The sequence below is a fragment of the Ranitomeya variabilis genome, chromosome 4, assembly GCF_051348905.1.
Source record: "Ranitomeya variabilis isolate aRanVar5 chromosome 4, aRanVar5.hap1, whole genome shotgun sequence".
Lineage (NCBI taxonomy): Eukaryota > Metazoa > Chordata > Amphibia > Anura > Dendrobatidae > Ranitomeya > Ranitomeya variabilis.
Genome location: NC_135235.1, coordinates 481761879 through 482024005, shown reverse-complemented (window position 1 = coordinate 482024005; position 262127 = coordinate 481761879). Strand labels below are relative to the sequence as shown.

Below are 262127 nucleotides of genomic sequence, written 5' to 3'. Positions count from 1 at the left end.
CCTTTTTTCTTGTGACATTAACTTGGTGAATCTCTTCCAATATTTTTCAGCAGACACATGACTGAGTTCAGTAACCTGGCAAGATGGATTAATCAATGGCAAAAAATCCAATAAGTATCATATCTACAAAATAGTCAGCAGTTAGTTAATATGGTTTAAAAAGACAAATGTCCATCAAGTTCAACAAAGGAATGGGCAAGAACAAATGAAAGGGGTACATTCAGAACCACAATCCATGGTCGAGTCAGCCACAAAAGAACTGATCTTTTCCTTTTTATCTCAATTGTTGATAAACTGGACTAAACATTCAAAAAGCAATTTTACATATTTATGGTATATACTCGAGTATAAGCCGACCCGAGTAAGCTGAGGCACCTAATTTTGCCACGGAAAACTGGGTAAGCTTATTGACTCAAGTATAAGCCGGGTATGTATTGTCCCCTCATTCCTATCCCGGTATGCGTGGTTTCCCCGTCCTGTCCTGCTCTTTTTGGCTCCCTGGGTCCCCTCGTTGTATGCATGGCTCCCCGGTCCCCTCGTTGTAGGGATGGCTGGGCTCCCCCTTCCTACTCACACTCCTCACGTCGTCGCTGAATGTCCCTGCATCTACATTGTCCCGGCGCGGCAGCTTCTTCCTGTGCTGAACGGTCACGTGGTACCGCTCATTAAGGTCATGAATATGCACTCCACACCTATGGAGATGCATACATATTCATTACCTTAATGAATTGAATACAGTATACCCTTAAGAGATCCCTCAATTTGTACCATTAATCTATATCTATATATATATATATGTATATTTCTTCAAAATAGCAGGTGACCGGTGACCAGGGTGTACTGTAAAAGCAACAGCGAAAACCACTGTGATTCGGGAGACCCAAAGAGCTGAAACCACCTTAAATACAGAAAACCACCAGAAAGTTTTGAAGCTTTGGGAATCGTTTGAATAAGCCTTTATTTCTAGAATTGGCAAAAATATTAAAAAATATATATAAAAAACTTGTAAATATTATAAAATTTATATAAACATGTATATGAAACCACCGCAGGAGCAGGATAAAAAATACCCATATACAGTATTGTTCCCCAATATATATATAAAAATAATATATATATAAAAAATCCCTTATATCTTCATTTGATCGCACTGTGTGCTTAATAAAGTGCAAAAAGTGCAATAAAAAACAAAGTAAAGAAAATCAATTATTGAACATTATATCTGTGAAAAATCATGCCATTATTTCATAATAGTGTGCAAAATACGCAATAGCAGCTATAAACTAAATCAAAACCGTGAGAAGGGAGATTCTAAAAAAAGAAGAGCAAGTGCACCATATCAGAAGATATTTTTATATATATAATTAGCACCATATATCATAAAAGTGCCTCCGTGCCTAGTGCCTGGATCAGTGTGAAGATAATGGACAAATGTCCACAGACAGCGGTATAGTGCTGCAGTATTATCGCCGCTACAAATACCTGGGGTTGTATAGGGTCCTGAACCTGCGGGCGCCCGACGCGCGTTTCGGAATTATTCCTTCGTCAGGGGGTGCTCTAGAGTGAATATGAGCTATTTTTATAGTGGGGACATACCAGACGCTGAGGTCCGAATGTATTTGGCGCGTGCGCGGTCAGGAGGTCCGCAACTTCCGGTCTCCTCGTCACATGGCCGGCCGCACAGGAACGGAGTAACCGGCGTAACCTAGCAACCATGGACTCAGAGAGCCGGAACTCACAGACACAGACCGCGCATGCGCACCACCGGGACCACAGTGTGGGAAGAGAAATACACATCGATAGTGCGGTGTTAATAATAGTACAGGACTCACTGTTGCTACTTGATTTTTTGCAGGTGACTACAAAGACCAGGGAAATTAATCTATATCATATACCTTGTACCTATGCATATTATATTGGGGATTATAAACTAAAATTATGCGTATATTATACGCATATATATACATCAATGTGACCTATATCATTATTGATGCTCTATTGCCACCCAACTTTCTGCACAATATCATGAGAGCACAGGAGATTGAAAAGTATAAAGGATTTTTTTCTTTGTATTAAATTAAGGGGAACAAGGTAACAGAAAAAAATAATAATAATAAATAATAAATAAATAAATTATATCCAATACTCGGCAACTATGTATAATACAGTGGAGATTATATGCTTAGACAATGTCATAGTTATATATAGATATAAATAGTGCATATATCTCCACTGACAACAGATTCCAATATACTATGATAGTAAGAGACACAACTAATGTAGCTATAAAAGTCCTTAATAAATATGAAATAAATACGGAAGTCCTCTTCTATCCTTTACTTCTATCTTCTGTTTTTCATTTCAGATTCACGGATTCCATCAAATGATGCCACGCTCCCTGGTCCGAGCCTCCAGCAAAATAAACAGGAGCACCACACAAAAAGCTCACATCCGCCCATGGTAAGTGAAATCAAACTAAAATCAAAATCAATAAAACATTTTTTTAAAAGGTTAAAAACACATCATATCCAGATGATAAAAACGGAATAGTGTGACACCAGATTCATTGAGTTCTTGGATGTGGGTATACATAGGGATGAGGGTGGCTGCCTATACACGAACATTTTTCGGAAATCCACATCAGTTAATTCCCTTTTACACGCCTCTTCGTCACACCCTCCTAATATGATCAAATCAATCCCGATAGGCCAATTCCTGCGCCTACGAAGGATCTGTACGAATGAGGCGGATTTTGAAAAACAAGCTTTGGACCTTAAAGAAAGATTTCTAGAAAGGGGATACAGCAAACGTTCAGTTAAAAAGGGGTACAATCGTGCCAAGCACATATCAAGACATCAAGCACTTTATGGGAGTAAACCTCATAAATCAAATAGAATAGTCAGATACATCACACAGTATCATGGCCAGACAGAATTAATGAAAACATATATAAATAAATCATGGGCAAAATCCTAAAATCCGATCCTGTTTTAACTCAATACATTGGTGAGACATGCAACATAACCTACCGTAGATCAAAAAATTTGAAGGACCAATTAGTTAAAAGTCATTACGCTTACAACTCTGAAATTCCATCGTTCCTTACAAATACTAAGGTAGTACCTGGTTGCAAACCTTGTGGCCACTGTGTCGCTTGTAGTAATATCAATAGAACTGATATATTTTGCAACTATAATGGTACTACCACATACAAAATTAAACAGGCTATCACCTGCACCTCCAAAGCCGTGATATATCATGCCACTTGCCCATGTTCTCTGGTGTATGTGGGTATGACAACTAGACAACTTAAAGTACGCACCAGAGAACATGTTTTGGGAATCTTGGATGCCAAGGAAGCAAAAGATATATCGGTTTTAAAAACTATCCCGAAACATTTTAAATTATATCATGAATGTGATGCCTCTTTGTTGAGAGTAACCGGCATAGAAATGATGCAAACGAATGAGAGAGGTGGTGAGGTGAGTATGGCATTAGCAAGAAAAGAAACGAAATGGATATGGACCCTTAATACGGTATCACCTAATGGGCTAAATGAGAATCTTAGCTTTGTACCTTTTTTGTAAACCGTTGTGTAATCTTTTATTCCGTTTTTATCATCTGGATATGATGTGTTTTTAACCTTTTAAAAAAATGTTTTATTGATTTTGATTTTAGTTTGATTTCACTTACCATGGGCGGATGTGAGCTTTTTGTGTGGTGCTCCTGTTTATTTTGCTGGAGGCTCGGACCAGGGAGCGTGGCATCATTTGATGGAATCCGTGAATCTGAAATGAAAAACAGAAGATAGAAGTAAAGGATAGAAGAGGACTTCCGTATTTATTTCATATTTATTAAGGACTTTTATAGCTACATTAGTTGTGTCTCTTTTACTATCATAGTATATTGGAATCTGTTGTCAGTGGAGATATATGCACTATTTATATCTATATATAACTATGACATTGTCTAAGCATATAATCTCCACTGTATTATACATAGTTGCCGAGTATTGGATATAATTTATTTATTTATTATTTATTATTATTATTTTTTTCTGTTACCTTGTTCCCCTTAATTTAATACAAAGAAAAAAATCCTTTATACTTTTCAATCTCCTGTGCTCTCATGATATTGTGCAGAAAGTTGGGTGGCAATAGAGCATCAATAATGATATAGGTCACATTGATGTATATATATGCGTATAATATACGCATAATTTTAGTTTATAATCCCCAATATAATATGCATAGGTACAAGGTATATGATATAGATTAATTTCCCTGGTCTTTGTAGTCACCTGCAAAAAATCAAGTAGCAACAGTGAGTCCTGTACTATTATTAACACCGCACTATCGATGTGTATTTCTCTTCCCACACTGTGGTCCCGGTGGTGCGCATGCGCGGTCTGTGTCTGTGAGTTCCGGCTCTCTGAGTCCATGGTTGCTAGGTTACGCCGGTTACTCCGTTCCTGTGCGGCCGGCCATGTGACGAGGAGACCGGAAGTTGCGGACCTCCTGACCGCGCACGCGCCAAATACATTCGGACCTCAGCGTCTGGTATGTCCCCACTATAAAAATAGCTCATATTCACTCTAGAGCACCCCCTGACGAAGGAATAATTCCGAAACGCGCGTCGGGCGCCCGCAGGTTCAGGACCCTATACAACCCCAGGTATTTGTAGCGGCGATAATACTGCAGCACTATACCGCTGTCTGTGGACATTTGTCCATTATCTTCACACTGATCCAGGCACTAGGCACGGAGGCACTTTTATGATATATGGTGCTAATTATATATATAAAAATATCTTCTGATATGGTGCACTTGCTCTTCTTTTTTTAGAATCTCCCTTCTCACGGTTTTGATTTAGTTTATAGCTGCTATTGCGTATTTTGCACACTATTATGAAATAATGGCATGATTTTTCACAGATATAATGTTCAATAATTGATTTTCTTTACTTTGTTTTTTATTGCACTTTTTGCACTTTATTAAGCACACAGTGCGATCAAATGAAGATATAAGGGATTTTTTATATATATATTATTTTTATATATATATTGGGGAACAATACTGTATATGGGTATTTTTTATCCTGCTCCTGCGGTGGTTTCATATACATGTTTATATAAATTTTATAATATTTACAAGTTTTTTATATATATTTTTTAATATTTTTGCCAATTCTAGAAATAAAGGCTTATTCAAACGATTCCCAAAGCTTCAAAACTTTCTGGTGGTTTTCTGTATTTAAGGTGGTTTCAGCTCTTTGGATTACCTTAATGAGTGGTACCACCTGACCGCTGAGCACAGGAACAGGACAGAGATGGAGGGTGCGTATTGATGTCTTCTGGGAGCCGCAGGCTTTCTGGGACCATGACTCGTGTATAAGCAGAGGGGGGGGGGGTGTTTTCAACACAAAAAAAAGTGCTGAAAATCTCGGCTTATACACTAGTATATACAGTACATAAGCAAGTATGTAAAGGTGTGGTCTGGCGCCTAAAATGTTTTTTTCTAAATATCTGTCCTTACACCCTAACCACTTTCGTAATTAGCTTACTTATGCATACCCTACACTTTTCCCTGTCTAATCCTTAAATATGTTTTTGGTAGTGCACTTCCAGTGACTTTTTGTTTTAGAGGAGTTTCATACTCGACGTTACAGGAAGCTGGGGCTGCACTCACTTTCCTGCAGTGTCTATTGCACTTCATGGAACAGAACATTATCAGGGGGCTACACTGCAGTCATTTACTACAGTTTTTTGCATTGCCACCATCTGCAGATGTCCTGTGTGTGTGTGTAGCCCATTCACTATCTCATCTACCCCCCACCCCCTGAAGATGGCTGGACCATCATTGTAAATACATCATTGTAAATACACACCTGTACTTTGTATCTCCCCACCTCATTGTAGATTGTAAGCTCTCACGAGCAGGGTCGTCTTATTTTGCTTTATTGCTGTATTGTTAACATTGTTACCTATGACTGTTGTGTTTGAAACTGTTAAACTGTAAAGCGCTGCGGAATATGTTGGCGCTATATAAATAAAGATTATTATTATTATTATGTCCTGGATCCATGGTGATAGAAGCTGCGGGAGAGGTGTGTGCAGTGCTGGCACTCTGTCTCCATCTCTGCTACTTCTAACATAAGACATTGTCAGGGGGTGGAGATAGAAGCAGTGAGTAACACAATCGCCGCCCCACAGCTTCTAGCACCGCCGTCAAATGAATAATCAGTAGTGGACAGTGCTGGTGTCACACAGCTTCTATCACCGCCCACTGACATCTCATTTCATAGTTAGAAGATACAACAGAGGAGAAATAAGCAGAGTGCCAGCGCTGCACTCACAGCTTTCACAATGGCTATCACCATGGATCCAGGAAATCTTCAGAAGGCAGTGATGCAAGGAACTGTAGTAAGTAACTGCAGTACTGCCTCCTGATAATATCCTATTCCAGGAGGGGCGATAAACCCTTCAATGAAGTGATTGCAGCCCCAAACTCCTATGATGGCCTGTTTGAGACTCCTCTCAAACAAAACATCACAGTGAATGTAAAAAAAAAAAAACACATTTAGGGATTAGCAAGGGATAAGTGTAGGGCATTGTCTAATAAAGCTAATTACAAAAGTGGTTTGGGTGTAAGGATAGATATTTAGAAAGGACATTTTAGGTGTCGGACCAACCCTTTAATACATCACTGTCACTTGCAGTATTTCAGTTGCACAGATGTCTGCATAGGGTGTCGTTCACACCATTACGTGAGATACACCTCTATCCATATAGCAGCCTATTACCGACACCTCTCCTATTACGTCAGGGGCGCTACCAATACCATATGTGCTCCCACAGGCTAGACACCCCACATTACCCAGCCACTACTGGAAAGACCCGGTCTGCACCCTGCCAAAAAATTGTCCAAAAAAAGTGGTGGCTGGATAATATGCGGTGTCTAGCTTGTGGATGCACATATGGTATTGAAATACTAGGCAGCCGCCCCACGGATGTTTGGTGGGTTAGTAAGTTGCTTGTTTTCAGTATTTTGCACCTGTGATGCCCCTGCCTTTATCTTGGGGGACCCGCTGCATCCTGTTTGTGCATTGGTGTCAGGACATGATATTGCAAGTATGGCTCTTTTTTCTCTCTGTGATATTTATTCACTCCACTTATGAGCCATTTCTCTTCCACCTGCCTCCTGAACTCATCATTCACTCTGAAATAAGACCGACTGACACCTTACTGCGGCATCAGATTACAGTTGCTGATTAACCCCTTCACCCCCGGAGCTTTTTCCGTTTTTTTTCATTTTCGTTTTTCGCTCCCCTCCTTCCCAGAGCCATAACTTTTTTATTTTTCCGTCAATTTGGCCATGTGAGGGCTTATTTTTTGCGGGACGAGTTGTACTTTTGAACGACACCATTGGTTTTACCATGTCGTGTACTAGAAAACGGGAAAAAAATTCCAAGTGCAGTGAAATTGCAAAAAAAGTGCAATCCCACACTTGTTTTTTGCTTCGCTATTTTGCTAGGTTCACTAAATGCTAAAACTGACCTGCCATTATGATTCTCCAGGTCAGTACGAGTTCATAGACACCTAACATGACTAGGTTATTTTTCACCTAAGTGGTGAAAAAAAATTCCAAACTTTGCAAAAAAAAAAAAATTGCACCATTTTCCGATACTCGTAGCGTCTTTATTTTTCGTGATCTGGGGTCAGGTGAGGGCTTATTTTTTGCGTGCCGAGCTGGCGTTTTTAATGATAGCATTTTGGTGCAGATACGTTCTTTTGATCGCCCGTTATTGCATTTTAATGCAATATCGCGGCGACCAAAAAAACGTAATTCTGGCGTTTCGATTTCTCATTACGCCATTTAGCGATCAGGTTAATGCTTTTTTTTTATTGATAGATCGGGCGATTCTGAACGCGGCGATACCAAATATGTGTAGGTTTGATTTTTTTTTTTTATTGATTTATTTTGATTGGGGCGAAAGGGGGGTGATTTAAACTTTAATATTTTTTTTATTTTTTTCACATTTTTTTTTACTTTTTTTTTTCACTTTTGCCATGCTTCTATAGCCTCCATGGGAGGCTAGAAGCAGGCACAACCCGATCGGCTCTGCTATGTAGCATAGGATCGCTGCTACACAGCAGAATTACAGGTGTGCTGTGAGCGCCGACCACAGGGTGGCGCTCACAGCTGCCGAGGATCAGTAACCATAGAGGTCTCAAGGACCTCTATGGTTACCATTTAGAAGCATCGCCGACCTCTGATCATGTGACGGGGGTCGGCGATGACGTCATTTCCGGCCGCCCGGCCGGATGCGGTAGTTAAATTCCGCTGTCTGCGTTTGACAGCGGCATTTAACTAGTTAATGGGCGCGGGCGGATCGCGATTCCGCTCGCGCTCATTGCGCGCACATGTCAGCTGTACAAAACAGCTGACATGTCGCGGCTTTAAGGTGGGCTCGCCGCCGGAGGCCACCTTAAAGCGGGGGTTCTGCCAGCTGACGTACTATTCCGTCAGCTGGCAGAAAGGGGTTAAAGTCTATGGAGAGGAGAAGGAAGGAGGAGCAGAAAGAGGTTGAGACACTGGTTCAGCTTCTAGATTTAGAAACAGGAAAAATGTATATCTTGGTACCGTGTTAGCCAGTCGATAGAAAAACATTTAGAATTGAGAGTCCTCAGTGGTTGATACCTTTTAATGGCTAACTGAAAAGATGGTAATAAATTGCAAGCTTTCGAGACTACACAGGTCTCTTCATCAGGCACGAAGAGACCTGTGTAGCCTCGAAAGCTTACAATTTGTTACCTTTTAATGGCTAACTGGCACCCTATGTCCCGGAAGTATTTCGCTGTGTTCCGGGACATAGTGCGTCGGCGCATGCGCACTAATGCTTTTCGGCTTTGCCCGCAGTTGGGCAAAGCATACTGCGCGTGCGCAAGGCAAGATTACCTTGCGCAGGCGTGTTCTACGAAGGAAACCTAATCAACTTGAAGATGATATTGCGGCCAGCGTGCAGCCAGCGGGAAAGGAAGGAGTGAATAAAACACCCCAAAACACCGCCCATCGGACCGAAAAAAGGGCCCGCCAAATTCCGGTGACAGGTTCCCTTTAAGTTTTCCCATTTTTTTGTGGCAAAATTAGGGGTCTCGGCCTATACTCGGGTTGGCTTATAATCGAGTATATATGGTAATCAAAAAAAGTTATCACCATAAACATTTCACTGTAATGTAAAAGTTATGATTCAGAGATATTAAATATGTCCATATTATGTACTGATTTGTGATTTTTAAAGGAAAAAAGTGTACTATCAAATGTCATTATTGTAATTGATTTTCATGTTTGATAATTTTATAGGAAAAAAAATTTACGTACTATACAGATATAGAGATGTATCTACAGGGGCGTAACTACGGCGGTCGCAGAGGTCGCAATTGCGACGGGGCCCGCAGTGCTTAGGGGCCCGCCCAGTCCAGCAGTATGGGCGGGCCCCTAAGAACTCTGAGCTACAAAATGGGCCGCCGGCCCTTTAAAAAAATCTTCTTTACAGGCCCTGGTGCGCGTGCACTCTCTCAGTGCATGCGCGATCACGGGTGGGACTGCACTTGTCCCGCAGCAGAGCCCCTCCACCGCAAAGAGCCGCACACCACTACTATGGCTGCAGCTGCTGTGTGCGCACAGGACCTGTGATGAGGTCACAGGAGGGGAGGAGTCGGAGTCACATGATCAGGGGCTTCCGTGTAGTGCAGGACAGTAGTGCAGTGCTGGTTGTCATCGTGCTGGAGGAGGGTAAGCTTTTGTGTGAGGTCAGGAGGGGTTTGTGTGGATGTAGCAGAGCAGTGTGTGTATGAGGTGTACAGAGCGGAGCCGTGTGTATATGAGGTGTATGGAGCGGAGCCGGGTGTGTATGAGGTGTACAAGGCGGAGCTGGGTGTGTATGAGGTGTACGGAGCGGAGCAGTGTGTGTATGAGGTGTACGGAGCGGAGCCGTGTGTTTATGAGGTGTACTGAGCGGAGCCGTGTGTGTATGAGGTGTACAAGGCAGACTTGGGTGTGTATGAGGTGTACGGAGCGGAGCCGGGTGTGTACTACGAGGTGTACGGAGCGGAGCCGGGTGTGTACTACGAGGTGTACGGAGCGGAGCCGGGTGTGTACTACGAGGTGAGTGGAGCCATGTGTGTACGAGGTATACGGAGCGGAGCCGTGTGTGCAAGGTGTACGGAGCAGAGCCGGGTGTGTACGAGTAACTATGTGTGGCCATTATACTGTAGGCAATATCATGTGTGGCCATTGTACAGTATAGAGCACTATGTGTGGCCATTGTACAGTATGGACAGGGGCGTAACTACCGCGGTTGCAGCGGTCGACATTGCGACCGGGCCCGGCAGGTCAGGGGCCCGGGGCCGGCAGGTCAGAGCAGGGCCGGACTGGCCATCGGGCACTTCTGGCAAATGCCAGAAGAGCCAGTGCCAGTCATGGGCCGCTCGATCCGCCTCCCCCCGCCGCCGCCGACTCACCCCCCCTGCCGTCGCATTCAACTATACCGGCGTCTATGACGCCGGTACAGTTGAATGCAATGACGGAGGAGAGAGCGTCTACAGTCGCTCCCTCTCCCATCATTCCCCGCTCTGCCTCTGACACTGCGGGTGCGCGATGACGTCATATCATCGCGCACCTGCTGTGTCCCGGGCAGACTGCAGCCGAGCCTGAGACCAGAGCAGGAAGCAACGCTGGCAAGAGGAAAGGTAAAGAGTTTTTTTTTTTTTTACTGGACTGTGGGGGCACTCTCGGTGGGGGGGGGCGAGAGATGCGGGCTGTGCTGTATATACCACTGTGCGGGCTGTGCTGTATATACCACTGTGCGGGCTGTGCTGGATATACCACTGTGCGGGCTGTGCTGGATATACCATTGTGCGGGCTGTGCTGGATATACCACTGTGCGGGCTGTGCTGGATATACCACTGTGCGGGCTGTGCTGGATATACCATTGTGCGGGCTGTTCTGGATAGACCACTGTGCGGGCTGTGCTGGATAGACCACTGTGCTGGATAGACCACTGTGCGGGCTGTGCTGGATAGACCACTGTGCGGGCTGTGCTGGATAGACCACTGTGCGGGCTGTGCTGGATAGACCACTGTGCGGGCTGTGCTGGATAGACCACTGTGCGGGCTGTGCTGGATAGACCACTGTGCGGGCTGTGCTGGCACCCAACACCATGTTGCAGTGCAGGAGATTCCTCCTGCATGGCAACAGTCCGAGGCGTATCTAGGGGAAGGGGGCAGCCGGGGCACGTGAGAGACAGGAAGCAGCTCCAGTCATCACGATGAGACAGCTTCTCAGTCTGTATTTTTCCCCCCCTCATACATCTCATGTACGTCTGAATGAGATCGTATTTAAGAGAGAGCCAAAATAACCCCGGGACAGAAGGTGAGAGCAGGGGGGAGGTGCGGGATAGAGCCGCTTTAGTCAGGAGAAGCTGAGGAGCTGCAGCCGGTTTACATCAGCCACCCCTGTACCAGAGAGGAGATTGTGAGTTGTGTATATGAGCTGGTATCTGGTGTGTGTGTGTGTGACATCTGTAGTGTGTGTGTGATATCTGTAGTATGATGTGTGTGTGTGTGTGTGTGTGTGATATCTGTAGTGTGTGTGATATCTGTAGTATGTCTGTGTGTGTGATATCTGTAGTGTGTGTGATAACTGTAGTATGTGTGTGAGATATCTGTAGTGTGTGTGATAACTGTAGTATGTGTGTGAGATATCTAGTGTGTGTGTGATATCTGTAGTATGTGTGTGTGATATCTAGTGTGTCTGTGTGTGTGTGATATCTGTAGTATGTGTGTGTGATATCTAGTGTGTCTGTGTGTGTGTGTGTGATATCTGTAGTATGTGTGTGTGATATCTGTAATATGATGTGTGTGTGTGTGTGTGTGTGTGTGAGAGATATCTAATGTGTGTGTGATATCTGTAGTGTGTGTGTGTGTGAGGCAGCGGCGTAACTACCACGGTCGCAGCTGCAAGCGGCTCTGGCAGGTCAGGGGGCCGTGTGTCCCCTTGAGCCTGTCTCCCTTGCCCATTAGTCCCTGTGTGTCCCCATGTGCCTGTCTCCTATGTCCCCTTGTGCTTGTGTCAGTCTCCTTCGCCCACTAGTCCCTGTGTGTCAGTCTCCCTTTCCCACTTGTCCCTGTGTGTCCCCTTGTGCTTGTATCCCTTGTCCCCTTGTCAGTCTATTGCCCACTAGTCCCTGTGTGTCCCCTTGTGCCTGTCTCCCTTGTCCCCTTGTGCCCCCTTGTGTCAGTCTCCATTGCCCACTAGTCCCCGTGTGTCAGTCTCCCTTGCCCACTATTCCCCGTGTGTCAGTCTCCCTTGCCCACTAGTCCCTGTGTCCCCGTGTGCCAGTCTCCCTTGTCCCCGTGTGCCCTTTGTGTCAGTCTCCCTTGCCCACTTGTCCCCGTGTGCCCCTTGTGTCAGTCTCCCTTGCCCACTAGTCCCCTTGTAACCTTCTCCCCTGCCTCCTAGCCCCCATGTGTCCCCTTGTGTCTGTCTTCCTTGCCCCCTTGTGCCCTCTCCCCTGCCCCCTCGTCACCATTTGCTCGTGTCTTTCTCACTGCCCCTGTATGGAGGGGCTGCATTATACTATGAGGGGGGCTGCATTGTATTCTATGGGGGTTACATTGAATTTTATGGCGGGAGGGCCCCATTTGGAAGTTCGCACCGGGGCCCATAACTTTGTAGTTACGCCACTGTGTATCTAATATATCAGTATAATAACCTGTAAAGAATAATACAATTTACACATTCCGGCAAAGAAAATTCTTCTGTACTTGCCAGTGCAGCATGTGGCTCACAGTTAAAGATGCTGCTTCTCATCCTAAGGCTGTGAGTGTGAATTGTGGTGAATGCCACAATTCAACAAAACTAAACAATTATTTAAATCGTATACATATAAATGAATATATGTGTATGTGTCTGCCTACACTCCCGTTTCCAGATGTTTGTTGTGTAAAACTAAAATCATACCAAGTAGAATATTTTCAGATCATATTACGCCTTTAAATATCACCTATAATCTATACAAAGCCATTCAGAAACAAACTGATATCATTTTGAGAGGGGAATAAAAATATGCATCCACATTATTTTAGGTTTGGACACTTAAAATGTGTGATTCTGGTTAACCCTATAAAAAGTTTAGCTGCTCTAAGGTATTTCTGGCTTTTTATAGAAACATTCATTGTCTGTAAATAGCTTACAATACAGCAAAGGGATCTCATTGTTGAAAATTATCATTCAGGATAAATACCATGTAACATCAAGTGCCATCAAGTGGTTTAAATTTGGCACAACAGAGTCATTACCTGGAACTGGACGTACCTCAAAAATTGATGAAAAGGCAAGAGAAAAATTGTCCCACGAGGCTGCCCAGAGGTCTACTATTAGGGTTGAACAATTAATATAAATGTTCAATTCTCTAGTTGCCTACTCCTGGCCTAATGGATATTGATCATGTGCACTAAAGAAATACACCAGACACAGTCAGCTGTAAGGGTACCGTCACACATTGAAATTTCCATCGCTACGACGTTACGATTAGTGACGTTCTAGCGATATCGTTACGATATCGCAGTGTCTGACACGCAGCAGCGATCAGGGATCCTGCTGAGAATCGTACGTCGTAGCAGATCGTATGGAACTTTCTTTCGTCGCTTGATCACCCGCTGACATCGCTGGATCGTTGTGTGTGACAGCGATCCAGCGATGTCTTCGCTTGTAACCAGGGTAAACATCGGGTAACTAAGCGCAGGGCCGCGCTTAGTAACCCGATGTTTACCCTGGTTACAAGCGTAAACGTAAAAAAACAAACCGTACATGCTCACCCGTCGGTGTCCTTCAGGTCCCTTGCCGTCTGCTTCCTGCTCTGAGTGCCGGCCGGAAAGTGAGAGAGCAGATCACAGCGGTGCTGCGATCTGCTCTCACTGTACGGCTGCACTCAGAGCAGGAAGCAGACGGCAAGGGACCTGAAGGACACCGACGGGTGAGTATGTACTGTTTGTTTTTTTACGTTTACGCTGGTAACCAGGGTAAACATCGGGTTACTAAGCGCGGCCCTGCGCTTAGTTACCCGATGTTTACCCTGGTTACCCGGGGACTTCGGCATCGCTCCAGCGCCGTGATTGCAACGTGTGACCGCAGTCTACGACGCTGGAGCGATATTCATACGATCGCTGCGACGTCACGGATCGTGCCGTCGCAGCGATGAAAATTTCAATGTGTGACGGTACCCTTACTCTCCTTGATCAATGTGTGGCTCAGCTCCAAGAAGGGAAGTTTATTACTCAAACACAATGTGATATATCTCCTGTAAGGGGGCTTGGTTAACTCTAAAATGGGAGTGATCGGATGTATTCCATTGGTTAGTGGGTTGGGCATGAGCAAGTCCATGGGCGGATCCATGAGGTCATCAAGGTGGGCGTCACTGTGGGTGGATCCATGAGGTCATCAGGATGGGCGTCATCTTGGATACCAGACCATGCGGCATGCTGAAACAGGAAATGGCGGCCATCTTCAGTGTCTTCATTGTTCATCTTGGATACCAGACCACATGGCTCTGGTATAGGAGATGGCAGCCATCTTAAGTGTCTTACTTTGTCTGAGGAAAACTTATGTAAGGTTAAACAATACATGTTATAGGTTGCTTCCCTCAATTACCTTATGTGTTGAGGTTAATTAAGTATTTGATCTTATGGCTCTCCTCAACAGTCCCCCCTAAATACTTTATTAACCTTTTCTTTTATCTTGATCCCACCGTGGTTCCCTAACCCATCGATGTTAAGTGTTATTATGACATCAGAGGCTTCATGACAATATGGATGCTATAGACACCAGAGAATGTGTGACCAATTATGGGTATACTGAGGAGGTATATCGGAGCGTGTTACCAGTGTCCTCGGGACTTCCCAACCTGCTGGATCTATTACTCTCCAATCTCCCATCTCCATGGTTACTTAGAGTAAAATACACATGCGACTAACCCTGTTGTACACATCCTAGATCTGACCGTCTTGCCCGGGAGGGGGAATTGGAGTTTTCACCAGTTTGAGACAAGTTTTCCCTTATGGAAAACCTCCCTTTGTAGCTGGACTTTGACAAGCAGGTCAGATCCTACTCTGTCCCTAACTGTCTAACAAATTTATAATGTGAGAGATGGATCCAGGAGGCGCTCAGCAACCCTGACCGAAGTAGGAGTAGTCAGGAGCACTTGGTAGGGACCCTCAAATCTCGACTCCAGGAATGTCTTTCTGATGAACGTCTTTACCAGCATGTAGTCACCAGGTTAGAAAGTATGGGTATTGTCACTGAAATCTGGACCTGGAATGGATGATAAAACTTGTACATGTGTTATTGACAGTTCTTTAGTAACAACAATTGCACAATTTACAAGAGTATCACTTCCTAAGGCTAGCTGTTGTGGAAAATATTGACCCAATCTTGGAGGCCCCCCAAAAAGAATCTCGTATGGTGTGAGTTTAGTGGAACCCCTTGGAGTGTTTCTGACTGAGTATAAGGCAACGTGCAAAATGTCTGTCCAAGTCTGACCTCCTAACTGGCTTTCAGTATTTTAATTTTGAAGGCGTCATTCAGTGTTTCTACTTTCCCACTGCTCTGGGGGTGATATGGCGTATGTAAACCCAAATCCGCTCCCACCAATGTCCATAGTTCCTTAGACAGTGCTGCAGTGAACACAGGTACTTGGTCACTCTCAATTACCTCTGGGACCCCATATCTGCATACTACTTCAGTCACCAGTCTCTTAACAGTCACTCTGGCAGTCATGTTTGTTACTGGATAGGCTTCGGGCCATCCTGAGAACATGTCAGTCACTACCAGTACATACTCGTACTTCCCTACTTTTGGCATTTGAATGTGATCAATCTGAATTTTCTGAAAGGGATAAAGTGGTTTAGCCAAATGTTTCTGAGTAACTTTCTGAGGTGGTGCTGGATTGCATGCTGCACACACAAGGCAGGACTTGAAATAATTGTGGGTGACAGTAGAAATTCCAGGTGCCATATAAGTCTTCCAATCAGGTCATTCATCCGATTCTTGCCTCTGTGGGTGATACCGTGTGCCCATTCTGTCACTGAAGGGTACAGATTACGGGATAGACAGACCTTTTTGTTCATCCTCCAGACTCCATCTTCATCCTTTTTTAGCTCCTCCTTTCTGGCATGAGTTCTTTTCATCATCTGATGTCTTGTCTTGATGTAGATGGATGAGCCTCATAAGAGAGCCTTTAGTCCCTTCTTCAGTGTCTTGTGACACGTACACCGCTGCTTTTTCTTTCCCGAATGGATGCACAACATAGGTTTTTTCTGTTTTGTCAGCAAAGAAGTTCCCCCTTGCTTCTGGAGAATCCAGTCTCCGGTGAGCTTTGATCTTGATCACTGCAACCTTTGAAGGTAGATCCAGAGTGACCACAAGTTCTTGCATGGTAGCAGCATGTTTTACATGAGTTCCACTGGACGTTAGGTATCCTCTGGCTGCCCAGATACTGCCGAAGTCATGAGCCACTCCAAAAGCGTATCTTGAATCCGTGTAGATGTTGACCACCTTCTCCGTCGCTTCCTGACAAGCCAGCGTCAAAGCTTTAAGTTCCGCTTCTTGTGCAGACGTGCGGTGGTAGGGATCCGGCTGAGATGACCTGGTCATGTGTAACCATGGCATATCCTGTATGGAACCTTCCTGTTTCATCTGCAAATCTGGAACCATCAGTGAAGAACGTCAGGTCAGCATGTGGGAATGGGTCTTCAGACACGTTTTTCTTTGAGGCTGCTTTCTTCCTGCATTTGTTCGAGACAGTCATGATCCTCTGAGTGTGTAGAGGCATCTTCTCCGAGAGCATCAGTATCATCATCCACATCCCCCCTGGAAAGAGGAAGCAGCGTGGACGGGTTGAGGATGGTGCAGCGGACAAGAGTGACATTATCCGGAATCAAGAGGGAACATTGGAGTCTCATATGATGCTGTAGCGACAGGTGTTTAGGTTGAGTCTGGCCTAGAATAGCTTTTATGTCGTGTGGAGCCATTAAGAGAACTGGATGTCCTCAGATGATATCAGGATTTGTGATTCCAAGAGCTGGTGCAGACTGTATGGCCTGTTTAACAGCGTAGAAAGCTTCCACTGATTTTGTTCATAGTGGAAACGCTGACGTCTTGAGGTCATCGTACAATGGCTGCATCAGCTTTGAGGCATCTGGAATAGATTGGCGACAGTAGGTAATAGGTCAGCCAGCTCATCCGAGGCTCTTGTCTTAGGTTCTTGGCAGAACTCAACACCAGAGTCCCATGTCTCGTCATGCTCCTGTAGAAAGGCATCGGCTGTTTTTCTGGATCTAGAACTTGGTTCAACAGAGTAGCAGCTTGCTGGGGTGTAAACTTGACATAGATGGTGGGCTCCTCAGACATGAGCATTGGCACTGATGGTGGTGGCACCTGAGGCGGGAGTAGAGATGGCACCGCGAGTACAGATGTAGTCACTTGTGTATGAGGAGCCGGAGGAGGTAACAGTCCTGGAATGAGGAGCTCTATTTGGGCAGCTCCAGTATCATGGTGTGGGCTCCAGGTGACGCAGGCAGTCTTAAAAGCTTTAACAGTCCTGTCCTCATTAATGCGAGTTATTGCTGCATGAAGTTGTTGAGCACTAACATCTGGATGAATAGGGTCATAAGTAGGGGTCACAGTGTGTATGATCATTCTACACAGGAGATTGCCAGCTTTAGTCACCGCTATGTCCCCAACAGCTATCTGACCACGAGACTCAACAATGATTTGACTGTCAGCTTGAATAGTCGCCCCTCCTGCTTCCACTATAGCTCTAGCTACACCTCCATTGTGCTCTAACCGAGAATTGGCAGCATTAACAATAGCGTCTGTCTCCATTGTTGTTATGTCACCCTTTCCCACCACTAACAAGGGTCCCTCAGGAAGTTCTTTTTCAAAAATAGGTTGCCAATATTCCCTCCCCTTTGTGCTTCCTCTGCTATTAGTATCACCCTCCCAGATTGAGCCCCCCCCTTGATACAGTCGCCACCATCCCATACAGGTGTGCGCTTGGCTGCGAGACAGCCTGTGAGGTACTGGGCATAGGGTTATGTAGGCTGCGTGAGAGTGCTGTTGTGGAAGCATTGGGAGGAGAGGCCGCTGCTTGGAGCATCTCATGTGGGTGTGCGGCTAAATTGGCAGTGGAAGTGACAGTAGAAAGGGTAGGTGCTGGGGACGATCCAGGTGGGAGGACTGCTGGATTCACAACAGGAGTGATAGGGGAAAGGGTTGGTGCCCCATTGGAAACACTGAGATAGGAAACGTGGGTAAAGCCTTTTTATTTCCTGAAGGAATATAGTATTGGCCATCAGTGGTCATTACTGGGTAACAAGGATTTAGCCAAGTGGTGTGTAGCCTTAGTCTGAGATGTTCACCACCAGAACCAGCACATTCGCCATCCACAACATGGCCGCCGTCAGAATTATATTTACCACCAAGATGGCTGCCGTCAGAATTGTATTTACCACCAACAAGATGGCTGCTGTCAGAATTGTATTTACCACCAACAAGATGGCCGCCATCAGAATTATATTTACCACCAACAAGATGGCCGCCATCAGAATTATATTTACCACCAACAAGATGGCCGCCATCAGAATTATATTTACCACCAACAAAATGGCCGCCGTCAGAATTGTATTTACCACCAACAAGATGGCCGCCATCAGAATTATATTTACCACCAACAAGATGGCCGCCATCAGAATTATATTTACCACCAACAAGATGGCCGCCATCAGAATTGTATTTACCACCAACAAGATGGCCGCCATCAGAATTATATTTACCACCAACAAGATGGCCGCCATCAGAATTATATTTACCACCAACAAGATGGCCGCCACTACATTTAGCACCTGGCTCTGGGCCACCATTTTGGCTGCTATTACATTTAACACATTCGCCATTAACAAAATGGCCACCATTACATTTACCACATGGCTCTGGGCCACCATTATACGGTGGTGGCCGCTCACAGGATATATTTTTGTAATACACATAGGTCAAAACTCTATTCTTTCTATTCCTTTTCTCTTCTACCCAATTTCCATTTTTTTTTTTTTTCTAAGACTTTCAGAGACTCTTTCTTCTGCCCTAGCAATAGACAACAATCCATTATCTTCTAGGATACCTTTTCTTTCTTTCAAGACAAGCTTACACTCCAGGGGCTGTAACCATCCCCCCTTCTGGCATTCCACACAATTTCCACTAGTGTGCATGAGTCTAACTTGCCATCTGAATTTGGCTTAGTGCCCATACGGCAGAACTGCATTAATTTCTCCATCTTTCTATAGATATACAGTATATATATATCTATCTATCAAGATAACAAACACCAAACGAACACCAAACAAACAATAAGACGGGGGAGATGACTCAAACCTGAGATTCTAAAGGGAACTGAGTCTGCAGTACCCAGTTCCTATTGCTTCTTGTCACGTGGTCCCTGTCTGACTTCCGTGCTCCGTACTTTACAAACCAATTCTTCCCTACTTTGTCAAATTGCTCCCTAACTTACCGGTCCCCGTGCAGAGTCAACTCACTCGATGTCACGGGGCAAAAAAGAAGAAAAACTATAAATTTACTTGGCTTGAACTGAGCCAATTCGCTCCAAGTTTCAATGAGCCGCTACACAATTTATTATGCCCGAACTGAGCCAATTCGCTCCAAGATTTACCGGGCCCCCCTAGGCCGAGTCAATTCACTCCAGGTCCTAGTCTCTCTTGTACAGAACTGAAAATCTTATCACAGGCGACAACCGTATACCACAGACAAAAATTATTTTATTTTTTATTTTTTTCTACACTTGCTTGCTTTCCTTCTCTATAAAAAAAACCTGCTTATCCCGTTCTCCACATGCTTTTCTTGCTCATCCTGTTCCAAACACAATGCTTCTCCTTCTGTAAACACTTGCTTATTCTTTCTTTCCTAGAAACCTGTTTTTCCTGCTCCAAACACAATGCTTTTCCTAACTACCAGTCATCTCCCTCTGTAAAAACCTGTTTTTCCTGTTTTATCACTTGCCTCTAGCCCTCTGTAGAGAAAAAAAAAACTTGCATCTTTTAACCTACTAGTCATCTCCCCTCTTCACAACATGTAACAGGCAGTAGGCAACTAAAACATGTGACGGTTCTTGCAATTAAATGACCAGCAGCGGAGAGACCCTTCTGCCGTCTTACAGATACCAAGGAAACCGGACACGGTCAGGCAATCTGCACAGGATACCCCGAAGGACACAGGTAAAGACTACAGATTATAAAAAAAAAATCAGCAGACTTACCGTGTTCTGTTAAGGAGTTGATCAGTCTCCAGGTTCGGGGTACTCAGTGCATCCAGCCGTTCCAGTCGCCGGTTTTCAGGGTTCAGGGCTCTCCTCTGCTGGCCCCAGGTTGGGCGGCCAAATATTAGGGTTGAACAATTAATATAAATGTTCAATTCTCTAGTTGCCTACTCCTGGCCTAATGGATATTGATCATGTGCACTAAAGAAATACACCAGACACAGTCAGCTGTAACTCTCCTTGATCAATGTGTGGCTCAGCTCCAAGAAGGGAAGTTTATTAGTCAAACACAATGTTATATATCTCCTGTAAGGGGGCTCGGTTAACTCTAAAATGGGAGTGATCGGATGTATTCCATTGGTTAGTGGGTTGGGCATGAGCAAGTCCATGGGCGGATCCATGAGGTCATCAAGGTGGGTTGGTCCGTGAGGTCATCAAGGTGGGCGTCACTGTGGGTGGATCCATGAGGTCATCAGGATGGGCGTCATCTTGGATACCAGACCATGCGGCATGCTGAAACAGGAAATGGCGGCCATCTTCAGTGTCTTCATTGTTCATCTTGGATACCAGAGCACATGGCTCTGGTATAGGAGATGGCAGCCATCTTAAGTGTCTTACTTTGTCTGAGGAAAACTTATGTAAGGTTAAACAATACATGTTATAGGTTGCTTCCCTCAATTACCTTATGTGTTGAGGTTAATTAAGTATTTGATCTTATGGCTCTCCTCAACACTACAACAACATTAAAGTGCTGCAGGACTTTCTGGCAAGTGCTGTTTGTACTACATGTGACATCACTCTCGTGTATTTTCATATGTCTGGTCTGGAGATGGTAGCAAGACAGAAGTCTTTTATTCGGTCTCCCATGACAGCACCACAAGAGGGGATCTGCCTTTCAGGGACAGGAAACCTACAGACATAAAAGGGCGGCATCTCTCCCACGCATCAGTTGGTTTCCTGTCCCTGACAGGGAACCTCGTTAGACATACCTGTAAAGAAGAATCGTCGAATTTCCAGGCCTGGACGGTCAGTTCAGGCAGCGGGGGTCCACTGCCTCGGCTGGTGCAGGGTCCCTGGAAGCGCCACAGTGGGTCGAGGGTGGACCGCATGATAGTGAGCGGAACGGGGGGAGCTGTGTCCGGGAAAGATCAGCTCCGGAACGTCAGAGCCGAAAGACAGGCAAGTATTCCCCTGGAGCTGAGCGGCGCGGTGTCTGGCCTGGAGCGTTCAGCCCTGAGGGCTGTGGGTGCATCCTGGGGCTCCGGTCCGGGGGCCGCACAACATGCCCGGGACAGTCCCGGATGCTGGCTGTGGGGACCGGTCTGGTGAGGCGTCCTGGGCTGGCCCTGATGTGGCCGGGGACGCTATGGTTACGCATTGGGGCCTGGAGGCGCGTCCTAGGTGAGTCGGATGTTGCGACTGATGTGTGCCACGGTGACGCGTCCAGGGCAATCTGGTCTGCGGCATAGTCTGGGGAGCATCCGGGTCCATTGGTGGGCCTGGTGGCTGGTAGCACGGTCGAGGGCCTGCGGAGGAGGCGGGGCACTCAGGGGGGTTGCGCCATGTCCGGGGGCGTGACATGTGATCTCTGGGGGAGGAAGATAGCGCCGAGGACCAGGAACCTGCTGACCCGGATATCCGGGGGTACTGGATGGGGGCGCGCCCAGAGTTTAAAAATGGCACCAGCACAGACCTCCTTGGCTGGACTTCTGGGCTAATACTTATTCAAGAGGATGGAGTCACGCGAGCAGCAGGAACAGGTACACCCTGCACAGCAACAGCCGTAACATCTGCAGCAGCAACTCGGTCAGAAGCCCTGTGCATCCCGATGATGACCCCGTGAGAGTGTGGGAAGTAGCCATGCAAGTTAAAGTCTGGATTCTGCAGAGAAGTCCAGCCACAGGAGCTCCAGCAGAGTGGATGAGTCAGCAGCCTGCAGGGAGGATCCATCTGCTGAAATGCGCCCCCCTCGTAATCAGGTACCCACTCCTTTGGCACACTGGTAAGTGATCTGCCTGAAAGTGATGTAGTCTTCCCCTTATTTTCTCCTGATCCAGCCAGGGAAAAGAAGTGTGCGGGAAGTTGAGACATAAGTAGTGTGCCCTTTGCAGGTCCCCCTTGCCAAATATATACAGTACAGATCAAAAGTTTGGACACACCTTCTCATTTAAAGATTTTTCTGTATTTTCATGACTATGAAAATTGTACATTCACACTGAAGGCATCAAAACTATGAATTAACACATGTGGAATTATATACTTAACAAAAAAGTGTGAAACAACTGAAATTATGTCTTATATTCTGGGTTCTTCAAAGTAGCCACCTTTTGCATTGATGACTGCTTTGAACTCTCTTGGAGTTCTCTTGATGAGCTTCAAGAGGTAGTCACTGGGAATGGTCTTCCAACAATCTTGAAGGAGTTCCCAGAGATGCTTAGCACTTCTTGGCCCTTTTGCCTTCACTCTGCGGTCCAGCTCACCCCAAACCATCTCGACTGGGTTCAGCTCTGGTGACTGTGGAGGCCAGGTCATCTGGCGTAGCACCCCATCACTCTCCTTCTTGGTCAAATAGCCCTTACACAGCCTGGAGGTGTGTTTGGGGTCATTGTCCTGTTGAAAAATAAATGATGGTGCAAACTAAACGCAAACCGGATGGAATAGCATGCTGCTGCAAGATGCTGTGGTAGCCATGCTGGTTCAGTATGCCTTCAATTTTGAATAAATCCCCAACAGTGTCACCAGCAAAGCACCCCCACACCATCACACCTCTTCCTCCATGCTTCACGGTGGGAGCCAGGCATGTAGAGTCCATCCGTTCACCTTTTCTGCGTCGCACAAAGACATGGTGGTTGGAACCAAAGATCTCAAATTTGGACTCATCAGACCAAAGCACAGATTTCCACTGGTCTAATGTCCATTCCTTGTGTTCTTTAGCCCACACAAGTCTCTTCTGCTTGTTGCCTGTCCTTAGCAGTGGTTTCCTAGCAGCTATTTTACCATGAAGGCCTGCTGCACAAAGTCTCCTCTTAACAGTTGTTGTAGAGATGTGTCTGCTGCTAGAACTCTGTGTGGCATTGACCTGGTCTCTAATCTGAGCTGCTGTTAACCTGCGATTTCTGAGGCTGGTGACTCGGATAAACTTATCCTCAGAAGCAGAGGTGACTCTTGGTCTTCCTTTCCTGGGGCGGTCCTCATGTGAGCCAGTTTCTTTGTAGCACTTGATGGTGTTTGCCACTGCACTTGGGGACACTTTCAAAGTTTTCCCAATTTTTTGGAATGACTGACCTTCATTTCTTAAAGTAATGATGGCCACTCGTTTTTCTTTACTTAGCTGCTTTTTTCTTGCCATAATACAAATTCTAACAGTCTATTCAGTAGGACTATCAGCTGTGTATCCACTAGACTTCTGCACAACACAACTGATGGTCCCAACCCCATTTATAAGGCAAGAAATCCCACTTATTAAACCTGACAGGGCACACCTGTGAAGTGAAAACCATTCCCGGTGACTACCTCTTGAGGCTCATCAAGAGAATGCCAAGAGTGTGCAAAGCAGTCATCAAAGCAAAAGGTGGCTACTTTGAAGAACCTAGAATATAATATATATATATAATTTCAGTTGTTTCACGATTTTTTGTTGAGTATATAATTCCACATGTGTTAATTCATAGTTTTGATGCCTTCAGCGTGAATGTACAATTTTCATAGTCATGAAAATACAGAAAAATCTTTAAATGAGGTGTGTCCAAACTTTTGGTCTGTACTGTATATGTATATATATATATATATATATATATATATATATGTATATATATATGTATATATATATGTATATATATATATATGTATATATATATATATATGTATATATATATATATATATATATGTATATATATATATATGTATATATATATATATATATATATATGTATATATATATATATATGTGTATATATATATATATGTATATATATATATATATGTATATATATATATATATGTGTCATGATCTCTGCAGGCAGAGATCATAGCAAGCCTATAGAGGGACAAGCTCTCGGAAGATGGAACTATACTGACCATGAACTAAGCCTGCCGCGCAACTAGAAATAGCCAGGTAGCATTTCCTATTTATCGCTAGATGCCCAGCTCTGGCCTAAGACCTAAATAGCTAGCAGAGGGAAATATAAGACCTGGCTCACCTCTAGAGAAATATTCCAAAGAAGACAGTAGCCCCCCACATATAATGACGGTGAGTTCAGATGAAACAACAAACGCAGCAGGAAAATAGTCTTAGCAAACTTGAGGTCCGCTTACTAGATAGCAGAAGACAGATAGTATACTTTCATGGTCAGCAGAAAAACACTAACAAAACACCATCCAGAGATTACCTTAAACTCTGGCATTAACTCATAACGCCAGAGTAGCAATCCCTGATCAACGAGAGCTTTCCAGACACAGTAACAAAACTTCAGCTGTGAACTGGAACAAATAGGCAAAACAAAACATGGACAAAAGTCCAACTTATCTAGTAGTAGTCTAGAAGCAGGAACAAGCACTGAGAGGCATCAGATAACATTGTTGACCGGCAAGAAACCACCAGAGAAATGAGCTTAAATAGCGACACCCACTACTGATGGAACCAGGTGAAACAGGAAAGAGGATGACAAGTCCAATTCCACAAGCGGCCACCGGGGGAGCCCAGAATCCAAATTCACAACAGTACCCCCCCCTCAAGGAGGGGGCACCGAACCCTCACCAGATCCACCAGGGCGACCAGGATGAGCCCTATGGAAGGCACGAACAAGATCAGAAGCATGAACATCAGATGCATTGACCCAAGAATTATCCTCCTGGCCGTAACCCTTCCAGTTGACCAGATACTGGAGTCTCCGTCTGGAAACACGAGAGTCCAAAATTTTCTCCACAACGTACTCCAACTCACCCTCAACCAACACCGGAGCAGGAGGCTCAACTGAAGGTACCACAGGTACCTCATACCTGCGCAATAACGACCGATGAAAAACGTTATGAATGGAAAAGGACGCAGGGAGGTCCAAACGGAAAGAAACAGGATTAAGAATCTCCAATATTCTATAAGGGCCGATGAACCGAGGTTTAAACTTAGGAGAAGAGACCCTCATAGGGACAAAACGAGAAGACAACCACACCAAATCTCCAACACAAAGCCGAGAACCAACACGACGATGACGGTTGGCAAAACGCTGAGTCTTCTCCTGGGACAACTTCAAATTGTCCATAACCTGCCCCCAGATGTGATGCAATCTCTCCACCACCGCATCCACTCCAGGACAATCCGAGGATTCCACCTGACCGGAGGAAAATCGAGGGTGAAACCCCGAATTACAGAAAAACGGGGACACCAAGGTGGAAGAGCTGGCCCGATTATTGAGGGCGAACTCTGCCAATGGCAAAAAAGCAACCCAATCATCCTGGTCAGCAGAGACAAAACACCTCAGATATGTCTCCAGGGTCTGATTAGTCCGCTCGGTCTGGCCATTAGTCTGAGGGTGAAAAGCAGATGAAAAAGACAAATCTATGCCCATCCTAGCACAGAATGCCCGCCAAAATCTAGACACAAATTGGGTACCTCTGTCAGAAACAATATTCTCAGGAATACCGTGCAATCGGACAACATTCTGAAAAAACAGAGGAACCAACTCAGAAGAAGAAGGCAACTTGGGCAGAGGAACCAAATGGACCATTTTAGAGAAACGGTCACAGACCACCCAGATGACAGACATCTTCTGGGAAACAGGCAGATCTGAAATAAAATCCATCGAGATGTGTGTCCAAGGCCTCTTAGGAATAGGCAAGGGCAACAGCAGTCCGCTAGCCCGAGAACTACAAGACTTGGCCCGAGCACAAACGTCACATGACTGCACAAAGACTCGCACATCTCGTGACAGGGAAGGCCACCAGAAGGATCTTGCCACCAAATCCCTGGTACCAAAAATTCCGGGATGACCTGCCAATGCAGAAGAATGTACCTCAGAGATGACTCTGCTGGTCCAATCATCCGGAACAAACAGTCTATCAGGCGGACAACGATCCGGTCTATCCGCCTGAAACTCTTGCAAGGACCGCCGCAGATCAGGAGAAACGGCCGACAAAATTACTCCCTCCCTAAGGATACCTGTGGGTTCAGAATTAGCAGGAGAGTCCGGGTCAAAACTCCTAGAAAGGGCATCTGCCTTAACATTCTTAGAACCCGGTAGGTATGACACCACAAAATTAAAGCGAGAAAAAAATAAAGACCAGCGCGCCTGTCTAGGATTCAGGCGTCTGGCAGTCTCAAGATAAATCAAATTTTTGTGGTCAGTCAATACCACCACCTGATGCCTAGCCCCCTCGAGCCAATGGCGCCACTCCTCAAACGCCCACTTCATGGCCAAAAGCTCCCGCAGACGCCTATCAATCTGAATAGCCATTGTCATGGACTCATTCAGACCTGCAGGCACAGGGAACCCCACCATAACATCCTTAACGGCATCAGAGAGACCTTCTCTGAAAGTTGCCGCCAAGGCGCACTCATTCCACTGAGTAAGCACAGACCATTTACGGAATTTTTGGCAGAAAACTTCAGCTTCGTCTTGCCCCTGAGATAGTGCCATCAAAGTTTTTTCTGCCTGAAGTTCCAAATGAGGTTCCTCATAAAGCAAGCCCAAGGCCAGAAAAAACGCATCCACATCGCGTAACGCAGGATCCCCTGCTGGCAATGAGAAGGCCCAATCTTGAGGGTCACCCCTGAGCAAGGAAATCACAATCCTAACCTGCTGAGCAGGGTCTCCAGCTGAACGAGACTTCAGGGACAAATAAAGCTTACAATTATTTCGGAAATTCTGGAAGCTAGCTCTATTCCCTGTGAAGAACTCCGGCAAAGGAATTCTCGGCTCAGATACCGGAGCATGTACCACAAAATCTTGTAAATTTTGTACTTTCGTGATGAGATTATTCAAACCCACAGTTACACTCTGGAGATCCATTATTGTCAGGTGCACACAGAGCCATACAGAGATTAGGAGGAGAGAGAGAAAAAAGACTGCAGCAAGGCAGACTGGAGGAAAAAAAAAAAAAAAAATTCCAGCAGACTTCTTATAACTCTCCTTTCTCAACCTGGGTCTTTAACACTTTATTGGCCGGTCAAACTGTCATGATCTCTGCAGGCAGAGATCATAGCAAGCCTATAGAGGGACAAGCTCTCGGAAGATGGAACTATACTGACCATGAACTAAGCCTGCCGCGCAACTAGAAATAGCCAGGTAGCATTTCCTATTTATCGCTAGATGCCCAGCTCTGGCCTAAGACCTAAATAGCTAGCAGAGGGAAATATAAGACCTGGCTCACCTCTAGAGAAATATTCCAAAGAAGACAGTAGCCCCCCACATATAATGACGGTGAGTTCAGATGAAACAACAAACGCAGCAGGAAAATAGTCTTAGCAAACTTGAGGTCCGCTTACTAGATAGCAGAAGACAGATAGTATACTTTCATGGTCAGCAGAAAAACACTAACAAAACACCATCCAGAGATTACCTTAAACTCTGGCATTAACTCATAACGCCAGAGTAGCAATCCCTGATCAACGAGAGCTTTCCAGACACAGTAACAAAACTTCAGCTGTGAACTGGAACAAATAGGCAAAACAAAACATGGACAAAAGTCCAACTTATCTAGTAGTAGTCTAGAAGCAGGAACAAGCACTGAGAGGCATCAGATAACATTGTTGACCGGCAAGAAACCACCAGAGAAATGAGCTTAAATAGCGACACCCACTACTGATGGAACCAGGTGAAACAGGAAAGAGGATGACAAGTCCAATTCCACAAGCGGCCACCGGGGGAGCCCAGAATCCAAATTCACAACATATATGTATATATATATATATATATATATATGTATATATATATATATATATATATATATGTATATATATATATATATATATATGTATATATATATATATATGTATATATATATATATATATGTGTGTATATATATATATATATATATATGTATGTATATACAGTGGGGCAAAAAAGTATTTAGTCAGTCAGCAATAGTGCAAGTTCCACCACTTAAAAAGATGAGAGGCGTCTTTAATTTACATCATAGGTAGACCTCAACTATGGGAGACAAACTGAGAAAAAAAAATCCAGAAAATCACATTGTCTGTTTTTTTATCATTTTATTTGCATATTATGGTGGAAAATAAGTATTTGGTCAGAAACAAAATTTCATCTCAATACTTTGTAATATATCCTTTGTTGGCAATGACAGTGGTCAAACATTTTCTGTAAGTCTTCACAAGGTTGCCACACACTGTTGTTGGTATGTTGGCCCATTCCTCCATGCAGATCTCCTCTAGAGCAGTGATGTTTTTGGCTTTTCACTTGGCAACACGGACTTTCAACTCCCTCCAAAGGTTTTCTATAGGGTTGAGATCTGGAGACTGGCTAGGCCACTCCAGGACCTTGAAATGCTTCTTACGAAGCCACTCCTTCGTTGCCCTGGCGGTGTGCTTTGGATCATTGTCATGTTGAAAGACCCAGCCACGTTTCATCTTCAATGCCCTTGCTGATGGAAGGAGGTTTGCACTCAAAATCTCACGATACATGGCCCCATTCATTCTTTCATGTACCCGGATCAGTCGTCCGGGCCCCTTTGCAGAGAAACAGCCCCAAAGCATGATGTTTCCACCACCATGCTTTACAGTAGGTATGGTGTTTGATGGATGCAACTCAGTATTCTTTTTCCTCCAAACACGACAAGTTGTGTTTCTACCAAACAGTTCCAGTTTGGTTTCATAAGACCATAGGACATTCTCCCAAAACTCCTCTGGATCATCCAAATGCTCTCTAGCAAACTTCAGACGGGCCCGGACATGTACTGGCTTAAGCAGTGGGACACGTCTGGCACTGCAGGATCTGAGTCCATGGTGGCGTAGTGTGTTACTTATGGTAGGCCTTGTTACATTGGTCCCAGCTCTCTGCAGTTCATTCACTAGGTCCCCCCGCGTGGTTCTGGGATTTTTGCTCACCGTTCTTGTGATCATTCTGACCCCACGGGGTGGGATTTTGCGTGGAGCCCCAGATCGAGGGAGATTATCAGTGGTCTTGAATGTCTTCCATTTTCTAATTATTGCTCCCACTGTTGATTTCTTCACTCCAAGCTGGTTGGCTATTGCAGATTCAGTCTTCCCAGCCTGGTGCAGGGCTACAATTTTGTTTCTGGTGTCCTTTGACAGCTCTTTGGTCTTCACCATAGTGGAGTTTGGAGTCAGACTGTTTGAGGATATGCACAGGTGTCTTTTTATACTGATAACAAGTTTAAACAGGTGCCATTACTACAGGTAATGAGTGGAGGAAAGAGGAGACTCTTAAAGAAGAAGTTACAGGTCTGTGAGAGCCAGAAATCTTGATTGTTTGTTTCTGACCAAATACTTATTTTCCACCATAATATGCAAATAAAATGCTAAAAAAACAGACAATGTGATTTTCTGGATTTTTTTTTCTCAGTTTGTCTCCCATAGTTGAGGTCTACCTATGATGTAAATTACAGACGCCTCTCATCTTTTTAAGTGGTGGAACTTGCACTATTGCTGACTGACTAAATACTTTTTTGCCCCACTGTATGTATATATGTATGTATATATATATGTATGTATATATGTATATATATGTATGTATATATGTATATATATGTATGTATATATGTATATATATATATGTGTATATATATATATATATATATATATATATATACACTACCATTCAAAAGTTTAGAGTCACTTAGAAATTTCCTTATTTTTTAAAGAAAAGCACAGCTTTTTTCCAATGAAGCTAACATTAAATGATTTAGAAATACACTCTATACATTGTTAATGTGGTAAATAACTATTCTAGCTGCAAACATCTAGTTTGTAATGCAATATCTTCATAGGTGTATAGAGGCCCATTTCCAACAACCATCACTCGAGTGTTCTTACGGTACTTTGTGTTTGCTATCTGTGTTAGAAGGCTAATGGATGGTTAGAATACCCATGAAAACCCTTGTGCAAGTATGTTAGCACAGCTGAAAACAGTTTGGCTGATTAGAGAACCTATAAACCTGACCTTCCTTTGAGCTACTTGAGAATCTGGAGCATTACATTTGTTGGTTCCATTAAACTCTCAAGATAGTCAGAAATAAAGAACTTTCATGTGAAACTCGACAGTCTATTCTTGTTCTTAGAAATGAAGGCTATTCCATGCAAGAAATTGCCAAGAAACTGAAGATTTCCTACAACAGTGAGTACTATTCCCTTCAGAGGAGAGCACAAACAGGCTCTAACCAGAGTAGAAAGAGAAGTGGGAGGCCCCGTTGCACAACTGAGCAACAAGACAAGTACATTAGAGTCTGTAGTTTGAGAAATCGACGCCTCACAGGTCCTCAACTGACAGCTTCATTTAATAGTACATGCAAAACACCTGTGTCAACGTCTACAGTGAAGAGGCAACTCCGAGATGCTGGTTTTCAGGGCAGAGTGGCAAAGAAAAAGCCATATCTGAGACTGGCTAATAAAAGGAAAAGATTTATATGGGCAAAAGAACACAGACATTGGACAGAGGAAGATTGGAAAAAAGTATTATGAACAGACTAATCCAAGAATGAGGTGTTTGGATCACACAGAAGAACATTTGTGAGACGCAGAACAACTGAAAAGATGCTGGAAGAGTGTCTGATGCCAACTGTCAAGCATGGTGGAGGTGATGTGATGGTCTGTGATGGTCGTTGCTTTGGTGCTGGTAAAGTGGGAGATTTGTACAAGGTAAAAGGGGTATTGAATAAGGAAGGCTATCACTCCATTTTGCAACGCCATGCCATACCCTGTGAACAGTGCTTGATTGGAGCCAATTTCATCCTACAACAGGACAATGACCCACAGCACACCTCCAAATTATGCAAGAACTATTTAGGGAAGAAGCAGCCAGCTGGTATTCTATCTGTAATGGAGTGGCCAGTGCAGTTACCAGATCTCAACCCCATTGAGCTGTTGTGGGAGCAGCTTGACCGTATGGTGCGCAAAAAGTGCCCATCAAGCCAGACCAACTTGTGGGAAGGACCTTCTGGAAGCATGGTGTGAAATTTCTCCAGATTACCTCAGCAAAATAACTGCTAGAATGCCAAAGGTCTGCAATGCTGTAATTGCTGTAAAGGGAGCATTCTTTGACTAAAGCAAAGTTTGAAGGAGAAAATTATTTCAAATAAAAAATCTTTTTTTTAACCCTGTCAATGTCTGGACTAGATTTTCAATTCATTTGGGAACTCATTTGATTAATAAAAGTATGAGTTTTCATGGAAAACACAAAATTGTCTGGGTGACCCTAAACTTTTGAATGGTAGTGTGTGTATATGTGTGTGTGTTAATGACATATTATATATATGTATTCTATGTGTATGTTTCCATTCTATTATATTCTAACCTGTCAGTGTGATTTTACTGTACACCGCTTTTCTTCTATCTTTCTGTGCAACATCAATACATATATACAACCCCTGGCAAAAATTATGGAATCACCGGCCTTGGCGGATGTTCATTCAGTTGCTTAATTTTGTAGAAAAAAAGCAGATCACAGACATGGCACAAAACTAGTCATTTCAAATAACAACTTTCTGGCTTTAAGAAACACTAAAAGAAATCAGGAACAAAAATGCGGTAGTCAGTAATGGTTACTTTTTTTAACCAAGCATCGGGGAAAAATTATGGAATCACTAAATTCTGAGGAAAAAATTATGGAATCACCCTGTAAATTTTCATACCGAAAAATAACACTGTAAGTCAAGAAGCAATGGAGCTTGAAAGAGGGAGTAACGCAATGTGGAATGTAAACCCAAAGATCCGGGAGCCTGTACGGATCACCCGGACAGAGTTTAAGCCATTTGATGAGGCTTCCGGAGATGTGGAGGGGTTCTTCAAGGACTTTGAGCAGCAGTGTGCTGTGATGGAGGTGCCCCACTCTGGCTGTATGCGTTTGTTAGTGGGACTCCTGAACGGTAGCCTGGTGGAGGCTTACCGAATCATTGACTCACAGCGGAATCGAGATTATAACATTGTAAAGCAGACTATCCTGGATTACCATGCTATCACCCCAGACTCGTATAGGACCAAGTTCCGAGACCTCCCATGCACTACGGGGGGATCGTTTAGGATGTATGCATATAAGATGTCTCAGGCATGTCGGAGATGGCTGGAAGCAGAAAACGCCTTTACTGTGGAAGATGTTATACAGGCATTCCTTATAGAACAATTTCTTGCCAAGTGCCCTGCAGAGGTACGGGAATGGGTCCGGGATCGCACGCCATGCACTGTGGATAGAGCTGCAGCCCTGGCCGATGAAGCCCTTACTATCCGACCGCAATGGAGGAGGCTTCTGGACAATGAACCACGGCCTTCTCCCGCACCCCGTCCCCCTCCGATTATATCTGCCCTTCCACCTAGTTGCAAGCCGATGACAATCACGCCTCACAATCCTGGGCCACAACAGTTCCGACCACGACCTGGGGGTATCACAGAGAGGAGATGTTATGGGTGTGGGTAACCTGGACATTTGCAGTCTGGCTGTCCCTCAAGGATTCGGAGGGAGCTACACGCAGCCCCACCTTGTCCAGTACATCTTGTGCACTCCATCCCACCTGAGGAAGAGCTACCACCACCCCTACCAGAGTGGACCACCGGCCACGGCACCATAGATACCCCTCCTGGAGTGTACGGGCTCCGGCCTTTGTCCATCAGAAATACAGAGCAATGGCATTGACACCTGCAGGATGTCTTATTTGATGGATACAAAGTGTCAGGATTTAGAGACACGGTGACATTCCTATCGCTGACCCCCGTGTGGTTCGAGCTGAGGCAATTCACCAGGGCCCGGTACTTCCCATTGTCCTGGTGGGGTGTGTCTGCAAGTATATACAGTGAGCTTTGGTACATTTGGATTATGGTTTTGGAGAGAAACTGTGTTGGATTGGAGTTATGCGAGGACTTCCTGCAGATATCCTCCTTGGAAATGATATTGGGGAGTTACAAAGTCATTTTGTGGGAGCAGAAGGTCCGTGGGCCTCTCACTCTTCTGAAAGAACAATTGGAGGGAGATATCGCAGATACCGGAACGCCCATCATTCCCTACGTTCTATAGTTCAGAGGCTGTCTCGCCCAGCTAGCTATCTTGGCTAATGAACATCAGCAAACGGCCCAGTCCAGTCATAAAGCCTGGTATGACCATAAAGCCAGGACCCGGGAATTTATGGACAAGTGCTCATGATTATTGCAACCCCTGCCGCTGTACAAGGAACTATAAACTATTGAGCAATGTGGACTAAAGTGAGCAGGCCAGAGGTCTGTGTAGACCTCATAGCATGCTCACTTATTATGAGGGGGGGGAGGTTGTGATGGTGTGATATGCTATGTGGGTATCATTTTTGTGTATATTTCTATTTTACTTATTTTTATGGTGTTCTCTTGTAGAAGCAGTTATTTGCTAATTGATGAATGGCTGTTGCTGCCATCTGATATCAGCCCCCACAGTACTGTATTGTTTGCTAATATGCTAATGACATGTTGACCTAGCTTGTTGAAACAATGAGCCCCTGAGACCTTCCCCCTCCTGACCTGTGAATGAGGAGGGAGACTTTTAAAATATCAGGGAGGTGAGATACAGATCAGTCCTGTGTGGAATGATGATGTGTTCAAAGCATCTCAGAGAGAAAGAAGAGTATATGTACTATGCTATCCTCTGTCCTTCTGTTCTTATTTTTCCTAAATAAAGGTCTTGGAATTGTTTAGTATACTCTAGCTCTGTTGATTGTGTGATACCGGAGAAGGACCCCGTGACAAACACCTGCATCAAATTAGATCTGCTCGTTAGTCTGCATCTAAAAAGGAGTGATCACACCTTGGAGAGCTGTTGCACCAAGTGGACTGCCATGAATCATGGCTCCAACACGAGAGATGTCAATTGAAACAAAGGAGAGGATTATCAAGCGCAATGTTGCAAAAGATGTTGGTTGTTCACAGTCAGCTGTGTCTAAAATCTGGACTAAATACAAACAACATGGGAAGGTTTTAAAGGCAAACATACTGGTAGACCAAGGTAGACATCAAAGCGTCAAGACTGGACACTTAAAGCAATATGTCTCCAAAACAGGAAATACACAACAAAATAAATGAGGAACGAATGGGTGGAAACTGGAGTCAACGTCTGTGACCGAACTGTAAGAAACCTCCTAAAGAAAATGGGATTTACATAAAGAAAAGCTAACCGAAAGCCATCATTAACACCTAAACAGAAAAAAACAAGGTTACAATGGGCTAAGGAAAAGCAATCGTGGACTGTGAATGACTGGATGAAAGTCATATTCCATGATGAATCGCGAATCTGCATTGGGCAAGGTGATGATGCTGGAACTTTTGTTTGGTGCCGTTCCAATGTGATTTATAAAGATGACTGCCTGAACATGCAAATTTCTACAGTCATGGATGATATGGGGCTGCATGTCAGGTAAGGGCACTGGGGAGATGGCTGTCATTACATCTAATATATATAAAGGTGTGTGTGTGTGTCCGTGTGTGTCCGTGTGTGTCCGTGTGTTTGTCCGGGATTGGCATCTGCTCCGTCGCAGCTACAGCCACAAAATTTTGCACAGTCACACGTCTGGACCCCGAGAGCGTCATAGGCTATGTTGTGAGGCGAAATTTTAACCCCGTGCTTTCCAATTCACCAAACAATTTTGCCCCTATCTACATAATGGGGAAAAAGTGAAAGGAAAAGTGTTGGAGGTAAATTGACAGCTGCCAGATGTGAACAAGGGGGACTTAAAGAAAGAGAGCGATGGCGCCAAAGAGTATATACCATATAGTTGCTAAGGTGGGGCCCCGACATGGGATACTCACCACACATGGGGATATGAACACACACACAAAATGCGCCACACACTACCACGTGTTTGAACACATTTCACCACACATACACCAACCTCGCTACATAAAAGTCAAAACACAAAAGTTACCGCTCAAAACTCGCCGCGCGCAAAATTCGCCACATGGAAAACTCGCCACATGCAAAACTAGGCTCACGCAAAACTAGCCACACGTGCAAAACTCACCTCATGGAAAACTTGCCACACGCAAAACTTCTACACGCGGAAAAATTGCCACATGCACAAAAGTTGCAACACATGCAAAAGTTGCCTCACACAATACTTGCACATATTCAAAACTTGCCACACGCAAAACTTGCACACGCAAAACTTGCACACGCAGAAAAATTGCCACATGCACAAAAGTTGCAACACATGCAAAAGTTGCCTCACACAAAACTTGCACATACTCAAAACGCACCACACATAAAACTCACCACGCGCAAAACTCGCCATGCGCAAAACTTGCTGCACACAACTTGCTACACTAACCTGTCACATGCAACTCCACACACAAAAAGTTGCTACAACTTTCGTAGATGTTTCTGATGTTCTCTCTCTCTCTCTGTCCCCCAGATGGTATGGATAGGACAACCCATATGACTGGGATAGCCTGGGGCTTGTTTGTAGGGACCCTAGAGACCCCCCGACCCCACAATTTGCCACCGTGTTTTCTTAGGTATTAAGGTCGGGCAGCCAACTTGGAATTGACTGTCCTGCCGGTCTCTGAAGTAATGCGTAGAGTCAATTACTCCCTCGGTGTTCGGCCACCGGCTACGCGCCTCAGAAGGAGGCTGCCGATCTTGGGGCAGAACTCCTCCCCGTATTATCTCCTTGTGCTGTGACTTCGTTTCTCACTCTCCTCAATACAATTCCTTTCTTGTCCTTTCTTAGGATGCTGTCGCACATAGGGGCAGACGCAGCTCCGTAGCTTTCTATCTCGTGCAATGCCATTTTATTGGAGAGTAAGGGGCAGCGCTGTCTGATGTGATCGGGGCTATTTCCACGATGTCGGCTCTGTGGCAGTGGCTTCACCGGTGGTTATGAGGAGACTGGCGTGTGCTGCGCATTGAGCAGGGGCTTAGACACCATGACCTTTAACCTCTCTTCCAACTGTAACATTCTAGAAGAATCAGCATTCTACAGCCAGCCAATCTCACAAAAGTTGCTACATGCATGTCACCACACGCAACTCAACACACACAACTTGACACATGAAACTCGCCCTAAAACACACACAAGTCTGGTATTATCCTTCAAAAATAAAAATCTGATTAATAAGCAGACAAACTACAAGAGCAACAAATGTACAATATAGGAAATACGGCAGCTGTCAGTCACATGACCTGTCTATTATGTGTATGTGTGAGCTAATATATACTGCCAGGGGGGAGGGCTTCCTGTTGGCTGGGGATTTAGCAGGCTGCCAATTTAGCTTACAAATACTGAGGTAAAAATACTGACCAAATAACGTGTGAACGAGGCCTAATACAGGAGGAGATGACATACAGGTATATACTATATACAGGAGGACATGACATACAGGTACATACTATATACAGGGGAGATGACACACAGGTATATACTATATACAGGAGCAGATGACACACAGGTATATATTATATACAGGAGGAGATGACTTACAGGTATATGCTATATACAGGAGGAGATGTAGATGTAGTAGCAAAAGGTGGCTACTTTGAAGAACCTAGAATATAAGACATAATTTCAGTTGTTTCACTTTTTTGTTAAGTATATAATTCCACATGTGTTAATAGTTTTGATGCCTTCAGTGTGAATGTACAATTTTCATAGTCATGAAAATACAGAAAAATCTTTAAATGAGGTGTGTCCAAACTTTTAGTCTGTACTGTATATATTCTACGTGTATATTTCTATTCTATCTATTCTATTCTAACCTGTCAGTGTGATTTTACTGTAGCCACATATGAATTACCGGCTTTTCAAAGGACACTGATGCGCAAAAAGCGGACAGCACTCGCATGGTGCGAGTGCTGAGTGGTTTTTTTTCTCACATCCTTTGACTTGCACTGGCGAGTCTCATCCGAAATACACAGCAAATCTCAGCATGCTGCGATTTTTTTTCTCAGTCCGATTTCAGCAGATTGCACTTATCCGTTTTTCTCGCAAATGAGTATGAGCCCTTAAAGTGAACCTGTCACCTCTGCAAAAAACTATTAACATGCAGATATGACGTTAATCTGCAGGTTAATAGCAGGAAATTAGCTTTGTACCTCAGGCTTTCAGTCAAAGAGAAGCAGCTGATGCAGCTTCAGTCACTGCTCAGTACATAATGAGTGGCGGCTGTAATGGGTTTTCATTGGCTGTAAACCATTAATCAACATTAACCCCTTCCCGACCTGTGACGCCACGTAGGCGTCATGAAAGTCAGTGCCAATCCGACCTGTGACGCCTATGTGGCGTCATGGAGGGATCGCGTCCCTGCAGATCGGGTGAAAGGGTTAACTCCAATTTCACCCGATCTGCAGGGACAGGGGGAGTGGTACTTCAGCCCAGGGCGGGTGGCTTCACCCCCCCCCCCTCCGTGGCTACTATCGCTCTGATTGGCTGTTGAAAGTGAAACAGCCAATCAGAGTGATTTGTAATATTTCACCTATGAAAATGGTGAAATATTACAATCCAGCCATGGCCGATGCTGCAATATCATCGGCCATGGCTGGAAATCCTGATTTGCCCCCCCCCCACAGCCACCGATCGCCTCCCCAGTCCTCCGTTCTGTGGTCCGCTCCCCTCCGTCCTCCTGTCTGCTCCCCCGTCCTCCTGTCCGCTCCCCCCGTGCTCCGATCCCATCCCCCCGTGCTCCGATCCCCCCCCCTGTGCTCCGATCCCCCCCTCATACGTACCAAGCCTCCCGGTGTCCGTCCGTCTGTTGCATGGGCGCCGCCATCTTCCAAAATGGCGGGCGCATGCGCAGTGCGCCCTCCGAATCTGCCGGCCGGCAGGTTCATTCCATGTACATTTCGATCACTGTGATAAAACCTATCACAGTGATCAAAATAAAAAAAAATAGTAAATGAACCCCCCCTTTATCATCCCCATAGGTAGGGACAATAATAAAATAAAGAAAATATATTTACTTTTATTTTTCCACTAGGGTTAGGGTTAGGGCTAGGGTTAGGGCTAGGGTTAGGGCTAGGGTTAGGGTTAGAATTAGGGTTAGGGAAAGGCTATGTGCACACGTATTCTGGTCCTCTGCGGATTTTTCCGCAGTGCAAAACCGCTGCGGATTTACCGCGGTTTTTCTGCGGATTTCGCTGCGGTTTTACAACTGTGGTTTTCTATAGGAGCAGCTATAAAACTGCTGCAGAATCCGCAGAAAGAAGTGACGTGCTGTGAAATGTAAACCGCTGCGTTTCCGCGCAGTTTTTTCCGCAGCATGTGCACAGCGTTTTTTGTTTCCCATAGGTTTACATTGAACTGTAAACTCATGGGAAACTGCTGCGGACCCGCAGCTGCGGAAACGCTGCGGATCCGCAGCGTTTTTCGCAGCATGTGCACATACCCTTAGAATTAGGCTATGTGCACATGGTGCGGATTTGGCTGCGGATTCGTAGCAGTTTTCCATCAGGTTTACAGTACCATGTAAAACTATGGAAAACCAAATCCGCTGTGCCCATGGTGCGGAAAATACCGCGCAGAAACGCTGAGTTGTATTTTCCGCAGCATGTCAATTCTTTGTGCGGATTCCGCAGCGTTTTACACCTGTTCCTCAAAAGGAATCCGCAGGTGAAATCCGCACAAAAAACACTGGAAATCCGCAGGTAAAACGCAGTGCCTTTTCCCTGCGGATTTTTCAAAAATGGTGCGGAAAAATCTCACCCGAATCCGCAACGTGGGCACATAGCCTTAGGGTTATGGTTGGAATTAGAGTTAGGGTTGGAATTAGAGTTAGGGTTGGAAATAGGGTTAAGATTAGGCTTGTGGTTAGGGTTATGGTTAGGGTAAGGGGTTAGGGTTGGGATTAGGGGTGTGTTGGGCTTAGGGTTGTGGTTAGGTTTGGGTAAGGGTTGGGATTAGGGGTGTGTTGGGGTTAGGGTTGTGGTTAGGGGTGTGTTGGGGTTAGGGTTGTGATTAGGGTTATGGCTAGAATGGGATTAGGGTTAGGCACATCAGGGGTCTCCAAACGCAACATGGCGCCACCATTGATTCCAGCCAATCTTGCGTTCAAAAAGTCAAATGGTGCTCTCTCGCTTCCAAGCCACGACCTGCGCCCAAACAGTGGTTTACCCCCACATATGGGGTACCAGTATACTCAGGACAAACTGGGCAACAACTATTGGGGTCCAATTTCTCCTGCTACCCTTGCGAAAATAAAAAATTGCTTGCTAAAACATCATTTTTGAGGAAAGAAAAATTATTTTTTATTTTCACGGCTCTGCGTTGTAAACTTCTGTGAAGCACTTGGGGGTTCAAAGTGCTCACCACATATCTAGATAAGTTCCTTGGGGGGTCTAGTTTCCAAAATGTGGTTACTTGTGGGGGGTTTCTACTGTTTAGGCACATCAGGGGCTCTGCAAATGCAACGTGACGCCCGCAGACTATTCCATCAAAGTCTACATTTCAAAACATCACTACTTCCCTTCCGAGCCCCGACGTGTGCCCAAACAGTGGTTTACCCCCACATGTGTGATACCAGCATACTCAGAACTGGGCAACAACTTTTGGGGTCCAATTTCTCCTGTTACCCTTGCAAAAATAAAAAATTGCTTGCTAAAACATCATTTTTGAGGAAAGAAAAATTATTTTTTATTTTCACAGCTCTGCGTTGTAAACTTCTGTGAAGCACTTGGGGGTTCAAAGTGCTCACCACATATCTAGATAAGTTCCTTGGGGGGTTTAGTTTCCAAAATGGGGTCACTTGTGGGGGATTTCTACTGTTTAGGCACATTAGCGGCTCTGCAAACGTAACATGATGCCCGCAGACCATTCCATCAAAGTCTGCATTCCAAAATGTCACTACTTCCCTTCCGAGCCCCGACGTGTGCCCAAACAGTGGTTTACCCCCACATGTATGATACCAGCATACTCAGAACTGGGCAACAACTTTTGGGGTCCAATTTCTCCTGTTACCCTTGCAAAAATAAAAAATTGCTTGCTAAAACATCATTTTTGAGGAAAGAAAAATTATTTTTTATTTTCACAGCTCTGCGTTGTAAACTTCTGTGAAGCACTTGGGGGTTCAAAGTGCTCACCACATATCTAGATAAGTTCCTTGGGGGGTTTAGTTTCCAAAATGGGGTCACTTGTGGGGGATTTCTACTGTTTAGGCACATTAGCGGCTCTGCAAACGTAACATGATGCCCGCAGACCATTCCATCAAAGTCTGCATTCCAAAATGTCACTACTTCCCTTCTGAGCCCCAACGTGTGCCCAAACGGTGGTTTCCCCCCACATATGGGGTATCAGCGTACTCAGGACAAACTGTACAACTACTTTTGGGGTCCAATTTCTCCTGTTACTCTTGTGAAAAAAAATAATTGCGGGCTAAAAAATAATTTTTGAGGAAAGAAAAATGATTTTTTATTTTCACGGCTCTGCGTTATAAACTTCTGTGAAGCACTTGGGGGTTTAAAGTGGTCACTGCACATCTAGATTAGTTCCACGGGAGGTCTAGTTTCCAAAATGGGGTCACATGTGGGGGAGTTCCAATGTATAGGCACACAGGGGCTCTCCAAACGCGACATGGTGTCTGCTATCGATTGGAGCGAATTTTTCATTGAAAAAGTCAAATGGTGCTCCTTCCCTTCCGAGCCCTGCCGTGTGCCCAAACAGTGGTTTACCCCCACATGTTAGGTATCAGTGTACTCAGGAGAAATTGCCCAATAAATTTTAGGATCCATTTTATCCTGTTGCTCATGTGGAAATGAACAAATTGAGGCAAAAATAATTTTTTCGTGAAAAAAAAGTACTTTTTCATTTTTACAGATCAATTTGTGAAGCACCTGGGGGTCCAAAGTGCTCACTATGCATCTATATAAGTTCCTTGGGGGGTCTAGTTTCCAAAATGGGGTCACATGTGGGGGAGCTCTAATGTTTAGGCACACAGGGGCTCTCCAAACGCGACATGGTGTCCGTTAACAATTGTAGCTAATTTTTCATTCAAAAGTCAAATGGGGCTCCTTCCCTTCCGAGCCCTGCCGTGTGCACGAACAGTAGTTTACCCCACATGTGAGGTATCAATGTACTCAGGAGAAATTGCCCAATTGGTCCAGTTTCTCTTTTTACCATTGGGAAAATAAAATTGTTGCTAAAAGATAATTTTTGTGACTAAAAAGTTAAATGTTCATTTTTTCCTTCCATGTTGCTTCTGCTACTGTGAAGCACCTGAAGGGTTAATAAACTTCTTGAATGTGGTTTTGAGCACCTTGAGGGGTGCAGTTTTTAGAATGGTGTCACTTTTGGGTATTTTCAGCTATATAGGCCCCTCAAACTGACTTCAAATGTGAGGTGGTCCCTAAAAAATGGTTTTGTAGATTTTGTTGTAAAAATGAGAAATCACTGGTCAAATTTTAACCCTTATAATTTCCTAGCAAAAAAAAATTCTGTTTAAAAAAATTGTTCTGATGTAAAGTAGACATGTGGGAAATGTTATTCATTAACTATTTTGTGTCACATAACTCTCGTTTAACAGAATAAAAATTCAAAATTTGAAAATTGCAAAATTTTCAAAATTTTAGCCAAATTTCCATGTTTTCACAAATAAACTCAAACATTATTTACCTAAATTTACCACTAACATGAAGCCCAATATGTCAGGAAAAAACAGTCTCAGAATCGCTAGGATCCGTTGAAGCGTTCCTGAGTTATTACCTCATAAAGGGACACTGGTCAGAATTGCAAAAAACGGCCAGGTCATTAAGGTCAAAATAGGCTGGGTCATGAAAGGGTTAACAGAACTAAAAACTTGAAATAGATACCTCTGTAATGACTCTATGAGTTTCACTTTTTGTATTGTAGAACTGAAATAAATTAACTTTTTGATGATATTCTAAACTTTGCTAAGTATGTATATATGCTATGTAGGTGTGTGCATATACATACATACATACACCTATATGCACACACAGACACACATATATATATATATATATATATATATATATATATATATATATATACATATATATATATACACACACAATGTACACGTATATACATGTACACACTATATTTACACACGCGTATGACATATACGTGCATGCACTTTGACATATTAGACTCCAACTCCCACAAGCCACTGCTGCTCACTTCCGGTATGGCGTGTCTTTCACATCCAGTCCCTTCCAGGAATGCGTTTCCCAATGTGCTTTGCGCTGGATTCCGCTGTGCTGGCCGGTGGGGGGCGCTGTATCCGGTTTACAATCCACACTTCCCGTTGTTCGGCAGTGGACGAATCCATGGCCGCTGCGGGGGCTGCGTTTCCTCGCCTGGGCCCGGGGAACTGCCGGGTGGAGAATATACTACATCGGGTCCGGCGGGGACAGCTGACCGGGTGCGGGCTGACCCGAGGATGCCAGGTAGGCGGCTGTCTGGTGCTGTCAGCTGGGCACAGTGGAGCACATAGGGGACTGTGCAGGACACACAACACGTTACCTCTCGGTGTGATTGCCTCCTTCCCAGTGCTCCCCGCCGGCTTCTGGTTGCCATACACCCATGTGACCGCTGCAGGCAATTGCTGGCCTCACCACTCTTGTTCTGTACCTACAGGCATTACAGACGAGGCCTGTGATTGTCTGCAGCGGTCACTGATGTATGTTATACATGTCAGTAAGCAAACACTGGTGCCTGAGTGGCAGGGGTTAGCGATGAATGACAGAGGCACATGTCGGTCCGGACCCTCATCTGGCGCAATGATGGGGGCTTTAGTGCATCTCCAGGTCGCTGCCTGCAGGCTAACCCCGGCGGGTAGAGGAGGAGGACCCCCATCCCGTGGTGCCACCCTGGCTGCCATGGACCTAGCGGAGGCCTCCAGGTCTGCAGCACCGGCCCGTTAGCGCTCACTGACAGATAATCCTTTAGGATGCGACGTCCTGCCCAGGGATCGCCCCGTGTGGGGTCACACGTTCCTGTGATTGTCAGCCGTCACCGATCATCCCACAGGTGTTTGAGCGACGCCGCGTCCTGCACAATGACCGCAACACCGATTGTATTGGGGCAGGGCTGGGCAGGTCGCTCCAAACTAGTACAAAGGCTACGTTCACATTAGCGTTGTGCGGCACAGCGTCGGGCGCAGCCGCGTTGACGCATGCGTCATGCACCCCTATATTTAACATGGGGGGTGCATGGACATGCGTTGTCTTGCGTTTTGTAACGCATGCATCATTTTGGGGCAACTGTCAGGGCGCAGAGGACGCTGCATGATGCAGTTTTTTCTGCACCAAAAATCATGCAAAAAATGAATGCATGCGTGACAAAATGCTGCGTTTTGCATGCGTTGTGCGTTGCGTCGCCGAACGCAAATGTGAACGTAGCCAAAGAGGTACGCAGCTCCCCCGGCAGCCAATCAGATTACTCATTTATTTCTGGGTATGAGCGCAGTGACCTGGTTGGTTGCTATGGGAAACTGCTCAATTTCTATTTCACCATCTGTAATAAATATCGCAATCCGTGTGATCCTCGCCATCATTTAGGCCTCGTTAAGATGTCAGCCACTTTTCTCACTATTTTGGATCAGATTTTCATCACTATTTCAGTGTTTAGTAGCAGTGTTTCATCAGTTGTAAAGTTTCTACTATTCACTGGAAAGCTAAAAACTGACAGCGCATGGATGGCAATGTGTGTTGTCTGATTTTTCATGGACCCATAGACTGGTCATGTTGATGTATGATCAGAAACAGACCTGTCTCTGTGATTTTTTTTTTAATTTATTTTTTGGTTTTTTTTTGTGGACTCACGACCCATAGGTATGTTTGATCTGTGAAAAAAAAAAAGATCACGAACGTGAGTACCTATGTTTAAGTTATTTTTCTTAAACTATGTGAGGGGTGTAAAAAGGAGTGAAAGTCTAGAAATCAATACTATTCTGTGTGGCTCAGGACTCGGATCCCCACCATTCTTAAGGGCCCATCACGTGTTTTATTTAATTTTGTAAAGGGAATCTGTTAGCAGGTTTTTGTTATGTAATCTGAGAGCAGCATGGTGTAGGGGCAGAGACCTTGATTCTCATGATGTATCACTTACTAGGCTATGTTGCTGTTTAACTTCCTGCTGATAAGACATGGATTTTATCACTACAGGACTAGGTGTCACATGCCTCCTCCACTGCTCTGTGTAACCCCCACCAATGATTGGCAGCTTTCTCTAAATGCACAGTGTACACATTAAAGCTGGCAATCAGTGGTGTCAGCGAGATTATACACAGTTCAGTGTTCAAGAGCACTGCTAGATCTGCAGCAGAGTAGTAATTCCATCGCCCAGTAAAATAATTGATCTCTCGGTGGAATCAGGGTCTCTGCCTCTACATCATGCTGGTGTCAGAAACCTGAGAGATTCCCTTTAAGAAGCATTGTCACACTTTGAGCAGCTGAAAAGGTTCTGTACTGCTTTGTTTTTGTCTGCTTTGTGGCTTTTGGTTATAATGGAAGTAACAACGATTTGATGAATGTCGGACCTCATTCGGTGCCTTTGTGTTACTCCATTTAGCAGCTTTTGAGCCCTACCCCAAGATTAATTATTTGAGCAAGTTCTAATAATAGGTAAATCTATGGTAAAGAATTCACCCCACAATAGCTGATAACTACCCATGGTAGAGCGTAAAAGCCAACAATAGCTGATAACTACCCGGGGTAGTGTGCAAAAGCTGACAATAGCTGATAACTACTAGTGATGAGCGAGTATACTCGTTGCCCGGGTTTTCCCGAGCATGCACGGGTGGTCTCCGAGTATTTGTTATTGCTCGGGGATATAGTTTTTGTTGCCACAGCTGCATGATTTACACCTGCTAGACAGCCAGAGTACATGTGAGGAATGCCTGTTTGTTAGGGAATCCCCACATGTACTCAGGCTGTCTAGCAGCCGCAAATCATGCAGCTGAGGCCAGGAAAACTAAATCTCCGAGCGCTAACAAATACTAGAGACCACCCGAGCAACGAGTATACTCGCTCATCAATAATAACTGCCCGTGGTAGGATGCAAAAGCAGACAATAGCTGATAACTACCCGTAGTAGGGTGCAAAAGTGGACAATAGCTGATAACTACCCGTGGTAGGGTGCAGCAGCCGACAATAGCTGATTACTACCCGTGGTAGGGTGGAAAAGCGGACAATAGCTGATTACTACCCGTGGTAAGCTGCAAAAGTGGACAATAGCTGATAACTATCCGTGGTAGGGTGCAAAAGCGGACAATAGCTGATAACTATCCGTGGTAGGGTGCAAAAGCGGACAATAGCTGATAACTATCCGTGGTAGGGTGCAAAGGTGGACAATAGCTGATTACTACCCGTGGTAGGGTGCAAAAGCGGACAATAGCTGATAACTACCCGTGGTAAGCTGCAAAAGTGGACAATAGCTGATAACTATCCGTGGTAGGGTGCAAAAGCCGACAATAGCTGATAACTATTCGTGGTAGGGTGCAAAAGCCGACAATAGCTGATAACTATTCGTGGTAGGGTGCAAAAGCTGGCAGACAACACGCTTCCTCCCAATGACTTGGTTGTGTCAGGAAACACAGCGCTGCGTGCAGACACACGGCCATGTCAGCGTCTTGTATTATGAGATGTGCATACACAAGCCCGAAACTAAAGATGTCTGGTTAGAACTTACTGCTCCTGGACAAGATTTCTGTCTGTTCCTTCAGGGTTATTAAGAAGATAGGCGGCATTTTATGTATTGTGAATAGGAGAATTGAAACTGAGAATGTGATAAATGTTTCCTAAATTAGATTTCTAGTGTGTTTTTTTGGGGGGGAGGTGGGGGAAGGGTTACATTTCTTATTCTCCTTTTTTTTAAATAGCAATTCAGTATCCTGCTCTGACTGTGAGCTTAACGCAAATGAACAATATATGTAAACGGGCACCATCAACTAATGTCATTTCACTGGGATCACCTAATGCATATAAGGCATGCAGGGCCGGACTGCCCATCTGGCAATTCTGGCAAATGCCAGAAGAGCCTGTCTGGTCATGGGCTGCCTTGTCTGCTACTTTGTTAACAAGATCCCCATACTGTTAAGAGTTGTGATGGAGCACAAAGTTGCTGACTCCGTCACTTACCCGAACAGGCCACGGGTATCATTAGAAATATTGGTGTTGTGGGAAATCTTGCTTTCCTCCATCCAGGGTAATATTAGTAATATATCCCATCTTGTTCATGGGGACGGGGACAGCGTGGGCCTGTGTGATTCCAAATGCCAGGACTGAATTTCAGCCCCAGTCCGTACCTGAAGGCATGTAGTCACCAAAGGAGAAGAAAAAAAGCAAATGCATCAAAGAAGGGATCACCAAATAGAGTACAATACAAAAATATTTTTATTGGAAGCAGCCACATACAAATAAATTAAAAACATTGAAAAGTCCCATTTTGGACAGCAATCAAAGAGGTATGGGTCATACAATGGTGAGTATAATACTCAAAAACCTCCATGCCACAGTGCTTCATGCAACAAATGCACTCAGCGCCTTTTTAAACCCTTAATATATGTTGGATAAATGCAAATGAAAAAATATATATAACCTAATATGAGTTATAGAATGTATACATGCTGTTATCACAAAAATAGCATAATATCAATACCGTCAATCCAATAGAAAAGAGTTTATCACAAGACATAATCACAATAACCTGAAAATGAACCATCAGGCTAAAGGGAGGCACTGGAAGAATTACCTCAGAGGGGCCATGATGCTGGTGAGACAAATACTTCACCCTAACCTAAAATGGCAGTCGCCCCCCATGAAGCAAGCAAGCAGTCAGGCAAGGTAGGTGCTAGACCCGTGCGTATCGACACATAAGAGTGTCTTTCTCAAGGTCCGTGACATGCAGATTCACTTGTGTTCAATAGACGACAGCTCTTTGGACGCAGCGAATATGCGCTGTGTCCAAAGTGTTGCCACGTCCGGATTGTATGCACCCGGCCTTAAATTTAGAGCCCAAGAAAAACGCTGGAAAGACTGAACAGATAAGTAGCAAGATGGTTTTACCTCAGGAAAAGTCTTTCAAGCGTTTTTGCTTTCTTCAGGTGTTTTTCAGAGCGAACCTGCTTCAAAGAACCCTGTGCGCACATACCTTATGATGGCGTGTGGGAGACTTGTAAAATCTAGGTAGGGTGGCAGACCAGAAATGGTGAGCTCTCCGGTGGAGGCATTGCTGTTGGTTGGATGGAAAGATGATCCTGGCTGCTGCTTCCAGATTTGATGCTTTAAAGCTATTCGCAGTGTGATCAGCTCCCGGGAGATTTTATATTTATTTTACTCACTTATATCCCAGGATTGTTGGTATGCGTCAAAATACTACATTCTGCAGCCCTCTCCATGTTATGTTCTTGGTAAGGGAAATCTAGCCAGTGGTTTCATCAGTATGTGCAATATTGCTCTATAGTGGTGTACTAGCCACTTGGTGTAACCTTCATATGGCCATGTTTGCAGTACGTGTGGTGACAGTTTTCACATGTACTGGCGACGCTGACACACGCATACCCATTATAATCAGTTAAAGGATCTGGGAATGTTTAGCTTGCCAAAAAAGAAGGCTAAGAGGAGACTTAATAGCTGTCTACAAATATCTCAAGGGATGTCATCGTGTAAAGGCATCATCATTATTCTCATTAGTACATGGAAACACGAGAAAAAATGAAACTCAAAGGGGAAGATACAGATTAGATAGTAGAAAAATACTTAGACAGTGAGGTTGATCAATGAGTGGAACAGGCTGCCACGAGAGGTGGTGAGTTCTCCTTCAATGGAAGTCTTCAATAATAGAGACTGGACAGACATCTGACTGAGATGGTTTAGTGAATCCTGCATTGAGCAGGGGGTATGGACACGACCAGGGAGGTCCCTTCCAACTCTATCATTCTATAATTCTATTATAGTCTATGGAGCTGCACACATGTTCTTCTTTGTCTCCCACAAATAGACATAATGTTGTTTTCCGGCAGCACGGACGTCAATATTCCCCTCACACGTGCACACCGATGTCAGTGTGTCATCCGTGTGGCACGTGCCAGAATAGTAATGACAGGTGTTTAGGTGTTAGATGTGCAAAGACTCCCCTGTATAGTGAGTGATTCCAATAAAAAAACAACTATATATTAAGGTAAGAATGAGAACATTAGACAAATGGCACAGCATTTTGTGTAGTATTAAAACGTTGATCGTCCGTATCCCAGAAGGAAAGAAATAACCTCACGGCGTTCACTATATCATAGTAGTCATAAATGCCCTTAAAGGAGTTTTCCACTTTCAGGAAAGTGTACCCCCAAATGCTCTAAGACTATATGAAGCAGATACTCAGGCTCACTGGGTTTAGCGCCGTCTACCCCCAGCGCTGAATTCGTGATTAGCTTCAGCGGTGATATGTGCTGTCGTTGTGACTTTACCGCTGCAGCCAAAACACGGAGATGGGAGCAGCAGTGGGGAGAAAGCGCTGATCCAGCTCTGGTTATTTCAGTGTCTGGTGTCTTAAATCACCACTCCAGCTTTCTTCTTATTTCACCTCTGGAGTGGTGCTTAAAATCCAAGTCCAAAGGGGGGGAGGGGGGTTGTGAATTAAAATGTAACTTTTAGCGGTATAACTTTAATAATTCTAATTATAAAAAATAACATTAACCATCCATCCAAATAGGATGTATATTGGCTCTTGATGCGTGAACTATATTATTAGCACCACTAAGATTTACTCGATCCTGATCAGGTTTTGAACCGCACCATGAGGACGCACGGATTTCGAATACAGCACTATGGTGTCCTTGGACTGTGTATATCACTGTTAAGGTGCGATATACTGTCTCTATTTTCTGAAATACCACAGGGGTATGAAATATAACCAGCCCCATGCTTAATGAGTATTTACTCATGGAATATTGATTTATAGGTTACACAGGGATTATGCAATAACGAGGCAGTGTGTCTAAATCATGTCCTGTTATATAATTCAATTTTATTGGTGAGACGTGAGTAAATCCTTTAATTTTGGGTACAATGGTTGAGACCTTTTGTTTAATCAATTATCTCGGAGTCCAAAAACCTGATCGGGATCTAGTGGTGCTTATGTTATAATAGTCCACACACTAAGATCCAATACACATCCTATTTGGATGTGTGGTTATTATTAAAAAAAAAAAATTAGAATGATTAGATTATACCGATAAAAGTTAGATTTTAATTCACAATTCCCACGCCCCGCCCCCCTTTCTTGTCTATCGTTATGTTCTTGTGGTGTCCATCTATGTGAATTTGTCTGATTTGTTCTCATTGCTTGTTGTTAAAATCCAAGTCCCCAGCCCCATCTGATACTCACCTTCCTCTGTTTTCACCTGTTTTTGCTGCCACTCCGGTCCATCTGCAGTTTTGTGAATGTGATCTGCCGGATTGCTCCAGTGTTTCATGGAACGAGCCAGAGGTCGTAAGTCTATGAGGGCCTCGTTCTGGCTCTCATAGACTTGCATTGAGCTCTTGTGACATAGCTTCTGACATCTGGACAGTCAGAAGCTGCACTCACAAGATGGCGCCACAGAAGCAGACCGGCTCCGAAAAACGGCGAAGATGCCACAGTGTGAGTAAGTATATGACCGGGAGGCAGGGGCTCATGTTTAAAGCACCGCTTCAGCAGTAGAAAAAAAAATGCTGGATTGGTGCTTTAAAGTATGAAGGCAGCTTAAAATTAGGGCAGAAAGCTGCCTATCAGTGGTGGGGATAGACAGAGATCTTGAGTGTCAAAGTCTACATAACTTGACCTCCTCTTTGAGAGGCCTAAAATAGCTGTAGTTGATAATAGTGATTAGGGCGGCACGGTGGCTCAGTGGTTAGCACCGCAGCCTTGCAGCGCTGGAGTCCTGGGTTCAAATCCCCAACCAAGGACAACATCTGCAAGGAGTTTGTATGTTCTCCCCGTGTTTGCATGGGTTTCCTGCGGGTTCTCCGGTTTCCTCCCACATTCCAAAGATATACTGATAAGGAATGTAGATTGTGAGCCCCATCGGGGACAGCGATGATAATGTGTGCAAACTGTAAAGCGCTGCGGAATATGTTAGCGCTATATAAAAATAAAGATTATTATTATTATTATTTTATCACAGGCTAGTAAATGACACAGTGCTGGAATCAGGGTCTCTGTCCCTACTTTGTTGTGCTCAGATGCAGTGAAAATCTGGTGACAGATGATCTTGAAATGTGATGTTTCTTTTTGTGTGCTATATATCATTGTGTTTAGTGGGTTGTTTTAGTTGTAATAGTCAGTACTGAGTGAAGTAACCTCCCAATCTTATGTACTCTGTATTCTTTGTAGATTACGGAGGAGCTACTAAAAGAAAGAGACAAACAGGCCAAATGGAACAGTATTCCTCTATTTCTGCACAAGTTATATGAAGGCAGCCACCCCAACAGTGACCTCTCCCAGTGCCAGGCCATTCTAAAGGTACAGACGTCTCTGTGAACGCAGTGTGCTGAAGCTTAGAGAACAGAATTTACTATGTATCACATCTAATAAAGAGCTGTATAGTCACCATCATGAAAGCCGATGTCTAATGATTACTGTACACTACAAAACATGATCCTTCTCTTACTAATGAATTTATATATACTTACTTTGCAGATTACTTAGATTTATCATCTACTCTGATATGACCATTATAATATGGAATCTTGTTTAACCCAATAATGATTAATCACGGCACAATGCTTGGTTTCAGGTTTTAACCCCATGCCATTATACATGTATGGAGCTGGGTTAAAGCTCTTGTAATCCAGAAGGAGCAGGTCTTTGTTAGACACAGCCAGGGACCCTGGGATAAAGACTGAAATGGTTTATTGCTGGTTACATAGTGCTATGCAGCGAACAGAAGCATCAGCCGTGCTTCTATAGGGGACAGTTATCACCAGTCTCTGCCAGTATAGTATAGCTTGAGGGTCCCAGCAGACCCACATCAGCTCTGGCAGGTAAGCATGGCAAAGCGGAGGGCTGTTTTTTCACCTGTTTCTTCTCCAGTAATGGTGGAATAAGTGAGCAGTAAAGAAAAAAGACAAATTTTGGTGTGGCACAGCCATTTTTATTCGTGTCACATCTGTATATAGAATATGATGTCCTTTGATAAGTCCAGATCTGTTTCATTGTAAGTTGAATGACAGAACTACTCTGTAAGACGCACCTGTTCTTCCAACCCACAGGAAATTTCTCCTTTACTTTCCAAGGAAGCGATGGCAATTGTGACTGATGAAAAGGTGTCTGGTCCGGAGTTTCCCTTTCCCAATACTTACACCTTTGATTTGTTTGGTGGAGTTGATGTAAGTTCACCTTATTGTTTAATTGATGTAATTAGATTTGATAGCGTTGTAGGTTACATATGTGCCATGTAAAGGGTGATGTCCTGTTGTGCATATTGCACACGTGTTGTGTTTTAACTAGCTGGGGTACAATGCAAAATGTCATTGTCATAAAAAGGATTTTCACAAAATGGACATTAGTGGCTTATCTACAGGATAGGGGATAGATGTCTGAACATGTGCGGCTCACCTTATTACTAGAAGTAGAGCCCTGAGCCCCCTCTTCACTGCAGCTATGCTATCAGAGTGTAAATGGAGTGGCGGTCAAGTGCTGGTCTGTTTTCCATCAGCCCCATTGACATAAACTTGAGTAGCCTGGTGCATGCCTCAGACCCCCATTCTAGTAATTAGTTGGCCTCCTTGTGATTTCCCATAAACAAGTGATATCTTATCACCTATCATCTTATAGTTGGGGTGTGAAGTGTGCAAATTACCAAGAATACTAGCGTACATTTACATAGACTGACTGGTGACCCAATATGTCCGCCAATAGGTAAACTTTTACGCAATATACCCTCTTATATTTAAGTTCATACTAATTCTCTGGATTTCAGTGAGATAGTGTGTTATGTATTTTTCTGGTGATGAGCGAACATGCTCAGATAGGGTGTTACCCAAGCATCATTGGGCGCTAACCGTGTCCTCTGTGTGCTCAAAAAATATGTTCAAGTCCCCGCTGTTCGACAGCCCCAACTCATGCAGGGATTGCCTAACAAACAGGTAATCCCTGCATGCATTGCAGCTGTAGAACAACCGAGAGACGCGGGGACTCAAACATATTTTTCGAGCACGCCGAAGTCACTAGGTTAGCGCCCAAGTATGGTCGGATAACACCTCATCCCAGCACGCTCGCTCATCACTACTCTGTTCCTATGAATGGAGAGGGCTGGAGCATTATGTAATCTTATTTCCAAATTCCCCTAAGTACCCAGTTGCTGAACAAGGAATTCTGTTATGCAATGCTTGATAAAAACATTCATGGTATGTTCAGAGGAAATAACGTAAAGATCAACATAGAGAAAACACCCGGACTACATTTCTAAGATACGTTACCTTTCATATCATACACTGTGTGCACAATTATTAGGACATTTGTATTTTGGATAATTCATTTTATTATTGAACAGCTACAGTGCTGACAGTCAGTCCAAAAGTTTAGTAACTCTGAATATTTAAGAAACTAAAGTGGGGGTTTCATCTTTTTTACGAGAATATCTATATGTAAAGAATTATTGGGCAACTAACTGAAAAATATAACTTTTCCCATATCAGTTGTTTTTTTTCTCCATCTTTTAAAGTGAGAATAATAGCTAAACAACTCAAAATGAACAAAAATAAATTTCTGGCATTTCCAAAAAAATATCAGTGAGCCATGTAGCAACCTATCTTTTCTATAACGGCCATAAGCCTTCCATCCATGGAGTGGTAGGGCCACACCAACCACAGCCTCCCAGACACTGTTCAGAGAGGTGAACGGTTTTCCTTCATTGTAAATTTCCCATTTTAGAAGGGCCCAGAAGTTCCTAGTAATGTTTTGGTCCGCTGAGAATAGGACCTTGTTATTATTCTTTCATCTTTAAAGACTTTCCTGGATGAACAAGCACTGTAGACTCTGATGCATGTGATGGAGCACTGTCTTTCGTATGAATCATAGCTATCTCACTTATTCCTTGGCCCAGTTTTCTGTGTCTTGTTCAGTGGTGGCCAGGTTTCATCCTCCCTTACCTCGGCCATGTCTCTGAGCACCGAACACCTTGTACTTTTGGGCTCCAGGGAGGTTGCAGTTCTGGAATGTGACAGCATCGGAGGATAATGGCTCCCTGGTCACTTCACCTTGATTCTTCTGAAATCTTTGGCAGTTAATGTGTCTATTTTTCTTAAAACAGTTTTTTCAACTGTTGACTATTTGCAACAAAACTTTTGTCGTTCTGTGTTCACCCCAATATCTTAGCAATTTCAAGAGTTAAAGATTTATAACAATTACTGACTTTTAAGAATCAGTTAAATCTCTTTTTTGGCCCCTTCTTGCCTAAGGAAAACAAGCGGCCTAATAATTCTGCACACCTTGATAAAGGGTGTTATGTCCTTAGGCCTCATTGCACAAATACATATCACCTGATCTGCTTCATCCAATAAGCATTCAAGGTTATACAGCGAGGGGTTGGAAAATCTGCATAAAAATGACTATGCTCAAAATCCTCACTTGCCTATTAATTGTGCACACTGTTTATGTATTAGTATATCTTGTAGATTGTGAGCCTTCGCGGGCAGGGTCCTCTCTCCTCCTGTACCAGTTGTGACTTGTATTGTTTAAGATTATTGTACTTGTTTTTTATTATGTGTACCCCTCCTCACATGTAAAGCGCCATGGAATAAATGACGCTATAACAATAATAATAATAATATATGTGCTAGCCCTGCTTATTGCCATCCATATGTTTCTCACATTCACTATAAATAACAATATTGAATAAATGGTCTGTAATGCATCTTGTTAATAGATGAGAATTCCTCAGTACGATTCTCACCTCTCACCTATGGATTATGAGCATCTCCCCTTAATTTCTTCTTTTCCCTGCAGAAGTGAATTTGAGCCCTTACATTGCCTGCCTGGCAGTAGCAGCTGACCACTTGGGCTTTTTCTCTACTGCCCATTACCAGCTGCAGTCTCTGTTTAATATTGGACATATGTTCCCCTATGTAATGTCTACATTGGGTTCCTGGAAGCAAAGCTGCAGTCAGTCGAGTAGTAAGGCCATGGTCACACATTCAGTATTTGGTCAGTATTTTACCTCAGTATTTGTAAGCCAAAACCAGGAGAGGAACAATCAGAGGAAAAGTATAAAAGAAACACGTCACCACTTCTGTATTATCACCCACTCCTGGTTTAGTTAACAAATACTGAGGTAAAAAACTGACCAAATACTGAACATGTGAATGTCGCCTAATAGAAACACGTCACCACTTCTCTATTATCACCCACTCCTGGTTCTGGCTTACAAATACTGAGGTAAAATACTGATATGAAATACTGAACGTGTGAACATGGCCTAACAGATAGTACAGCTCCATATAAATAAGGGGGTCTTCTGTTTACCAGTGGTCATGTCTGGCTGAAAAATGAAATTGTGGCAAATATGGATGTAACGCAATTGCCAAGAGTAGAACAATTCAGACCCTGGGGCAATAAAGACTCTGGGGCTGCTTTATGGGCAGGACGCCTCATTGTTACATGGTATGGATATAGTAAATCACCAGTGTATGGGAAGATGCCGTGTTCCTTCCACACGTGCACTCATCAATCCTGTGTTTTCCCGCAGCTTCTAGTGGAGATACTCATGCGGCCGAGCTTATTTCCTCAGAAGAAGAAACATAAAAGTGAGTTACTCATTGTCTACAATGTCGTGACTTCTCACACATCTGTTGAAGCATGACGGCCCCATTATATTTGGTTTGTGTTATGGGGCTGCCCTGTTTTATGGCTTGTAAAAAAACAATATTTTTTATAGTTTGTGAATTCTAGATCTAGTCCACCCTAAAACAAACTGTCTGAATTTTAGATGGTAGATTCCCAAGGGCTGTAACTGACTTGTCCATATGCTCCATTAGGGTCCCCCACTACGTACAAGAAGCTATATAGGGAAAATGTGTGGCTGCCCATGGCTTTCCCTGGTGATAAAGATTTACATGTTTTTTTTATTTGATAAAGAAGCTAGATTGTCTTCAGGAGAAATCCCTGTTCATGAGGTCTTCCCAGGCTAAAATATCGATGACCTATCCTTAGGATTATTACATTAAGGGTGTGACATCTGATCTGTTGGATTAGGTCCCATGGCCGCCCAGAAGTACACAATATACGGAGCCAAGACACCACAGGTCCATATGCTGTGTAGTGCCTCATCCCGGCTGCTGCAGCTGGAATCACATTCATCTCAATAGGAGTTGAGCGGATCTGAGGATTGGATCTTGATATTAACGACCTCTCCTAAGTATTGGACATCAGTATGTTAGTCCTGGATAAGCATTTTAAAGGAATTGGCCCCTATAAAAAATACACTTTTCTTAAAGGGAACCTGTCACCCCCAAAATCGATGGTGAGGTAAGCTCACCGTTATCAGGGGCTTATCTACAGCATTCTGGAATACTGTAGATAAGCCCCCGATGTATCCTGAAAGATGAGAAAAAGACATTAGATTATACTCACCCAGGGGCGGTCCCGCTCCGATGGGCGTCTCAGGTCCGGTACAGCGCCTCCTATCTTCATTCCATGACGTCCTCGTCTGGTCTTCACGCCGCGGCTCCGGCGCAGGCGTACTTTGTCTGCCCTGTTGAGGGCAGAGCAAAGTACTGCAATGCGCTGGCGCCGGAAAGGTCAGAGAGGCCCGGCACCTGCGCACTGCAGTACTTAGCTCTCCCCTCAACAGGGCAGACAAAGTACGCCTGCGCCGGAGCCGCAGCGTGAAGACAAGAAGAGGACGTCATGGAATGAAGATAGGAGGTGCCGGAGCGGACCTGAGACACCCATCGGACCGGACCGCAGCGGACTGCCCCTGGGTGAGTATTCTCTAACCTCTTTTTCTCCTCTTTCAGGTAACATCGGGGGCTTATCTACAGTATTACAGAATGCTGTAGATAAGCCCCTGATGACGGTGAGCTTACCTCATCATCGATTTTGGGGGTGACAGGTTCCTTTTAAATGTAAAATTCGCTGTAAAAAAAACAAACAAAAAACCTCAAATTATTCTTTACTTGCTCATCAATTCGCCTATACTGTGTCTCCACTCCTACCCCAGTGTTTTTTGTATGGTTGCAGCATTGACATCACGTCAAAATCACTGCAGTCAGTCACTGAGCTGAGCAGGTCTTGTCATCTACATCACCAGGGATTAGCTGCAGTACTGTCAACATGATCTCTTTTTTTTTTTTTTTTTTTTTTTTTAATATATATAAGGACCTACGCACCAGGTATAAGTAATTTTATTTCCCCCCCCCCCCGTAGTATTGCTTTAAGACTTGGGTTACATGGTTTCATTGGTAGAGATGTGCCACCATGAAGGCCTAGCTTAAATGGAGAATATTTGCAACAATGAAAGCGTTATGTAAAAACTGTGTTAAAGAACTCTTATCTGTTTTCTATATAATTGTTACTGCTGCTTTATTAGTTGTTTCCCTCCAATATTAGACTCTTATATTACTTCCATCTTATTGTATCTCACTTATACTATCTTGCTTCCTTTTACGAACCACTTAGCCGTGTTTTCTTATATAATAGTCTGACCAATAATCTGCAGCCTGTATAATGTACATCTTGTATTCCAGTTGGCGATGAGTTGATAAAGGACTGCTTGAGCATCCTGTACAACACCTGCATATGTGTAAGAACCCTTTCTGACATTTACTGGATGCTAGGCATATATGCTTATATGCTATTATATGCTTATTTTTAAAGGGAACCTGTCAGTAACTTCTACACACTCAAACCATTTATATTTCTGTGTAGGGTTTAAAACTTAAGCAAGATGATTTTTTTTATGATCCCCAGGGCGCTGCTCCTTTAGCAGGGAAAAATTGCCTTGTTGTGTTCTGTATAATCGTGTCTGGAAGAGCATTGGGGCAAATCGATGTACCTCCTAGCTTCTCAGCCTCACACTGTATTCCCCGCCTACCACCATTTCCCACTGGTTGAGAGATCTTTTGCTTAGATTCATGACTGGGAATACAGCATGAGGCTGATGAGCCAGAAGGGCATTGTCCTTCCCCATTTCACTTCCTGACACACACATACAGGACTTCAAAATACGATTTCTCACTGCTAGAGCGTCGCCTTGGAGTCATAAAGGGATCAACTTGCTGGAGTTGATGATCACTAAGCTTATGTGATGTATACAACAGTCTCTGTGTATCTTATGCAATGTGTATACAGCAGTCTGTGTCCCTTTTATTATTAATAATAATATTATATTATACATTCATATAGCGCCATTTATTCCATGGTGCTTTACATGTGAGAAGGGGCAAATATAGACAAGCACAATAAACATGAGCAATACAAGGCACACACAAGTACAGAAGGAGAGAGGACCCTGCCCGTGAGGGCTCAGTCTACAGGGGATGGGTGAGGATACACTAGGAGAGGGTAGAGCTGGTCGTGCAGCGGTTCAGCAGACTAAGGATCACTGCATTTTGTAGACTTGTCGGAAGAGGTGGGTCTTCAGGTTTGAAGGTTTCTGTGGTAGGCAAGAGTCTGATGTGTTGGGATAGAGCGTTCCAGAGTCTGGAGGAAGCACGGGAGAAGTCTTGTATGCGGTTGGGGGAAGAAGAGATAAGAGGGGAGTAGAGAAGGAGATCTTGTGAGGATCAGACGTTGCGTGCACGTAAGTCCTGGGAGACAGTCACAGGTGTATGGAGGAGACAGGTTGTGGATGGCTTTGTATGTCATGGTAAGGGTTTTGAACTGGAGCCTCTGGACAATAGGAAGCCAGTGAAGGGCTTGGCAGAGAGGAGAGGCTGTGGAATAACGGGGAGACGGGTGGATTAGTCGGGCAGCAGAGTGTAGGATGGATTGGAGTGGTGCCAGAAAGTAGGAGGCTGCAGTAATCGAGGCAGGAGATAAGGGCGTGCACTAGCGTTTTTGTGGTTTCATACAAGGAATGCACGGATCGGGAAATATTTTTGAGTTTGAGTCGGCAGGAGAAGGCAAGGGCTTGGATATGTGGCTTGAAAGAGAGGGCAGAGTCGAGGATCACCCTGAGGCACCGGGCGTGTGGGACTGGGGAAAGTGAGCAGCCATTGACATTGATGTATAGGTTTGGTGAAGGGGTAGAGTGAGATGGGGGAAAGATGATGCATTCTGTTTTGTCCATGTTCAGTTTTCGAAAGCGAGCAGAAAAGAAAGCTCAAATAGCAGACAGACATTGTGGGATTTTGGTCAGTAAGGAGGTGGTGAGGTTGGGTCCAGATAGGTAGATCTGCGTGTCATTGGCATAGAGATGATACTGCATACCATGGGATTCTGTGAGCTGTCCCAGGCCGAAGGTGTAGATGGTGAAGAGCAGGGGCCCTAGGACTGATCCTTGGGGAACACTGACAGACAGGGGGCGAGGTGAGGAGGTGGTGGAGTCCCCCATGTCAAGTGTATACAGCAGTCTCTGTCTCCTATGTGATCTGTATACAAAACGGTATTAATTTCACTGGGTACATATTCAGTTACAGAAATAGGCAATAAAATCCGAACAGTAGCACTAAAGGCCAGTCAGCCATTCCAAATAAGTTGATTATCATAAAAAGAATGGAATTTTTTTGGCTAAAAACACTTGAATTTTGTTGAAAAATACATAAAATTACATGCAATAATTAAGGATATATGTAAGGTGACAAAGAACCAGCACACTGGCAACAAAGCAATATGTACAGGGTGAGAGAGGTATATAGAGAGGTATCAAATATCTAGTAATACACAGTGGTCAAAGAAATATAATTAGTGGCTTGTAAATGGCAAACAAATACATGTGATCATGAAGTATTAACCAAATTGGCCAATCAGTAGCACACTTTTTATCAAAAAAGCAGCACTTAGGGAATATGCAAGTTCAAAATAAAAGGCACAGTGATGGTTACATTCCCATAGTGTCCCAATTCATATATATGTATAGCTGAGAAAACACTCATACCCATCATATAATGCAGCTAGCCAGGTTACCGGAGATACAAAGAGCCCAAATGCACTTTTCATGTGTGATGGTCTTGCTTCCTCAGGGGATAATGATGTGTATACAGTAGGCTCGATGTACAGATACTAGATTCAAAGTTAGTCAGCACTTTGCTAGTCTTTGGTCTTTACAGAGATCTGAGCTGAACGGACAGTATCTCTCAAATGTTAGGATTAGACAGACTGTTCAAAGGACACTTTACTGTGATGTGAGCTGAGCAATCCTATCGTTGCGGCACTCGGATCACAGTAATTAATTACCAGTAAGCCCTCACCAGGTCTGGGCACGAACACAGCAGTAATGGTCCTCTGAGCTGTGTATCATGTGTTATCGTGACTGCTCTAATCCTATCATGTGATATACAGTCCGCTGAGTGCTGGGCTACAGTAAAATGGTGCCAGGCTACAGCTGTGATCTGAGCGTGCCAGTGGGCATCCAAGCTCACAACTGAGGCAGCCACAGTACAGGAGATGGAGGTTGGCAGACATCGACCACGGTCTTCTATGACCTGGGGCTGCTGTATTAGCTATGTGTAGGTGTCGTGCTCTGAAACTTACACACCAGCAAATAAAAATGGAGTCAAAGTGAGAGTGAATTTAAAATATAAAAAAAAAAAGAGAGAAATTGTGACACGCTCCCTTTTAAAAGAGTCTGCAAATGGGCTTAGTTAGGATTATTATGTGAGGACGTCTTGGATTTTCTGTGGTGGTGGATATCACAAAAATTATACAGACCTTTTTTTTATCTTTTGCTCATCAGCTTTCGTTAGGGTTTGTGTATTTTATATGTGGCCGAGACAACTCTTCTTCCGGTGTAACCAGAGATGCCTCAGGTTTAGACATAATTAAAATGTAGCACCTTACTGTTTTACAATAGTATATATGGCAGCCGCTTCCCCGGGCCCCTAAACCGCCACAATATATCTATCATTATACTCTCTCTGCCTAGCCATTTCATCTTCTCATAGATTACCGCATACGGTACAAAAAAAACAAAACACAATTTTATATTGTGGTGTTGATATGCTAATTAAGGCTGTTAACACACAACAATGTTAGGGCATGTTAGGTTAGGCTATGGGTTGAACTAGATGGACTTACAGTCTTCCTTCAACCTTAATAACTATGTAACTATGTAACACAAAGCAGTTTTTTTTTGGGGGGGGTTTGTTTGTTTTTATGCAGCAAAATCTAATCTCTTGTCAAGAAAAAACTGCGTTTTTGGTGCTTTTTATTTTTTTTATTTTTTTTTTACGACAAATTTTTTTTTTTTTGTCATGTTACATTTGTTTCCTGCGCATGCTCATAAAGTTTAGTGCAAAAAAAAATATCTAATTTTATTTAATTGGTTTTGGCACAAAAAATGCCGCAAAACCTGATACCTGCATTTTTTTGCTGTGGATTTTCAGCGGTTTTTCATCACCTATTGCTTTCAATGGGTGGAAAACGCTGAAAGAAGTGACTTGCTCTATTGTGCAAAAAAAATAAGCAAAGCCCAAAATACTGATGTCAAAAAACCAATGTGTGTGCATGAGATTTCTGAGATCTCATAGACTTTGCTGGTACTGTAAAGCAGCTGAAAATTTGCATTAAAAAAAGCGCCTAATGTGAACATAGCCTAACGGCTGACTGGTCGTGGGGGTGTTGCTTACTATTGAGCCTCTAGTTGTCATGCACCTTTGGGTGGGAGTTGCGCAACAGTGGTTTGGGGGCCTGGGGAAGCGGTCAGGTTCCCTTTTTAGATTTTTCTTGGCGCTCTGTGTGGTACTGATACGTTTGTAGCGCCAAGCTAAAGTCCGCTATTGATTATGTATTGTTTGTGAAGTTAAAGGTTGTGTGCCTTTTCTTCCTAACTCTTGCTGGTGTTGGGACTTCCATAGACAGAAGGCGTCACCAAGCGTCTGGCAGAACGGAACGACTTTGTGCTTTTCCTGTTCACACTCATGACCAACAAGAAGACCTTCCTGCAAACCGCCACTCTCATAGAAGACATCTTGGGTGTGAAAAAGGTACCTTTATGTGATGAATATGCCTTCCTATATTTACAGCAACCCTTCAGCTCAGCAACCATATTTGATCTACGCAGAGCAATATGTAGTTCTATTTCCCGGGTCACACTCTTTGCCCCTATAGATTCCATGTCTATATATGAGTAACCCATATGGATTCATGAGCCCTGTGAATTTTCTCCTACGCCTCATTGGGGGACACAGACCGTGGGTGTTATGCTGCTTGCCACTAGGAGGACACTAAGTGATACAAAGAAAGTGATCTCCTCCCCTGCAGTATACACCCTCCTGCTGGCCCTCAGCTAACCAGTTCTTGCTTAGTGTCTGTAGGAGGCACTTGGGTCTGTTTTCAGACCCCAACTTTCTTATTTTAATTTTTATTTTTCCGTAAATTTTTATTTTTTATTCAACGGAGTGAAGGGGGCGACGGATCCTTTTTTATAGGACCCGCTCTCCCCCGAACCAGCAACAGGCGAGCACGGCGAGTATACCTCCCCGTCCCTCTCCTGCGACGCGGGAGCACGCCAATTTTTACTGGGGCGACGGGTTTCCATCTTTGGTCCCGATCTCCCTTCCCCCTGCAAGACGGCGAGCACATAGAGCCTGCTCTAATGTTCCTCTCCGGTGGCCCGACATACAAGGCCCACATCACATGGCGTTGCATACTTGCGGCAGAGCCCAAAGGGATTACAGAAGGATGAGGATGGAGCGCGCAGGGACAAGGGGACCTGCATTACCGGACTGTGAGTACATCAGGAGTTTCCCCTCCTGCGCTCCGGATCGCTTTGCGGCCGCGCCACCGCACCGCCGGGCAGGCCGGAAATTTAGTCCCCGGCTTTTCAGCCGGAGTAGGCCGCAGTGGCCTCTATGGGGTAGGCGCCGGCGGTACTTGCGGCAGAGCCCCTGGGGAGAGGCGCCGGCGGTCGGGATCTGCGGCGGTTAGCGTCGCTCCGTTGCGGCCGCCGTGCATCCCCAGGCAGGCTGGAAATTTAGTCCCCGGCTTTTCAGCTGGAGTAGGCCGCAGTGGGCAGATCCCTCCCACGGCCGTAACCCCGCCCCCTATATCGGCGCTTCTCGTCTGGGACGAGAGGCGCCCTGCAGATCTCGGGGGCCATTCTTCCTCACGCTGCCTGCGTGGAAGATGCGGTCCTGGGGGTGCCACTGGCCGGTATGCCAGCGGCAATCATTCGGCGCGCGGCCCGCCGACGCGCTCCACCGGCAGGCTCCATAAATTTAGTCCCCTGGCTTTTCCAGCCGGACTAGGCTGCAGTTGAAATCCCCTTCAGGGGCGAAGGTGCCTTCACGGTCCCGATGGGCTGAACTTCGTGGATGTACAGAAGCCCCTCTCCATGGTCCGGGCAGCCCCCACTGTCCCACCACTGTGAAAGCGGATGGCACAAGGAGGCGGATGGTTCCTCCCCACCTCCCTAACAAAGGGATGATGGATTGAGGTTTATCCCTCTATCCCTGCACCGTCCACGCTGCAATACCCGACATCCGCGGCGGCTCCATGCCGGGACGCGCACCGTTGGTAAGTGGATCCTGCCAGCGATGGGCTTCTGCAGCGGCATATTCACAGGCAGTCTCAGGCTTCCCTGTGGCCCACCTCCCTGAGGTAACGCTCCAGCTGGCTACAAAATTTAGCTCCTGGCTTCGGCCGATGTGTAGGCCGCACCACAGACTGTGGCGCCTTAAGGCGGCTCTGAATTTTTTTTCCTGGCGTTTTTCGCCTGGCACGGAAGCGCTCGATTTTCTCGAGCAACGGGTGACCACCCCTAACTTCTACGCTGGCGCCGGCTGCAGAAATTTACGCCCCGGCTTGGGCCTATTCATGGAAGTCTCGAGGCTCCGCCCACGTCGTGTCTGTGGCTCCGCCCCCGGAATTGGCGCTTCTCGCTCGCTGCGAGATTTTACCTAAACCCGCACGACCAGTATAAAGTCACACGACCAGTATTCTCTGGTCTTAAAGGCACGTGACCAGTATTCCCTGGTCTTAAAGGACATGACCAGTATTCCCTGGTCTTAAGGGACATGACCAGTATTCCCTGGTCTTAAGGGACATGACCAGTATTCCCTGGTCTTAAGGGACATGACCAGTATTCCCTGGTCTTAAGGGACATGACCAGTATTCCCTGGTCTTAAGGGACATGACCAGTATTCCCTGGTCTTAAAGGCACGTGACCAGTATTCCCTGGTCTTAAAGGCGCGTGACCAGTATTCCCTGGTCTTAAAGACGCGTGACCAGAATTTCAGGGTCTTAAAGACACGTGACCAGTAAGTATCCCCTGGTCTTAAAGGCACACGACCAGTATTCCCTGGTCTTAAAGGCACACGACCAGGATTCCCTGGTCTTAAAGGCACACGACCAGTATTCCCTGGTCTTAAAGGCACACGACCAGGATTCCCTGGTCTTAAAGGCACACGACCAGTATTCCCTGGTCTTAAAGGCACACGACCAGTATTCCCTGGTCTTAAAGACACACGACCAGTATTCCCTGGTCTTAAAGGCACACGACCAGTATTCCCTGGTCTTAAAGGCACATGACCAATCCGAAACTGTTCATAAATGAGGAGCCCTCTGCCGCTGATCCCAGTTTATCCCAGTGTAACTAGTTCCCTCAGTCTAAACTCCCTCGTAGAGCTTTTGCCATCCAGTCCGGATATGCGAGTCACTGGATAGAAGCCTCTACGTGGGACGCTATGCCTGGTCTGATTTTTAAGGGCGACAGGCACTTTAAAGGGCGCCGGTCTCCCCACACCATCAACAGACGGGCACATGAAGGTCGCTTCCAGGTATCCTTTTTCTGCATCCAGGTCTAACGCCAGACAACCTGTCCTGTCCACCCGGAGACCTGAACTCTGTGGATGTACAGAGGCACCCTTTTTTCGGGCGTCTGAGCACCCCCCTCTGCATCACCACTATTTAACAGAAGATGCAAGAAGGCCAATGTTCCCTCTCCACTTCCCTGTTAGGAGGATGGTGGATCGAGGGTCCTAATTTTTTAACTCTATGACCTGCTGGAGCAGCGGCGCATTCTGCCACTCGGCAGATTAACCGGGTGCAATCTCCTGTGGTTTACCTACCAGTATCCCTGCCCGATATGTCCTCAATTAAAAATGCCACGCTCTGTCGAATAGCAAATCTGGTTTGTTCCGTTTTGCGGCTACGGGTCCAGTCCTCTACCCTCCCTAGCCGCCGCATGGATTGCTAGAGCAACGGTCTCCTGCCTGGAGACCTTAACTACCTTGATCACACCAGTACCCCTTTCCTGAAGACAGTTTAGCTGGTCAATCAAATTTTTCAGCGGGAGACTAACCAAGGATCGTACGTTCCTACAGCCCCGACCAACAGTGAAAGGGTTGTCCAGGACAGTCTAGATCTAAGGGATCTTGGTTCCTAAAAAGGGATCGAGAAGTAGGTCCGATCCCGGACCTCAAACTTCTAACAACTTTTTCACAAGGTTCTTCTTCTTCGAATGGAGTTCCTCCGCTCAGCTATTACTTCAACAAAAAAGGTGCAGTCTCTGGCATCCATCGACATTCGGGATGCCTAACCTCTTCAAAATTCCTTTGCTTTTCCATTCGTGAACAGCATTTAAGTCACGACCTTGTCCTTCGGCCTTGCTACCGCACCCAGAGTGTTCGCAAGGGTCATGGCGGCTGTCATCTTGCACCTAGAGGCGTGGCCGTTCTGCCCTGTTTGGCCGACTGTTTACACGCCCTTGCAGGACTACGCTGAGTCGTCTATATCACTTGTGATATCCTCTCACCTGGACTGGAAGCTAGACTTAGACAACTTCTCATTTCCAGCCCAGCAGATATCCTTTTTGAGGATGATCCGGTATTCTTCCAGAAGGGTGGTGAATTTCCCTCCAGACAAGGTCATGGTTTTTCAACAGGGAGCTCGCGCTCTTGCTCACTCATCCCCTCATTTCATTCGATTTGCTGGGAGGTTTCTTAAAAAAAAACAAAAAAAAAACAACGGAGACGACAATGGAAGCAGTTTCCTTCGCTCCGTTAGTTTTTTCAGCAAGTCAAGCAGCCTTTCAGACGATAGTCTCTGAGCTCTTTCTTCATCCGGGGTTTTTTCTCCCGGTTCCATGGTTACTAGTAACTTCCACTGCCAGGCCTCTTCTCCCGATCATTGCTCTGGAGATCTCAAAGGTAGTCCTATAGTCGATCCACTACCTTATGGCGGGTCAACCCAGCCGATTTCAATTGGACAGCGCCACGGCTGTGTCATAAGTCAATCATCTAGCGAGTACCCACGTTCAATCGCCTTGGCCAAGGTACCTCACATGGGCCGAGATCCATCACTCGGGGATCTTGGCAGTACATGTCCCAGGAGTAGAACTCTGGGCTGCGAACATATTTAGCTGTCAGGGTTTCACCTCAAGTGAGTGTGAACTTCACCTGGAAGTTCTTCCATCAGACCCGCCTTCACTGGAGCTCTACAGTTGTAGTTCGGATGGCGTCCTGACTGATCGCCTGTGTACTCGAGTTTGTTGTTCGGCCTCGAGATCCAAGAGCCATCGCACTGCATGCTCTGGTTCTTCCGTGGTACCAGTTTCCACTTCCGAGAGTTTTTTCAGAAGCAGAAAGGGCCCCAGTGATCCTCGAAAATCCGCACTGACCACGTCAGTTCGCTTGCGGAGCTGATAGCTTTCTGTCTTTCTGCAACAAAACTGCAAGTAGGGACCACCTCGCAGGATGTTTTCACATGTAGTTCTTCCCTATTGCATACCGTTAGATCATTGGGATCTATTCTATTAGGGAAGGTCGCCCCCCTTTTTTTCTCGGCGATATCCTCATCCTGACGAGTCTTCGGGGCTAACGGGTCTTTTCAGACCTTTTTCCCTTATTTCCTTCAAGGCAAGGTGGTATTGTATCACTACTGTCATGAGGGCATAGTTCTTCCCTCATCTCTTTTGGCACCAGTCCACAAAATGGAATGGGTTCCCTATATTCCGAACGAAGCGAGTGCTTTGAGTAGGTACGTCTTGAGAACGGCGTCCCTCCCAAGGTTGGACACTGTATCTTGGGTTTCCTAACGGTAAGAGGAAGGCTTCCTGACGTTTACAGGAAGGGTTTGGCCGTCTTCATCGGCCATTTAGCCTGGTGTATTCTTTTCTCCATCCAGGAGTCCTTCCGTGTTAGATGACAGCCTATCTCCCTGTCTATCGTGGGTTCTAGGCACCAGGCGTCGACAAGACACGCCTGCAAGCTTGCGGATTCGTCCAGTCCGCATGCATTCTTGAAGCAGGCGGACTCTGCAGGCCGCGGTGGCGCACTTGTAAGTAGCAGTTACACAGGGCCTGATCTGACGTTGTCCCCACCCAGGGACTGCTTTGGTACGTCCCACGGTCTGTCCCCCAATGAGGCGTAGGAGAAAGAGGGATTTTTGTGTACTCACCGTAAAATCCTTTTCTCCGAGCCAATCATTGGGGGACACAGCTCCCACCCTGGTATTGGCTTATGCTTGTTTTTTTTTATAATCCGGTATGCTATACTCTCATATATGATATGACATGCTGTAAGCTAATATGTTGTTACTGATCTCCTACTGCTTTTTACACCGAACTGGTTAGCTGAGGGCCAGCAGGAGGGTGTATACTGCAGGGGAGGAGCTAACTTTCTTTGTATCACTTAGTGTCCTCCTAGTGGCAAGCAGCATAACACCCACGGTCTGTGTCCCCCAATGATTGGCTCGGAGAAAAGGATTTTACGGTGAGTACACAAAAATCCCTCTTTTTTAATCCAAGGGGTTGTCCACCTCTGTTTACTTAGAATCATGTATTGCGGGACAAAAATCGTTTTTGCAATTAGATTTCCTTAAAGCTTTTTTCCCCTGGCTTTTTGTTTCCCTGCACTTTCAACTTTATTGTGGTCTGTGATCATAAATCAGCTGAGAGGAGCTCAGAAAAAGAGATGAGTTACAGTCCTGTTAGACCTCAGAATGTGCTCACTGACAGATTCTCAGTTAACTCATTCTGCAGCAACCAATCCATTGGAATATTGAGGCTATAAAAGGTAAACTGTGCAAATTTATTTTAATGAAACCAAATTGCAAAAAAATTATTTTTTTTTAGCCCTAATTATATGCAAGGAAGTAAAGAGAGAAATAAAAGAAAATTGCCCCAAGATAATCCAGAACCCCCTTAATGCATTGAGGCAGTGTGCTGTGGAAAACCATTTTATGCTCACTGTGCTTGGTCAGTCCAAAATACTTCAGTTCTCGACTTCTCCTTTAGATGCTCCTCCACCGTTTTATGACACCACCAAGGCAACCCAAAAATGCCAGATCCGTGGCTGAGGGTCACAAATGGATGACACCAGTTAATCTTATTCTGATTATTCTATCACATGGCCAGGGAGGGGGGTGTATGGAGAGACCAGTCACTTCCTGCTGTGTGTTTCTGTGTCGGCAGAGTAGTGATGGGACATCAGCAGTAGCTTTCAGCTGCATCTTCCATTTGTTTCTCAGGAGATGATCCAGCTGGAAGATATACCTAATCTTGGAAGTCTGGTGTCGAGCTTCGATCAGCAGCAGCTGGCAAACTTCTGTAGGATCCTCTCTGTTACCATATCTGAGCTGGACACAGGCAATGATGATAAATACACCCTGCTCGCTAAAGACGCTCAGCAGAAGAAGACGCAGAGTCCCTCCAGGGCAGAGGTCAATCAAGGTGAGCCGAGTGCTGGGATTGAGCTGTCGTTTTAGAGGTATAAACAGAGAATTTACCTATCGATTCATTATGCTGTAAATCTTACCTGGGCAGTTGTTGTCCATTCTAGACAGAAGTGTGACTTGTTTTTATGGCCCTTTTTTTATTTAAAACCGTATTCCCATCTCCAAGATCCTATCCCAGTATGTAGTAGGTGTAATAATAATATTAGCAAATGCCACCAATTATAAATGAATAGTTTTCCTGATTCACTAAGTCTTTCCTTATGAGCAGGCATTGCATCCATGGTTACAACCACTAGCAACTATCTGTCACTATATCGGTGGTCATAACCATGGATACCTAAGGTCCTGCAGTGCTGTTGTGACACATGATGTCGGCGCCCAGTCATCCCTGGTGTCACTGTCCCTGCCTCCCATCCAATTGAGCAGGTAGAGGAAGTCTGAGATGGCTGCAGCCTGGACTTCCTCTTTATGTTCGATGTGTCCAAAGGCAGGGACAGTGACACCAGCGCTGACTGGGCAGCGGCGTCATGTGTCAGAAGAACCTTACAAGAGCCCGGGGGACAGCGAGTGCTGACACCGCTGGAGCGGCGCCAGCACAGGAGGTGAGTATAGGTTTTAATATTTTATGGGGGCCAAACATTTTGATCAGAAGGGGTTGTCCTAGTAGTAGTAGTAGTACAAAAAAAATCACATAGCACTCGGGCCATGCTTTACGATTTTTACACACCAATCGCATTCGAAAAACCGGCAATTCATGTGCCGCGTACTGTAAAATCACAGTGACAGGTTAGAATAGAATAGATATATACACACAGGATACATCATAGATATGTAGACGTCAGTGACATATATACATCTTTACATCTACAGCTCTGGCAAAAATTAAGAGACCACCACATCAAAACCCTGTCATGACCGTCGGCCCTTTTACCAGACCTGAACCCCATTTAAAACCTCTGGAATGTAATCAGGGGGATGATGGCTAGTCACAAGTCCTCAAACAAAGAAGAACTGCTTACATTTTTGCACCAGGAGCAGTGTGAAACACTGGTGGAAAGCATGCCAAGACGCATGAGCTGTGATTAAAAATCATGGTTATTCCACAAAATATTGATTTCTGAACTCTTCCTGAGTTAAAACATTAGTATTGCTGTTTCTAAATGATTATGAACTTGTTTTCTTTGCATTATTTGACGTCTGAAAGCACTGTGTTTTTTTTCATTTGGACCAATTCTCCTTTTCAGAAAATAAAATGCTAAATTTATTTCTTGGAATTTCGGAGACATGTTGTCAGAAGTTTATAGAATAAATGAACAATTTACATTTTACTCAAAAATATACCTATTAAGAGAAAAATCAGACAAACTGGACAGTTTGCAGTAGTCTCTTAATTTTTTTTCAGAGCTGTGTGTATCTCTCTCTCTCTCTCTCTCTCTCTCTCTCTCTCTCTATATATCTATATCTATATCTATATCTATATATATATATATATATATATATATATATATATATATATATATATATATATATATATACATATATATATATACATATATATATATATATATATATATATATATATATATATATATATATACACATATATATACAGGTCCTTCTCAAAAAATTAGCATATAGTGTTAAATTTCATTATTTACCATAATGTAATGATTACAATTAAACTTTCATATATTATAGATTCATTATCCACCAACTGAAATTTGTCAGGTCTTTTATTGTTTTAATACTGATGATTTTGGCCTACAACTCCTGATAACCCAAAAAACCTGTCTCAATAAATTAGCATATCAAGAAAAGGTTCTCTAAACGACCTATTACCCTAATCTTCTGAATCAACTAATTAACTCTAAACACATGCAAAAGATACCTGAGGCTTTTAAAAACTCCCTGCCTGGTTCATTACTCAAAACCCCCATCATGGGTAAGACTAGCGACCTGACAGATGTCAAGAAGGCCATCATTGACACCCTCAAGCAAGAGGGTAAGACCCAGAAAGAAATTTCTCAACAAATAGGCTGTTCCCAGAGTGCTGTATCAAGGCACCTCAATGGTAAGTCTGTTGGAAGGAAACAATGTGGCAGAAAAGGCTGTACAACGAGAAGAGGTGACCGGACCCTGAGGAAGATTGTGGAGAAGGACCGATTCCAGACCTTGGGGAACCTGAGGAAGCAGTGGACTGAGTCTGGTGTGGAAACATCCAGAGCCACCGTGCACAGGCGTGTGCAGGAAATGGGCTACAGGTGCCGCATTCCCCAGGTAAAGCCACTTTTGAACCATAAACAGCGGCAGAAGCGCCTGACCTGGGCTACAGAGAAGCAGCACTGGACTGTTGCTAAGTGGTCCCAAGTACTTTTTTCTGATGAAAGCAAATTTTGCATGTCATTCGGAAATCAAGGTGCCAGAGTCTGGAGGAAGACTGGGGAGAAGGAAATGCCAAAATGTCTGAAGTCCAGTGTCAAGTACCCAGTCAGTGATGGTGTGGGGTGCCATGTCAGCTGCTGGTGTTGGTCCACTGTGTTTCATCAAGGGCAGGGTCAATGCAGCTAGCTATCAGGAGATTTTGGAGCACTTCATGCTTCCTGGCACCTGCTCACAGTGCCAAAACCACTGGTAAATGGTTTACTGACCATGGTATTACTGTGCTCAATTGGCCTGCCAACTCTCCTGACCTGAACCCCATAGAGAATCTGTGGGATATTGTGAAGAGAAAGTTGAGAGATGCAAGACCCAACACTCTGGATGAGCTTAAGGCCGCTATTGAAGCATCCTGGGCCTCCATAACATCTCAGCAGTGTCACAGGCTGATTGCCTCCATGCCACGCCGCATTGAAGCAGTCATTTCTGCCAAAGGATTCCCGACCAAGTATTGAGTGCATAAATGAACATTATTATTTGATGGTTTTTTTGTTTGTTATTAAAAAACACTTTTATTTGATTGGACGGTTGAAATATGCTAATTTATTGAGACAGGTTTTTTGGGTTATCAGGAGTTGTAGGCCAAAATCATCAGTATTAAAACAATAAAAGACCTGACAAATTTCAGTTGGTGGATAATGAATCTATAATATATGAAAGTTTAATTGTAATCATTACATTATGGTAAATAATGAAATTTAACACTATATGCTAATTTTTTGAGAAGGACCTGTATACACTACGTAGATAGAAGAAAAGCTGGCAATTCAGCAGCCGCATATTGTAAAATCACAGCAGGAGCCAACAGCATAGAATAGGTGGATTACATACAGTATATACAGATGGAATAGGTAGATATGAAGCTGTCAGTGACAGATAATAAGTCCTTTAGTTTTAAGAATGACAGACTCCTTTAATAAATCTTCATTAAACCTTACTTACGACATCGTCCGTTGCACGGACGCCATTGTCTTCTGCAAAAGTTAAAATAAAAAACAACAATATTCCTCACCTTTCCGCAGACAAGATGATAATCTTACAGATGCACTTTTTCTGGGGTGCTTGAGCGGATATTTTTAGCTTGTGGGAGGGCAGTATCCATTGCCCCTTCCTAGGCTATTAATATCAGCCCACAGCTGTCTGCGTAGCATTTGCTGGTTATTATAGGGGGGCCTACGTCATTTTTTTTTTTTTAGGGTTCCCCATTGTAATAGCCATTAAAGTCTACATATACAGCTGTGAGCTGATATTAATAGCCTGGGAAGTTCCATGGGTATTACCCCCCTTCCCAGGCTATAAACATCGGCCCCCAGCCGTCAGCTTTCCCTCTGCTGGTTACAAAATTTGTGCAGGAGCCCACCCCATTTTTCTCTGAAAAATAATCTTTTAATAATTAAATACATGTACAGTAAGCTGCACACACACTGTACTAATTGTATATGTCCCTGACATCTGTATTACTATCTATTCTATTTGTGTTCACTGTATGTAATCCATCTCTTCTATCCTGTCGGCTCCTGCTGTGATTTTATTGTACGAGGCAGATATATATGTGTGTGTGTATTTTGAAAAATATTTCCTTAGAAAACGATGCGTAAATGACATAGAGAATTTCTCTATGTAAAACCTCATGTTAAAATGGCATTGCAGTCGGATGTAAATCGGATGCTAGGTGTGAGAAATCGGATTGTACTCGCATGACACTCGCATTACACTTGTCCGACTTTGCAGGAACAAAATCAGACCGATTTTATAATTGTTAGTGTGACTCCGTCGTTAGACTGGTTCTGTAAACTGATATGAGTGCATATAGCATTAGACTAAAGGTAGAGTAACTGGTAGCTCCAATAACCATCCATTGAAGAGGCAAGCATGTGCACAGCCCACTTTTCCAGTATGTTGTATGGCGGTTTGTAGAAAATGCTTTGGATGTGCCAGAGATATCCAAAGTGGGAATATTTGTTTATCTTGTTCTAATTTGGATTACATTAGGATAATTTAGCTTTTCACAAGTAGCTCATACCCTCTATCTTTACGTGTGTATACAGTATTTTGCAGATTATAAGATGCACCAGACCATAAGATGCTTCCCAAATTTTAGGGTGCACATTAGGAAACTGGAATAAAATACTGGTGCGTCTTATTTTATCTTACCTGGGGGGTGGCTGTGGTGGAGCGGGGTCAAAGGAGGTAGGGTCGCTTCTCCAGGAGGCCATTGGCAGGAGTGAGGAGATGCTGCGGTGCCTGGCATCTCAGAAGGTGTCGGCGCTGGTGTGTGGAGTCCATTTTCCCAATGTTATCCCTGAGATCTCAATCTGCTCATGTGCCGCCTCCGGCAGCCATTTTCCTGAAGCCCACCACAGGGATATCATAGGGAAAATGGACTCCACTCACCTTCTGATATCCCAGGCATAGCCCCGCTCCTGCCTCCTAAAGCAGCAACCCTGCCTCCTGTGACCCTGTGCCACCACAGCCAACCACCCAGGTAAGCTACTGTTAAAAGGGAAAATAAGACGCACCATCGTTTTAGTTTACAAAAAAAAAAGTTTTCCTAATTTGCACCCCAAAATTTGGGATGCATCTTATGGTCCGGTGCGTCTTATAATCTGCAAAATACTGTATACACATGTATAGATAGAGGGTATGAGCTACTTGTGAAAAGATAAATTATTCTAATGTAATCCAATTGAGAACTAGATAAACAAATATTCCCACTTTGGACATTGTGACCCCACTCTGCCAGCCCCCTGTAAGCTCACTTTGAATTATAGACGCACCCCCATTTTCCTCCCAAATTTGGAGTAAAAAAAGTACTTCTTATAATCCGAAAAATGCGGTATATTTCCTAACTTTATTATATGTTTATTTCCAGCCACCCTCCTGAACATAACAGGGTTCATTGAAAGGCTATGTAAGCTGGCTACACGTAAAGTCTCTGAATCTACAGGCACCACCACCTTCTTGCAGGAGCTGGAGGAATGGTACACGTGGCTGGACAATGCCTTGGTGTTAGATGCTCTGATGCGTGTGGCTCACGAGGAAACTGAGCAGAGTGGAACAGGTAATGCTGCATATGGGGCTATATGGCAAGATAGCAGTGTCACGCATGGTATATATGGCAAGGGAATTAGTAGACCAGAGCTGGGTTTCTGATCATCACCTTCGGTATCAGAATTTATAAACAAAATGAATTGGCTGAGTATGGAGAAGGATATATTTTTTTCTAAATTTGTTTATTAACAACAAAATAAACTATATTACATACACATTTGTATCCATTAGTATTGAGAATAATATAAAGTACATATTATTATTATTATTTATTTATTTATTTATTTATTTATATAGCACCACTAATTCTATGGTGCTGTACATGAGAAAGGGGTTACATACAGGGTTATAGCTATCATTTACAGTAAACAGGTTTACAGTGACACACTGGTACAGAGGGGAGAGAACCCTGTCCTTGCGGACTTACATTCTACATATAATTTTATGCATTGTTAAACATACAATAAAATGCGTATTTTTATTTATAACAAGTGTTATCTTTTAACAATAAATTGTGTATGTCAGGTCATCTGCACCATATGTGTTGTGTAAATAGAAACATAAAATCATAAATCCTGAGTTATAACTACAATAACTACTAATTCGCCGCCTTAGAAGAAATGGAAAAGAAAGGAAACTTTGCATTATCTCTGTCTCTTATGCGATGCCCCCAAAACCAGCACCAAAGCTGACTATGACGTATCTATAGAGTAAGATGGGAAGAATTCCATCTACCCCAGATTTTTTCAAACTTGCCCGGACACCCTCTGTTCTGGTACAGCGTACGTTCATATGGAATAACAGAGTTTACCAGATCAATCCAAGTTCTAAGAGATGGACATGAGCCCCCCATCCACCGCAGTGCTAACACCTTCCATGCCATAAAAAGCGTCTCTCATAGGAAAATATCAATATAATGATCCCAAGTCTCCTCTTCCCATACTCCAAATATGCAAATTAATGGATCAAAGGGAACAGGAATTAATAGCAAAGATGTCAATAGTGACGTCACCTCTTTCCAGTAATGAAGAATGATAGGGCACCTCCATATCATGTGGATAAAGTCTGCATCCATTGAGTGACATCGCAGACACTCTGGTGTTTGTAATCGACCCATTTTAAAAAGTTGTGTCGGAGTTAAGTACGATTGATGTATTATATATAGCTGGGTCATCCTATTATTGACTGATGGGGATACTTTAATTGGAGATTCTAGAATATCTTCCCATTCCTCCTCTTGTATATCGGAAAGGAGTCCCCCCCCCATTTCCCCTTAATAGATCTTACGGTGGATACAGCTCCCGATGATAACCTATAGGTATATAGAGAGGAGATAAGGCCTTGGGGATCCTGCGAGTTAAGAATACCTATCAAGGGTAGAGAGGATATAGCTCGGCCTGCAGCTGTATGTCTCATATGCGATTGAACGGCTGACCTTAGTTGTAGATATCAAAAAAATTGGGATCTCTGTATACCATGTTTAGTTTGCAATTACTCAAAAGGCGCAAAGATCCCCCCGCCATATAGATCACCTATTGAGGAGACACCATGCATAATCCAAAAGTCAGAGGATGGGTGATTCAACAGAGCTGGAAAATAGCCATTTTTCCACAAGGGCATTTCCGCTATAATATCCATAAATCTAATAGTTTTTTAAAATTTGCCTCCAAACTGATCGTGCCAGACGAAGTAAGGGTATTAAACGGGGGACACTAATTTTCTCCAGTTCCAGGAAGTTTAGTGGACAGTCAATTTGGGCCGAATGAAGCAGGTGGCTTTCAGAATTAGGGAGATAGTTATTGGGCATCCATTTATTAACCCCTTCCCGACCTTTGACGCCACGTAGGCGTCATGAAAGTCGGTGCCAATCCGACCTGTGACACCTATGTGGCGTCATGGAATGATCGCGTCCCTGTAGATCGGGTGAAAGGGTTAACTCCAATTTCACCCGATCTGCAGGGACAGGGGGAGTGGTACTTCAGCCCCCCCCCTCGCCGTGGCTACGATCGCTCTGATTGGCTGTTGAAAGTGAAACAGCCAATCTGAGCGATTTGTAATATTTCACGTATGAAAATGGTGAAATATTACAATCCAGCCATGGCCGATGCCGCAATATCATCGGCCATGGCTGGAATACCTAATCTGCCCCCACCACCACCAATGATCGCCTCCCCAGTCCTCCTTTCTGCCCCGTACTGTGGTCTGCTCCCCTCCGTCCTCCAGATTCGTTCCAGGTACATTTTGATCACTGTGATAAAACCTATCACAGTGATCAAAATAAAAAAAATAGTAAATGAACCCCCCCTTTATCACCCCCATAGGTAGGGACAATAATACAAATAAAGAAAATATTTTTTTTTTTTTTCCCCACTAGGGTTAGGGTTGGGGCTAGGGTTAGGATTAAGGTTAGAATTAGGGTTAGAACTAGAGTTAGGGTTAGATTAGACTATGTGCACACATGGTGCGGATTTGGCTGTGGATCCGCAGCGGATTGGCCACTGCGGATTCGTAGCAGTTTTCCATCAGGTTTACAGTACCATGTAAACCTACTGAAAACCGAATCCGCTGTGCCCATGGTGCGGAAAATACAGCGCGGAAACGCTGTTGTATTTTCCGCAGCATGTCAATTCTTTGTGCGGATTCCGTTTTACACCTGCTCCTCAATAGGAATCCGCAGGTGAAATCCGCACAAAAAACACTGGAAAGCCGGGGTAAATGCGCAGGTAAAACGCAATGCCTTTTACCTGCGGATTTTTTAAAATGGTGCGGAAAAATCTCACACGAATCCGCAATGTGGGCACATAGCCTTAGGGCTAGGGTTGGAAATAGGGTTAAGATTAGGCTTGTGGTTAGGGTTAGGGGTGTGTTGGGGTTAGGGGTGTGTTGGGGTTAGGGGTGTGTTGGGGTTAGGGGGTGTGTTGGGGTTAGGGGGTGTGTTGGGGTTAGGGGTGTGTTGGGGTTAGGGGTGTGTTGGGGTTAGGGGTGTGTTGGGGTTAGGGGTGTGTTGGGGTTAGGGTTGGGGTTAGGGGTGTGTTGGGTTAGGGTTGGGGTTAGGGGTGTGTTGGGTTAGGGTTGGGGTTAGGGTTATATCTAGAGTTGGGATTAGGGTTTGGGGTGTGTTGGGGTTAGTGTTGGAGTTATAATTGAGGGGTTTCCACTGTTTAGGCACATCAGAGGTCTCCAAACGCAACATGGCGCCACCATTAATTCCAGCCAATCTTGCGTTCAAAAAGTCAAATGGTGCTCCCTCCCTTCCGAGCCCCGCCGTGCGCCCAAACAGTGGTTTACCCCCACATATGGGGTACCAGCATACTCAGGACAAACTGGGCAACAATTATTGGGGTCCAATTTCTCCTGTTACCCTTGTGAAAATAAAAAATTGCTTGCTAAAACATAATTTTAGAGGAATGAAAAATTATTTTTTATTTTCACGGCTCTGCGTTGTAAACTTCTATGAAGCATTTGGGGGTTCTAAGTGCTCACCACACATCTAGATAAGTTCCCTTGGGGGTCTAGTTTCCAAAATGGGGTCACTTGTGGGGGGTTTCTACTGTTTAGGCACATCAGGGGCTCTGCAAATGGAATGTGATGTCCGCAGACCACTCCATCAAAGTCTGCATTTCAAAACGTCACTACTTCCCTTCCGAGCCCCGACTTGTGCCCAAACAGTGGTTTACCCCCACATATGGGGTATCAGTGTACTCAGGACAATCTGGGCAGCAACTATTGGGGTCCAATTTCTCCTGTTACCCTTGTGAAAATAAAAAATTGCTTGCTAAACATCATTTTTGAGGAAAGAAAAATGATTTTTTATTTTCACGGCTCTGCATTGTAAACTTCTGTGAAGCACTTGGGGGTTCAAAGTGCTCACCACACATCTAGATAAGTTCCCTTGGGGGTCTAGTTTCAAAAATGGGGTCACTTGTGGGGAGTTTCTACTGTTTAGGCACATCAGGGGCTCTGCAAACGCAACGTGACGCCCGCAGAGCATTCTATCAAAGTCTGCATTTCAAAACGTCACTACTTCCCTTCCGAACCCCGACGTGTGCCCAAACAGTGGTTTACCCCCACAAATGGGGTATCCGCGTACTCAGGAGAAACTGGACAACAACGTTTGGGGTCCAATTTCTCCTGTTACCCTTGGGAAAATAAAAAATTGTGGGCTAAAAAATCATTTTTGAGAAAAGAGAAATTATTTTTTATTTTCATGGCTCTGCGTTATAAACTTCTGTGAAGCACTTGGGGGTTCAAAGTGCTCAACACACATCTAGACTAGTTCCTTGGGGGGTCTAGTTTCCAAAATGGGGTAACTTGTAGGGGAGCTCCAATGTTTAGGCACACAGGGGCTCTCCAAACGCGACATGGTGTCCGCTAACGATTGGAGCTAATTTTCCATTCAAAAAGTCAAATGGCGCGCCTTCCCTTCCGAGCCTTAGGCTACTTTCACACTAGCGTCGGGAACAACCCGTCGCTGTGTGTCGGGCCGACGTTCCCGACGCTAGCGTGGTCTCCGCCGCACAACGGGGGCAGCGGATGCATTTTTCCAACGCATCCGCTGCCCCATTGTGAGGTGCGGGGAAGTTCGGGGAGGTGGGGGCGGAGTTCCGGCGGAGTTCCGGCCGCGCATGCGCGGTTGGAAAAAGCGGACCGTCGTGAGCAAAAAACGTTACATGTAGCGTTTTTTGCTCCCGACGGTCCGCCACTGCACGACGCATTCGTCGCACGACGGGTGCGACGTGTGGCAATCCGTCACAATGCGTCGCTTCATGTTAATCAATGGCGAAAAAACGCATCCTGCAAACACTTTTGCAGGATGCGTTTTTTCGGCAAAACGACGCATTGTGACGGAACGCTAGTGTGAAAGTAGCCTTACCGTGCACCCAAACAGTGGTTTACCCCCACATATGAGGTATCTGCGTACTCATGAGAAATTGCCCAACAAATTTTAGGATCCATTTTATCCTGTTGCCCATGTGAAAATGAAAAAATTGAGGCTAAAAGAAATTTTGTGTGAAAAAAAAGTACTTTTTCATTTTTCCGGATCAATTTATGAAGCACCTGGGGGTTTAAAGTGCTCACTATGCTTCTAGATAAATTCCTTGGGGGGTCTAGTTTCCAAAATGGGGTCACTTATGGGGGAGCTCCAATGTTTAGGCACACGGGGGCTCTCCAAACGCCACATGGTGTCCGCTAAAGATTGGAGCCAATTTTTCATTCAAAAAGTCAAATGGCGCTCCTTCCCTTCCGAGCCCTGCCGTGCGCCCAAACAGTGGTTTACCCCCACATATGAGGTATCAGCGTACTCAGGACAAATTGGACAACAACGTTCGTGGTCCAGTTTCTCCTTTTACCCTTGGGAAAATAAAAAAATTGTTGCTAAAAGATCATTTTTGTGACTAAAAAGTTAAATGTTCATTTTTTCCTTCCATGTTGCTTCTGCTGCTGTGAAACACCTGAAGGGTTAATAAACTTCTTGAATGTGGTTTTGAGCACCTTGAGGGGTGCAGTTTTTAGAATGGTGTCACTTTGGGGTATTTTCAGCCATATAGAACCCTCAAACTGACTTCAAATGTGAGGTGGTCCCTAAAAAAATGGTTTTGTAAATTTTGTTGTAAAAATGAGAAATCACTGGTCAAATTTTAACCCTTATAACTTCCTAGCAAAAAAAAAATTTTCTTTCCAAAATTGTGCTGAATTAAAGTAGACATGTGGGAAATGTTATTTATTAACTATTTTGTGTCACATAACTCTCTGGTTTAACAGAATAAAAATTAAAAATGTGAAAATTGCTAAATTTTCAAAATTTTCGCCAAATTTCCGTTTTTTTCACAAATAAACTCAGAAATTATCGACCTAAATTTACCGCTAACATGAAGCCCAATATGTCACGAAAAAACAGTCTCAGAACCGCTAGGATCCGTTGAAGCGTTCCTGAGTTATTACCTCATAAAGGGACACTGGTCAGAATTGCAAAAAACGGCCAGGTCATTAAGGTCAAAATAGGCTGGGTCATGAAGGGGTTAATGGCTCTAGCCTGACCAGCCAGGTAATATAGATAAAAATCCGGCAGCGCCGCGCCACCCCCCTGTTTTGGTCTCTGTAGATAACTTGAGTTTGGGCCTAGACCTCCCCCATATGAAAGATAATGCAGAAGGATATGTATCTAAAAAGAGGCGCGATCTCTAAATTTGATAGACTGTGGGATCCGTGGATCGATAGTCCTGGATTAGTGTGTAGAGAATTTCCAAGATTCCGTTTAGCTCTGTTCTAGTTATTGCGCTTTCTCTACCATTATCCTGCAATGCAAAAGCCTAAAGGTACCTTAACACGAAGCGACGCTGCAGCGATAGCGACAACGATGCCGATCGCTGCAGCGTCGCTGTTTGATCGCTGGAGAGCTGTCACACAGACCGCTCTCCAGCGACCAACGATGCCGAGGTCCCCGGGTAACCAGGGTAAACATCGGGTTGCTAAGCGCAGGGCCGCGCTTAGTAACCCGATGTTTACCCTGGTTACCAGCGTAAAAGTAAAAAAAACAAACAGTACATGCTCACCTGCGCGTCCCCTGCCGTCCGCTTCCTGACACTGACTGAGCTCCGGCCCTAACAGCACAGCGGTGACGTCACCGCTGTGCTTTCACTTTCACTTTAGGGCCGGCGCTCAGTCAGTGTCAGGAAGCAGACGCTGGGGGACGCGCAGGTGAGCATGTACTGTTTGTTTTTTTTACTTTTACGCTGGTAACCAGGGTAAACATCGGGTTACTAAGCGCGGCCCTGCGCTTGGTAACCCGATGTTTACCCTGGTTACCAGTGTAAAACATCGCTGGTATCGTTGCTTTTGCTTTCAAACACAACGATACACAGCGATCGGACGACCAAATAAAGTTCGAAACGAAACGATATCGCTAGCGAGGACGCTGCAACGTCACGGATCGCTAGCGATGTCGTTTCGTGTGAAGGTACCTTAAGATGTCTGTTGTTAATTGGATTTAGTATATACAGTGGGGCAAAAAAGTATTTAGTCAGTCAGCAATAGTGCAAGTTCCACCACTTAAAAAGATGAGAGGCGTCTGTAATTTACATCATAGGTAGACCTCAACTATGGGAGACAAACTGAGAAAAAAAAATCCAGAAAATCACATTGTCTGTTTTTTTATCATTTTATTTGCATATTCTGGTGGAAAATAAGTATTTGGTCAGAAACAAACAATCAAGATTTCTGGCTCTCACAGACCTGTAACTTCTTCTTTAAGAGTCTCCTCTTTCCTCCACTCATTACCTGTAGTAATGGCACCTGTTTAAACTTGTTATCAGTATAAAAAGACACCTGTGCACACCCTCAAACAGTCTGACTCCAAACTCCACTATAGTGAAGACCAAAGAGCTGTCAAAGGACATCAGAAACAAAATTGTAGCCCTGCACCAGGCTGGGAAGACTGAATCTGCAATAGCCAACCAGCTTGGAGTGAAGAAATCAACAGTGGGAGCAATAATTAGAAAATGGAAGACATTCAAGACCACTGATAATCTCCCTTGATCTGGGGCTCCACGCAAAATCCCACCCCGTGGGGTCAGAATGATCACAAGAACGGTGAGCAAAAATCCCAGAACCACGCGGGGGGACCTAGTGAATGAACTGCAGAGAGGTGGGACCAATGTAACAAGGCCTACCATAAGTAACACACTACGCCACCATGGACTCAGATCCTGCAGTGCCAGACGTGTCCCACTGCTTAAGCCAGTACATGTCCGGGTCCGTCTGAAGTTTGCTAGAGAGCATTTGGATGATCCAGAGGAGTTTTGGGAGAATGTCCTATGGTCTGATGAAACCAAACTGGAACTGTTTGGTAGAAACACAACTTGTCGTGTTTGGAGGAAAAAGAATACTGAGTTGCATCCATCCAACACCATACCTACTGTAAAGCATGGTGGTGGAAACATCATGCTTTGGGGCTGTTTCTCTGCAAAGGGGCCAGGACGACTGATCCAGGTACATGAAAGAATGAATGGGGCCATGTATCGTGAGATTTTGAGTGCAAACCTCCTTCCATCAGCAAGGGCATTAAAGATGAAACGTGGCTGGGTCTTTAAACATGACAATGATCCAAAGCACACCGCCAGGGCAACGAAGGAGTGGCTTCGTAAGAAGCATTTCAGGGTCCTGGAGTGGCCTAGCCAGTCTCCAGATCTCAACCCTATAGAAAACCTTTGGAGGGAGTTGAAAGTCCGTGTTGCCAAGCGAAAAGCCAAAAACATCACTGCTCTAGAGGAGATCTGCATGGAGGAATGGGCCAACATACCAACAACAGTGTGTGGCAACCTTGTGAAGACTTACAGAAAACGTTTGACCTCTGTCATTGCCAACAAAGGATATATTACAAAGTATTGAGATGAAATTTTGTTTCTGACCAAATACTTATTTTCCACCATAAAATGCAAATAAAATGATAAAAAAACAGACAATGTGATTTTCTGGATTTTTTTTTCTCAGTTTGTCTCCCATAGTTGAGGTCTACCTATGATGTAAATTACAGACGCCTCTCATCTTTTTAAGTGGTGAAACTTGCACTATTGCTGACTGACTAAATACTTTTTTGCCCCACTGTATCTGTTTACCCAAAGAAAACTTTCTCATTGTGCAGAACCAAGGAACATTACATGGATTTTATACTAGAATTTGAAAAATTGTCCAAAATTAATAAAATAATTTTATTTTAAAAAATACTAAATCAGAGGCTATTCCATATATTGGCTGGGAGACTATGCTTAGTTGTGTTACTGCCTTCTAGAATCTCCTGATGAAAGCGGCCTGGCTAATCCTTCCTCCAGGACGCAGCTGCCACAGTCTATGAAGATCATGCATGAAATCATGTACAAAGTGGAGGTTCTGTACGTCCTCTGTGTCCTGCTGATGGGAAGACAGAGAAATCAGGTCTGTGCTTTACTTGTGTCTTCAGACCTCTTTCTTTGTGTATATAGCATCTTCAGTACATCAGGCTCAGTGTGGACCGCAGACGTATTCTTGATGTCCTTACAGGGATGGTTCGGTTATGAAAAACAGTCTCTAAATAATCGATGTAGAAATGTGAAATAATAGAATGGGGATTCCTCAGGAACAAACTCTATTAGCCAGAGCAAAGGGCGGCTACACTGTAGGACCCTACACCTCTTACAGTGTAGGACCCAGACCTGAGCTGCACCCCGACCAATCAAACATTTATGGCCTATCCTAATAATTGGCTGTAAGTATTTAAAAGGGTTGTTCACTTCTGAGAAAGTGGACCCCAAACGCTCTTCGAGACCTAAATTTATCAACGGAGCAGGTACTCGTCCTCACATTTCCAATAAGAGCTCCCGATCACTGCTCAAGTCTCAGAATTTGGCTACAGAGGCATTGTCACCTTAGTAGTACAGTACACAGCAAACTACTGATCTCAGTAGCTCGCACGGTCTACCTCAACCAAGCTCAGTGATTGGCTGCAGCAGTTATGCGCATGTCCAGCACTACAACCAAAACACCTGAGACCCAACCAGAGATGGGGAGCCAGCGAATTACCTGCCCTATTTCATATTCTATATATATATGAGAATTTGGGTCCACTTTCCTCAAAGTTGGAATCCCCTTTATGTCCTAGAATACACAGTTACAAGTTTATGGGCAGAGATGGTGCCATAAAGACTCAAGACAATGGTGCAAATTAAAGATTATTTTATTTTCAAACTTGTTCAAGAGGTACAGAGTAAAACTCGTAACCATTTAGGTTGCATATGATTATTTCTTGGGTTGTTCTCTATACCGATTTGCTTATTTTACTTTTTTTTTGGTGAAAAAGGTCCATAAGATGATAGCAGAGTTTAAATTAATCCCAGGACTTAATAATCTCTTTGACAAGCTAATTTGGAGAAAACATTCGGCCTCCTCCCTTGTTCTCCATGGCCACAATCAGAACTGTGACTGCAGTCCTGTAAGTACTAATATTTCCTCAGATTATCATAAGCCTTTCCATTTACACTTCGTATAGTAAGCAATGTACACCAGCACCGTCTGGTAATTTACAAAGGATCATGGCTGCAAACAGTCTTTTATTATGTTCTAGTAGCTGTGTAGTAATTTTACTGGCAATACGATCTTACATTAATTGCACCCCACTAATGTATATGTATACATTTTTATCTTTTAGGATATATCTCTTAAGATTCAGTTTTTGAGATTGCTCCAGAGTTTCAGTGACCATCACGAGTAAGTGAAGTGAAAATCGTGACTTTAATTTGTGTGTGTGTATGTATGTATGTATGTATGTGTATATATATATATATATATATATATATATATATATATATATATATATATGTGTGTGTATATGTGTGTGTGTGTGTATGTGTATATATATATATATATATATATATATATATATATATATATATATATATATATGTATGTGTATATATATATATATATATATATATATATATATATATATATATATATATATATATATATATATATACACATATATACTTCGCAAAAACAGGCAGCACTCCATAGTCTTTAGGTCAATATGCAGGTGTTTATTGTGCCCACATCTCCATGCATGGAGATGTGGGCACAATAAACACCTGCATATTGACCTAAAGACTATGGAGTGCTGCCTGTTTTTGCGAAGTATATGAATTGGAAACAACCGAGGACGGGCTGTCTGGGCTTTGCACCCGAAGATAAGTAGTGGAGTGTGCTGTTCCATTTTTTCTAATATATATATATATATATATATATATATATATATATATATATATATATATATATATATAGATAGATATATATATATATATATATATATATATATATATATATATATATATATATATATATATATATATATATATATATATATATATATATATATATATATAGATAGATATTGTGAGCCCTCGCGGGCAGTGTCCTCTCTCCTCCTGTACCAGTTGTGACTTGTATTGTTCAAGATTATTGTACTTATTTTTATTACGTATACCCCTCCTCACATGTAAAGTGTAAAGCTCCATGGAATAAATGGCGCTATAATAATAAATTATATAATGCACTAGAGATTCCAGTAGACCTTCACTCATAGGCATTTGAAATTAATGTCCTTCTGTTACTAAAGCTGCACCAACACCCCATCAGCTCCTCTTATGACTGTGGGCTTGCTTCTCATGCCTAGCTCTGTACCCTGGTGATGGAAACAACACAGGGCCAGTAGTGGGACTGCTGGGGCCAAGAGTAGTAGGGGCTCATTGATGGAGCTTTGGGACCTCTGGGACCAAGAGTAGTAGGGGCTCAATGATGGAGCTTTGGGACTGCTGGGACCAAGAGTAGTAGGTGCTCATTGATGGAGCTTTGGGACTGCTGGAACCAAGAGTAGTAGGGGCTCAATGATGGAGCTTTGGGACTGCTAGGACCAAGAGTAGTAGGGGCTCATTGATGGAGCTTTGGGACTGCTGGGACCAAGAGTATTAGGGGCTCAATGATAGTTACATAGTTATTAACCCCTTAATCCCATATGACGTACTATACCGTCGAGGTGGGGTGGGCCTTAATTCCCGGTGACGGTATAGTACGTCATACGCGATCGGCCGCGCTCACGGGGGGAGCGCGGCCGATCGCGGCCGGGTGTCGGCTGCATATCGCAGCTGACATCCGGCACTATGTGCCAGGAGCGGTCACGGACCGCCCCCGGCACATTAACCCCCGGCACACCGCGATCAAACATGATCGCGGTGTACCGGCGGTACAGGGAAGCATCGCGCAGGGAGGGGGCTCCCTGCGGGCTTCCCTGAGACGATCGGTACAAGGTGATGTACTCACCTCGTACCGAACGTCTTCTCCCTGCAGGCCCCGGATCCAAAATGGCCGAGGGGCTGTATCCGGGTCCTGCAGGGAGCACTTCCGGGTCGGAGCAGGCTGCAGATGAAAGCTGCAGCCTGCTCCGATGAAAGTATGATCGCAGATCTGATAGAGTGCTGTGCACACTATCAGATCTGCGATCTGTGATGTCCCCCCCTGGGACAAAGTAAAAAAGTAAAAAAAAAAATTTCCACATGTGTAAAAAAAAAAATAAAAAAAATTCCTAAATAAATAATAAAAAAAAAAATATTATTCCCATAAATACATTTCTTTATCTAAAAAAAACAAACAAAAACAATAAAAGTACACATATTTAGTATCGCCGCGTCCGTAACGACCCAACCTATAAAAGTGGCCCACTAGTTAACCCCTTCAGTAAACACCGTAAGAAAAAAAAAAAAAAACGAGGCAAAAAACAACGCTTTATTACCATACCGCCGAACAAAAAGTGGAATAACACGCGATCAAAAAGACGGATATAAATAACCATGTTACCGCTGAAAACGTCATCTTGTCCCGCAAAAAACGAGCCGCCATACAGCATCATCAGCAAAAAAATAAAAAAGTTATAGTCCTCAGAATAAAGCGATGCCAAAATAATTATTTTTTCTATAAAATAGTTTTTATCGTATAAAAGCGTCAAAACATAAAAAAATGATATAAATGAGGTATCGCTGTAATCGTACTGACCCGACGAATAAAACTGCTTTATCAATTTTACCAAGCGCAGAACGGTATAAACGCCTCTCCCAAAAGAAATTCATGAATAGCTGGTTTTTGGTTATTCTGCCTCACAAAAATCGGAATAAAAAGTGATAAAAAATGGTCACGTGTCCGAAAATGTTACCAATAAAAACGTCAACTCGTCCCGCAAAAAACAAGACCTCACATGACTCTGTGGACCAAAATGTGGAAAAATTATAGGTCTCAAAATGTGGAGACGCAAAAACTTTTTTGCTATAAAAAGCGTCTTTTAGGCTACGTTCACATTTGCGGTCAGCGCCGCAGCGTCGGGTGCCGCAGCGGCGCCGCATGCGTCATGCGCCCCTATATTTAACATGGGGGCGCATGGACATGCGTTGTGCTGCGTTTTGCGCCGCATGGCCGCAAGCGTTGGACGCAAGAAACGCTTCAAGTTGCATTTTTTTTGCGTCCAACTTTCGGCCAAAAAGGACGCATGCGGCGCAAAACGCAGCGTTTTAGCGTGCGTTTTGCCGCCTTTTTTTTGCGTTGTGCGCTGCGGCGCCGACGCTGCGGCGCACAACGCAAATGTGAACGTAGCCTTAGTCAGGTTTCACACTTGCGTTTTTATCTGCATGCGTTTTTTAAAAAAACTGCATGTGTGAAAAAATGCATGTAAACGCGGTAAAACGCATGCGTTTTTATAGAAAAACACAAGAAAACAAGAAAAAAACAAAAAACCCTAACCCTACCCCTAACCTGAAATACGTGGCACTGAAATACGTGGCACTGAAATATACGTTTATATACGTATATATGTATATAAGTGCCACGATATTTCAGTGGCCACGTATTTAAGTGCCACGTATTTAAGTGCCACGTATTTAAGTGCCACGTATTTAAGTGCCACGTATTTAAGTGCCACGTATTTAAGTGCCACGTATTTAAGTGCCACGTATTTAAGTGCCACGTATTTAAGTGCCACGTATTTACGTGCCACGTATTTACGTGCCACGTATTTACGTGCCACGTATTTACGTGCCACGTATTTACGTGCCACGTATTTACGTGCCACGTATTTTTCAGTGCCTGAAATACGTGGCACTGAAATATCGTGGCACTGAAGTATTTACGTGCCACGTATTTTTCAGTGCCTGAAATACGTGGCACTGAAATACGTGGCACTGAAATACGTGGCACTGAAATACGTGGCACTGAAATATCGTGGCACTGAAATATCGTGGCACTGAAATATCGTGGCACTGAAGTATTTACGTGCCACGTATTTTTCAGTGCCTGAAATACGTGGCACTGAAATACGTGGCACTGAAATACGTGGCACTGAAATACGTGGCACTGAAATACGTGGCACTGAAATACATGGCACTGAAATACGTGGCACTGAAATATTGTGGCACTGAAATATTGTGGCACTGAAATATTGTGGCACTGAAATACGTGGCACTTATATACGTGGCACTTATATACGTGGCACTTATATACGTGGCACTTATATACGTGGCACTTATATACGTGGCACTTATATACGTGGCACTTATATACGTGGCACTTATATACGTGGCACTTATATACGTGGCACTTATATACGTGGCACTTATGACTGTCAGAAAATGTTCAGTAAACGGTTAGGGGTAGGGTTTCAGGTAGAATTGGGGAGTTTCCACTGTTCAGGCACATCAGGGGCTCTCCAAACGGGACATGGCGTCCAATCTCAATTCCAGCCAATTCTGCGTTGAAAAAGTAAAACAGTGCTCCTTCCCTTCCGAGCTCTCCCGTGCGTCCAAAAAGGGGTTTACCCCAACATATGGGGTATCAGCGTACTAGGGACAAATTGAACAACAACTTCTGGGGTCCAAGTTCTCTTGTTATCCTTGGGAAAATAAAAATTTGGGGGGCTAAAAATCATTTTTGTGGGAAAAAAAATGTTTTATTTTCACGGCTCTGCGTTGTAAACTGTAGTGAAACACTTGGGGGTTCAAAGTTCTCACAACACATCTAGATAAGTTCCTTGGGAGGTCTAGTTTCCAATATGGGGTCACTTGTGGGGGGTTTGTACTATTTGGGTACATCAGGGGCTCTGCAAATGCAACGTGACGCCTGCAGACCAATCCATTTAAGTCTGCATTCCAAATGGCGCTCCTTCCCTTCCGAGCTCTGTCATGCGCCCAAACAGTGGTTCCCCCCCACATAGGGGGTATCAGCGTACTCAGGACAAATTGGACAACAACTTTTAGGGTCCAATTTATCCTGATACCCTTGTGAAAATACAAAACTGGGGGCTAAAAAATCATTTTTGTGAAAAAGAAAAATAATTTTTATTTTCACGGCTCTGCGTTATAAACTGTAGTGAAACACTTGGGGGTTCAAAGCTCTAAAAACACATCTAGATAAGTTCCTTAGGGGGTCTACTTTCCAAAATGGTGTCACTTGTGGGGGGGTTTAATGTTTAGGCACATCAGGGGCTCTCCAAACGCAACATGGCATCCCATCTTAATTCCAGTCAATTTTGCATTGAAAAGTAAAATAGCGCTCCTTCCCTTCCGAGCTCTGCCCTGCGCCCAAACAATGGTTTACACCCACATATGGGGTATCATCGTACTCAGGACAAATTGCACAACAACTTTTGTGGTCTAATTTCTTCTCTTACCCTTGGGGAAATAAAAAAATGGGGGTGAAAAGATCATTTTTGTGAAAAAATATGATTTTTTATTTTTACGGCTCTGCATTATAAACTTCTGTGAAGCACTTGTTGGGTCAAAGTGCTCAACACACATCTAGATAAGTTCCTTAAGGGGTCTACTTTCCAAAATGGTGTCACTCGTGGGGGGTTTCAATGTTTAGGCACATTAGGGGCTCTCCAAACGCAACATGGCGTCCCATCTCAATTCCAGTCAATTTTGCATTGAAAAGTCAAATGGCGCTCCTTCCCTTCTGAGCTCTGCCCTGCGCCCAAACAATGGTTTACACCCACATATGGGGTATCAGTGTACTCAGGACAAATTGCACAACAATTTTTGGGGTCCAATTTCTTCTCTTACCCTTGGGAAAATAAAAAATTGGGGGTGAAAAGATCATTTTTGTGAAAAAATATGATTTTTTATTTTTACGGCTCTGCATTATAAACTTCTGTAAAGCACTTGTTGGGTCAAAGTGCTCACCACACATCTAGATAAGTTCCTTAGGGGGTCTACTTTCCAAAATGGTGTCACTTGTTAGGGGTTTCAATGTTTAGGCACATCAAGGGCTCTCTAAATGCAACATGGCGTTCCATCTCAATTCCAGTCAATTTTGCATTGAAAAGTCAAATGGCGCTCCTTCCCTTCCGAGCTCTGCCCTGCGCCCAAACAATGGTTTACACCCACATATGGGGTATCAGCGTACTCAGGACAAATTGCACAACAATTTTTGGGGTCCAATTTCTTCTCTCACCCTTGGGAAAATAAAAAATTGGGGGTGAAAAGATAATTTTTGTGAAAAAATATGATTTTTTATTTTTACGGCTCTGCATTATAAACTTCTGTAAAGCACTTGTTGGGTCAAAGTGCTCACCACACATCTAGATAAGTTCCTTAGGGGGTCTACTTTCCAAAATGGTGTCACTTGTGGGGGGTTTCAATGTTTAGGCACATCAGGGGCTCTCCAAATGCAACATGGCGTCCCATCTCAATTCCAGTCAATTTTGCATTGAAAAGTCAAATGGCGCTCCTTTGCTTCCAAGCTCTGCCATGCGCCCAAACTGTGGTTTACTCCCACATATGGGGTATCAGCGTACTCAGGACAAATTGTACAACAACTTTTGGGGTCTATTTTCTCCTGTTACCCTTGGTAAAATAAAACAAATTGGAGCTGAAATAAATTTTGTGTGAAAAAAAGTTAAATGTTCATTTTTATTTAAACATTCCAAAAATTCCTGTGAAACACCTGAAGGGTTAATAAACTTCTTGAAAGTGGTTTTGAGTACCTTGAGGGGTGCAGTTTTTAGAATGGTGTCACACTTGGGTATTTTCTATCATATAGACCCGTCAAAATGACTTCAAATGAGATGTGGTCCCTAAAAAAAAATGGTGTTGTAAAAATGAGAAATTGCTGGTCAACTTTTAACCCTTATAACTCCGTCACAAAAAAAAATTTTGGTTCCAAAATTGTGCTGATGTAAAGTAGACATGTGGGAAATGTTATTTATTAAGTATTTTGTGTGACATATGTCTGTGATTTAAGGGCATAAAAATTCAAAGTTGGAAAATTGCGAAATTTTCAAAATTTTCGCCAAATATTCGTTTTTTTCACAAATAAACGCAAGTTATATCGAAGAAATTTTACCACTAACATGAAGTACAATATGTCACGAGAAAACAATGTCAGAATCGCCAAGATCCGTTGAAGCGTTCCAGAGTTATAACCTCATAAAGGGACAGTGGTCAGAATTGTAAAAATTGGCCCGGTCATTAACGTGCAAACCACCCTCGGGGCTTAAGGGGTTAAGGTTGAAGGAAGACTTTAAGTCCATCTAGTTCAACCCATAGCCTAACCTAACATGCCCTAACATGTTGATCCAGAGGAAGGCAAAAAAAAAAACCATGTGGCAAAGAGTAAGCTCCACATTGGGGAAAAAAATTCCTTCCCAACTCCACATACGGCAATCAGACTAGTTCCCTGGATCAACGCCCTATCAAGGAATCTAGAGTATATACCCTGTAACATTATACTTTTCAAGAAAGGCATCCAGTCCCCTCTTAAATTTAAGTAATTAATCACTCATTACAACATCATACGGCAGAGAGTTCCATAGTCTCACTGCTCTTACAGTAAAGAATCCGCGTCTGTTATTATGCTTAAACCTTCTTTCCTCCAGACGTAGAGGATGCCCCCTTGTCCCTGCCTCAGGTCTGTGATTAAAAAGATCATCAGAAAGGTCTTTGTACTGTCCCCTCATATATTTATACATTAAAATAAGATCACCCCTTAGTCTTCGTTTTTCCAAACTAAATAGCCCCAAGTGTAATAACCTATCTTGGTATTGCAGACCCCCCAGTCCTCTAATAACCTTGGTCGCTCTTCTCTGCACCCTCTCTAGTTCAGCAATGTCTTTCTTATACACCGGAAACCAGAACTGTGCACAGTATTTTAAGTGTGGTCGCACTAGTGACTTGTATAGAGGTAAAATTATGTTCTCCTCATGAGCATCTATGCCTCTTTTAATACATCCCATTATTTTATTTGCCTTTGTAGCAGCTGCCTGACACTGGCCACTGAATGAGTTTGTCATCCACCCATACACCCAGGTCTTGTTCATTGACGCTTTTGCCCAGAGTTTTAGAATTAAGCACATAGTTATACATCTTATTACTTCTACCCAAGTGCATGACCTTACATTTATCCCCATTAAAGCTCATTTGCCATTTATCAGCCCAAGCTTCTAGTTTACATAAATCATCCTGAAATATAAAATTGTCCTCCCCTGTATTGATTACCCTGCAGAGTTTAGTGTCATCTGCAAATATTGAAATTCTACTCTGAATGCCCCCTACAAGGTCATTAATAAATATGTTAAAAAGAAGAGGGCCCAATACTGACCCCTGTGGTACCCCCACTGCTAGCCCGACCCAGTCCGAGTGTGCTCCATTAATAACCACTCTTTGTTTCCTATCCCTGAGCCAGCTCTCAGCCCACTTACACATATTTTCCCCTATCCCCATTATTCTCATTTTATGTATCAACCTTTTTTTGTGGCACCGTATCAAAAGCTTTTGAAAAGTCCATATACACTACATCTACTGGGTTCCCTTGGTCCAGTCTGGAACTTACCTCTTCATAGAAGCTGATCAAATTAGTCTGACATGAACGGTCCCTAGTAAACCCGTGCTGATACTGGGTCATGAGGTTATTCCTCTTCAGATACTCCAGTATAGCATCCCTTAGAATGCCCTCCAGGATTTTACCCACAGTAGAGGTTAAGCTTACTGGCCTATAATTTCCGAGTTCAGTTTTTGTCCCCTTTTCGAATATTGGCACCACAATTGCTATACGCCAGTCCTGTGGTACAGACCCTGTTATTATGGAGTCTTTAAAGATTAAAAATAATGGCTTATCAATGACTGTACTTAGTTCCTGCAGTACTCGGGGGTGTATCCCATCCGGGCCCGGAGATTTGTCAATTTTAGTGATTTTTAGACGCCGCCGTACTTCCTGCTGGGTTAAGCAGGTGACACTTAATGGGGAATTTTTGTTATCACTGATCATATTGTCTGCCATGGAATTTTCTTGTGTAAATACTGATGAAAAAAAGTCATTTAGCATATTGGCTTTTTCCTCATCCTCATCCACCATTTCACCCAGACTATTTTTAAGGGGCCAACACTTTCATTTTTTAGTTTCTTACTATTTATGTAGTTAAAGAATATTTGATGGAGCTTTGGGACTGTTGGGGCCAAGAGTAGTTGGTGCTCATTGATGGAACTTTGGGACCTCTGGGACCAAGAGTAGTAGGTGCTCATTGATGGAGCTTTGGGACCTCTGGGACCAAGAGTAGTAGGGGCTCATTGATGGAGCTTTGGGACTGCTAGGACCAAGAGTAGTAGGGGCTCATTGATGGAGCTTTGGGACTGCTAGGACCAAGAGTAGTAGGGGCTCATTGATGGAGCTTTGGTGATAGAAATACTTGAGTAAGTTACATGGAGTTATCCCATATGCCACTTAATGACTTTGTCCAATATAGACAGAGAACTTTTTTTTAGGCACGGATGCGCCTAAAATTAAAAATTGGTGACATACTCACCTTCCAAAGCCCCCATGGATCCAGTGCAAGCTGCTCTGGAAGCAATGCTTGCTAAATGTGGAAGTCAAGAGTTCCACTACAGCCTTTGACTGGCTGCAGCAGTCAGGTGACTAGAAGATTCATAAGGTATTTTCACACAATCACAGGCTGCAGCGGTCCTCTGACTTCCAAACAGAGCAGGCATCTCTTCTGGAGCCAACGCAGACCTCTTAAGAGGCCAGCACTAGAGCCATAAGGGCGCTGGAAGGTAAATTTGTCGCCCTTATTCTATGTGTATCACTGCATGGGAAAAACATTTTACTTTATATTGGACAGCCTCTTTAGGCTGTGTGCACACGTTCAGGATTTTTTGCTTTTTTTTTCGCGTTTTTTCGCTATAAAACACGACAAAAACGCTTTAAAAATGCATACATATGCATCCCGTCATTTATAATGCATTCCGCAATTTTTGTGCATATGTTGCGTTTCTTCCGCAAAAAATAACGCATCGCGGTAAAAAACGCAGCATGTTCATTCATTTTGCGGATTTTTCGTGTTTTTACCGCTATTTAATTGCATTGGGAAGCTCCAGAAAAAAACGCGGTAAAAACGCAAAAAAAACGCTTGCTGATTTCCTGCAGAAAAAGTCCGGTTTTGTTCAGGAAAATTCTACAGAAAAACCTGACGTGTGCACATAACCTTAATGTAACTGTTTTATATGGTAGGTTTTTTTTTGCAGGATGTGGCCAGGCCTCTTTTTGTTGGTTAGGTTTTTCTGGGGCGCCTGTCACTGTGTGCTGCATATTATAGTGCTGGGCAGCCCGCCTGTTAATACAAGGGTCGTCATTAATAGGTTGCATACCAGACACTGTGTACCACACTTATCAGTGTGACTGGCGTCCTATGTGAGTTATATCAATGTGCATTTATTCTACTAGGCAGCCAACCCCTGCAATGTTTGGTTGGTGTGGGGGTGGCTGTTTTTATCAAGTAGTTTGCACCTGTGCCGCCCCTAGCCTTTATCAGTGGAGGCCTGCTGCATCCTGCTAAGTGTGCATTTGGCATCAGACAGGGTTTTGGGAAGGCTGTATCTCATGGTATGTATTTTATATGGTAGTTTCACAAAGAATATTGGAATATAATCTTATGCATAATTTGTTTTAGTTATCCATCTAACTTTCTGGTGCTAGTGTGTCTATTATTAGTTGCATTCTCTTAGAGTTTAATCCATACAATCTTGTTTATATTATGATTGTATAAAATAATTTCCAATCTTGTGTGTTACCAATTGTAGGAACAAATATTTGCTTCTGAACAGCCAAGAATTAAATGAACTGAGTGCCATATCCTTAAAAGCAAATATCCCAGAGGTGGAGGCTGTGATGAATACAGATAGGTAAGAGTTGTGATCCTGGTTGTTGTGTAATCACAAACAGATACAAATTAAAAAAAAATATATGGCCAATGAAAAAGTAAAGCAAGCTGTTTGGCATATGCCCTAGTCAGCAAGCCATGCTGGATATTTTACATGACACAGTTGCTACTCTGACATACAAGATCACGTTCTCCTCTCATAACATTAGATCTTCAGATTTCTCAATGTGAGGATATGCAAGGGTAGAAGAGAATCTGCAGTGTGATCAGCATTTTTCTTTTATCAGGAGCTTGGTGTGTGACGGAAAAAAAGGTTTATTAACCAGATTGCTGCAGGTCATGAAGAAGGAGCCGGCAGAGTCTTCATTCAGGTACTTTAGGAATATTGATGATGTGAAATCAAAATTTATCATTTTTATTATCTCACCCCCAATAAATAAATGAAAAGTAATAATAATTTTCACCGTCTTCTGGGCATAACTTTACCTTTCTCTAGTTATTGGGTCTGCGTATGTTGAGAATACTTTTTTCACAAAAGAATTTTGACTACTCTGGTTTATGGGACTGCATACTTTTGGTTTTCTTTCTCACCCGACATCTATTCCTCCTGACTTCCCCCATATTCATGCACTGTAGGGCTGCCCTCTGACAGTGACTTTTCTGTCTGTGTAATTAAAAACAAACACCCTTTTCCCCACTCTTCCCTAGAAATCTATTGGTTTTATCACTAGGACCTTATCCTTGCTAGGATTAGCTGCCACACTGGCACTTGTCCGACCACTCCCTTCTGTGATAAGCTGCTCACTGTCAATAGACAATGTACAAAAACAGCTGTAGTGTGGGTGGAGTTAGCTTTCTGAGCTCTGCTACTTCTAAAAAGTCTTGATTATGTCACAACTGCTGCGCTCAGTAAACTAAGTGATACATTGGGTTCGGGGTCTTTCTTCCTACATTATGCTGCTCTCAGATGAGGTAGCAAAAACCTGGTGACTGGTTATCTTTACATAAACTATTGGAACTGGAGCTCTGTAAGAATTGCCTCAGGGAAAACTACCATGTACTGGTTTTGTGTTTCGTTTTATTTTTGTTCTGTTATTTTCATTTTTTGCTCAAGACTGCTGTAAGCAATATTTTACCAGTAAAGTCCAATACATTTCATATTAAGCCTATGTCCACTAGTGCATTAATTTGCGATCTCATTACTACACATAGATTTTGGCAAGCCCGAGCAGTTGAAAGCTTCCTTCGCGGTGTGACGTCGTATGCTGACCAGATGTTTCTTTTAAAGAGAGGCCTGTTGGAGGTGAGCATCATCAAGACCCAGATCCTAAAACACCACTGAGCTCATTCCTGAAACTAATGGAATGGTAAAGAGTACGGACGTCATTACTTTCCAGTGTAATGTAGTAGTTTGTCTTTTCTTTTTTAGCACATCTTGTACTGCATCGTGGATAGTGAATGTAAATCTCGAGACGTCCTTCAGAGTTACTTTGACCTCCTCGGGGAGCTGATGAAGTTTAACATAGATGCGTTCAAGAGATTTAACAAATATATTAATACTGATGAGAAGGTTTGGAAAATTACCATTTCATGTTTTTCCGCTTCATTCCTTGGTTGGGCACTTTTCTGAATCTGAATAATGACAGCTGTCATAAATTAATCTTGTTAACCATAATGCTGGACCTCATTCAAATGACCGTACTATGGCTCCTTACCAGGTTATATAGAGCTCTAATACAGATTCATATGTCCACTCTGTATTTTTTCAAATGCTTTTTTCTTAAAAATCACAACATAATATTGGATGTGGCATCTCAGAGAATCTCTACTATAAATATTTCTGCTCCATTATATGTTATTGCACAGACACACTGTATGGTTGTATATAAAGTGTATATTGCTCCATAATGAAAAACTGCAGCCTAACAGGTATGCGCAAGGTCTTTGACAGAATAGTGCTGTCCATCTTTACCTATTTTCCTCCACACAGCTACTTCTTTTTCTTCTTCAGTTCCAGGTTTTCCTTAACCAAATTAACAGCTCTTTAGTAGACTCAAATATGCTAGTGAGATGCATTGCGCTATCTCTGGACCGGTTTGAAAGCCAGTCTGATGATATCAAAGGTAAGGACCAGTATCTGTCCCCTCTCCACCTAGGTATTCTTGATATTAATATGTGCATGTATATCTGTGTGCGTCTAATATGTACAAGTATGTTTGTGTGTGTGTATGTATGTATGTATATGTGTGTGTATATATGTATATGTATATGTGTATATATATATATATATATATATTTGTACACCGTATATACTCGCATATAAGCCGAGTTTTCCAGCACTTTTTTTGTGCTGAAAAGCCCTCCTGGGCTTATACACGAGTCATTGTCCCAGAAGGAGGGGGAGGGGGAACACTGGGTCACAGGAGGCAGGAGCCTTCTGCTGCGGCTAAAGCCTGTGCCCGCTGCTAAAGACAAATATTCACTGCACTGGCAATGAATATTCAATTCTCTTATAGTGCGAGGTTACAGCCGCAGCAGCTGGGCGATCACAGGTGAGCACTACTTAAGTTATGAATATTCACCTCTCTCCACTCCGATAGGTGTGGAGAGGTGAATATTCATTCCCTTACTGAGCAGGGACACGTGATCACTCGGCCGCTTGAGCTGCTGGCACCGGAACAAGATGCTGTGAGGGCGCGCAGGGAAGCTAAGTAGAATGTTTTTTGGGTTGTTTTTTTTTAATGCTTTTCTCATGGTGGCCATGCAGACAAGGATGGGGTTGAGGAGCCATGCAGACAAGGATGGGGATGAGGAGCCATGCAGACAAGGATGGGGATGAGGAGCCATGCAGACAAGGATGGGGATGAAGAGCCATGCAGACAAGGATGGGGATGAAGAGCCATGCAGACAAGGATGGGGATGAGGAGCCATGCAGACAAGGATGGGGATGAGGAGCCATGCAGACAAGGATGGGGATGAGGCCATGCAGACAAGGGTGGGGACGAAGAGCCATGCAGACAAGGATGGGGATGAGGAGCCATGCAGACAAGGATGGGGTTGAGGAGCCATGCAGACAAGGATGGGGATGAAGAGCCATGCAGACAAGGATGGGGATGAGGAGCCATGCAGACAAGGATGGGGATGAAGAGCCATGCAGACAAGGATGGGGATGAAGAGCCATGCAGACAAGGATGGGGATGAGGAGCCATGCAGACAAGGATGGGGTTGAGGAGCCATGCAGACAAGGATGAGGATGAAGAGCCATGCAGACAAGGATGGAGATGAGGCCATGCAGACAAGGATGGGGATGAGGGGACAATGCATGCTCAACTTATACTTATATTTTCCCAGTTTTTTTGTGGCAGAATTAGGTGCCTCGGTTTATACTCTGGTCGGCTTATACACGAGTACATACAGGGTGTGTGTATGTATGTAATGTACAGTTTAAACCAGAGGTTTACATACACTATATAAAAAGATACATACAGTTGTGCTCAAAAGTTTACATACCCTGGCAGAATTTTTGCTTTCTTGGCCTTTTTTCAGAGAATATGAATGATAACACCAAAACTTTCTCCACTCATGGTTAGTGGTTGGGTGAAGCCATTTATTGTCAAACTACTTTGTTTTCTCTTTTAAAATCATAATGACAGCTCAAAACATCCAAATGACCCTGATCAAAAGTTCACATACCCTGGTGATTTTGGCCTGATAACATGCACAGAAGTTGACACAAATGGGTATGAATGGCTACTAAAGGTAACATCCTCATCTGTGACCTGAGTGTGCATAAAAGCTGAGTGAGTTTCTGGGATCCAAACAGCCCTTGTGAAAACGATGTCGGAAGCTGGTAAGATTGTGTCAATATTCGCAATGAAACGAGCACTGGATCAACATGGGCTGAAAGACCACTCTGCCAGGAAGAAGCCATTACTCCAAAAGAAACATAAAGCCAGATTAATGTTTGCAAATGCACACCGGAACAAAGACCGTAATTTTTGGAGACTTGTCATGTGGTCTGATGAAACTAAAATTGAAATACTAATGAAATGTATGTAAACTTTTGACTTTGCAGTAGGTAAAAATGCCTTAAAACTTTCTCTCTCTCTCTCTCTTTCTCCCTCTCTTTCTCTCACTCTCTCCCTCTCTCTGTCTACCTAAAATGGGAAAGGTTTATTCTTATTTTATGTCAGATTGTATGTAGTGTATGTAAACTTCTGGTTTCAACTATATATATTATATGTGTGTATATATTGTAAGTACGATTTCTCTACTTCCTGGTGTTGAAATTTCTATATTGAAGACTATATATGGGCAACATAAATATACCACCAAAAATTTTGGGAAAAATATTTTTATATATTTTAATTAATAGATCTTGGAATAATAATTTCCACATTTGGACGTGTTTAAAAAAAAAAAAAAATGTCCCTTGTTCAGATGATCTTATAAATGTGCCCCTGCTGTGTACTGAGTAATGGCTGTGTCTGACCCTACAGGAACATGGTGTGATCATACCACAGCTCCTAGGCGGAGGGAAGCAAAGTGATATACTGACATTACAGCAGGGGATCACAGTTTTGTTTTTTGTTTTTTTTTGGAGGCAAAACCTTTCCCTGCCTTTTTTACACAATCTTTTACTTCACAAAAAGAGTCAGGTGTGTTCTGTATCCTCTCTTCCTTCCTCCCCTAGATGTGGTATGATCAGACCATGTCCCTGTATGGTCAGACACAGCCATTACACAGTAAACAGCAGGGGCACATTTGTAAGGTTTTCACTTTTGTTCATGGCAAAACCCCTTTAACATTTGATACAGAAACCTTTGTTTACAAGTACAAAGGTCAGACATTGCCTGTAGTTCTTGACCAAGTTTGCACACACTGCTGCAGGGATTTTGGCCCACTCCTTCATACAGATCCAGATCTTTCTGGTTTCAGGGCTGTCGCTGTTCACCATTGAGTTTCGGCTACCTCCAAAGATTTTCTGTTGGATACAAGTCTGGAGACTGGTTAGGCCACTCCAAGACTTTAAAATGCTTCTTACGGAGCTGCTCCTTAGTTGCTCTGTGTGTTGTTTATTTTGTACTGGAAGACCCAGCTACGACCCATCTTCAATTCTTTTACTGAGTGAAGGAGGTTGGTGGCCAAAATCTTGCGATACATGAACCCATCCATCCTGCCTTCAATACGGTGCAGCCATCCTGTCCCCTTTGCAGAAAAGCACCCCCAAAGTATAATGTTTCCCCCACCATGCTTCACGGTTGGGATGGTGTTCTTGGGGCCTAATCATCAACATAAACAGAAATAAACACTTGAAATAGATTACTCTGTTTGTAATGACTATCTAATATGAGTTTCACTTTTTGTATTGAAGAACTGAAATAAATTAACTTTTAGTTGATATTCTAATTGTGTGAGAAGCACCTGTATATACCAAGAAGGGGCAAAATTGAAGAATTTTGAAAATCACAGGATCAATAGATATGTTGTTGAATTGCAAATTATGGAAAAATGGAAATAAAATTTTCAAAACCTCTCGACTTATTATACTATCAGAAATACATGCACTTACAATTCTTGCTATACAATCAATGAGGTTATTAATGATTGGCTGAAGAATGTTCTGCCACACTGAATGCTATTGAACACGCAAACCTTAAAGAGTTGCTTCTGGCATATCCTTTTACAATTGTTAACCAGTCATGTCCCAGCTGGGCTCGATGAGAGACAAGTGTAGACACTGCAGGCCATGGTAGCATGTTTAGGCTATGGAGGCTGCTCACAGTAGCATAAGCAACATACAGCCTGGTGTAATGTTGAAAAGCAGGACTCCTCGCTGAAGAGTGTAGACCTCCATTGCCGTCCTGCTCTGCACTATGATGGCATTTGATGTGGCTTGTAGCCCAATATTGTGCACACGCTTTCTGATGGTTTGTGTAAACACTCTTTGATGCCTTAGGCTTGGTTTGTGACATCCACTTTCACTTGCAGTACAGAAAGAATCTCTACATGCTATTCTTCAAATTTGACAAGACCAGGTGTGTAACACCATGAAGAGGCATTCACAAAGGAACATCCAACTGGTCCTATCCTGGGATTATGTGGTGGGGTGGTGTAATGTACGTTAGCTAAATGGACCCCTCTAATCTTCATTCCAGGTACACTAACAGCCTTGCATTACATTGACTTGGTGATGCAACCAGTGGTACATATATTTCTCCAAAGTGCCCAGGAGTGGTTTTTAAACAATGACAATGGCAGGCCACATGTTGCTCGTGCTACTATGAGGAGCTTGCATGGCCTAAACGTGCTACCATAGCCTGCAGTGTCTGTGGTCATTGTTCAGCAGTTGCAAAGGGAGATGCCAGCAGCAAATCTTGATGATTTGCTTGCCTAACAGCATTTAGCATACTCTATACTGTATAAATCGACGTGTTTTGAAAATTATTTGCATATCATATTATTAGCATATCTATTGTACCTATGATTTCCATAATTAAACAACTTTTCCTTCTTGGTTTTTCAATTTGAATGTTAGTGTATTCATATTAGAACAATAAACACGTATTTTCGAAATGTCTCTCTTTCCTTACACAGTTGCTGAAGTTCTGTCTGAATGTCGGCTGCTTTCCTATATGACACAGGGGTCTATTCGCATGTCTTTCCTTTTCCGGCTTATTAACATAATACATGTGCAGACATTGACACAGGTAAGTCTACAGTGGCCTAGACTGTTTCGATAGATCCACAGATTTTGGACAAATTGTACTGGGACACCTACAGGTGCTTTTATGCTATCCAATTCTGAATCCAGAGGCATAGGACAATCCCTGCTCCTCCAAACGTAACAGGTAGCAAAATGCAACTAGGCAAGTAATGATCTCCTGGCATTCGTTAAATCCAGACTTGTCCATCACGCTTCCATATGGAGAAGTGTCATTCGTCACTCCATGCAGTCAGTTTCCACTCAATTCCAGTTCCAGCATGCTTTCCACCACTCTATCCCATGCATTGTGCTTGATGTAAGGCTTGCATGCAGATCGGTCTTGGAAACACATCCATGAAGCTTACGGTGACACTTTTCAGTCTGAAAAGGCCAGATAAGTTTTGGACTCTGCAGCTAGTGAGACGGCAGAGCGCTGTTGACTTTTATGCACTGTATTTCAGCACTTGGTGACCATACTCTGTAACTTTACAGGGTCTCCAGTTTGTGCCTGAGTTGCTGTGGTCTCGAAGCGCTTCCACTTTTCAGTAATACTCTCACAGTTGATGGTGGAATATTTTGGAAAGAAAAAATTTTGCGAACTGGCTTGTTGAAGTCTTATCCTATTACAGGAGCACACTACAATTCGGGGAGCTCTTTGGAACGAGCCGTTCTTTCCCAAACATTTGTAATGGCAGACTGCATGGCGACGGGCTGGATTTTATACACCTCGAGCAATGGCTGTGAATAAAAATCCTGAATTCATTGATTAAGATGCATGTCCCAGTCCTTTTTATCCATATAGTGTAGATAACTGTGCTTTTAAAAGACGTTATTTTAATATACTTGATTTATTTCCTTTGAGCAGGAGAATGTCAGCTGTCTGAATACAAGCCTAGTTATTTTAATGCTGGCCCGGAGAAAAGGCCGATTACCGTGCTACCTGCAGACGATCCGAGACATGGAGTGTATGGAGAAATACCCAGGGTTCATCCTCAACAACTTTCACTGTCTCCTGCGATTTTGGCAGCAGCATTACCTCGACAAGGATAAAGATAGCACTTGTTTAGAAAATGTGAGCACCGCCTCTTCTTTATTCTAAGGGACATATATGATGCATCTGCTATTTTATGTGATACTAGATGGTGGCCCGTTTCTAACTCATCGGGTATTCTAGAATATGTATGTATGTATGTATGTTGCACTGTGAGTGGGGGTTAAATTCCGCGCCAAAATCGCTGATTGGTCGCGCCCGGCTGGCCGATCAGCGGAGCGTGGTTCAAATCTGGCGCCAATTCGCGGCCGGACTGCTCCTGTCGCTGCCAGCTGGGCACGACCAATGACCGAAGCGGTGTTTAAATACCGCGCCAATATCGCTGATTGGTCGCGCCTGGCTGGCCGCGACCAATCAGCAAAGCGTGGTTTAAATCCCGCGTCAATTTGCTGCTGGACTGCGTCTGTCGCTGATTGGTCGCTGGATGTCGGGGGTACGGGGTGCAGGATATAGTACACCCACGTAGTATATAGCACAGCCACGTAGTATGTAGTATATAGCACAGCCACGTAGTACAGTTGTGGCCAAAAGTATTGACACCCCTGCAATTCTGTCATATACTCAGTTTCTTCCTGAAAATGATTGCAATCACAAAGTCTTTGGTATTATCTTCATTTAATTTGTCTTAAATGAAAAAACACAAAAGAGAATGAAGCAAAAAGCAAAACATTGATCATTTCACACACAACTCCAAAAATGGGCCAGACAAAAGTATTGGCACCCTCAGCCTAATACTTGGTTGCACAACCTTTAGCCACAATAACTGCGACCAACCGCTTCTGGTTGGTCGACTTGGTCATCTGGGTAATTTCGCAATGCATCTCTGGGAACGGAAGCTGGCGGCAGCCTCGCCGCTCGCGCGCTTCGGTGGACAGCGGAAGTTGAGAATAGCAGCATTTTTTTTTATTATTATTTTTAACATATCTTTTTATTATTGATGCTGCATAGGCAGCATCAATAGTAAAAAGTTTGTCACACAATGTTATTAGCATCGTTAACAGACTGCGTTATGCCGCGGTGTGACGCAGTCGGTTTAACGGACTGCTAAAACGCTATGTGGGCGGCGGGCGCTGACTGGGAGGGGAGTATGGAGGGGGCACTGACTGCAGGGGTGTAGTTGATCGCGACCAATCAGCGACTTGGGATTTGCAGTGACAGACAGACAAACAGACTGAAGTGCCCCTTAGACGATTATATATGGATATCTAATTTCTATTTTATCTTTCAGAGTTCCTGTATCAACTTCAGCTACTGGAAAGAGACTGTATCTGTATTGTTAACTCCAGACAGGACATTGCCATGTGCCATAGTAAGCTACATAGACGAGGCATATATGGATGTGGACAAAGAATTTCTGGAGGACTAACCAAAGCTGGGAACTTACTGTATGGACAGATACTTCAGGAATCCTGCAACTTTGTGCGTTCAGCAATTCTGGGTTTATTACAGCCCGGAGACCATGTGCCCAGCGGTAATCATTGATGCCACTCTCCAGGATATATTAAGTCTGTGCAATACATTCAGGGACATCATCAATTAATTTACCATTTGGTTTGGTTTTATTTCTTTTGGACTAAAGGTTAAATCTTCCTCTTACTACTTCTGTTCTTACATAATGATAAATGTCATCAATTTACTTTTTTCATTTTTAAACATTTTGACACTAGCCATCAAGGACACTTCCCCCCCCCCTTTCTGGCGACTTGTCTTCCCATTCCCACTAGTCTATCAAGAAGCATACTGTGGGAACTCAGCAATAATTTAGATAAACAGCAAAACCTTCCAGTCATTGCCTCCATAACCTTATTTATACTCCGATTAAATATCTAGCTGACAGCGCTGGTTGTTACATCATATTTCACTCTCTATACAGCAAAAACGTAAGTAATATAGGGCGACCATGACTCTGATTACTGCAACATTTTTTAACTTATTTGGAAGTTCTGCTTGTCAGGTCTTTAATGAAATTGCAGTGGTTTCCCTTAAATTTCCATCTATTTCCCCACGACCACCACATTTCTTTGCCTTTCATTTATGGTGACGCTTTGCAAAGATGCAAGAAATATCCTACTGTGTAAACATTCGGGACCGGTGATATTGACGCTCAGATTTTTTTATTAACATAATTGTTTTGTGACTATCATTTTTAACTACTTTTTTTTTTCTTTTTATCAAAAAGCTTATGTGACACATTCTATGACTTGCTAAAAGATCTTGATTTTAACACAGAGTGGGTTTTTATCACTTGGTATATTGCAGTGCAAAGTGTAGAGCTGGGGATCTCTACGTTTTCCTGCTATAAGTTATTTATAACCAGTCATTACGTGAACTGATTGTACACTGTAATGTATTCCTGAGGTCCGCTATTTATCACACAGGGTTATTTTTTTTGTTTTTTATACTGTCACCTAAGGATTGCTTGATAGTTATATCTGAAGTCAGTTACTCTAATTCCAGTCCTCTTCCTCCAGTAATTTTCTCCTACTATTGAAAGTCCTAGTGTTGAAAAATAGCCGTGGAGACATATAACTATGACTGTTTAAAGGAATCCTTTATTACACATTTTTAATCTCCAGTGTGTTGAAAATCTTGAAACCCTTCAATTTCATTTTTAGTTCCCCTAATTTATGTCCACATACTTAGTAAGGCTGGGTTCACCTCTGCGTCTGTTTATTCCATTGTCTTGCTTTTGTTGTACTAGCAGAATAATGAAAATTAACAGTAGAGCCAGGCACTCAAGGCGTCCTATTGAATATAAGGTGAATTTTCATCATGGGAGAGCATCATTTTGCTATCCTGTTTTTTTTCTGGTGTGTTTGGTGAAATTTACGCCGGCTCCCAACAAAGCCTCTAACACGGATGTGAACAAAGCTTCCAAAACAGATGTGAACAGAGCTTAACCTCCCGTAAAGTATTATGTCATTATACGCCCAGAAACAATGTTCCCATCCGTCAATCTAATCAGTTTTACAAATTCTTAGTAATTGGCAACAAACCTGAGATCATCCCAGGTACTGCACAATGGCAATTGATATTGATGTTGTTTTACGTTCCTACAATGGCAAACATTGGCTGTCAGTTACTGTGTAATAATTGGTGAACCTTGCAGTTTTCTATTGAGCTGTGTGTGTGTGTGACGCCCTTAGGATGACTTATATTAATGTTTTATAAACATTCTGTCTATCTGCCAAGGGTCCGCACATTTCCATTTCACCAATTCGTCCTTAAAGAAGCTGTCCACTACTAGGACAACCCCTTCTTAAACTAAATGTTCCGCCTTGATGCAACAAGAACGCCTACACTCACCTCCCGTGCTGGCGACGATCCCGCAGTGTCAGCACTTGACAAACTGAAGAGGAAGTCCGGGCTGCAGCTGATCCCCGGCTTCCTCTTCATGTTCAGTTCGTACGAAGGCAAACAGTGATGCTAGTGCTGATTGGGCGCCGGCGTCACATGTCACAACACGGCTCCACAGCTCTGGGGAGAGCAAGTGCCGACACTGCGGGAACGGCGCCAGCATGGGAGGTGAGTATAGGCATTATTTTATCTGGGCCAAACATTTGGTTTAAGAAGGGGTTGTCCTAGTAGTGGTCAACCCCTTTAAGTTTACGTTTCATTTCCAGACCCCAGGTATATTTGTTTGATATATAAATATATATAGAGAGATTAATTGTGACTTAGAACCGGTGTAAATAAAGAGATGCTTCTAATTTAAATGTTTATCTGGCTATATCGTCATTTTTGTTGTTGTCATTTTATACGTTAATGCAAATGTGTTCAATGTCTTATAGATCCAAATACTATGGCACCTAGTCACAAAGACAAACCAGCACCATAAGTTAAAATCGATATGAACATCATAGGGAAAATAAGTAAGATTTTCTTAACGCCTTTAAAGGGAACCTGTCACCACGTTTTTGGAAGATGGGATAAAAATAGCGTTAAATAGGGGCAGAGGTGGGCGTTACATTAGTGTGTGTGTTATGCGTTTATTACCCACCTAAGTTGCCGAAATAACTTTGCAAAGTCTCCGTTTTCGCCTGTCAATCAGGCTGGTCAGGTCGCATGGGCGTTGTCTTCCCCCAGATTTGGCGTAGTTTTCCGTTGGTGGCGTAGTGGTGTGCGCATGCCCAAAGTCCGGAATCCTCTTCCAGGGGATTTAAAATAGCGCGGTGTTCGTTATTGCATTGGTGATCGGTGGGCGCGGCCATCTTCCTTTGGCCGCGCGTGCGCAGAAGCGGCGCTCTGCTGGCCGCGGCTTCAGGAAAATGGCCGCCGCGATATCCATCTGCGCACGCGCGGCATCCCGCGGCCATTTTCCTGAAGCCGCGGCCAGCAGAGCGCCGCTTCTGCGCACGCGCGGCCAAAGGAAGATGGCCGCGCCCACCGATCACCAATGCAATAACGAACACCGCGCTATTTTAAATCCCCTGGAAGAGGATTCCGGACTTTGGGCATGCGCACACCACTACGCCACCAACGGAAAACTACGCCAAATCTGGGGGAAGACACCACGCCCATGTGACCTGACCAGCCTGATTGACAGGCGAAAACGGAGACTTTGCAAAGTTATTTCGGCAACTTAGGTGGGTAATAAACGCAGAACACACACACTAATGTAACGCCCACCTCTGCCCCTATTTAACGCTATTTTTATCCCATCTTCCAAAAACGTGGTGACAGGTTCCCTTTAATGGTAAAACTGCTACGATATACAGGGATACTCGTCATCTATCTCACTTGTTTCGGGAGTAATTTGGTGAGCATATTCCATACAATAACAGATGCCGGTCTTTTTTGCCTCAGTAGATTTTATTGGTTGACAAGGGGTGTGGGGTGTGATCAGAGACTTTGAGGATCAGGCACAGCTGTTGCAGCTGTCCGGGAAGCCATTGTAGAGTCTTATCTGTTCATTCTTCATGCTGCCGTGGGAAGAGAAAAATGTTTCACTTAGCACAGTGGATATACAGTTTTGTCGCTCTGATTATGCTTAGATGCCTTAAGTTACACTGTTCATCATTTTCCCAATATTAACAGTAAAATCTTACATAAATAAAACGTTTAGCTGCCATTGACTTAGACTGGAGACCATAATGTGCATTTCAACACTCTGGGCATAACTGAGATGATGTGTTATCCTAATGTAGTCCTGAGGGATTCTCTTTGTTCTTTAAAGCCTTGATCTGCTCCCTCAAGCCCTTTCCTAAGCAAATTTACTGAGCTCCTCACATCAGAAATCTGGCATAATTTCATACCTTGCACCACATTTATGCATGTTTACACATGTTTCTGAAGAAACACAATATATGCACAAAAACAGGCATGGCATAATACATGGATATTTAAATAAGCAAACTGAGCTCATAGAATAAATCCTTAATTGGATTAGATGAGATGTAAAAGTTTTATATTCCCAATATCCAAGTAAGATCAGAGGCCTGGTGTCCTCACTGTCTCTGGAGCAGATTCCTCAGATTCTCTAGTAAGTCATAAATTCTCCTGACAGCTTTAGTCCTGTGTGGAAAGAATAAAAGACTAATAAGTTTGTATTCCCAAACCTTTCGATTCTTTTGTGTTTTAAAGTTGCTTTTTAATATGACAACTTTCATATTGTTTGTTGTGTCCTGAACCACAGAAATGTTTGGTCACCGGTAAATGGACTTTTTTTTATGTGTAATCGTGTGGCGATGAGACCTCATTCTTGCTCTCCGTTTCTGTCCTGTTTCTCCCACATAGAATCATAGAATGGTAGAGTTGGAAGGGACCTCCTGGGTCATCTGGTCCAACCCCCTGCTCAAAGCAGGATTCAATAAATCATCCCAGACAGATGTCTATCCAGCTTCTGTTTGAAGACTTCCATTTAAGAGGAACTCGCCACCTCTCGTGGCAGCCTCTTTCACTCATTGATCACCCGTACTGACAAAAAGTTTTTTCTAATATCTAATCTGTCTCCTCCCATTCAGTTTCATCCCATTACGTCTAGTCTTTCCTTGTGCAAATGAGAATAAAGATGATCCTTCTACAATGTGACAACCCTTGAGATATTTGTAGACAGCTATTGTCTCCTCTCAGTCTTCTTTTTTTGCAAGCTAAGCATTCCCAAATCCTGTAACCTTTCCTCATAGGACATGGTTTGCAGACCGGTCATCATTCTGGTCGCTGTTCTCTGAACAGACACCCCCAATAGGACATATAGTGCACAGAATTAAGTACACCACATTGGAAGAGGAACATGTGAATGTCCCGGGAATCTTCTAGTCCTGCTGTGTGTTGGGAATCTGTGTCCTGTCTTTGGTCTCTACATGAGTGTAGGTTTTAAAGCTCATCACATTGCAAGGATAAGTTCCTCTTTGTGTATCTGAGGGCACTGAACTTCAGGTCTTGATGTTTCTTAAATTTGGAGGTTGCCTGTAGCACAACAAGGGTGGGTCTTAATACGGTCATCCTTATCCTTATGTGGGATGTGTTGAAGTTTTTTCTGCAGTTTTTCTCAGCACCTCAAGCTGTGGGTTGTAGGTCACCACAAGAGGTACATTATCTATTTTCCTCTTTTTCTCCGTATTGAAGTGACTTCTTGGGATCCTTGTGGCTCTAATGGTCTGATCATCAATGGAGGTGGTGGGTGGTAGCCTTGGTTTAAAAATGTCTTTTTAACATTAGTTAGGTGTTCATCACTATCCATCGGACTGAAACAGGTACAATTTTATCTAAGGCATGGCTGTAGACGATGGACTTTTTAATGTTTCGGGTGGAAGCTGTCGCATCTGAGGTATGTAGGACGATCAATTGTTTTCCAGTACACCGATGTCTGGATTGAACCATTTTGAATTTTTATGGTGGTATCCAGAAAGTTTATTTCTGTTTTTGAATGTGCCAATGTTAAATTTATGGTGGGATGAAATGTATTTAATTTGTTATGGAGTTTTGTTCAGATTCAGTCTAGATTATTAGGATGTCATTGATGTAATGGAAATAGACCAAGGGTTTGATGGAGCAGGGTGATTAAAAGTAATTTTCCAGTTTAGCCATGAAAATGTTGCCCATGGCCGTTCTGGTGTGTTGTAGATATAGCTCCTCGCCAAAAAATAAAGTTGTATGAAGATAATTCTGGTGAGTGTTAGGAGTGTTAGACTTGGAAGGGATTCCATTAGCTTCAAGAACATTTGGCAGGTGAATTCCGTGATGAATTCAATAAATTTCATCCCACCATAAATTTAACATTGGGCCACTCAAAAACGGAAATCAGCTTTCTGGATACCACCATAAAAATTAAAAATGGTTTAATCCAGTCATCAGTGTATCGGAAACCACTTGACCATCCTACATACTTCAGATGGGACAGTTTCCACCCGAAACGCATGAAAAAGTTCCTTGTCTACAGCCAGTCCCTTAGATATAATCGTATCTGTTCCAGCCCAACGAACAGGGATGAACACTTAAAAATCTTTTTTTTTTTTTTTTTTTTTTTAAATCAAGGCTCCACCTCACCTCCATTGATAGTCAGATTATTAGAGCCAGAAGGATCCCTAGAAGTCAATTACTTCAATACGGAGAAAAAGAGGAAAATAATTGTGTACCTCTAGTGGTGGCCTACAAACCACAGCTTGAGGTACTGAGAAAAACTGCTAAACTGCACCACATCCTACACAAGGATGACCGGCCCAAACAAAATATTTAAAACATTCCTTTGTTGTGCTACAGGCAAGCTCCAAATTTGAGTAACATCATGATCCGAAGTTCAGTGCCCTCGGATACACTGAGAGGAACTTATCCTTGCAATGTGAACAGTTGCAAAATCTGCACTCATGTAGAGACCAAAGACAAGGATACAGAAACACACAGCAAGAATATTAAGTTTCTCGGGACATTCACATTTTCCTCTTCCAATGTGGTTTACTTAATTCTGTGCCAGAAACAGAGCAAGGATGAGGTCTCATCGCCACACAATTACAGATAAAAAAAATTACCCATGGTCAACATTTCTGTGGTCCAGGATACACACAAATAAAAAATGAGGGGGAGCGACGACTGTCACATACTCACCTGCTCCTGACGCACTCCCTGCATGTCCCATGGTCTCCGGCGCCGGCACATTCTTTCTCTGTTCAGCGGTCACATGGTACCGCTCATTAAAGTAATGAATATGGACTCCACTCCCATAGGGGTGGAGCCGCATATTCATTACTGTAATGAGCGGTACCAGTGACCGCTCATTACAGGAAGAAGCTGCGGGCGCCGGAGACCATCTGTCCGGGAGAAGCTGCCAGGGACCACACTGGGAGCAGGTGAGTATTAAATATTCACCTGTCCCTCGTTCCAGCGTCGGCGCCGCTCCGTCTTCCGTGTCCACTGCAGTGACTGTTCAGGTCAGAGAGCGCGATGACGTAGTAGTGTGCGCCTGCCGCTCTCTGCCTGAACAGTCAGTGCGGAGAGACGGCACTCTGAGGAGCAGCGACGAGAGGTGAGTATGTCATTTTTTTTTTTTTTTTATTGCAGCAGCAGCATTATATGTGGCACATTGTTACATGGAGCGTCTATGGGGCCATACTGAACCGTATGGAGCATTATATGGGGCATATTTGTATATGGAGCATCTATGGGGCCATAATGAACTGCATGGGACATTATATGGGGCATATTTGTATATGGAGCATCTTATGGGGCCCATCATGAACTGTATGGAGCATTATATGGGGCTCCTGATTCAATATGGATATTCAAAACCGCGTAACCTACCGATGTCTGAATTAATTTTTACTTTTGTTGGTATCTATTTTTATTTTTGAAATTTACCAGTAGCTGCTGCATTTCCCACCCTAGGCTTATACTCGAGTCATTAAGTTTTCCCAGTTTTTTGTGGCAAAATTAGAGGGTCGGCTTATACTCGGGTCGGCCTATACTCGAGTATATACAGTACAGACCAAAAGTTTGGACACACCTTCTTATTTAAAGATTTTTCTGTATTTTCATAACTATGAAAATTGTACATTCACACTGAAGGCATCAAAAACTATCAATTAACACATGTGGAATTATATACTTGACAAAAAAGTGTGAAACAACTGAAAATATGTCTTATATTCTAGGTTCTTCAAAGTAGTCAGCTTTTGCTATGATGACTGCTTTGCACACTCTTGGCATTCTCTTGATATAATATAAGACATATTTTCAGTTGTTTCACACTTTTTTGTTAAGTATATAATTCCACATGTGTTAATGCATAGTTTTGATGCCTTCAGTGTGAATGTACAATTTTCATGGTCATGAAAATACAGAAAAATCTTTAAATGAGAAGGGGCGTCCAAACTTTTGGTCTGTACTGTACGGTAATGCAGAATCTGAGGAATCTGCACCAGAGACAATGAGGACATCAGGCCTCTGATCTTAGGCTACGTTCACATTTGCGTTGTGCGCCGCAGCGTCGGCGCCGCAACGCACAACGCAAATAAAAACGCAGCAAAACGCATGCACAACGCTGCGTTTTGCGCCGCATGCGTCGTTTTTTTCATTGAATTTGGACGCAGCAAAAATGCAACTTGCTGCGTCCTCTGCGCCCGGACGCGGGCGCCGCAGCGACGCATGCGGCGCAAAACGCAAGTGCGCCGCATGTCCATGCGCCCCCATGTTAAATATAGGGGCGCATGACGCATGCGGCGCCCGACGTTGCGGCGAGGACCGCAAATGTGAACGTAGCCTTACTTGGATATGGGGAATACAAAACCTTCACATTACTAATCTAATCCAATTAAGGAATTATTCTATGAGCTCAGTTTGTTTATTTAAATATCCATTTATTATTCCATGCCTCTGTTGTTTTTTTGTGCATATACCGTATTTTCCGGCGTATAAGACGACTTTTTAACCCCTGAAAATCTTCTTAAAAGTCGGGGGTCGTCTTGTACGCCGGGATTCGCCTTGTACGCCGGGTGTATATGGTGGGTGGGTGGGGGGGGGAGTGGTCCTGATGACGACGAGGGGGCGTCTCACAGGAAAGTGAGTATCCCCCATTACCTTATCGTAGCGCTGCAGCGTGGGGTCTCTGTGCTGGGAGCGGCGGCTGCTGTACTGTGGTGCGGCGGCTCCTCTTCTGCAGTGTGGGGCCTCTGGTGCTGTGGGGCGGTGGCGGCGGCGTATCTTCATGCAGTCGGGGCTCCTCCGGCATCTCAAAGCCTGGAAGCCCCGCCGGCAACTCCATCGTTGTAATGCGGTGGCCTCCGGGAAAATGGCCGCTTCTTAGATTTAGATCTCGTGTCCCGAGATTTCGGGACGAGATCTGAATCTGAGCATGCGCAGCCCCCAGCGGCCATTTTCCCGGAGGCCACCGCATCGCACCTATTGAGCTGCCTCCGGGAAAATGGCCGCTGCTCAGATTCAGATCTCGTCTCCCGAGATCTCGGGACGAGATCTGAATCTGAGCAGCGGCCATTTTCCCGGAGGCCACCGCATTGTACCGATGGAGTTGCCGGCAGGGCCTCCAGGCTTTAATGAGATGCCGGAGGAGCCCCGACTGCATAAAGATACGCCGCCGCCCCACAGCACAGAGGCCCCACACTGCAGAAGAGGAGCCGCCGCACCACAGCACAGCAGCCGCCGCTCCCAGCACAGAGACCCCACGCTGCAGCGCTATAAGGTAATGGGGGATACTCACTTTCCTGTGAGACGCCCCCTCGTCGTCATCAGGATCACTCCCCCCCCCCCCCCCCCCCTAGAAGGCACATATTCACCGGCCCTATAAGACGACATACGGTGTATAAGAAGACCCCCGACTTTTAAGAAGATTTTATTTTTTAACTGGTAAAGTTGGGGGTCGTCTTATACGCCCAGTCGTCTTATACGCCGGAAAATACGGTATTTGTGTTTCTTCAGAAACTTTATTAAACCGTGCCTAAAGGAAGAAACCTATAAAAAGTCTTGAAAGCTTGCTTTGTAACATCATTTATTTTATTTTTTGTTCATCATTATAAGGTATCATAACTACAAGATTATTTTGTTTTTCCCACTGAGTGCAATCTTTTTTTCAACTGGCTAACACGATAGACATGTTTTTCACATACTCCTACAAGGGGGTGTGGGTCATCGGAAACAGTGGTGATCAAAATCACAACTTGGTGTAATTTATATGTGTAATCTAGGTTGATACCATTTATTATTTGACTATCTAAAGGTGTGGCATATTTATCATCCAGCATGAGCCACTTTGATAAATCTGAAGCATTTTAAGACTGTGTAGTCTGTTTGCACAATCTAAGATTTAATAAATCAGCCACGGTATGTCAGTTTTGCCCAGAGTGTTCAGTCAAGGTTTAACCAAAACTTTTGGCCCAATTCATTGACTGATATTTTGCATGCCAGCCTTAATGAAGGGGAGCACTGAGTAATTCATTAAGTCTAATTCATTAAGAAGCATTCGCCTCTTTGAACGATCATGTGCCTCTTCCAGATATGTATGCCAGCCAGTGACTGCTGTACATTTCTGTTGTACGTTATGGTGAATTTCTTGGTCATACCCCATCCAATTTTCAAAAAGTTGTTGGCGCTAGCCAGGGCTGGCATAAAAACATCCAAAATCCAAAATTTTGAGACATCTCAAGCAGCACATTATTGTGCCACATTTCTGGTGAAATCTGCTTGATGAAGTGAGTGCTTAGTCTTTATCAATTTGATTATTTGATTACTTTTATGATTGGTGCAGTCGTGATTAAGGCATGCACAGTACTAGATCCTGGATTCAGTGTTTTCATATTGGGGCATATGCACACAGCAACATCTTCAGGAGGATTCCACCAGGAATCCACCTGAAAAAAAGGCTTTTAATTTTCAGTTTTTTATTTTCTTTAACTATTATCAACTGGTCTACAGAGATGTACAGTGACTTGTGAAAGTATTCACCCCTTTGGCGTTTTACTTATTTTGTTACTTAGCAAAATTATTTAAACAAGTTGTAATCATATTTGTGTGTGATTCATCAGTGCTAAATAGGCTGTTGGTGAAGTGAGAAAAATAAAGGCATACATTGAATTTATGGGGTCAAATAACTGAAAATTACCCGTGCATATGTATTCACCCCTTTTTGCTATGAAGCTCTTAACACTTTCTGGTTCAAGTATTTACCTTCTTAAGTCACATGCTTAGTGACAGGAAGACCACCTGTGTGCAATCTACGTGTCACATGGCCTGTCAGTATATACAAACCTTTTCTGAAAGGCCACATGGCATTAAAGAGGCATCATTAACCAAACAACACCATGAAGACCAGGGAAATCTCCAAACAAGTCGGGGACAAAGTTGTTGAGAAGTACAAGTGAGGGTTGTGTTATATATATATATAAAAAAAAAAATCTCAATCCCTAATGATCCCCCGAAGCACCATCAAATGGAAAGAACATTGGTACCACACCAAACCTGTCAAGAGATGGCCGCCCAAGGAAACTCTCAGAAAGGGCAAGGAGAGCATTAAACAGAGAGGCAGCACAAAGACCAAAGGTAACCCTGTAGGAGCTGCAGAGTTCCCAAGCAGAGACTAGAATATCTGTCCATATGACCACAATAAGCCGTATACTCCATAGAGGTGGCCTTATGAAAGGGTGGGCAGCGAAAATAATCCCAGTCAAGAGGAAGATGGATGGTGCAAAATACAGGGATATTCTTAAGCACAACCTGTTTCGGTCTGTCAGTGATTTGAGTCTGGGACAGACTTTCACCTTCCAACAAGACAATGACCCATAGCATACTCCTAGAGCAGTGTTCCCCAACTCCGGTCCTCAAGAGCCACCAACAGGTCATGTTTTCAGTATTTCCTTAGTATTGCACAGGTGATGGAAATATTGCCTTTGCAGGTGATGCAATTATCACCTGTGCAATACTAAGGAAATGCTGAAAACATGACCTGTTGGTGGCTCTTGAGGACTGGAGTTTGGGAACACTCTTCTAAAGCAACACTCAAGTGGATTAAGGGAAAATATGCAAATGTTTTGGCGTGGCCTAGTCAAAGCCCAGACCTTAATCCAATTGAGAATCTGTTGTCAGACTTGAAGATTGCTGTTCACCAGAGGAAACCATTAATTTGAAGGATCTGGAGCAGTTTTGCCTTGAGGAATGGATTAAAATCCCAGTGTCCAGAAGTGGAAAGCTCATAGAGACTTATCCAAAGCGATTTGCAGCTGAAATTGCTGCAAAAGGAGGCTCTACAAAGTACTGACTTTAGGGGGGTGAATAGTTATGCACACTGAAGTTCTCAGTTATTTTCTCCAATTTGTTGTTTATGTCACGAAAATAAAACTAGTTATGCACAGTTGTAGACATGTTCTTAACATGAACTGATGCAAACCCTCAAAAAAAAAAAAGTGAAATTCCAGCTTGTGAGGTAGCAAAACACGAATAATGTCAATGGTGAGGACTACTTTTGCAAGACACTGTATAGCTCTGAAGGAAAATACGATTTCACTTTTTAGGCAGAGAAAATTCTTATACCTAACATGCAGCCTGTGGCTCACTGTTAGTGTTTCTGCCTTCCATACTAGAGGTCCTGGGTTTGACTCCCGGTAAAAACCAGCTACAAGAAAAAGCTTAGAATTAATTAAATGTATAAAGATATCAACTGAGCACAGACTTAGGAGGGTGTCCCACTTGCGACCTGTGTCTGCAATGCGAGAAATTCTCGCCTCAATACCCGGCACTGCCGCCTGTGGTTCGGAACGGAGTGTTAAGCTGCATGGAAATACATGTAGCCGCACACTCCGGTCCCGAGTGCCGGTGGCAGTGCCGGGTATTGAGGCGAGAGACTTGCGCGAGTTTGTCATATTGCAGTCGCAAGTGGGATACCGGCCTTAGGTCCCTAATCACCGTCAGCAGCAAGGTCCACAAGCCCTACAGAGGCAACAAAGGTGTAGTAATTTTCCTTCTAGTTGACATCTCAAACATCAATTGCAATTTCTGGAAGTGCAGTACGTATTACAGAAGTGGGATGCACAATTATGAGACAAACATGCACCAAAAAAATTGATTACCTTGGAGGAAGCTGCTTCTCTTGTTCGAGCTCGCAGCTTGTTGACTTGTCCCTCAGCTACATCTGCACGTTCTTCAGCATCATCCAGTTCATGTTGGACCTTCCTGTACTTTTGTAGGTTGGAGTTGGCTTGTGTCTCCTGTAGCAAGTCGAGAGAAGATTGTACATTACTTAGAATGACGGGGATTGATAAATTATTACACAACTTAAAAATGCTAGTATTGTTTTGTGCCATTTGCTTAATATTTCTATGCACATTATGGATACTTACAGCCTCCTCAGATTGTCGTTTATAGCTCTTGACTTTCATTTGCAGTTTATCTATCAGGTCCTGCATTCTGGCCAGGTTTTTCCGATCCTCTTCAGTCTGTTAGAAATAAAACACAATGTCACTGAAGAAATATATAAATGCGTATTCTGCTATTGCATTTATTTTATTGTACATTGTATCTAGGCACTTACAGTGCTGGTGATTGTGTGTTTTCATGCACTGAACCAGTCTTGTTATTTCACATAAGCATAATATTTAAATAGATTATTATTCAGGACAACATATTTTACCAATGCTAGAACGTGGAGGATTTACCTGGTAGGTGAGTTCTTTAATTCTCCTCTCATATTTTCTTATTCCTTTTTGAGTTTCCGCATTCTTCTTTTGCTCAATCTCAAGTTCTCCTTCCAGCTCTCTCACCTGTTGGCACCAACATAAGTAAAACATATTGTTACTTTATGTCCAGGTTATTTTCTATGAATGTGAACTTTGCATATTGTAGAGAGACGTAAAAAGAAAAGATAAACAATTTGTAGGCGTAGAGTTGCATACAATGGAGTATTCAAGGCCGCAAGAGTGAATATGTACTAAATCAGTCTTTGAGGACCCCTCTTCAAGAATGGGGAATGTAGAGGCATCTTCCTTGGTAGGTAAACACTTTTTGGGTGTTTTTTTATAAGCAAGAAGGCTCCCCATGTCATCTTTTTAAGATCCAGGTATATAGCATGTATCAATTGTGGGGAATTACAAATCTCACAACAGCTGTATTTCCTCCACATAAGGTTTCATATTTCATTCTTGTCTTTTGTGTAATATAAACTCTGTAATAGAAAATTAGATACAGAACACCAACAAAGCCAGTTTTCCATTTATTGTTTTTTTTTTACTGAACTTTAACTGGATTTTGTGAAATTTAAGGATTGCTAACCCATCCATAGAATACGGGATTAACTGAAATGTGCTCTGGCAGCAGCCACATATAAGCGATGTTTGAGGCAGAACACGACAGACCCGGATATTGCTTGGTGGCCGCTGCTGAATACTGCAGATTGTTTTTAATTAAAAAACAAACCACAAACATTATTTCACCCAAAAATTGTTGCCAAAGAAAATTTTGATTTCCTAAAACAGGAAGTTAGTCTAAAATAACCCCAGTGGCCAGTGTGCACATTGCAAAGTTTCTAACTTTCAATTGTAATTCAATTGTGATTTTGTAAAAACAAATCCTAAAGTATCTTTTTTAAATATTTTTAAAACAGAAATTTTGAATTAAACAATGGGTACGATAATTTTCTGATGACACATTTCCTTTTAAGGTTTGGTACAAATGCAGTACATTTTTTTGCAAATTATACTATGCAAGGTTTTAGAAGGTGTGAAGGATTATTTTAATACACCACGCCCGTAAATTGTAGACTTGGTCCATCTCGATGTAAAAAAAATATATATAATTGGTTAAATAAAACATTTTTGGATTTGCTATACATAAAACTTACATGTCTGGCAGATGTTTCCTGCAGACAGTTGCAACATGTGAACCCTAAGACCGCTATGTAAAAATTAAGTCACAACATGTCTATTAACAAGACACTCACCTTTGCTTCAAGTTTTTGAACCTGTTTCTTCCCTCCTTTCAAAGCAATTTGTTCAGCTTCATCTAGGCGCATTTGAAGATCTTTGATGGTTTGCTCCATATTTTTCTTCATCCTCTCAAGGTGTGCACTGGTGTCTTGCTCTTTCTTCAGCTCTTCTGCCATCATAGCTGCCTGTGAGTGGCATATAGAGAGTGAGAACATTCATGTTTACGTACATCTACACTTGCTATCCCTTGCCAGACCAAATGTCGAGAAAAACAGTGGTCCTGATCTTTAACAACCTGAGACAGGACAGACTGGTCATTGCTTATCCAAAATATGTTTCCATAATATAAGATACTATTACTAAGAGAGGGATGATTCTTACATCAGTGATGGCTTTCTTGGCTTTCTCTTCAGCATTCCGGCATTCCTGGACAGCTTCTTCAACTTCAGTGGTCAACTGTGAGATATCTGCATCCAACTTCTTCTTCTGATTAATTAGGCCAGTATTCTAGTTGGAAATTACATTGTTACTTTCATATTTTTTTGTTTATTTTTAGCATAAAAACTTGGATTTATGACAATTCTTGTGTGTTTCTTCTTGATCAATGATTGTGCTGTAAGCACGTAACCATTTGTAGCCTATATCTACAACAACTGTAAAAAAAAAATGTTGTGATAGTTTTTGTTGACTGTAAATACAGGATGTGAACATTACGGGAAAAAGTATAATGAAAATACAATTGAAGAACTATTCTGTGTTTTGAAACCACTTCTTGTCTTGGTTTACAAATACTGATACAAATACTGCCGTGTCAAAATGCAAAAATTAAGTCACAAATTCGGTAAAAAGAACCAATGTTGTAACAGCAATTTTCAGGTTTCCAAATGTCAGCCGCGTGTTACCTCCTCTCCATTATTTATCCCACCTGTGAATGCAGAAGGTTGACCCTCTCGGTGGCCTCCAGTAGCTCTTGCTCTGCCAGTTTCCTTCCCCTCTCCGCCTGCTCCAGTGCTGCCCGCAATTCCTCTACTTCAGCCAGCAGTAGATTATTACGTCTCTCAAGAGCTGCAGATTGTTCTTTTAAGTCATCGTTATGCCGTAGGGTGTCATCCAGCTCAATTTGCAGATCCTGGGAAGAAAAATATAAATATTAGACAATTATATATTGGATTGGTTTTCAGACTTCTGATATGTAAATAGCAGCTAACAAGGCTGTAGTCAATAATTGAAAAGCAGTTAATTAATATAGTACATTATAAATGACTGACCTTTATCTGTGACTGCAAATGTCTGACCATTTTCAGGGACTCTGCAGCCTGGCGATTGGCATGATTGAGCTGGATCTCCATTTCATTCAGATCCCCTTCCATTTTCTTTTTCAGTCGAATGGCCTCATTCCTGGCTTTTGCCTCTGCATCTAGACTTGCCTGCATGGATTCCATAGCACGCTGGTGATTACGTCTACATGGAAACAAGCAAATAGTTTGTTAAAGTGCATTTAATGTTTTCTAAACTTGTGAGTAATAAATATAACGATATATATGCCATCTTTCCTATCTATGTAAAGCTAATATCATGATCGGAAATGTTGCATTAATATCTCCTGCCTGGGACCTCCAGGTGGGAGATATCCTATAAATCAGGGATCCCATAATTTTTTGGGACTTGCCGCATTCCACTGACCAGCCCAAAATCTGAGGTCTTCCAGGGGAGGTATGTGGGAGTGACTTTTGTTTGATAAACACAGATTTAGAATTATAATCATTGTCAGTCCCAGAAACACAACTATGGTTCTATACCAATTTCCTAAGGAATGCATCCCTTCGTTAAGATCTGCACCATTTCAGTGACACAGGTTTAGTACTTTTCTTTTGTTATCCCTTTTATATTTTATGTAATTGTATATACTGTACTGTATACCTGTAGCGGGTGTCCAATCGGCCTGTATAAATGATTGATGGTGGCAGCTAGTTTTTTATATATATGTATATATTCATGCTTTTGAATCGGAGGTATATATACTATACATTCACTGTATATTATATACAATACGTTCATATTTCCAATGACCGGCCTACTAGGGAAAGCTGCCGAAGCATTGTCTATCAAGTGCCAGTCAATTCCGTAATTGTCCTGATGATTGGAGGCAAAGGAGTGCTTTTCAGGACAATTTGGTAAGAATGGGGGGATATCTGCGTTATCCGCTGGCTTGATCCCCTGACTCTACCTAAGGATGCACTTTTATCAACAACATCTCGACCTTATAAATTGCCTACTTTACTTTTCCAGACACAAAGATTAGTAAAGCATTGTAAAGGTTATCAGAAATAAAGAAACTTCATAATCTATGTGATGTTCCTTAGCGGTCATACTTGGTGATGTTACCTCCAGCTCCTTACATATAATTCTACAGTCCTTTCAAAGCACATGGTAGAAAGATTTCCAATCTGCACTTTCAAAGGCTTAGCCAGCAGCTCTGCAGTGTTCTCTGAATGGTGATGTCATGTCATGATGGGCATGGCCGGTGAATTTCTTTCATTTTCAGAGGGAAGGAGGGATAGTATATTACAGGCTCCACACAGAACAAGTAATCGTATCATCTTGTGTGACTAGCCAGATGGCATTGTGTTGGGAGTGCCAGATAACAGTACAATAAATTACTATATTATATGACTCATTGCTCCCCTGTAGTACACTGAGCCCATGTGGTGTCGGTGTCTTAATCTGTAGCATTACCGAGGGTTGGAGATTGTCCAAACAGCACATACTAGTAAGTGGGAGGAATGCTGGGAAGGAGAAGCTGTCTGCAGTGATTTATCTGTCTTGAGATTGTATAGGAGTCTCTAGATGGTTCTTTGTAGGTGGAGTAGGTGGGCATTGAGGATGGGATTGTTTGAGGTGTTAAACACATACAGCTCTACCTATTGAGAAATGTAGTCTATAAGCAACAAGTAAATTCATTATGTAAATAAGAAACCACAAGGGTGCCTGAAGTTGAGCTAAAAAAGAAAAATAAAGGTAATGGGAGTCTGGGGACTAATTTCAGGAAAAGACATATGGTGTGTTTGCTTTTTTGTTCTCTTTAAATTTTGTTGCTGTCCCCCATTACCCAAAATTGAATAATACACTGCTCAAAAAAATAAAGGGAACACTAAAGTACTACATCCTAGATATCACTGAATTAAACATTTCAGTTGCAAATCTTTATTCATTACACAGTGGAATGTGTTGAGAACAATAAAACATAAAAATGATCAATGTAAATCAAAATGAATGTCCCATGGAGGTCTGGATTTGGAATGATACTCGAAATTAAAGTGGAAAATCAAATTACAGGCTGACCCAACTTTAGTGGAAATGCTTCAAGACAAGGAAATGATGTTCAGTTGTGTGTGTGTTGCCTCCATGTGCCTGTATGAGCTCCCTACAACACCTGGGCATGCTCCTGATGAGGCGGCAGATGGTCTCCTGAGGGATCTCCTCCCAGACCTGGACTAATGCATCCGCTAACTCCTGGACAGTCTGTGGTGCAACATGATATTGGTGGATGGTGTGAGACATGATGTCCCAGATGCGTTCAATACGATTCAGGTCTGGGGAACGGGCGGGCCAGTCCATAGCTTCAATGCCTTCATCTTGCAGGAACTGCTGACACACTCCAGCCACATGAGGTCTGGCATTGTCCTGCATTAGGAAGAACCCATGGCCAACCGCACCAGCATATGGTCTCACAAGGGGTCTGAGGATCTCATCTCGGTGCCTAATGGCAGTCAGGCTACCTCTGGCGAGCACATGGAGGGCTGTGTGGCCCTCCAAAGAAATGCCACTCCACACCATTACTGACCCACTGCCAAACCAGTCATGCTGAAGGATGTTGCAGGCAGCACATCGCTCTCCATGGCGTCTCCAGAATCTGTCACATGTGCTCAGTGTGAACCTGCTTTCATCTGTGAAGAACACGGGGCGCCAGTGGCAAATTTGCCAATCCTGGTGTTCTGTGGCAAATTCCAAGCATCCTGCACGGTGTTAGACTGTGAGCACAACCCCATCTGTGGACGTTGGGCACTCAGACCATCCTCATGAGTCGGTTTCTAACTGTTTGTGCAGACACATGCACATTTGTGGCCTGCTGGAGGTCATTTTGCAGGGCTCTGGCAGTGCTCTTCCTGTTCCTCCTTGCACAAAGGCTGAGGAAGCGGTCCTACTGCTGGGTTGTTGCCCTCCTACAACCCCCTCCACGTCTCCTGGTGTACTGGCCTGTCTCCTGGTAGCGCCTCTAGCCTCTGGACACTACACTGCCAGACAAAGCAAACCTTGCCACAGCTCGCATTGATGTGCCATCCTGGATGAGCTGCACAACCTGAGCCACTTGTGTGGGTTGTAGAGTCTGTCTCATGCTATCTCGAGTGTGAAGGCACAACCAACATTCAAAAGTGACCAAAACATCAGCCAGAAAGCATTGGTACTGAGATGTTGTCTGTGGTCCCCACCTGCAGAACCGCTCCTTTATTGAGTGTGTCTTGATAATTGCTAATAATTTCCATCTGATGTCTATTCCATTTGCACAACAGCATGTGAAATTGAACAACTCTCTAAATCTATTGGCCCTCACTGAAACCTGGATCCAGGATTCTGACACGGTCTCACCTGCTGCCATTTCCCATGGTAGCCTACAATTCTCCCATTCCCCAAGACCCACAAACAGACCTGGTGGTGGAGTCGGCATACTCCTCTCCCCACAATGCACCTTCCAGGTCATCCCACCAACTCCATCACTCTCATTCCCTTCTTTTGAGGTCCACTGTTGTGAATTTGGATTCTGGGCTCCCCCGGTGGCCGCTTGTGGAATTGGACTTGTCATCCTCTTTCCTGTTTCACCTGGTTCCATCAGTAGTGGGTGTCGCTATTTAAGCTCATTTCTCTGGTTGTTTCTTGCCGGTCAACAATGTTATCTGATGCCTCTCAGTGCTTGTTCCTGCTTCTAGACAACTACTAGATAAGTTGGACTTTTGTCCATGTTTGTTTTGCCTATTTGTTCCAGTTCACAGCTGAAGTTTTGTTACTGTGTCTGGAAAGCTCTCGTTGATCAGGGATTGCTACTCTGGCGTTATGAGTTAATGCCAGAGTTTAAGGTAATCTCTGGATGGTGTTTTGTTAGTGTTTTTCTGCTGACCATGAAAGTATACTATCTGTCTTCTGCTATCTAGTAAGCGGACCTCAAATTTGCTAAGACTATTTTCCTGCTGCGTTTGTTGTTTCATCTGAACTCACCGTCATTATATGTGGGGGGCTACTGTCTTCTTTGGAATATTTCTCTAGAGGTGAGCCAGGTCTTATATTTCCCTCTGCTAGCTATTTAGGTCTTAGGCCAGAGCTGGGCATCTAGCGATAAATAGGAAATGCTACCTGGCTATTTCTAGTTGCGCGGCAGGCTTAGTTCATGGTCAGTATAGTTCCATCTTCCGAGAGCTTGTCCCTCTATAGGCTTGCTATGATCTCTGCCTGCAGAGATCATGACAGTTTGACCGGCCAGTAAAGTGTTAAAGACCCAGGTTGAGAAAGGAGAGTTATAAGAAGTCTGCTGGAATTTTTTTTTTTTTTTTTTTTTTTCCTCCAGTCTGCCTTGCTGCAGTCTTTTTTCTCTCTCTCCTCCTAATCTCTGTATGGCTCTGTGTGCACCTGACAATAATGGATCTCCAGAGTGTAACTGCGGGTTTGAATAATCTCATCACGAAAGTACAAAATTTACAAGATTTTGTGGTACATGCTCCGGTATCTGAGCCGAGAATTCCTTTGCCGGAGTTCTTCACAGGGAATAGAGCTAGCTTCCAGAATTTCCGAAATAATTGTAAGCTTTATTTGTCCCTGAAGTCTCGTTCAGCTGGAGACCCTGCTCAGCAGGTTAGGATTGTGATTTCCTTGCTCAGGGGTGACCCTCAAGATTGGGCCTTCTCATTGCCAGCAGGGGATCCTGCGTTACGCGATGTGGATGCGTTTTTTCTGGCCTTGGGCTTGCTTTATGAGGAACCTCATTTGGAAATTCAGGCAGAAAAAACTTTGATGGCACTATCTCAGGGGCAAGACGAAGCTGAGGTTTACTGCCAAAAATTCCGTAAATGGTCTGTGCTTACTCAGTGGAATGAGTGCGCCTTGGCGGCAACTTTCAGAGAAGGTCTCTCTGATGCCGTTAAGGATGTTATGGTGGGGTTCCCTGTGCCTGCAGGTCTGAATGAGTCCATGACAATGGCTATTCAGATTGATAGGCGTCTGCGGGAGCGCAAACCGGTGCACCATCTGGCGGTGTCTATGGAAAAGACGCCAGAAAGTATGCAGTGTGATAGAATTCTGTCCAGGAGCGAGCGACAGAATTTTAGACGGAAGAATGGATTGTGTTTCTATTGTGGGGATTCTACTCATGTTATATCAGCATGCTCTAGGCGTACAAAGAAGCTTGATAAGTCTGTTTCCATTGGCACCATTCAGTCTAAGTTTATTTTGTCTGTAACCCTGATTTGCTCTTTGTCATCCATTGCCACGGACGCCTATGTTGACTCTGGCGCCGCTCTGAGTCTTATGGATTGGTCCTTTGCCAATCGTTGTGGTTTTGATTTAGAGCCTTTGGAGACTCTTATTCCTCTGAAGGGGATTGACTCCACCCCATTGGCTAATAATAAACCACAATACTGGACACAAGTAACCATGCGTATCAATCCGGATCACCAGGAGATTATTCGTTTCCTGGTGCTGTATAATTTACATGACGATTTGGTACTGGGATTGCCATGGTTGCAGTCTCACAACCCAGTCTTGGACTGGAGAGCAATGTCTGTGTTGAGCTGGGGATGTAAGGGTATTCATGGGGACTTACCTTTGGTTTCTATTTCGTCGTCCATTCCCTCTGAAGTCCCTGAGTTCCTCTCTGATTATCAAGACGTCTTTGACGAACCCAAGCTTGGGTCGTTACCTCCGCACCGTGAGTGCGATTGTGCCATAGATTTGATACCGGGTTGTAAATATCCAAAGGGTCGTTTGTTTAATCTGTCTGTGCCGGAACATGCTGCTATGCGGGAATATATAAAGGAGTCTTTGGAAAAGGGACATATTCGTCCATCTTCTTCTCCCTTGGGAGCTGGGTTTTTCTTTGTCTCAAAAAAAGACGGCTCTTTGAGACCATGTATTGATTATCGGCTTCTGAATAAGATCACTGTTAAGTATCAATACCCATTGCCATTGCTTACTGATTTGTTTGCTCGTATAGAGGGTGCTAAGTGGTTCTCTAAAATTGATCTTCGTGGGGCGTATAATTTGGTGCGGATCAGGCAGGGGGATGAGTGGAAGACCGCATTTAATACGCCCGAGGGCCACTTTGAGTATTTGGTCATGCCTTTTGGTCTTTCTAATGCCCCTTCAGTTTTCCAGTCTTTTATGCATGATATTTTCCGCGATTTTCTGGATAAATTAATGATAATATATCTGGATGATATTCTGATTTTTTCTGATGACTGGGACTCTCATGTCCAGCAGGTCAGGAGAGTTTTTCAGGTTCTGCGGTCTAATTCTTTATGTGTGAAGGGGTCTAAGTGCGTTTTTGGGGTCCAGAAAATTTCCTTTTTGGGGTATATTTTTTCTCCCTCTTCCATTGAGATGGATCCCGTCAAGGTGCAAGCTATTTGTGACTGGACTCAGCCCTCCTCTCTTAAGGGTCTTCAGAGATTTTTGGGCTTTGCCAACTTTTACCGCCGATTTATTGCTGGTTTTTCGGATGTCGTTAAACCACTGACTGATTTGACCAGACAAGGCGCTGATGTTGCTAATTGGTCCCCTCATGCTGTAGAGGCCTTTCAGGAGCTTAAGCGCCGTTTTGCCTCTGCCCCTGTGTTGCGTCAGCCTGATGTGAATCTGCCTTTTCAGGTTGAGGTTGACGCTTCGGAGATCGGAGCTGGGGCAGTGTTGTCGCAGAAAGGTTCCGACTGCTCCGTCATTAGGCCTTGTGCCTTCTTTTCTCGCAAATTTTCGCCCGCAGAGCGGAATTATGATGTTGGGAATCGGGAGCTTTTGGCCATGAAGTGGGCGTTTGAGGAGTGGCGCCATTGGCTCGAGGGGGCTAGGCATCAGGTGGTGGTATTGACTGACCACAAAAATTTGATTTATCTTGAGACTGCCAGACGCCTGAATCCTAGACAGGCGCGCTGGTCTTTATTTTTTTCTCGCTTTAATTTTGTGGTGTCATACCTACCGGGTTCTAAGAATGTTAAGGCAGATGCCCTTTCTAGGAGTTTTGACCCGGACTCTCCTGGTAATTCTGAACCCACAGGTATCCTTAGGGAGGGAGTAATTTTGTCGGCCGTTTCTCCTGATCTGCGGCGGTCCTTGCAAGAGTTTCAGGCGGATAGACCGGATCGTTGTCCGCCTGATAGACTGTTTGTTCCGGATGATTGGATCAGCAGAGTCATCTCTGAGGTACATTCTTCTGCATTGGCAGGTCATCCCGGAATTTTTGGTACCAGGGATTTGGTGGCAAGATCCTTCTGGTGGCCTTCCCTGTCACGAGATGTGCGAGTCTTTGTGCAGTCATGTGACGTTTGTGCTCGGGCCAAGTCTTGTAGTTCTCGGGCTAGCGGACTGCTGTTGCCCTTGCCTATTCCTAAGAGGCCTTGGACACACATCTCGATGGATTTTATTTCAGATCTGCCTGTTTCCCAGAAGATGTCTGTCATCTGGGTGGTCTGTGACCGTTTCTCTAAAATGGTCCATTTGGTTCCTCTGCCCAAGTTGCCTTCTTCTTCTGAGTTGGTTCCTCTGTTTTTTCAGAATGTTGTCCGATTGCACGGTATTCCTGAGAATATTGTTTCTGACAGAGGGACCCAATTCGTGTCTAGATTTTGGCGGGCATTCTGTGCTAGGATGGGCATAGATTTGTCTTTTTCATCTGCTTTTCACCCTCAGACTAATGGCCAGACCGAGCGGACTAATCAGACCCTGGAGACATATCTGAGGTGTTTTGTCTCTGCTGACCAGGATGATTGGGTTGCTTTTTTGCCATTGGCAGAGTTCGCCCTCAATAATCGGGCCAGCTCTTCCACCTTGGTGTCCCCGTTTTTCTGTAATTCGGGGTTTCACCCTCGATTTTCCTCCGGTCAGGTGGAATCCTCGGATTGTCCTGGAGTGGATGCGGTGGTGGAGAGATTGCATCACATCTGGGGGCAGGTTATGGACAATTTGAAGTTGTCCCAGGAGAAGACTCAGCGTTTTGCCAACCGTCATCGTCGTGTTGGTTCTCGGCTTTGTGTTGGAGATTTGGTGTGGTTGTCTTCTCGTTTTGTCCCTATGAGGGTCTCTTCTCCTAAGTTTAAACCTCGGTTCATCGGCCCTTATAGAATATTGGAGATTCTTAATCCTGTTTCTTTCCGTTTGGACCTCCCTGCGTCCTTTTCCATTCATAACGTTTTTCATCGGTCGTTGTTGCGCAGGTATGAGGTACCTGTTGTACCTTCAGTTGAGCCTCCTGCTCCGGTGTTGGTTGAGGGTGAGTTGGAGTACGTTGTGGAGAAAATTTTGGACTCTCGTGTTTCCAGACGGAGACTCCAGTATCTGGTCAACTGGAAGGGTTACGGCCAGGAGGATAATTCTTGGGTCAATGCATCTGATGTTCATGCTTCTGATCTTGTTCGTGCCTTCCATAGGGCTCATCCTGGTCGCCCTGGTGGATCTGGTGAGGGTTCGGTGCCCCCTCCTTGAGGGGGGGGTACTGTTGTGAATTTGGATTCTGGGCTCCCCCGGTGGCCGCTTGTGGAATTGGACTTGTCATCCTCTTTCCTGTTTCACCTGGTTCCATCAGTAGTGGGTGTCGCTATTTAAGCTCATTTCTCTGGTTGTTTCTTGCCGGTCAACAATGTTATCTGATGCCTCTCAGTGCTTGTTCCTGCTTCTAGACAACTACTAGATAAGTTGGACTTTTGTCCATGTTTGTTTTGCCTATTTGTTCCAGTTCACAGCTGAAGTTTTGTTACTGTGTCTGGAAAGCTCTCGTTGATCAGGGATTGCTACTCTGGCGTTATGAGTTAATGCCAGAGTTTAAGGTAATCTCTGGATGGTGTTTTGTTAGTGTTTTTCTGCTGACCATGAAAGTATACTATCTGTCTTCTGCTATCTAGTAAGCGGACCTCAAATTTGCTAAGACTATTTTCCTGCTGCGTTTGTTGTTTCATCTGAACTCACCGTCATTATATGTGGGGGGCTACTGTCTTCTTTGGAATATTTCTCTAGAGGTGAGCCAGGTCTTATATTTCCCTCTGCTAGCTATTTAGGTCTTAGGCCAGAGCTGGGCATCTAGCGATAAATAGGAAATGCTACCTGGCTATTTCTAGTTGCGCGGCAGGCTTAGTTCATGGTCAGTATAGTTCCATCTTCCGAGAGCTTGTCCCTCTATAGGCTTGCTATGATCTCTGCCTGCAGAGATCATGACAGTCCACACCATCAGGCTCTTCCGTCCCCTCTTCCTCAGAGTGGCGGTCATATACCGGCCCCCAGGCTCACCCACCCACTTCCTGGACCATTTCTCTGCCTGGCTGCCGCACTTCATGTCCTCAGAACTACCAACCCTTATCCTGGGAGACTTCAACATCCCCATAAACAGCCCCACTTCTACATCTGCATCCCAGCTTCTATCACTAACCACTTCGCTCGGCCTCTCACAGCTCTCAACCTCTGAGACACACAAGGACAGTAACACCCTTGACCTAGTCTTTGTCCGGCTGTGTTCAATCTCCTACCTAAATAACTCACCGTTTCCCCTCTCTGACCACATCCTTCATTCAAATCCTCGCTCACCCCAGCACCCTCCTACCTACCATTCAGTCAGAAATCTACAAGCCATTAACCCTCATACACTTTCAGACTCCTTACACTCATCACTGTCCCCAATCTCCTTTTTTTCCTGTCCTGATCTGGCGGTACATCACTACAATTACACTCTTAGAAGCACCCTACACCAAGTAGCTCCCCTCACCCTCAGAATCTCCAAACACAGAGTAAAACAGCCCTAGCTCACATCGCAAACCCGATTTCTCCAGCGATGCTCTAGGAGTGCTGAATGCTTATGGAGGAAAACTCGCACACCAGAAGACTTCATACACTTCAAATTTATGTTAAAAACCTATAACTCTGCCCTTCATGTCGTCAAACAGACCTACTTCACCACTCTGATCTCCTCACTATCCAACAACCCCAAGAAACTTTTTGACACCTTTCACTCCCTCCTCAAGCCGAAAGCTCAAGCCCCTATCACAGACATTTGTGCTGATGACCTGGCCTCGCACTTTATAGAGAAAATAGACAATATCCGTCAGGAAATCCGCTCCCAATCACCAAGTTCAGTGACTCCCATCCCTCCCTGCATCTCCCCTGGCTCACTCCGCATTTGATCCTATCACAGAAGAAGTCTCCAGGCTCCTCTCTTCTTCTCGTCTGACTACATGCACTACCGACCCCATTCCCTCTCATCTCCTCCAGTCTCTCTCTCCAGTCGTCACTGCTCACCTAACTACAATCTTTAATCTCTCACTCTCCTCAGGCATTTTCCCATCCTCCTTCAAACACTCTTTCATTACTCCTTTACTAAAGAAACCCGCAATCGACCCATCCTGCACAAATAACTACAGACCAGTCTCCAACCTCCCCTTCATCTCTAAACTCTTGGAGCACCTAGTCTACTCCCACCTTACCCGTTATCTCTCCATACACTCCCCCCTAGACCCTTCACAGTCCAGCTTCCGCCCCCTACACTCGACAGAAACTGCACTCATCAAGGTGACCAACGACCTTCTGACAGCAAAATGTAACGGTGACCACTCTCTGCTCATTCCTCTCGATCTTTCTGCAGCTTTTGACACTGTTGACCACCCTCTCTTACTCTCTAGGCTCCAGTCACTTGGCATTAAGGGCACTGCTCTCTCCTGGTTCTCCTATCTTTCTGACCGCTCCTTCAGTGTTCCGTTCTCTGGCTCCACTTCATCGCTTCTTCCTCTCGCTGTCGGGGAACCCCAGGGCTCAGTCCTTGGCCCCCTTCTCTTCTCCCTCTACACGGCCCCAATTGGACAGACCATCAGCAGATTTGGCTTTCAGTACCATCTTTATGCCGACAACACACAACTATACATGTCATCCCCTGGCCTTACTCCTGCTGTACTACAGCACGCCACTGACTGTCTGTCCGCAGTCTCCGACATCATGTCCGCTCTCTGTCTGAAACTCAACCTCTCCAAAACTGAACTTCTTCTGCTCCCACCATCTACTAACCTCCCTAAACCTGACATTTCCCTCTCCGTGGGTGGCACCATAATAACACCCCGGCAGCAGGCGCGCTGTCTGGGTGTTATGTTTGACTCCGATCTCTCCTTCACATCCCATATACAATCTCTTGCCCGCACATGCCGCTTACACCTAAAGAACATCTCAAGAATCCGCCCTTTTCTCACTATAGAAACAACAAAAACCCTCACTGTCGCCCTGATCCACTCCAGCCTGGACTACTGCAACACTCTATTAATTGGCCTCCCCCTCACTCGACTTTCCCCTCTCCAGTCTATCCTTAATGCAGCAGCCAGGGTTGTCTATCTAGCTAACCGTTACTCAAACGCGTCCACTCTTCGCCAGTCATTACACTGGCTGCCCATTCATTACAGGATACAATTCAAAGTACTTGTTTTCACCCACAAAGCTCTTCACAATGCGGCACCCCCTTACATCTCCTCCCTCCTTTCTGTCTATCGGCCTAACCGACCTCTGCGCTCTGCAAATTACTTTCGACTAACCTCTGCACTAACCCGTACCTCCCACTCCCGACTCCAAGACTTCTCCCGTGCTGCGCCAATCCTCTGGAATGCTCTACCCCAAGAAATTAGGACCATCCACAATTTGCATAGTTTTAGGTGCTCCCTCAAATCACATTTGTTCAGAGCGGCCTATCACGTTCCCTAATCAGTTATTTTGTTTGTGTGTAGCCCATTCACTACTTCCATCTATCCCCCACTCCCTGAAGATGGCTGGACCATCATTGTAAATAAACCTGTACTTTGTATCTCCCCACCTCATTGTAGATTGTAAGCTCTCACGAGCAGGGTGGTCTTGTGTTGCTTTAATTATTGTATCATTAACATTGTTACTTATGACTGACTGATGTGTTTGAAGCTGTTAAACTGTAAAGCGCTGCGGAATATGTTGGCGCTATATAAATAAAGATTATTATTATTATTTATTATTGATTGTCAAACAGTGTTGCTTCCTAAGTGGGCAGTTTGATTTCACAGAAGTTTGATTTACTTGGAGTTATATTCTGTTGTTTAAGTGTTCCCTTTATTTTTTTGAGCAGTGTATATTGTTTTCAATAGGTAAATAGTCTTAATTCATAGTGAAATCAGTGGTACAAGCTGCCTACAGAAGAGCGTCTCACCTGAGATTTTCAATTTCTTCATCTTTTTCTGCCAGTTTCCTATCCACATCAGCTTTAATCTGAGACAACTCAAGTTGAATGCGCAAAGTCTTACTCTCTTCGTGTTCCAGAGCTCCCTGTAGAGTTATATTATCAGAAACCAAAATAAAAGCATATTCTAACACATAATAAAGTAATTGTGCCAACCAAGATCGAAGTTTATTCTTGTATTCACACTCACCTCAGCCTCTTCAAGAGCTGCTTGAATATCGCCTTTCTCACTTTCTAAAGCTTTCTTCACCTTTTCAAGTTCATGAATTGTTTTGCTACTGGAACTGATTTGATCGGTGAGATCAGCAATTTCCTCTGGAACAGAGAAAGAAATATTTATTACAAGAGTTTAATATCAGTGAATATGGTAAACTCTATACATCACAACATTTTCGGGGAACTGCGAAGGACAGATCTGTTTAAGTGGTTGTCTCGTGCCCTGTCATTACCTACTAAACAAGGCATAGACGGGTTAGTTTAGGGCATCTATGAGCCAGAGTACAGACCTGGCGTGAATGGCAATACTACATTTCCAATGTTGTGGCCGCTCTAAGAACGATAAGTAGCTAGTAGTAACTTTTCTCAGCTGTGTGCCATAGGTCTCTCAGCTCTATCTGTGATATGTTTACATCTTTAAAAATGTCCTTATTTTTTGTTCACTTGCCTTGCAGATTTTTGTTCTCTCGTTTCATTGTCTCAAGATTGTCTAGAGATTCTTCATAAGCGTTCTTCAGCTTGAACAGTTCAGTGCTTAGGCTGCGGGACTCCTTTTGTGATGCCTCAAGCTCAGCTTGGGTTTCCTCATATTTCTGCTTCCATTCTGTCAGGATCCGGTCGAAGTTTCTTTGCTTCTTGTCTAGTGCTGCAGCAGCAGAGTTTGCTCGTTCCAAGTCAATAACTAAGTCTTCAATCTCAGTCTGGAGACGATGCTTTGTTTTTTCCAATGATGAACACTTGGCATTTGCAGCTTCTATGGCTTCCTCAGCATCCTGAAGCCGTGCTGCCAGCTTCTTCCTGAAGTTGAGGCATTAAAATATTTATGTACATAAACTTTTGAATAAAGTTAACACAAATGAGAATTAATTAAAACATACTTGGCATCTTCCAGCTCTTCTGTCCTCTGAATGGCATCAGTTTCATACTTGTTTCTCCACTGAGCTACCTCCGCATTTGCCTTTGATAGAGACCTTTGCAACTCTGCTTTGGCCTCCTGTTCCTCTTCATATTGCTCGCGCATAAGATCACAGTCATGGCGGGATGCTTGCAGCGCATGTGCTAATGCATTTTTTGACTAAAAAGAGAAGCAAGCTTTTGTTATAGAAATGTTTTTTCTGAAAACTAACAATGTATGTTTCATTAGTATGGACCAGTAAGGTCCACATTATATCCTTACCTTTGTCTCCTCTTCTAGTTGCCTTTTCAGCTCTTCAATGCTCTGGGTGAAGGAAGCCTTGCCTCTGCTCAGCTGGTTGACAAGAGACTCCTTTTCCTCCAGAAGGCGAGTTAATTCTCCTAACAAGCAAGATGGACAGAAGAACTGTTAGCTTTCAGATATGTATGAAATAATTTTTGAGTTCTCATAAGATCAGGAATAAAACAAAAAAGCAGGGTTTCTTTTTTTCAAGAAATATCAACTTCAACTCCATAGTCACGGACAATTCTTTTGAAATATGTGAAAACGGTATCAGTGTTATATTTATTTTTTAAAAAGCATTTTATTCTATTTTTTCAATATTTTTGGATTATTTTACTTGTTAACATACGTCAATACTGTTTTTTCTTTATTACAAATAAAATAACACCTTTTTGGGTGGAAAGTAATCATTTAAAATGTATCATACCATATATATTATACATGTATATATACTATAATGTACAATAATTTGTTAAACAATAATACAATGGATTTACTAATTATTTTCCTACCATTCTCTGTCTGTAGCCTTGCTCTGTGCAAGGACATATCGGCTAATTGTCGTTGAAGTTCATCTACTTTGCATTTTGCTTCACTTAGTTGGTCCTCAAATGTCCGGCACAACTTTTCTGCATTCCCCTATAATTTGAAAACAATGTTCTAAAATGTGTAAATGTCTTCATCAAATTTGGAAAATCATTTCTAAGTTTTACATTGGATCGGTATAAACCCCAAAAGATCTCTAACCTTGTTTTTCATAAGTTGTTCAATGTTTGAAGACAAGTCATCTAGTTCCATCTTCATCTCACTTTTCTCCTTCTCCAATTTCTGCTTAACTCTTTGCAGGCTGTCAATCTGTTCCCCAAGTTCAGCCACAGTATCTGCATGCTTCTTCCTCAGACCAGCAGCAGTGGCTTCATGGTGAAGCGTAGCTTCTTCCAGATCCCTGCGTAACTTTAAAAATTCAGCTTCCCTCTTCTTGTTCATCTCAATTTGAACAGACGTGGCTCCACCAGCTTCTTCAAGACGCTCACTTAATTCCTCGAGCTCCTTGGCTACCTCAGATCGCTGTTTCTCTACCTTTGCTCGGGTAGCTCTCTCTGCTTCCAATTCTTCTTCAAGTTCTTCAATTCGTGCCTTTGAAAATAATAACTGATGTGATTGCATGCATCTAAAAAGAGAATCAAATGTGTCCCCAATTTCTGTTGATAATGCCCTGTAGCAAAATTTCATTATAAGTGGTAAGCACACCTTTAACAATAGATAAAATCAGAAAAGTAAAAAGAAATTACCTGAAGCTCTTTGATTTTCTTTTGTAACTGCGCACACATCATTTGCTCATCTTCAATCCTGGAATTTAGCTGACTTATCTCAAAATCTTTCCTATAGAACAAAACCAGTAAGTCAACTACAGATTTACTTCCAACAAAAGCTTCAAAGTATTCAATATATCAATTAACAAAAGCAAGACACATTTTAGATTGATATGCCAGTGTATTACAGTGGATCGTATGGGAAGAGCAGTGATGGTATAGTTCAATAAAGGGGTTGGCCAGGACTTTTCTATTTATGACACAGCCATATGATAGATCATTAATATCTGATCGGTAGGGGTGTGACACCCAGCACCCCGCTGATCAGTTGTTCCCATGCTGGTGTTGGATGGAAGTGCCAATGATTCTAAATGGGGATAGATCTACAGTACCTGGCAGTGGCCACTATACAATTGATAGATCTGTGCTGTGCAGCTTTGCACTTCTGGCCAGTACCTCGAACAGCTGATCAGTGATGGCACAAGGTGATCAGATATCGATCATATTTCTGAAGGATAGGCCATCAGTGTAAAAGTCTCGGACAACCCTTCATCTATCATGACTATGGATTTTTTACTAACATTCTGTATTTTAAATTCTAGTTGACAACACTTTTCAACAGCCCAATAAATGTATATTGAGGCATACCACCAATAGGTCCTATTGTAGGCTGTAGATAACATAGGCATATTTGCTGGAAACAATTTAAGGTCTTGGGAGTGAACATGGTGTAAACATAGCCTTATTTTATCCATCTACAGTACATAATAGTTAAAGTTTAATGGGTATTCTCAACGAATAAAAGATTTAGTCAGCTAAGCTGTAATTCTTGTACACTGGTTATACCATTTGTGACGTCCCTGAACATTTAATTAAACGAAAAAAAAGTGATTTTGTACCGTGTTAGCCAGTAGAAAAAAGATATAGAGTGCTCTCAGTGGGAGAAGCCAAATAGGAATAGTGACATCTTCTTTTTAACCAGATGCAAGAAGGAGCACTTAATACCCAAATTTACACACCCACAAGATTCCTATTTTGATTCTCCCACTGAGAGCACTCTATATCTTTGAACATTTAATGTACCGCTCACTTTTTCAGTTTCTCTTCCAACTGTTGTTTATCATTCTCTAGATCCATTACGGACTCCTGAGTAAGTTTTAGATCTCCCTCCAGCTTTCGCTTTGCACGCTCTAGATCCATTCTCAGTTTTTTCTCTTGCTCCAAAGACCCTTCAAGCTACAAATGGGTAAAAAAATTGATGTTTTATTATTGCACATGACATTTCTGAGCAACGTTTGCTGTGTCAGCTGACCTATTACTTAAAGCCACTTACATCATCCACTTGTTGTTCTAGCTTGGCTTTGGCCTTGGTGAGTGTGTTGACTTTATCTTCTTCTCCTTGCAAGTCATCTAGAGCTTGCTGATGAGCTTCCTGGAGAGCCTTCTTCTCTTTGGTAAGCTTAGCAATAATTTCATCCAGAGCCGCCATCTCCTCAACGAGGTTCTTCACCTGATCAGATGTGAATAGAAACCAGTTACCTAATGAAGTTTTTCTTTTATGTATGTCTTAAGAGGTTCATCATAATCTTGCCTTGTTTTCTGTTGCATGTTTTTCCTTCTCTACTTTGGCTAGTGTAATTTCTAGGTCATCAATGTCCTTTTTGAGCTCGGCACACTCATCTTCAAGCTTCCTCTTCTTGGAAGTCATATCAGAATTCATTTCCTCCTCATCCTCCAGTCTCTCATTTAACTCTTTCACTTTTGCCTCTAACTGAATCTTGGTTTTTATGAGGAGGTCACAACGCTCTTCTGCATCTGCTAGATTGTCTTGCTCCTGTAAAAAACAGAGGTCATTTAACCCATAAATATATTCCTATCATTAAAATCACATATAGTTATTTGTCGAAATATGGAAATCATTGCACCTTACTGACATGGACAACAAATATGAAAAAAAAATGAGTGGACCAAAGTTTTGATAATTAAAGGGTTCTTTAGACTAAACACAAATTTCTACACTGCTTGTACTGCACTGCAGATTCCCAAATCATGACAGAGTGTGTACTATGCACACCATCATGATTTCTCTTGTTTGCCTACTTGAATGGTCGTCACATGAATGCAATTATTCCATTTGCATATGGACAGTCATGTTCCCACTGGCACATTTTTTTGCTTCTTTCAATGTTTAATTGAGAGGTGCAGATGACAACAAAGGGGAATTTTGACAGTGGATATATTGCACACTGTCAGAAGCTGGCAATCTGCAGTGTGATAGAGGCACAGCAAAAATGTAGATTTATGCCGGAAAAATTGTGTTTTTGAACACAAATTATTAGTAACTTACTGCTTGGAGCTGAAGACCCAGGTCATTCTTCTCTTGGATCAGAGTAACCTGTCTCTCTTCCAACTCTTTCCTCTTGGCTTCAGATTTCTCTAAAGCTTCCTTCAACTTCAGGAATTCCTCCTTCATGTTGGCCATCTCTTTTTCAGTTTGAGCTGATTTCAGTAGAGGCTTAATCTTAAAGAATAACTTCATCCATGACCAGTGCTTAACGGCATTGAAGGCTCTTATGTTCCATTGGATTACTAACAAGGCATCCCTGCAGTAACATTATTTAAAACAATTAGAAACATACCGTATTTTTTCACGACTTTAAGCTATCATCAATGGAACTAGAAAATAAATCATTTTAACAGATTTGATTGATTACAAAACAACTTTTAGATAAAGACTTGACATGTACCTTCTTGCAATGATTTTCTGGTACTCAATCCTCATGAGTCTTCCCCGGCTTCTAGCCTGCAGCATGGTGATAATCTTGGCCAAACGTTCATCTCTCATCTCTTCTAGTTGACCAAGCAAACCCGCCTTAAAGAAAACCTAAAGAAAAAAAATGTCTCTCTGTAAGTTACTTATTTGTAAAAATAGAAATGGTACCCAACTCCTTAGTGAATGAACATGATATTAAAGAAACTTTAAATTATTATATCCCTTAATATAATTCAAAATGTGCATTAATATCACAAAGTACAGTAGAGAGGTCAAGTGTAGCTCCAAGCTTATTCACTTTGTAAGGAAATGTTTGTAGTCTTATATCCTGAGCAAGAAAACTGATGTTAATAATTAAAGAAAATATCTGCATGGTCAGTTGTTTTATAGGTTTTTCAATATTACCTTTTATTAAATATACTTACTGGAAAGGCAGCTAACAAAGCTAATGATTTATACAATTATTAAATCAGCCAAAAGATGAAGTATGACAATAATGAGGGCTATAATATGAAGCTTTGAGGTTATATTGCTGAGCAATACATTTGATTATTACCAAAAATGTGGACATTCTTATGTAATTCACTAGTCTAGTCTATTACTGGTTTATCAAATATGTTTGTATGAAGAATTTAGTCATTTGTCAGAGATGTGTATTACTCGCGATGTCACTTTGGCTTGGCTGGTACCTTAGTGTGCCCGAACTTGTACTGTGAGTGATCAATGTCCAATGAACCCAATAGTTTTTCTGTGGCTTTTCTGCTGTCAACAAATTTGTCATCCGGGATTGCATTAGGATTGAGGATCCGATACCTGTGGATTTACAATGACAAACATTTTTATACCGATGTCAAAAACCAATTTAATTATTTCTTGATAACCATTATTTTTTGTATTGTGTTTCTAGAGCTATAACTCCACATTTCAGGATGGATGTGTCTGTAGAAAGTATAAATTCACTGTTATATTCATGACACCGTATTTACAGTCCAGGTTACAGTTGCAATGTTTGGCCCATCCACAGGTCTCCTGACCTGAACTAACAGCTTCATAGACATATTGTCTCAAGTCAGGAGACCTGTGGTTTGGCCAGACATTGTGGCTGTAACCTGGACCATAAAATATGGTCGCATTTGCAAACAAAATTAGAATAAAGTCCTCAGAACCCATTGACATCAGCATTATCGGGTGACAGTTTGATGTGTATGGGGGCATCATGACATGATATGAGGGGAGGATCCAACCTGCTATATTTCAGCGGCTGATCCTTGAGTTCTGTCTGTAGATAACCCACTAGCATAGAAGTCATTGTGGTCGAATAATCATTTGTCTGACAGCTATGTAATGTGTATTTTATTTTTTCCACCACATTAGCTGCAAATTTTTCCGACAAGTCCACGCTCGTTCAATTGATTAATACTAATATTATTGAAAGCCCTATCTGAGAGTATTTTTGTATACCCTAACTTGAGGCTGTTCCCCCCTCCACCCAAATACAGTTTCTATATTTGTGTCTCAACACTATGTTCAGCCTATTTGCTGCTGATACTAAGATTAAATAAGTTACACACCTCTGCTTAAATTCAGCATATAGAAGTCTGTTTGGGTAGCCTTTTCGGCAAATTCTAATGCCCTCCAAGACGCCATTGCACCTTAGTTGATGAAGGACCATAAATGGATCCATTGCACCTATAGGATAAAACAAATTTTGAAGGCACATCACAGACACTTACTTTTACCCATGTCCCTCTATATAAGATTATTAATTTCAATTGCTCTATTTGTATTATCAAGGTAAAGCCTTGATCACACACTTTTATGTCAACACCAGGAATGGATATTGAACAGGCTAAAGGTGGTTTTGTTTAAAGGCTTTTATGCCAGAATACTTGCACATAAAAATTACAAATTTTGATGCAATAAATAGCTGTGCAAAAACAACTCCTAATAAGTTTGGTGCATCTTACACCAGTGGGTATTCTTCAAGACTGGCATAGGAAATGCTATTCTTAACGAATCAGCCCCTGAAAGGCTTATACATCTTCTTTTAAACATTTATGCTTTTTTATGTAACTTACAGCCTTTTGTTCAGCACTTTTTCATAAGTGTGGTCACATCCTGAGTTGCCTGATTTTCGTATCTTTTGACAGATGATAGAAAACAGTTTTTTTTCTGCAGCTCAGATTTTTAGTAGTGTTTGTAATAACTAGGTGGAATTCATATTACATGCTGGAATCTATAGGATTCACCAGAATTCTATAAACGGGTCAGGTCTTTTCCACATTCCAAATCATCCACATTAACATGAAAACAGGCACAGCCGATATATAAGAATGGGGCAGGCAAGAAAAGTTTGATATAACTTGTTTAGAAAAATTGGCAGAAATTAGCATATGAACCCGATGACACTTTTAACTTCTAGTAATTCACTAACTCATTTGTGTGAGTTTCGCAGTTTTCTTACCTGGGGTTTTAGTCTCATTAGGGATAAGACATCTAACAAAGTGAGGCTGTGTTGATCTGAGATTAGTCATCAGTTTATTCAGATTTTCCTGAATGGAAAGGTACAAAGCTCAGTGAGAAATAGACCTATTTAATAAATTATTTTTTTTTCATTTTCTTTTTTACCATTTAAACAAACACACTCACACAAGAGTGCATCAGATTACAAAACTGTGTGTAGTTAAATAACGATAATAAAGGAACAATTCGCTTCCAACCATAAAAATGTAATGAAAATAAAAAATATATATATATACCGTATATAAATTTTGAACTATTAAAAAAGAAATATCATTCATTTTAAAGTGGTTTTAAAGAAAACATATGGAGCACACCACTCTCCTGCCTTGAGGCTTCCTTCTTGCCAGGAGGTGGAGTGCTCTTGATTGATTGGCAATGTGGACCGACCAGAGGCAATGTTGAACCACTGTCCTGAACTGTGTCCTTTCCGATGCTGCAACCAGATCCAGCTAGTTTCAGAGCAGCATTTACAAGCTCTTTTGAAAGTTTGAAAGTTCTTTACTCCTTGCCCTGGAGTACCAAACAACCTGCTTCTGTAAAAAGTAAAGTTAAAAATCCCTCCATTGTTGAGCGTGAAGAGGAATTTTATTAACAAGTGTATTGCAAAGTTGAACTGACGAAGAAAAAAAAGATTTTCCGGAACTGAAAACCATAAAATTAATCTTTTTATTTGAAATGACTAAAGGCATAGTGTACGCCAGAAACACGTAGGGTTTTAGCCTCAAGATGGATCTTTGTGTTTTTAAATTAATTTTCAATAAAAAGATTAATTTTCTGGATGGAAGTGCCAGAAAACCCTTTTTTTTTCCTTTGGTTCCACAATAGATGAGCTTCATCAGCAAGAATTTGCACCCATTTATCAACTTTCCAGCGTATCCCAAATAATATTGGCATGGTGAGCGTCTCTGTTTCTTATTTACCGTATTTTTCGGACTATAAGACGCACCGGACTATAAGACGCACCCCAAATTTGGGGTGAAAATTGCAGAAAAAAAGATTTTTTATAAGATGGGGGTCCGTCTTATTGTCCCAATTTAAGATCTCTTACCTGAGGGCAGGCAGTGGCAGAGCAGGGTCACAGGAGGCATGGTGGTGGCAGAGGTGAGGTGATGCTGAGGTGCGGTGGAACGGCGTGCACCTGAGCAGGGTCCCATCCTGCTTAGGTGGGCGACGCCATGGCCTGGTGTCCATGGGGAGGTTGCTGTGGCGGCGGCAGATGTGCGGTCACTTCCTCAGGTGGCAGCGGCCAGGGTCCCTTCCACATTTGAGGTGACACCACAGCAGTAGTGAAGGAGAGCAGCAGAGCTGGGTGGTTTTCCTGGTGGCGGCGGGCTTACCTGTTATGACCCCAATGGCAGAGGGTCTCAGAAATAATTACTAAGTCTGCAAACACAAAAACCAGCTCATAGGGCAGTGGTAACTGGGCTGACCATATATCTAATCCTAGCACCACAAATACCAGCAGCCGGGGAACGTGCCTACGTTGATTCTAGACGTCTCGCGCCAGCCGGAGAACTAACTAACCCTAGAAGGGAAAAGAAAGACCTTTCTTGCCTCCAGAGAAAAGACCCCAAAAGTTGGATACAAGCCCCCAACAAATAATAACGGTGAGGTAAGAGGAAAAGACAAACGTAAGAATGAGCTAGGTATTTAGCAAAGAGAGGCCCACTAGCTAATAGCAGAATATAGTAAGATAACTTATATGGTCAGCAAAAACCCTATCAAAATTATCCACGCTGAAATTCAAGAACCCCCGAACCGTCTAACGGCCCGGGGGGAGAACACCAGCCCCCTAGAGCTTCCAGCAAGGTCAGGAATCACATTTAGTACAAGCTGGACAAAAATGAGAGCAAGCAAATAACCCAAAAAACAAAGAAGCAGGACTTAGCTTAATTTAGCACGAACCGGGACCAGCAGATAGGAGCAAACAGAAAGGAACTGATTACAACGATGCCAGGCACTGGACTAAGGATCCAGGAAGTTTATATAGCAACACCCCTGGACTAACGGCCCAGGTGGGTGCAAACTGAGGGAAGAAACTGCCAGAGTAATATCACTAGTAACCACAAGAGGGAGCCAAAAAGTCTAATTCACAACAGTACCCCCCCCCTTAAGGAGGGGTCACCGAACCCTCACCAAGACCACCAGGGCGATCAGGATGAGCAGCGTGAAAGGCACGAACTAAATCGGCCGCATGCACATCAGAGGCAACCACCCAGGAATTATCCTCCTGACCATAGCCCTTCCACTTGACCAGATACTGAAGTCTCCGTCTGGAGAGACGAGAATCCAAGATCTTCTCCACCACGTACTCCAACTCGCCCTCAACCAACACCGGAGCAGGAGGCTCAGCAGAAGGAACCACAGGCACAACGTAGCGTCGCAACAAGGACCTATGGAACACGTTGTGAATGGCAAACGACACCGGAAGATCCAAGCGAAAGGACACTGGATTAAGGATTTCCAATATCTTGTAAGGACCGATGAAGCGAGGCTTAAATTTAGGAGAGGAGACCTTCATAGGAACAAATCGAGAAGACAGCCACACCAAATCCCCAACACGAAGTCGGGGACCCACACCGCGGCGGCGGTTGGCAAAACGCTGAGCCTTCTCCTGTGACAATTTTAAGTTGTCCACCACATGATTCCAGATCTGCTGCAACCTATCCACCACAGAATCTACCCCAGGACAGTCAGAAGGCTCCACATGTCCCGAGGAAAAACGAGGATGGAAACCAGAGTTGCAGAAAAATGGCGAAACCAAAGTAGCGGAACTAGCCCGATTATTAAGGGCAAACGCAGCCAACGGCAAGAAGGTCACCCAATCATCCTGATCTGCCGAAACAAAACACCTCAAATAAGCCTCCAGAGTCTGATTAGTTCGCTCCGTTTGTCCATTAGTCTGAGGATGAAAGGCAGACGAGAACGACAAATCAATGCCCATCCTAGCACAAAAGGATCGCCAGAACCTGGAAACAAACTGGGATCCTCTGTCAGACACAATATTCTCAGGAATGCCGTGTAAGCGAACCACATTCTGAAAGAACACAGGAACCAGATCGGAAGAGGAAGGCAGCTTAGGCAAAGGCACCAAATGGACCATTTTCGAAAAGCGATCACTGTTGTGATTTTGCTTTTTGCTCCCTCTAGTGGTCATTAATGATTTGACTCTGGAGCGTCTGTCTTTTTCTATATCCTCACCTGGGCCGTTAGTTCAGGGGCGTTGCTATATAAGCTCCCTGGACCTTCAGTTCAATGCCTGGCATCGTTGAAATCAGAGCTAATCTGTTGTGCTCTTGTCCTCTGATCCTGGTTCCTGTTTTTCTAGCTAAGTCTGCTTCTTTGCTTTTTGCTTTTGTTTTGTTTGGTATTTTTGTCCAGCTTGTTCCTATCTGTATCCTAACCTTTGCTGGAAGCTCTAGGGGGCTGGTGTTCTCCCCCCGGACCGTTAGACGGTTCGGGGGTTCTTGAATCTCCAGCGTGGATTTTTATAGGGTTTTTGTTGACCAGATAAGTTATCTTGCTATATTCTGCTATTAGTAAGCTGGCCTCTCTTTGCTGAACCTGGTTCATTTCTGTGTTTGTCATTTCCTCTTACCTCACCGTTATTATTTGTGGGGGGCTTGTATCTTGCTTTGGGGTCCCTTTCTCTGGAGGCAAGAGAGGTCTTTGTTTTCTTCTCCTAGGGGTAGTTAGATTCTCCGGCTGGCGCGAGTCATCTAGCGATCACCGTAGGCATGATCCCCGGCTACTTCTAGTGTTGGCGTTAGGAGTAGCTATTTGGTCAACCCAGTTACCACAGCCCTATGAGCTGGATTTTTGTATCTTGCAGACTTACACGTTCCTCTGAGACCCTGTCCACTGGGGTCATAACAGTATGCCAGGCCTTAGTGAGGGGTCACCGAACCCTCACCACGACCACCAGGGCGATCAGGATGAGCGGCGTGAAAGGCACGAACTAAATCGGCCGCATGAACATCAGAGGCGACCACCCAGGAATTATCTTCCTGACCATAGGGTGGTCCAGTGCATACAAGATTATGTTACCAGAAATCCTAGGTCTGAACCCAAGATTCCGATTCCTGAACTGTTTTCAGGAGACCGATTTAAGTTTAGGAATTTCAGGAATAATTGTAAATTATTTTTGTCCCTGAAACCTTGTTCGTCTGGAGACTCTGCTCAACAAGTAAAAATTGTTATTTCATTCTTACGGGGTGACCCTCAGGATTGGGCTTTTTCGTTGGCGCCAGGAGATCCGGCATTGGCTGATATTGATGCGTTTTTTCTGGCGCTCGGTTTACTTTATGAGGAACCCAATCTTGAGATTCAGGCAGAGAAAGCCTTGCTGGCTATGTCTCAGGGCCAGGACGAGGCTGAGGTGTATTGCCAAAAATTTCGGAAATGGTCCGTGCTGACACATTGGAACGAGTGTGCACTGGCCGCTAATTTTAGAAATGGCCTTTCTGAGGCCATTAAGAATGTTATGGTGGGTTTTCCCATTCCCACAGGTCTGAATGATACCATGTCCCTGGCTATTCAAATTGACCGGCGGTTGCGGGAGCGCAAAACCGCAAATTCCCTCATGTTGTTGTCTGAACAGACACCTGATGTGATGCAATGTGATAGAAAAACCGCAAATTCCCTCATGGTGTTGTCTGAACGGACACCTGATTTGATGCAATGTGATAGAATCCTGACTAGAAATGAGAGGAAAATTCATAGACGCCAGAATGGCTTGTGCTACTACTGTGGTGATTCTACACATGTTATCTCAGCATGCTCTAAACGTATATCTAAGGTTGTTAGTCCTGTCACCGTTGGTAATTTGCATCCTAAGTTTATTCTGTCTGTAACTTTGATTTGCTCACTGTCATCTTATCCTGTCATGGCGTTTGTAGATTCAGGTGCTGCCCTGAGTCTTATGGATCTCTCATTTGCTAAGCGCTGTGGTTTTATTCTTGAACCATTAGAAAATCCTATTCCTCTTAGGGGTATTGATGCTACGCCATTGGCAGAAAATAAGCCGCAGTATTGGACACAGGTTACCATGTGCATGACTCCTGAACACCGCGAGGTGATACGTTTTCTCGTTCTACATAAAATGCATGATTTGGTTGTTTTGGGGCTGCCATGGTTACAGACCCATAATCCAGTCCTTGACTGGAAGGCTATGTCAGTGTCTAGTTGGGGCTGTCGTGGTATTCATGAGGATTCCCTGCCTGTGTCTATTGCTTCTTCTACGCCTTCGGAAGTTCCGGAGTACTTGTCTGATTATCAGGATGTCTTTAGCGAGTCCAGGTCCAGTGCATTGCCTCCTCATAGTGAATGTGACTGTGCAATAGATTTGATTCCAGGCAGTAAATTTCCTAAGGGAAGACTGTTTAATCTGTCGATACCTGAACATACCGCTATGCGTTCATATATCAAGGAGTCTCTGGAGAAAGGACACATCCGTCCGTCTTCTTCCCCTCTTGGTGCGGGATTCTTTTTTGTGGCTAAAAAGGACGGATCTTTGAGGCCTTGTATTGACTATCGGCTTTTAAATAAGATCACTGTCAAATTTCAGTATCCTTTGCCGCTGTTGTCTGACTTGTTTGCCCGGATTAAAGGTGCCAAGTGGTTTACCAAGATAGACCTTCGTGGTGCGTACAACCTTGTGCGCATTAAGCAAGGGGATGAATGGAAAACCGCATTCAATACGCCCGAAGGTCATTTTGAGTACTTGGTGATGCCTTTTGGGCTCTCTAATGCCCCTTCAGTTTTTCAGTCCTTTATGCATGACATTTTCCGGAACTATCTGGATAAATTTCTGATCGTTTATCTGGATGATATTCTGGTTTTTTCTGATAATTGGGACTCGCATGTGGAGCAGGTCAGGATGGTCTTTAAAATTTTGCGTGAAAATTCTTTGTTTGTCAAGGGCTCAAAGTGTCTTTTTGGTGTACAGAAGGTTCCCTTTTTGGGGTTCATTTTTTCCCCTTCTGCTGTGGAGATGGACCCAGTCAAGGTCCGAGCTATTCTTGATTGGACTCAGCCCTCGTCAGTTAAGAGTCTTCAGAAGTTCTTGGGTTTCGCTAACTTCTACCGTCGTTTTATCGCTAACTTTTCTAGCATTGTGAAACCTTTGACGGATATGACCAAGAAGGGCTCCGATGTGGTTAATTGGGCTCCTGCTGCCGTGGAGGCTTTCCAGGAGTTGAAACGTCGGTTTACTTCGGCGCCTGTTTTGTGCCAGCCTGATGTCTCGCTTCCCTTTCAAGTTGAGGTGGATGCTTCAGAGATTGGAGCAGGGGCCGTTTTGTCGCAGAGAGGCCCTGGTTGCTCTGTTATGAGACCTTGCGCCTTTTTCTCTAGGAAGTTTTCGCCTGCGGAGCGAAATTATGATGTGGGCAATCGGGAGTTGTTGGCCATGAAATGGGCATTTGAGGAGTGGCGTCATTGGCTCGAGGGTGCTAAGCATCGTGTGGTGGTCTTGACTGATCACAAAAATCTGATGTATCTCGAGTCTGCTAAACGCCTGAATCCTAGACAGGCCCGCTGGTCATTGTTTTTCTCCCGTTTTGACTTTGTTGTCTCGTATTTACCAGGTTCAAAAAATGTGAAGGCCAATGCTCTTTCCAGGAGCTTTGTGCCTGATGCTCCTGGAGTCGCTGAACCTGTTGGTATTCTTAAGGATGGTATTATCTTGTCAGCTATTTCTCCAGATCTGCGACGTGTGTTGCAGAGATTTCAGGCTGATAGGCCTGATTCTTGTCCACCTGACAGACTGTTTGTGCCTGATAAGTGGACCAGCAGAGTCATTTCCGAGGTTCATTCCTCGGTGTTGGCAGGTCACCCAGGAATTTTTGGCACCAGAGATCTGGTGGCCAGATCCTTTTGGTGGCCTTCCTTGTCTAGGGATGTGCGGTCATTTGTACAGTCCTGTGGGACTTGTGCTCGAGCTAAGCCTTGCTGTTCTCGTGCCAGTGGGTTGCTCTTGCCCTTGCCTGTCCCTAAGAGACCTTGGACACATATCTCCATGGATTTCATTTCTGATCTTCCGGTGTCTCAGGGCATGTCTGTTATCTGGGTGATATGTGATCGCTTCTCCAAGATGATCCATTTGGTTCCTTTGCCTAAGCTGCCTTCCTCTTCCGATCTGGTTCCTGTGTTTTTCCAGAACGTGGTTCGTTTGCACGGCATCTCTGAGAATATTGTGTCAGACAGAGGATCCCAGTTCGTTTCCAGATTCTGGCGATCCTTTTGTAGTAGGATGGGCATTGACTTGTCGTTTTCGTCTGCTTTCCATCCTCAGACTAATGGACAGACGGAGCGAACTAATCAGACTTTGGAGGCTTATTTGAGGTGTTTTGTCTCTGCTGATCAGGACGATTGGGTGACCTTCTTGCCGTTAGCTGAGTTTGCCCTTAATAATCGGGCTAGTTCCGCCACCTTGGTTTCGCCGTTTTTCTGCAACTCTGGTTTCCACCCTCGTTTTTCTTCGGGTCATGTGGAACCTTCTGACTGCCCTGGGGTGGATTCTGTGGTGGATAGGTTGCAGCGGATCTGGAATCTTGTGGTGGACAACTTGAAGTTGTCACAGGAGAGGGCTCAGCGCTTTGCCAACCGCCGCCGCGGTGTGGGTCCCCGACTACGTGTTGGGGATTTGGTGTGGCTTTCTTCCCGCTTTGTTCCTATGAAGGTTTCCTCTCCCAAATTTAAACCTCGTTTTATTGGTCCTTACAAGATATTGGAAATTCTTAATCCTGTATCCTTTCGCCTGGATCTTCCTGTGTCGTTTGCTATCCACAACGTGTTTCATAGGTCCTTGTTGCGGCGGTACGTTGTGCCTGTGGTTCCTTCTGCTGAGCCTCCTGCTCCGGTGTTGGTTGAAGGCGAGTTGGAGTACGTGGTGGAGAAGATCTTGGATTCTCGTCTCTCCAGGCGGAGGCTTCAGTACCTGGTCAAGTGGAAGGGCTATGGTCAGGAAGATAATTCCTGGGTGGTCGCCTCTGATGTTCATGCGGCCGATTTAGTTCGTGCCTTTCACGCCGCTCATCCTGATCGCCCTGGTGGTCGTGGTGAGGGTTCGGTGACCCCTCACTAAGGGGGGGGTACTGTTGTGATTTTGCTTTTTGCTCCCTCTAGTGGTCATTAGTGATTTGACTCTGGAGCGTCTGTCTTTTTCTATATCCTCACCTGGGCCGTTAGTTCAGGGGCGTTGCTATATAAGCTCCCTGGACCTTCAGTTCAATGCCTGGCATCGTTGAAATCAGAGCTAATCTGTTGTGCTCTTGTCCTCTGATCCTGGTTCCTGTTTTTCTAGCTAAGTCTGCTTCTTTGCTTTTTGCTTTTGTTTTGTTTGGTATTTTTGTCCAGCTTGTTCCTATCTGTATCCTGACCTTTGCTGGAAGCTCTAGGGGGCTGGTGTTCTCCCCCCGGACCGTTAGACGGTTCGGGGGTTCTTGAATCTCCAGCGTGGATTTTTATAGGGTTTTTGTTGACCAGATAAGTTATCTTGCTATATTCTGCTATTAGTAAGCTGGCCTCTCTTTGCTGAACCTGGTTCATTTCTGTGTTTGTCATTTCCTCTTACCTCACCGTTATTATTTGTGGGGGGCTTGTATCTTGCTTTGGGGTCCCTTTCTCTGGAGGCAAGAGAGGTCTTTGTTTTCTTCTCCTAGGGGTAGTTAGATTCTCCGGCTGGCGCGAGTCATCTAGCGATCACCGTAGGCATGATCCCCGGCTACTTCTAGTGTTGGCGTTAGGAGTAGCTATTTGGTCAACCCAGTTACCACAGCCCTATGAGCTGGATTTTTGTATCTTGCAGACTTACACGTTCCTCTGAGACCCTGTCCACTGGGGTCATAACAGATCACATACCACCCAGATGACAGACATACCCTGAGACACCGGGAGATCAGAAATGAAATCCATGGAAATGTGTGTCCAAGGCCTCTTCGGGACAGGCAAGGGCAAGAGCAACCCGCTGGCACGAGAACAGCAAGGCTTAGCTCGAGCACAAGTCCCACAGGACTGCACAAATGACCGCACATCCCGTGACAAGGAAGGCCACCAAAAGGACCTAGCCACCAGATCTCTGGTGCCAAAAATTCCCGGATGACCTGCCAACACCGAGGAATGAACCTCGGAAATGACTCTGCTGGTCCACTTATCAGGAACAAACAGTCTGTCAGGTGGACAAGAGTCAGGTCTACCAGCCTGAAATCACTGCAACACGCGTCGCAAATCAGGAGAAATGGCTGACAAAATAACTCCCTCTTTAAGAATACCAACTGGTTCTGCGACTCCAGGAGAGTCAGGCACAAAGCTCCTTGAAAGAGCATCAGCCTTCACATTCTTTGAACCTGGTAAATACGAGACCACAAAGTCAAAACGGGAGAAAAACAATGACCAGCGGGCCTGTCTAGGATTCAGGCGTTTAGCAGACTCGAGATACATCAAATTTTTGTGATCAGTCAAGACCACCACACGATGCTTAGCACCCTCGAGCCAATGACGCCACTCCTCAAATGCCCACTTCATGGCCAGCAACTCCCGATTGCCAACATCATAATTCCGCTCAGCAGGCGAAAACTTCCTAGAGAAGAAAGCACATGGTCTCATTACCGAGCAACCAGGGCCTCTCTGTGACAAAACGGCCCCTGCCCCAATCTCAGAAGCATCCACTTCGACCTGAAAGGGAAGTGAGACATCAGGCTGGCACAAAACAGGCGCCGAAGTAAACCGGCGTTTCAACTCCTGGAACGCCTCCACGGCTGCAGGAGCCCAGTTAGCAACATCAGAACCTTTCTTGGTCATATCCGTCAAAGGTTTAACAACGCTAGAAAAATTAGCGATAAAACGACGGTAGAAGTTATCAAAACCCAAGAACTTCTGAAGACTCTTAACTGACGTGGGTTGAGTCCACTCATGAATAGCTCGGACCTTGACTGGGTCCATCTCCACAGCAGAAGGGGAAAAAATAAACCCCAAAAAGGGAACCTTCTGTACTCCAAAGAGACACTTTGAGCCCTTAACAAACAAAGCATTCTCACGCAAAACCTGAAACACCATCCTGACCTGCTCCACATGTGAGTCCCAATCTTCAGAGAAAACCAGAATATCATCCAGATAAACAATCATAAATTTATCCAGATACTTCCGGAAAATATCATGCATCAAGGACTGAAACACTGAGGGAGCATTAGAGAGCCCAAAAGGCATCACCAAGTACTCAAAATGACCTTCGGGCGTATTAAATGCAGTCTTCCATTCATCTCCTTGCTTAATGCGCACAAGGTTGTACGCACCACGAAGATCTATCTTGGTGAACCACTTGGCACCTTTAATCCGGGCAAACAAGTCCGACAACAGAGGCAAAGGATACTGAAATTTAACAGTGATTTTATTCAGAAGCCGATAGTCTATACAAGGTCTCAAAGATCCGTCCTTCTTGGCCACAAAAAAGAATCCCGCACCAAGAGGGGAAGAGGATGGACGGATATGCCCCTTCTCCAGAGACTCCTTGATATACGAACGCATTGCGGCATGCTCAGGTACAGACAGATTAAATAATCTTCCCTTAGGAAATTTACTACCTGGAATCAAATCTATGGCGCAGTCACAGTCCCTATGAGGAGGCAGAGCACCGGATCTGGACTCGCTGAACACATCCTGATAATCAGACAAATACTCAGGAACTTCCGAAGGAGTAGAGGAAGCAACAGACACCGGCGGGGAATCAGCATGAATTCCCTGACAGCCCCAACTTGACACAGACATTGCCTTCCAATCCAAGACTGGATTGTGGGTCTGTAACCATGGCAGCCCCAAAACGACCAAATTATGCATTTTATGCAGAACAAGAAAACGAATCACCTCCCGATGTTCAGGAGTCATGCACATGGTTACCTGCGTCCAAAACTGCGGTTTATTTTCCGCCAATGGCGTAGCATCAATACCTCTAAGAGGAATAGGATTTACCAACGGTTCAAGAACAAAACCACAGCGCTTGGCAAATGACAGATCCATAAGACTCAGGGCAGCACCTGAATCCACAAACGCCATAACAGGGTAAGAAGACAATGAGCAAATTAAAGTCACAGACAAAATAAATTTAGGTTGCAAATTACCAATGGCGACAGGACTAACAACCCTTGTTAGGCGTTTAGAGCATGCTGATATAACATGTGTAGAATCACCACAGTAAAAACACAACCCATTCTGACGTCTATGATTTTTCCGCTCATTTCTAGTCTGAATTCTATCACATTGCATTAAATCAGGTGTTTGTTCAGACAACACCACCAGAGGATTAGCGGTTTTGCGCTCCCGCAAACGCCGGTCAATTTGAATAGCCAGCGCCATGGAATCATTCAGACTTGTAGGAATGGGGAAACCCACCATCACATTCTTAATAGCTTCAGAAAGGCCATTTCTGAAATTTGCGGCCAGAGCACACTCATTCCACTGAGTAAGCACGGACCATTTCCGAAATTTTTGGCAATACACTTCAGCTTCATCCTGGCCCTGAGAAATAGCCAGCAAGGCTTTTTCTGCCTGAACTTCAAGATTGGGTTCCTCATAAAGCAATCCGAGCGCCAGAAAAAACGCATCAATATTTGCCAATGCCGGATCTCCTGGAGCTAGCGAGAAAGCCCAATCCTGAGGGTCGCCCCGTAAAAAATAAATAACAATTTTAACTTGCTGAGCTGAATCTCCAGATGAACGGGGTCTCAGAGAAAGAAACAATTTACAATTATTCTTGAAATTCCTAAACCTAAATCGGTCTCCAGAAAACAGTTCAGGAATAGGTATTTTAGGTTCAGACATAGGACTACTGGTAACAAAATCTTGTATGCCCTGCACACGAGCAGCAAGCTGGTCTACACTTGTAATCAAGGTCTGGACATTCATGTCTGCAGCAAGCACAAGCCACTCAAAGGTAAAGGGGAGAAAGAGAGGAAAAAAAAAAAAAAAACTCAGAATTTCCTTTCTTATTATCCCACTTCTGCAATGCATAAACATTCAATGTTAGCCTGGCATACTGTTATGACCCCAATGGCAGAGGGTCTCAGAAATAATTACTAAGTCTGCAAACACAAAAACCAGCTCATAGGGCAGTGGTAACTGGGCTGACCATATATCTAATCCTAGCACCACAAATACCAGCAGCCGGGGAACGTGCCTACGTTGATTCTAGACGTCTCGTGCCAGCCGGAGAACTAACTAACCCTAGAAGGGAAAAGAAAGACCTTTCTTGCCTCCAGAGAAAAGACCCCAAAAGTTGGATACAAGCCCCCAACAAATAATAACGGTGAGGTAAGAGGAAAAGACAAACGTAAGAATGAGCTAGGTATTTAGCAAAGAGAGGCCCACTAGCTAATAGCAGAATATAGTAAGATAACTTATATGGTCAGCAAAAACCCTATCAAAATTATCCACGCTGAAATTCAAGAACCCCCGAACCGTCTAACGGCCCGGGGGGAGAACACCAGCCCCCTAGAGCTTCCACCAAGGTCAGGAATCACATTTAGTACAAGCTGGACAAAAATGAGAGCAAGCAAATAACCCAAAAAACAAAGAAGCAGGACTTAGCTTAATTTAGCACGAACCGGGACCAGCAGATAGGAGCAAACAGAAAGGAACTGATTACAACGATGCCAGGCACTGGACTAAGGATCCAGGAAGTTTATAAAGCAACACCCCTGGACTAACGGCCCAGGTGGGTGCAAACTGAGGGAAGAAACTCCCAGAGTAATATCACTAGTAACCACAAGAGGGAGCCAAAAAGTCTAATTCACAACACTTACCGGCATTGTGGCGGTGACAGAGGTGCGGGCATGATGTGGCACGGTGAGCTGTATGGCGTGAGCAGGTCCCATCCATATTTGAGGTGAATCCACGGCCTGGTATTGATGGAGAGCAGCAGCGCTGGTGAGTTACGGTATTTTCCGGTGGCGGCGGCCATCTTGCTGAGGCCGCGCGTGCGCAGATTCACTACTCTGCGTCCCAGGGCTTCAGGAAAATGGCCGCCACGATCTCCATCTGCGCATGCGCGGCCTCCCGCGGCCATTTTCCTGGAGCCCTGGGACGCAGAGTAGTGAATCTGCGCACGCTCGGCCTCAGCAAGATGGCCGCCGCCACCGGAAAATACCGTAACTCACCCGCGCTGCTGCTCTCCATCAATACCGGGCCGCGGATTCACCTCATATGTGCACAAGACCCTGCTCACGCCATACAGCTCACCGCACCACATCATCCCCGCACCTCTGTCGCCGCCACAATGCCGGTAAGCCTGCGTTCCGAATATAAGACGCACCCCCCATTTTCCTCACAATTTTTTGGGGGAAAAAGTGCGTCTTGTATGCCGAAAAATACGGTATATTGCAAAGTTGCTTGTTTGTACAAGCACTTTGCAGTTTTAACCATTTTTGGATAATGAGACTAACCCTTTAAGGCTTCCCAAAGTGCATTCATTCCAGATTTTAAGTTTCCTACCTTATTTTCCTGTTTGTTTCTGTGTGCTCTGGAGTGGGAGGCAGCACAGACTTAAAGTGATGTTCAAGATATGGATTTAACTAAACATCACTGCAAGTCTTAACTTCCTCACTCTCATAATGGTGATTTTCCTAATGTGATCATCACAAATCTAAATGCAGTTTTAATTTTGACATTAAAATACAGGAAAAATATAAATCTTAGCCAGTAGATAGAAAAATATTACAATTTGAGAATCCTCGATGGTTGATACCTTTTAATGGCTAACTAAAAAGATGGTAACAAATTGTAAGCTTTCGAGACTACTCAGGTCTCTTCATCAGGCATACAATCTTCGAGACTACTCAGGTCTCTTCATCAGGCATACAATGTTCTATGTCTGATGAAGAGACCTGATTAGTCTCGAAAGCTTGGAATTTGTTACCATCTTTTTCAGTTAGCCATTAAAAGGTATCAACCACCGAGGACTCTCAAATTGTAATATTTTTCTACATAGAAGTATGCATGTATGCCATGTTAAATCTCTCAATAGACACATACAGTGGCATGTAAAAGTTTGGGCACCCCTTGTCAAAATAACTTTTATTGTGAACAATTTAACAAGTTGAAGATAAAATGATCTGTGTTGTGAATTCCGTTCTCGGACTCCCTCCTGTGGCCATGAATGGTACTTTGGTGAGTTCTGTCCTTGGACTCCCTCTAGTGGCTTTGAGTGGAACTGCTGGTCCTTGAGGTTGGCTTTCTCAGCTGCCCTCGTTTATTGCTATGCTGGCTTTCCTATTTAACTCCACTCAGATCGTTACTTCATGCCAGCTGTCAATGTCTCAGTATTGGTTCAGATCTCTTTTGGACTTCTCAGATGACCTGTCTACTCCAGCAGAAGCTAAGTTCCTGCTAGTTCATTTGTTGTTACTGCTTCCTGAATATATTTCTTAGTATTGCTATTTCTAGTCCAGCTTGCTATCATGATATTTCCTTGCTAGCTGGAAGCTCTGGGGGTGCAGAGTTGCACCTCCACACCGTGAGTCGGTGTGGAGGTCTTTTTGCATACTCTGCGTGGTTTTTGTAGTTTTTTGTGCTGACCGCATAGTTCCCTTTTCTATCCTCTGACTATTTAGTGAAGACTGGCCTCCTTTGCTAAAACCTGTTTCATTCCTGTGTTTGTGACTTTCCTCTAAACTCACAGTCAATATATGTGGGGGGCTGCCTTTTCCTTTGGGGAATTTATCTGAGGCAAGGTAAGGCTTCTATTTCTATCTTTAGGGGTAGTTAGCTCTTAGGCTGTGAAGAGGCGTCTAGGGAGAGTTAGGTATGCTCCACGGCTATTTCTAGTGTGTGTGATAGGAGTAGGGTTTGCGGTCAGCAGAGTTTCCACTTCGCCAGAGCTTGTCCCGTTTACAAGTTTAACCATCAGGTCATTCCGGGTGCACCTAACCACCAGGTCCATAACAGTACAGCTGGCCATCAAAGTGTTAATGCATCTCAAAAGAGGGATAAGAGAAGTTCTGAACCCATTTTTTTTTCTTTGCAGTGTGTTTTGTCTCTCTTTTCCCCTTAACCTCTGGGTGGTTCAGGACTCAGGTATAGATATGGATATTCAAGGTCTGTCCTCTTGTGTAGAGCAACTCACTGCAAGGGTGCAAAGCATTCAAGATTATGTAGTTCAGAATCCGATGTTAGAGCCTAGAATTCCAATTCCTGATTTGTTTTCTGGGGATAGATCTAAGTTTCTGAATTTCAAAAATAATTGTAGACTTTCTTGCTTTGAAACCCCGCTCCTCTGGTGACCCCATTCAGCAAGTCAAAATTGTTATTTCTTTGTTACGTGGCGACCCTCAAGACTGGGCATTCTCCCTTGCGCGAGGAGATCCTGCATTGCTTAATGTAGATGCGTTTTTTCTGGCGCTTGGATTGCTTTATGACGAACCGAATTCAGTGGATCAGGCAGAGAGAATCTTGCTGGCTTTGTGTCAGGGTCAGGATGAAGCGGAGGTATATTGCCAGAAGTTTAGAAAATGGTCTGTCCTTACTCAATGGAATGAGTGTGCCCTGGCAGCAATTTTTAGAAAGGGTCTTTCTGAAGCCCTTAAGGATGTTATGGTGGGGTTTCCCACGCCTGCTGGTTTGAATGAATCAATGTCCTTGGCCATTCAAATTGATCGGCGTTTGCGCGAGCGCAAAGTTGTGCACCATTTGGCGGTGTCCTTTGAGCAGAGGCCTGAGCCTATGCAAATTGATAGGACTTTGACCAGAGCTGAACGGCAAGAACACAGACGTCCGAATGGGCTGTGTTTTTACTGTGGTGACTCCACTCATGCTATCTCTGATTGTCCTAAGCGCACTAAGCGGTTTGCTAGGTCTGTCACCATTGGTACTGTACAGCCTAAATTTCTTTTGCCTGTTACTCTGATTTGCTCTTTGTCGTCCTACTCTGTTATGGCATTTGTGGATTCGGGCGCTGCCCTGAATTTGATGGACTTGGAGTTTGCCAGGCACTGTGGTTTTTCCTTGGAGCCTTTGCAATATCCTATTCCATTAAGGGGAATTGATGCTACGCCTTTGGCCAAGAATAAACCTCAGTACTGGACTCAGTTGACCATGTGCATGGCTCCTGCACATCAGGAAGATATTCGCTTTTTGGTGTTGCATAATTTGCATGATGTGGTCGTGTTGGGTTTGCCATGGCTACAGGTTCATAATCCAGTATTGGATTGGAAATCAATGTCTGTGTCTAGTTGGGGTTGTCAAGGGGTACATGGCGATCTTCCGTTGATGTCAATTTCTTCTTCCACTCCTTCTGAAGTCCCTGAGTTCTTGTCGGATTACCGGGATGTATTTGATGAAACTAAATCTAGTGCTCTACCTCCTCATAGGGATTGTGATTGTGCTATTAATTTGATTCCTGGTAGTAAGTTCCCTAAGGGCCGACTTTTCAATTTATCTGTGCCAGAACATGCCGCTATGCGGAGTTATATAAAGGAGTCCTTGGAGAAAGGGCATATTCGCCCGTCTTCGTCACCGTTGGGAGCAGGGTTCTTTTTTGTGGCCAAGAAGGATGGTTCTCTGAGACCTTGTATAGATTACCGCCTCCTCAATAAAATCACGGTCAAATTTCAGTACCCTTTGCCTCTGCTGTCAGATTTGTTTGCTCGGATTAAGGGGGCTAGTTGGTTCACCAAGATAGATCTTCGAGGGGCGTATAACCTTGTGCGTATTAAACAGGGCGATGAATGGAAGACAGCATTTAATACGCCCGAGGGCCATTTTGAGTACCTGGTGATGCCTTTTGGGCTTTCTAATGCTCCATCTGTGTTTCAGTCCTTTATGCATGACATCTTCCGAAAGTATCTGGATAGATTCTTGATTGTATATTTGGATGATATTCTGGTCTTTTCGGATGATTGGGAGTCTCATGTTAAGCAGGTCAGAATGGTATTCCAGGTCCTTCGTGCTAGTTCCCTGTTTGTGAAGGGGTCTAAATGTCTCTTCGGAGTTCAGAAGGTTTCCTTTTTGGGCTTCATTTTTTCCCCTTCTACTATCGAGATGGATCCTGTTAAAGTTCAAGCCATTTATGATTGGACTCAACCTACATCGGTGAAGAGCCTTCAGAAATTCCTGGGCTTTGCTAATTTTTACCGTAGCTTCATCGCTAACTTTTCTAGCGTGGTTAAACCTTTGACTGATTTGACCAAGAAAGGTGCTGATGTGGTGAATTGGTCCTCTGCGGCCATTGAGGCTTTTCAGGAGTTGAAACGTCGCTTTTCGTCGGCCCCTGTGTTGTGTCAGCCAGATGTTTCGCTCTCTTTTCAGGTCGAGGTTGATGCTTCTGAGATTGGAGCAGGGGCTGTTTTGTCTCAAAGAAGTTCTGATTGCTCTGTGATGAAGCCATGGGCCTTCTTTTCTAGAAAGTTTTCACCTGCTGAGCGTAATTATGATGTTGGCAATCGGGAGTTGCTGGCTATGAAGTGGGCATTCGAGGAGTGGCGACATTGGCTTGAGGGAGCCAAGCACCGCGTGGTGGTCTTGACGGATCACAAGAATCTGACTTATCTCGAGTCTGCCAAGCGGTTGAATCCTAGACAGGCTCGATGGTCGCTGTTTTTCTCCCGTTTCGATTTTGTGGTCTCCTACCTTCCAGGTACTAAGAATGTGAAGGCTGATGCCCTTTCTAGGAGTTTTGTGCCTGATTCTCTGGGAGTCCCTGAGCTGGCTGGTGTTCTCAAAGAGGGGGTAATTCTGTCTGCCATCTCCCCTAATTTGCGGCGGGTGCTGCAGGAGTTTCATACTGATAGACCTGACCGTTGTCCAGCGGAGAAACTGTTTGTCCCGGATAGATGAACTAGTAGAGTTATTTCGGAGGTTCATTGTTCAGTGTTGGTTGGTCATCCTGGGATTTTTGGTACCAGAGATTTGGTGGCTAGGTCCTTCTGGTGGCCTTCCTTGTCACGGGATGTGCGTTCTTTTGTGCAGTCCTGTGAGACTTGTGCTCGGGCCAAGCCCTGCTGTTCTCGTGCCAGTGGGTTACTTTTGCCCTTGCCGGTCCCGAAAAGGCCCTGGACGCATATTTCCATGGATTTTATTTCTGATCTTCCTGTCTCTCAAAGGATGTCTGTCATCTGGGTGGTCTGTGATCGCTTTTCTAAGATGGTCCATTTGGTACCCCTGCCTAAATTACCTTCCTCCTCTGATTTGGTCCCATTATTTTTTCAGCATGTGGTTCATTTGCATGGCATTCCGGAGAACATTGTGTCGGACAGAGGTTCCCAGTTTGTCTCTAGGTTTTGGCGGTCTTTTTGTGCGAAGATGGGCATTGATTTGTCTTTTTCTTCGGCTTTCCATCCTCAGACAAATGGCCAAACCGAACGAACCAATCAGACTTTGGAAACCTATCTGAGATGCTTTGTTTCTGCTGATCAGGATGATTGGGTGACCTTCTTGCCTTTGGCTGAGTTCGCCCTTAATAATCGGGCTAGTTCGGCTACTTTGGTTTCGCCTTTTTATTGCAATTCTGGTTTTCATCCTCATTTTTCTTCAGGGCAGGTTGAGCCTTCTGACTGTCCTGGTGTGGATTCCGTGGTGGACAGGTTGCAGCAAATTTGGACTCACGTAGTGGACAATTTGACGTTGTCCCAGGAGAAGGCTCAACGTTTCGCTAACCGCCGTCGCTGTGTTGGTCCCCGACTTCGTGTGGGGGATTTGGTTTGGTTGTCTTCTCGTTATGTTCCTATGAAGGTTTCTTCTCCTAAGTTTAAGCCTCGTTTCATTGGTCCTTATAAGATTTCTGAAATTCTCAACCCTGTGTCATTTCGTTTGGTCCTTCCAGCTTCTTTTGCCATCCACAATGTGTTCCATAGGTCTTTGTTGCGGAGATATGTGGCACCTATGGTTCCCTCCGTTGATCCTCCTGCTCCGGTGTTGGTCGAGGGGGAGTTGGAGTATGTGGTAGAGAAGATTTTGGATTCTCGTATTTCAAGACGGAAGCTTCAGTACTTGGTTAAATGGAAGGGCTATGGTCAGGAGGATAATTCCTGGGTTGCTACCTCCGATGTCCATGCTGCCGATTTAGTTTGTGCCTTTCATTTGGCTCGTCCTGATCGGCCTGGGGGCCCTGGTGAGGGTTCGGTGACCCCTCCTCAAGGAGGGGGTACTGTTGTGAATTCCGTTCTCGGACTCCCTCCTGTGGCCATGAATGGTACTTTGGTGAGTTCTGTCCTTGGACTCCCTCTAGTGGCTTTGAGTGGAACTGCTGGTCCTTGAGGTTGGCTTTCTCAGCTGCCCTCGTTTATTGCTATGCTGGCTTTCCTATTTAACTCCACTCAGATCGTTACTTCATGCCAGCTGTCAATGTCTCAGTATTGGTTCAGATCTCTTTTGGACTTCTCAGATGACCTGTCTACTCCAGCAGAAGCTAAGTTCCTGCTAGTTCATTTGTTGTTACTGCTTCCTGAATATATTTCTTAGTATTGCTATTTCTAGTCCAGCTTGCTATCATGATATTTCCTTGCTAGCTGGAAGCTCTGGGGGTGCAGAGTTGCACCTCCACACCGTGAGTCGGTGTGGAGGTCTTTTTGCATACTCTGCGTGGTTTTTGTAGTTTTTTGTGCTGACCGCATAGTTCCCTTTTCTATCCTCTGACTATTTAGTGAAGACTGGCCTCCTTTGCTAAAACCTGTTTCATTCCTGTGTTTGTGACTTTCCTCTAAACTCACAGTCAATATATGTGGGGGGCTGCCTTTTCCTTTGGGGAATTTCTCTGAGGCAAGGTAAGGCTTCTATTTCTATCTTTAGGGGTAGTTAGCTCTTAGGCTGTGAAGAGGCGTCTAGGGAGAGTTAGGTACGCTCCACGGCTATTTCTAGTGTGTGTGATAGGAGTAGGGTTTGTGGTCAGCAGAGTTCCCACTTCCCCAGAGCTTGTCCCGTTTACTAGTTTAACCATCAGGTCATTCCGGGTGCACCTAACCACCAGGTCCATAACAGATTTCTAAAAGGGCCAAAGTTAAAGATGACACATTTCCTTTGTAGTTTAGGAAAATTTATATATATATTGTAATTTTTTTACATTTTAAAAACTACAAAAAGGAAAATGGGCCGATGCAGAAGTTTGGGCACCCTGCATGGTTAGTACCTAGTAGCTCCCGCTTTTGAAATTATCACAGCTTGTAAATTCTTCTTGTAGCCAGCCAAGTATCTTTCAATTCTTGTTTGAGGGATTTTCATCCATTCTTCCTTGGAAAATTCTTCCAGTTCTGTGATATTCTTGGGTCATCTTACATGCACTGCTATTTTGAGGTCTAGCCACAAATTTTCAATGATGTTCAGGTCAGGGGACTGTGAGGGTTATTGTAAAACCTTCACCTTGCACCATTTGAGGTAGTCTGTTGTGGATTTTGACATTTGTAGAAGCCATCCTCTTTTCAACTTCAGCTTTTTTATAGATTGTGTTATGTTTGCATCAAGAATTTATTGAAATTTCATTGAATCCATTCTTCCCTCTACCAGTGAAATGTTCTCCATGCCATTGGCTACAGAACAACCCTAAAGCATGATTGAGCCACCCTCAAGTTTAATGGCTAGAGATATATTTTCCGGAAATTCAGTGCTTTTTTTACTCCACACAAACCTTTGATCATTGTGGCCAAAGAGTACTGTTTTAACCTCATCGGTCCACAGTATTTGTTTTCAAAATGCATCAGGTTTGTTTAGATGTTCTTTTGCATACTTCTGATGCTGAATTTTATAGTGAGGATGCAGGAGAGGTTTTCTTCTGAAGGCCATATTAGTACAGGTGTCTCTGAAAAGTAGAACAATGTACCACAACTCCAGAGTCTGGTAAATCTTTCTGAGGGTCTTTTGCAGTCAAGAAGGGGTTCTGATTTGCCTCTCTAGCAATCCTACGAGCAGCTCTCACTGAAATTTTGCTTGCTTTTCCAGACCTTATCTGGACCTCCACTGTTCCTGATAACTGCCATTTCTTAATTTCATTTCAAACTGAGAAAAGAGAAATTTGAAAAATCTTTACTATCTTCTTATAGCCTTCTCCTGCTTTGTGGACCACCACTATTTTCATTTTCAGAGTGCAAGGCAGCGGCTTAGAATAACCCATGACTGTTGTATTTTGGCACAAGGTTAGAGGTGGCTAGGTTTTTATAAAGCTGGGAAATTTGCATCAACTGCCCTTTCCTAACGATGATAGTAAACAAGCCATAACTCTAACAGGCTAATTAAGGTCTGAAACCTTGGTCAAAGTTATTTTAGCACAGAAAAATCCAAGGGTGCCCAAACCTTTGCATAGGCCCATTTTCCTTTTTGTAATTTTTAAAATGTAAAAAATGACAATATATTTTATTTTTTGCCTAAAATACAAAGGAAATGTGTCATCTTTACCTTTAGGCCTTTTAGAGATAATTTAATCTTCAACTTGCTTAACTGTTCACACTAACAGTAATTTTGACCATAGGTGCCCAAACTTTTACATGCCACTGTATCACTGTAGATTGAATATGACAAAGTTGGTTGTTTTAGGCTACTATGTGTAGCAATATCTGTTAAATGGGTGCATTAAAGTTAAAAGAACAATATGCATTTAATTTTTATAGTATACTAGCTGTACTACCCGGCTTCGCCCGGGTTAATGACTGCTGTTAGCAAAATAGAATGTGTTAACAAAAATTTATTCTGCACACAAAAACCACAAAACAAATAGATAGAAATGTAATTATTAAAAGGCAAAAACCAAGCTAATAGAAGAATTTCACAACATATATTAGCTTTGTGATACTGAGAATGTCTTTGTTGCCTATATTAACCAATCAGAGCTCAGGTTAATTAACTGTAGCAAAATAGAAGCTGAGCTGTGATTGGTTGCTATTGGCAGCCTGATAAATCCCCAGCCAACAGGAAGCCCTCCCCCCTGGCAGTATATATTAGCTCACACATACACATAATAGACAGGTCATGTGACTGACAGCTGCCGTATTTCCTATATGGTACATTTGTTGCTCTTGTAGTTTGTCTGCTTATTAATCAGATTTTTATTTTTGAAGGACAATACCAGACTTGTGTGTGTTTTAGGGCGAGTTTCATGTGTCAAGTTGTGTGTGTTGAGTTGCGTGTGGCGACATGCATGTAGCGACTTTTGTGAGATGAGTTTTGTGTGGCGACATGCGTGTAGCAACATTTTGTGTGTCGAGTTGCATGTGACAGGTTAGTGTAGCAAGTTGTGTGCAGCAAGATTTGTGCATGGCGAGTTTTGCGCGTGGCGAGTTTTATGTGTGGTGCGTTTTGAGTATGTGCAAGTTTTGTGTGAGGCAACTTTTGCATGTGGTGCAACTTTTGTACATGTGGCAATTTTTCTGTGTGTGCAAGTTTTGCATGAGGTGAGTTTTCCATGAGGTGAGTTTTGCGCGTTGCGAGTTTTGAGTGGTGACTTTTGTGTTTCGACTTTTATGTGGCGAGGTTGGTGTGTGTGTGGTGAATTGTGTGCTGAGGGTCGTATATGTGTTCAAGCACGTGGTAGTGTGTGGTGCATTTTGTGTTTGTGTTCATATCCCCGTGTGTGGTGAGTATCCCATGTCAGGGCCCCACCTTAGCAACTGTACGGTATATACTCTTTGTCGCCATCGCTCTCATTCTTTAAGTCCTCATTGTTCACATCTGGCAGCTGTCAATTTTCCTCCAACACTTTTCCCTTCACTTTTTCCCCATTATGTAGATAGGGGCAAAATTGTTTGGTGAATTGGAACGCGCGGGGTTAAAATTTCACCTCACAACATAGCCTATGACGCTCCCGGGGTCCAGACGTGTGACTGTGCAAAATTTTGTGGCTGTAGCTGCGACGGTGCAGATGCCAATCCCGGACATACACACATACATACATACACACATTCAGCTTTATATATTAGATATACCTGTATGTAATCTCCTGTATATAGTATATATCTGTGTGTCATCTCCTCCTGTATATAGTATATACCTGTATGTCATCTCCTCCTATACATAGCATATACCTGTATGTCATCTCCTCCTGTATATACTATATACCTGTAGGTAATCTGCTCCTGTATATAGTATATACCTGTGTGTCATCTCCTCCTGTATGTAGTATGTACCTGCATGTCATCTCCTCCTCTATATAGTATATACCTGTGTGTCATCTCTCCTGTATATAGTATATACCTGTGTGTCATCTCCCCTGTAAATAGTATATAGCTGTGTGTCATCTCCTCCTGTATATAGTATATAGCTGTATGTCATCTCCTCCTGTATTAGCCCTCGTTCACACGTTATTTGGTCAGTATTTTTACCTCAGTATTTTTAAGCTAAAATGGCAGCCTGATAAATCCCCAGCCAACAGTAAGCCCACCCCCTGGCAGTATATATTAGCTCACACATACACATAATAGACTGGTCATGTGACTGACAGCTGCCGGATTCCTATATGGTACATTTGTTGCTCTTGTAGTTTGTCTGCTTATTAATCAGATTTTTATTTTTGAAGGATAATACCAGACTTGTGTGTGTTTTAGGGCGAGTTTCGTGTGTCAAGTTGTGTGTGTTGAGTTGCGTGTGGCGACATGCATGTAGGGACTTTTGTGAGATGAGTTTTGTGTGGCGACATGCGTGTAGCAACTTTTTGTGTGTCGAGTTGCATGTGACAGGTTAGTGTAGCAAGTTGTGTGCAGCAAGTTTTGCGCATGGCGAGTTTTGCGCGTGGCGAGTTTTATGTGTGGTGCCTTTTGAGTATGTGCAAGTTTTGTGTGAGGCAACTTTTGCATGTGTTGCAACTTTTGTGCATGTGGCAATTTTTCTGCGTGTGCAAGTTTTGCGTGTGGCGAGTTTTGCACGTGTGGCGAGTTTTGCATGTGGAGAGTTTTGCGCGTGGTGAGTTTTGAGCGGCGACTTTTGTGTTTCTACTTTTATGTGGCGAGGTTGGTGTATGTGTGGTGAAATGTGCGCTGAGGGTGGTATATGTGTTTGAGCACGTGGTAGTCTGTGGCGCATTTTGTGTGTGTGTTCATATCCCCGTGGTGGTGTGGCGATTATCCCATGTTGGGGCACCACCTTAGCAACTGTACAGTATATACTCTTTGGCGCCATCGCTGTCATTCTTTAAGTCCCCCTTGTTCACATCTGGCAGCTGTTAATTTGCCTCCAACACTTTTCCTTTCATTTTTTCCCCATTATGTAGATAGGGGCAAAATTGTTTGGTGAATTGGAAAGCGCGGGGTTAAAATTTCACCTCACAACATAGCTTTGACGCTCTCGGGGCCCAGACGTGTGACTGTGCAAAATTTTGTGCCTGTAGCTGCGACGCCTCCAACACTTTTCCTTTCACTTTTTCCCCATTATGTAGATAGGGGCAAAATTGTTTGGTGAATTGGAAAGCGCGGGGTTAAAATTTCACCTCACAACATAGCCTATGACGCTCTCGGGGTCCAGACGTGTGACTGTGCAAAATTTTGTGGCTGTAGCTGCGACGGTTCAGATGCCAATCCCGGACATACATACATACATACATACATACACACACACACACATTCAGCTTTATATATTAGATAATGTTCGTGAACATTGTGACAGATGTCCATAATACAGCAGAAATTACCTTGTGAAGTTGGGATACTGTCTGGAATGAAGCGGCTTTTTTGCGTTTTTCTTTTACTCCTGCCTTTTGAGGTTCATCTGTGGAATCAATATATATCTGTGACCTCTATATGTGTTATGTATAGCAACAGTAATTTGAAAGCATCATTCCAAATACAAGTAAGACCTGCTTATGGAGCATTGGAGAAAGACCTCTTAACATAGTTAGCATAAGTTCACATAATAACAGTAATAATAAGACTATTTTTTCAACCCCAAGAAGACTTGTACATATTAATGCAACTGTTTTATATGTCGGTATGAGGTTTGTATAAACTCATGGACATGCTGCAGAAACAATCCTATTCAGATATATGAAATATCACTATTAACCCAATTCCGTATGATCACATACTGATACAATTACTCTGCACTTGAACAATGGAGCTTCATTTTAGTCAGCACAAGATGTTACTCATTCCATACATCCATCCATCCATCCAATCTCCCTCTTATGTTTTGGACTTTTACCTCCAGAGGAGCTGACATATTTTTCGTACAGACTGGCCAGTAGTTTGTTGGAGGATTTCTGAAATACGCCTACTACAGTTTCGTTCAGAGGATCCTTATTTTTTTCCAACCATCCCATAATGTTGTATGGTACCTGCCCAAGCAACAACTTATCGTCAGTACAATACGACTGATCAAAATTTTTTTGCAGGAATATATTTAATATTAAAGTTTGGCACTGACCACTCCGGCATAATGAACAAGCTCGAAATGAGGCTCATATCTGCGCTTCTTATCTACTTTTGGCCTCTGGAAGTTGGGAGATTTCCCCAAATGGTTGTCGTACAGCTTTGCTTTGAAGGACGTGTCTGATGCTTTAGGAAACATACATTCTTCTTCCAGGATGGAAAGGATACCTAGAGGCTAAAAATGAAAAATCACACATTAATATGCCAGCTATGCTTGTATATATAAAACATTTCACAATTGTTGCTGGCTTCTGAGCATTTTGATATTTTACTCTTTGTATTCGTTTTAGCTCAGATTCATTGACAAAACTTTCATCCGTAGTTCATTGACCAGCTTAATATTTATAATAAAATTGCTGCCCTAGAAGCAACAGATGGTCCTTCTGATTTAGGATGATGTGGGTGGGTGACTGATGAAGTCATATTAAGTGTTTGGTAGTTTAATATACCCTATAAATGGTGACCAAAAAACAGAATTCTATTCAACAGGGTTCATGACATGGGATATTGCAATGGCTAAATACTCCACTGTTTGCAGTTGTGCATACTGTAGTACCTATAGGGTGATTCCACCACTGCAAAATCTCAATGCGTACATGTGATTTTGCAGAGGATTTGAAAACATCTGAACCTCCTTATAAGCTCTCATCCAGTTTACCACAAGGTGTTTATACTGACAGCTAGCTCTTCCTTACACCCCATACATAGGAACACTCAACTAGGCTGAATGTCTATGCGTTCTCTATCGGGAGAGCAGAGTAAGCTGCTGCCTCAAGAATAAAAGCATCAGTCAGTTGGATTATGAGAACCATGCCCCTTATAGTGCATAGGGGTCTGAAATCTACATTATGTCAAGACTAATAGTACATCATATAAATTTTATACCTTCTCTATAAGGTCAATGCAAGCCTGTAAGTCAAGTCCAAAATCAATGAAGACCCATTCGATTCCTTCTTTCTTGTACTCTTCTTGTTCAAGGACAAACATGTGATGGTTGAAAAACTGTTGCAGTTTCTCATTGGTAAAGTTGATGCAGAGCTGCTCAAAGCTGTTATACTGGACGGGAAAAATACAGAATCCTGTTAGTAACAATGTGATTTTTTTTCACCTTGCACAGTAGTTTAACTTTTTCTTCTAAAAGAGGCAAAACATTATTTTTTTTATGGTGTTGCATTAAAAATCTTACAGTTCTAGATAAACTTACTTAAAAGGGTAATCCACCTTTGCAACCATTTTATTATTACAGTATGTCTAAATTACAAAATGAAGCAACTCTGCAAACAGAAATAGGGTGCTTTCACATTGCATTTAGTACATGCTCGGTCGCCTTGTTGGGGCATATGTCTGAATTCCCCACCCTCCCCCACAAAAGGGCACTGGGGCATATGTGGCGACAGGACCATAAACAATAAAGTTGCTGGTAGAGCGAACATGCTCTCTGACGTTCATTATTTCCAGGTGGACACTGAGATGTAGTAGATTGCGTAGAATGTTGTATCTCAATCCCCAAGCAGACCAGTGTGTCTCCATGTCTACTACTGCATTCATTCTCCATCCCACTTGACATTTTACAATAAATCCCAGAGACTTGCCTTCTTTTAATACTAGTTGGACAGTTCAATGCCGATATTTAGATTTGTCTGTAACACATTACCTCAAATATTTCAAAGCCAGCAATGTCCAGCACACCTATGAAGAACTGTCTGGCTAGCTTGGTGTCCAGTGTCCTGTTAATTCGACTAACAAGCCACTTGAACATGCGATCATAGGTAGCTTTTGCCAAAGCACCAACTGCAAATATAACCTGAAAATAAATGTAAAAATAAATATTAATACTCTTTAAACAGTATAGTAAACAATAAGCAACATTATCAGAGACAGTCATACTCTAATGATACCTAATTTCAGATCTAAGCATAGTTGGGGATATATGAACACATGACATTTGACCAAGGTGTAATATTTATGGTTTCACTTCTTCCTCCGCAAGTAAGGGCTCATTCAGGCGTCAGTTTTTAACGTATGAGTGCTATCCATATTTTTCACAAATAACACTTGCACTTTCAAAATATGGAGACAATTTTGGCCCAAGAGTCGGATCAAAATCGGCAATGCATATTTATGGGTCTGTGAAAAAACGGGACAGCACTCGGATGTTACAAGGACATGGGATTATATTTATTCATACCCTTAATGTGATAAAATGAATATGAAGATGACCTAAGTACCGAAATAAATTGCCTTTGCACATTTAGGCTGCTTTAACACATTGCTTTTTTTTTGCTGCAATTGCAGAGAAAATCATTGTGGCTTTATCACAATTATTGCAAAAAAAAGAATCCAGAGCTTTACATGTAACTATTTATTAATACTTACTTGTTCCACATTCTGACCTTTGGTCACATATTCATTGCCAACTTTCACTCTGGGATGGAGCAAACCTTTAATAAGATCAGCTGAACTGATCCCCATAAGGTAGGCAGCCTTGTCAGCACCTGTACAAGTTAAAGGAGGCAGACATATCAGAGGTTTAGCCAGAAAATGATACCATAAGCAATCTATGACTTCAGGAATAAACAGTTGATGATTTAAGCCAAGTAATTAAAGGAATTATCCCGGACTTTTATTATTTTCGTGTACGGGGCTAAAAACTAGTAGGCAGGTAGTTTCTAACTACATGTCTGTTCTTCTACAGCTTCAGCTGACGTAAAAGAAAAGAAGCTACTTTGTTGAGAGCTGAAGTGAAGCAGTGGAATTTTGTCTGAAACCATCTCCAGAAGAGAAGATGCTGCTCTGCCGACAGGACGTCAGCAGAAACTGTAGAATTGTCGACATGAGTGGTCTGGCAGAGATCGGCTCTGGGAAGAACAGGCAGGTAGTTAGTTAGTTAGTTAGTTACCTGCCTGTAATTCTTAGCCACATGTGCAAAAATAAAAAAGTCCCAAATAATTCCTTTAAGAATAAAATTATTTTGTTACTCTGTTATTACAGCTGATTTAGGGTAAGACCACTGCACCCACCTGTGGTGACCTATGGCCGATGACTTTATTTCAGAAAACCACCTTTGAGGTCTCACACTTATTCTAAACTACATATATAACATAAAAAACACCTTTCACCTTTACATCTAGTGGGGCATATCTCTAAACTATGGTGTTACATTGATCATTATTCAGCTGCACTGAGGCTTTACTGATACAAGCAGAGAGTGCACCCACTTTCAGTGCCATCGGCCTCTGCTTGCTCCTCCCGCTGCTTCTGCTTGAACTTCATGTTCCCAAAATGCATGACAGCACCGACTATTTTATAGCTGCCTGTCTTCTCCTCCTGACTGAAGCCTAAAATATCCATGGCATGCTGTAAGAAGAAGGACAAGCAAAGCACATCAAATTCTGTGTGCATATTTAAAAAAACACCTGTTATATTCATATATTAATGTCTATTATCCTTCCCTGTCGCAATTTCTTAGACCTTGTTTATAGCAAAATAACTAAAAATACAATCAATGCCAAGTATAGTCACAAAATGCTCCTTTAAAGGAGTTGCCTGGACAAAATAAAACTTTCCCAAGGTAGATAATATGTGAAAAATATCATACTCAGACATACACACCTATTGGCACCCACTGTGGTCAGCCTAGAGAAAGGAAGTGGTGGTGGCCCCATTCTATCAGCTGCCTGCGACTGGCTGCAATGGTCTGATGACTCGAGTAGCATGTCACCAGATGTTTTATGATGATGTTCTGTTGAAAGTTGTCTGACCGCTACAGTCAATCACAGATGATATCGGTCCAGTGGCTGGTGGAACGGTGACATCATTGCTTCCTGTCTCTGTGCAGAGCACACAGCGAACTGCACTGGATCAAGGTGAGTGCCAGTAGGTGAGTAGACCTGAGTTTTCTCATTTGTTACATATCCTGTCCCATTACTATCACTGGACAACCCCTTCACGTTCACATGTTCATTCAATCAAATATCCTTAATTGTTTTATATTTCTTTACAAATGAAAACCATGACACACTTTTAGATGCAATAACGTATCAGTAATGTTACCCATTTGCTTTAGTGCCCATTAAATAAAGGTCCAAAATGTGTTTTTCTGGAGCAATCACAATTGGTGTGACATGTATGTGTACAATATAGATCATTTTACTGAACCAATAAATCACAATATGGACTTTATTTTGTGAATGCAGTCATTTTCATTTCTTCAAGTTAATACAAGAATACATTTATATTTCAATCGGCTATCGTATTCTCAGTCTATACATATAAATGATTCATTTTGCATACATCAGTAGCCATAAGTTCCTCTCCATCATCCAAGTTGTCGACAGTTGTTACACCTTGCGAGCAAAAATGGTAATCGTAGGGGTTGGTGGAAAGCAGTAGCATGTCTATTAAAAAAGACAAATATTAAGATTAGAACATATGCAGAGGATTAATACTTATGTTCGTAAATGTGGAGACTTTCAGACATTTTATAAATAGTTGTTTTACCTTGAAGCTCTGGCTTCTTCCCAGACAAAATCTGATAGTAAACATGGTAACTTCTCTCCCCAGGCTGCTGGAAAATCACTCTAGACTTTTCCAAAAGGTCTTTCGAAAAAATGAAATGAATAAAATAGAATAAATAATACAAAATATTGAGACTCTCAAAAACACTCTGATTAATATGAGTTCTCTCTATTCTATTCTGTTCTGTTCTATTCTATTGTATTGCATCCTATCTATATTAGTTGCCCCATAAGAATGCTGTTACTAACATAGATGACTAGAGGGGCATTGCCAGGAAATACCAATCACTATCTATTTTATCTAATATCTACTATCACAAAGATAGAAATTAAGTCCACTTTGTTGGCTACCTAAATCTATTTAACACACGTGTGTATGAATACCCAATGGATTCCTACAGTCGTACTTACAAATATCAATGTCAGCAGAAGCTAGCTTTCCTGTAGGTCCAAAATGGATTCGAATAAACTTCCCCTAAGGAAACAAAGATAACTGAGTTATATAATCTGACAGTACAGCCATCAGTTACCCTGCACATCGGCCCCTATGTAAATGAATAGAGGTGACACTGCAGTACCCCGCTACGTCTACTATACAGTTGATGGAGTTGTGCTCTTCTGCTCCGCAACTGATCACATCTGACCAACATGGGGAAAAGCAGATAGACAGGGGTGCTGTAAGCTGCACCCCACCCAGGGCCGCCATCAGGGCATTTCTGCCATTACTGGTGTATGGGTTCCGGTGAGCAAAAACAAAGAGGGGGAGTGGGTGAGACTCTGTACAGCCTGAAATACCTATAACTTACAAAGCGGGAGGAATTGTCATTTCTTAGCGTCTTGGCGTTGCCAAATGACTCCATCGCTGGGTTAGCTTCTATGATTTGGTCTTCAAGAGTGCCCTAAAGAAGAACAGAATGCTGATAAAAAAAATACATATCTATCTATGGGTAAGTCCATTTTTCTATTTATCTAATGGACCAAACTAGTTTCTGGAAGAAAACATCCTTTGTTTCTAATTCTAAATAACCCCTTTAATCCTGCCTCCAAGACTTACAGTAAGTTTTCTTTTGTTCAATGGGGCTATGTGAGAATATAAACTAGTGGCTGCTTTCTTCCATAAATCTTTGTCTGCAAAACCCTCTAGAAAGGGTGTTATGGCTCGCTCACACTTGCCATGTAATCGGACGAGTGTAATCCGATAAAAAATCAGATAGCACTCGGCCCAATGTTAAACTATGGCAGCTCACAACTGCAATTATTTTCTCGTGACGATTCGGTATAAGAAAACAATCGTAGCATGCTGTGATTGCATCCGAGAATTGGATGGAACGCACCCATATAAGTCTATGGGTGCGTGTGACACATCGCACTGCACTCGGATATCACCTGAGTGCAGTGAAATTCCCATGGATGCCAGCAGCAGAGGAGATGGAGAAATTACTTTCTCCATCTCCTTCGTACCTGTGCTCCAATGATGGCATGCAAGAGGATCGGAGCACAGCGCACTGACACTCGGTCACACTTGCAGCAGGAGCCGAGTGTCAGTAACATATCACATCCCATGCTCTTGCATCGGATGTAAAATGCTAATGTGACTCCGGCCTTAGGTGTAGTCTCTACCCACAATGCATTTATACACTTACCCCGGTTTTGGTGGCAAGAGCAAGCTGAAAAGAATGTGATCAAATATAATGAATATAAAGGAAACATAATAGCAATGGTTAATTATTAAAAGTAACACCAAACTGCAATAAAGCTGTAATTTAATAAAGTAATAAGACACCACAACGTTATAGTAAGGCAATTCATAAAGCTGCCACAAATAGGAAGTAATAAAATCAATAATTGACACATTGCTAAAAAAAAAAGCAGAAACATTCCTAAAAAGCAAAAAAGAAACTCGAGGGATTAAAGAATAAGCCAAAAAAAAAAAGTATAAGATAAAGCTAAAAAGTTCACTCTGCCCCAAAAATGTGAAGCGTAAAGTTCAATATTTGAATTAAGATTAGACAAAATATGATTAAAAACAGTTAATCCAAAAAGACTGAGAGGGAAAAAAGCGGGTGAAAACAAAAATGAAAAAAAAAAAAATGGAAGTGGGACTTGCAAAAAGTAGCAAAGAAGGAAAATAAAAGAAATGCAGTTACAGATAGTACGATGAAAGAATCATTTTAGTGGCTTTAAGAAATAAAAATGTCAAGGGTTGGAGGGAAATAAAGAAAGAGATGAATGGCCGCAGACTTTATATGTTGTTTTTTTATTCAGCTATTAGTAGTATCTGGACTGCTGGTATGTCGGTAAAGCTAGGTTCACATTGCGTTAGGGCAGTCCGTTTAGCGCATATGCTAGCGGATTGCGCTAACGCAATGTCCCAAAAGGGATCGCGTTTGGCAATCCCGCTAGCGCAGATGCCCGATCTGCGCTAGCGAGGAACGGACCTTTAACACTGCAAGCAGCGTTCGAGGTCTGTCCGAAAATAACGGGACATCGCTAGCGCATGCCAAAAATGGCATGCGTCAGCGATGCATTGGCGACCCATTAGCACATTGCGGTCAATGGGTGCGCTAACGGACCTGTTGCATAGCGTTAATTGCGACAGTTGCGCCATGTAACGGAGTCCGCTAGCGGACACCCATTAACGCAATGTGAACCTAGCCTAAGCGCTCGTTCACACTGCCGTGTAACAATGAGTGTTATCTGATGTTTTATCGGATAGCACGCGGACCAGTGTTATGCTACGGGGCAGAGCAGATCTGCGATTATTTTCTGATGCCGATTCAGCGTGAGAAAACCAACGCAGCATGCTGCTAGTGCATCTGAGAATCGGATCACACGCACCCCTACATATCTATAATCGGCCCGATTTTCTCACATGAGAGAATTGACGACCATGTGAGCGAACCCTTAGGCTCATTCAAACGTCCGTGAGTTACAGTGCCTACAAGTAGTATTCAACCCCCTGCAGATTTAGCAGGTTTACACATTTGGAATTAACTTGGCATTGTGACATTTGGACTGTAGATCAGCCTGGAAGTGTGAAATGCACTGCAGCAAAAAAAAATGTTATTTCTTTGTTTATTTTTTTTTTAAATTATGAAAAGTCTTTTCAGAGGGTCATTTATTATTCAACCCCTCAACCCACCAGAATTCTGTTTGGTTCCCCTAAAGTATTAAGAAGTAGTTCAGGCACAAAGAACAATGAGCTTCACATGTTTGGATTAATTATCTCTTTTTCCAGCCTTTTCTGACTATTTAAGACCCTCCCCAAACTTGTGAACAGCACTCATACATGGTCAACATGGGGAAGACAAAGGAGCATTCCAAGGCCATCAGAGACAAGATCGTGGAGGGTCACAAGGCTGGCAAGGGATACAAAACCCTTTCCAAGGAGTTGGGCCTACCTGTCTCCACTGTTGGGAGCATCATCCGGAAGTGGAAGGCTTATGGAACTACTGTTAGCCTTCCACGGCCTGGACAGCCTTTGAAAGTTTCCTCCCGTGCCGAGGCCAGGCTTGTCCGAAGAGTCAAGGCTAACCCAAGGACAACAAGGAAGGAGCTCCGGGAAGATCTCATGGCAGTGGGGACATTGGTTTCAGTCAATACCATAAGTAACGTACTCCACCGCAATGGTCTCCGTTCCAGACGAGCCCGTAAGGTACCTTTACTTTCAAAGCGTCATGTCAAGGCTCGTCTACAGTTTGCTCATGATCACTTGGAGGACTCTGAGACTGACTGGTTCAAGGTTCTCTGGTCTGATGAGACCAAGATCGAGATCTTTGGTGCCAACCACACACGTGACGTTTGGAGACTGGATGGCACTGCATACGAGCCCAAGAATACCATCCCTACAGTCAAGCATGGTGGTGGCAGCATCATGCTGTGGGGCTGTTTCTCAGCCAAGGGGCCTGGCCATCTGGTCCGCATCCATGGGAAGATGGATAGCACGGTCTACCTGGAGATTTTGGCCAAGAACCTCCGCTGCTCCATCAAGGATCTTAAGATGGGTCGTCATTTCATCTTCCAACAAGACAACAACCCAAAGCACACAGCCAAGAAAACCAAGGCCTGGTTCAAGAGGCAAAAAATTAAGGTGTTGCAGTGGCCTAGTCAGTCTCCTGACCTTAACCCAATTGAAAACTTGTGGAAGGAGCTCAAGATTAAAGTCCACATGAGACACCCAAAGAACCTAGATAACTTGGAGAAGATCTGCATGAAGGAGTGGGCCAAGATAACTCCAGAGACCTGTGCCGGCCTGATCAGGTCTTATAAAAGGCGATTATTAGCTGTAATTGCAAACAAAGGTTATTCCACAAAATATTAAACCTAGGGGTTGAATAATAATTGACCCACACTTTTATGTTTAAAATTTATAAAAATTTAACTGAGCAACAAAACTTTTTGGTTTGTAAGATTTAAGCATCTGTTAATAAATCCTGCTCTTGTTTGAAGTTTGAAGGCTCTAACTTATTTGCATCTTATTAAACCTGCTAAATCTGCAGGGGGTTGAATACTACTTGTAGGCACTGTAGGTACATGGTCCTTCTTAACCTGTATCTTGTAAATACCACTTATGATTGCAAAACCCGCTCCTGTGTTAGCCTGCATTCACAAATTGTGAACACAGTTCACTTTTTTGCTACTGTTTTCTAAAAATGTATATTTTTTTTGCCAGAGTATTCTAGAACAGTGTTCCCCAAGTCCGGTCCTCAAGAGCCACCAACAGGTCATGTTTTCAGGATTTCCTTAGTATTGCACAGGTGATAATTGCATCACCTGGACAGGAAAGCATTCAATGACCTGTGCAATACTAAGGAAATCCTCAAAACATGACCTGTTGGTGACTCTTGAGGACCGGAGTTGGGGAACACTGTTCTAGAATCAAAGAAATACTGCTAGGTTTCTCCAGCAATTTTACTGAGATTTCGATCATATTCCAGCAAAAAAGGATGTTTTACTGCAATTGCAAATATTGAGACAAAATCTACGTGCTTTTGTTGTAACCAGCAAAATCTGCAATGTGAAAAGAATCTTATTATCCTGGATGTCACTTCCAGAACTAGGTGCCATTATTCTCCCTAAAATACTGTCCAAGTATAGATACCAGCACTGCTAGTCCTTGAAATGGGGTATGTAACTAGCAGTCACAAACAAGGAATCCTCACGTCTTGGACTAAGGGTAGTCTCTAGCAGTAAACTCCAATGCCCCGATTCATTGTCTTTGTGCCTTTTTTTCTGGAGTAAAAATGTTTTTAATGGCTCATAAGTTCAGTAAAATTGCAGCATGCCCTAGTTTCTTCTGTAAATTGGATAAGATTCACCCATTCAAGTTTATGGTTGCACAAAAAAAAATCTGATAGCACAAAAAGACACAATATAGCATCTGATTTTTACGGATACATTGCAGTTCTGTAACATGGAAAACTGTAATTGTTCCTACACAATTATTAATAGCTGCTGGAAAAAAAACGGATTGCATACAGATGACAAGTGAGAAAAAAATTGTCCCACTTTCCTGGATGAAACTTGAATGATTTTAGCTCTTCTTTACAAGTTAACTTTACTTGGTTTTATCTGTTTTTGTTTTGTTTTTTTTTGTTTATCTTGTTGACAATGTAGGCGTTATTCTCTTTATTCAGATTTTTTAGCTTGATTCATCATTTGCAACTTTTCTAAATTTTGTAAAATGTTTTCAAGATTGTACTCCAGCACTGTACTGTACAAAATATTTTCAAATTTATTTTTGCGCAAGTGAAGTCAAATGTGCAACATTTCAAAGGATTGGATGACTTTTTCATTTAGAAATGGACAAAAAAAAGGTAAAAGACAAAAAGAAAGAACATTTTTGTTGTTAACCAAATTTCATGAACCCACGTGTGCCATTCTGACAGAAATTGCTTCAAAAATCAGCAACGATTAACAAGACAAAATAAGTGAAAGGTCACCTAAAAACGCAAATGCAAACAAGTAGACTGTATCCATGCAGGTACTAGATTAAAAATAGAAAAATGTTTATTCTGCCTAATTTATAATAGCTATGTTTCAAGCATTAAAAACACAAATCATGAATCGGGGCATAAAAGCAGTGTGCAACCTGTGGATTTCCTACTGTTTGGAAACTACCCTGACAGCTACTTTTACAATGTACATGCAATGCAAATGCACTCTATATTTTCACTAAAGCAACACAGGAAGAAAAATAAAATATTATCTATTAAACGGATCTTTCAGGACTACTCAGTACTTGAAATAAATGCGTTGTCCAGCTTTAGGGTGCAAGTCTGCAGTCAATCTATTAGACTGCCAACTTGTGAATAGTCACAGTGCACGCTCTGCGAGAGTGCCGAGAATGGTGAGCGCGTGACCGCAAGTATGCAATTTGAATACATGTGGTCATGTGCCAACTAGACATGTGCGTCCTCGCTTAATGGAAGGGCATTGACCAAGGCCATACACATCTAGTTGGAATGTGGCCAGAAGTATGAAAATCGCATACTTGCGGTCACATGACCTCCTGGTTCCGGCGCTGGCAACTGAGAATTCTCACAGCATGCAGAGCGCGACCTGTGGGGATTCCTAAATCTGCAGTCACATAGAGTGACTGCAGACTTGTACCCTAAGGCCACGTGCACATGTTGAATATTTTTGTTTTGTACCTCAGTATTTGTAAGCCAAAATTCACCAAGTACTGAGTGTTTGAATGTTGCCTAAGACCAAACAACCCCTTTTAACTCTGAGCTGTATCAATTAGTGGATGATCAGAGGATCTACTACATTACCTAATCTTGTCCTAAACAGGCCTACTAAACACTTTAGCTAAATATGTTTCATGAAAACATTTACTCTCACGTGTCCAAATTTATTATTTCCACAAGAAAAAGGTACATGGATAGCAAGATGGAAGAAGAAAATGAAAAAGCAAGAAAAAAAAGGGAGGAAAATGGCAAGGGAAGCACTGCCAAAAAGCTCAATCTTACGCCTTTTTTCCCGATTGTATCCCCAAGGGCTGCCACAATAGCAAAGTACTGAATTACACGTTTCGTGTTAACAGTTTTGCCTGCACCGGATTCTCCGCTTAGGGTAACAGAAAGATGTGAAATGTTGAGTGAAGGCAAAATGATTTAAGGTAAAAGGATATAACATTACAATTTGGTCAATCAACAAAAATCAGCGGATAATATATTGTTGTCATTAGTAAGAGGAGTTCTATGTTCAAGAACTCTCTGATCTTACCAAGGAAAAATATAATCAATGAGTTATGTATGCAAAAATGTGCAAAATCATGACACAATGTGATAACTACAAAACATTAAAAACAACATAAAATAATTATATAATAAAAATAGACAAATTAACACTACATCAATATGACATAGCTATATTATTAGTATTGAAATTTTGTTATTTGACAAACTATGATCAGACTAAGGCTTCATTCAGATGTTTGATATTTTTGTGTGCGAGAAACTAGATCCAATTACTCTGATCAGACCCTGATCCGAGTTTCTCAAAATTTGATCATAGTGTGGTCCGAGTGTCATCCAATTTTCTGTTACGTGGAGAACTAAAAACATTTTCCACCTTCTCCATTCTGAATATCCGTGAAAATCAGACCACACTCGGATGTCATCCAAGAGCAGTCTGATTTTTTCACGAACTCGATCACTTGCATTGCTGATTTCGATCTGACCCTCAGATCAAAACTGAACATGTCTCTGATATTTTTCAAGGACAGCTCGGTCCGGTGAAAAATTCGGACATGTCAATGGGCCCATAGACTATCACAGGTACGAGTGCTAACCATGAAAAATACGGATAGCACTCGTGCGTGAAAATTGTACGTCTGAATGAGGCCCAATGATTTTATATTCTATTTGTTTATAGGTTTTTGTAGGACTCCTTATAGGAAAGTCATACAGACAATAAGACAGTTTGTTTAATATGACTAAAGACTGGGTTGACCATTCTTTACATATAGTATAATTACCTTATTCTGATATTAAAATAACCTAGTAAGTGTAGAATAATAAAATATTCTGTATTAGAGTGACATAAACGAGTATATAAAAACTTCTTGTGAGGATAGAGAACCATGAGGAGGATAGCCCAAAATAGTCACAAAAAAGTATACTTCTATAGTGTGTTGCTTTTGTTCTCAGCTATTTAAGGTCCATGACTGCAGTATAACCTGCTATTCTTAGGCATATCGCATTGCCTTTTCACACGGTTTTGTAAAAATAAAAGTAATGTTACTTTTATCTAAAGAGAGAAGGACGACAGCCCTGTCTGTATAGCGTAGTGTTACTGGAGCTGACGATAAAGATAAACTAATGCTCTATATCTGCAGTAACCAATTGTTCTGGAGTGATTCATTGCTATGAATAGACCTCCTGGCATTATAGTCCCAGATAACAAAGGCTATGGACAATGATAGCAGGATTGCCGCAGAAGGAGAACAGCCAGGCATTTTAATGCCAGATCTCTGGTTTACCTAATTAGGCAATGGCGCAGTACAGAGATGTGATGTGTCTCATACAATTCTTAATTTAGCTGTTCTATGCCTGTAATATATGTGCGAGTCTATTCAGATGGCCTTCTATTGTTTGAATGTTAACGTAAACTTGGTTCTTACAAATTATGCAATTGGTATCACACTTTTGTGACTATTTAGTAGATTCCATTTTACAATGCAATCTACTCCGATACATAAAAACTACTAACTATCTGGGTGTTTGAGACGCAAAGAAATTCCTAAACCAGCAAAATAAGCAGTTGTGATGCCTCGTTTCATAATAACACATCGAGACACTAGAATCCTGGCTCAGTTTGCCCCAAACTGTCTGACATGGCTGCAACAGATTTATTTCATCTTTTAGACACTTTTGGCATCTTGTGTTCTCAATTATGGGTCCATGTAAAGATGCTGGCAGTTACTCGAACAAAGAGCAAAATGCTCACTCTGTGGATGAACGGCTGGTTTATGCCAGAATAAAATTGTTATCGGCAGCACATCAGTGTAAACAGGACGTGTGCCGCAGATAACATGATACTATATAAAGACAGAGTGATCATAATAGTGATCATTCTGTCCCTGTCATTGTTAGTCAACCTGTGGAAACTGATAGTCAATGAAAAACTTGTCATATAGTTTATCGGTGCCCATTAATGATGCATTGACTGGCTGAAATAGGCATAAGTTATATCTATGAGGGATTTTCTCATTTAAAATGTCATTTTGTTCAAATTACGGTAATCTCGAGCGAATCCCATTCAAATTACGGTAATCTCAAGCGAATCCCAAGCACGCATTCGCTTTGTGTGATATTATATAAACCTCATTGAAAACTTTTCATGGTTATGCAAAGAAAACAAACTACTTAGTGCCTGATATTCATGAAATGCACATGTATAATAATTCATGTAAGGTACTTACGTGATTAGCATAGATTGGTTCTCACGATCTAAAAATATAAGTAAAGAACAGGAGATTTTAAAGTTTGACTTCTGTAATACTTGACTTCTTACATTGTAGTAGAGCATTCTTTACTACTATTTGTATTACTATTTGGTGCATCATGATATGATGTGAAATATTACTATGATCTTTTACATAACATTTTTACAGTAATTGTAATATAATATCCTTGCTATGTTTAATATATATTTTTGATTTTCTGGTGATGCAGTTCACCATTACTACTCAGTATTGTTACCCAAATTGCTCCAGCTGGAAAGGAAAGTGATTTGGGTAATAGAAATATGTCAAACTAATGCAGATTATATACTTTCTTAATATACATTTTGAAGCAGCTTGAGGATAAAGCTCCCTTCGAGAAATTAATATCCTTGATTCTAAAAATGGCTGCCCGCACTAAGCATAATCAAGGTCATGTGTCCTAAAGATACGAAAAGGAGATCAAAAGTAGTAATACTGCCCCTCTGCCATTCCTTTTTCATCTTTAATTTGTAAATATTTCCTATAGACATCCATAGGGTAAAAATGATTTACTGCATACTCACTTCGCACCATGTCGTTGTACGCATTATCAGCAATGGAGTAAATATGTGGTGGAGCCTCTGTTCGTCGCTTGCCTCTGTAAGCGGCCACAACCGGAGATGTGTAGACAGGAAGCCATTTGTATGGATTCACAGTTACGCAGAAGAGCCCGGAGTAGGTCTGAAAAGAGAAAGAAGAAAAAAAAAGCTTGAACTGTGCAACAGCTGTGCTCATGAACTACAAAGTGGCCATAGATCACTTCCAAGAACCTCAATAGTCCTTTCCATGGTTAATTAAATGAAATATCTACCATGTTAGGATATCATCTGTCAGAAAACAGGTTGAAGCAGGCATTCTTTTTTACACTCTGTTGGTCGGAATTTGGAATATTCATTTACTTTAGTTTTTTTTTCTTCTTTTTTTTCTAACAAATTCTTCATGTGGCAAATTTAATATTTAAAAATAAATTATATATTTTAATCTTGAACCTCCTCTATCCATTACCTTGTACCTCTGAATTTTTCTTTTTTCTAATTGGTATAGTTCATGTTAACAGTGGTGTACACGAGGTGCAAGCTCAATTAATTTAGCTGTGAACAAATTTTGCATGGGAGGCTTCAGTAGTCCCTGACTGATTACTTTTTTACACATTGCTAAAGATTCTGGAATACCATTACAGTAAATGAAATGACTTATCCTTGCGACCTGGAATTGATATTTTTAGTTATGCTATTATTATTATTTTGTTTTTATATACTGTCAACTTTTTTATACTACCACTCCCTTTTGCTATGTCTAACAGTGTGTTTTAAATACTTGTTTAGTGTTTTAGAACATGTAAAGTATGGGTAAAATTAACCTTATAGTAAATCCACAACTGAGGGCAACTATAGGAACATATTAATAATTTGTATCCATAATAGCTATCCAGACATTAGGAATCTCAGATGGCTTTTTTTTTTCTGATGTCTTCTTATTCAAGATCAGACTATGAAAGTTATTGTTGACAATGGCAATGCTTTATATTAAAACAAGAAATCATAGTTTAATCTCTTCCATGATCTGCGGCCTAGTCTGAACTTTTATGTTCATGGGATGCAGATCTTTCATTCACACAAGCAACTTTTTTATAGAATCACTCCCATCAAAGTTTTTATCCTTTTAATATTTTGCAAGCATAATATTATATAGCATTGTGTACTTACAATTGCTCATTTTGACTTTCTACCCAGCTAATTCTTCTTTTCTCTGTGCTCTATGTAGAAACAAGAAGTCTCTTTTCCCTGCATAAGACATCCTCCTCTTCAAATCCTGACCCAGTTGCTCCGTGCCTCTCTCTTCCAGGGACTTTTGCAATGATGACTCATGGAGGAAAAATAGACTTCCTATATCTACATAGCGCTTAGGTAGTCTGTTTTTAATAATGTCTGTATTTAATCATAGACCTATTGGAAAAGTGAAGAATGAACTGGGTAGAAAGGCAAAATGAGCAATTGTAAGTACACAGTGCTATGCAATGTAATTATTGAAATATACTAAGAGGATAAAAACGTTGATGGGAGTGCATCTTTAAGTATAGCATATGACAATGACTTAAAATCCAACATGGCAGATCAACTTTTTGACAAGTATTTGCCGTTGTTTGACATAATGTAGCAAAAAGATGCTGAATGTTGCAAAAAAATTGACTAAATCTGGACTTTCAGCCAAGTAAAATCTCAAGTAGTAGTTGACCAACTTTGGCTCATTCACTGCACTGAATACACCTGTAAGAAGCTTCACAGTTGAAAATGTTAAGGCCCTCTTACATAGATCATCCAGTTGGCATAACGACGTCTCAGATTGGAAAGGACAGAAGCCTCATTGAGGTGAGTTAGCATAGCCATGTCTTCAATCATGTCAAATTTTGGAGGGTTCATCTGCTGAATGTCATCTTCCTTCACAACGAGGGACTGAAAGGAGACAAGTGTACAAGAGACTTACAATAAAGTCAGTGTCCAATAGGAAATGCAATGGGGCCTCTTGATACTGTTACATTATTATTCTCAATGTAATGCTTGTGTTCTCCTCCTATTCCTCACGCGTGAGCACCGTTGTCAAACATATTCTAATGCATTAGCAAAACTTTTCAAATAGAAGTAGGTGAATTTTAATAATATAAAAGTCACCATTGTACTGTTGTACTGCAAGTAGAAGAATCTCTAAAATTACCATGGCTTCCTGTCTTGCTATGACGCGACTAGCACTCTGTTTATGGTACTTTAACTCACTTTAGTTTGTTTTTTTTCAGAACTATACAATTGATTATCTTTAGGTTAAGATTTGTAGGGTTTCAATTCTCATCACCTCCACCAGTCAGCTGACCTGCATCTCCTAGACTGTTTACACGGCAAAGCTCTGCACATTAAGTAATGGATATATTCAGTATTACAATTATGAACTGCTCAGTTTATTTAAGGGAATGGAACTAAACTGCAATACAAGCCACTACTAGTGATATAATGTCATATCTGGTAAATAATGAAGCACCTGGTGGAGTGGTGTGGCCCCTTCAGTCAACTTCCACAAATCTTAAATTAAACACTTTGTAGACAAATTGGAATAAAAAAGGAAATGTGTTATATGAGTTGATGATATATGCTGGAGATATACCTCTGGTGTGTCTATGTGCCCCCAAGCACCCAGCACATGGCAACAATAGCATACGTGAAAGCCTTCTGCTGGGAGAACATGTCAGGCTCCAGAAGTATATTTCTGATGGCTCAAATGAGATGGAAAGAGCAGGGATGAAACAAATATAACCTATTAGGTAAACTCACCCGTTTGTCTTTTGTTTCCACTGTGACTTTGCCACCAGTGGATTCCTTGATTTCAACTTCAATGTAGGCTTCCTTTTCATCTGGAATCCATGCCTTCTTCTTACCTATACCATGAAAAGGAAATATATAGAGTGATATCAGTTTAAAATTACAAAAATACAAATGATGTTATCTGTAAGACCCATTTGACACTTGTCATAAACTAGAGGTATACAATGCTTTTGCCTTTTTATGTGTATGCACATCAATGCAGATACATTTACCTGTAGCAGGCAACAGCGCTGTCCAGTAAATTGATTCGTAATTATCGATTTATAATAACTGTCTTGAATGAAACATGTGGAGGAATTCCCAGTCCAGACCCTATAAAAGTATGGTGTTGTGCATAATATGCAAAAGCTCCTTCAACTGAAAGTGCGGTATGCCTTGTGTTGGACCCTTACCGATCATAGGCATTCAAAACCTAGATAACACTTTTAATGCTGTATATTACTAGATTGGCCATAGGCACGCAAGATGATATTACCAAAGAAGTTTACTAAGAAGGCATATAACTATTATGAACATTTACCATCAAATGGGATAGTGTGTAGCTTCATCAGTTCGTCATCACTTTTCCGCAAATAGTCAGCGGCCTCCCCAAACTCGGACATATCCAAGAGCGAAGACATGATGTACAAAGACTGAGACGGAATGCAGCAGAAACTGGAATATCAGGGATGCTCCTCACCCCTAGAAAAAAAAGAATAAAGCAATAAGTCATACCAGAGAAACGTCTCCATAGTCAAGATTCTTAGTGTAAATCTTTCTCTACCTTCACATTTATTTCACCTTTACAAACTGAATAATAATAATAATAATAATGAAAAAAACCCTCTTTATTAACACAAATGAACCAAGGAAGCAAACTTTAATGAAATTTGGCCTCACCACACATGCATAACACGGTACCATTTTAATTAATAGTGCATTCAAAAGAAAGCAGTGCTGGACATTGAATTATGGCCTTTTGAATGTCCCAACTTTCCAGTGTTATGACAACTTTCCAGTTGCAAGATGGCTATGTGGTTTTAGATCCGTTCAGCCACAAGAGCATTAGTGAGGACAGACAGTAGTGCTGAAAAAGAAAGTCAGGCTTGTAAGATTTTCAATTCACCCAAATGGTGCATTATGTGGTTCAATGCAGTGCAAGGCCAGTCAAGTTGTTCTATATCACATTTAAGAAAACCAAGTGTTTCTGGACCTTGTTTTAAGTTGGTACTGATACGCTAGAGCTTTTTGCCACGTAGTTGAAAGCATTTGACCTTAGAATGTCATTGTACAATAAAGTATTTATCCCTGCTGGACCTAAGTAGCCCAAACCATGAAAAAAAAGCTAGAAAACAAAAACAAAATTTAGCACTTAGCAATACACATTTTGTCAAACCCAGATTTGTTCACCAGACTGCCAGAGTGTCCGGAATGCCAAAGCCAAAAATGTTATGTTTTCACTACTCTGGCTGACACTTTACACTGCTCAGGGCAATTTCTGTGCTAAGTGTCATAGAACCATATAAATTCAACCATTTTTCTGCTGACTTTTTTTCCCTAAAGGCAGATTTTGGTTAAAGTGAATGTTGCAAGTGAGAACAGAAAAATGTTAAGCATCAAATAGCGCAAAATTTAGTAGCCACTTCTCGTAGCCAGCAGGTGATCAGACCAGCACCACCAGGAAACATTTTTTCATGCATTGACTTGTTGGATGATGGGAAAATAGCATTAAAAGTCCCCGAGCTTTTAATATGGACACTGACCATGAAGATTGAATGGCCAATGACTGAACCAGCTAATTAGGAGTGTTTATATACTTTTGGCCTTGTGGTATAATGATTGTTTATTACTTTATCTCCAAAAATGTGGTGGTAGAGGTGTCTACTCTAAACTGCTCTTTGCTCCTTCTAAAAGATGACCAAGCTAATAATTCCCACATGAGGGGAAATAATGAGGAATTAATGTCCATCTAAAGAACTTCTGGCTAGTAGTTAACTAATATTTATGGCCATCTAACAGGCTGCACAATATTGGGTAACCATGCTAAAGTTCCCTGATGAAACATCTAAAAGTCAGCAGCTGTTGGCACAGAGGTTAAAGGCAACATTGTGTCATGGTAATCCAGCACAACAAAAACATTTTTTTAAACAGTAAGCCACTTGAGGCACATCGATGACCTCAGCCTCTTGACATGGTCCTAGCTGTGTAACATTATCCTATACTCACCAGGCAAACCAAGAATTGGCCTAAGGTTAAACTCATTGTTTATGTCCACTACAGCATGTGCCCTGACCTTGATCTCTGTGTGTAAAAAATGTACAATGTCCCCTGTGCCTTTACACAACAGGTGCCGATGAACCCCCATCATAATTATGGACATTATGGTATAGCACAGCCAAAACATTTTCAGTCAGTTGTCTTCAACTGGAGTTTTTAGTTACAGCCTAATTTACTTAGTCATACATTATTTCAGAGTACATGAAAACAGCCTTCACATTGCAGACAACTCCAATATAAATGCAAAACTGGGTAGATTTATTCTCATTGTCTTGGGAAAGTTGTGTGATGACCCTACTGGGTGCTGTATTGGATTGGACCCCCTGTTATTTGCTGCCAAGCATTACCTACCAACATCAGACACAATGAAAACGAAAAGAAAACATATTTCTGGGAAATATTCTTTGTGTGTCATTGATTTTTTTCTCTGATGATTTGGTATAATATTAGTTAGCGTGATCAAGAATCATAGGATCATGAACATAGCCACCTACAAAACTGTAGTAGGGCACTCATTTACATCTACAGGGCCCTGCTGCACCATTTCTCTGAATTAATAAGCACACAAAACTAAAACAAGAAAACTTGTTCATTTTATTGAGGTATTCTCCTATGAAAGCATTGCTTTCAGAAAAAAATAACCAGTAAGATGGTGTCGCATAAGGCACCAAATATTCTGCCGTGGACATAAAACTCAAAACTGTATATTAGTCAAGGTATAACAGGTGAAATATAAATGATAATATAGATACGGTATGTTTTAATAATAAAAATGTTTTCATATCATTTTGGTGATCATTTAAAAAAAATAAATAAAAAAGGTTTTCATGAGTTTTGCATGATCAATGTTGTTGATTTACTAATGTGGTTGTTTATGTAAGGCTGAATGCAAATCCGCCCCTGCGATTATATTTAGTATATTGTATATATAGTATATGACATTTAGACATAGGGCACTGCAAGCTACATGAGCTCCTCTTGTAGTAATCTTCCCTAAAATCTCAGTAATTACAAATAAAAATGTATATACTTAAAAAGGTAATATACATTATATTATTTCTTATCTAAAATAATAAAGGAACGTAGTAAAAATAAAATAATGACTGTATGAATAAAATATTCTGAATAAATTGGAGTTAAGTACTAGCTAAGAGGCACGAACTAAAACTGTATGTCCCATAAAGAAAAATCTATGCAGTTAGAACAAAAGTTATAATTTGATTACATGAAGTGTCAGCAATAAACCTCATTATTATGTTGTGCCGGAGAACCCCTGTAAGTAATAAAATACATGATACAAGCATTTTCTAAAGGGAATAATAAAGAAAGTGCTAAGAAAGAAATATAGACAGTTATAGAAAGTGCTAAGAAATAGCACAAACTGAATGTATGTAATTATTTTTAGGACCGGTTCACATAACTGTCATGGCTTTCGCAGCTAATGGAGCAAAGAATTATTTTATGGATGTATTATAAAATGGATCCCAACCCACCTATGTCAGATAATTATTAATGTTATGTTTCACGATGTATGATGCATAGTTACTACAAAATTATTTTGTCAGAAGTATCAGAACAAAACATGAATCAATATAATTCTCGGTTCCATCAAGAAGTACTGTATATTAAAAATGGTAAACAGTGTTGTATTTATCACTATTGTAGATAAAGTGAAATATGGTACAGAAGCAATTAAAAGTATATAAATGGAATTAGAGTCCAAAATGGGAAAAACAAGTGTAAAAAAAAATCCATAACATTACTTGCATTTTTATACAATGTATGAAAAAATCCTAACCCTATAGCAGGAATATAAAACCAGTAAAATAAATTGAACAATATAAATTGCCATGTGTGTGGTGGTTGGGCGTTAGCCATTATTCTGTGCATGCAATGTAATGGAAAGCTGACCAGTACTGGTTAATGGATGTGAATGGACTCAAGGTTGATCATAAGACTAGAAAGACTTTGGAGTTAGTATAGTTTACACAGACAAGCATATTGCTACCAACCTTGGCTACAGGACCGAGAGGCTGCGGAAAAGATACACTGAAGCCTCTTTTTATTGTGTGGCTGAAGGTCACAGTAGAGGGCAGATATGTGAGAAATTCCCATGTGTCAGATACATACAGCTCCATTGGCCCCTCAGCTCAGACGGACACAAAAGGCAAACTCCCAACCTTATCACTGCTTAGGGAGGTTATTTTTACCTCACAAATTGTCAGTGGGGGGGGTGACTTTACAGCAGCTACTGCACTGAGTGCTTCATGGCTCAGAATTCAATGTACATACTGTACATGCTCTCATATATGAGTCATTTTGGGGTATATTGTCTGAGAAACATTTTATTGATGAAAACAGACGATGGATAATGATTCATCTGTCTTTTTCTAGCATAAAAAGTCAGTGGAGGTGTATGTACTCTATAAGTTATTGGCCTTATCTCACCTAAAAGCTGTATTTTCGGTCTGATGGCTGCCCATGAAGAACTGACAGCACTACGATGATGTTATTTAATTGGCTTGCTCAGATGACTGGTTTTTATTTTCACAGACCAAATGTTCACTTAAAAAAAATCCCAGCATGCACTAGCCCTTTACGTCTTTCAGATGAGACTAGCCTATTCAATAGGTGCGCCAAAAAATTGGATCCCATACGAATCAACAATATTGCAACCTATTTCTACACTGCAATTTTTTAGCATAGGAAATTGTTCTCTTATAAATTTTAATAACTGCCGATAAATAAAAATGGATGATATATGGATTGAATAAGTATGACAGTATAGACAGAAAAACGTCCTTTTTTTCTGTATGCAAATAGGATAATTTTTTTATACGGTCATATGATGTTAGCCTAAAGAGGAGATTTCTGGAGAGCCCCATGCTGAGTCAAGCTAAAGTATCAGATGTTCTGCACAGGCTCCCACACTTGCCAATAGACTTGAGTCTAATTCTAATGAGTCGATTAACATGTCTTAATATAATGGAGCTATACCAATTTTATTACAAGTAAAATAACCTATACACCTGCATCAATGACCTGCGTCTATTAGACTGCCAAAACAAATTGAGCTGTCTCTGGAAGTCCTATGAACAATTAATGAAGCACAATCTTAACTTTGGAACTACATTTTCTGGACCAGTGGGTGTTCCAGTGATGGGACCCCCAGAAATCAGTAAATTATCACCTATTTGATAGCCAATAACTATGCCATTTGATGAATAGGTAAACTTGGTAGCACCTCTCTAGATTGTAAGTGAATATGCCCATTTTCTGCATGAAGGAAGAATATGCCCAGAGAAAAATTAGCTCTGGAAGACCAATGGCATGGATGTTTTAGGAGACCATGCTCATGGGAGAAGGTGTCTCCCTCATCTGCTACAATGGGCAGATGATCTATAATGGCTGCAGAGAACATGCATGAAACATGTGTGATGCTGTAGTGGCGAGGCAGGGAAGAGGAGTCTACCTCATGTAAATGCACCTTGATTAAGCAAACAAGGTCCAAGCTATACCAAGTCACAGACCAGACTTGTTTCAATTTCCCTGGATTGATGATAGAAATGTCTGCAGGAGCTAAAACGCAAATTGTGCAGAAAGTAGCAAGCCAGGATTAATGCAAAACATAGCTAAGAACCTTGATGTTTGTTGAGTGGAAATATCATATATGATCACCTGGACAACTAAAGAGTCACCTGGGCTCTAAGGTGTTCTAAAGTTCACTAAAGAACAATCTGTAGGCATAGTCATAGGGTCAGTCATTGAGGGAATTGCTATTTTAGGAAGTTCTGAATTGGGACACATCTTGTGTGGGGTCTCAAGTGCTTTAGTGGTTTAAGGAGCTTTGGCCAGTGCTAGAAGCACTTACCATAGCAGGAGACTTCTGAGGCTGAAACCAGGCAAGTAGCTGGCCAGAGTGTCAAAATTCCGGGAATGCCTAATAGACATGAGACTGTACTGTGAGACAATCATTCTGTGCTATGCCCCGAAAGTTGCTACCCACTGATATCACCTTTGTGGCTGTAAGGCCTATTTTCCATCATTCATGCTGTGATGTTCAAGTAGAACAACCTTGTCATAAAAGTAAAGTCCCATGTGTACTAAAAAAATCTAAAATTATTTAGAGGAAATCTATCTGTCATTATCAGTGGACAAGTATTCAGACTGTTAAAGAAAAGATACCATAATAGATAGAAGAATCACATCAGCACCATCTTTCATTCGATAGGAAACACAACTATTTTCTATTTTTAATTCTTCTGAATATTTTATTGCTACTTCCTACTCAATGTCCTGAGTAATATGTAAGGAAGAGACCTTTAACAATCTAACACTGGGAGTGTGCAGTATATCAACGCTTCAGAAGATCAAGGAGATAAAATGCCATATTGAATATTTTGAATTTATTCTGGTGAATGTCATCTTGACAAGCAGTTTGAAGTGAGCCGCCTGACTTTATTTTGCATACCGGGACGTATAGTACATATGTTGCTTCTAGGAAAATAGGTAATAGGTTTTTCTTTCCATTTTGAGTTCATTTTACTTATGCATTCACAAACATTCACAATAACAAACTGCAGATAACTGACTCAGGCTGTCCCAAAAAAGAGCTCCATACAGGAGCCTATGGGGGCCCCAGCAGTTCTTAATTAGAAGTGTAATGTCTACATTCCTTACAGTACTCCTCTATGCTGCCTTTAAGTGTCTTTGAAGAACAGCAAGCAGCACATGTTTAACCCCATCATGGCTTCTTGTAATCTCATTGCAACTGTGCAAATGAGCACATATGCTTCAGCTCATCAGCTCAGCTGTTGAAGCTCTGTTATATATATATATATATATATATATATACATATATATATATATATATATATATATATATATATATATATATATATATATATTGCTAAGCAGAAATTTTAGGCAGTTGTGTAAAAAATGTTGAAAGTAAGAAAGCAATCAAAGGTAGAAATGTTAATAGTTTATTTTTATCAATTACCAAAATGCAAAGTGAATGAACAAAAGAGAAAACTAAAGCTAATCAATATTTGGCGAGACCACCCTTTTGCCTTCAAGACAGCATCAAACCGTCAGTATTTCTAGGTATACAGTTTTAGAAAGAACTCTGCAATGAGGTTGTTCCAAACATCTTGATCGACTGTGGATGTAAGTTTGCACAAATCCTTCTGTCTCTTCGTGTAATCCTGAACTGACTCAATGATATTGAGATCAGGTCTCGGTGGTAACGATATCATCACTTCTTCACTTCTAGAAGTCCTTGTTGTTCTTTACACTGGAGCTCGTTTTTTATGACATTGGATGTATGTTTGGGTTCGCTGCCTTGCTGCAGAATAACTTTGGAGTCAGTCAGACGCCTCCCTGATGCTACTGTGTGATGGATGAGTTTATGCCTGTATTTCTCAGGACTGAGGACCTCATTAATCGTGTGCAAATCCTAAAATGCAGCCCTAGACTTACGGGGACCCTCCATTGTGATTGACTGTTGCTTGCAGACATTTATTAGTCTACCACTCTCAAGCTCTTTAGATTACAAACTGCCTTCTGTTACAGCCAAATATTTCACATTGTCACTCATCTGTGCAGCGCACCTGCTGCTATTTTTCTTCTCCCTAGTTCTTATGTTTTGTCCCTATTTAAGTCTCTTGGTCTTATGTACATGTCAAAAGTATGCTTTTTGGCTGAAGTTCTTCTTTGAAGACTACTTCTGGACAGCCTTCCCTGAAAAGTAGATGGGTGGTGCTGGATTTCACTGGTTGCTGCTACTTCTGAGCTTATGGCACTGCTGGACATCTTCTGCTTTTGAAGGGAAGTAAGCATGATGTGTTTTTCGTCTGCTGCACTAAGTTTCCAACGTTACCCATTTATTGATGTCTTCAATATTGAAAAATACAGGCAGATACTAATCATTCATGCAATTCCATCAGGGAAGCATCTGATTGGTTCCATATGTGACAGGTCACTAATGACTCCAAACATACAGCAAAGGTCATTTAAAACTATCTTCAGCGGAAAATAGAACAATGAGTCCCTCACAATTGAAGTGTACCTACAATCAAAATTACAGACCTCTCCATTCTTTGTAGGTGGGAAAACTTGCAAAATCGGCAGTCTATCAAATATTTATTTCCTAAACATATCCCAAATAACAGCAAAAATGAAAAACAAAAATCAAATATTTAGCTAAGCTGCCAAACATACCGTATGTACAAATACTGGCTTACAAACTTTTAATCAAAAATATTAACTAAATACCTCACATTTAGGAGGGAGGGAGTGGACTACTCCTCCACAGGGGCCTACTGGGGGATTCACGTGTTCCAATTTGGGCCAGTTCAAGACTGTATATAACAATTGTGCCATTCATGTATTCAGTAAATGGAGAGGGCTGTTGCATAGTGTTTGTATATTGACCATGATGTACACCCACACATCAATGTAATACCCTACAGGACTGTTGGGCTTGTCCTATGGTTTTTTATCTAATGTAGCAGGTGTATAAATACATCTAATGATAAAGGCCTTTTCAGCTATGAATATATTGTATCTTTAGTATACAACATGTGAATGGTGATGTTGAAACCCCAGTGTGCATAGTGTGAAATATGTAGATTATACACAACCTCAAAATGTATATACACTTCACTTAAAGAGGACCTGTCACCTGGTCGAAAATGGTTGGATTTTTTCTCTTATTCTATTCCCACTGCTCCTCTGAGTATTTTTTTTTATCTACCATATGTTTCTAGAAAGACTAGGCCTTTTAATTTAATGGTGACTTTTATGGACCTTACCAAATAGGCGTTGCTCACAGGGTTCAGGGTGTGTCTTTAGGTTGCTCTGCATTATTATCCTATGAGCACAACCCCTTTGTAAAGACCATGAAGATTGGCACTAAATTAAAGTCCCATATCTCTGGAACTGTATGCCAGATTTAAAGGAGCCCTCCAAAATTGGAATACTATGTAAACTGTTGTCCCTTATTTAATAGTGTCCTCACTTGTTTTATATGGTTCTGTCCATTATTATGTGTAGCACCGTCTTTTATCACATGATATCTTATTACATATAGCTAAATCCATTGTTGTATAGTTTCTTCTCTTATTGTGTATAGTGCCTTCCATTATTACATAGTGTCTGTCTTCTCATGTTTAACACCATCCTATATTACATAGTTTCTTCTCTTATAACACTGTCCCTTATTACACACACTTTATTAGCTCAGGCACCAGCCATTATTGCATAATGTAGTCCCTTAGTATAAAAACAAACTGATGCCCTTATATGTGCCTTTTTATTAGTCTAGGACATTCTCAGTAAGGCAGTGCATAAGGCAAACGAATTGTGTGGCGCGTCACACGTCACTTTCTCTCCAGCTTTTTATGGTTTCTCAAACATGCACCTGAGCAACTGTCTTTTCGTCATGCAGTTTGTCATGTGACATGTAACCTGGCATGTGACCCTTCCTCCATCAGGTGACCAGGGGGCCCTCACAGTCTGAACTGCCAGGTGGCCTGGCTACCCTTAATCTGCCCCTGAATATGGTGCAAGTCATGAAAGAGTCTTTCGGAGCAGATGTATCTTGCTAGGCCTATGCATGCAATAATGTTATGACAGATGACAGAGATCATAAACTGTTTTCAGCTGCTGTCATTTGCAAATTGTGCCGCTCAGCTTCGGGGTGTAATTTTCAGCCACAGTGAGGCTACAAATTGTGATCGCAGCCGAAAACGACTTGAAATAAAGCTCTCTTCCTTCTGCTTCTTGCACCACATCCAAGTGTCTGACCTCTACCGGAGAGACCACAGGAATCTGGATCTCAGGGGGGTAAAGAAGTGCTTATTGGGGCTCCCTCGGACCCAGCCATGTCACCATTAATTTAGGGCTCATTTTTTAAGGCATACAGTCAAATATCATTGCTCCTAATGAGTGGCAGCTCAGCCTTTACTTCAGCTACCCAGTGGCTGCGACTGGCATTTATTGAACTGATGTATCTCCCATATTTAATATCTGGCATTACCATTCACTCCCATCACTCATGTGGAGAATCACATTAACTTGTTCACATTTGTAGCTTATTATTTGCAGCATTCACATAATGAATTGCAATACTAAGCACTAATGTGTAATTAAAGTGTTCACCCTCTGAAATGCATAGGTTGAAATCCAAAGGAAACCTGTGATCTACATTTGCTGTGTAAAATCTGATACGTATGTATTTACCTGGCAGTATAGCATGGACAATGACTGCATCACAATGCTCGGACTGGCTGTCAGGTCTCCTTACCCAAGTGTGACAGCATGTATTTTTATGTAGATGTCACCCTCCTGTCAGGAAAGCCAGTGGCCAGTCCGATCATTACAATGCGATTGACGTCCGTCTTATATGGCCATCTACCTGCACCCTTACTGATGAATGAAAGTTGAGATCAATTGCAGATTGATTTATCTGAGAAGAGGAACAAGGAGAAAATTATATGTAAGTAGGGTCATATCAGCGTATTTTCTTTCCGAATGCTGTCTGCGGAAAAAATTATAATGCTCAGACTAATATTATTTAAAGGAGGGTTTTCTTTACAGATCTGTGTGAGAAACAAATCACAGCATGCACTAGTTTCTTCCTTGTGTTGGATGTGACTTACCCATTCAAGCCTATGGGTGCCCCCTAAAATTGGACTTCTTACTGGGCCACAATATAGCAGATGATTCTTTCGGATACATTGCAGTTGTTTGAAATATGAAGCTGTATTTAGTCTTTAACTTTTTAATAACTGCTCCTGCAAAAAAAAAAAACAGATTGAACACGGATTGGATATGTATTGCATATGGCTGATAAATGAGAGAAATAATTATATGATTTTTCTGCATGAAACTCGGACGATTTATACAGTACAGACCAAAAGTTTGGACACACCTTCTCATTTAAAGATTTTTCTGTATTTTCATGACTATGAAAATTGTAAATTCACACTGAAGGCATAAAAACTATGAATTAACACATGTGGAATTATATACTTAACAAAAAAAGTGTGAAACAACTGAAAATATGTCTTATATTCTAGGTTCTCCAAAGTAGCCACCTTTTGCTTTGATGACTGCTTTGCACACTCTTGGCATTTTCTTGATGAGCTTCAACAGGTAGTCACCGGGAATGGTCTTCCAACAAACTTGAAGGAGTTTCCAAAGATGCTTACCACTTGTTGGCCCTTGTGCCTTCACTCTGCGGTCCAGCTCACCCCAAACCATCTCGATTGGGTTCAGGTCTGGTGACTGTGGAGGCCAGGTCATCTGGCGTAGCACCCCATCATTCTCCTTCTTGGTCAAATAGCCCTTACACAGCCTGGAGGTGTTTTGGGGTCATTGTCCTGTTGAAAAATAAATGATGGTCCAGCTAAATGCAAACCAGATGGAATAGCATGCCGCTGCAAGATGTTGTGGTAGCCAGGCTGGTTCAGTATGCCTTCAATTTTGAATAAATCCCCAACAGTCTCACCAGCAAAGCACCCCCACATCATCACACCTCCTCCTCCATGCTTCACGGTGGGAACCAGGCATGTAGAGTCCATCCGTTCACCTTTTCTGCTTCGCACAAAGACACGGTGGTTGGAACCAAAGATCTCAAATTTGGACTCATCAGACCAAAGCACAGATTTCCACTGGTCTAATGTCCATTCCTTGTGTTCTTTAGCCCAAACAAGTCTCTTCTGCTTGTTGCCTGTCCTTAGCAGTGGTTTCCTAGCAGCTATTTTACCATGAAGGCCTGCTGCACAAAGTCTCCTCTTAACAGTTGTTGTAGAGATGTGTCTGCTGCTAGAACTCTGTGCGGCATTGACCTGGTCGCTAATCAGAGCTGCTGTTAACCTGCGATTTCTGAGGCTGGTGACTCAGATAAACTTATCCTCAGAAGCAGAGGTGACTCTTGGTCTTCCTTTCCTGGGGCAGTCCTCATGTGAACCAGTTGCTTTGTAGTGCTTGATGTTTTTTGCAACTGCACTTGGGGAGACTTTCAAAGTTTTCCCAATTTTTCGGACTGACTGACCTTCATTTCTTAAAGTAATGATGGCCACACGTTTTTCTTTACTTAGCTGCTTTTTTCTTGCCATAATACAAATTCTTACAGTCTATTCAGTAGGACTATCAGCTGTGTATCCTCCAGACTTCTGCTCAACACAACTGATAAGCCCAACCCCATTTATAAGGCAAGAAATTCCACTTATTAAACCTGACAGGGCACACCTGTGAAGTGAACACTAGGGTTGAGCGAAACGGGTCGTTCATTTTCAAAAGTCGCCGACTTTTGGCAAAGTCGGGTTTCATGAAACCCGATCCGACCCCTATGCGGGGTCGGCCATGCGGTACGCGACTTTCGCGCCAAAGTCGCGTTTCAATGACGCGAAAAGCGCCATTTCTCAGCCAATGAAGGTGAACGCAGAGTGTGGGCAGCGTGATGACATAGGTCCTGGTCCCCACCATCTTAGAGAAGGGCATTGCAGTGATTGGCTTGCTTTCTGCAGCGTCACAGGGGCTATAAAGGGGCGTTCCCGCCAACCGCCATCTTACTGCTGCTGATCTGAGTGTAAGGAGAGGTTGCTGCCGCTTCTTCAGAAGCAGGGATAGTGATAGGCAGGGTACATAAAGCTGCAAACCGCTTGTGCTGTAGCGATTTCCACTGTCCAACACCACCTTTTGTTTGCAGGGACAGTGGAAGCTACATTTTTTTTTCCTCAGCGCTGTCGCTCATTGGGCTGCCCTAGAAGGCTCCCTGACCCTGATAGCTGCGTTGCTGTGCCTGTGTGTGTACGACGCTGTGCAAACCAACTGCTTTTTTCAAAGCACAAATCCTCTTGTTCCTTCCTTTCTGCACAGCTATCTTTTTTGTTTGTCCACACTTTTTATTTAATTTGTGCATCAGTCCACTCCTTATTGCTGCCTGCCATACCTGGCTGAGATTACTGCAGGGAGATAGTAATTGTAGGACAGTCCCTGTTTTTTTTTTTTTTTTTTTTGTGGGAGATTAAGATTGGCATTTCTGCTAGAGTGCCATCCCTGTGTGTGCCATCTCTCACTCAGTGGGCCATAGAAAGCCTATTAATTTTTTTGCTTGATTTGGGTTCTAAAATCTACCTGAAAAAAAATCACTACATCAATCAGTGGGAGAAAAATATTGGCCTCAGTCAGGGCTTGTGTGCCACTCCTGACTCCTGTGTGTGCCATCTCTCACTCAGTGGGCCATAGAAAGCCTATTTATTTTTTTGCTTGATTTGGGTTCTAACATCTACCTGAAAAAAAATCACTACATCAATCAGTGGGAGAAAAATATTGGCCTCAGGGCTTGTGCGCCACTCCTGACTCCTGTGTGTGCCATCTCTCACTCAGTGGGCCATAGAAAGCCTATTAATTTTTATTATTTGGTTTCTAAAGTCTCCCTGAAAAACAAAACAACAAATTCAAACAGTGGGAGATTAATATTGCCCTTTCTGCTTGTGTGCCAGTCTTGACTCCTGGGTGTGCCATCTCTCTCTCTCAAATTGTGGGCCATAGAAAGCCTATTAATTTTTTTGCTTGATTTGGGTTCTAAAATCTACCTGAAAAAAAATCACTACATCAATCAGTGGGAGAAAAATATTGGCCTCAGTCAGGGCTTGTGTGCCACTCCTGACTCCTGTGTGTGCCATCTCTCACTCAGTGGGCCATAGAAAGCCTATTAATTTTTTTGCTTGATTTGGGTTCTAAAATCTACCTGAAAAAAAATCACTACATCAATCAGTGGGAGAAAAATATTGGCCTCAGTCAGGGCTTGTGTGCCACTCCTGACTCCTGTGTGTGCCATCTCTCACTCAGTGGGCCATAGAAAGCCTATTTATTTTTTTGCTTGATTTGGGTTCTAAAATCTACCTGAAAAAAAATCACTACATCAATCAGTGGGAGAAAAATATTGGCCTCAGTCAGGGCTTGTGTGCCACTCCTGACTCCTGTGTGTGCCATCTCTCACTCAGTGGGCCATAGAAAGCCTTTTTTTTATTATTTGGTTTCTAAATTGTCCCTGAAAAAATCATTTTATCTTATTTGGTTTCTAAAGTCTCCCTGAGAAAAAAAATAGGTGGGAGATTAATATTGACATTTGTGCTTGAGTGACAGTCCTGCGTGTGTGGCATCTCTGTGATTTTGTGCCACAGAAAACAGAGTGTGTAACATTGTGCCTGATTTTCCTTGGGGTCTCACCAACCTGTTAAGGGATATTGAAATCATTCTGAAGTTATAGCTCACCGTGTAAGTTGTTTGACAGCAACAAATAAAGTTACTTTGGTTAAGTTTTTAAAACAATGAGGAAGTCTGGTGCAAGAGGTCGTGGCCGTGGGCGTTCATTGTCAGCTGGTAATGATGGTAGTGGTAGTGGAGCATCAGGTGGTCGTGGGGATAAAAATATTCCACCTAAGTCTGGAGCCAGTTTCGTCGTCTGGCTACACAAGGCCTCGAACGCTCTCTTTTCTGGGAGTAGGAAAACCGATTTTAAAGCCGGAGCAGCAACAGCAAGTTTTGGCTTACATTGCAGACTCAGCTTCTAGCTCTTTTGCCTCCTCTTCTGAAACTGGTAAATGTAAAAGCAGCGCGTCGCTTGTGGATGTTCACAGTCAGGGACAAGTCGCTTCCTTGTCCTCTTCAGCAAAAACTACAACAAGAGAGAAGGATGCAGCAGGCGACACAACGGGTTACTCCATGGAGCTCTTTACACATACCGTCCCTGGCTTAGAAAGTGAAACACTTAACAGGCCATGCCCATTACAAGTAGATTCTGACATGGAGTGCACTGATGCACAGCCACAGCCAGAGTACTATGCTGCTCCTTTGACTCAGACCACAACATTGCCCTCTCAGGGTACTGATCCACAATCAGACCCTGATGAGACTATGTTGCCCCGCCACGAACGCTATACCACCGACCGACACAGTGACAGACGAAGTTGCACACGAGCTCGAAGAGGAGGTAATAGATGACCCAGTTGTTGACCCCGATTGGCATCCATTGGGGGAACAGGGTGCAGGCGGCAGTAGTTCAGAAGCGGAGGTGGAGGAGGGGCCGCAGCAGGCATCAACATCGCAACAGGTTCCATCTGCCGGGCCCGTATCTGGCCCAAAACGCGTGTCAAAGCCAAAACCTGTTGGAGGACAGCGTGGCCATCCGATTAAAGCTCAGTCTGCAATCCCTGAAAAGGGATCCGATGCTAGGAAGAGTGCAGTCTGGCATTTTTTTAAACAACATCCAATTGATCAGCGCAAAGTCATCTGTCAAAAATGTTCAACTAGCTTAAGCAGAGGTCAGAATCTGAAAAGTCTCAATACTAGTTGCATGCATAGACACTTAACCACCATGCATTTTCAAGCCTGGACTAACTACCAAATGTCCCTTAAGGTTGTAGCACCCTCGGCCAATGAAGCTAGTCAGCAACGCAACATCCCTTCCGTCACTGTAAGGCCACCATTTTCCGCACCACCGGCAGTATCTGTGCAGGTTTCTTTGCCAGCCAAAAGCAGTCAGGGTCAGGGAATCACCAGTTTTGTAGGAGGAAATATTGCATCTAGGGCACCGGCGGAAACAATACCGTCTCCAACCGTCTCTCAGTCTGCCATGTCCACCGGCACACCCGAAAGTTCCACGATCTCCAGCTCTCCAGTCCAGCTCACACTACATGAGACTCTGGTTAGAAAAAGGAAGTACTTATCCTCGCATCCGCGTACACAGTGTTTTAACGCCCACATAGCTAGACTAATCTCGTTAGAGATGATGCCCTACCGGTTAGTTGAAAGCGAAGCTTTCAAAGCCCTGATAGAGTATGCTGAACCACGATACGAGCTACCCAGTCGACACTTTTTTTCCAGAAAAGCCATCCCAGCCCTGCACCAGCATGTTAAACAGCGCATCGTCCATGCACTCAGGCAATCTGTGAGTACAAAGGTGCACCTGACTACAGATGCATGGACCAGTAGGCATGGCCAGGGACGTTATGTGTCCATCACGGCACACTGGGTGAATGTGGTGGATGCAGGGTCCACAGGGGACATCAATTTCGGGACAGTTGTGCCTAGCCCACGGTGTAGGAAACAGTTGGCTGTAGGCGTTCGCACCCCCTCCTCCTCCTCCTCCTCGTCCTCCTGCAGAAGCTACAGCTCTTCCACAGACCGCAGTCGGCCAACCACTCCATCGGCAGATGACACTGTTGCACACCAGTTGTCCCATTATGGGCCAGCTACTGGCAAGCGTCAGCAGGCTGTATTGGCTATGAAGTGTTTGGGCGACAACAGACACACCGCGGAAGTTCTGTCCGAGTTCTTGCAACAAGAAACGCAGTCGTGGCTGGGCACAGTAGATCTTGAGGCAGGCAAGGTAGTGAGTGATAACGGAAGGAATTTCATGGCTGCCATCTCCCTTTCCCAACTGAAACACATTCCTTGCCTGGCTCACACCTTAAACCTGGTGGTGCAGTGCTTATTGAAAACTTATCCTGGGTTCTCCGACCTGCTCCCCAAAGTGCGTGGACTTTTCTCACATATCCGACGTTCGCCTGTACACTCCAGCCGTATGCAGACCTATCAGCGGTCTTTGAACCTTCCCCAGCATCGCCTAATCATAGACGTTGCAACAAGGTGGAACTCAACACTGCACATGCTTCAGAGACTGTGCCAACAGAGGCGGGCTGTTATGTTTTTGTGGGAGGATACACATACACGGGCAGGCAGTAGGATGGCAGACATGGAGTTGTCAGGTGTGCAGTGGTCGAAGATACAAGACATGTGTCAAGTCCTTCAGTGTTTTGAGGAATGCACACGGCTGGTTAGTGCAGACAACGCCATAATAAGCATGAGCATCCCCCTAATGTGTCTGCTGATGCAAAGTTTGACGCACATAAAGGATCAGGCGTCTGCACCAGAGGAAGAGGAAAGCCTTGATGACAGTCAGCCATTGTCTGGTCAGGGCAGTGTACAGGACGAGGTAGCGGGCGAAGAGGAGGTGGAGGACGAGGAGGATGATGGGGAGGAGTATATTTTTAATGCGGAAGCTTTCCCGGGAGCACTGCAAATTGGTTGCGTGGCAAGGCCGGGTTCTGTTTTTTTGAGGGACACAAGTGACGTAGATTTGCCTGAAACTGCCCCTCAACCAATCACAACCGGAGATTTGACAACTGGAACTTTGGCCCACATGGCGGATTATGCCTTACGTATCCTAAAAAGGGACACACGCATTACGAAAATGATGAACGATGACGATTACTGGTTGGCCTGCCTCCTTGATCCACGCTATAAAGGCAAATTGCAAAATATTATGCCACATGAGAACTTGGAACTAATATTAGCAACCAAACAATCAACTCTTGTTGACCGTTTGCTTCAGGCATTCCCAGCACACAGCGCACGTGATCGTTCTCACACGAGCTCCAGGGGGCAGCAGACTAGGAGTGTTAGGGGTGCACACATCAGAAGTGGCGTTGGACAGAGGGGTTTTCTGACCAGGTTGTGGAGTGATTTTGCTATGACCGCAGACAGGACAGGTACTGCTGCATCAATTGAAAGTGACAGGAGACAACATTTGTCCAGTATGGTTACTAACTATTTTTCATCCCTTATCAATGTTCTCCCTCAACCGTCATTCCCATTTGATTACTGGGCATCAAAATTAGACACCTGGCCAGAATTGGCAGAATATGCATTGCAGGAGCTTGCTTGCCCGGCAGCAAGTGTCCTATCAGAAAGAGTATTCAGTGCTGCAGGTTCAATATTAACCGAAAAAAGGACTCGTCTGGCTACCAAAAATGTTGATGATCTAACATTCATTAAAATGAACCACAACTGGATTTCGAAATCTTTTGCCCCACCTTGCCCGGCCGACACCTAGCTTTCCTATGAAAAGTTCTTGCCTGTGGACTACTGTGAATTACTTTTCTAATGTCTAATTTGCTGCAGCTGATTGTCCAGCATACGACATGTTTACACCTGCCTAAATGGCCAAACTCCACACACGGGGCCGTGGTATTGCGACTTGGCGCAAGCACCCGTGAGACTGCTGTTTGTCTGAAGAGGTGGGTGTGCTCGCTTTTGGTCGACGGCATTGCTACTGGGTCCCTCATAGTACAATAAAGTGTCTCTGGCGGTGGTGGTGCGCACCCAACGTCAGACACACTGTTGTAACATGAGGGGCCCTGGGCCTGTACCGCCAGCCACAAGAGAGTTCACCCACCCCCAGGTCAAACATTGGTCTACCACTTCCACAGTTATCTCTCACACTTCCACCAATGTTTAGTCTATGCGCTGACATCCTTCCATACCTGCCACTGACAATACCATTGTGTTGACATGTATGATGGTACTTAACATAGTCAGGGGCAGTGTCCTCTATTTACCACAGTAAATACTTTGCGCTAAATTAGTAGGTCTGAAACAACGCAGAGGATCCCACCCCTGAACCTAATGATTGCACCCTTTAGTGTTTTTGTTTTGTTTTAATGCGAGACATTCACATTTATTTGTTGTTTTGGACTACTAACTGGCAGACACTCATTACAATCGGCCTCCGTTGACCAGACCACTGCTGCCCATGTACCCCTGGAACCAATTCTAAAGTGCCTACAGCCAGCCCATTTTAGTATGTTAGGCCTTCGAAGCCTGTCTGCGGTCCCTCCTTCCACTAGGCCTCCACTGACCTGACCACTGCTGCCCGTGTACCCCTGGAACCAATTCTAAAGTGCCTACAGCCAGCCCATTTTAGTATGTTAGGCCTTCGAAGCCTGTCTGCGGTCCCTCCTTCCACTAGGCCTCCACTGACCTGACCACTGCTGCCCGTGTACCCCTGGAACCAATTCTAAAGTGCCTACAGCCAGCCCATTTTAGTATGTTAGGCCTTCGAAGCCTGTCTGCGGTCCCTCCTTCCACTAGGCCTCCACTGACCTGACCACTGCTGCCCGTGTACCCCTGGAACCAATTCTAAAGTGCCTACAGCCAGCCCATTTTAGTATGTTAGGCCTTCGAAGCCTGTCTGCGGTCCCTCCTTCCACTAGGCCTCCACTGACCTGACCACTGCTGCCCGTGTACCCCTGGAACCAATTCTAAAGTGCCTACAGCCAGCCCATTTTAGTATGTTAGGCCTTCGAAGCCTGTCTGCGGTCCCTCCTTCCACTAGGCCTCCACTGACCTGACCACTGCTGCCCGTGTACCCCTGGAACCAATTCTAAAGTGCCTACAGCCAGCCCATTTTAGTATGTTAGGCCTTCGAAGCCTGTCTGCGGTCCCTCCTTCCACTAGGCCTCCACTGACCTGACCACTGCTGCCCGTGTACCCCTGGAACCAATTCTAAAGTGCATAGAGCCTATTTTTTTATTTTATTTAATATTAATAAAGCCATGATGTACTACGCTGTACCACGCTATGAGCTACCCAGTTGACAATTCTTTTGCGAGAAAAGCCATCCCACCCCTCCACCAGCATGTTAAAGACCACATTGTCCTTTCATTCTGTCAATCTGTGAGTCCAAAGGTACACCTGACAACAGACACATGGAGCGGTAGGCATGGCCACGGAAGGTTACGTGTCCTTTGTGGCGCAATGGGTTAATGTATTGGATGCATGGTCCACACAGGGGACAGCCTGGTAAGTCTGTCTGCAGTCCCTAATTCAAGTTGTCCTCAAATGAATAAATCTGAGCTTCAACCTTCTGGCTCTCTTTAAGTGCTGGGTTTTTAAAAGATTGGTGGTTCCGGCCTACTAACGGTGTCTGCCCCTGCCTGGTGTTGTCCTCAAATGAATAAAGCTGAGCTTCTACCTTCTGGCTCTGATTAAGCTTTTTTTTTTTTTTTTTTTAATTGCTGGATGGGGCCTAATACCTCTGTTTGCTGCTCCCTGGTGTTTGTCCTCAACTGAATAAAGCTGAGCTTCTACCTTCTGGCTCTCTTTAAGTGCTGTGTTTTTAAAAGATTGGTGGTTCCGGCCTACTAACGGTGTCTGCCCCTGCCTGGTGTTGTCCTCAAATGAATAAAGCTGAGCTTCTACCTTCTGGCTCTCTTTAAGTGCTGTGTTTTTAAAAGATTGGTGGTTCCGGCCTACTAACGGTGTCTGCCCCTGCCTGGTGTTGTCCTCAAATGAATAAAGCTGAGCTTCTACCTTCTGGCTCTCTTTAAGTGCTGTGTTTTAAAAAATTGGTGGTTAGGGCCTACTAACGGTGTCTGCCCCTCCCTGGTGTTGCCCTCAACTGAATACAGCTGAGCTTCTACCTTCTGGCTTTCGGCCTATAGTATCAGATATTAAACTGCATTTGGCCTACTAGTGTGGTTGGGCCCTTAAAACAGTGTCTGCTGCTCTTGGGTTTGCTACTCCACTGAACAAAGCAGTGCCGCCTGTTTAGTCCTGTTACCAATTTTGAACTGCATTTAGCCTACTTTATTCTTTGGCCCTATATCTGTTTCCTCCTCATCCTGCCCATTGCCCAGCCACTGCTAGATGAGTCTGCTGGTACATTGACCCAGACCACTACATTCCCCTTGCACTCTACACAGCCAGAATCTGACCCTGCTGAAAGTAAGGTTCCCCTTCCCGCATGTTATACCACCTTACACAGGGACAAAGAGGAAGGTGCAGATGAAAGTGCAGGTTCCTTCATCAGGTGGGGGGGGGGCATACTCGTTGGCGATGTCACTGGCACAGGGCCCCTCAGAGTACGCAAAAGTGTCGCTGCTGGTGGGAGGCGCCCCCGCCGTGCAAACACACCGCTGTACTTTGAGGGGCCCTGTGCCAGTGCCAATGCCAACGAGTGGGCCCCCCTGCTTGCTTAGGATCACAGCACTTGCAAACTTGACATACTTACCTCTCACTGCTCCACCGCCGTGACGTAGTCCACGTTTCCTGTGCCCACTAAAACCTTGAACCAGCCCTACCCCCCACAACTTTTGCCAAATGACCCCCAATTTCCAATGCCCAACTATTATTATAAAGTTAATTAAGATTGACAAGCTTCAGAAACAAGAATGGATGTTTTTGGCATTAAAATGGGCACTGTAGGTGTTTTCCTGGCCTCCACTCACTGCCGACTATGCTTCCCCATTGACTTGCATTGGGTTTCGTGTTTCGGTCGATCCCCGACTTTCAGCGATAATCGGCCGACTGCACTCGACTCGACTCTGGACAAAATCGGGTTTCACAAAACCCGACTCGACCTTAAAAAAATGAAAGTCGCTCAACCCTAGTGAACACCATTCCTGGTGACTACCTCTTGAAGTTCATCAAGAGAATGCCAAGAGTGTGCAAAGCAGTCATCAAAGCAAAAGGTGGCTACCTTGAAGAACCTAGAATATAAGACATAATTTCACTAGTTTTACACTTTTTTGTTAAGTATATAATTCCACATATGTAAATTCATAGTTTTGATGCCTTCAGTGTGAATTTACAATTGTCATAGTCATGAAAATAAAGAAAAATCTTTAAATGAGGTGTGTCCAAACTTTTGGTCTGTACTGTATATTTACAAATATTTATATATGCTTATTTTTTTTGAGGGACAAATTATATCTGAATTAAATTGTTGTTTCACATGCACTTTGCTTAAAAATAGGACCTGCTACCAGGTCAAAATTGGTCAATGTCTTTTGTTCCTCTGGTTTCCAAGTATTCCGTTTTTTTGTTTTCTTTATTTTCTTACATACAGCTCAACGGATATGGGCCTTTTTATTTAATTTTGATGGTCTTTACCAAAGTGGTGTGGCTCACAGGAGACTTTAGACTGCTCTGCTTTATTATCCTTTAAGAACAAACCCCATGGTAAGTACCATAAGAAGCAGCAGTAAATAAAACGAGCAATAATTCTGGAACTATTTGGTGGATTTTTAAAAAGAAAACAAAAAAAATCAAATTCAAGAGAGCAACAGGAATACAATAGTAGCAAAAAATGGCCACTTTGACAAATTACATTAAGAATTACCATCAGCGGATATTAATATGTACGGCGCATGTTGGTAGCAAGTGTATGGATCAGGCTCACGCAGCGAGCCCGCACCATACCAGTCAGCTGTGTATTATAGCCATACCTGCCCCTAACAATCTCAGATGGAGCGTTGGCAACTTTTTAAATGCCACTGTCAATCTCTGACACCGTCACTTGTCATTTTGTCATTTTCTCCACCAATGGGTGTGCCCATGACGTGACCGTGGGTTGCCGATGGGTTGTCATGACAGCCGGGGGTCAGCTGATGATCCTTGTGCTTTTAATTACGGAGCTCCTTTGAAACCCTGCCTGTGGCCGGACTTCAAAGCAGACTGTGATTTCTGCTATATGCAGTGATGCTGTGGCATTGCTGTATATAGCACAAATGATTGGATGATCACATATTCAAGTTCCCTAAGGGGGCTAACAATAACATTAAAAAAAAAAGGTTTTAAAAAATATGAAAAAAAACCCTAAAAAAACTAACAGTTCAAATCACCCACTGAAAATAAAGATGTAAAAAAACCGCCCAAAAGAATGCATATTTGTGGTATTGCCAAGTTCAGAAAATGTACCAAAATATAAAAAATAATTAACCTGATCACAAACACTGAAAACAAAAAAAATTCAAAAACGCCAAAATTACGTTCTTTTGGCAGACACAATTCCACACATAAGGCTGTAATAAATGATCAAAAAGTCACATCTATTCTATAAAATGGTACTAATAAAAACCTTGTCTAGCCATGCAAAAAAAGAAGCCATAACAAAGCTCCATCGGCCGAAAAATAAAAATGTTATGGGTCTCGGAAATTGGCGACTCAACCCTCAAACTTTATTTTGCAAACTTCTATTTTTTTACCACTAAAATAATAAAAAAATGGACATGCTGGGTTTCGCCTTAAACATATTGATGAGGAATATCATATTGCAAGGTAATTTTTAGCACAAAATTTACACAGTAAAAACAATTCCCCCAAACAATTTTAGATTTGTGTCTTTTCACAATTTCACCACACTTGGAATTTTTTTTCCCATTTTTCAGTACACTATGTGGTAAAATGAATGGTACAACTTGTCCCGCAAATAACAAGCCCACATATATCAATGTAGACGAAAAATGAAAGAGTGAGGGTATGTGCACACGCTGCGGATTTTGCTGCGGATCCGCAGCGGATTTGACGCTGTGGATCCGCAGCAGTTTTCCCAAAGTTTACAGTACCATGAAAACCTATGGGAAAAAAAAACCGCTGTGCACATGCTGCGGAAAATTCCGCGCGGAAACGCAGCGGATTATTTTCCGCAGCATGTCACTTCTTTCTGCGGATTCCGCAGCGGTTTTCAACATGCACCAATAGGAAAGTGCAGTTGAAAACCCGCAGAGGAATCCGCAGAAGAAACCTCGATAAAATCCGCAGTGAAAACCGCAGTGGTTTTGCACTGAGGATTTTCCAAATCCGCTGCGGAAAAATCCGCAGCAGAATCCGCAACGTGTGCACATGGCCTTAAGGCTCTGGGAAGTGAGGAAAAAACAGAAAAGCAAAAACTGAAATTCTGAAATTGGCCGCAACATGTAGGGGTTAATTAAAGAAGAACCACTCTTAAATTTTTTTCATGGCTAGACCTGTGTAAATGTACAAAAACATAAAGGGAACACTTAAACAACAGAATATAACTCCAAGTAAATCAAACTTCTGTGAAATCAAACTGTCCACTTAGGAAGCAACACTGCTTGACAATTTCACGTGCTGTTGTGCAAATGGAATAGACAACAGATGGAAATTATTGGCAATTATCAAGACACACTCAATAAAGGAGTGGTTCTGCAGGTGGGGACCAGAGACCACATCTCAGTACCAATGCTTTCTGGCTGATGTTTTGGTCACTTTTGAATGTTGGTTGTGCTTTCATATTCGTGGTAGCATGAGACGGACTCTACAACCCACACAAGTGGCTCAGGTAGTGCAGCTCATCCAGGATGGCATATCAATGTGACAAGTTGCAATTTCGTGCGTCGTCGCACCATCAAAACGATGCATGCGGTGGCATCCGCATACATCCGCATGGCCTGTGTATCCAATGTTAAAGATAGGGTATGCACGCCGCATGCAGACGTAGGTGGAGCTGAATGAAGAAGCGCGGCAGTGGATGGAGCTTCATGGAGGAAGTCCGCAGCCCTGCTGAACGCTAGTGTGAAACTAGCCCTATTAAGGTTACCCTAAGGTAATTGTACCCGAGTATTTTCATTAAGCATTGTCCCTGTACGGGTATGCTGATTATTGGAAGCTGGGTGGCGCCGTGGGTAGATGGAGGTACACAGGATTAACTAATGCATTATTTATACATTTGTGTTACTTATACATCTGTGTGACACAATGATGATTATATCTGTGGTTAAATAATGATAATGTTCTATGGACATTGTCTGTCTATTTTATTCCCTGAGATGTAATATATTATTGGCAGCTCCTCTTCTATGTGTTTGTGGCAGCCACCTTTACCTGGACCTGTGTGTCGTTAATGGGTGATTATGAGAAACAAGTTTGTCTGTCTTTTTCCTACTTTCTCAGTTTTGGCAGTATGGATTTAAATGGTGTCTTTTTCAATAAAATTATATTTTGTGATCTATAAATATTAGCCTTATGATCATCTTTTCGTTTGGTTCTATATACATAGAGGTGTTGTACAGATCACCTCTATGTAGCTGAATTACAGCATTGCTGTTGTGAATTTGCTTTTTGCTCCCTCTAGTGGTTACTAGTTTTTTGACTCTGGTTTTTCTGTCATTCCTTTTATCCGCACCTGGGTCGTTAGTTAGGGGTGTTGCTATATAAGCTCCCTGGACCTTCAGTTCTATGCCTGGCAACGTAGTTTTCAGAGCTAGTCTGCTGTGCTCTTGTCTACTGATCCTGGTTCCAGTTATATCAGCTAAGTCTGCCTTTTGCTTTTTGCTATTTGTTTTGGTTTTGTATTTTTGTCCAGCTTGTTCCTAATCTATATCCTGACCTTTGCTGGAAGCTCTAGGGGGGCTGGTGTTCTCCCCCCGGACCGTTAGACGGTTCGGGGGTTCTTGAATTTCCAGTGTGGATTTTGATAGGGTTTTTGTTGACCATATAAGTTACCTTTCTTTATTCTGCTATCAGTAAGCGGGCCTCTCTGTGCTAAACCTGGTTCATTTCTGTGTTTGTCATTTCCTCTTACCTCACCGTCATTATTTGTGGGGGGCTTCTATCCAGCTTTGGGGTCCCCTTCTCTGGAGGCAAGAAAGGTCTTTGTTTTCCTCTACTAGGGGTAGCTAGATTCTCCGGCTGGCGCGTGTCATCTAGAATCAACGTAGGAATGATCCCCGGCTACTTCTAGTGTTGGCGTTAGGAGTAGATATATGGTCAACCCAGTTACCACTGCCCTATGAGCTGGATTTTTGTATTCTGCAGACTTCCACGTTCCTCTGAGACCCTCGCCATTGGGGTCATAACAGTTTGCCAGGCCAGTATTAAATGTTTAATGCATTGCAGAAGAGGGATTATAAGAAAGAAGATTCTGAGTTTTTTTTTTTTTTTTTTCTTCTTCCCCTTTACCTCAGAGTGGCTATGCTTGCTGCAGACATGAATGTCCAGACCTTGATTACAAGTGTGGACCAGCTGGCTACTCGTGTGCAGGGCATACAAGACTATGTTATCAGAAATCCTAGGTCAGAACCTAAAATACCGATTCCTGAACTGTTTTCCGGAGACAGGTTTAAGTTTAGGAATTTCGTGAATAATTGTAAATTGTTTTTGTCCCTGAGACCCTGTTCATCTGGAGATTCTGCTCAGCAAGTAAAAATTGTTATTTCGTTCTTACGGGGCGACCCTCAGGATTGGGCTTTTTCGCTGGCGCCAGGAGATCCGGCATTGGCTGATCTTGATGCGTTTTTTCTGGCGCTCGGTTTACTTTATGAGGAACCCAATCTTGAGATTCAGGCAGAAAAGGCCTTGCTGGCTATGTCTCAGGGGCAGGACGAGGCTGAAGTGTATTGCCAAAAATTTCGGAAATGGTCCGTGCTGACACATTGGAACGAGTGTGCACTGGCCGCTAATTTTAGAAATGGCCTTTCTGAAGCCATTAAGAATGTTATGGTGGGTTTTCCCATTCCCACAGGTCTGAATGATACTATGGCACTGGCTATTCAAATTGACCGGCGGTTGCGGGAGCGCAAAACCGCAAATTCCCTCATGGTGTTGTCTGAACAGACACCTAATTCGGTGCAATGTGATAGAAAAACCGCAAATTCCCTCATGGTGTTGTCTGAACAGACACCTGATTTAATGCAATGTGATAGAATCCTGACTAGAAATGAGCGGAAAATTCATAGACGCCAGAATGGCTTGTGCTACTACTGTGGTGATTCTACACATGTTATCTCAGCATGCTCTAAACGTATAGCTAAGGTTGTTAGTCCTGTCACCGTTGGTAATTTGCAACCTAAATTTATTCTGTCTGTAACTTTGATTTGCTCACTGTCATCTTATCCTGTCATGGCGTTTGTAGATTCAGGTGCTGCCCTGAGTCTCATGGATCTCTCATTTGCTAAGCGCTGTGGTTTTACTCTTGAACCATTAGAAAATCCTATTCCTCTTAGGGGTATTGATGCTACACCATTGGCAGCAAATAAACCGCAGTATTGGACACAGGTTACCATGTGCATGACTCCTGAACACCGCGAGGTGATACGTTTCCTGGTTTTACATAAAATGCATGATTTGGTTGTTTTAGGGCTGCCATGGTTACAGACCCATAATCCAGTCCTGGACTGGAAGGCTATGTCAGTCTCAAGTTGGGGCTGTCGTGGTATTCATGGGGATTCCCTGCCTGTGTCTATTGCTTCTTCTACGCCTTCGGAAGTTCCGGAGTATTTGTCTGATTATCAGGATGTCTTCAGTGAGTCTGAGTCCAGTGCACTGCCTCCTCATAGGGACTGTGACTGTGCTATAGATTTGATCCCGGGCAGTAAGTTTCCTAAGGGAAGACTGTTTAATCTGTCGGTACCTGAACATACCGCTATGCGTTCATATATCAAGGAGTCTCTGGAGAAGGGACATATTCGTCCATCTTCTTCCCCTCTTGGTGCGGGATTCTTTTTTGTGGCAAAAAAGGACGGATCTTTGAGACCTTGTATTGATTATCGGCTTTTGAATAAGATCACTGTCAAATTTCAGTATCCTTTGCCGCTGTTGTCTGACTTGTTTGCCCGGATTAAGGGTGCCAAGTGGTTCACCAAGATAGACCTTCGTGGTGCGTACAACCTTGTGCGCATTAAGCAAGGTGATGAATGGAAAACCGCATTCAATACGCCCGAAGGTCATTTTGAGTACTTAGTGATGCCTTTTGGGCTCTCCAATGCGCCTTCAGTTTTTCAGTCCTTTATGCATGACATTTTCCGGAAGTATCTGGATAAATTTTTGATTGTTTATCTGGATGATATTTTGGTTTTTTCTGATAATTGGGATTCGCATGTGGAGCAGGTCAGGTTGGTCTTTAAAATTTTGCGTGAAAATTCTTTGTTTGTCAAGGGCTCAAAGTGTCTCTTTGGTGTACAGAAGGTTCCCTTTTTGGGGTTCATTTTTTCCCCTTCTGCTGTGGAGATGGACCCAGTCAAGGTCCGAGCTATTCTTGATTGGACTCAGCCCTCGTCAGTTAAGAGTCTTCAGAAGTTCTTGGGCTTCGCTAACTTCTACCGTCGTTTTATCGCTAATTTTTCTAGCATTGTGAAACCTTTGACGGATATGACCAAGAAGGGCTCCGATGTAGCTAACTGGGCTCCTGCTGCCGTGGAGGCTTTCCAGGAGTTGAAACGCCGGTTTACTTCGGCGCCTGTTTTGTGCCAGCCTGACGTCTCACTTCCCTTTCAGGTTGAGGTGGATGCTTCGGAAATTGGGGCAGGGGCCGTTTTGTCGCAGAGAGGCCCTGGTTGCTCTGTTATGAAACCTTGTGCCTTTTTCTCTAGGAAGTTTTCGCCTGCCGAGCGAAATTATGATGTGGGCAATCGGGAGTTGTTGGCCATGAAATGGGCATTTGAGGAGTGGCGTCATTGGCTCGAGGGTGCTAAGCATCGTGTGGTGGTCTTGACTGATCACAAAAATCTGATGTATCTCGAGTCTGCTAAACGCCTTAATCCGAGACAGGCCCGCTGGTCATTGTTTTTCTCCCGCTTTGATTTTGTTGTCTCGTATTTACCAGGTTCAAAGAATGTGAAGGCCGATGCTCTTTCCAGGAGCTTTGTGCCTGATGCTCCTGGAGTCACTGATCCTGTTGGTATTCTTAAAGATGGAGTTATCTTGTCAGCTATTTCTCCGGATCTGCGACGTGTGTTGCAGAGATTTCAGGCTGATAGGCCTGAGTCTTGTCCACCAGACAGACTGTTTGTCCCGGATAAGTGGACCAGCAGAGTCATTTCCGAGGTTCATTCCTCGGTGTTGGCAGGTCACCCGGGAATTTTTGGCACCAGAGATCTGGTGGCCAGGTCCTTTTGGTGGCCTTCCTTGTCAAGGGATGTGCGGTCATTTGTGCAGTCCTGTGGGACTTGTGCTCGAGCTAAGCCTTGCTGTTCTCGTGCCAGCGGTTTGCTCTTGCCCTTGCCTGTCCCGAAGAGACCTTGGACACATATCTCCATGGATTTCATTTCTGATCTTCCGCTATCTCAGGGCATGTCCGTTATCTGGGTGATATGTGATCGCTTCTCCAAGATGGTCCATTTGGTTCCTTTGCCTAAGCTGCCTTCCTCTTCCGATCTGGTTCCTGTGTTTTTCCAGAACGTGGTTCGTTTGCACGGCATCCCTGAGAATATTGTGTCAGACAGAGGATCCCAGTTCGTTTCCAGGTTCTGGCGATCCTTTTGTAGTAGGATGGGCATTGATTTGTCGTTTTCGTCTGCTTTCCATCCTCAGACTAATGGACAGACGGAGCGAACCAATCAGACTTTGGAGGCTTATTTGAGGTGTTTTGTCTCTGCTGATCAGGACGATTGGGTGACATTCTTGCCATTGGCTGAGTTTGCCCTTAATAATCGGGCTAGTTCCGCCACCTTGGTTTCGCCTTTTTTCTGCAACTCTGGTTTCCATCCTCGCTTTTCTTCGGGTCATGTGGAGCCTTCTGACTGTCCTGGGGTGGATTCTGTGGTGGATAGGTTGCAGCAGATCTGGAATCATGTGGTGGACAACTTGAAGTTGTCACAGGAGAAGGCTCAGCGCTTTGCCAACCGCCGTCGCGGTGTGGGTCCCCGACTACGCGTTGGGGATTTGGTATGGCTTTCTTCCCGCTTTGTTCCTATGAAGGTCTCCTCTCCCAAATTTAAACCTCGTTTTATTGGGCCTTACAAGATATTGGAAATCCTTAATCCTGTATCTTTTCGTCTGGATCTTCCTGTGTCGTTTGCTATTCACAATGTATTTCATAGGTCCTTGTTGCGGCGGTACATTGTGCCTGTAGTTCCTTCTGCTGAGCCTCCTGCTCCGGTGTTGGTTGAGGGCGAGTTGGAGTACGTGGTGGAGAAGATCTTGGATTCTCGCCTCTCCAGGCGGAGGCTTCAGTACCTGGTCAAGTGGAAGGGCTATGGTCAGGAGGATAATTCCTGGGTGGTCGCCTCTGATGTTCATGCGGCCGATTTAGTTCGTGCCTTTCATGCCGCTCATCCTGATCGCCCTGGTGGTCGTGGTGAGGGTTCGGTGACCCCTCACTAAGGGGGGGGTACTGTTGTGAATTTGCTTTTTGCTCCCTCTAGTGGTTACTAGTTTTTTGACTCTGGTTTTTCTGTCATTCCTTTTATCCGCACCTGGGTCGTTAGTTAGGGGTGTTGCTATATAAGCTCCCTGGACCTTCAGTTCTATGCCTGGCAACGTAGTTATCAGAGCTAGTCTGCTGTGCTCTTGTCTACTGATCCTGGTTCCAGTTATATCAGCTAAGTCTGCCTTTTGCTTTTTGCTATTTGTTTTGGTTTTGTATTTTTGTCCAGCTTGTTCCTAATCTATATCCTGACCTTTGCTGGAAGCTCTAGGGGGGCTGGTGTTCTCCCCCCGGACCGTTAGACGGTTCGGGGGTTCTTGAATTTCCAGTGTGGATTTTGATAGGGTTTTTGTTGACCATATAAGTTACCTTTCTTTATTCTGCTATCAGTAAGCGGGCCTCTCTGTGCTAAACCTGGTTCATTTCTGTGTTTGTCATTTCCTCTTACCTCACCGTCATTATTTGTGGGGGGCTTCTATCCAGCTTTGGGGTCCCCTTCTCTGGAGGCAAGAAAGGTCTTTGTTTTCCTCTACTAGGGGTAGCTAGATTCTCCGGCTGGCGCGTGTCATCTAGAATCAACGTAGGAATGATCCCCGGCTACTTCTAGTGTTGGCGTTAGGAGTAGATATATGGTCAACCCAGTTACCACTGCCCTATGAGCTGGATTTTTGTATTCTGCAGACTTCCACGTTCCTCTGAGACCCTCGCCATTGGGGTCATAACACATTGCTATGAGCGCCGACCACAGGGTGGCGCTCATAGCAATCCGTCATCAACAACCATAGAGGTCTTCAGGAGACCTCTGGTTGTGATGGCAATGCACCGATGACCCCCGATCATGTGACGGGGTCAGCGGTGCACGCACTTCCAGCCGCTCGGCCGGCAGCACTTGTTTAATACATACCCCTGTTAGAATTTCACAGCGGCATTTAACTAGTTAATGGGAGGGGGCGGATCGCGATTCCACTCTTGCCCATTGTGGGCACATGTCAGCTGTTCAAAACAGCTGACATGTCGCGGCTTTGAGGTGGGCTCACCGCCGAAGCCTACCTCAAAGCGGGGGATACTGCTAGCTGACGTACTATTCCGTCAGCTGGCAGAAAGGGGTTAAAAAGGGACAATTTAGCTATGGCTAAAGTCTAAGTCAAGAAAAATGGACCAAATTTCAACAGTGATTTTCATCAGCGTGTCATCCAAGTTTCATCATAGTTTGGTTAGAGTTTGAAGGGAATCTGTCACCTCATTTTTCGCATATAATCTGCAGCCACCGCCATTAGGAGCTTATCTACAGAATTCTGTAATGCTGTAGATAAGCCCCCGATGTAACCTGAAAAATAAGAAAAACAAGTTAGATATTCACCCAGGGGTGGTCCAGTGCGGTCCCGTCCGATGGGTGTCGCAGGGACGGGTCCGGCGCCTCTCATCTTCATACGATGTCGTCATCCTTGTTTCGTGTCGCAGCTCCTGCGCAGGCGTACTGATTTGCCCCGTTGAGGGCAGAGTAAAGTACTGCAGTGTGCAGGGCAGAGAATTACGCCTGCCCAGGAGCTGCGACAGAAGCAAGGAAGAGGACGTCATTGCATGAAGATGGGAGGCGCCGGACCCACACCTGCAACGCCCATCGGACCCAGACTGCACAGGACCGCCCCTTGGTGAGTATAATCTAAGCTGTTTTTCTTATCTTTTAGGTTACATAGGGGGCTTATCTACAGCATTACAGAATGCTGTAGATAAGCCCCTAATGGCAGTGGCTGCAGCTTATATGCGAAAAATGAGGTGACAGATTCCCTTACTCAGTCCTCTGATGGCAAAAAAAATTCTCTAGCCTTTCCCATATATCAGTCTGAGAAAAACAGACAGCACGCAAATGGCATCCCAGTCCTGTCCAAATTTTTCTTAGGGCTGTAGACTTGCATCGCTGATTTTGATCGGACACTCTGGTCAATATCGGACATATCTTCACAACTTTGTACCACCACTAGATCAGAGTGAAAAAAAATCAGACATGTGATCCACCCCATTGACTGTCATAGGTACAAGTGCTATCCCTGAACAACATAGCACTTGTACGAGAAAAACTGATGTTTGAATGAGACCTAAATGAATGAGGCCTAAAGTTGCATTCACATAGCCATTTGTGTAATTCTCGCATCAGCCACGGGTCTCCTGACCTGAACACAACAGCCTCATAGGAAGCACATTCAGGTCACGAGACCTGCGACCAGTCCATGCATCACAGTCCGTATTCACACCACAACACACGGATGTGTAAATACAGCATAAGTCTCACTGAACTTGCAGACATGCTGAATAATGTAGTTGAAAAACAGCTGACTGGCTTAATATTGTAAGTTGCAGATGTTTCTTTTAGACTGAAAGCTGTAAAGCGAGCACATTTTACCTCAGAATTCATGCTCGTCTGCAGGGAATACATTTATGTGCCCTGTGAGATCATGTTTATGTAGCTGTCGTGCTTTGACAGGTGCTGTGTCCTTGTCTGCTTGTGAAGATAAATGAAGTGCAGCTTTGTGTTTTTGTAAGAAGGCAAACGTCATTCAAGCACATCCAAGTCCTTGTAACTCACTTTATTGAATAATGTCTCTGTTACTGCAACTGAGAAGCATTCCTAAATGTGACACCAACCATTCATCCCTTCACTGTATCGGCACCGTCTCATGTAGCAGACTGAAATCCTTTCTCCTGAATTACTGCACTGCACGACACACAGACAAAAGCACCAACACAAACATCTTGGAAACATACTATTAAAACATAAACTCAACTTAAGTCTATTTTCACTTTCTAAATCACCCCGGCCGAGAGACATAAATCAGAGCAGTTTACAACATCTCCATAATATTCCCATTAATACACATTTTAAACATGCAGTGGACCTATTTTTGGGGTACCAGACACTGAGAATCTGGTGTAGCTAGTAACATCAGAACTAGTATGGAGGAAACAAGGTGGCAATGACCATTTCATGGCTGAAAGCATATAGACATGTAAAAATCTCTGTGCATAGAAATGTAAAAAGCTCTGTGTATTTACGTGCTGTATCTGGAAACACTGCCATGCTGAAACTGTGAAATGCATGCTCTGTAGTATTGCTAATATGTTAGAAATACACACGTGGTCAAAATTGTTGGTACCCCTCGTTTAGTGACAGAAAAACCCACAATGGTCACAGAAATAACTTGAATCTGACAAAAGTAATAATAAATAAAAAATCTATGAACATGAACATATGAAAGTCTGACATTGCTTTTCACCCATGCTTCCACAGAATTTAAAAACAAAAAAAAAAAACAACTCATGAAATAGGCCTGGACAGAAATGATGGTACCCCTGAAAATAATGTGACAAAAGGGACATGTTAAATCAAGGTGTGTCCACTAACTAACACACAGGTTTCTACAATCTTGCAATCAGTCAGTGGGCCTGTATATAGGGCTACAGATACTCACTGTGCTGTTTGGTGACATGGTGTGTATCACACTCAACATGGACCAGAGGAAGCGAAGGAAAGAGGTGTCTCAGGAGATTAGAAAGAAAATTATAGACAAACATGTTAAAGTTAAATGTTATATATATATATATATATATATATATATATATATATATATATATATATATATATATATATATATATATAATGTATTTTGCTTTATCATTAGGCACTTCAGGGTTTTCTTGCAAGTATAGTACAGTATAGACTACTAATAAAGAGAATGTGTCATCAGAAAGGATGACACATCACCTAGTGTGAATGGTGGACACCGTTTCCAATGTTATCAACTCTACACAGTATATAGTACTGCATACTCTCCTTGTAATTTTGTCTGTCATAATGAGACTGCTGAAAAGTATTCTGTACAGACCAGGAATTTTTAATCTAATTATAGGCTTGGTATCCAGTGGTAAAAAAATGAAACATTCTATTTCAACCCTTACACAGTAGCTAATTTTCATTTTTGTACATTTGTTTTTTTATTCTCCTTCTTTTAAGAGTGATATTTTTTTCTATTTTGCAGTCAACATAGTCAATATGAGAGCCTATGGTTTAGAATTCATGTTACCATACAATCTACTAAAAAACAGGAAGAAAAATCCAAGAGTGGTGAAAGAAAAACCCGCAATTTTGACATTTTTTTCCCCCGCGTTCATTGCGTGGTAAAAATTACTTGGCAACATGAATTTACAGATCTGTACAAATTTAGATGTGAAAACAAAAAATTTAATTTTTTCAACTAAAATACTGTTTTAGCACCAAATTTATCATTTCTATCATGATTAATAGGAGAAAGTGGACCCCATAATTTGTTATGCAATTTTTGCGGAACATGGCAGTACCCCATATGTGGTTGTAGACTATTGACACAGCAGGGGTCCAATGGGAAGGAGTGCTACTTGGCTTTTACAACGCAGATTTCGTTTGAATAGATTGTGGGCTCGATTAGTCAAGCCCCTGAGGTGCCAGAACAGCAGAAACCCCCACAACTGACCCATATTGGAAACTTGACTGCTTAAGGATTTTATTTTGTGGTGTAGTGAGCATTTTCAACACACATGTGCCTCACAGAAATTTATACCACTGGGACATGGAAATAAAACCTTTTAATGGTATATATTTTTTTTTTAAATGCAGATTTTTCAATTATACAAGGGTTAATCAGTGAAACTGGAACCCACAATTTATTGTGCAGTGTCTCCCAAACATCTTGTTGGATACTACTGTTAGGCCACACGTCAGGGCTGAGAAGGCAGGATTGCTGTTTGGCTTTTAGAAAACAGATTTTGCCAGAATAGTTTGCGGACGACCTTAACAGAGCCCCTAAGGTGCCAGAACAGCAGAAAAAACGCCAAAGTGCCCCCATTGTAGAAATAAATTGCATCTCTCAATTAATTCATCTATAATTACAGTGGCTATTTTGAAACATCCACACTTTGCTTTTTTTCTGTAGAAATGCAAATCTGCCAGTTTAGTTGCCACACATTATGCCCCCATAGAGTGTAGAGCCCCCATATATATATGGTAGAGCCCTGGAACAGTGTGCCCAGCTTGTGCTTATGGAGATTTGCACCCTGTAAATTGTTAATTGGGCTCCGTATGCTATAATAATGCCAAACATATGGCTGCTTACTGTGGTTTAGGCACACCTATTTCCAGTGACATATGACGGACCTGAGTGGGGGCTTGTTTTGCACACGATAAGTTAGGGTTTTTGTTGGTAACATTTTGGTGTACATAACATTTTTTGATTGCTTTCAGTATAAGGCAGGATCACATTCTTATGTTCTACTCAGATGATCTGTCACGGCACTTATGCCGGGGTTTCCATTTAAGTCCAACAAAAATACAATTCAGACTAAACCCCAGGCGGAACCACACACTCTAATGAGGCAGATAGAGACACACTCTGGACCGCGTTTCGGGTCTGCTCTGGTGGTATCCATCTTTTCAGATGCATACAGAACTGTGATTAGCCACACTTGTGCACTAAAAAGTCACCTAAAAAAGTGACACCATCAGAACAGGGTTTGTCTGATCGTGGTTTTGGAGATTTACACGGAAACCCCAGTGTAAGCGCTCAGTGGAGAGCGCAGAATGAATGGGAGCCAAGCCTTGTTCTAATTTTTGGAAGGTAAAATGAACAGAAAGACAGCAGTACAAAAGCAGTTTTCATTCTTATTTTTGTGCGGTTTACCATACAGTATAAGTGATATTTATTCTTCAGGTCAGTGCAATTACAGTGATACCAAAAAATTTTTGTTTTGTTTTTCTCCTATCACACAGTAAAAATACTTTTTCATAAAAAATGAGTTTCTTCGTTGAAATATTCTGAAATCTGTAACTTTTTATTTTTTAGGGTGAACAGAGTTATATGAGGGCTTATTCTTTGTGTGACAAGTTGGAGATTATTTTGGCATCGTTTTGGGGTACATACATTTTTTTTTTCTAATCACATTTTTGAAACACATAATAAACAAAACAGATTTGCTCTTTGGGTCGGTGATTACAGCGATACCATTTTTATATTTTTTTTTTTATGCTTTGCTACTTTTACAGACTAAAACCAGAATTTGTTTTACATCGTCATATTCCGAGAGCTGTCATTTTTTAATTTTTTTTTTGCCAAATGAGCCATATTAGAGCTTGTTTCTTGCGGGACAGTTTGGCGGTTTCATTTTTTTCTACCTGACTTTTTGATCAATTTTTATTCATATTTTTTTTGTGTGTGTTTCCGTATGATGAAAAAGCAACATTTTTGGTGTGCTGTGTATTCATTTTTTTCACGGTGTTTGCTGTACAGAATAAATAAAGTGACAGTTTGACAGTTCGGGTCGCATTACCAATTATGTGTACATGCGTGGGAACTTTTCCAAGGCTCCAGTTCATGAGGACATCCAGCAGAGGGCGCATCACTGCAACTCAAGGTAAGTACAGATCATCCTGCTTTCCTTTCAGTACCCAGGGTTTACAGGCACGAGCGAGTGCATTAGCGCAGCTCCTGGCTGTAAAATGATTTAACCCCTTCAGATGGATTTACTTCGTGGGACGTGACAGATCATCTGAAGGTATGTATATTGTTGGTTTATTATTTTTCAGAGCGTGGGTCTTCAGGTGGATTGAGAGAGCAATAAAATATTAAAACAACCTGTGTGTTTATTTCATTAAAATACTTTTTAATAATGTGTGTGTGTGTGTGTTTTTTTTAACCCTTTCATACAATTGGATTAATAATGGATAGGTGTCATAATTGACGCCTCTCCATTATTAATCTGGCTTAATGTCACCTTACAATAGCAAGGTGACATTAACTCTTCATTACCCCATATCCCACCGCTACACGGGAATGGGAAGAGAGTGGCCAAGTGCCAGAATAGGCACATCCTCCAGATGTGCCTTTTCTGGGGTGGCTGGGGGCAGATGTTTGTAGCCAGGGGGGGCCAATAACCATGGACCCTCTCTAGGCTATTAATATCTGCCCTCAGTCACTGGCTTTACCACTCTGGCGGAGAAAATTGCACGGGAGCCCACGCCAATTTTTTCCGCCATTTAACCCTTTATTTTAGCAGCTACAGCGCCCAAATTTTGCACATACACACTACTAACATTAGTAGTGTGGAATATGCAAAAAAAAAGGGATATGAGATGGTTTACTGTATGTAAACCATGTCTCATATCATGTCGGGTTTGTGAAGGAGAAATGAAAAGCCGGCAATTGAATTACCGGCTTTTCACTAACACCGCTGCGTATTTCTCGCAAGTCACACTGCTGGTCCGTGTGGAATCCGTATTTTTCTCGCCCCCATAGACTTTCATTGGCGATTTTTTTTGCGCAATACGGTGACAAATGCAGCATGCTGCGATTTTCTACGGCCGTACAAGACCATATATTACGGATGCGTAATATACGGCAGATAGGAGCTGGGCCATAGAGAATCATTGGGCCGTGTGTAATGCGTATTTTACGGACGTAGTTTATGCGCTCATACGTCCGTAAAACTCGCTAGTGTGAGGCCGGCCTATGTCTGCGAGATATGCGAAAATGATATCTAATTGATGTCATTTTGATATCTGATGGAGTTCCCTATCAGATACAGTTTGGGCCAAAAATACTTGCTCCAAACTAAGCCCCCACCTTTGCATTCCCTCCCAGGCCAAAAGAGAAGTCAAATACACCTCAACAATGGGAACTAATTATCCAGTGAAGGTACTTCCTTGGACAGGACAAACCAATGGCTTTTTTTAAAATTAGCTCAAGCAAATAGGCCTATGAAACTCTCTCCGGGGGAGGGGGAGGCATAGACCCTGTGCCCCCCAGCACCAAGTCCAGCAAGTCCAGGGGTGTGAACTCTTGTGCAGTTACCAGCCAACTGGTTTTCTTTGTTGGACTGAGGCTGACACGCAGACATATTGGCACCGCAGATCCCAGCACAAGGCTCCGAGATGTTGAATCTAGAAAATGACCTATAATAAAAGAATGCAATATCTCTGAACCTAGTCGAGCACATAATCGGAATCTGCATTCCTTTCCCCACAAGCCCATACCATGCAGCTTGTCCCATTTAGAGCTTCAGGCAGAAAGTTATGAGCCTCCACGGTTCTGGCCAGAAAACCATGCTCTCAGATATGGGAGGAGAAAGAATGCACAGCCCAGGGGTTGGCGCAGCATGTGGGAGGGAGCAGCCTAGGGGATAATAGGCAGCTCCTCATTTTGGACTTAGTTTTTCTACTAACAGGAGGCCCGTTAGCTGACGTGGCCAGAGAATTACGTAAAAAAGATTTGCACATTTGTGATTCTTCAGCGCCTCCCTGTGGTCACATGCTACATAACACGGTAATTGTAATCTATCTGTATCCTACCCCTTATACTATACTCCTGACTGTATACTTGTATATTGTTCTTGTATATACAGTGGGAAAAAAAGTATTTAGTCAGCCACCAATTGTGCAAGTTCTCCCACTTAAAAATGAGAGAGGCCAGTAACTTACATCATAGGTAGACCACAAACTATGAGAGTCAAAATGAGAAAAAAAAATCCAGAAAATCACCTTGTCTGATTTGGCAAGATTTATTTTGCAAATTATGGTGGAAAATAAGCATTTGTTCACCTAAAAACATGCAAGATTTCAGGCTCTTACAGACCTATAATTTCTTCTTTAAGCGGCTCCTCTGTCCTCCACTCATTACCTGTAGTAATGGCACCGGTTTGAACTTGTTATCAGTATAAAATACACCTGTCCACAACCACAAACTCATCACTTTTCTGCTAGAAGTAGTATGTAATACTGTACATAATGGTGGTTTCTAGAACCAAAAACTGTTAATTGGTGAATTATTAGAGCTGGCTACAATACAGGCAGTATAATAGTTTTTGAGGCATAGACAGATGACATTATACAGGTATTCAGACTGTGGCTACCCCCTTTATTATGGTTTACTTTCCACATTCCCCATTATGGGATCCTCATTTCAGGATGTTTAATGACTGTTATTTTGCTTTAGTTACCATATGATTGATCATAATTTGGTTGATTTGCTTTGATAAAATTATTCTGTCATTGTTCTGGAATTTTGTTACTTGTATGTCTTTCCATAGCATGTAGAAATGGTTGATCGCTTTCTTAGGCATGGTTGATGGTGGTCGAGTCCATTTAAGGTGTCAAATGGCTTCTTTGGTGGTGGTTTAGGAGTCAAGTGGAAGTTGCAGACAAGTTAAGGAGGACTCATTTTAACTAATAGAGGATGTAAAACCTCATGGTGGTGAACAGGCTCGGCTTTGGTGGCCAGCCTCAAGGACGTTGTAATGTTAACGTCATTCAGGGGCGAGCACAATGGTTTAGGTTGCTTTAAGATGGAGTGGGGGTCCATCCCATATCCAAAAGTCATGCAGTGCATGAGACCTGTAATGGTTGGGAAAATTGGCCCACATCGATTTCAAAACTGGCCAGGGTCACGAGTCCTGTTTAGATAGGATGATGTGCTGCCAAGTTGATGATTTTTAACCCCTTCCCTCATATAGACGTAACAGTGATTCTATATTGCAGGGGAGTTCCTGCAATCAGGCGAACAATTATGTTTGAATAATGGCACTAGCTCAAGTGTTGCCATCCGCAGCAGAAGCCGGCTGTTAGGGCTCACTCGCACTTGTGTATAAATCGGAGAAGTGCAATCCAATAAAAAATTGTATTGCATTTGGACCAATATTATTCAAATGAGGCAGTGTAGATCTGTTATTTTTTTCTCACCTGTATCTATTAATAGGGGTGCCCAAACTTTTTCATATAACTGTAGATAGATGGATAGATAGATATGGGATAGATAGATAGATAGGTATGGGATAGATAGATAGATAGATAGATATTAGATAGATAGATAGATAGATAGATAGATAGATATGGGATAGATAGATATATATGAGATAGATAGATACATAGATAGATACTCAGCCTGGGACAACTCATAAGGTCCTATGGCTTCCAGTATAATCTATATGCTGATGACACTCAGATCTACCTCTCTGGCCCAGATGTCACCTCTCTGCTCTCCAAAATCCCAGAGTGTCTATCAGCCATATCCTCCTTCTTCTCCTCTCGCTTCCTCAAGCTCATTGTGGAGAAATCTGAACTAATTATCTTTCCTCCATCTCGCATTTCTTCCCTACCTGATCTATCTATCAAAATAAATGAAATCACACTTTCCCCTCTCCCCAAAATCCGCTGCCTCGGAGTAACCCTGGATTCTGCCGTCCTTCAAACCGCACATCCAAGCTCTCGCCACCTCCTGTCGCCTCCAGCTCAAAAATATTTCCAGAATCCATCCTTTCCTCAACCCTCACTCTACCAAAATGCTTGTGCATGCCCTAATCATCTCCCGCCTCGACTACTGCAACATCCTCCTCTGTGGCCTACCTTCTAACACTCTCGCACCCCTCCAGTCCGTCCTTAACTCTGATGCCCGACTAATTAATCTCTCTCCTCGCTACACTACTCCTGCTTCCCCTCTTTGCAAATCCCTTCACTGGCTCCCAATTTCCCAGCGTATCCAGTTTAAACTACTAACACTGACCTACAAAGCCATCCATAACCTTTCTCCTCCATATATTTCCAAACTAATCTCTTAATATCTTCCCTCATGTAATCTCCGGTCCTCCCAAGACCTCCTTCTCTCCTCCACGCTTATTCGCTCCTCTCCCAATCGCCTCCAAGACTTCTCCCGAATATCCCCCATCATCTGGAATTCTGTGCCCCAACACGTCCGGATATCCACCACATTTACATCCTTCAAAAGAAACCTGAAAACCCACCTCTTCAAAGAAGCTTGCAACCTGTAATGACCACACGGCCACCTCATCGGAGCTACTGCGACCCTCAACCTACTGTCTCCTTCCCCATAATCCTGTAGAATGTAAGCCCGCCAGAGCAGGGTTCTCTTCCCTCTGTATCAGTATGTTATTGTTAGTTTTGTTTACTGTAAGTGATATTTATATTTTGCTGTAACCCCTTCTCATGTACAGCACCATGGAATTAATGGTGCTATATAAATAATAATAATAATAATAGATATGGGATAGATATAGGATAGATAGATAGATAGATAGATAGATAGATAGATAGATAGATAGATATCCTGCAGATATACAATTTCACAATTCCCCCTACATATTTTAAAATTGTGTCTTTCATGTGGAGCTTATTCTACAGCTTTTTTGTCTTTTACCTAGTTTATATACCAGGGACATATAACCCAAAAGTAAATAGGAAATAGCATAAAGGTAAAAAATAACTTTTATTTAATTAAGCAATAAAAAGGTTACTAAATAACCTAATAAAAAAAGTGCTTAACTGCTAGTGATAAATGGACGCAACTTTCTATTCCAGATCAGTGTGTGCGTTTATTTTCAGTAGAGAAGCTTTAAACTCAGTAGAGAAGCTTTAAACTCTTGTTTTAATTGCAACAAGGCTTCTTTTTTTTTTTTTTTTTAGCCCATACATTGGGTCCTAACAAAGGTAACCAAACCTTCTTTCAAGCTTCTTTAACCTAATAAATAAATAAATTAATTAATTAATTAAAAAACCAACGTGGCGTCCGTCCCTATTTTATGAAACCAAAAAAGGCAAAGCCGACAGCTGATATTATCAGGCTGTGAAGGTCCATGGTTATGACATGAGATGCTCCAATTCTGGCATTTTGCCTGGCTCTTCCTGGTGCATTGGCAATTGGGGTAATGGGCTTGATGTTAGCTGTGAATTGTCAAAAAATACAGCTGACATCAAGCCCTGGTGTTAGTAATGGAGAGGCAGAAAAAGTGAACATATATTCCCTTAAAAGACGATCTTCAATAATTAGATATTTGAAAAACACCTACCCAGTGAATATTGGTTAGATACCAAAATAAAGAATGACCTAACAAATTACCTAAAAAACCCTGCAATAGGCTTTACTGAATACCTGCCTTAGGCCGGCGTCACACTAGCGAGTTTTACGGACGTATGAGCGCAGAAAATACGTCCAGAAAATACGCATTACACACGGCCCAATGATTCTCTATGGGGCAGCTCCTATCTGCCGTATATTACGCATCCATAATATACGGTATGTTACGGCCGTAGAAAATCACAGCATGCTGCGTTTGTCAGAGTATTGCGCAAAAAATCCGCCAATGAAAGTCTATGGGGGCGAGAAAATTACGGATTACACACGGACCATGCGTGTGACTTGCGAGAAATACGCACCGGTGTTATAGAGAAAAGCCGGCAATTTAGTGCGGTGTACAGTAAAATCACACTGAGAGAATAGAATAGGTAGAATAAATGTGTACACATACAGTTATATGAAAAAGCTTGGGAACTCATTAAAAGCTACAGGAAGCGACTAGAGGCTGTTATTTTTGCAAAAGGAGGATCTACTAAATACACAGGTCAACAAAAAAAAAAAAATGTTCTGGTGTCCAAAATATTTGAATGAATTTGGGGTATTTTTGGGGTGCTGATTCTGAATATGTCATCAGTTTTGCCAGATTGGCTCAAGTTTTTGAGATTTTTGGTATCTTATTTATAGCACTTGTTGGTAAATGCGACGCATCATCTCATTAATTTCTTTGGATTAGTACTTGAACTGAGCAGTTCTCAATATAGTTTTGTGTTAATTAGTGTTCTAAAAGTTTGTTCATAGCTTGATTTTTGCACTAACTTTATGTTGTTGTCTGTTTTCCAGTGAAAAGCATGAACTCATCAAGAAGAAGTTGTCTTAACGATCCAGACTCATTCTGTTACATTTGTGGTGAATACACACTGCCAAAACATAGAAGAAACATAACAGACTTCGTAAAAAAAGTGTATTTTGCCTATTTTGGGGTTATGCTTGGGGACCAAGACAAGTTTTGGGCACCACACATAGTGTGCAAAGCATGTATCGAATTATTACGAAAATGGAGCAAAGGACAAAGAAAAAGCTTCAAATTTGGTGTTCCAATGGTGTGGAGAGAGCCAAAAAATCATCATGATGACTGTTATTTATGGTAAACACAGGTACAGGCACATCTTCACAATGAGGGACAGGCCTTCTTGCAGATTCCATGTTACTCCCATTTTGTTTCTTATGCTTATTGAATCCTTGCACTTGCACTGCACAGAAATAACAGTCATCATGATGATTTTTTGGCTCTCTCCACACCATTGGAACACCAAATTTGAAGCTTTTTCTTTGTCCTTTGCTCCATTTTCGTAATAATTCGATACATGCTTTGCACACTATGTGTGGTGCCCAAAACTTGTCTTGGTCCCCAAGCATAACCCCAAAATAGGCAAAATACACTTTTTTTTACGAAGTCTGTTATGTTTCTTCTATGTTTTGGCAGTGTGTATTCACCACAAATGTAACAGAATGAGTCTGGATCGTTAAGACAACTTCTTGATGAGTTCATGCTTTTCACTGGAAAACAGACAACAACATAAAGTTAGTGCAAAAATCAAGCTATGAACAAACTTTTAGAACACTAATTAACACAAAACTATATTGAGAACTGCTCAGTTCAAGTACTAATCCAAAGAAATTAATGAGATGATGCGTCGCATTTACCAACAAGTGCTATAAATAAGATACCAAAAATCTCAAAAACTTGAGCCAATCTGGCAAAACTGATGACATATTCAGAATCAGCACCCCAAAAATACCCTAAATTCGATGAAATATCTTTGGCACCAAAAATGCTGTTGACCAGTGATATTAATGTCATTTTTCTGGTGAGGTGCCCATACTTATGCACCTGTCAAATTTTGTTTGAAAGCAGATTGCACATTTTCTGTTAGTACAATAAACCTCATTTCAAGGCAGAAACATTACTGTGTCCAACAGTTATTAGATATATGAAACTGAAATAGCTGTTGCAAAAAAAACAATTTTTATAAAACATTAAGCTAAAGATTAATAGGGGTGCCCAAACTTTTTCATATAACTGTATGTTTTTAAAAATATTTGAGCCGATGGATCCATATGTCCATTTTGCAAGCCTGCGCAAAAAAACGCCATACGGATGACACACGGATAAATTTGTGCGTAAAAATCGCATCCTCGCATTGAATACGGAGCAGTGTTTTGGGACAATTACTGCGTATTACGGCCGTAAAAAACTGACCATATTTTCATACGCCTAGTGTGACGCCGGCCTTACTGTGGAGGTTGGCACCCTAATAGTACAATTTTTTGGAACCCCCCACTCAACGTAGGCTATCCCTATCTCCCCTATTAAACTCTATCATGCAGGTGAGAAAACAGAAAAGAAATGAAGAAAGGCCACTAATAACTCCTAAAGATCCCTGCAGGTGTTTTTTAGACACAAGATAGTAGCAAAAATGCTATTCTTCACAATAAAACATCCCGTACAACGATAAGCATTTAGATAACCACCCAGAGTAAAAAACATACACCTGTTGAGTCTGGGACTATATAGATAAATCGATATAATAACAGAGGTAACCAAATATAACAGGGTGTACTTATCGTGTATGGAGTACGCCCTGATGCGTTTCCCCGCTGTTACGGTTCATCAGGAGGCCAAAAAAGATTATAGAGATGCTAGAACAGGCCAGATGTAATGGTGCATAGAAGACATGATAATGGAGAGGCGTCTATCAGACATCTCAATTACTATCTCAGTACTAAAAAGTAAAAGACACACACATAAAAAATAGTTTATTTTAAAAAGCACTACACTACTTAAAAGCCATATAGGTCCGACGAAATCATGGAACTCCTATGTGGTCCACAAGTGGAAAACTGAAAAACATTAAAAGAAATACAAACAAGACACTGTCCCTTGTTCAATTTATTATAAAAAATAAGGTTCCACGCAGGTCCAACATAGCCCAGTGCTTCCCATTAGAAGGAGTGACTGCAATACACCCTGGAAGATAGGTAGAGGAGGGCCTCAGAAAACATTTTTTCCCATTTTTAAGGAATAGGACTCCTAGACTGGTAAATCCTATGCACATGCAAGGGCTGAAATTTTTTTCCCTTTGGGGTATACAGTACATATATACAGTATATGCCAGAGAATTGTAGAGGTAGGCCTCATACACATCCTCTAAAAATTATGAAGGAGGGCATCATACACATTCTGGAAAAATTAAGAGCGAGGGTTACATGATGACCCTTTAAATATTTTCAGTGAGGGCCACCTGCTGACCCTATAAAGATTTTGAGAGAGGGCCACCTGATGACCCTATAAAGATTTTGTGTGAGAGATGCCTGATGATGCTACATTTGAATTGGCTTTATGTTCTGTTGCTGTCATCCGGTGGGGTTGAGAAGTCTGGGCCAATCCAGGCCTTGTTCATTTTGAAAAGAGTCAGCCTGTCAGCATTTTCAGTCGACAGGCGGATGCCAGTTATTATGCCCTCGGCAACACTAAAAACCGCTGTGACAAAACACTAGCAGCAGGGCAGGCCAGCACCTCCAAGGCGTAGAGGAACAGTTCATGCCACATGTCCAGCTTGGATACCCAATAGTTGTACGGCACAGACGAATCACGAAGGATGCTGGTAAGATTGGTTAGGTACTCCTTCACCATTTTAAAAAATGTTTCCCTCCTTGTCAGACTACCCCGCACATTAGGGCTTGGGCGCTGGGAGGGTTTAATGTTTTTTTGATAGACTGGGAGGGTCTCGCGTCCTATGATAGTGTTGCCCTGCCTCTGTTGAACCTGGTGTTTGTCTCCCTCGTCTCTCCTACTTGGTTGCCCAAGGATCTATGACTTAGGGTACCGTCACACAGTGCAATTTTGAACGCTACGACGGTACGATTCGTGACGTTCTAGCGATATCGTTACGATATCGCAGTGTCTGACACGCAGCAGCGATCAGGGACCCTGCTGAGAATCGTACGTCGGAGCAGATCGTTTGAAACTTTCTTTCGTCGCTGGATCTCCCGCTGTCATCGCTGGATCGTTGTGTGTGACAGCGATCCAGCGATGAGTTCGCTGGTAACCAGGGTAAACATCGGGTAACTAAGCGCAGGGCCGCGCTTAGTAACCCGATGTTTACCGTGGTTACCAGCGTAAAAGTAAAAAAAAAAAAACCGTACATACTCACCATCTGATGTCTGTCAGGTCCCTTGCAGTCTGCTTCCCGCTCTGACTGTGAGCGCCGGCCGGAAAGTGAGAGCAGATCACAGCAGTGGCGTCACCGCTGCGCTCTGCTCTTAGTGTACGGCCGGCACTGTCAGAGCAGGAAGCAGACTGCAAGGGACCTGACAGACATCAGATGGTGAGTATGTACGGTTTTTTTTTTTTTACTTTTACGCTGGTAACCACGGTAAACATCGGGTTACTAAGCGCGGCCCTGCGCTTAGTAACCCGATGTTTACCCTGGTTACCAGCGAACCTCGGCATTGCTCCAGCGCCGTGATTGCAACGTGTGACCGCAGTCTACGACGCTGGAGCGATAGTCATACGACGCTGCGACGTCACGGATCGTGCCGTCGTAGCAATCGTAATTGCACGGTGTGACGGTACCCTTATGCCGCAAGCATGGTCAGATGGGATTTTTGTTTACTATTGTTCAACTATGGCTTTCTGGCATTGCATAATTTTACTAGCAGTCTCCGCCACAGGAAGGAGAGATGAAAAGTTCTCCTTCTTGCATGGGTAGAGAAGGGTGAACAACCAGTAATCAGTGTTGGCCAAAATGCAAATAACGAGAGGGTCACAGGAAAGGCAGCAGGGCATAAAGTCAGTCATGTGTGCAAGACTCCCAACAGGCAAGACTTCCCTGTCCCCACTAAGAGGACGACTCTCCATCTCCTCCTCCTCTTCAGCCCATCCACGCTGAACAGACGTGATGAAGCTGGTGTGGGTAGTACCCACTGTACTGCAGGCAACCATCTCCTGTTCTTCTTTCTCCTTATTATCACCCAATCCACATTGAGAAGATGAGATTAGGCTGGGCTAGGTAGTATCACACAGTGTACTATTTTCCTCCATCTCCACATGCAAAGTTTAATCTTAAATTGTGAGCAGCGAGTATTTGACCAGATGCAGGATGGTTATGTTGATTATGGCGTCATCGCCACTCACCATCTTAGTTGATTCCTCAAAGTTTTTTAGAACCTCACAAATGTCAGACATCCATGTTCACTGGGCGAATGTTATATAATTCCCATAGCTGTTGCCAGCGAAGCTGGCCACTTGTCTAGAAAAAGAAAGACATTGAATGCAATTTTTCCTGATGTTCTCCCTGTGCAAAAACATGGATCCTCGCAAAAAGGTGGCTCACTGCAGCCAATGGCTCGATAGCAATGTGGATAAGGAGAACCCCTGCCTTGCGCCTATCTGCAGAGAAAAAGAGTCCGACATGAGGTAGTTAACCTGGATAATGGCCTGGGGGGGAGTAGAGAAGTTTAATCCAGGAGATAAAATTCTCCCCAAATCCCATGTGGGGCAGCATGCTCCATAAAAAGGCCCATTCTACGCTATTGAAGGCCTTAGTTGCATCGAGGAATGTTATTGCCTTGTAATATTGATGGATTGCCCTGTCTAGGGCAGTGGGGCACTCTGTATCAGGTCCTTCGGTTCGCAGGGGGGGGGATGTCACGGTGACTGACCCGGTCTGTGGCCCTAGGGACGTCCGTGTTAAAGGGAAAGGTCTTTAAAGGGGTAGTGTTTGTGACGCCACCTGTGGTATTCGGTCAGGGTGACTGACGCTGCTTTGAGGGGTCCGCTGGGGTGATGTTATTGCAGCTAGATGGTATACCTTCTGACAGGTGAAGTGTATCCCCAGGGCTTCCCAGTGTGTAGATGGTGGTATGGTGAGAGGCGCAGTGAAGAACGAGGACACAAGGTTGCAGTCTCTTTACCTTTTTACTGTAGGCTTCAGCATCCACAGTCCAAAGCACCAGACCACAGGGTAGGCAGAGTCCGGCTGGTTTGGAGGCAAGTCCAGAGTCCCCTTATCCAGGTGGAAATCAGTAGCCTTCCTCTAGCGCCGTGGTGTTGTAGTACCTTACTGCTAAGCGTCTCATAAGGTCCTCACAGATGTTGTAGATGTTATGTCTCTCTCTGTCCCCCAGATGGATAAGACAAACCCGTATGACCGGTGGCTTGAGGCGTTTTACGGGGACTCTATCATGCCCCACCCTCTAGTGGGTGCCACCTTGCCTCCTGGGTATAGGGCGGGCAGGTAACGTGAAATTAGCTGTCCTGCCTGTCTCTGGAGCAAGGCATAAAGGACTGTTGCTCCCTTGGTGTTCCGGCTACCGGGATCCTGCGCCTCAGAAGGAGGCAGCCTGTGCAGGGCAGAACTCCTCCTGGTATCCATTCCTTTGCTACGACTTATTCTCACCCTCTCTGCAATACAGTTCTCCTTCAGTGTCTCTTTCTAGGCACTGCAGCACTTAGGGCAGGCACAGCTCCATGTCCTTCTCCTCGATCTCTGACAGGATCCCACCCCTGTCAGGGACCAATTACCTGAGCGAAGCTCAGCCAGCAACTAACTAACTTCTTCCCCAGGCAACCAGTTTTACCTAAGTGTGAGAAGTGCCCTAATAAATAGGAGCATAGCTCCCTCTGGTGGCCTGGAGTATGAAATGTGTTGCATGTTTGTGATACCTGGATGCAGTTGTCCTTCTTTGCCTCCAAACGTAACATCACTCCCCCCTAGAAGAGAATGATATTACTGCAACGACCAGGACCCTGGGGCACTGCATTGATTTTTGAGAAGGAGTTGTAATTTAAGGAATATTCTATGAATATTAACCACTATTGACATGTTTGGCACTCTTTGTTAAGTCTATTAGCTAGTAGTTTCGCTAGGATTTTTATGTTGACTGTGAGCAATGAGATAGGGATTATTACAATAATAGTGTCCTCATTCATTGACGGTGGCAGTTTACCCTCAAGTAATGCATTATTAAAAACCTCTAGTATTTGTGGGAGGAGGATCTCATTGTATTTCTTATAAATTTCCACTGGCATTCCATCCTCCCCTTGGATTTGTTATTTGATGGGGAGCTCAAGCAATCCTTCAACTCCTCCAGCAAGTGGTGGGCCATCTAAAAATCTGTTTTAGACATTGTAGGGAGAGAAAGGAGATAGAGAAAACCATCCAACTCTTCAATCGTATGTCGTGTCTTTAAACAAGTATATGGATGCATAAAAATCCATAAATACGCTAAAAATATCCAGAGGTGAGCATAATACTTCCCTAGCGGGGCCTCTTATGGTATCAATATATAAGAATTTTTTGTTGTGCCTTTCATATCCAAAATATGACCGGCACTCTCACCCTCCTGGTAATAAGTCTACTTCGAAAAGAAGAGCTTGTTGTCCGCCACTGTAAGTGTTGTTTTAATTTGTTTTGGGAATCTTGTAGTGTCTTATTTGTAGAATTTGAAGGGTTTTGTACATGTTTGTATCTCTGTTAACTGTTTCTCCTCCAATAATAATCTCTCGAATGTTTTAGAGGATGTCGTGATGTCATTAACTTCCTTGATTACGGAAGGCCCTCATGGCCTCCCAGACCGTAACCATTGAAGTCGACCCGTTGTTAACTATGGCATGATGTGACTAAAAACAGACTAGTTGAATCATTCTAAGCTCTATGTAGAATCAGGAAGTCTCTTTTCCTACATGAGTCAGCATTAGAACTACAATTCTAGTACTTGGCAGGGGTAGGAGAGGAGCGGCTCCATAACGCATGCCTCAATAAATTTTAAAGTTTTAAACATTAGAATAGTTTCTTTGGATCCTTGGCAGTGCTCCTGGAAGCCCAATTATTGTTTCCCTTATCTAATATATAATTGCCTAGAATACTACTTCCTGCAATTTGTGCCAACTTCCGTGGCTTTGTCCGGAGCTAATGTCCGGAGATAATGTCCGGAGCTAATGTCCGGAGCTAATGTCCGGAGCTAATGTCCGAAGCTAATGTCCGGAGATAAGTGACGTCACCAGTGTCCTACACCCAGGCAGAGCACAGGGGCCCCAGGCAGCCTATGGGGCCCCAGGCAGAGCACAGTGGCCCCAGGCAGAGCACAGGGCCCCAGGCAGCATATGGGGCCCCAGGCAGAGCACAGGGGCCCCAGGCAGCATATGGGGCCCCAGGCAGAGCACAGTGGCCCCAGGCAGAGCACAGGGGCCCCAGGCAGAACATGGAACCCCAGGCAGAGCACAGGGGCCCCAGGCAGAGCACAGGGGCCCCAGGCAGCATATGGGGCCCCAGGCAGAGCACAGGGGCCCCAGGCAGCATATGGGGCCCCAGGCAGAGCACAGGGGCCCCAGGCAGCATATGGGGCCCCAGGCAGAGCACAGGGGCCCCAGGCAGAGCACAGGGGCCCCAGGCAGCATATGGGGCCCCAGGCAGAGCACAGGGGCCCCAGGCAGCATATGGGGCCCCAGGCAGAGCACAGTGGCCCCAGGCAGAGCACAGGGTCCCCAGGCAGAACATGGGGCCCCAGGCAGAGCACAGGGGCCCCAGGCAGAGCACAGGGGCCCCAGGCAGCATATGGGGCCCCAGGCAGAGCACAGGGGCCCCAGGCAGCATATGGGGCCCCAGGCAGAGCACAGGGGCCCCAGGCAGCATATGGGGCCCCAGGCAGAGCACAGTGGCCCCAGGCAGCATATGGGGCCCCAGGCAGAGCACAGTGGCCCCAGGCAGAGCACAGGGGCCCCAGGCAGCATATGGGGCCCCAGGCAGAGCACAGTGGTCCCAGGCAGAGCACAGGGGCCCCAGGCAGCTTATGGGGCCCCAGGCAGAGCACAGTGGCCCCAGGCAGAACATGGGGCCCCAGGCAGAGCACAGTGGCCCCAGGCAGAGCACAGTGGCCCCAGGCAGAACATGGGGCCCCAGGCAGGGCACAGGGGCCCCAGGCAGAGCACAGGGGCCCCAGGCAGCATATGGGGCCCCAGGCAGAGCACAGGGGCCCCAGGCAGCATATGGGGCCCCAGGCAGAGCACAGGGGCCCCAGGCAGCATATGGGGCCACAGGCAGAGCACAGTGGCCCCAGGCAGAGCACACACCAAATCGGAGGCCGAGGGGCCCCGCCAACCAAATCGGAGGCCGAGGGGCCCCGCCAACCAAATCGGAGGCCGAGGAGCCCTGCCCACCAAATCGAAGGCCGAGCGGCCCCGCCCACCAAAGCGGAGGCTAAGGGGCCCGGCCCCGCCCACCAAAGCGGAGGCCGAGGGTCCCCGCCCACCAAATCGGAGGCCGAGGGTCCCCGCCCACCAAATCGGAGGCCGAGGGTCCCCGCCCACCAAATCGGAGGCCGAGGGTCCCCGCCCACCAAATTGGAGGCCGAGGGTCCCCGCCCACCAAATCGGAGGCCGAGGGTCCCCGCCCACCAAATCGGAGGCCGGGGGTCCCCGCCCTCCAAATTGGAGGCCGAGGGGCCCCGCCCACCACATCGGAGGCCGAGGGTCCCCGCCCACCAAATCGGAGGCCGAGGGTCCCCGCCCACCAAATCGGAGGCCGAGGGTCCCCGCCCACCAAATCGGAGGCCGAGGGTCCACGCCCACCAAATCGGAGGCCGAGGGTCCCCGCCCACCAAATCGGAGGCCGAGGGTCCACACCATCCAAATCGGAGGCCGAGGGGCCCCGCCCACCACATCGGAGGCCGATGGGCCCCGCCCACCAAATCGGAGGCCGAGGGGCCCCGCCTACCAAATCGGAGGCCGAGGGGCCCCGTCCACCAAATCGGAGGCCGAGGGTCCCCGCCCACCAAATCGGAGGATAAGGGGCCCCGCCCACCAAATCGAAGGCCGAGGGGCCCCACCAACCAAATCGGAGGCCGAGGAGCCCCGCCCACCAAATCGAAGGCCGAGCGGCCCCGCCCACCAAAGCGGAAGCAGAGGGACCCCGCCCACCAAATCGGAGGCCGTGGGGCCCCGCCAACCAAAGCGGAGGCCGAGGGTCCCCGCCCACCAAATCGGAGGCAGAGGGACCCCGCCCACCAAATCGGAGGCCGAGGGGCCCCGCCCACCAAAGCGGAGGCCGAGGGTCCCCGCCCACCAAATCGGAGGCCGAGGGTCCCCGCCCACCAAATCGGAGGCCGAGGGGCTTCGCCAACCAAATCGGAGGCCGAGGAGCCCCGCCCACCAAATCGGAGGACGAGGGTCCCCGCCCACCAAATCGGAGGACGAGGGTCCCCGCCCACCAAATCGGAGGCCAAGGGGCCCCGCCCACCAAATCGGAGGATAAGGGGCCCCGCCCACCAAATCGGAGGCCGAGGGGCCCCACCAACCAAATCGGAGGCTGAGGAGCCCCGCCCACCAAATCGAAGGCCGAGCGGCCCCGCCCACCAAAGCGGAGGCAGAGGGACCCCGCCCACCAAATCGGAGGCAGAGGGACCCCGCCCACCAAATCGGAGGCCGAGGGGCCCCGCCCACCAAATCGAAGGCCGAGCGGCACCGCCAACCAAAGCGGAGGCCGAGGGTCCCCGCCCACCAAATCGGAGGCAGAGGGACCCCGCCCACCAAATCGGAGGCCGAGGGGCCCCGCCCACCAAAGCGGAGGCCGAGGGTCCCCGCCCACCAAATCGGAGGCCGAGGGTCCCCGCCCACCAAATCGGAGGCCGAGGGGCTTCGCCAACCAAATCGGAGGCCGAGGAGCCCCGCCCACCAAATCGGAGGACGAGGGTCCCCGCCCACCAAATCGGAGGCCGAGGGTCCCCGCCCACCAAATCGGAGGCCGAGGGTCCCCGCCCACCAAATTGGAGGCCGAGGGTCCCCGCCCACCAAATCGGAGGCCGAGGGGCCCCGCCTACCAAATCGGAGGCCGGGGGTCCCCGCCCTCCAAATCGGAGGCCGAGGGGCCCCGCCCACCACATCGGAGGCCGAGGGGCCCCGCCCACCAAATCGGAGGCCGAGGGTCCCCGCCCACCAAATCGGAGGCCAAGGGTCCCCGCCCACCAAATCTGAGGCCGAGGGTCCCCGCCCACCAAATCTGAGGCCGAGGGTCCCCGCCCACCAAATCGGAGGCCGAGGGGCTTCGCCAACCAAATCGGAGGCCGAGGAGCCCCGCCCACCAAATCGAAGGCCGAGCGGCCCCGCCCACCAAAGCGGAGGCCGAGGGGCCTGGCCCCTCCCACCAAAGTGAAGGCCGAGGGGCCCCGCCCACCACATCGGAGGCCGAGGGGCCCCGCCCACCAAATCGGAGGCCGAGGGTCCCCGCCCACCAAATCGGAGGCCGAGAGTCCCCGCCCACCAAATCGGAGGCCGAGGGGCCCCGCCAACCAAATCGGAGGCCGAGGGGCCCCGCCAACCAAATCGGAGGCCGAGGGGCCCCGCCAACCAAATCGGAGGCCGAGGGGCCCCGCCAACCAAATCGGAGGCCGAGGGGCCCCGCCAACCAAATCGGAGGCCGAGGGGCCCCGCCAACCAAATCGGAGGCCGAGGAGCCCCGCCCACCAAATCGAAGGCCGAGCAGCCCCGCCCACCAAAGCGGAGGCCGAGGGGCCCGGCCCCGCCCACCAAAGCAGAGGCCGAGGGGCCCCGACCACCACATCGGAGGCCGAGGGGCCCCGCCCACCAAATCGGAGGCCGAGGGGCCCCGCCAACCAAATCGGAGGCCGAGGAGCCCCGCCCACCAAATCGAAGGCCGAGCGGCCCCGCCCACCAAAGCGGAGGCCGAGGGGCCCGGCCCCGCCCACCAAAGCGGAGGCCGAGGGGCCCCGACCACCACATCGGAGGTCGAGGGGCCCCGCCCACCAAATCGGAGGCCGAGGGTCCCCGCCCACCAAATCGGAGGCCGAGGGTCCCCACCCACCAAATCGGAGGCCGAGGGTCCCCGCCCACCAAATCGGAGGCCGAGGGTCCCCGCCCACCAAATCGGAGGCCGAGGGGCCCCGCCAACCAAATCGGAGGCCGAGGGGCCCCGCCCACCAAATCGGAGGCCGAGGAGCCCCGCCCACCAAATCGAAGGCCGAGCGGCCCCGCCCACCAAATCAAAGGCCGAGCGGCCCCGCCCACCAAAGCGGAGGCCGAGGGGCCCGGCCCCGCCCACCAAAGCGGAGGCCGAGGGGCCCCGCCCACCAAATCGGAGGCCGAGGGTCCCCACCCACCAAATCGGAGGCCGAGGGTCCCCGCCCACCAAATCGGAGGCCGAGGGTCCCCGCCCACCAAATCAGAGGCCGAGGGTCCCCGCCCACCAAATCAGAGGCCGAGGGTCCCCGCCCACCAAATTGGAGGCCGAGGGTCCCCGCCCACCAAATCGGAGGCCGAGGGTCCCCGCCCACCAAATCGGAGGCCGAGGGGCCCCACCAATAAAATCGGAGGCCGATGGGCCCCGCCCACCAAATCGGAGACCAAGGGTCCCTGCCCACCAAATCGGAGGCCGAGGGGCCTCGCCAAACAAATCGGAGGCCGAGGGGCCCCGCCCACCAAATCGGAGGCCGAGGGTCCCCGCCCACCAAATCGGAGGATAAGGGGCCCCGCCTACCAAATCGGAGGCCGAGGGGCCCCACCAACCAAATCGGAGGCCGAGGAGCCCCGCCCACCAAATCGAAGGCCGAGCGGCCCCGCCCACCAAAGTGGAGGCAGAGGGACCCCGCCCACCAAATCGGAGGCCGTGGGGCCCCGCCAACCAAATCGGAGGCCGAGGGTCCCCGCCCACCAAATTATTCTTACATTTGAATAAATAAAGTATATATGGATTCTAGACTCCCGATTCTTTAGAATCGGGCTGCCATCTAGTCTGAATTATATTCTGGATCTCTCATGGAGAGATGGCAACTAGGAGCTAACGTCAGGCACGGTATGGAGGAAAGAGTTGCCTAATATACCACCTACTGATAGGGGATAGGCCAGGTAAGCAGAACGCTGCAAGATACAGTGATTATAACCGCTCCTTCCTATAGCTGGATGGAGACTCTCAGCAACAGGAAGTAGTAGTAGTAGTAGCAGCAGTAGTATTATTATCTGTAAGTACCGTAAGTTGCAGCCCAGCAAGAAGGTTAGACCCTGGGAGGAGCAGAGCAGTGCAGGCAGTGAGTAAGGTGGTGCTTACAAGCCATTCGATTTACCGGTGTCACAATCTGCTGGTGTTGTGATTCTTTTGGAGCATTACTCTACCATATCTATTGGACGCTTCCCCTGATCGTGCCATATTGGAGGACATTAAGAGAGAGCTACTGAAAGGAGTTTTGGCACCCAAATACCCCTTAAACCACTTAATTATCTTTTGAATATTCCACCCAAGACTTTTAGCAAGCCTAGCTCCATGCTGCTCCTTAACATTTTAACTGCTTCAAAAATGTCTAATTGCTTTATTTTAGAAGCGTATAGAGCTGCCATTTAGATCTCACCTGTACTCAAGAATTAAATAGTTTGTCTTATCTAAAAGTCTATGTGACTGCAGACTTGTGATTCCTTACATTGGGCTCTCTGCATGCTGTGAGGATTCTCCGGTGTCAGTGCTGGGAATGGCAGTCATATGACTGCAAGTATGCAATATGCATTCTCCCGGCCACAAACCAACTAGATTAGCGTGGACTCACTCAATTGTATTGCGTGAGGCCAGAAACCGTCTAGTTGGATTGTAGCTGCTGATGGCTGTAGTCCTAGCTTACACCAGAGGCCTCCAACCTAAAGATGTGACACTTTCATAGAAGAACACAATGACCCTAGTATGCTAACTCCAGTAATCCTATGACATCAATTGCTCCACCAGAAAACAAGTCCAACAGCGATTCTTTGAGGAAGACTTATGCACACAGATTTGTTGAAGCATTTTTATAGCAAAAGCATGGCCACTGGTGGAAATGATATTTCCATTTGATTCCCTTCGGCAGGAGCAGTCAGCCTTTTGGCTGATAGACTATCGCAGATGTAAAGGCTATGGTGCAGTCTCAACAATGCAGACAAGACCTCCAGTCTCTTTATACTTTAGACATGAGCATAACAGCTTAGCTAATCCCCCTCTCTCCTTGGTTTAAACTACAGTAAGTTTTACACAGGGTCGGCATTGAATCTTCAGAGGCAGTTTAAGAAGAGTCAAATCCCTTGCCATCTCCCAGGAGTTATTTTGACAAGCGTTAGCACATGCCCAGATTCCATAGACCACTGGCCATATCAGTACAAAAGGTTCAGTTGTTGTAGATTAGCATGCATGGGATACCAGCAGGGAGCCACATAGAGAGGTGCTGCTAATTGTGCAGCCGATGCTTTTCTGAAAAATGCTCGTCTAATCCCGATGATTTAGGTTTGTTTTTCTTCAGATTATCTTAAAATAGACTCAGACAAGTTTAAACATATTATTAGGTGATGCTGTCTTGTTATTCAGCCATTCCCTATCAAAGCACATAGAAGACATACAGTAAATGAGTGAAAAATCATAATAACAATTTAATTTCTGGAAAAAAATTCTGCAGACTGATATAACATACTTCAATAACCTTTTTTGAAATAATTTTTCTTGACCAAACCTCAAGCCATACATATTTGAATGTTTTATTTTTTGCATTTTTGCATGTGGTTGCAATAGTTGGTGCACAGATTCAAAGCACCTTCATAATTGTAAGATAGAAACTGTTTGGTTTATCCTGACTATGACTATCACGGTTCTCCCGTTCTTTGTGTCTGGGACTCGGTGATGGACCGCTGTCTTCCTTTCCTGTGCTGGGCATGCTGAGCTGTCGGTGCTTTGAATGACAACTCAGTTGACCTATCTGCCACTGGGAGGTGCACGGATTTCTCTAGGTGCTCCCTGTTCTCAGTAATTGCCCTGCTATTTAGGTAAGCTGTCTGGCCAAGATATTTGTTTGTCAAAAGCTTCTGCTCTCTGGTGTGCATTTGCCTGATTCCTGTGCTGTGAGTTCTGGTCTACTGTTGCCTGACCATTGGACCGTGTTCTGACTACCCATTTGTTCTTTCCCCTTTGCTTATCTGCTATTTCTCTGGTATTCTGACCCTGGAAAGTGACCTGACTTAAGACTTCATTTGTTCTCTTAGTTCACTAAGTGCTCTCTTGGTACTGACCCTGGAATGTCTGACTTTTCTGCCTCACGGCCTAGCGTCACATTTTTACTGGCCTTATACTTTTTTTTTCCTCACCAATGGATCCAGTTGGTACACTCAGTGATCAGGTGGCGAATCTGACTCAAATGGTTCATGATCTGGCCAGCGAACATCAAAGACTAGAATCTTCATAGTCCCAGCTGCAGGTCATTTTTCTAGTACTATGGATGCTTCCTAAAGCTCTCCACTATACAGTGTAGCACTGACTCTTGTACTTTCTGATGTGCAGCTGGTCTTCCCCAAACCAGTAGTGGCACTTCCTGACAGATGTTTGGGGGAGATGCATCAGTGTAGTGTATTCAGAGAGATCTGCAGACTATTTTTTACCTTCTGACTCCAGTCTTCAGGGAATGAGTCTGAGTGGGTGGGAATAATCAACTCCCTATTATGAGGGGGTCCTCAGACTTGGGCATTCCTTTTGTCCCCACTAGCCCTAGATTGGTCTTCGGTTGACACCTTTTTTGATGCCTTAGAGATGATCTATGATGAACCTGACAGGGTCCAGAGGCAAAGAACATGAACCTGACGTAGAGGGGCTACAGAGCAGAGGACTATAATTCTGTGTTCCGACAATGGTCCTCTGAGGTTCTGTGGAATGATGCAGCTTTTAAGTGTCGGTTTAATCGTGGCCTTTTGGACACTCTGGGTCTGAATACTCCACCCTGTTCCCTGGGGGAGGATATTACTCGGGCCATTTGAATAGATTGCAGAATTTGGGAGAGACGTGATGAACGATAGGGGTTTTTGGACATCCTGCCTGAGTCATCTTACTTACCAGAGAGTCATGGAGAGGAGGCATCGGTGTGGTCTCAGACTCTGCCTTTATTGTGGTCATGCTGCACATTTTCTCAAAGACTGCTCGATACGCCCTCAAGCCAGCAAGCCATTGGGAAACGACTAAGTCTGGGTGATATTCGAAGAGGTCACCAATACTTCCAGGTACCCTTTTACTCCTCAGATAAAGTACTGCTAGAACTTTGTTTACAGACCCTGTAGTTATATGCTCTTGCTTTCATTGACTGTGGGTCTGCTGCCAATGTCATAGATTCTGGAATGGTTCTTAAATTAGGATTAGGGACAGTAAGACTGGACAGACCCATTCAAATTGTAGCCATTGACAGTATACTGTTACCTCAGAACTTTGTCCAGCTGTTAACCGTAGAATTCTCACTTAGAGTGGGAATTCTTCACTCTGAGTCCATCTTGTGCTGTGTTGGATAATTTACCTGCTAGGATGGTGTTGGTATTTCCATGGCAGTGCATCCATAATCCTTTTATTGATTAGGGTCGTAAGGATATTATTAATTGGAGCTCCCACTGTCATAAAAATGTCTTAGTTCTGTTCAAATTTGCTCCACTAGTCTGGAGGGTCTGCCGGCGTACCTGAAAGACTTCGGAGATGTCTTCTTGGAGACAGAGGCAGAGATACTAACTCCCCAACGTCCTTAAGATTGTGCTATATATCTGTTTCCTACAGCCAAATTGCCTAGAGCTCACCTGTATAATTTGTTGGGACCTGAATGGTCCGCTTTGAAAGAATATATAAGTGAAAATTTACGGAAGGGTCAGATCCGTCCTTCCTCCTCACCTGTAGCTGCCAGGTTATTTTTTGTGAAAAAAAAGATGGTGGTCTCTGTCCTTGCCTTAATTTCAGTGAACTAAACAAAATTAAGGTTAAGAAAACTAACACGCTTCCACTCATCCCTCACCTATATAATCAGCTTGCGGGGGCTAAATGGTTTTCTAAACTTGACCTTAGAGGGGCTTATAATTTGATACATATCCAGACAGGTGATGAATGAAAAACAGCATTTTTCCCATTCCACAAGACAGGACCATGGAGAGAGGATCCGCCCCAAGGACAGGAAACCCTACAGTTTGAAAAAGGCGGAGCCCTCTTGTATGCTTCAGTGATTTCCTGTCCTTGAGGACTACTATACAGGTCCCCAATGCTGCTGGGGAGGGATGATCTTAGTCTACGTTCACATTAGCGTTCGGCGCCGCAGCGTCGGGCGCCGCAGCGTCGCCGCATGCGTCATGCGCCCCTATATTTAACATGGGGGCGCATGGACATGCGTTGCACTTGCGTTTTGCAACGCATGCGTCACTGCGGCGCACGCGTCCGGGTGCAGAGGACGCAGCAAGTTGCATTTTTGCTGCATCCAAAATCAACCAAAAAAAGGACGCATGCATCGCAAAACGCAGCGTTGTGCATGCGTTTTGCTGCGTTTTTGTTTGCGTTGTGCGTTGCGTCGCCGACGCTGCGGCGCACAATGCAAATGTGAACGTAGCCTTAGCTGGGGCTAAGGTCTCAGCATTGCGCAAATTAACACCCAGAGGTCCCTTGCAAGCAGAGCGCGGTGTGCAGGGACATTTCTCCAAGAGCATGGCCAGGGAACCGGCAGAGAAGTAGTGACATCAGTTCTGGGGTTATGGCTTGGCATAGCGCGGTGCTTTCCCAGAATCCAGCAGCGCGTCTTATGTAATTTCCGATGGCAAGGTGCATCTCTGGGAGCTAGCATGTCTGGATTTTAGTGTTCCGGGGGAAAGGCCAGGTGTGGTGCGAACCCCGGAATGAGGCTGGGCATCTTCTGGGGCACAACATGGCATGGTTAGTGTGTTCCCGTGCGGCAGCATGGAAAGGGGTGGACCCGGAAGGTGGCAGAGGATAAAAACCTGCCTCTACCTCAAGGCCATGCTGCAGGAAGGTATCCCAGATGGAAGACAACAGTCAGCCTGGAAAACCTATGGAAGCAGCCCCTCCAACTTCGGTAGTCCGGCATCAGGTGTGGTGAGTTAGGGTTGATCTCTAGAGGAAAATTTTCCTAAATACCTGTATTTTTTTTATATGCTTTATTGGACAGGCCTAGGAAAGTGCAATCTAAGGGTATGTGTCCACGGTCAGTAAACGCTGCTTGTTTGACGCTGCGCAGAGCTGCAGCGTCAAACACACAGCGTCCAGATGTTCCAGCATAGTGGAGGGGATTTTTTGAAATCCCGTGTCCACTATGCGTGGAAACACGCATGCGTCGGCCCTGCGACTCCGGACATGCTGCGCGTCTTTTCAGATCACAGCATGTCCGTGTTACCTGCGGCGACGCTGCGTCGCCGCAAGTAATATCACAGGGCGCTATGCGAGGGTGCAATGATCCCGGATGTGTACAGTTAACACATCCGGCATCATCGCGTCCCAGAAAGGGGGCGGGGCTTAGCGCCGAGCAGCTTCGCCGCTCCGGCGATACCGCCGGCCATCCTGAACGTGGACACGCACCCTAAGACTAAGCACAGGGATTGTGCTCTATGCAAGGGTAGATTAGCGGCCGTCTACACTAAGAAGATGTGTAAAGAATGCATTGAGAAAACCCTGACAGAAGAGATTAAAGTCGGCTCCTCAACAAGAAGGACTAGCGTAAACTCTAGCTCAGAGGAAGAGATAGAAGATGGTGAGTTAGAGGGTTACTATATAGATGCCTCATCATCCTCATTCTCTTCTGACAGCAGAAATCCATCTTGTTTCTCGGCAGAAAATACAAGTAAACTAGTGAAGGTGGTTAGAGGTAGAGGAAGTTTAACCCCTTAATGACTGGAGCTTTTTTCGGTTTTGCGTTTTAGTTTTTCGCTCCCCTCCTTCCCAGAGCCATAACTTTTTAATTTTTCCATCAATATGGCTATGTGAGGGCTTATTTTTTGCGGGACGAGTTGTACTTTTCAGTGACCCCATTGGTTTTCCCATATCTTGTACTAGAAAACGGGAAAAAAATGCCAAGTGCGGTGAAATTGCAAAAAAAAGTGCAATCTCAAACTTGTTTTTTGTTTGGCTTTTTTGCTAGGTACACTAAATGCTAAAAATGACCTGTGATTATGATTCTCCAGGTCATTATGAGTTCATAGACACCAAACATATCTAGGGCATTTTTTATCTAAGTGGTGAAAAACAAATTCCAAACTTTGCTAAAAAAAAACAAAAACAAAACAATTCCGCAATTTTCTGATACCCGTAGCATCTCCGTTTTTCGTGATCTCAGGTTGGCTGAGAGCTTATTTTTTGCATGCCGAGCTGACATTTTTAATTATACCATTTTGGTGCAGATATGATCCCCCGTTATTGCATTTTAATGCAATGTCACGGTGACCAAAAAACGTAATTCTTGCATTTTTAATTTTTTCTCGCTACGCCGTTCAGTGATCAGGTTAATCCTTTTTTCTGTTGATCGAGCGATTCTGAATGTGGCGATACCAAATGTGTATGTTTATTCTTTTTTTAATTGTTTTATTTTGAATGGGGCGAAAGGGGGGGGTGATTTGAACTTTTATATATTTTTTTTTTTTTCATATTTTTTTTTTTTTTTTTTTACTTTTGCCATGCTACAAAAGCCTTCATGGGAGGCTAGAGGCTGGCACAGCCTGATCGGCTCTGCTACATAGGGGCGATGCTCAGATCGCCCCTATGTAGCAAAATTAGTGCAAAAATTAGAGCGCCGACCACTGGGTTGCGCTCATAGCAATCTGGCATCAACAGCCATATAGAGGTCTGCTGGAGACCTATGGTTGTTATGCGAATGCACCAATTACCCCCAATCACGTGACGGGGGTCAGCGGTGCGCGCATTTCCGGCCGATGGCCGGAAGAGCTTGTTAAATGTTTGACAGCGGCATTTAACTAGTTAATAGGCACGGGCAAATCGCAATTCCACCCGCGCATATTGCGGTCACATGTCAGCTGTTCAAAACAGCTGACATGTCCCAGCTTTGATGTGGGCTCACCGCCAGAGACTGCATCAAAGCGGGGGTTCTGCCATTGGATGTACTATTCCGTCTGATGGCAGAAAGGGGTTAAGAGCCCATATCTGGACCGCCCCCAGGCACAGGGCAATGGGGTACCCGGCACCGGGTCGCCTCTGTCTCGGTTCTGGGGATGTCACAGTGGCTCGACCCGGTCCGTGGCCCTGCTAAGGGGCGTCCAATTAAAGGTGTAGATGTTGAAAGTTTGTGAAGTGTTCGTGACGCCACCTGTGGTATTCGGTCAGGGTGACCGATGCTGCTAGGGGTCCGCTGGGGTGATGGAATGGCAGCCAGATGGTATACCTTCCCACAGGTGAAGTATGTCCCCAGGGCTTCCCTTGATGAGAAGGTGATGGTGGTGGGTGTTGTAAGGCGCAATGAATAACGAGGACACAAAGGGTGCAGTCTCTTTACCTTTTACTGAAGACTTCAGCGTCCGCAGTCCAGAGTACTGCTAACAGGGCTGGCTGAATCCGGCCGGTCCAGAGGCACATCCAGAGTTCCCTTTGCAGGTGGAAATCAGTAGCCTTCCTACTAGCGCCTGTGTGTTGTAGTACTTCCCTGCTGAGCAACCCGGGATAGTCCTCACAACTGTTCTGTATCTTTCTGATGTTCTCTCTCTCCGTCCCCCAGATGGTAAGGATAGGACGCACCCGTGTGATGGGGTAGGCCTGGAGTTAATTTATAGGGACCCTAGAGACGCCCCTCTCCCACAATTGCCTCCATTGTCTTCATAGGTGTAAACTGTGGACAGCCAACCTAGAGTTAACTACCCTGCCATTATCTGGAGTAATGCGTAGAGTCAGTACTCCCTCGGTGTTCTGGCCACCGGCTACGTGCCTCAGAAGGATGTTGCCACGATCTTAAGGCAGGACTCCTCCTGGTATTATCTCCTAGTGCCGTGATCTCGTTTCTCACTTCTCCACAATATACTTTGCTTCTTGTCCTTTCTTAGGATGCCGCCGCAATGAGGTGCAGGCGCGGCTCCGTAACGATCTGTCTCGTGCTAGGCCACTGTCAGGATCCCACCCCTGACAGGGACCTCCCTGGGTCTTCCCAGTCAACTCTCTGTCTAGATGTTACCTGGGCAGAGCCCAGTCAGCTTCTCCCCTAACTTCCTATCCGACTCCCAGTTTTACCAGAGCGTGAGGTGTAGTGTGTGACTGTGATACCTGGTCAGGTGAACTCCTTTAGTACAATCAGACGTAACATCACTCCCCTTAGTGGCAGAGCGACATTACTGCAACAACCAGGACTCTGGGGCGCTGCATATCCATGCAGGACCTTATGTTTGGGGGACTAGAGGTCAGGAAACAAATATTTACTCGGACTCCCATGACAGCACGACGAGAGAGGGGATCCGCCCATTAGGAACAGGAAACCTACAGATACAAAAGGGCGGCACCTCTCCCCTGCATCAGTTGGTTTCCTGTTCCTAAAGGGACGGGTGCCTACAGATTAATCGAAAGGAGCCCAGGCCGGCCGGACCGAATCTGGTAGCGGGGGGGTCTCCTACCTCGGCCGGTGCGGAGAATCCTGGAGACGCCACGGTGGTCCTGGTTGGACTGCACGCGGTGGCATTCGCAGCAGGGAGCGGAGTCCGGAGGATTTTCCTGGCTCCATCAGCGTCAGCGCCGGTAAGTATATCCCATTGGTGGTGCAGCGGTGCGGCGAATATGGGGTGCCGGCGCCAGGACTGTGTGGGTGATCACCCGGAGCGCTGCGGTCCGTCCCCGGCATCCTGCACCGCTCTCAGCATGTGCTGGAGCATTTCCGGGTGCGGTGACGTGAGGGGGCGGAATTAGTAGCCGCTTCCGGGTCGCCGGGTGTCTGCGCATGCGCAGTCGATCCAAGATGGCGGCACCCATCGCATCCTGAATGCCGTTTTTTTCCCACATGGTTTCCTGCCTCCCTGCTGTATCCTGAGCCAATAGGGTGGCGCTGGCCTATCTGCTGACCGGATCCAAGGGGGATTTAAGCAGGTGACGACTACAGAGCCCTGCTTTTGATCGCAAGTCATCATGGAGAGTGGTGAGCAGCAGCAGCAGCTGCTGGATGAGGTGCGTCAGAAGCCCCAGGACAAGGACAGGAGCGACCAGTCCAGTCGAAGAAGCTCATCCGCAAAAGGATCCAGAGCTTCGGCTAGGAAAGAACCCCCTCGTATTCCGGTATTTACTTTGGCGCACGGGTAAGTGATCTACGTGAAAGTTCACTCTGTGACGCAGGCCCCCTATACTTTATCATTCTAGGGGAAGAAAAGCACGGACAAGTCAAAGCATAAGGAAAGTGCCCTCTGTGGGGTCCCCTTACCTGATTCTTGTCCCAAAAAATTATGTGCCCCCTGTATACAACAGACGGTGAGGTCTACAGGAGTGGTTGGGTGGAAGTGACATTAGGTCAGATAGTAGTATCACCTATATTGTCCTCCCCTAGGTAGCGGAAGAATCTGTGAGTGCGGCTAACCTGAAGGAAATGATCCGTTTGGAAGTAAGGGAATCCCTACGGTCCCTATCCCAAGCGGGAGGTTCAAAACATAGGACCCCCCTGGACTCTAATTCTTCGGAGGAAGAAAGAGAAGAGGGTGCCTATCACTCAAGTCCTTCCTCCTCTTCTTCAGATGAGGAGTCTGGACGATTCTGTCTACCCCTGGATAGAATTGACAAAGTCGTCAAGTCTGTTAGAGGCACAATCGGTATAGAAGAGCCCAAGCCGCAGCCCTCAAAACAGGATCTGATGTTCAGCGGACTGGATCGTAAAAAACATAGATCTTTTCCGGTGAACGAAAAGATCCAAGACTTGATTCTCCGAGAATGGAAGAAACCCGAGAAAAAGGGTTCCTTACCGCCAGCATTGAAACGCAGGTACCCTTTTGATGATCCGGTTGTGGAAACATGGGATAAAGCCCCTAAGCTGGATGCGGCGGTGGCAAAAGCGTCAAAGAAAGCCTCATTGCCATTTGAGGATATGGGGACCCTCAAGGACCCCCTTGACAGAAAAGCAGATACTTTCCTTAAAGGAACCTGGGAGACGGCGGCGGGATCTCTAAGACCAGCAGTGGCCGCGACGTGTACAGCCAGGTCTTTAATGGTCTGGCTGGATCAGTTAGAGTCCCAGCTCAAGGACGGCACTTCCAGAGATTCCATTCTGAAGGCTTTACCAACAATGCAGAATGCTGCGGCCTTTCTGTCAGACGCATCTGTGGACTCAGTCAGGATGGCGGCTAGAGCAGCAGGACTCTCCAACACGGCTCGTAGGGCTTTATGGTTGAAGTGCTGGTCAGGCGACATTCAATCCAGAACTAAGCTCTGCGCCATCCCGTGTAAAGGAGAATTTCTCTTTGGACCAACTCTGGATGAGTTGCTGGAAAAGGCGGGGGATGATAAGAAGAAATTTCCTAATCCGTCTTCAGCATCCTACCACCAGCCCTTCAATAAGAGGAGATTTGGTCGCGGGAAAAAACGCAGATCCTCACCCTCTAGAGAGAGTTTTAGATGGGAGCATAGACGCGGAAGAGGTACGGGCTATATGTTTCGCCGTTTCTCGAAAGAACAGAAAAAACCGGACCAATGACTAGCAATCCCTGTGGGGGGTAGACTGTCAGCATTCTCCTCAGCTTGGTTTGACATTACGAACAGTAAATGGGTCCGAGGCATTATAGCAAAAGGTCTAAAACTTGACTTTGATCACTGGCCTCGAGATAAATTTAAATTAACCCCTTTACGTTCCTCCCCCCTTGAGCAAGCAGCCTTGGAAGCAGAAGTCACGAACTTATGCTCCAAGAATGTTCTGATTGAAATCCCAGTATCAGAAAAAGGGAGGGGATTTTACTCTCCTCTTTTTCTGATCAAGAAGCCAGATGGATCGTTCAGAACGATCATAAATCTCAAAGGCCTTAATAAATTTCTGACCAATGAATCGTTCAAAATGGAATCAATTGGTTCAGCAATAAAGATGTTGTTTAAAAACTGCTTCATGGTAGTTGTGGATTTAAAGGACGCATACTATCATGTCCCAATACATGAAGACTTCCAAAAATTCCTGAGGGTAGCTGTGTCAATGGGGGGACAGATTCGTCATTTCCAGTTTAGAGCTCTTCCCTTTGGCTTATCAGCGGCTCCTAGGGTGTTTACCAAGTTAGTGGCCGAAGTCATGGCGCACTTACGAGAGTCTGACATCTTGATTGTCCCCTATTTGGATGATTTCCTTATAGTTGGGAGTTCGGTAGACCATTGCCTCTCTCAGCTAAAGGTAACCACAACCAAACTGGAGCATCTGGGGTGGATCGTGAATTATGAAAAATCCCGATTACAGCCCCAGAAAATACAGAGATTCTTAGGGCTGTTGTTAAATTCAGAGACCCAACAGTGTTGTCTTCCGCCCGACAAGTTGTTACACATCCAACAACAGGTGTCTAGAGCAACTGATAATCCATCCATGACACTTAGACAGGTTATGTCACTGTTAGGATCTCTAACCTCGTGCATTCCCGCTGTCCGTTGGGCCCAATTTCACACCAGACCTTTACAGTCCGAGGTACTGGATAATGATAGAATCTTACAAGGGTCCTTGCAAAGTCAGATTACTTTAGGTCCAGAAGCACTAACATCTCTTAGATGGTGGCTAATCAATGACAATTTATCGGCAGGAGTTCCCTGGGTGACACAGGCGACACGTATTGTAACGACAGACGCTAGCCCTTCAGGTTGGGGAGCACACATGGGTGACATGATAGGTCAGGGTCTATGGAACCCCCTAACATCAGCCTCCTCCAACCAAAAAGAGTTAATGGCTGTTGAACTTTCAGTTAAAAAATTACTCATATATCTGCAGGGTTACCACGTCAAGATCCTCTCAGACAACCAGGTGGCGGTCGCGTACATAAATCACCAGGGTGGAACTCATTCCGAATCACTGATGAGAGTGACAGATCGTCTATTCCAGACTGCGGAAAACCATTTTCTATCTTTAACCGCACTGCATATAAGAGGAAAAGAAAATGTGAAAGAGGACTTTCTAAGCCGCAACACCCTGAGACAAGGGGATTGGTCTCTAAACGGTCTCGTATTCAACCAGATTGTCCACAAATGGGGACATCCAGAGGTGGATTTATTTGCTACCAGGGACAATCGAAAGACACTAAAATTCTGTTCCCTAAATCCCAGGGAGAATCCTCTGGCGGTAGACGCCTTTCTGATCAGTTGGGACTTTCGGCTGGCTTATGCGTTCCCCCTGCTAGCCCTGATTCCTCTGGTAATCAGGAAGATAAGAGGATCGGGCAAGAGTTATTTTGATTGCCCCATTCTGGCCCAGGAGGGCCTGGTTCACCTGGCTCAGGATCATGTCAGTGGAGGACCCCTGGGTGCTTCCGGACATTCCAGATTTACTCTACCAGGGTCCGATCAGCCATCCTCAAGTAAAGAATCTCCATTTAACGGCATGGAGTTTGAGAGGGCGTTACTGAAGGACAAAGGGTTCTCCCCAAAATTGATTGAAACCCTTATGAAGAGTAGAAAGCAGATTACGACAACAATCTACGCTAGAACTTGGCGGAAATTCCTGGCCTCTTCTGACTTTAACCCCTTAAGCCCCGAGGGTGGTTTGCACGTTAATGACCGGGCCAATTTTTACAATTCTGACCACTGTCTCTTTATGAGGTTATAACTCTGGAACGCTTCAACGGATCTTGGCGATTCTGACATTGTTTTCTCGTGACATATTGTACTTCATGTTAGTGGTAAAATTTCTTCGATATAACTTGCGTTTATTTGTGAAAAAAACGAATATTTGGCGAAAATTTTGAAAATTTCGCAATTTTCCAACTTTGAATTTTTATGCCCTTAAATCACAGACATATGTCACACAAAATACTTAATAAATAACATTTCCCACATGTCTACTTTACATCAGCACAATTTTGGAACCAAAATTTTTTTTTGTGACGGAGTTATAAGGGTTAAAAGTTGACCAGCAATTTCTCATTTTTACAACACCATTTTTTTTTAGGGACCACATCTCATTTGAAGTCATTTTGACGGGTCTATATGATAGAAAATACCCAAGTGTGACACCATTCTAAAAACTGCACCCCTCAAGGTACTCAAAACCACTTTCAAGAAGTTTATTAACCCTTCAGGTGTTTCACAGGAATTTTTGGAATGTTTAAATAAAAATGAACATTTAACTTTTTTTCACACAAAATTTATTTCAGCTCCAATTTGTTTTATTTTACCAAGGGTAACAGGAGAAAATAGACCCCAAAAGTTGTTGTACAATTTGTCCTGAGTACGCTGATACCCCATATGTGGGGGTAAACCACAGTTTGGGCGCATGGCAGAGCTTGGAAGCAAAGGAGCGCCATTTGACTTTTCAATGCAAAATTGACTGGAATTGAGATGGGACGCCATGTTGCATTTGGAGAGCCCCTGATGTGCCTAAACATTGAAACCCCCCACAAGTGACACCATTTTGGAAAGTAGACCCCCTAAGGAACTTATCTAGATGTGTGGTGAGCACTTTGACCCAACAAGTACTTTACAGAAGTTTATAATGCAGAGCCGTAAAAATAAAAAATCATATTTTTTCACAAAAATGATCTTTTCACCCCCAATTTTTTATTTTCCCAAGGGTAAGAGAAGAAATTGGACCCCAAAAATTGTTGTGCAATTTGTCCTGAGTACACTGATACCCCATATGTGGGTGTAAACCATTGTTTGGGCGCAGGGCAGAGCTCAGAAGGGAAGGAGCGCCATTTGACTTTTCAATGCAAAATTGACTGGAATTGAGATGGGACGCCATGTTGCGTTTGGAGAGCCCCTAATGTGCCTAAACATTGAAACCCCCCACGAGTGACACCATTTTGGAAAGTAGACCCCTTAAGGAACTTATCTAGATGTGTGTTGAGCACTTTGACCCAACAAGTGCTTCACAGAAGTTTATAATGCAGAGCCGTAAAAATAAAAAATCATATTTTTTCACAAAAATGATCTTTTCACCCCCATTTTTTTATTTCCCCAAGGGTAAGAGAAGAAATTAGACCACAAAAGTTGTTGTGCAATTTGTCCTGAGTACGACAATACCCCATATGTGGGTGTAAACCATTGTTTGGGCGCATAGCAGAGCTCAGAAGGGAAGAAGCGCTATTTTACTTTTCAATGCAAAATTGACTGGAATTAAGATGGGATGCCATGTTGCGTTTGGAGAGCCCCTGATGTGCCTAAACATTAAACCCCCCCCACAAGTGACACCATTTTGGAAAGTAGACCCCCTAAGGAACTTATCTAGATGTGTTTTGAGAGCTTTGAACCCCCAAGTGTTTCACTACAGTTTATAACGCAGAGCCGTGAAAATAAAAATTATTTTTTTTTTTCACAAAAATGATTTTTTAGCCCCCAGTTTTGTATTTTCACAAGGGTATCAGGATAAATTGGACCCCAAAAGTTGTTGTCCAATTTGTCTGGAGTACGCTGATACCCCATTTGTGGGGAGGGACCACTGTTTGGGCGCATGACAGAGCTCGGAAGGGAAGGAGCGCCATTTGGAATGCAGACTTAAATGGATTGGTCTGCAGGCGTCACGTTGCATTTGCAGAGCCCCTGATGTACCCAAACAGTACAAACCCCCCACAAGTGACCCCATATTGGAAACTAGACCCCCCAAGGAACTTATCTAGATGTGTTGTGAGAACTTTGAACCCCCAAGTGTTTCACTACAGTTTATAACGCAGAGCCGTGAAAATAATTTTTCTTTTTTTTTTCACAAAAATGAAATTTAGCCCCCAGTTTTGTATTTTCACAAGGGTATCAGGATAAATTGGACCCTAAAAGTTGTTGTCCAATTTGTCCTGAGTACGCTGATACCCCCTATGTGGGGGGGAACCACTGTTTGGGCGCATGACAGAGCTCGGAAGGGAAGGAGCGCCATTTGGAATTCAGACTTAAATGGATTGGTCTGCAGGCGTCACGTTGCATTTGCAGAGCCCCTGATGTACCCAAACAGTACAAACCCCCCACAAGTGACCCCATATTGGAAACTAGACCCCCCAAGGAACTTATCTAGATGTGTTGTGAGAACTTTGAACCCCCAAGTGTTTCACTACAGTTTATAACGCAGAGCCGTGAAAATAAACATATTTTTTTTCCCACAAAAATGATTTTTAGCCCCCCAAATTTTTATTTTCCCAAGGATAACAAGAGAACTTGGACCCCAGAAGTTGTTGTTCAATTTGTCCCTAGTACGCTGATACCCCATATGTTGGGGTAAACCCCTTTTTGGACGCACGGGAGAGCTCGGAAGGGAAGGAGCACTGTTTTACTTTTTCAACGCAGAATTGGCTGGAATTGAGATTGGACGCCATGTCGCGTTTGGAGAGCCCCTGATGTGCCTGAACAGTGGAAACGCCCCAATTCTACCTGAAACCCTACCCCTAACCGTTTACTGAACATTTTCTGACAGTCATAAGTGCCACGTATATAAGTGCCACGTATATAAGTGCCACGTATATAAGTGCCACGTATATAAGTGCCACGTATATAAGTGCCACGTATTTAAGTGCCACGTATTTAAGTGCCACGTATTTAAGTGCCACGTATTTAAGTGCCACGTATTTAAGTGCCACGATATTTCAGTGCCACAATATTTCAGTGCCACGTATTTCAGTGCCACGTATTTCAGTGCCACATATTTCAGTGCCACGTATTTCAGGCACTGAAAATACGTGGCACGTAAATACGTGGCACGTAAATACGTGGCACTTAAATACGTGGCACTTAAATACGTGGCACTTAAATACGTGGCACTTAAATACGTGGCACTTATATACGTGGCCACTGAAATATCGTGGCACTTATATACGTATATACGTATATAAACGTATATTTCAGTGCCACGTATTTCAGTGCCACGTATTTCAGGTTAGGGGTAGGGTTAGGGGTAGGGTTAGGGTTTTTTGTTTTTTTCTTGTTTTCTTATGTTTTTCTATAAAAACGCATGCGTTTTACTGCGTTTACATGCATTTTTTCACACATGCGGTTTTTTAAAAAAACGCATGCAGATAAAAACGCAAGTGTGAAACCAGACTAAAAGACGCTTTTTATAGCAAAAAAGTTTTTGCGTCTCCACATTTTGAGACCTATAATTTTTCCACATTTTGGTCCACAGAGTCATGTGAGGTCTTGTTTTTTGCGGGACGAGTTGACGTTTTTATTGGTAACATTTTCGGACACGTGACCATTTTTTATCACTTTTTATTCCGATTTTTGTGAGGCAGAATAACCAAAAACCAGCTATTCATGAATTTCTTTTGGGAGAGGCGTTTATACCGTTCTGCGCTTGGTAAAATTGATAAAGCAGTTTTATTCGTCGGGTCAGTACGATTACAGCGATACCTCATTTATATCATTTTTTTATGTTTTGACGCTTTTATACGATAAAAACTATTTTATAGAAAAAATAATTATTTTGGCATCGCTTTATTCTGAGGACTATAACTTTTTTATTTTTTTGCTGATGATGCTGTATGGCGGCTCGTTTTTTGCGGGACAAGATGACGTTTTCAGCGGTAACATGGTTATTTATATCCGTCTTTTTGATCGCGTGTTATTCCACTTTTTGTTCGGCGGTATGGTAATAAAGCGTTGTTTTTTGCCTCGTTTTTTTTTTTTTTTCTTACGGTGTTTACTGAAGGGGTAAACTAGTGGGCCAGTTTTATAGGTTGGGTCGTTACGGACGCGGCGATACTAAATATGTGTACTTTTATTGTTTTTGTTTGTTTTTTTTAGATAAAGAAATGTATTTATGGGAATAATATTTTTTTTTTTTATTATTATTTATTTAGGAATTATTATTTATTTTTTTTACACATGTGGAAATTTTTTTTTTTACTTTTTTACTTTGTCCCAGGGGGGGACATCACAGATCGCAGATCTGATAGTGTGCACAGCACTCTATCAGATCTGCGATCATACTTTCATCGGAGCAGGCTGCAGCTTTCATCTGCAGCCTGCTCCGACCCGGAAGTGCTCCCTGCAGGACCCGGATACAGCCCCTCCGCCATTTTGGATCCGGGGCCTGCAGGGAGAAGACGTTCGGTACGAGGTGAGTACATCACCTTGTACCGATCGTCTCAGGGAAGCCCGCAGGGAGCCCCCTCCCTGCGCGATGCTTCCCTGTACCGCCGGTACACCGCGATCATGTTTGATCGCGGTGTGCCGGGGGTTAATGTGCCGGGGGCGGTCCGTGACCGCTCCTGGCACATAGTGCCGGATGTCAGCTGCGATATGCAGCCGACACCCGGCCGCGATCGGCCGCGTTCCCCCCGTGAGCGCGGCCGATCGCGTATGACGTACTATCCCGTCACCGGGAATTAAGGCCCACCCCACCTCGACGGTATAGTACGTCATATGGGATTAAGGGGTTAATTTAGAAGAGGGAATACCTATAAAACAGATCTTAGAATTCCTGCAAAGGGGCTTAGAGCTAGATCTATCCACTAGTACCCTAAAGGTACAAGTCTCGGCCCTAGGGGCCTTGTTTTCCTGTAACATCGCCAATAATTATTGGATCTCAAGGTTCATTAAAGCTTCTAGTAGGGCTAGACCCATACATAAGGATAGATCTATGCCTTGGGATCTTAATCTAGTCCTGTCAGCATTGACTAGAGAGCCGTTTGAACCATTACAATCAGCTTCAATTAAGGCCTTATCCCTTAAAACAGCATTTCTGGTAGCGATAACATCTGCCCGTAGGGTAGGAGACATACAAGCTCTCTCCAGAATTTCCCCTTATACAGAGTTTCTGCCAGATAGGGTAGTCCTCAGACCGGACCCGGCCTATTTACCAAAAGTATCATCTCGGTTTCACAGGTCACAGGAGATAGTGTTACCATCTTTCCTTCCTAACCCCTCCAACCCTAAAGAAGAGCTACTCCATACACTGGATGTTAGGAGATGCCTGTTAGAATACATCTCTGTTACTGATACATGGAAGAAAGATAATACGTTATTTTTATCTTTCCAAAATCCTAGAAAGGGACTCAGGGTATCAAAGTACACACTAGCGAAGTGGATTAGGGAGGCTATCTCTTCGGCTTATACTGCAGGTGGGGGTCCGACTCCGCAGAATCTGAGGGCGCATTCCACCAGAGCCATGGCTACATCCTGGGTGGAAAAATCTGGAGTATCAATCGACCAGATATGTAAGGCGGCCACATGGTCATCCCCGTCCACCTTCTTTAAACACTATAGGTTGGATTTAGGGGCCTCCTCTGATCTCACCTTCGGGTTAAGGGTGCTGCAAGCTATAGTCCCTCCCTAAGGTAGTGTTACATCTCTGTAAATCTCTCGTCGTGCTGTCATGGGAGTCCGAGTAAAGCATTAAGCTACTTACGGGTAGCGGCATTTCTCGGAGGCCCATGACAGCACCCTTAGTTCCCTCCCTATTCACGTGGGGGTTGCACCACCTATAATGTATATATCTCACGTATGATACCCAGTTCCAATATATTGGCTAAAATTTTGTATATAAACTGTATATAATGTATATTTTTGTGTGCCACTAACCGCGGTAGTCCTCTCAAGGCTCTGAAATACAACTGATGCAGGGGAGAGGTGCCGCCCTTTTGTATCTGTAGGTTTCCTGTTCCTAATGGGCGGATCCCCTCTCTTGTCGTGCTGTCATGGGCCTCCAAGAAATGCCGCTACCCGTAAGTAGCTTAATGCTTTTCCTGTCCATAAAAACATAGCCTCACTAACTAGAAAAGAGAGGAAGAAGCCAGATAGAAAAGCTCTTAAGGAGATCAAACGGAAGTACACCTTTGAAAGTCTGGGACAAAATACCCAAAATAGACGTAGCAATGTGCAAGGCGTCCCAAAATACTTTACTCCCTTTTGATGATGCAGTGCTTCTAAAGGATCCTTATGATTGGAAAGAAAGAAAGTCTGGTAATCTGGAGCTGCAGTTTTTAAATCGAATATAGCAGCCACATGTACTCCAAGATCTTAGTGTGTGAATTAGCCAATTACAAGAACAGATTAGAAATAAATGCCCAAGGGATCAACTGCTCTATGCCATCTCAAATTCAGCTAGAAGGGCCCTCTGGCTAAAAAATTGGACTGGAGCCTTCCACTTTAAGTCGAGACTCTGCAGCATACCCTTTGAGGGTGAATATCTATTTCGGGTCATCCCTAAATGAGATCTTGGAAAAAGTTGCTGACTCAAAGAAAGGGTTCCCTCAAACTAATGTCCCAAAATTCAAAAGACCTTTTCGTACATCAAAAAAATAATTTTCAGGGGGTTCTGAGGCAAAGGGACATAAAATGGAAAGGGTCCAGGAATAAAGGAAAGTCCACATGATCACCAAACAAATTAAAATATTAGACAAAGATAACACAAGTAAACACAAAATGCAGTTTTTAAATTAAGGTCTTTATTATTAAGAGAAAAAGAAATCCATTATGAAACACCCTAACAATATCTATCCTTGCTGCTTCCAATATTTTATTTATAGGAACCATTTTGCTGAAAAGTAATTCCAAACCTACAGGGCCCTGTGTGAAAAAAATGATTGCCCCCTCCCCCTTAAAACATAAATTAACTTTGGTTTATTACATCTCTGGGAAGCGTTGTTCAAATCCCCTAACCACACCCAGGCCTGATTACCTGTTCTCAATTAAGAAATCAGTTAACTAGGACCTACCTGATAAAGTCAAGTAGACCAAAAGATCCTCAAAAGTAAGACATCATGATGCAATCCAAAGACATTCTGGAACAAATAATAAACAAAGTAATTGAGATCCATCAGTCTGCAAAAGGTTATAAAGTCATTTCTAAGCTTTGGGACTCCAGCGAACGAACACAGTGAGAGCCATTCTCCACAAATGGCAAAAACATGGAACAGTGGTGAACCTTCCCTGGAGTGGCTGGCCGACCAAAATACCCCAAAAGCAGAGCAGCGAGTCATCTAAGCGGTCACAAAAGACCCCACAACAACATCCAAAGAACTGCAAAGGCTCATTTGCCTCAGTTAAGCTCAGTGTTCATTACTCCACCATAAGAAAGAGACTGGGCAAAAATGGCCTGCATGGCATAGTTCTAAGATGAAAACCACTGCTGAACAATAAGAACATAAAGGCTTGTCTTAGTTTTGCCAGAAAACATCTTGGTGATCGCCAAGATTTTTGGGAGAATGCTCTGTGGACTGACGAGACAAAAGTTTAACTTTTTGGAAGGTGCATGTCCCATTACATCTGGCGTAGAAGTAACGCAACATTTCAGAAAAGGAACATCATACCATCAGTATAACATGGCAGAGGTAGTATAGTGATCTGGGGCTGTTTTGCTGCTTCAGGACCTGGATGAATTGCTGTGGTAAATGGAACCATGAATTCTGCTGTATATCAAGCAATCCTGAAGGAGAATGTCTGGCCATCTGTTTGTGACCTCAAGCTGAAGTGCACTTGGGTTATGCAGCAGGACAATGATCCAAAACACACCAGCAAGTTACCGTCTGAATGGCTCAATAAAGACAAAATTAGGACTTTTGAGTGGCCTAGTCAAAGTCCTGACCTTAATCCGATTGAGATGCATGCAGCATGACCTTAAAAGGTGGCTCATGCTTCTAAACCCTCCAATGTGGCTGTATTACAACAATTCTGCAAAGATGAGCGGCCAAAATTCCTTCAGAGCATTGTAAAAGGCTCATTGCCAGTTATCACAAATGCTTGATTGCAGTTGTTGCTGCTAAATGTGGCCCAAACAGTTATTCGGTTTAGGGGGCAATCACTTTTTCACACAGTGCCCTGTAGGTTTGGATTTTGTTATTAATAATAATAATAATAATAACATTCATTTAAAAACTGCATTTTGTGTTTACTTTTATTATCTTTGTCTAATACTTACATTTACTTGGTGATCTGAAACATTTAAGTGTGACAAACATGCAAAACAAAATAGGAAATCAGGAAAGGGGCAAACACTTTTTCACACAACTGTATGTGGTCACGAAAGAACAGAGCTCAGGGGCAAATCAAAGGGCCCTGAGAGGGAGACAGTGTCTCTGATAGGAAAAGGAGTGTTTACTCGTGTACCAAAAGGAAAAGAAGGAAAAGGGTTCTACAGCCTCCTATTTCTAAAGAAAAAACAGAACAGTCTTTCGGGACAAATTTAAATCTAAAAGGTCTAAATCAGTTCTTACTTCCCAAGCTCTTTAAAATAGAGATAGCGGCAGAAATATCATCTCACAAAGAGCGAAAGACATTTTACTCATTTCTTATTTAGACGACTTCCTGATTGTAGGAAAATCAGAAGCAGAGTGTGTGTAAGCAGTAAAACAAGTCAGCAAGATACTATGTTCTCTGGGATGAATAATAAGTGTAAAAAAATCTCAAGTGAAGCCAGGACAGGTGCAAATATTCTTGGGAATTTTGTAAAATTCCAGGAGTCAAACTTCTTTCCTCCAAGAGAAAAAATAAAGGTGTGCCGTTTGATGTGCGATTTAATAAAAAACCTGGTGACCACCCTAAGAAGGGCTATTTCAATCCTTCATTGAAGCAGAAGAAAACCTAGACAAAAGGATTATTATTCCAAAAGAGTCCCATGGGAAATCGGGAGTCCCCAAGTAGTCACCACAGACGCAAGTCCTTTTGGCTGGGCAGCACACACAGGGAGGAAAAATTCTTCAAGGGGAATGGCCTCAAAATCTGGTAGATTCATCCTCCAAAAGGAAGGAGCTAGGCGCTATCAGGCTGGTTTTACTACAAATCCTACCGTTCGTGAGAGGCCACCATGTAAAAATTCTGTCAGACAACAAAACAGCAGTGGTGTACATAAACAAACAGGTAGGCACGAGATCAAGAGAGCTCATGTGTCACGACTCTGTTGTCGGGTGACTCGGAACCAGAGACTCCCTCCCTGTTCCTAACACTAGGGGATGCCCTAGCTCACCCTGTTCCCCTGGTTACTTCTGAAGGTGAAGACGCCGGGGCTAGGTACCTTACCTTATCTCCTGAAGCCCCCCTTCATCTGTAACCTTCCCCCACCCAGGGAAAACTGGAGTAGTTGTGCACCGTAGTACAGTGACCAGTACTCGCATATAACAGGAATGCACCAGGGAGTGGAGGATGGGGTAAAACCAAAGTAGAAGAAGGAAAGAGATTATTACACTTACTAAACCAAGCAACAGTCACAAATAAACCCACTAAATACCTTCTCCTATAACCACCATTATCCTCCCTGCCATGCAGCAAAAGCTAGCTCTGAAGATGTATGTCAGTCAGGATCCAGATTATATAGGGATAGGAGTGGCTAACCATGCTCAGCTGAGAGCCCTAGCTTCCAGAGCACTCAATTAACCCCTGTACAGCCAAAAGAAATTTACACTGTTTAAAAAGGTTAAATGTTTCTTTTCAGTGCAGTAGTAGGAGCAATCAGATGCTGCAGTCTTCTGACTCCTCTCTTTCGCGGTAACCCCATGACATCATGGCAGAAACAAGCAAGTTAATGACTTTAACAGAAGCAACCTTAGGGTCAATATCGGCACATTATCTAAAGGGGGAGGAGAACTCCGAGGCAGATTTACCTCAGCCGCACCAAATAGACCAAGGCAAGTGGTATTTAAACCTGTCGGTGTTCCACTGAATCGACAATCACTGGGGGAGACCCCAAATAGACTTGTTCACAAGCAGAGCAAAAAAAGACACATTTTTCACCTTAAATCCAAAAGACCTTCCCAACAGTGCAAACGCCCTTCTCCACACAATCCACACATGGCCAAAAAAGCTAGCTTATGCTTTCCCTCCAATATCCTTAATTCTGATAGTCCTCAGGAAAATTCAGACAGACCAAGCAGAAATGATATTAATAGCCCCCTTCTGGCCCAGAAGTGCTTGGCTCACCTGGCTACGCTGACTGGCTGTGGTAGACACCTGGGTACTTCTGGAAATCCCAGAACTCCTATCCCAGGGACCCATAGTACATCCCAAAAGGAGGGGTTTCCATTTGATGGCATGGTCTTTCAGTGGAAGCTTCTAGCAGCTAGAGGATGCTCAGAAAACTTAATCTCCACCCTTATATAATCTAGGGGGAAAAAAAATCACAGCAGATATTTATTCCAGAGTATGGGGAAAGTTCTTAAACTTTTCAAGGTTAGACCTACTGAGAAACAGCCAGGTCACCTGAGTGTTTATTCTGGAGTTCTTACAAAGAGGGTGGGAGAAAGGGCTGAGAAAGAGTACCCTTAAAGTTCATGCTGAGGCGCTACGTGACCTTTAGGAATGGAAAATTGCTGACCACCATCTAATAATTAGATTCTTTAAAGTGGTCGGGTGCTCCAGTATACCAGTATACCTCTGTAGCCCTGAGCCCCCCTTGTGACCTAAACCTGGTCTTAAAAGCCCTAACCAGAGCACCATTCAAACCCCTATCAGACTACCCGATCAAGGTCTTGTTACTGAAAACGGCCCTTTTGGTGGCTCTTACATCAGCGAGGAGGGTAAGGGAGCTGCACAACCGTGTCGGTAAACCAGCCCTTTACACAATTCTTGCTGGATAGGGTCATACTCAGTCCTAACCCAGCCTTCCTTCCCAAGGTAGTAATACCCTTTCACAGGTCCCAGGAAATAGTTTTGCCATCTTTCTGCAATAACCCTAAAAATGAGGGGGAAAGAGAATTCCACACCCTAGATGTTAGGAGATGCCTCTTACAATATCTAGAGTTAACCATGGTATTCAGAAAGTCTACCTCCCTGTTTGTTCTCTTTCAGGGTCCCAGGAGAGGCCAGGCACTGTCCAAAGAGTCCATAGCCAGATTGGTCAGCACAGGGATTTCTATGGCTTACACATCAGGAGGCTCCACTCCCCTGATAATATTAAAGCACACTCCACAAGGGCTGTTTCTACATCCCGGACAGAGAGGGCTAACGCTTTTCTAGAACAAATCTGTAGGGCAGCCATGTGGTCTTCACCCTCCACTTGTTTCAAGCACTATAGGTTGAATTTTGGTTCTGGGGATCTTTCAGGAGAAAAGTCTTACAAGCAGTGGTCCCTTCCTAGGGGATTCCTTCCGTAATCTCTCTCCATGGTGCAGTCATGGAGAATGGGGAAAAATAATGATTACTTACCGGTAATGGGATTTTCCAGAACCCACGACTGCCCCCTTCCTTATTCCCTCCCCTTTCACTTTTCTCTGGTGGATGGAGCACAGTTGACTCAGAGTGTCGCAAAAGAAAAAAAAGAAAAAAAAAAGAGGGGATAAAAGGGATAAGTCTTACAAGCAGTGGTCCCTTCCTAGAAGATTCCTTCCGTAATCTCTCTCGATGGTGCAGTCATGGAGAATGGGAAAAATGATGATTACTTATCGGTAGGGTTGAGCGAAACAGATCGGACAAATTCAAAAATCGCCGACTTTTGGCAAAGTCGAGTTTCATGAAACCCGACCTGATCCTAGTGTGGGATCGGCCATGTGGTCGGCGATCTTCGCGCCAAAGTCGCATTTCGTATGACACATTCAGCGCCATTTTTCAGCCAATGAAGGAGTGTGGGCAGCGTGATAACATAGGTGTCAGGGGCGTGCACGCCTATCGCCATATTATCGCTTGTGCTGGGAGGAGGAGGAGGAGGAATAATTTTTATTCCCATTGACTTGCATTGGGTTTCGTGTTTCGGTCGATCCCCCACTCTTCGCGATAATCGGCCGATTTCACTCGACTCGACTTTTGAGGAAGTCGGGTTTCGCGAAACCCGACTCGATCTTAAAAAAATGAAAGTCGCTCAACCCTACTTATCGGTAATTGGATTTTCCAGAACCCACGACAGCCCCCTTACTTATTCCCTCCCCTTTCACTTTTCTCTGGTGGATGGAGCACAGTTGACTCAGAGTGTCGCAAAAGAAAAAAAAAAGAGGGGATAAAAGTGATATAATTGTGTATAGGGTTCAGTCCTATATCACAGAAATGACACTCATTACCAAACTTGTATATATTTATGTCTACCAAACGGAGTTCCTCTCATGCTCTGTAAACCACTGAATCATACAAGAGGG

At 43.7% G+C, this 262127-nt stretch overlaps 2 protein-coding genes across 4 annotated transcripts; one reads left to right on the top strand and one right to left on the bottom strand.

Annotated features, from left to right (window-relative positions):
- The first annotated feature begins 42647 nt into the window (after nucleotides 1-42647).
- TRPC4AP (transient receptor potential cation channel subfamily C member 4 associated protein) lies at nucleotides 42648-105962 on the top strand. Its single transcript, XM_077251871.1, has 19 exons — nucleotides 42648-42919; nucleotides 50844-50972; nucleotides 51722-51838; nucleotides 55198-55255; nucleotides 57197-57252; nucleotides 61466-61594; nucleotides 68079-68280; nucleotides 73594-73782; nucleotides 82561-82703; nucleotides 83605-83736; nucleotides 83953-84011; nucleotides 94406-94507; nucleotides 94773-94856; nucleotides 95698-95788; nucleotides 95915-96055; nucleotides 96497-96608; nucleotides 101083-101195; nucleotides 102057-102263; nucleotides 103471-105962. The coding sequence occupies exons 1-19, from the start codon at nucleotides 42692-42694 to the stop codon at nucleotides 103606-103608; spliced, it is 2430 nt and encodes an 809-aa protein (XP_077107986.1). The 5' UTR covers nucleotides 42648-42691; the 3' UTR covers nucleotides 103609-105962.
- Nucleotides 105963-107035: 1073 nt separating this feature from the next.
- On the bottom strand, nucleotides 107036-183007 carry MYH7B (myosin heavy chain 7B). 3 transcript variants are annotated; one of them, XM_077251868.1, is made up of 43 exons: nucleotides 182826-183007; nucleotides 182255-182358; nucleotides 181244-181387; nucleotides 179459-179615; nucleotides 178872-178899; nucleotides 176416-176512; nucleotides 171085-171108; nucleotides 170248-170340; nucleotides 169853-169916; nucleotides 169425-169523; nucleotides 169218-169321; nucleotides 168143-168281; nucleotides 167301-167419; nucleotides 166579-166728; nucleotides 165810-165980; nucleotides 164920-165099; nucleotides 164698-164830; nucleotides 164189-164265; nucleotides 139544-139631; nucleotides 138651-138768; nucleotides 137769-137892; nucleotides 137054-137190; nucleotides 136654-136909; nucleotides 135898-136140; nucleotides 135640-135816; nucleotides 135397-135542; nucleotides 134286-134376; nucleotides 133741-134130; nucleotides 133506-133632; nucleotides 132973-133091; nucleotides 132674-132870; nucleotides 132244-132593; nucleotides 131770-131894; nucleotides 131550-131665; nucleotides 119368-119560; nucleotides 119025-119228; nucleotides 118481-118606; nucleotides 118114-118284; nucleotides 116834-116938; nucleotides 116519-116614; nucleotides 116249-116386; nucleotides 115713-115794; nucleotides 107036-107164 (listed from the first exon to the last, which is right to left on the bottom strand). In XM_077251868.1, exons 1-42 carry the CDS (start codon nucleotides 182923-182925, stop codon nucleotides 115759-115761), a joined length of 5856 nt encoding a protein of 1951 aa, XP_077107983.1. In that variant the 5' UTR covers nucleotides 182926-183007; the 3' UTR covers nucleotides 107036-107164; nucleotides 115713-115758. The 3 variants fall into 3 exon arrangements, with proteins under 3 accessions (XP_077107983.1, XP_077107984.1, XP_077107985.1); XM_077251869.1 differs by lacking the exon at nucleotides 115713-115794; XM_077251870.1 differs by lacking the exons at nucleotides 176416-176512; nucleotides 181244-181387; nucleotides 182255-182358; nucleotides 182826-183007 and having other exon boundaries at nucleotides 179459-179518.
- Between the last annotated feature and the right edge of the window lie 79120 nt (nucleotides 183008-262127).

Coding starts and splice junctions, on each gene's coding strand:
- TRPC4AP (XM_077251871.1), top strand. CDS start 42,692: ATGCGTTTCCCAATGTGCTTTGCGCTGGATTCCGCTGTGCTGGCCGGT. Junction 61,595..68,078: donor ACATCTTGGGTGTGAAAAAG/GTACCTTTATGT, acceptor TTTGTTTCTCAG/GAGATGATCCAGCTGGAAGA. Junction 94,508..94,772: donor GCTGTGATGAATACAGATAG/GTAAGAGTTGTG, acceptor TTCTTTTATCAG/GAGCTTGGTGTGTGACGGAA.
- MYH7B (XM_077251868.1), bottom strand. CDS start 182,925: ATGTCTTCGCTCTTGGATATGTCCGAGTTTGGGGAGGCCGCTGACTAT. Junction 181,388..182,254: donor TGGAAACAAAAGACAAACGG/GTGAGTTTACCT, acceptor GTCTCCTTTCAG/TCCCTCGTTGTGAAGGAAGA. Junction 166,729..167,300: donor AAGGTCAGAATGTGGAACAA/GTAAGTATTAAT, acceptor ATTTATTTTCAG/GTTATATTTGCAGTTGGTGC.